The sequence below is a fragment of the Lampetra planeri genome, chromosome 4 (assembly GCF_965212315.1).
Source record: "Lampetra planeri chromosome 4, kcLamPlan1.2.h2, whole genome shotgun sequence".
Classification (NCBI taxonomy): Eukaryota; Metazoa; Chordata; class Hyperoartia; order Petromyzontiformes; family Petromyzontidae; genus Lampetra; species Lampetra planeri.
In genome coordinates this window covers 2,418,645-2,707,002 of record NC_136110.1, presented here as the reverse complement: position 1 = coordinate 2,707,002, position 288,358 = coordinate 2,418,645, and the positions used below count along the sequence as shown (strand labels likewise).

Here is a 288,358-nt window from a genome sequence, read left to right as displayed (position 1 = left end):
TGATTCACGCGGTTAGCTTTTGTACAATGCGAAAGAAGTTCAACATACATAAACCATTTGCTCACCCACCTAATAATGAATCTGCTAATACACTCACGCATTCACCTAGTCATCCACTCACCCACTCACCAACTCTGTTTCGCCGTTTATCCACTCCCTCACTCATCCGCTCACCCCATCTTATGCATTTGTCTGCTCACCCACTCATCTACTCACCCGTTCACCAGCTCACTCATCTGTTTCGCCATTTATCCACTCGCTCGCTGACTCAACCCACTCACCCACTCACAGTCAACCCGCTCATCTCCAGTCAACCCACTCACCCGCTCACAAAATCAACCCGCTCACCCACTCACAGTCAATCCGCTCACCCACTCAACCGACTCACTCCAACTCACCCCATCTCACCCACTCATCCACCCACTCGCTCACCCACTCATCCACCCACCCACTCGCTCACCTACTCATCCACCCACTCGCTCACCCACTCATCCACCCACTCGCTCACCCACTCATCCACCCACCCACTCGCTCACCCACTCATCCACCCACTCGCTCACCCACTCATCCACCCACCCACTCGCTCACCCACTCATCCACCCACTCACTCACACACTCATCCACCCACTCGCTCACCCACTCATCCACCCACTCGCTCACCCACTCATCCACCCACTCACTCACCCACTCATCCACCCACCCACTCGCTCACCCACTAATCCATCCACCCACTCGCTCACCCACTCATCCATCCACCCACTCGCTCACCCACTCATCCACCCACTCGCTCACCCACTCATCCACCCACTCGCTCACCCACTCATCCACCCGGCGCGCCTCCCTCCCTCCCCTCCCATCCCGCCCGCTCCCCCGCTACCAACCTATCGTCGACGTCGAGGGCCTGCAGGTTGCACTCGGGGACGCGCGCGAGCAGCGCGATGATGGCCGCGTGTCCGGCGGCGGCGGCGACGTGGACGCACGTCTTCCCGTTCTCGTCGTCGTAGTTCACGACGGAGGGGCCCAGCCGGTGCTGCAGCATCAGCTCGCACGCCCGTTCGCCGCCGTTCTGAGCGCACCGCGCGCGGGCGAGGGTGAGAAGCGCGCAAAGTCCGGCACAACAACAACAACAAAAACCTCGCGTGAAATGTCCCCCTTTGCAAAGCTCTTCTCCGACTCGGGTTTAAGATGTTCACGAGGTTAGCATCGTCCGTCTGTCCGAAATGAAGCGGGGGGTGGGGGGTTGGAGGTGCCTGCATGGGGCACGGTAACTCCCCACCAAGACGATCCAACAAGGACGAACCTGTGACCTAGAGTGCTGCTCATATTAGGGATTCACCCAAACTCTAAAACTGGCCAAATTGATCCAGACCAGAGCAAAAAACAACGGCGCTTTTAAACCATGCACAAGCGCTAACAAGCTACCCATGACAAATTAAATTCTTCCAAAGACAAACGGAAGTTGGAAAGCACGATATAGTCCTTTGGTAAGAATAATTTTCACAAACTGCTTTTTGTTTCCAAGAGGACGTGAAATACGAGAAATCGAGATAATCGGAAGTGGATCTGCGCACCGCTGTTTTTATTGTATAAAAAGTAGCTGACCGCATGAACAAGCGCAAATTTTTACGAAAACACCAAACTCATAAAGAGGGTGCCACTGCTCGGAATGTCAGTTGATTAGACTTTATCGAAAAAACAACTCACCAAAAATGTGCCTGATCTTGTCAGTATGCTTAAGCCTGGTTAGTACTTATACCGGTGACCATCTGGGCTTGCCAGATGTTGTAAGCATGGGGCAGCGATGTTTGGCCAGGAGATTTACAGTTCTGAGTATTACCCCCTCGCACACCTGCGGTGGATTTCCTCAGGTTTTTTTCCGGTTTCCTTCCACAAATATCCAAACACTCATCACCGGTCTTGTCCAAACATCCCAACGTAGTCAAACGCTTCAGAAAACGAGTACTTGTAGACTCAGCGAGGCTATCCTCGGTATATATAGAAAAAATATATATTAAAAAAAAAGGCAATGTATTTTTTTCGTCAGCAGGCACCGCAAAGACGGCAATCCCCGCGCAACCACGCGGCAGGCCACGCTCCGTCGCGCAAAAGCGCCACATCCTGGCAGCCGCCCTAACCCGGCAGTTGCCACGGCAGCACCTGTATCGACCCGAACCTGCCCGCCACCTGGCCCCGTAATCTACTCCCCAGAGCTGAGGGCAGGCCGTCTGGTTGTTTACTGTTCGTCTGCCTGCCGTGGGCCGGTCGGTAGGGTAGCCGCCTGTCCTGGTTTTCCCAGGATCGTCCTCCCTCTCTCTTTTAGGTACAGCTATCCTGGGAAATCTCTTAAGTCTTTCCAGGGATATAAAGAGTCCCGGCGTTTTGTCAGATGCGTCGCAGTACACCGCTCAAGACGATGCATTTAAACGTGGCCCTCTCGTCTTCTGGTATCATGAGTCTCGTGACAAAATTTTCTAAATGAGTCATGCTGTTGCAACACGATGTTGGAGAAGTAAAAGTTTGGATGGTTACAAAAGATGGCTCTACTCATCAGCTTTCAGGAAGGGTATGTTGTGTTCATCGAATGGTCAATAATTTAGAATTTTCAAGAGAAAATCTGGACAGCGTAACTGAAAATTATGAAAATGGGCACATGAATTTCGAAAAAATATTTTAATAATTTATATTTTCTTGCCATGACATGTCCGGGTTTTTTATACCTCAGAGGTGGCAACCCTCCTGGTTGGCCATGCCTGATCTGTAGGCCTCACCTGTGCGGCCCAGTGCAGGGCAGTCTTGAAGTCCTTGTCCACCAGGCTGGGGTCGGCGTCGCGCTCCATGAGGGCCTGCACGTGCTCCGGGTGGTTGTGGAACGCTGCCCAGTGCAGCGTCGTCATTCCCTGTGGAGCGGCGGCGGCAGAACGAGACGGGCAATTAGCGAAAACGGGGAAAGATGGTGACCAGAAAATTGTCCCAGTGCATCGTGCCCTCAAAGCAGTTTTCTTACTGATGGCCAAATAAAACTTTCAACCACAGTTGGAAGGCAACCGCAAGTTCACACACCTCAGTCACTTGTCACTGCCAGAGGTCCTTTAAATGACTAAGCACTGGAATAAAAAAACAGTTTCCAGGTTGAAGATATCCCCCTATAGCACCCGATTAGTGCCGCTTAGATGCGTGTTAGTGATTTATAAATATAAATTTGCAGGCTGACGTCAAGTAGTAGGCCTCATGTAGCCGTGGCCTTTATGAAATGAAGTTGTAGGTCGAGTAGAGCCTATCGACTGAATGAGACCTGTCCAACAAGGCCGGATGGCACCTGAAACCAGAGTTGGCTGTTGTCATGGGGTCAAGAGGGTTTCCGAATTTAGTGGAAGATTAATGCAGCTATGAGGGAGGGCCTGTACAGCAGGGAGTCTCCGCTGGCTAAGTAATAATAATACTTTTGTTCATTTACAAGCAAAGCCTCATTGAGATGCAGAACTAATTTTCAACATAGGCTAGGTGGGGGGTCCAGCATTGGAAGGTTTGGCCAACTCCTTTTTAATGAGTGGTTTACGTGAAGGAGGGAACACAGAGAAAACCCACACATGTGAGCGGATAATACTCAAAAGTCACCCTAATATGATTACGATTTGCTGCACTGCAATCTGCCATCCATCTTGCAACACGGTGGGTGTGGGAGCTTCAAAAATAGATGCAACAAAGCTACGCGCGTCCGTGACCCACCAATCCTTGCCAACAAGATGCTGGATCACAGCAAGTGACCAGCATGTCGTAACTACATCGTGTAGAGTGCCTTGCAAAGTCAGTGGCAAGTCAGGTTCTGGCCCGTCCCCAGGTCACTGTTTTTGACCGACTGACTCCGATGAGGGAACATATACAGTAATTCACTCTAGAAATTCTTGCTAACTGCTGAATATGATACTACATCAACGGCTTGTTTTTTTTGCTCTATCCACGCCTCAATGAGTTATTTAAAAAAATACGTCAAAAGCCCTTTAACAAACAATGGCTCTCATGTTTGAATTGTAATTTTTACATGTTTGTGTTTCCCGTCTCAATTTTCGACCACGCTTGTGCCTGCCCACCAGCCCTTTTACCTTCGAGCGTGCAACGGCCACACGCATTGGCTTGGCTATTGAACGTCTACGCGGTGCAAGTGCACCGGGACCCATGGGCTGAAAGGGCCCAGGCGCTGGGCTACAAAGACTGGAGAGATTGGACGGGGAGCCCCGTTTCATTCCTTGCCCATGCCCACCACGCCATGCTGCTTGCCACCCGTCCCTCACCTCGTTGTCTTGATGGTTTATCTCTTGCACGGATGACTGCTGCAGAAGAACGTTGAGCGTCCTGTCAAGACAAACATGCCGTCCATGTAATTCTAGATTTGAAGCTTTCGTGACTGCAAGGATTCATATTGTTAGGTTTTTTCGGTAAAGTCACGTAGGTAAAAAATTAAAATTAATAAAAGTAAAATTAAAATCACGACGTTTCGGAGGCAACACAAGCTTCCGTCACAGCACGATTGCTGTATCAAGTAAGACTTACTTAATACAGCAATTGTGCTGTGACGGTTCCACCTGAAGACGGAAGCTTGTGTTGCCTCTGAAACGTCGTGATTTTTATTTTACTTTTATTAATTTTATTATTTTACCTACGTGACTTTACCGAAAAAAAACAAAGAATATGCCGTCCATGCACAAGAACACACGTTGAAATACAAAACAAAGATCCCCCGGATAGCCTGTAACAGACTTTTGGGGCAATTGCTGTTAGCGAGCACCTATGAAGGCTGGCACGGCACACGAGGGGGTGGGTGGCCAGCACCACACCCGACCACCTTTGTCTCCCGAGTGGCGATGTTTACACACCGTACCAGGTACTCATTTGAGACTGAGTCGACCTACGGGAGGCCCAGGACTGGTTCCGATAATCGTCACTGGTGCTGGTGACCGAGAGCGGGAATTTAACTCGGGTAGCCGGATTTTCAGCACGCTAATCGCTAGACTAAACCCCCCAACACACACATACGGGCCTTCTTTAGCCGTATGGACTCTGGAGGTAAGTGCTGTTGCAACAACTGTACCTATTCATACTCAGATACTCAAGTGCCCCTCCCACAAATAAATCGTAATGGTCAAACATCACAATGCTGGTCCCTCCTGAAAATGAGTCTCGACACTTGGCGAGGTATTTTTGGGTAAGTAATTGGCACTTCAATTAGCACATGAAAGCGGCACATCACATGAAGGGGGTCAGTATAACCCTCTGCAAGCCCCCCACGCCCCCCACTGGACAAGAAATAGCCATCACAGGTGTTTAACGTCCCCCTTTATTAGGAGCTGGCGTGCTGAGGTGGTGCGACGCTAAAATGACTGTATATTTAGAGTTTGCGTGTCTCTCTCTCTCCTTGTGGTCGCGTGGATTTTTCTCCGGGTCCCTCCGGTTTATCCCTCCACATTTAGATGCGTTGCGTTTAGAGTATTTGGCTGCTATAAAATGTCCACACGATGATAAGCCACTTCGTTGAGCTGTCATCTGAAAAAGAGCTACATAGGTTATCTGGCTAAAAAAAATTCTAAATGTTTATAGAATTTAGTTTATTGCAGGAAGATCAGCGGAAATTGCGGCACGCTTTGTCCGTGCAAACTGTCTCAGTGGCGAGCATATTGACCGCTGGGATTAACCTTTACTCCATCCCAGCAACACAGCCCTGTGCCGTTGGAGTATTGCCTATGAGGAGGCCAGGGATTAATTAATTGTAATTGTCTTCTCTGGCCAGCCAGGGTATTCACCGAGGACCACGGCAAGCAAAAATAATTTTGAAAAAACCTACGCACACATCTGGGCCGCAGGGGCAAAAACATAAATTCCGCAAATTGAAATCGCGAGGGCCGTTGATGTAATACAATTGCGTGACTTGCTTGACTCAAGGCGGTGGTGGTGGTGGGGGCGTGTGCGAGGCAAAGCCACACGTGAAGGGATAAATAGAGCAAGGACCACAAATGTAACGGATAAATAAATAAAGCCCGTGAGATGTGAGGGTGCGCGATCTGCATCAACAAGGAGCCAGCACGTTGCCAGGGCGACCGAATCCCACGATGAGAGGGTAGCAACCGCTGCCTTGGAGAGAAAAAAAGTCAGATGGCATTGTGATAGCGCGCACGCACGCACTGTGAAGAAGACGCCTTCTCGTTTCGATGTCTTCGGATACACGGCGTTACCACGGCTCCCGTATGGTACCGTGGAAGACGCGGCTCTTGCGCTCCGTTAAAAGTGGCCCCCTTTTTTTAACATGCGTTTTGCCGCCGTTTAAACTGAAGCCCTAAAAGCTGAGAAGGTAAAACAGCGAGGAATCCAACCGCGTGACAATTTTGTTTTTTTTCCAAATGCAGGTTTTTTTTTGGTCCCTATGTATTTTTCATTTTTATTTTATAAATTCGTAGATTGCAAATGCTTTATTCAGATTATTTTAGCTACTTCTAAAGTGAACTGGCAATTTGTAATCTAAACTCAATAAAAAATTATAATTTTACATAAATCTTTCATTGTTTGTGAGGGACAAAGAAGATCGCAATGTTTTGACTGAGTGTCCTACTTTATCTTCTTGGTTTTTTCGGTAAAGTCACGTAGAAGGGAAGTAATAAAATAATAAAAATAAAACATAATAAAATGAAACAATTCTCACGACGTTTCGGCCACAACGCAAGCAGCCGTCCTCATTCTTCACCTGAGGACGGCTGCTTGTGTTGTGGCCGAAACGTCGTGAGAATTGTTTCATTTTATTATGTTTTATTTTTATTATTTTATTACTTCCCTTCTACGTGACTTTACCGAAAAAACCAAGAAGATGAATCCCTGCAGTCACGAAAGCTTTAAATCGAAGTGTCCTACTTTAGGCAATCTTGATTATTTATTGAGGAAATATTATTATCTCCAGTTGGCAAAAGCGTCTCTCTTTGCTTTCAGTGACAGTAAAACACCCTGTTGTGAATTTTAATTAACAACCTGCTGTTCATAAAAAAAAAATAATTTTGACTTGCTGGTTTAATGTGTTCCAATATTTCTGAATGTGAGAAATTGAATATTTTTTGTCCTTTTAAAAGCCACCCCAAAAACGACTGCTTGATGACAATGTCATCAACGACTGTTGTGAGCACGACATCTTAAAATACGGTCGCTAAATGAAACTGTACGCTAATTCGGTAGTAAAAAAACAACACGTCGCTAACGCAATTCGAAAACTGCGTATACATATGTTAGAATTGGTGCACGTTTGAAAAACAAATAAACCACGCCGTTTACATATACATATTCCGATGTGCGGAAAACTACGCAGCAGATGAATAATGAATAGGCAAACCGTTGGGTCGAGCAGCCGCCACTACGAAGACAAAGGTTAAAGGTCACGGGCGTAGTCAACAGCAGCGTGTTCACGGTACCCATCGACGGGCGGCCCGCAGCTAATTTGGGAGTTCCTAGAAAAGGCCGGGAGTGTTTCTGGGAATCTATTTAACCACGGTGACCCGCGCTCACGTAAGAGGCGGCCTTGCGCATGATACGCGGCGTCCTCCAGTCCATTTGCATGCAAATTATTTAGCACTCACTCTGTAATCACGCGGAGAAGCTTTCACCAAACGCGTGCGGTGCCGCCGCTCTTACCGGCAAAATATTTTTCACGCGTCAAGGTATTGTTGGGTGCCCATTTTTTTGTTGTTACAGTTTTTTTTTGCTTAAAATATATTTTTAAATCATCGGGCTTGGCATCAGCTCCAAGATGCAAACACAAATCTGCACGGCGATGTGCGGGGTGTATGTTGGTGTTTTATCGTTATTATTTTGTTGTACAATTCATTTTTTTATTTGATAAACTGGTCTCTATCATAGGAATGTGGAATTTCCTGATGAGGGCCACCCGCAGAACAAAACTGCGTAAGGACGCAACTCAGACCTGCGTTGTTTTTGGGCACGCGCACATTTAGGTGCGTACTTGTACAATTATTCGAGGAGTCTGCCGCGGTGTAACGGTCAGCAAACTGAAGTGACAATCCGGAGGTCACCGGTTCTATTTGATCTCCCGGCAATGCAGTTGAAAGAACGGCGCAATATTCTTTATTCCACCTTCCCCGCCTCGCCTCTGTCCACCCAGCGGTGTAAGTGGGTTCACCGCAAGCAGATTGCGCGTGGGTTACTCCCACCGCTTCCAAGGCATCTGGCCAATGTGGAAGAGTAGACCAAATACCCAGTTAGAGAGCTTCTCTAAGAGCCGCCTCAAATGGAGGCCCCCGTCTCAGCAGTGGTGAGAGAAAGTCATTTTCAGGGTCGAACTTTAACATTTTCAGAATTGTTCTGTTGTCAAACCTACCGACGGTGAAAAAAATAACAAGTCACCAAACGGTATTGCTGTTAATTGATGGGGGACTTCTTCTCAAAAATCTACTTAATTGGCTCCGACATGTATAAATATACAGGCGAGCGAAGAAGCAATTTAACAATGCTGCGTGCGCATCTCTCGGCATGGTTAATGTTTTTGTCACTCTCTTTCACCCCCCCCCCCCACCCCCGGACCAAAGCGTCGCTATAAAAAACGATAATGAAAGGTGAGGCCACTGAAGGTGAGCGCAAATTGCCTCCAGAGCATCGCGGCAAATTCCCTACGCAGTCACGCCTGCTGCACACACACACACACAGTGCTCTCGTCCTATTGCACACACACAGCCCACTTGTCCAAGGCACTGCTGGATTAGGGCGTCGTCCCTACACCCTGCGGGTGGCGAGGAGGGTTATTTGGGCCGTACTTTACCGCGCCGTGGAAGAGTAGGCCAAATCCCCTTTCGAAACGGTCGCCTTCGCATTTATCGGGACCTCAATAACCTTCCTCGTCATCGCTTGAAGTCACGAGGAGCCCTTTTGGACCCGTGTGCTTAACCTTAACCAATACGAATTTAACCCCGACGAAGCTTGGAAGGCTGAATGGAGTTCAAAAGAACTCACAAACAACGCAAAAGCTCCCAAGCTTTGATCTTCCACGAAGCGCATGGTCCACCCGAAACCACATCCACCACACAAACCATGGCAGACGCAGATACAAATGGAAAATTATAAACTCTCCAGGAGTGTGCGACTGTGGTCAGACCGTACAACGTATAACGACGCAATGCCCCGATCCACAAATACGAAGGAGACATCACAGCTCCTGAAGCGGTTGTCCGGCTTGACCACCTCAATGTGAAATTGAAGTTGTAGCCCTGCATCTACAACAGCAGCCGTACGAAAGAAGAAGACCGTGTCGGTCAGTGCGGCTTTCTGAAGCTGGTAAGGGGGACGGTGGGGAGTGCAGAAAAATAATGAAATCTGCAACATCGCCCTCTGCTGCCCATAACACCTACAACGCCTGTGTGCGTACATGGCGGCCGCCAGCCATGCTCAACCTGCTTAGCTTACGAGGTCCGACGGAATGGGACGTGTTCCAGGTGATTTGCTCACAGGCGCCGCCACACCTTTTAATGATACGTCGATATATAAAACGCTAATTGTCTGCCCGTAATGTGTTGTTGTTGTTGTTGTTAAATGTTTTGAAAGTGAAGGCTGTATCAGCAGGCGTGATTCTTGAGACGCTTCAGCGCCCTGGGTGTTATCTGAGACTCGAACATTTGACAGTGCGTGAAACAGGCACAATTCCCTGGGGTCCTCGAGCCAAGAAATTACCACGGTGCTGTGCCCTCAGACACTGAGATTAAGCGGCTTTATTTTTAAATGCCAAGATGACTATTAGAACGGCAGTGAATTCACACATGATTTTCTTGTAAGCGTTAGGCTTTCGTTTTCTGAACGTGGTCCCCAACCCCGACATAACTTGCGCAAGAGGGTAGCAATTTAATAATATATATTTTTTTACAGATAAGTTTTATGTGGTGTGGGGGGGGGAATCGCGGGAAATTAAATATCCGATACAATGCAATTGGGGCATCACGGGGACAAAAGTAAAATTTTTTATGTTTTGTTTTTCAAGTAAAGTCCCAGTAAACATGCAACACTGGGCCAATATTGGCATGGACATGCGATTGGAACCGTTGGGCCAAAGTTCGGCGCAACGTTGACGCAACGTTGGGGCAACGTTGGCCCAAAATTCCCTGTTTTACAGGGGGTGCAATTTTAATCACACTACGTAATTGTGTGGCTACACAAGGCGGCAAAGTTGCAAAAGATACGCGTGAAGATCAAGATGTCATCGTAGCCAATGCCGTTGTATCTATGGGACCTTTTTGCAACGAGCGTTCTCAATTCCCACTGTATACGTCTCCAGGTGCCTCCAGCGCCTGTTGATAATTCGTAGAAATGGGCAGTGTGTGAATTAACGTGGGCTTAGTCTTTTTAAAGGAGGTGCCTCCAGTCAAGGTTTTACAGGACTGTATCAATTGCTGGTCTGAATAGGTGAAATTTTCACAATGCTAAAATTCATCCCCCTGTGGCTGAATACCTACGTGACTTTACCGAAAAAACCTAAGAATATGAATCCTTGCAGTCACGAAAGCTTCAAATCTAGAATGAATACATGCTGCCTATGGTGATAGCCCTGAAGGAAGTGCACTTAATGGAACATGTAATATTCCTATAAGCTTAAAGAAACATCTGAGCCACCAAATCCCCTTTCATCGTCCTCACACAAAGTGTCTTTGTCTATAGTTTTGATGGATTTGCTTTAAGCAAAGTAGCAGATCCGTGGTACAAAAGAATACACAAAAAATGGATCCTAATTATCCAACCATATAAACGATGAAACTGTGAAAAAAATACTTTCTTTCAGCTGTAGCATGACTCTTACCGAAATAGATTTAAATTTACACGGCGGCTTTGTGCCACCGGACCAGTCTTGGACACCATGCCGGGATGTGAGGTCAAGGCTGAAGTCGAGAGTGAAATAGCCACAAGGCAAAGCCGAGGCCTACAGGCTGGAAGCATTTTATGTTGAGGCCAAGACAGTGTCAAGGCCGCTCGCAATGTGCGATGTCATCGGCTTGGTCAACAAAAGTGTATCCTTTAGTCGCTTGTTTAATCGCCAATTGTTTGGCAATCTCCCGATAAATTTGGCTGGCTTTATCAAGGCTAAGTCCCTAGTAGCAACACAACTTCATACTAAAGTTTTGTGTTTATTGGACAATTCTAGATTTGAAGTTTTCGTGACTGCAAGGATCCATACTCTTTGTTTTTTTCGGTAAAGTCACGTAGGTAAAAAAGAAACTAAAAGTTAATTAAATCACGACATTTCGGAGGCAACACAAGCTTCCGTCTTCAGGTGGCACCGTCACAGCAAAATTACTGTACCTTTTATTGGACAATCTGCTGTTACTACACCCCCCCTCCCCCCACTACATGTGACGAGTCTGGGACACTCAAGTCTTCCAAGGACACCCAAGGCCGCATCTTGGAGGCCAAGTTCAAGGATGAGAGCAGAGACAATATCCCCCAGCTGACCTTGAAGCCCAAGGGCTGGTCTGGAGTACCAAAGAATGCAGCTGATGTACATTAAGCCTGACCATTATTCTTTACACTCTTATGTATGGGTATAATGTTTTAAGCCTCTTTTTATTTGTACATTCACATTCACAGCCCAAGGCATCGTCATGGCGCATCCCATCTCCAGCGCCTGCTGAAAGCGGGGGCATGTTCCTTGCGCTGGGCTTAATTTCTCACTTAATATTCTCAGGCTCACTAGTAGACTGGGGTAGGCAGCACATAACTAATATCCACAGCTATGGCTGCAGGGTTTTGGTAGTACATGTTGTTTATGCCATTTATTGTGAAAATTCCGTCACAGTTCTTATGATCACTGTTTCATTGCTTTCATGGCTTTATTTTGGTGATTTCGAAAAGTGTATTGGTTTAGCCATGTTTGTTTGTTGTAGTACAGAGTTAGACTAATGGCCTTAATTTAAGTTTTCTTGTGGTTGTTGTTGGTTGTTTGACTTGCATCCCACTGGCATTTTTGCACACAGCGTTGGTTTACGGTGTTTTTTCTGCAATATTTTGCTGTATTTTCTTGGCTTTTCTGTTTGCACTCAGTCACATATTCACTTTCAGATGTTTTTTGTTCATGTTTTTGTTTTTTGTTGGTTGCGGTTGCACCCGATTCAAGAGCCGAATGGCTCACAGGGCTATACCTAATAAATGAACTTGAACTTGAGAGGCATACGATATTGTAACTCGCTGACCCCGTGCCCATAACTGGAGATCCGTGATGAAAGAGCTTCACAGCTCATCGGATTCCTCCTAAATAAAGATTTCTGATTTCTGATTAAAAAAACTAATCTGAAATGTGATGAGCCGGGTGTGGAGATATTTTCCAGGTCGCCAAAATCCAGACAGACCCCGGCTGAAATTAATCGCTGCCCCCCCCCCTTCCCGACTCCTCACGCTGCGCAGAGGGCACACGAACCTGACGTCGCTGTGCGCGGTGGCGGCGTGGAGAGGCAGGCGCCCGTTTTTGTCCGGCATGTTTTGCCTGGCGCCGTTGCGCAGGAGAGACAGGCATCCCTCCAGCCAGCCCTGAGCGGCACGCACAGCACAGCAGAGCACGAATCGCAACGATCCCCTCATGGTCATACGGGACTGTCGGGACAAGTGTTGTTGGCGAGCGCCTATTAAGGTTGGCACGGCGCACAAGGGGGCGGCTGTGGCCAGCGCCGTGCCTGGCCATATTTCTCTCCCCAGTATTGATGTTTAAGATTTAACATAAAGTGTCTATTTAAGGCTCAGTCAACAAAAGGGAGACCCAGGAACGGTTCAGATAATGTCCCTTTTGTTCATTGTGGCTGAGTAATTGAACTTAGCTCGCCAAGTTCGTAGCACGGTGCGCTAACCACTACGCCACCGCTCCCCACCAAATCCGACCCTGGTAGGATTGAGGGCAGTGTTTCGCATGGGCACTGGTGGTGATTAAATAGTAAAGCGTAGGAATGTGCATTACAAAGCAGGGGCATCAAAACAAAAACAGCCCTGGACACCCACCAATCTTAATCTGGCCCTGGGCACACCACAGTGGCAAGACGCTAACTACCTCGCCTGGTATGGAGGGGGTCGTGGGCTCGATCCCGACCCTGATGCCTGTTGTATTTTTGGAGTTGGCATGCTCGCCCTGTGGTTCCGTGGATTATTCTCCGGGTCCTCCGGTTTTTCCTTCCACATTTAGAATCCACATACGTTTAGGGTATTTGGCTGCTATAAATGTCCACGTGGTCGCTTCTGCAAAAATACCTACATAGCTCAGTGGTAACCTTATGTGCAAAAATAAAAGAAAAAAAATTGGTCAATTTTGTTAGTATTCTTGGGTTTTTTCAGTAAAGTCACGTAGGTAAAAAATAAAAAATAAAAATTAATAAAAGTAAAATAAAAATAAAATAAAAATCACGACGTTTCGGAGGCAACGCAAGCTTCCGTCTTCAGGTGGAACCTGAAATTTTGTTAGTTTTGACACCGCATCCTCACACTACGGCCACGTTCCGCCGGCCCACGAATGACCCCTGTAGAACATTGGGCGAGGATGCAATCCGTGGCGCGCGGGTACCAGGTACGCGGCGAGCGAGAGCGGCGTGCGTCCGCACGCGTCCTGCGTGTTGATGGAGGTGCCCATCTTGAGCAGCAGCTTCACCGTGTCGAGGCGTCGCCCCGACACCGCGTGCATCAGCGGCGTGAAGCCTGCGGAGCGGCAACGGCAGCGGCGGTTGAAGTTCGTCGTCGTTCATCATCGTCGTCGTCCTGAGCCATGATCAATCCACTGCTGGTGGGAAGGCTTTCCCAAGCCGTTGCCATCTCTGACTGTCTCGCAATGTAACAAAGGCAAATACGTAGCCAACCGTGCCAATCGGAGGTGCGGGGGAAGGACAACACACGAAACACAGAAAGCAGTTTGAACGCTTCATAGGTGCTCCCGTTAGCGAGGAGCACCTATGAAGGCGGCACAGTAAGCGAGCGGGTGGGCGGCCAGCACCATGCCCGACCGCCTTTATCTCCCTGGTGTCGATGTCTACACATAGCACCAGGTACTTATTTGAGGCTGAGTCAACCTAGGGCAGACCCAGGACCGGTTCAAATAATCGTCACTGGTGTTGGCCTTGAGCGGGAATCGAACTCGGGTGGCCAGGGATCCGTAGTGCAGCGCGCTAACTGCTGCGCCACCGCTCTCCCACAATGCAATGTAACGGTCCACTTGGCACCTCCGCACGAGCCGATCTTGTCGCGACATCTCCACTTCCCTCGGCCGCCACTTCGTCATGCGTCCTCAACCAATGGGCATCGTCCATGTGAGCGGCCTGTCTTACCCAACAATCAATCTCCTATGACGTGCGTGATTTTTCGTTCCACGTGTTCCACGTTGTGTGTCTCTCTCTACCTTGGGTAACGTTGAGAGGTTAGTGACCAATACTCATGACGTTCACTGGGTTTTTTTAATGTAGGTGCGATATCTCAGCTTTTTTTTAAAGATTAACACGTATTCGCATAAGTTGAGGAGCTTACCATTTTTCAAAGCATATTTTTTTTAAATCTTTAATCGTAACAACTGCTACCCTGTGCTGTGATCAACGTGTTATTTTTACAGTATTTAACTGTCTCTGCTTGGATGGCGTTCATCACATGTAGCTTATTTAAACTTAAAACATGCTCACTCTGCACGCAATGTATTGATTTGACGATATGAAAAGGACGAATCGTTTTTTTTCCTGTCTGTTTTTTTTAGTAAACCAATTTCATCTTTCAATATTTTTTTGTACCGAATAACTGACACCGACTGGAACGAAAAAGTGAATCAGCAACCGAGTACAGTAATTCTTCACTTATGAAAGAGCCGATTTATCGCTATTTCCCATTCACCGGGTCCTTAAATGCATTTATCGGAAAATCTAATCTACACTCATGTTGGGGAGGGCCTTTGTTTATAGGAGGAGGCCCCTTTTCTACGAATAGCTGAAGGTTTATCGCGGAACATTGAACGATGCATTTGTATGCACGGGGGTGCGCAGACACGCTGAGGCTGTGACTGATGCAAGCCGAGCGGACACTAACGTTACGTATATTTAATTTATTGCCAAAATTTAAAATGCAATGCGGCATGTGACTTGAGGGTGGATTTCTAATATTTCTTGACGGTGTTTTCTTGCTGTAATATTTTTTACACAAAATACTATTGAATAGTCAATGCGTGCGAATAGATACATTTCTGAATGGATGATGTACAAATAAAGGGAGCTTGGTCTACGGTTGAAAAAGATAATGGCTTGGAAAAAAATTCATGAGATTGTGTAGGATTAATCTTTGAAAGAAGACAGCATTTTCTATTTACCCTATTGATTTCCCTAAGTTTGTTTTGCTCGAATAAACGGCATTCATTTGATAACAAAATGTTTCCAGTTATTTATGTCCCTTTTGGCATCACCACATGATCCGCGTGTCTGATGATTGCAGCTCTGCTGATGTGGGATTTCAAATGCCACATCAAGAGAATGAATCATTCCATGGTTGTGTCATTCAAAGCCCTGTGGTCGCCGTTGTATAAATACGCATGGCTCTCACATTTGCTTCGGTGATACGTGACTCCGTTCCAATCAGTGGCTTGAAGTCGAGTGGCATGCGTCACTATGCATACCGCCAACAGGTATCACACTGACAAATTTAGGTGTAACGCCAGGATATAGATAAGGTAAGCACTCTGTTTAATATACATTTGGAACGCACTAAAATACCATGAGGTAGAATATAATGTTTATATTTAATGCAATTGAATACCGTGACATATTTATTTTTTGCTGCTCATACCAACATCTTTTTCAAACCACTTTAAACACCGATATGCAACTAAAACCTTTTCCTAGGCTTCCCTTGCAAGAGGCGACTCTCATCGCATCTAAATAGTGGCTCTTATTCATTATATAGGTTTTTGGGTCAGATCGCGTTATTTATAAATGTGTCGTAACCCTCCACCACCCGACACGGCCAAACAGTAAAAAATGTGTCACGTTTTTCAAAGGACAAAATAATTCACTTCTTTAGCCCACCGGTGTTGATTCTCTCTTCAACACACCGGTGGGCTAAAGAAGTGATTTATTTAGTCCTTTGAAAAACGTGACACATGTTTTACTGTTTGGCCGTGTCGGGCGGTGGAGGGTTACGACAAATTTATAAATAACGCGATCTGACCCAAAAACCTATATTATTAATAATATTGGTCGCGAAAGCCTACGTGTTAAAGTGGCTCTTATTGATGACGCTAAGTGAATAACTGGCATGTCGTGATCCACTCATCACCCATCCCCTGCCCTCCCCGCCCACCAAACAATTTTATGAATTGTCACGATTCAGGGTTGCATTTCGACTTCAGAAACAATGCCTCTGTTGTCTAAGTTTGACCGTCTTCTTTATATATCGTTTCTAATTTCTCTTGTCTCGCTGGTGAAAAACAAACCTCGTTCTCTTCATTAATGTGAAGTAAAGATACCCACGTCGCATTTAATTTGCATCGATATTAAAACATCAATTCTCACGCGTGTGATTTGATGTGCGCGTTACGACCGCAGTGAGTGTCATCCACGAATGGGTACATTATTAAATGCCTAATTCACGCGGGATATGTGTTAAACGTGGACGGGTGACTCAGAGGTCAAGTACTTGAGCTGGACCCACGGAAAACCTGGGTTCGAATACCGCGATGAACCCGATTCTCAAGCGCCGTGAGTGAATGGTTCCAAGCCTCGTAGAACGATGACTGCACAAACAAACCGCGACATTAGGTTTGGTTCGACGCTTAATTTGGCTAAAGACCTCGTCTGCGCATTCCAAATGTCTGTTTGAGTGTCACGTGAAGGACATCAGTCACGGTGGCAGCGCGTGTGGGAGATGGCTTGATGCCAACCGTGTGGACCGGCGGTAACTTGAAGTCGATCTCAGAGGCAGCTCCGTGATATCCACTTCCCGATGGATACCTCGTCTCACGGCATGATGTCGATCGCGCAAATCAGGATTGAATATGGGAAAGACGAAAAGCTAATTTTTATGAAAAAAATATTTTTTTGATTAACGCGATTTTCTGTATCCCGCTACCAGAACTTTTCGCCGTGGTATATCGGGCCAGCGTTTTATTGTAATAAAAAACATTTGTTTGCGTTTTGTTTAAAATGAGGAAAATATGACCGAGCGGCGTTACCCTCATTGTCGCAGCACTCGAGGATGGACGGGTCGTCGCGGATGCTCGCCGTCAGCGTGTTGTTGTCGCCCATGGCCGCCGCCTGGTACACAATGGCCAGGTCCGTCTCTTCTGACACGTCTCCTGGTGGAGGCAAAGGCGGTGGCAGCATTCCCAGATAAAACCCACAATAGTGGCTTTGTCGCGCGTGCGGTGCCTTTTCGATTCTCAGCGCTCACCGCAAGACAATGCGGCTCCTCAACGACGGAGAACGTTATTCATCATATTCGCAATCATCATCATCATCGTGTCATGATCAATCAATTGCTGGATGAAGCAGAGCCGAATGAAAAGTGCCTGCAGGCATGGGCATGCTTCCTGCTTCTCAACCAAACTGTGGTTATAACCTTTCTTGACTGGTGACACTCTCACGTATATCGCGTTTTTAACGCGAAAATGCATCGATTTCACCACTGTATTGTATTTAGTCCTGGCGATTATGGGTCCGTGCATGGTCATTTTAGTTTAGTTTTGTTTCATTAGGCTCTGTATGGGATGACATGGCCTCCGCAGGCTATCACTATCACCCACCGTCCTACCAATGTAGAAATCCATCTGGCACCCTGCAAGTGAGGCGATCAATCGCTCCGTCTCTGCTATAGACCTCCTCTCGGGCTAATTCCTCTATTTGGTTACCACTTTGACGTTAGCCTTCATTGACTGCTGGCCATTATTCCTTCTCGTCACATGTCCTGCCCAAGCCTGTTGATTTTTCTTAACAGTCAAAATTATGCCTCTAACCAGTGTACGTTCTGATAACCCACGTGTCCCTCTTTCTGTCTCTCAGTGTTATTACAAGTACGATACAGCGCCGTGTCTCTCCGTGGTCCATGGAGAATGGTAACTGTAACCAACGCTGACGAAGGTGTAGAGCGTCGCGACGCTAAGAATTGAGGGGCTTTTGCCGTGGCTTTCACCACAGTGGTGCCGTGCCGTGGAAGGCATGGGCCCAGATCGAAATTGAAATCGGGGAGGAGGGGGCCGTGTACAATTTCCCCCCAATTCGTAGCCCAGTGCCTGAGCCCCTGCTGCGGTCCGTGGGCGCCCCTGTGCAGTTGCACCGCCTGCACACACTTCCATTGCCAGGCCGCTGCTTCAGAGCCTTTGCCCAGAGACTCTAAAGCAGCCTCTGGGCAGTCTCTGAGCAGAGACCGTGGCTACCGCTGCTCCACACGCGAAGAGTTTCCTCTGACCCTCCCCGAAGAAGCAAAGGTCACCCAAGCTCCCCACGCAAGCCAGGATCTCCCTCAAAGGTCTACCCACAGGTCCCTCTAAAAGCGCCCGATCTACAAAGGCGTTTTCAAGGCAACTGTCAACAGCTAATTGTTACCCACAACGCCGGGGAAGTTGTGCCTCGAAAATTTACAGAAGACGGTGGGCCAGCCAACTGTTGCCGGCGAAAATTGATTGCAGGCAATAATTGCCATAAATTGCCCTGGTGTAGATGAATTCCCTTTATATGAAATTCCAACATCTCGTTCTGATGCTTTAAAAAAAAATCTCCCACTCTCCTGTCCTGTCCATCCCTTCCAATAAAAAAGTAAACAACCCTTTGTAAATCTCCTCCTGGATGGCGGCATCCCCACATCTGTGGGTCAGGTGGGTTTGACCATACTCCACCGCGCTCGTTAGTGGGTTGATGAAGGCGTTGATTGGGAGGGGCGCTGGTTCAGATATCACCTCTCGTGTTAACTGTGGCCAGGAATCACACTCAGAACATTCCTTCCCCCCGCACCTTCGATTAGCACGGTTGGCTACGTACGTTGCGGATGTAAGTACAACATACATGCATACATACGAACATGTATAACTTAAGACTGACCTATTTGATATTCCAAACATACTGTACTAATACAGTACTCACAATAATGCCCTTTATTTGCCCAGGGACATCCTCAATGGGTCTTAATATTATTGTTCAGCAGGGTCCTACTTTTGGACGACTCGCCAATTCCAACAACGAGTTGTTTGGCTTTGCGCGGCACACAAACGGGAGTCCGGTACCTGCAGAAAACCCAAAGATAAAATGCAAGAATCCATCGCTGTACTTCCACATCCTGTCCAGCCTCCACCTGCCCTAACCACTGCAGCGTATCGTGCACGACCCTCTGGCTCCCCGCACACTCGCGTCTTAATGTGCCTGGAACACGATCCTTAACGCGAGGTTGTAGCGTTAATATTCCCCCAACGCCTTCTCGCCCTAACACCAGATCACTGTTCCGCGCGCAGTGAGTGGAAACTCCCACAGGGAAGAGGCGCGCACACAAGAGGCAGTGGTGCGGACAGACAGCTGGCAAACAACTCCTCAACCTCACGTCCTGTCAACAGCGCCACCCTAAATGAGAAAATACATTTTATTGATATAATTTCGACGTTCCGGGCAATGGCCCTTTTTCATGGATATGCGCTGCCACACCCCCTGTGTCAGTGATATAACTGTTACAATGCTTTCTACTGACTCGATGCCATGTAACAATAAGCCAGGCCAGTTTAAATATCTTATATAACCACACGACACCCTTGGCGCGCCGTGTCGGCATTAATAGGTGCTCGCTAACAACGCTTGCCCCGACAGTCAAGACAGCCACACCGGGGGGGAGGGGTCTTTGTGTCCCCAGTGCTGACGTTTCCACATCGCACCAGGTGATCATTTAAGGCTGGGTCGACCTAGGGGAGTCCCAGAACCGGCCCAATTATCACTCGCCCTCTGATGTACACACGCACCTGTATACGTAGCATGTATACAACACGAAACTGACCGTAACAACGGTACTTAATACGCATGCATCCACTCACGTGGATGTCTGTACCTCTGTGGGCTCTAGAGGGTGTTCATATCACCGTGAGCATCAATAGGCGCTCACCTTGTTTGTAAGACATCAATATAATGAATGATTAATATCGTAACGTATTAGGCAAAACACAATCAACCGTGACATTAAAAACGTGGCCGCTGTATTTGCACGTTTCCAAACGGTGCGTGCATTTTCCGAACGTATTAAATATGCACGCCGCTATTTAATGAACACATGTCCACCGACTCAATACATACACCGATCTCGATCGCGTTTAAAATGACCGGCACACACACACACGCACGGGCCGTCCCAGCGCCTCCCTGGTTATTAATCCGTGCCTCGAATGCCCCACATTGTTGGGTTGGTTTGAAGATCATTATTATTGTATTCATGCGCAACACAAGTAAATGTCAAAGCAATCATGCTTGCCTGTGCGTGCTGGTCCATACATAAGCATATCTCCTATACACAGCACGCCACTGTGATGCCACTCTCTGCATATTGCATTGCATCGGCAAATTCGTGCATGTGGACGCGGGCACTGACTGCCCTTCGCTGCATATAACCTGACAGCGGCATTTTCACAATCACAGGACACACAATCGCACTGCACAGCAGCGCGCAGGCGCTACGGGTACAGGCAGAAACTGCCAACAATTATTGAGTAGCACATGCAGTGCCCAAATCTGCATATTGTACCGGGCGCTCGCACGCGGAATGCAATTCACTAACGGGTCATCTGCAAGCACCGCGTACACATGCAGGGTCTATTACGTGCTTTCTATTCACCATTGTAAGCAATGCGCAGCGTGATATTATAGCATATAACATAGTACACACCGTTATAAGTGTTGTATTGGTGGCTACCTTTGTGGTCCATGAAAGCTGACGATCGGCTGAAGTCCATGACGAAGCCACATGACACTGGCTTGTGCATGCGAGACACGGGGAGGAGGAGGAGAAAGGAGGAGGAGGAGGTGGTGGTGGTCAGGTGGTGGGGTGGGGGTTGTTGTGGAAGGATGGATGGAGTGGGTTTGGAGGTGGAGTTTCCAATGGCTCGGAGAATCCGTTGGGCGCACGGAGAGGGGGTGGTGAATTTCTCTGTGTGTGTCTGTGTGTGTGTGTCTCTGTGTGTGTGTCTCTGTGTGTGTGTCTGTGTGTGTGTGTCTGTGTGTCTCTCTCTGTGTGTATGTCTGTGTCTCTCTGTGTGTGTCTGTGTGTGTCTCTCTGTGTGTATGTCTGTGTGTGTGTCTCTGTGTGTGTCTGTGTGTGTGTCTCTGTGTGTGTGTCTGTGTGTGTGTCTGTGTGTCTGTGTAGTGTGTGTCTCTGTGTGTGTTTCTGTGTGTCTCTGTGTGTGTCTCTGTGTGTGTGTCTCTGTGTGTGTGTCTGTGTGTATGTCTGTGTGTGTGTGTCTTTGTGTGTGTGTCTCTGTGTGTGTGCCTGTGTGATGGGGAGCGGTAGTGTAGCGGTTAGCGCGCAGCGCTACGAACCTGGTCGACCCGGGTTCGATTCCCGCTCACGGCCAACACCAGTGACGATTATCTGAACTGGTCCTGGGCCTCCCCTAGGTCGACTCAGCCTTAAATGAGTACCCGGTGCGATGTGTAAACATCGCCGTTGGGGAGACAAAGGCGGCCGGGCGTGGTGTTGGCCACCCACCCCCTCGTGTGCCGTGCCGGCCTTTATAGGTGCTCGCTAACAGCACTTGCCCCTACAGTCTGTTAAGGCTATAATGGAGGGCCTTTGTGTGTGTGTTGTGGTGAAGCGCGCTGCGCTACGAACCTGGCTACCAGAGTTCCAGTGACGATTATCTAAGCATAGTCCTGGGGGGAGCCTAATGTTAAGATGTTTTGTTTTCTTTGTATCTTGCCGCTAAAACAATGATGAGTTGCGCATGAATTGTGATTGGCTGAGATGTTGCAGGCAAGAGAAGTATCGCTCAGGATGAATGCAGGAGCAAGACGTGTACTGTGTGTGATTTATTTATTTATTTGGGCAATAATTAACCATAAACAATAGTGTTTAATAAGTAGGCTTTCGCGACCAATATTATCCATAATAAAGATTTGTTTGGGTTATATCGCGTAAATATAAATGTGTCGTTAAACCCGCCACCACCCGACACAGTCGATTATGAAGGTTTATCACGTCAACAAAACGTGCCAATTCGTTGCTACTTCAGCACACCGGTGTGTTGGAGAGTAATCCCACTTCTCGCAGATGGAACTTGTGGGGCCCACGTTTTCAGTACCGCTTTCTCCTGGAAAGTCAGGGTCATAGCAACATCCAGGGAAAGCGAGTTTCACAACATGTGTGACCCACCAACCCTCGCCTACTCTACAATGCTGTATCACAGACGTGCGCCGACTCCACACCGCATGGAAATCAATCGTCAGGAGGAGCTATGGTCAATCCACCGCTGGATGAGGGCCCTTCAAAGGCGCCGCCGCCGCCTCTCACAATCCTTCCACGTAATAATCCGCGCGGTATCTGCACACGAGATGATGCTATTGCCCCATCTCCTCGGTGGAGTACACAAAAAAAAGATGTGGATATGTTTGATACCTAATGAACACAATTTAATTGCTGTACCCAGACATAACAATTAAAAACAATATGAAAAAAAAACATTTCCAACACGTTCTTAATAGTTTTTTTTTTATCTAACAAGGTCACACCTTTTAACTAGTTTTTTTGTTGTACACATATATACTTGCGCTTTATAATTGGCAAATGGAAAATTGACAAACACAATCCCACAGCGACGTGGTACGTGAGCTTGTTCGTGGAATTACAATCAGGCGGACAGTCATCTTCTTGGTTCTTTCGGTAAAGTCACGTAGAAGGGAAGTAATAAAATAATAAAAATAAAACATAATAAAATAATTCTCACGACGTTTCGGCCACAACGCAAGCAGCCGTCCTCAGGTGAAGACCAGATCTGTCGGGGAGACAGCGTCTGAATGGTCTTCACCTGAGGACGGCTGCTTGCGTTGTGGCCGAAACGTCGTGAGAATTATTTGATTATGTTTTATTTTTATTATTTTATTACTTCCCTTCTACGTGACTTTACCGAAAGAACCAAGAAGATGAATCCCTGCAGTCACGAAAGCATTAAATCGAAATCAGACGGACAGTGTTACGGACCAAATAACAGAGAGCCACGCCAGCCATGGCCAGTAGAGGGCAGAAGAGGCCTGCAATCCTGGAGTAGAATCGACTGCACCTGCCAATATTTCAGTTAAAGTTGACAGTATTTTGAATTTGTTACACGGATGATCTCGTTGAGCCAGTTCCCCTGTTATTTTACGAGGGGGATCCGTGGTGCGTGAGCATAGCAGCAACAATAAAACAAATACATAAACTTGAAGTGGCTTAGTTTATTTCTCAAAGTGTTGCAAATCATAACTCATCTCAAGGCGGCAGCTTTCACGTGTTTTTCATTTGTGTTTAACCGATTTATATTATTACCTCACGATAACGAATAATAATGTTTTATACTCAGGAAAGTCTTTCTGAATTTGGCAAAATGTAAAAAAAATTGCATGTGGGGGGGATATCGGAAAACCGGGAGAAACCCCACAGATTTATACACTGCACAAAGATAATTTAATAATCCATTGAGACAGCTGCCACTGGTGGCCCCCTTGGCTAGACTGCAGCAGGGCATTTGAATAGTATGGTGAGATGTCAGGCACTTTGAGTTTCTGCGGCGTTTTAAGTGACCTATGCATTCGAATTATTACCCCTATTGCATCAATGTCAACCCATACGGTTTACCCGTATTCTCATACAGAGAAATTGAGTTTTTAAAAATGACAATGTTTTGGTGTTTCTCCCTTGTGATGGGACTTTGTAGAATGAACGTTGGGATTTTTAAGGGCACGGGGTGACCAATAATATCTGAATTGGTCTGTAATAAGGTCGACACTGATCAGGGGTTGACAGGTATGCAGTTGCTCTACTGCCCCCTTGGCCCTCTAACTCGCTGGCATTCTCAGCAGCCTCCAATCCAAGTACTAACCAGGCTCAGGCCCGCTTAGCTTGCGAAATGTAATGAGATCGAATGCATTCAAGTTGCAGACATCACGTGCACGTGGTTTATGTATAATGACAATGGACTGGAGCGTCTAATTATAAAACGGTTAACAAAACATCAACGTACCCACAAAAAGTATCTGCAACGTCGCATTACCAACATATTCACGATTAAACAGGCATAGACGTGGCACAACAGTAATTTTTATATAAGTTTAATTCAGGCAAATACGTTGAGCATTGTTTACATTGAAAAAAGGTAAAAGGGTTTGAGTTAAGGGTATAACAAATTAATGAGTGAATACTATTTTAAATTAAACATTTAGTTTTATTAATTCGTACGGCTGCTGATGTAGATGTGGAGCAACAACGACAACTTCCCATTCAGGCAGTCAAGCCCAGCTAACCGCGTCACGAGTATAGCGAAGTGGTGAATCATCGTCACTGTGATGTCTCATTCGCGTTTGTGGGTCGAGCAAATGATCGATGTTACCACCGACCGGATACCATCTGCTAAGCCACATCCCTCCCCCAACCCTATACACTGTGCTCCTCCATCAGCTCAACTCTCCGGCCACCAGACCTCTGCCCCTACCACCCTTCACCTACCCTCATCCATACCCATTGCACCACTTCACGCATGCGCCCCATACCCCACCGCCTCTCATCCACGCTGCACCGCCCATCAGACACCCTCACTCACCGTCACACTCCACCTTATACTGGTAGGAACCTCCTGGTTACACCAGCCCACAGGGGATTATTGTGTCCGTCCGTCGTGCATCCAAAAATGGGAGGGGTGGGGCTGGGTGGAGAGGGGAGGGTGGGGAGGGGCTGGGTGGGGAGGGTGGGGAGGGGCTGGGTGGGGAGCGGAGGGTGGGGAGGGTGGGGCTGGGTGGGGGGTGGGAGGGGTAGCGCTGGGTGGGGAGGGGCTGGTCACCCCGTGGTGCCCTTATAAAACTCAACGTTTAACCTACTCGCGCCGGCTTGTGCCCGCCCTCACAGTCGACCATATTTGCGGAATACACCACGCCGCCGTTGACCCTGGCCATTGACCGAGTAACCCAACGTTCCTACCAGCTCCTATGTGTTTCTGTCCCACGTACCCCTGCAACATCAGCTCCAGTCCCAGCCCCTGTCCCTCCAACCATTCCGTCACCTCCGTCACTGAACGCCGTCGGCTTGCATCTTAAAGCAACCTGGAAAGGGCGCTATATAAACCCCAAAGAGAATACAACAGAGCCATCTTGCGCAACGTACAGGGGGTTCCAGATGTCGTGTGACCCCCCCAAATAATTGACCCCAAACATTGTTTTTCACTTTGCATATTCATTTATGTTTTAAATAAAGCTTACTTAATATATGTTTTTTTTGTTTCACAGAATTAAATGGGGGACACAAGACATCTGGACCGCCCCTGTACAACCATTTTGTTATGTTGGACACCTCTCAAGAAAAAGGGGAGTAGAGTGAAAACATTTCCCGCCTTTGGCGGTGAAGATCTGAGCTGGGCTCTCCGCTGCGTTTAGCTCCCTGTTGTTGTTGTTGTTGTTGTTTTTTCTTCCAAAAACAAACATCTGGCAAATCGCCCGATGATGCTGAAGGCAATTACCAGCGAAACGTCACGGTACTCAAATTGCAAATGTTGTGGATTTACTCTCCAACACACCGGTGGGCTGAAGTAATTACACTAATTGGCGCGTTCTGTTTACGTGATCAACCTTACTGGCTGTGTTGGGTGGTAGAGGGTTACGACACAATTATAGCCCAAAAAACTTTATTATATAACCCAAAAACCTTTATTATGAAAAACAAACATGTTTATGATTACAATATTTCAGTATTTGCATCCACAATTCTCCTCGCTTATATTTGCCTCGTCACGCTTGTTGGTAAACACACACTTGGGGGGAAGGGGAGGGGTTAAGAGTTTTCTTAAATACACGGAAGCTGAAAGCATGTGTTGCTAAAACAAAAAAAGCAGTTTGGATAGCATGAAGAGGAGACAGAGAATTGTTACTGGTAGGAATCTCCTGGTTACACCAGCGCACAGGAGATTATTGAGTCCGTCCGCCGTGCAGGGAGGGGCTGGGTGGGGAGGGAGGGGCTGGGTGGGGAGGGGAGGGTGGGGAAAGGCTGGGTGGGGAGGGGCTGGGAGGGGCTGGGTGGGGCTGGGTGGGGGGTGGGAGGGGTGGGGCTGGGTGGGGAGGGGCTGGTCACCCCGTGGTGCCCTTATAAAACTCAACGTTTAACCTACTCACGCCGGCTTGTGCCCGCCCTCAAGTCGGGCATATTTGCGGAATACACCACGCCGCCGTTGACCCTGGCCATTGACCAAGCAACCCAACGTTCCTACCAGCTCCCTCCGCAGAAATGTGTTGAACGACTGCTAGGCAGATGGGTTACTCCTCTGAGTCACGACTCGAACATTCTCGGACTTAACGATGCTAACGCGTTACTCTTAACAACCAAGTCCAAAGCGTCCAAATTGCAAAACACAACAATTTTTTGTATCGGTTGCATTTACATACGAACGTACAGTTTCGGAACAGTGCAGTGTACGCTCCGATCGAGTTTAAGTCGCCAACCCAACCATCTCGTCCAGCGTGCGGGGTTTTTAAATCCTTTATATTAAGTTCGCTTGCTTGCTTAGGACCGTGCAAATCTTTCGGTCGTTTTTTAACCCACTTCCCGTGATCCAATCGAGCTGACATTTTCCACACAGACTCGTTGTGCGTGACAATTAATGTTCGTGAAAAAAATTCTAAAATTTTACACTTTTTAGGACAAAAATATTATATTTAATTACCAATTGCTTAATGGTGCAATGCAATCATCTGACCCATAGGTGGCAGCCATCTCAAGCCAGAGGACGAGAGGACTCTAGCCGCCACGCACATAAAGGATTTATAGTGAAAAACTTTGTTTTTACGGGTTATACAGTACTTATTGTTGTTTCAATCGGCTCAGAGCAAGCAGCCAGCAACCGGTTCGTGGAGGTGTCTCGTGCTTGTCGCGAAGTTCACTCGGCGTCGTGACGACTCGTCCTCGTGGCCCATGAACCTTGGAGCCGAAAACGTCGCCGTGCATTCCTTCGTGGGGTACTGCCAGAGCCGGCCCAGCCACTAAGCGACCCTTGCAATTGCAAAGGGCCCTGTGGCCAGCAGAGGGCCCCCCTAGAGTCACTGCTAGCTAGTGGGTGAAAAAAATCATACATCAAAGGGGCCTCCAACCAAATTTTGCTTAGGGCCCCCAAAGGTCTAGGGCCGGTTCTGAGTACTGCGTTTGCTTTTTTATACTCTTACTCTTAGGTTTTTTCGGTGAAGTCACGTAGGTAAAAAATTTAAATTAATAAAAGTAAAATTAAACAAATTAAAAAATTCACGACGTTTCGGAAGCAACACAAGCCTCCGTCTTCAGGTGGAACCGTCACAGCCACGACAGCTGTATCAAGTAAATGAGGCGTTTGTTTTATTTAGAGGGCGCGCTCGAGGGTTTGTTTTTGGCCTACTCTTCCACGAGTGTCTTTGGAAGTGGTGACCTCAGCCGATCCGACCGACCGCGGTGGGCCCACCCTGAAGCTGCTGGGTGGACAGAGTCAGCGGCGGGGATTTAAGAAACTCGGGTGGTTTTGTAACTGCCGTGCGCGGTTTCGCCGGCCATGTGGGGAGATTGAACTGGCAACCTCTGGCTTAGCAAATAAAGATTGTTAAACACTGAATGTGATAACCATCAAACTCAGGGAACTTCCTGGCAAAGAGAATCAACTTTAAAGATGTGTTTTTTTCTTTTTACAAGGGTCTTGAATTTGAATGTTTGCTCAATTCCATCAATGGATGTTTGGCTTCCTGTGAGAGGAAACCCGAATATCTGGATAACTCCTATTCGCATTTTGCCCGTCCAAGGACGCGGGTGTATTGCAGTAAATCTGAAACTTGCAAGCGAAAAGCAGACCACGACGTGCTATTCATTGCATCAATTCGTGTGCAATTTGTAAGGCCGCGGTGACACAGACTTATTTCATTTAAAGCTGATAATCCCTTGTTCATCATGACGTCCTTTTTACTTCGATGTCTCAACAGCGTCACGGAGATCACGTGACGTGAGGGTTCTGCCTTTGTAGTGAGGGTTGTGAGTTGACGCCGAGGAGGGGGGAGGAGGCGCCTCGGCCCCCCATGTGGAGTGACGTCACCCGCTCATGATTATTAATAGGGGGGAATGTCCATTTGGAGGACGTCACCTGTTCATGATTATTAATGAGGGGTGCTGTTCGATGTGGAGTGACGTCACCTGCTCTTGATTATTAATGAGGGGGGGGTCCATGTGGAGGACGTCACCTGTTCATGATTATTAATGAGGGGGGCTGGCCGACGTGGAGTGACGTCACGCACGGGAAACACACACATTATTGGCTCATTATAGTAGTAAATAGGTATCTATCAACATTCCACACAGGTAGATACAATAATCTATTCCTGTACTGACATCTTCCTGGCCACCTCGCAGCCCAAGCCTACAGCACCTGGCATTCCCTCATGGCAGTCTTCCATCCAAGTGCTGACCAGGCTTAAACCCCCTTAGCTTCTGAGATCCGATTAGGTTGGGCGCACTACTTAAGGTGGTCCGGTCAGCTCCAGGAATTGAACCGGCATTGAGGTGGCTCCAATCCGGCAACATTCCTGCCCCATGAGTATTTTTCCATTTGTTCGAGTGACGTGTTAATCTCGATAGCCCAATGGATAGCGATGAATGGTTATGAGCACGTTAACGCCGCCTGCGATGTCATCGAGCAAAGTTACACGATGCTCTTTCCTCGTAGCAACGCGCGCACTTCGTACGCGTAGCAAAGTGCGGCAAATGCTCACTGAATCAATATTGCCGAGAACAAATGTTGGCAGCCCTCAGTGATTTCACTAAAAGGCAACACAAGACTCCGGCGAGCGACGTTTCCCGGTTTAGAGGAATGCGCTGTGAAGACAAAGCACTGAGAAATAGATAGTAAGAGAGAGAGAGAGGATTTAGGAGTGGCTACGTGGTATTTATAGAGAAAAATGTTGCGTATAATTTACATTTAAAAATATAAAATGCAAATCGCACTCTGAATGGGAAATGTGAGGTTAATAGCAGAGAACTCCATCATCGTCGCATTCAGCCCCTGGTCACTCCACAATCGGAGGCCTTCCCAAGCCGCCGCGGCCATCTCTCACGACCCTGAAATTTTATAATAAAAAAAATCCATCTCCTTTGTTATCCTTTCAGACGCGTTCTATTCACTCACTACGCTACCACTCCATCGTTATCCTTCGCCATTGGCCATCGTCGTCATCCCCGTCCCCGAGGTCTTAAAATTGAAGGTGAAGTTTGTGACGCAAGTGGCTACAATGCAGTGCACTGTGAACCCAGAAGACCCGTGTTTGAGTCCCGGCTACGGTTAACGTCAATACCTACGTGTTAAACTGATTCAATACCTATTTAAAGCTTTCGTGACTGCATGGATTCATCTTCTTGGTTTTTTCGGTAAAGTCACGTAGAAGGAAAATAATAAAAGATATATTATGTTTTATTTTTATTATTTTATTATTTCCCTTCTACGTGACTTTACCGAAAGAACCAAGAAGATGATTCAATACCTGTCAACCCCATATCGTTTACCCCGTTTTCTTGTCCAGGGAAATTGAGTTTACAGGTCCATACGGCGTACACGTCGTTTCGATATGGGCAAAGTAAAATTGACTATTTGTTTGTGTTTCTCCCTCGTGATGGGACTTTGCAGGATGAACGTTGAGATTAATAAGGGTCCCGAGGTGACCAATACGGTCTGAATTGGTCTGTAATAAGGTAGGGCACTGATAAGAGGTTGCCAGGTATTTTAATCTGTTTTCGGCAACCCCCGTGGGCGGAGTAATTTATTTTCAGTAGTTTGAAAATGTAGTTTACAATTAAGATTAAAATTCATTATATGCGCCCGGGATTCCTAATGTGAGGGACAAAGCAAGCCTCTATTACCCCCCCACCTCCCTAGCAATATAGAAGTCAAACACCGCCTATGGCAACCCCATTCACCAACTCACACTGTCCTTCGTGGTGTAGTAACATAAAATGATTCACTGGAGCGCGTCGCGCTGGGGACTGGTAGAGAATGGGAGTGGGGGTAGCAGCCCGTTCTACCAGTTGGACCCATGGCAGAGGTCGCAACCGGGTACCCGATACCTGTACCCTACCCGATACCTGGCTACCCGTACCCGGCCAGGTATGGGTACCCGTTTGTGATCCTGGTGCGGCCGGGTACGGGTAGGCCGTGAGTCACTGGTGAGTAACCGTTTGTCACTCATTTCGGGTAGGGTTCGGGTACGGGTACCTATTTGCGACCCTGGTGCGCCGGGTACGGGTACGGGTAAGGAATCAGACTCTGTCTTGTCGACAGACCTGCTCTCCACCTGAGGACGGCTGCTTGCGTTGTGGCCGAAACGTCGTGAGAATTATTTTATTGTTTTATTTATATTATTTTATTATTTCCATTCTACGTGACTTTACCGAAAGAACCAAGAAGATGAATCAAAACCCGTTTGCGACCTCTGACCCATGGGCGAAGCACGGAGCCTTCTGGGAGATCCAGAGGTGGCGTGGCCGAGGGCGGAGCCTGGCCACGCCGGGGAGGATAAAAGGCGAGCTCCGACTCACAGTCGGGGCTGCTGCCATCTGGAGTGGAACTCGTGATGCCGTCATCATCGTGATCTTTGCCTCTTCGAAGCTGCGGGTCTGGCAGCATGTTGGCTGTCGTGACCCGGTATGTAGTTATCCCCTATGGCTGTGCAGGCCGGAATAAAAGAGAGAGAGTGCCTCCTGCTAGTGTCTCTGAAATAGTACACTACAGTGGTAAAAGGTTTGTGGAGAAGAGAAAAAAACCCATCCAACGGCTGCCAGTAATGGTGTGGACAGGCCTCTTCGGCAGTGAATTGACAGAGGTGGCAATATACATTAGAATGCGTCATTGCTTTCATTTACGCAAATTAAAAATTCAAATAAAATGTCAACATTCGGGCACTGGATGAGAAGCGCGGAGGAACGAGTTTACCGTGATGAGTTTAAGCAGAAGCAAAAGAGAAAAGAGCCAGGCCAAGAGAGGACAAGATCTGTGACGGATGGCAAGAAAGAGCCAGGGAGGTGCGGGAAGCCTGCATGGCAATAAACTCAGTGGGAGGAATTCTAGATTTGAAGTTTTCGTGACTGCAAGGATTCATATTCTTAGGTTTTTTCGGTAAAGTCACGTAGGTAAAAAATTAAAATTAATAAAAGTAAAATAAAAATAAAATAAAAATCACGACGGTCCCACCTGATGACGGAGACTTGTGTTGCCTCCGAAACGCCGTAATTTTGATTTTATTTTAATTTTATTAATTTTAATTTTCTACCTACGTGACTTTACCGAAAAAACCTAATAATATCAGTGGGAGGATTCTCATCCGTACGTCTATGATGATGATGCCAAAGCAATCGCCGTTCCATCGGCTGCTCTGGGAATTGGCTCCCAGATCTGGCTTTAACAGTTGCTGTGTGTGGGGATTACCATATCCTTCGCGGGACTTAACTTCTCACTGAATATTTCTGCACGTCACTGGCAGCCTGGAGTCGTAAGCCACGTAACCCATAGCCACAGCGAGAGGTAAACTCTGCGTGTGGTATACTCGGTGTGGCAATACCTTCCGGGTGGGCTACCTTGAAACGGATAAGTCGAGATTAAAAACGAATTTCTTCAGAACCGCTTTTTGTGTTTGGTTTGTTGTCCCCCCGCCCGCCGCTCCTCCGATTAGAACGGATGGCTACGTACGGTGCGAAAGAAGTTCAACATACATACAAAGACATGCACAGAGACCCACAGACTCACACAGAGACCCATAGACACACACAGAGGTCCATAGACTCAGACTCATAGACTCACACAGAGACCCATAGACTCACACAGAGACCCATAGACTCACACAGAGACCCATAAACTCACACAGAGACCCATAGACTCACAGACTTATAGACTCACACAGAGATCCAAAGACTCACACAGAGACCCATAGACTCGCACAGAGACCCATAGACTCACACAGAGACCCACAGACTCACACAGAGACCCATAGACTTACACAGAGACCCATAGACTCACACAGAGACCCATAGACTCACACAGAGATCCATAGACTCACACACAGACCCATAGACTCACACAGAAACCCATAGACTCACACAGAGACCCATAGACTCACACAGAGATCAATCGACTCACACAGAGACCCATAGACTCACACAGACACCCATAAACTCACACAGAGACCCATAGACTCACACAGAGACCCATAGACTCACACAGAAACCCATAGACTCACACAGAGACCCATAGTTTGTTGTCCTTCCCCCAGCTTCTCCGATTAGTACGGATGGCTACATACGGTTGCGAAATAAGTTCTACATAGTACCTTGACGGGCCTTGTTGTACACTACACACGGGTGACACGGTAATTGGGGGAGTTGGAGAGGGGGTAGTGTATTTTTTTGCGTGATGGAAGATTTTGCCGCAAATGAAATCCACGGAGGTAATTGAATCGGTTTAATTATAACGACAGCGCCGTCCGTGCAAAGCTATGGGAGACGTCAAAACACCGCAAACAAAACACACAGCGCAGTGTTCATGGTGGCGATGACGAAGGCAATTGGCAAATTTTTTTTACGAGACCAACGAAAAACGATCTGCCAAGAAAAAAAAATAAGAACGTGGTAATATTGCCCCATGTTGCATGACGTCGTCCAGCGTTCGCGTCCAACCAGCACGTGGTCCGTCACGAGGAGGGCATTCATTTATTTAGCTTCTCATGAGAAAGAGACCTACCGGTGCCCCCCCCCCCCCAAAAAAAAAAAACACCGCAACCATTCTCCCTCCGTGGCATGCATAGTTCACGCGCCTTTTGTGGGAGGTTGAAGTCCAATACATCAATAAGTACCGAACGTTATCATATTTGTCCATTAAAAAAAACCCCGTTTCAGCCTGCTTGTGTCGTTGTTGTCTGCCTGTTGGTATCGTTGTTGTCAGTCTGTTGGTATCGTTGTTGTCTGTGTTGGTGTCGTTGTTGTCTGCCTGTTGGTATCGTTGTTGTCTGTGTTGGCGTCGTTGTCAGCCTGTTGGTATCGTTGTTGTCTGTGTTGGTGTCGTTGTTGTCTGCCTGTTGGTATCGTTGTTGTCTGCATGTTGGTATCGTTGTTGTCTGTCTTGGTATCGTTGTTGTCTGCATGTTGGTATCGTTGTTGTCTGTCTTGGTATCGTTGTTGTCTGTGTTGGTATCGTTGTTGTCTGTCTTGGTATCGTTGTTGTCTGCATGTTGGTATCGTTGTTGTCTGTCTTGGTATCGTTGTTGTCTATGTTGGTATCGTTGTTGTCTGTGTTGGTGTCGTTGTTGTCTGCCTGTTGGTGTCGTTGTCTGCCTGTTGGTATCGTTGTTGTCTGTGTTGGTATCGTTGTTGTCTGTCTTGGTATCGTTGTTGTCTATGTTGGTATCGTTGTTGTCTGTGTTGGTGTCGTTGTTGTCTGCCTGTTGGTGTCGTTGTTGTCTGCCTGTTGGTATCGTTGTTGTCTGTGTTGGTATCGTTGTTGTCTGCCTGTTCGTGTCGTTGTTGTCAGCCTGTAACGCTCCCACTGCTGGCAAATGCCCCCCCCCTCCCCCCATGTTCTCCCATTCACTGCTCGGTTTGTTCTTGAGCAACATTGAGCCCCGAACTCTATCATTTCATCTCTCCCGCTACGTTCCTCTGCCCCTTTTGCTTTCTCTCGGTCTCCTTGGTTGTCCTTCCCCCGCACACCCGATTAGCACGGTTGGCTACGTACGATGCGAAAGAAGTTCCAACATACGCATACACACATCCACTCCACGGTAGATTAATGTCACTAACTCACCATGCGACCTACACATTTTTCACTTTATTTTTTTTTTACTTTAAGGGAACCTTCTTTTCTTCTTCTTGGTTCTTTCGGTAAAGTCACGTATAAGGGAGAATTGTATTTTATAATGTTTAGATTTTTATTATTTTATTATTTCCCTTCTACGTGACTTTAGCGAAAGAACCAAGAAGATGAATCCCTGCAGTCACGAAAGCTTTAAATCGAAATGGAACCTTCTTTTCTCAAGCTTTTGAATTATTTGTTGCCTAAAAGCCCGATGACGATTGGACGTTGTGGAAATGCGGTGGGGACTTCGTTTCGCTCTGTGAATACGCGCAGAGTTATCACGCAGCACACTTTGCTATTAATTTGAGGCACGCGCAATGTGAATAATCCCCACAAAAGGAAGCGTGTTCTTTTGTACTTCGCTCTCTCCTTCATGGCAAGCGTGGGCACGAAATATTACATTTTCATAGTACACAATTCGATAGCAGAGGTAGGACATGGGATAATTAAATTCCAGAGGCATTACTGTGTGATGGATAAGCCGTGGGGAATGTGCCCGTGTTTAGAGCGTGACCCGGCAGATGCAGGTTATTCTCTTTCAGCCAAAGTGAGATGAGGGTCTAACGTGCTTTAACATATAAGCTCAAGCCAGCCTCGGTATATGGTATATGCTTTGACATCGATAAACACACCGCGGCAATTTTGCAGGGGCTTTGTCCTTGCATGACCCATGACTCACAGAGTTATTGTGTTTGGTATTGGGGAGAGGGGAAAAAATCGGTGCGATGCACACTGACTTCAGCAGAAGTAGTGTTATTGTTGCATTCACAGTTAATGCTTGAGAATGTCTCACAAACGTTTATGGTAAACCAAAGGCTGCTGAGCTGAAACGTGAGAGCCAATTGGTATTCTCACGGCAAACTACTCCGATTTTAGCATCGCGCCTCCGATGAAGCACGGTATGGCTACGTTCGGTGCGAAAGAAGTTCCAGCATGTCTAATGTATTATACGCAAACGTGATCCGTTTATAAAGTGCCACGCTCATTTTGAATGACCCTCTTCATTTTTTCTCGACAGGTTCATTTTGTTCGACCAGGTCAGAACCCAAGGGACCAAAGAGGTCATTCAATGCTGTGTTGTGAAAACGATTGGTGGGAAAAGTGTAGACACCTTGATCAACAAATATTCACCATAATTTCGCCACATTATTATATTGGAGTACCGTATCTATAAACGGATGACTGTATACGTTGCATAATTGACTCCATGAAAACCATTAGCAGTTGGTGAGTGTAGAAGGAGATTGTTTTTTTTCTACAAATTGTACCGAATATTTTAGATTGCACAGGAAGATTCACACATGTTATTTGGGATCGGGAGATATGGGATACATAAATTAGAAAGCTGCACACATAACGGAGAGCAATGGTTAGAAATATACAAGTAGATCCCTTTTCTTTTTAACAAGATAAAAGACCCAATTAGACAAACCATTTGCGCTGATTTATCCGAGTATATACGCTTGTAGATATGTTTTATAGTGTTTGTGTGTGTGGCAGGCAGGATATTGACCCTGCAAATAACAATTTACTCTTATTTATTTTGTTTACAACTGTTTGAATTTCTTGTCACCATAGAGACAAAATACAGAAATAAACAACACAAACACACACACACGCGTGTCTGCGTTATATTACATTGAAACGATCGCAGATTCGCCTTCTTAATTGTGTACAAGAAACTTATCAACGTTTTAACGGGACTGCGATGACCCCTGTGATCGGTCCATTTGGAGTGTCTATGAAAGCCGCGTACTGGGCGTGTCGACGACTGCCCCCAGTCTGTTTCTTATTAAAGTCGACGGAGTCACTTTACACAGTAATTCTAGAAGTTTCACGTGCACGGGGCATGCTTCCCACGTGAATGACCGATCGGCGGAATAAACAAATCCACTGCTGATCAAGCGACCGCTTGTGTGGATCATCACCGATACTTTATCAAAGCACACACACAATATAGGTCTATCTTGAGTTAATATCCCAGTAATTGTGCAACGTTGGACCAACGTTGGTCCAGCTGTTCCAACCACATGGCAACGTTGGGCCAACGTTGTTCCAGCTGTTCCAACCACATGGCAACGTTGGGCCAACGTTGTTCCAGCTGTTCCAACCACATGGCAACGTTGGGCCAACGTTGTTCCAGCTGTTCCAACCACATGGCAACGTTGGGCCAACGTTGGTCCAGCTGTTCCAACCACATGGCAACGTTGGGCCAACGTTGTTCCAGCTGTTCCAACCACACGTCAACGTTGGGCCAACGTTGTTCCAGCTGTTACAACCACATGGCAACGTTGGGTCAACGTTGGCCCAGCTGTTCCAACCAGGTTGTTTACTGGGACGATACGAAAAAAAACCCATATATTATAAATAATATTTGAAATGTCATAGCAATTGTTGTTTACTGGTTGTTTACTGGGACGATACGAAAAAAAACCCATATATTATAAATAATATTTGAAATGTCATAGCAATCTACAGTTGGATGAAGGCTTTCCCAAGCTGCTCCTCAACTCTCATATTCCTGCGATGTCATAAAATATCAAGTTACAACCCTTTCGTCAATCCAGAATTGGAAGCAGAACCTTTATTTTGACTCGGAAGGATCCGAAGCTGGATGAAGGCTTCCCCAGGCCGCCACCACCTCGCATGATCCTGTGATGTAATAATCCACTCAGCGCCTGCACACGAGCTGATTTCATTGCTCCATTTCCCTCTGTGGATGTTCTATCGGACGCTATCCATTCCCTAGCTGACACTCCGGCATTATTTTTCATCATTGACCATCATCCCTTCTAGCGACGTGAGCTGCCCAAGCGTGAACTAGGATTAAAGGATGATTTATAAACGTGGCATTGGGAAAAAATGATAGAGGTGACATCTATTTGAGATTTCAGCCAGCAAAGACATGAAGATGATGAACACCCTCTTCAGTCCAGAAAACCTCACTCTTACTAAACACGTTCATATCCACTCTTTGTAACCCTTACTTTTTTTTTCCTTTTTAAAAGACCAGTCGGTTAAAATTACAATATCTTCCATTCCCCTTTTCGACAGTTAGAACATAACTGTTGTTACGTTTAATGAACCTGTTATTGTACAAGTAAACAATTATATGTAATTATGCATATAATTATTGTTTACTTGGACAAATTAATCTGCTTTACACGATTGTGCATGAAGATTTCATCAACCGCTACGTATATTAAAGGAATGTAAATAATGAAAAAAAATACAGGTATGGTAATTGACGGTGGAAAAAACATATTTATCTGTGGATAACCAAAGGATCCCTATCATCACAATCACGATCCAAAAATAATAATGAATGTCATTGCTGAAACGATGTTATTGTCTCTCGTCGAATAAAGCGTTGAGTGTGATCTGTAACATTTTATGTGAGACGTGAACAGGAAGAATGGAAATTTGATTGCAGTGTTTTTAATTACCCCAGGGCTCTGCTTGTTTCATCTGGAAATCCATCAGTGGCAGCATATAATGGTAATTACCATGCAGCCGCAAACCATGGCAACTGTTGCCATCCAGTCTTTAGTATTACTTGCTTCGCTGTATTAAACAGTCACATCAATCATGCATATGATAATTTTTTGCTGCATTGCTGTGTTTTATACCAGGTATACGTAACAGATTTTAAGAACAATGTGTCCAATACTCTTAGTTTTTACGGTAAAGTCACGTGACTTTACCGAAAGAACTAAGAGTATGAATCCTTGCAGTCACGAAAGCTTCAAATCTAGAATTAATGTGTCCAATATTGCTCGATTGTCACGTGATCAACAACAACGACTACTGACGCTCTGGTGACGCACGCCTGTGACCCTGCACCGTGGTGACTACGAGGGTTGCTGGATCACACACACACGTGTTGTGAAACTCCCCTAGCCCGCCACGAGATGGCAGTGTAGCAAATATGGACAGCTGTAAAAAAATAGCTTAATATCTCATCGGATTCCTCCAGTATAAATACGTTTTGAATCTGATGTGGCCAACTTTAGATCTCATCCATCCGCATGGTTTTGGAGTGTTGCACCTTCACACGCGTGAGTTTTCTCCGGGTTCTCCAGCTTCCTCCAATTGCAACCTTCGTGGAATGCAATCCCCGTTTTCACACGCGTGCGTGTGTGATATCTGTGTACACTGGTGTTGATGTTGTTATCAGATTCATAGTAGCCCCACGGTGGCTGGGAGATGTTAACTACCTCACCTGGTATACAGGAGGTTGTGGGTTCGATCCCGATCCTGACGCCGGTTGCATATTTGGGGTTTGCGTCTCTCTCTCTTCCTGTGGTCGCGTGGATTTCGGGGTTCTCTTGTCCCCCCCCCACCACATGCTTTCAGATTAAAGTATTCATTATTTTGCCGCAACAGGACACATTTCCACATGATAATCCACTTTCTTGAGCTAGAATTTGTGGCCAGTGAAAAGTAAGCTAATGGCTCAGGTTAAAAAAGGTGTTTCAAACTCGATTCGAAGCTTTCGTGACTGCAGGAATTACTCTTTGGTTCTTTCGGTAAAGTCACGTAGAAATCAATTTAGTAGTTGTTGTTATTATTTTATTTCTTTCTACGTGACTTTACCGAAAGAAACAAAGAGTAAAAAATGTGTGCTCAGTTCGTCCGTTTCTCAGTCCGCTTGTCCTGGTGAGGGTCGCGGTGGCAGCGTGTTGAGTAGTGGCGGTCCAGACCTCCCTTTCCCTGGCGACATACTCTAGCACTACACTATACACTACACTATACACTACACTATATACTACTATACGCTACACTATACACTACTATACACTACACTACTATACAAACACTATACACTCACTATACACTATTATACACTACACTATACACGACTATACACTATATACTACTATACGCTACACTATACACTACTATACACTACTATACACTACACTACTATACACACACTATACACTCACTATACACTACTATACACTACACTATACACTACTATACACTACACTACTATACAAACACTATACACTCACTATACACTATTATACACTACACTATACACGACTATACACTATATACTACTATACGCTACACTATACACTACTATACACTACTATACACTACACTACTATACACACACTATACACTCACTATACACTACTATACACTACACTATACACTACTATACACCAGGGACGTGCGGTCAGGGGAGGCAGGGGAGGCAGAGCCTCGCCTGTCATACTCCAATGAAAATAGCTGTTACGAAAAGTAAAAAAAAAGAACAATCAAATAAATTAAATAAATATTAATATTTTCCACTGATCTGTGTTATAAATGTCATTTCTGTACGATTCCAATAATTTTTATAGTCAAAATCGCCAAATTTGTGGAGCACCGCTGCAAATACAGGGAGAGACGAGAGGTGAGGCAGCGACGAGCTCAGCCTCCCCTCTGATTGCGCAACCCCTCAGTCACTGGATGGAGTGCGGGCAGTAAGCGCGTGCCTACTACTATCTCAGTATGTCACCAATGTAATGTTTGTAGACCCCTTCATTTCATGTCCTCGCCTTCCATACTCCAGGTAACTTATTTCACGTGTGTGTATAAATATATTTAGGCTCGCTGGTCTCGTCATGAAACTGCAATGAAAAAGCACCAGGGGAGGCAGCTATCACATCTGCCTCACTGAGGGGGGGGGGGTGTCTAACACGCCCCCCTCAGTGAGGACACGCCCCCTCAATGTGTGAATCTGGCTCTGACACGAGCCAGTGCCTCCCCAGCCATTGACCTCACCGCACGTCACTGCTATACACTACACTATCCACTGCTATACACTACACTATACACTACACTATACACTACTACACACTACACTATACACTACTACAATATACACTCTACTATACACTACACTATACACTATTATACGCTACTATACACAGACTCTAGCTCTACCTGGGGAATTACCCAGGCGTCCCTAAGCCAGCCGAGCGACATCGTCCCGCCGACGCTGCTGCTGCTGCTGCCCGGTAGAGTTCCAGGGGAAGGGGGGGGACATCCTTACCAGGTGCCCGAACCAAGATTGGAATACCTTGCATCGCAATCGTGTTTTCGTATTATTTGTTGTTGTAACGTTCTAAACAGGTCCCCCTCCCCCGCCCCTACTGGACATTGTGTAAAAAAAACGCAAGAGCTGTATAGCTCAGTGGATTTTCTCCTCCTCCAGGATATAAAAGATTAATAATTCCCCTCTCCTCGTGTGTCATTCAATCACAATACAGCCCCCCGCAAGACAATGGGGCGGACTGACGTCATCGGAAATGATGGGGGCGGGGGGGGGGCTATCTATGGCGCGCGCGCTTTCTATTGGCTGTGACGATTCCGGGGGGCGTTGAAAGTGGGGGGAGGTGGGAGCGGCCCCCTCTATAAAAGGGGGAGCGCGAGAGCCGCCTGCTTTGGAACATGGCGGCAGCCTCGTGTGGAGCGTCTTAGCAGTAACATCATCGTCATCGCGTTCGCGCTCTCTCTGTGGCTTCTCGCACGCTACGATTCCGCTATCTTCGCAAGGCGTGGCTGTTTTAATTCGCTCCCTCATTATTAAAATATCTTAATTTGGCAAAGAGTCTGCTACTGCTGCGGTGGTGGTGGTCTCCGTGAGGGGAGCGTCGTCGTTGCTGTGTTTGGGCGGGAATTTTTGGCGCGGCTTGACCAAACCCTCGCCAACAACCACGTTGCTTCAGGATCTGTGAGTAATTGTGCTTTTTTGTTGTTGTTAATCGATGAGATATTCACTGTCAAGCGATGTCCAAAAAAAAGACGCCGCGTGTTTATAGTTGGCGAGCGTAGTTTAATGTACCGACCTCACTGACACATTGACACGTTACATTAATTCACGTATTAACACAAAAAACGCGCGTAATTTTGTGGTTTCTATTAAAAACTGTTAAAGGCTTTCGTCGTTGTGGTGTTTTTTTATTAATTGTTGTCTTCCAAAGCGCAAAGTAATTCATTCATTGAATTCGTGACTCATTCCCACCTAGGCCGAACCTTCCATGCGGACCGCCGTAAGAGCCCCCGGCACATGATTATAGTGAAAGTATCAACGTTAACGCGGCAATGCTGTGTAGTTATCACATTGTTAGTGATGGCGATGAAGCTTTAATGATTTATTGAGGGGTCCTTTACGTTGACGGCGCAAGATCGCGCGCGGTGATTCGATAATTGCGTTCGCAGGTCCCAATCTTAAAAGAAAAACGCACAATTGATAGAAAATAACGAGTGATGGGTATATATTTTGGATGTGTGTGTGTATATACAGCTAAGCCATATATGTAATGTGCGTGCGTGCGATTGGAATTGTCTGAAATATCGTGGCCTTATCGCCGTCTCATCGGCATGAGCAAGCTCAAATTGGGGTCAGAGGGCTTTTATCTGCTTTAATCATCGAGGACATTTGGAACGGGGGTGGTGTTGGAGGGGGTGATGAGTGACCACGAGGTTATAGTGAAGAAAAGTGGGGACACGTGGATAGACTAATGTGGGATATTGGTGGACGGGAGGAACGAGACATTGGGATGTGGAGAATCTTGGTTTCAATCCCATGTGTTCTCAAGGGCAGAATTTGCGAAATTTCGACTCTGCAATGCGGTTTAAGAATGGTTTCTGACATCTGCGACACGTGGTGTGTGCACGTTACCTCGTGTCGATCGATTTGGCAACGTACGAGGACGTGTGGCTCGTTTAAATCGTCGAAAGCCGGTGCTGGGCCCCGTTGCACATGGCACCAAAGAACACGTGGCGTTACGCAAGTAGCGTTTAACCATGTGGCTCCCAAGCAGAGAGCCACTAAGACTTGCTGTTTCGCGTTAAAACACTTAATTGACGTAGTTTCCCATAAGGCACGGCCACATGGAATCCGGCGATCCGAGTTCGACTCCTTTACACCTCGCCCATGGCTTCAGACATAAAAGTGACGAATTGTTATATCCGCACTTGAACGCAAGTCGAAAAAACGCACATGACGTTTTTATTTTATAGTGTGTAGTGTTAACGCGTGTCCATCGTTGCTTTAATAGCCTTTAATCACCTTAATTACCGGCCCTAATTACCGCTGTCCTCAAACGCCCAATGTGAAGTATGTAGGTCAGGATTTTCTTTGGCTTGCGGTGGAGGGATGGTAAAAATATATTATACTCAGAATTACGGAGTATACACACCCAGTTAAATTTTTAAAAAAACTCAAATTCCATGGTCGTCCCCATCATTCATCTGTTGGAGAACATTTCGGTACCGTAGTTGGTGTTGGGTACTGTAGGCTAGTCGGCTATGATTTTATTGACGATATCATAGGAACTTGGAATTTCCATGATGGTAATGTGAGTAACTACGTTTTTTAATCCACGTGTTACCTTTCCCGTTTCCGAAGTGTAGTTCCAAGTCTTAAAATATCCGCTTTACGCACTTTTGGTGCAATATTTGCATGTTACAGTGCACCGATAACGCTAGTACAAGCCCTCCTTGTGTTGCGCGAGTCTCCTAGCGACTCTGTGGTTATTATGTGAATACAATCCTACTCTGATACAGATGGTCACGTTCATTTAATTATATCCCTTAGACGATACAGTACATCTACAGTCCTTTGTCAAGCTACTGCTAGATGAGCCCCATCCAACCCCCAACTCCTTGCGAGTTATTTGGTTAGTGTGTGTGTGCGTGTAGGGGCCCTTTAAGAGACGGTGTCTGTCCCGAGATGACCTGTCAGCGAACCTTCGACACTTAACGTGGCCTCAAAGTGCACCTGGCCTGGCACAGACGTCACCGTCACTTCGTGGCGAATGGCCGCTATTGGTTATTGGAAGACATTGTTATAATACAGCGTCGGGAATTTTTTTATATTTTTTTTAAAAACGTGACCTCGAGATAATCGGCCTGCTCGCTCCACTGCTTGACGAATTGGCCCTCCCCCAAGTGGAATACCACTGATCCGCCGCATCCCCCACCCAGCACGTGCTCTCACGGCTTAATTTCATCGCCTCCATCTCTCTCGCTGGACGCCCTCTCTCGGCCACGTCGTCAGTGCCAGATTGGTAGCCGCCAAGCTCGCACAGATAATGCTTCTTGACCGTGGGCATTGATCAAATTTGGCGTAAGGGGTGCGCGCGCGCCTACACGCAGCGGTTGTTTTTAAAGCGCTGCGCTGTGTAGAGTTGTGCTTGTTATACAATTTTAAAAAAAAATTAAAATACGGAGGTCCCCTGGAGGCGACAATGCCGGCCTCGGGGCAAAGGGGGGTGGGATGGGGTGTTCCTTGGTGCATTGCAGGCACGTGTTATGGCACAGTGCGGACGTGCGGTAAACCTACCACTCGCCCTATGTATAGGACTGCTGACTGCATTGCAGTCTGCGCGCAGTGCTGCGTGGTTACATCGCGGCCATTATTGATCTGTCCATTTGTGTTGCGGCCATGTGCACGCGATGTTTTTTTAAATTTAGGTTGGGGACGGCGGTGGAGTGGTAATAGTGGCGGCCCTGCGCTATAAACCTGGCGCCTGAATAAAATTCACTGCCTACCAATGAAGTGGCGAGTCATGGCTGAACCGGATGTGTGTGTGCCCCCCCTCTCCCCACCCTCTCACTGTCCAACCTCGTGTGCTGTGAAGTAGGTGCAAAGAATCCCCAATGAGGCCTCTTTCATCCATCGGTGGATTGACCAAACAAATGGGGCGTGGGTTAAATATGTACTTTGTGTACATCTACAACGAATGTTCACCCCTTTTTTAAGGCCACTTGTCAAGAGAATTGTGCACGTGTTAGCACGCCTGTGCTCCGAAAGGTTTTTTTTTGACATTCTGTCATCTGGTTTAGACCGGCGTGGGTGGTGGTGGGGGGGGTTGGTGGGAGGGGTGGTGGGGGGTGGTGGTGGTGGGAGGGGTTGGTGGGTTGTGGTGGTGGTGGGTGGTGGTGGTGGGAGGGGTTGGTGGGAGGGGTTGGTGGGAGGAGTTCTGATCTCCAAATGTCGCAAGCCTCTGTGAATTGTAACCCCACAGACATGGCCCGCAGGGGTGAGGGTGAACTTGGTTCACGGCGACCCCCACAACCACTTCAGTTATTTACAACAAAATTCAATAATTTTGTATTGCCTTGCTTGGCTTCAAACGCGTCGCTCCCCTTCAAGCAGTTGAAATAAGCGGGCACTAGATGCGGTTTTGGAGAAAGATAAAACAACGTCCATGTATCCTTAAATTTCTGAGCAGAAAGCGGGACAACCCCATTTGGTCAGTTCGTCTGCCGACGAGGAATGCTGCCAGCTGCTTTGCTTTGAGCTGCCCGATCTTGTCGAGTTTTTTTCTCCCACCACCCTGCCTCCCCCCCGGGGTCTGTCCCAATCACGCCGGGACCTGTGCGGCCGGCAGACGACTGCACAGCTGCTTGGCTGAGCACTTCCTGGAGGCCGTGTGGGGGGGGGAGGGAAATGGATGAACTGGTGGATAGTGTGACACGCGTTACAGTGGAGAAAGTGCTAGCTGGTTGGGGTTAAAGGGAGTGGTGTCCTTGATGAAAATAAGCGATTGTCGGAAGTTCGTGGCTTTCGTGAACCCACCCTCGCTTTCTTTTAACGACCCGAATGGCCGATACAGTGGATATGTGACCTGTTTTTCTAAGCGGACCGAGGCATTTGCTTGACACAGAAGGCTCGAAAGGTCGTGTTGGCTGAAACACAAATAACTGCCACTCAAGGAAACTGGCACTCGTATAAACAATTCGTGTGCGCTGATCTTGGAGATATACACCCTCGTCTGGGTGTCTTGGGCTGTTTGGCATGACTGATGACTAGATAATGATCAGACGTCGCAATCATGCACACATCATAAAATGGCACGAGCGATGTTGCATCCCTCTTGATCATTTTTAAATATTGGTGAAGGGACTTTATTTCTATGATGGTGTGATAGACCATCGCTTGGAAATTGTTTCTCATTAGTAGGAGCTTCAAACTTGCATCGCATAGCCTGATGCGCACAGCCTAGGTGCATAAAAGCAAGTTTAGACGATCTATTTCTGTTCTGTCTCTTTAAGAGGATACACGCAAAAACGCAAATACATTTGTCATAGATCAACAAGTTCTGTAATTCTTGTGGTGTGGTGCAACGGCTCGCTTGTTTTAACCGTACGTGATGCTTGCCTCTCCCCCTTCTCTCTGTCCGTGTCATTCCCCAGCATGATCCTTGCAGCTGCCATCTCGCCCACGCTGCAACAATGGAGCTTGCGATGCTCATGATCACCAACATGCACTTTTCCTTGTGTGAGCTGATATCCAGAAGATAGCAATTGTTTCACCTGGTTCCTAGTTCCCAGGTTATACCATCTCAGCATAAATATCAGTCTTAAGTTTACAAGCCATATCATTTGTTTGGCATAAATTAATTTGCATTATAATATTTATATAAAAACGCATAGCACAAGCATTTTAATTGTAAAAAAAAAGAAATAAAATATTTTTGTACTTTTAGTTTTGTTAACAGCTTAGGCTATTATTCAGTGGCCAAAGTTTGGAGTAACGTTAAGGGGTTTGGAGGTTATACGTTTAATGTTATTTAATTTAATATATAAATTGCAACTTGGCATAATTTGCAAACGCGTAACCTATAATCAGCACTAATTGGTCGCGTAAATAATTTTTCCTTCCCGAAGCCAAAGTAATTTGAAGCAGTGAGCCGCATTTATTTTTAGACAAAGGGTTTGTTTTAAAACGCTGCGTTGAGATTCAGTCGCACTTCATTGCTGGGTGGGGGGGGTCACTCAGAGGGGTTAAAAGGGGGGAAAGAAAGTGTTCAGTCCAGGGTATTGTAAACATCAAATTACACGGGGGCTAATTTTATCATACTCCCCAAGTCACGACACCTGAAATAAATTGGCACGATGGAGACTTTAACCACGGCAGTCACGGCGGCGGTCTCGATTGTTGCGGAGGTGAGCACGAGCCTCGAGGAGTACAAATGGATGCTTATTGTGGGCTTCATCATCGCCTTCGTCCTCGCCTTCTCGGTGGGGGCCAACGACGTGGCGAACTCGTTCGGCACAGCTGTGGGCTCGGGCGTGCTCACGCTGCGCCAGGCGTGCATCCTGGCGTCCGTGTTCGAGACGGTGGGCTCGGTGCTGCTCGGCGCCAAGGTGGGGCAGACCATCCGCAACGGCATCGTCGACGTGAACCTTTACAACGGTTCCGAGTCCACGCTGATGGCGGGCCAGGTCAGCGCCATGGTTGGTGAGTGGACAAGCACAGGTTTTTTTTTTTAATGTTGATTTGAGTTTGGATGTTGCCGTGGTCACCTGTCCGAGCACAATAATCCAGGCCCGAGCCTCTGTGTGGCTTGCAAGGTGTGCCGAGATGGCGCGCATTACATGTCAGACGTTGTTTTGGGGTGGCAGAGGGAGCGTGCAGCAAAATAGATTTGTTGTACTGTAATTCTATGCCCTCTGCCTTTGCCATACTTCACTGTCCCATTGTAGTGATGTATGGTCAAATGACTATAGATCCTTGCGGTGTGGGGTGGTACACTCATCAAGCAGTGGCTTGACAAAGGACTGTACATGGGTCGTTTTCATCTACAAATGTATCTGACTTCTGCTTACCTTTTCCCCCTCTGTTTATCGTTGTTATGCTTCATTAATTGGCATTGCATTTTGCTTGTGTGCTGTGGTTGTGCATTTACGTTATGTATAATATATTGACGTTATTCTTTGAGTTGTGAATTACAAAGGACGTGGCGCTCTGCCCCATTTGTTGACGAATGCGCTTTTGGTTTTCCCGGAAGGTTCGGCCGCCTGGCAGCTGATCGCATCCTTTCTGAAGCTTCCCATCTCTGGCACGCACTGCATTGTGGGTGCCACCATAGGATTCACGATGGTGTCCATGGGTGCGGGGAGCGTGCAGTGGACGAAACTTATCAGCATCGGTACGTTGCCTTTTAATTCTGTTTGGGCCCCTTAAATTACGCTTTTGTCGGCTGCACTCGCTGGTACACTAACGCCAAGTACAACCAAGTACGATTATAATAATAGGCTGCCATTGTTGGTCACGTTGTACGTCACCCGTGGAAACGATTTGCCAGGATCCAGCACGTTGCGTGAGCGTGTTTGGTGCCAGTTCCGGTGTGTGAAAGCGGCCCTTTGAATCGGAGTTTATTTAATGAGTGTTGCTTTGTCTTGTTCCAGTGGCCTCGTGGTTTGTATCCCCTCTGCTTTCTGGCATCATGTCGGCCATCTTCTTCTTTATGGTGCGGTTCTTCATTCTCAACAAGGTGAGTGAAGAGAAACCGAGGGGGGGATAGGTGTGGCACAGTTTACTAGTGGGAGATTTGCAAACTTGCATTTGTTGAGTGAGATTTTTAATTCAGGTTTTTCTGTCCTTGCCCAGGATGACCCGGTTCCCAACGGTTTGCGTGCTTTGCCCTTGTTTTACGGAGTGGTCATGTGGGTCAACTGCTTTTCCATCCTGCTGACTGGCCTGCCTCGTGAGTACCGGTTTTTTTAATTATTCCCCCCAAAGTTGAAATGTTTAAATGTCTTAATTACATGCAGCTTAATGTTGTGTGTGGCACTTTGGTGGAATACCTCTATACACAGTACGCTTTGTTTCAAATTAAGCCTCGATTAAGTGGGTTTTATGCTGTTGATGAATAACCTTCAAGCAATGAAACAGTTTCTTCTTTCAATTCCTGGAAGAGAATTGCACATTTAAAACTTTTTTTTTAAGTTCTACAGTGTACGAGTCATACATAGCACATAGCTGTTTCTTTTCCAAGTTGTTGCGAATGCTTTCTGGACTAGTGCAGTGTTTGTAGATAAATTCATTTGTAAATTATTATTGATGAATGTGCATGTTGGTAGATTACCTCACCTGGCATAAGCTAGTGTAGGTAGCCCTCTGAGTTTTACTGTTACCTAAAATATACTGCTTACTTTGTACGTGTTCTTTTCATGTATACGGCTACATTTGATTAGGATGGCGCTGTTGTATTTCAAATAGATTTTTTTTAATCCCAACGTGCATCCCTTTAAAAAAATTTGCGATACTTTTTTTAGCCTCTACAATTTACTACGAAGCGAGTTTATTTTTATCGATACCATTTTTTGTTTTGTTTCACATTGTGCACAGGAAAAACAATGATGCTGCAGCGTAGCTCACCGCGCGGGCTAGTTCCCCTTGGCTTAGGGAGTGCTTGTGAGAGCGCCTGCAGGCCACTGAGGTCCGCGTGTGCCCCTCCTTGTTGCCGCTGTAGTTCTGGGCTTCGAGCTGCCTATCTGGGCGCTGGTTCTGGTCTCGCTGACCTTCGCCGTTACCTGTGGCCTCGTCGTCTGGTTCATTGTCTGCCCCCGCATGCGGCGGAAGATCGAGAGTAAGTCCTGCGCGTGTGCTCGCTCCTGTTTTTAAGCGCCACAGACGCGGCATCTTCGTAGTTGGTTCATTGTTACCATCGCATCCATACTGGCGTCCATACTGTTGACCATGAGTTTGCGCCCCTTGCCCTCTGAACTTACCTGCAAAGGTACATCTGAAACGGGTTCTTGGATGTCCTGAAGCCCATTACAATGTCATTTGAACCACAGTATAGAAATCCATTGCTGTTTCACATGCCATACGAGAGATCACCCCCCCCTACCCCCCCCAAGGCGTGTCAAATGAGCATCTGCTGAAGAGGTACACGGAACTGAATTATTTAATCTTAATGATACACTTGATTTACCAAGAAAAGTTTCACCAAGTTGCAAGACTGTCATCAGTCCTGCCTTTGGGTGTTTGTCTAAATACCAGTAATCTGTTCGGTATGTGGTAGCAAATCCAAACGAAACCCACGGTATGCAAGGGGGTAACACTCAAAGCTCCACATATACAGATTCAAGAATCTATTGCCGACCTGCCATCTCTTGGCCAACCTCGAAACCCAAGCCTTTTACAACAGCTGATCTTTCCTTAGGCAGTCGCAAGTCCCAAGTATTAACCAGGCGTAATGCTGCTTTACCTTCCGAGATCTGGCGCATTCGGAGTGATTTGACCATAGTCCGCTGGTTCAGATCTTTCAAGTGGTGATGATGAGCATTACTCGATCTGTTTGACGTGTACTCGTAACAAATATTTTAAATGCACGGTGCCTTTTCGAAGTAACAAAATAATTACACCCTAAACATGTGAATCCCGCGATTGCCGTGTTACGTAATGCTTGCCAGTCGTTCATTAAGCGAGGATAAGGCTGCAGTGATGTGGCCCAGTTTGCTAAGTAATCTTAATCGCCTTTCTTTTAGTTGCCTAATACATCGACACTGGGGCCTTTTCTGTCGGCGAACCCATTCCCCCTCCCGTATGAGTTATTTTAGGACCCCTGTCATGCCCTTGACTTGTGACCAGCAGTGGATGGATGGTGGAAGGACTGCTCTGAAAAGTCTTCACTTTTGCAGATTCCTTTCTATTTATACAACTGTCGGTTAGAAAATTGACATACCTGTCATGTGCTTTTCAGTAGTCCAGTTATTATTTTGATGTGGAAAAAAATATATATAATAATAATTTTTTCCCACCCCTATTCTATTTTGACCTACTTTGCATGCCAGCTAAGTGATATGTGTAGGTCTTTGTTCCCTAGTGCATTGGGACTTGTTGGTTTTGAATAAAAGAGTTGGTTGTATAAGAGTCTTGCATAATCCTGCACATTTGCCAGCATGCCAAGAGCTAGCTGTATGGAGAAATGTCCAGTACAAATTTTGGAAAGTTAATGCATCGCGTGCACTTGCGTGGCATATTGCTTTTGAGTCCATCATTGTTATCATTAGCCATGATCCGTCCACTGTTCGATGAAGGCCTCTCCAAACCACCATCTCTGGCAATTCCATGATCAATGGGGTTGGGGGCTTTTTACTATATTTCACAACGCTGTTTTGTGCAGATTAGAAAGGGCACATTTTGTTGTGCGTTTTCACTGAAGACCCGATTTGTTTATCGGTGCCCCCCCCCCCATCATAGTTGCTTGAGGTGCTCAAGCATATTACGCATCAAGGCAGTGCCCCATGGACGAACTCAACATGGCACTGCTTTTGAGTTTTAACTGAATTACATCTTGAGATTTTAATTGAATTGTGTAACTAAATTTTTTTATAATTTCAAAAGAACCTTTTTTTTTAATTCCCGAAACATTTACGTTCGCAGAGCACTTGAAAACGAGCTGTGGGCCGGCGCCTGGTGCGGACGAGGGCGTGGAGCTGGGCTTGTTTTCCAACGGTAATAACGTCTCCGTGGAGGTGAAGCCGAAGCCTGCGGGCGAACCCGGTGCCAAGACGGCCTTCCGCTTGGGCGACGACGACTCTGAGGATGGCGAGCCGCACGTGGACGTGGCGCCGGCGGAGGCGAACGGGATCGCGGGCAAGACGCTGGGGTTTGCGGAAGACGAGCTGTCTGGGAATAAGCCACGCAACGGATTTGCCCACCGCGATCGGAGCATGAGCAACAGCTGCGCCAACGGTGGGTGTCGGCACAAGCACGTAGGCTCGCTCCCCCGTTATTTGAGACGCCAAGTGGTAAAGCCGACCTCCGCCCTGAAGTTTGATCTCATTGAAACTCGTGCGACTTGTTCATAAACCTGATTACTCGGATATCTTGTGTGGGCGTGGTGCTGTCTACCCACCCCCTCGTGTGCCGTGGTTGGCCTTCATAGGTGCTCGCTAACAAGACTTGCCCCAACATTCTGGTCAGGCTATACAAGCGATCTTTGTCATTGTTGCGTGGGGCAGGGGTAGTGAATTAAAGTGGTGCCTTCTGAGCACTGAACATAATATGCTGATTATAATTATCGCATATCAGCTGATAACCATATCACCTTGCATTTACTCGGTCTTGTCGGTTCTTTAGTGTGGATCATGCTTGGCTGAGCGACCGAATATGCATAACAGGGTATTGCAGGCTACAGGGGCTCTGGTGGGCCCCAAAGTGGCAGTGTTCCAAAAATGCTAGCTGTGCAGTACTTGTTTCCCTGTCTTCACCAACCTGCACGGATCCGTGTGGTCAAGTAATAAACCTACTTCGACCCACATTGTCTCATTTGGCAGGGGATTGATAAAAGGGCGGTGTACAATTTCTGTGGAGTGCTTCCATTCTGGGACAAATTGCCTGTTTTAGCAAGTTCTCCATAAAGGGCATGTACCGGCGTCCCAATGCCAAACTCTTTCAGAAGCCATGACTCATATCAACAGCCTGTCCAATCCTGCCAATATACCCATCGTCCATTTGAATAAATAGTGGTTTTAACGGTTGTTGAAATTAACCCTGCGTGTGTCCCCCGGCACTTGCAGGCAAGCCGAGTCACTCGGAGCTGATGGCAAACGGAGTGGCAAGCTTAGCAGACGGACACTACCACACGGTGCACAAGGACTCTGGGCTCTACAAAGACTTATTGCACAAGATGCACTTGGACCGTGTTCTGGAGTCTGGTCCTCCCGAGCAACCGGTGTACAAGTCAGTGATTTGTGCAACTTTCCTATACTTTGCACTCCTGTGTTGTTTATGTATAGTTTGTTGTAATGTTCTTACCTGCCCCTACTGGGGTATTTGTCAAAGAGCTTCATAGCTCATCAGATTCCTCCCGTATAAATAAAAATTATGATTCTGTCTTCTTGCCCACCCGCATTTGGTCTGCCTTCATCACTGCCGCCTCCGACAGTCGGGCCTCCTCCGGACATCTCTTTGGGGGCTTCTCATTCGGTGTAACAATTCATCTGCTCTGATTACAATTCTATTAAAGAATCACTATTCTCGCCTCTTTCTCTACAGTATCTTTTCATGCCTTGTTCCGTCTTTACATTAGCTTCATGGTGTAATATAGGCATAAGTTTGATCAATATTTGTTTTCTTGGACTCTTGGTCCATCCTGTAAGTAACTCTTTCATATTATGTCTTCCAAGAGTGCTGCTTGTTACTGTATTTTTGGCATTTCAGAGAAACGTAAAATTTTAAGCTGGAAGTTGGCAAAAAATATGGGTTTACTGTTTTGAATACTGTATGAAAGCGATTTTTAGCTGATACATTTCTAATCTATGCCCCCCATGTAATTCTTGGATTTACAATTAGTTGCAGTGTTCAGTCCTAAATCCAAAGTTTTTAAAATGGTTTTGCTACTCGCCCAGATCATCCACGTAAAGCAGACTAATTCAGTACACTTTCCACTTGTGCGTGGTTGGGCGTCTTACCTACAATTGGCCCGTTTCTTGTCTTTCCATGGGTTGAAAATTATAATTTTTTGACATTTAATTCCATGGCATAAACCCCAATTTAGAGATACAAATTCATTTTTTGCGAGCCTTTAACGCGCAAACAATCCTGTAGCAACTCTTCACTGGATGCATGTCTTACATTTTAAATAAGCTTAAACGTGTCCACGGTTATTCTAACCACACGGGGTGGGAGTGTCTTTGATTCATCAAAGTTATAAATTAAAAAATTTGGAGCCTGGATTTAGTGGTAAAAATGTCCGGTGTTTGGGTCGCAAGAAATTGTGCAGTGATCAATACCTTATACATCATGTTTATTTTCAGTCCATCTATGGTTGCTATAGTTTCAGTGTTATGGATTTTTGTGACACTGTGTAGTGTTAAGATAAATTGTACAACTCCTGGATTTGCAATAGGTAATGTGAAAAAATAGACTGAGTGCAAACAATTTGCCTAAATTCTGCATATAAAATCGGTAAAATTATGGGAGGTAACTTTATTGTATTGTTTTAAAATCTTTTTGGTAGATACTTGTGCATGAACTGAATTATACCCTTTCATGCCAAATGGGGATTATTGATGTAGCCACAGAGATCTGTAGACTCTGGTGATGCGTTGGGGTTCGTTTGGGGGTTTTCGCTGCCCACTGCCCCCCCCCCCCCCGTTCTTTAGCGCGCGTGTGCATCCAGCTGCAACGAGAGCGCCAGTCCTAAAAATTCCTCCTCCCCGGCAGACCCATCCGGCGCAACAACAGCTACACGTCGTACACGGCCGCCATCTACGGGCTGCCACTGGACGGCTCTAAGCACGCGGAGGTGGGGTCGTCGCGGGGTCATCTGGGCGAGGACGGGGCGCCGTCCGGCCGCAAGGCACGCGTGCGCTACGACAGCTACTCCAGCTACTGCAACGCTTTGGCCGACGACGGCGTCATCCAGCCCATCCCGGAGAAAGGTCGGTGATATGCTGGCGGGTCGTCACGTTAAATGGGGCCCTCGAGGGTTGGGGGGGGGTTGGTCGAGAGCGGGAGGTGGCGTGTGGTCGCGTTTACAAATTCGTCGTTTCATCTTGGTGCGATCGTGACGTGTGTGTGCTTAGGCCCTGCGCACCGTGCTGCTCTTTTATGTTTATCTTTCTGGTTCAGGGTCCCCGGTGTTTTTTGTGTTTGGTTTCATGCGCAAGTTGGCGGCCAAGCTTATTTTACAAAGTGAACAGATGCGTTTCGGCCTAATTATTTATTGCGAGCATGTCCCTTTGTGCCAGTGGTTTGCATAACAGGCTTTTCTTTTTAGTGTCCCTTCCAACAAGCAACTTGATTTTGTTTGCATTTCAAGTGTCATGCACCATTGATTTTTTAAAATAAATTCAACTGTTTATATCATCGCTTTGTCACTTGAGGTTTTATAAATGAAATATTTTGCCATTTTATTACTGCGAGTACAATGATCAATCTTGCTTTCCATTCCCCGATGTTTAAGCATCTGGTTTGCCAGCCCATCTTAATTAGGTTGACTGATGCTCTTGATTGTGGAATTCACAAAGCTCTTAATAGGCTCTATCCTCATCCTGTTAACTTTTAAGATCTGATGAGATTCCATGTATGCAGGAAGTCTGTAGGCGCGACCCCCATACCGTTCTTGTAGAACGGGGTGGGAAGGGCGTTAAGTCCAAGATGCTCAAACGTGGAAATCTTATTTGCAAGTAGCACTTCAATATGGACTCCTCTGCTCGCTCCCCCACCTTGCAGAGGGCGCAATCGGCAACGGCACTGCGGTCGTCCCCAGCAATGGGGTAGTCGCCGTGGCAACCAAAACGGGCAGCGGCTCTACATCCTCGACGGCAACAGAGGGATCGCTGGACGGGGAGGACAAGGACCGGCCCGAGGTGTACATGCTCTTCCACTTCCTGCAGATCCTCACCGCCTGCTTCGGCTCATTTGCGCACGGAGGCAACGACGTCAGGTAAAGAGGGGGGGGGGGGGTGGGTTGAGGAGCGCGGTGAGGCAGTGGCACCAGTACTTTTCCTCGTGCTCTGTCTGCTGCTCGCGCTGCAGATTTTTTATTTATAATTTCTCAAGCCCTCGACTGACTCACTCTTCTTGCTGTTCTTTGGACCCCGTCGGATTACCGTGCCCATCTCGCGGAGTTAAACGTTGCTGTTAAAATGCTTAATGTAATTTCCATTTGAAAGTTGGAAAATATTCAATGCCATACTGTTGCTGGTAATATATCGAGCACCAAATTTGTCTTTGAAGTAAGTGCCACTTTCATTGCTACGGATTCGATTTAATGGGATGAGATTATGCTTTGAGTGGCTCTTGCGGTAAACTAAAATGGATCATTCACGCTCTACTGTATCCAGGCAAAATGTAATTCGTTTTCAGTCGTGTGGTCAAGTGCACCAGAGTACAGTGCTTCGTCATTTTGAGATTTTATCACTCGCAGGGGTGTGCGGTTGCGATGTAATTGTTAGCACATCGGATGGATTTTGATCTCCCGGCCTGGCAGTTGAAACAATAGGGTGGGGCAGGATTCTTAACAACTCTTGCTACTTGTCCCCATCCAGCAGTATAAATGGGTGCACCACGGTATCCAGGGTCACGTGTGACAGAGCAGCCCAAATACCTTCTTGCAAGGGGCTCTCTAGAGATCCTTCGAATGGGAGGCTTTTAAGCGGTCACGAGAACAAGACCTTCCAGGGATGTAAATTCATTTTATTACTACACTCTTTTATTTTTTAACTCTCTCTGTCTGTCGTTGTCGTCGTATCCTAAAATCTTGTAGCTCAATTTTAACACACTTCCCAATGTGGTATCGACTGCAAACTTTGTATACTTATGTCATACAGATGACAATACTATATTCTATCAAACATATTACAAGAATTATTTTAAAACATTCATTTTGAAATGTTATGTTTCGGCTTGGGTCTAATTGTCCACGCTCAACTGACGTTGGCTGTAAATCACCACGGCCCCTTGCGTTATGGCAAGCTTTGCGGCCACTTCCTGCAGTCGTGGAGTTCTGCCATTATGAGTACGGTACATTTAATTAAAGCGTGTTTAAAAATATATATTTTAAAATATTACTTATTGCGGCGCAAATGCTGTTAATCGGTTCACATCATGCGTAGATGGACAAGCGTTTACCACCGGGTTTTTTTCTTTTCTCTTCTCTCACAACCCCAGCAATGCCATCGGTCCCCTGGTCGCCCTGTGGATCATCTACTCAACTGGCAGCGTGAACCAGGAAGCGGCAACACCCGCGTGGCTGCTGCTCTTTGGCGGCGTGGGCATCTGCCTCGGTCTGTGGGTGTGGGGCCGCAGAGTCATCCAGACGATGGGCAAGGACCTGACGCCCATCACTCCCTCGAGGTGAGCACGACCCCCTCTGGCTGTCTTTGCGCCAGGGCTGCCCGACCGGTCGCCCCGACCTCGCGACGGATAACGAGCAGCAGCATTAACAAGAGGGGGAAAAAAAATCGAACCAGGTTCCTTTGACAAACTGTTTTTGGCCCATGGTTGACCGTGTTCCCCTTTAACCCTACATCCTTATTGATCCAGAAGCCAGCCCAGTGCACTAGTTACACTTTTTGGTGGTCACTTATTGTTGGAGCACAACTTGGGTGTCGTTATGAAGTTAATTTGAAACCTTGTGCTGGAAGTGTTTTTTTGTAAAATAGACAACTTTTGCTCGGTCAAGGGGGGCAGCTGGCCTCAGTCGTGCTACAGTGTTGTCGAGGGTTCTGTATGTACCCTTCAAAAATGGCCACGGTGGTCTTGTTCAACAATCGATTTTTGTACCAAACACACATGGGTGACCTTTGACTCGCATGCCAGTGGTGTCATTTACGTAAATTATCCCGTGCCCTTCCCTCGCCAGAGGGGTAACTGTGGCAGAGTTCATGACTGTTTGCTTTTGTGCTGGAAGGTTCTATCACTTTTTCAGCACAGGAAATTTCTGTAACGTGTTCATGAGCAAATTGGGCTTGGTAATGGGGCTTGATTTGTGTGGAACGGAGTACTTTTGCATTTTTCAGTTAATCTGTGAATGTGACGACTAAACTTGTGATATTTAAAACCGTAAACAGAAATGTACTTGTTGGCTTAAGCAATACGTTTAGTTACACTTTTAACCTCCAATAGTTTTCAGGAGCTAAAAGTTGTACACTGCCAGTAAGGTTGCACTTGGATAGTGCTTTTGTTTACGAAGCTGAAAATCTCGCAACCAAATCTAAATTTATGCTGCGGCGGTGTGCGCTCTTCACTCGTTCCAGTGGATTCAGTATAGAGCTGGCTTCTGCGATGACGGTGGTGATCGCTTCGAACATTGGTCTGCCCATCAGCACGACGCACTGCAAGGTAACGGCGCAGAATAAAAAAAAAAAACCCCACTTGGGGCCACCCGTAACTTTGATTGCACGAACCAAAGTTTGCTTTGTGTTTGTCGAGTCGAGCATTCATGCAGTTGGAAACCACGACAAGGGGTACAGTAGAGAACCCCCTCCTGACGACGGTAATTGGTTCCATGAAACCGGTTAAGTGATTTTGGTCATCAAGCGGGTATAGGAAATACATGTTTAAAGGCTTCATTCGTTCCGATGGCATCGAAAGTTACCCTTTTTCACCCAAATGTTCTTTATGATATTTAAACGATGGATATGAATGCAAAGTTATTTATTGCATTGTACACACAACAAATTAAAAGAAACGTGGTTAATAAATGCATTAATTTATATTTACTGTACCTACAACAGCCCGTCACTAACAGGGGAATGGTCGGTAAGCGAACACATTGGGATTTATGGAGGCCTGTCGTTAAGCGATTAGGGATGGTCATTAGGAGGGGTTCTCCATTACTGTTTGAGTGGAGGGATTGAGTCTTGAGCAGGTGTAAGTCTTCGTCTTTTCCCCCAACCTTACCTCCAGGAGAGCTTGACGCTGTTTCCTCTCTCTGGTCATTGTCTTGGGGCACATGAATGGTCCTTGCACTCCATTGCCAAGCAGCCTCGCTTGTGCCAGTGCATGGAGCTACACACCTGCTTTAAATTTCGCTGCGTTCATGTTCATGCACGATCGTCTCGGCAGACCGAATGCGTCGGTTCTTAAAGGCCGCGCGACTCGTGTAAATCCTACCCTGATGTATCGTTGCTGGTTGAATATTGTAGGGATTTGTAGAAGATAACTGCCGTCACATTCGCGGAGCACAATTTATTTAGAAGATGTGGGTTCAGCTCGTTATGATGCCGTTTTTTAGTGCAGTTTAGATGTTGAACTCTGCTCAAATGTGTAACGTTTATTTTCAAATTGCTGTCGCTTTATGGTGTCGTTTTTTTCTGCCCACGTTTCGTAATGCCAGCACCTCCCTTGCGTTAACAGCCCCGTGTGCGGCGGCGTTTGTTCCCCCCCCCTCTCCTTTTGGGTGCCACAGGTTGGCTCTGTGGTGTCTGTCGGTTGGCTCCGCTCACGCAAGGCTGTCGACTGGCGCCTGTTCCGCAACATCTTCATGGCTTGGTTTGTCACAGTTCCCATCTCGGGGCTGTTCAGCGCCGGCGTCATGGCGCTCTTCGTGTATGGAATCCTGCCCTTCGTCTAGGCGGAGGAGCGGCACGGTGCCACTCAACCGCCGCCGGTCTGCGCCTCGTCACCCAACGCCCTCAATTTAACCATGAAATCAAATCGCAAAAAAAATAATCGTCCTCAGCTCGCCGCTAAAGCAAAGGTTGTGCGGGTGTGGTCGATTTTTAAAAGTGACGCACTTACATTTTAAAGGAACATGTCCTATTGTTTGGAACAAAGAGATGACAAAAAAGACGCAGGCATTACAGTTAAACACTAAGGGATCCATACTAGTGCCGCTTTACATAAAGGAAGCGTGAAACTGCGCTTAAAAAGCACAACATGCCTGTGCCCCCTCTGCCTGACAAACCTGGACCAGTGTAAAGCCGTGCGCAGTGTTGTGTCAAGTTGGCTTGTAAATTACCGGAGTGATCCGCCCTGCCTGTGCACGTGCCCAGCGTCGTTGTGTGCGCAGATAAGTGTCTTTTGCTGTGCAAATGTGTACATCTTTGTAGCCGTGTTGGGCTTTAATGTTCCACGTGATCGCGTCTTCGCAGAGGAAGCACTTGGCCTTGACATAGTTTGCATTTTTAACAACTTCTTGCGCTTTTTGACAGCAACCATTGTGCGTTTTGCCTTTTTAGACTGGCAAAACCGACCAAGTGTTACAAATGTTAAGAAGAGGAAAATGAAGTCGCCAATATCGCATGGCAAATATATTTGCAGGTGGGGGGGGAAGGAGGGTAACGTGACCCGTGTTAGATTGGCATCAAGTCTCACTCCGCAACTGCGGCACAGGCTTGGGTTTGTGTTCTTGTTCAAACGTCTCTCCTAAGCCTGTGGGGTTTTTTTATTTCTCGGTTTGAAAACTAAAAATGAGCCCGCTTACCCACTTGTAATAGATTTATTTCTCTATAGCCCCCCCACTACCCCTGCCGGCCTTACCCATTCCCTGCATAATCAGTGTTTTGTTTCAAATGAGTCACAAGATCAGTATAACAAAAATGAATTGGATAGGGAGGGGGAAGTATGTGATTGAGGTTGTAAGGAAAGGCCCCCTCGGGAAAAAAAATGAATTGGATGTTAGAAAGATGAACAAAGCAAAGACTTGTTCTGCTTTGTATGGAAATGGAAATGCTAGTTCTCGTGCGTTTTTAAATATTGTTATCTGGCACTGTTGAGGTTGAAAAAGTTCTGGAGGAATACTAACTCTCCTTGTTTGTGTAAAATGTGGACGTTTTCTGTATTTGGTGTCAAACGGTGAAGTGCTTTGGGGTCCCCTCTCCTAGCTCATGATGTACTATGGCACCGAGTGAGTAGCTTTGCCACGGTTTGATTGGTACGTGTGTTTTGCTTTTTCAGCTTTGTACATTGCAACGTTTTTGCTTTATTGTGTTTGACTTCTGTAGGGTTTATCTTTTTGACAAAGGAGGGGGGGGGGGGTTGCTCTTGGAAAGATTGTGGATGGGTTTAGACCCACGAGTTGTTCCCAAATTTTATTTCATTTTAAGTTTCGTGTTCGACACTTATCTTTTTTTATTTTCGTTCCATCAATCTTGAATTTGTGCGACGGCTTATTTTGGGGTTGACGCACACATTTTGAGACAAGTGTGTGCGCGCATTGTGGTTAGCGTTGGAGAGGTTTTGAAGGCTGGCAGAGGTTTAATTTGAGCGCTCTTTTTTTGCAAGCCTTTCATTTCTCACCGGGGCGTTGATGTCAACGCCTTTTTTGTCTTTGCAGGGTAACTTAAGCAGTGTTTTGAAACTCCCAGTTTGGCACTTTGAACGGTCTTCTGTTGCTAAAATGACACCACATTACATTTCCATGCAATTAAATGTGCTTGGATTAACCAGAATTTTTTGTTCCCGAGCCCCGGGCATGTATTGTGTGGCTCGATGGGTGGGGGCGGGGGGACACCATTGTGTAGTCTGGAACCAGTGAATGTTGCCAAACCTGAGACGCGGTGTTTTTTGTTCAGTTTTTTTGTATATTCCCTGTGCGAAGCAATCCCACCCAAGTAACGGTCTACCTTTTTTAATTTTTAAACTCTCCCCAAGCCGACAAAAAACCCACCCTACTGCAGTCGTGTGCCAGAATGTTAATGCCATTTGGCCAAAGCAAGATACAAGTCCCCTGCGTGGAATTAATTTGCTGGTATCGCGCAGTGCGTGTGTGTGGCTGCCTGTATATACTACAGCCAGCATTGCCTTTTTTAGGTGGTGCAAATTTCAATAAATACCTGGTGAAATCCTATTCGTGTGTTCCTGCATTGTGTTATTGCCCTGCTTTTGCAGATCGCTTCCACGCTTTGGTTTCTTAGTTGTAAATTATCTTTGCCGAGGAAAATGTGGCCAAATAGCATCTGATGGGGAAGGCTCAAACTGAAGATCGAAATGCATTTTTCTTCCCGCACGTCTGGTGGTATGTCACGAACTGAAGAAGCTCCCAGGACGTGGGGTGAAATGTTGAACGTTGTGCCGAAACAACACGTGGGTTTGAACCCCAATAAAAGACTTATCAGAGTTTTTTTCTTACGATCCGTGATAACTTTGTTTTGTCTTTCCGTTGTCGTACAGTCAATGCTGGTGAGTAGGTGGAAAAGTCATGGGTGTGGTTGTTCCAACCCTTTTAACACACCACTTATCTCTTTTGTATATACTTCGGCAGGCAGCAGTTTTTTTTATAGGTGGCATTCACGTACAAGATATCCGCCTTTGAACTGGCGTGGTGTAATGACTACGACAAACGTGTAGGCAACGTCTTGGCCCTGCTATTAATGGAGCATTGTGCAACTCGGGGACGCCCGATTGTTGTGGACTCGCCCATGCGTGGCAGTCGCTTTGATGCGACTTAAGCTGTGGTGGGCTTCGGCTCCACGTGTTTGCAAGTTGATTATCGCGCAGAAAAGTGGCACAATTACCACCTCGCTCGCGATTTGGTGGGGTGCACGACTCCGATTAGCGCTTGCTTACGTCCGGTGCGAAAGAAGTTCAACATCTTCACAGCAGGTGATTGCTTGCTTGCTTACTCCTTATTGGTCAATCCTGCATGCTTGTCAATTGAAGCAGCCGTTTGTCTGGAATCGTCCGCAGCAGACGTCTTGATTCCTAGCAATTGGGTTTGACATCCAGGTGGTAATGGCCCTACGGTGGAGCTGCACTCCCACTTGCCCAGGGATGCTAGAGGCTGTAAATATATATAAAATGGAAAGCTCAGGATGCGGGGAAGGCAGGCGACTTGCCAGAAACGACTTGCAGTGGATCGGGGAGCTGCACGACCAGTGGGTTCTGAAGGCGAGCAATCGACTGGGAACTGCCAAAGCTGCAGGCAAAGTGAAATCGTCCGAGACTCGGTGTAGTTTGCGCGTTCCACTATGGCCCTTGAGGTAAGGGGGACTCCCTGCGTGTATTTAGTGGTTGACCAGGGTCAGGACTGGAGTACGGTTAAGGGCAGCAGCTGGATAAGACCAAGCGCAAGGAGCAAAAGGCTGCTGTCCCCCTTGCGCCACCGAACTTAAAATTCTAATTTTTATTTTACCAGGTCAGGCCCCACTGAGCTAAAGAGCTCTTTTCTTCAGAAGCGACCACCTGGCTATCACAAATGATCGCTCAACGTAGTGGCTTATCAACATGTGGAAATTGACAGCAATGGAATACTCGAAACGCATGTTTATAAATGTGGAGGGAAACGCCGAAGGACCTGGAGAAAAATCCACGCGCCCGCGGAGAGAGACGCGCAAACTCCAAATATATAGCAGGTGTCAGGGTGGGGTACGAACCCACGAATTCTAGATTTGAAGCTTTCGTGACTGCAAGGATTCATACTCTTAGGTTGTTTCGGTAAGTCACGTAGGTAAAACATCAAAATTAATGAAAATAAAACAAAACAAGGATCACGACGTTTTGGAGGCAACACAAGTCTCCGTCACCAGGTGGGACCGTCACAGCCGAATTAGCTGCATCAAGTGAGGCAATGATTCAAGATGTAATCCCTTATAAGCAAGTTGAAGGGGGGAGGAGAGGGGGGGGGGAGCTCATCAGAATGTGGTAGCCAATGAATGGAACGCATCGGGAGGGAGAGGGGGGGGGGCCAAAAAGAATGGACGACGGCGTGGAAGCGGTTGCTGCTGCACACGCCAACACATTGGACAGAGAGGGGGGAGGGGAGGCCTGATACACATGATAGAAAAAAGAACGAAAATGCCCATGTTTATACCAATGCTGGCTGTACTCTCTTCATTCACCGCATTATATTCACACAAGTACCATCGTGAAGTCTGTGTCAAGCGCCTTATGTAAGACGCTGTATCATTTAATTTTTAAAGATAAGCTGACAAGTTTGAAAAGTGTGCAAAGTAGCATGGAGAGAGGTGCATGCTTAGCGTTTAACTGAGAAAGAACCACGCAGCGATGGGGGCATCGGTACAAATAAGACTACCAAAAAAACCGATTGATTTAACAGACGTGAGGTGGGCTTAGGCGCAAGTTGGTGTGATGATGATGATGGCTGCTGGTCGAGGCTTTACGAGGCAAGCGAAGCAGATGATGACAACGTCCGCTGCAGAGATCCAGCAATGGAAATGTATTCTCATACGGGATTGTTTCTGCATCGGAGGCTCGTGAGCGATGTGTCGATGGTTTGTAACGAGAATATTAGTCTGTCCCCAGCAGGTGGATTACGAGCTGTTGCTGATGATGACGATGGTGCTAAGTTTGGGTCAGCGGTTTGAACGAATGAGTATTCAGATACACCATGTGACAGCACCCTACCCCCCCCCAATTGTTACACCATCGTACACCACGCAGCATGGACAGCACCTGGTCAGTGGGGGCTTAAGGAAGTGACCGGGACACTTTGTGACCACATCCGCTCCCTTCCCCCCCCCTCCCCATTATTGTGGCATCAAGTTTTTTGTTTGTTTTAAAGTCCTCATCATGCATTGATTCACGGTGACATCCTTCCCCGAGTCTCCAGCCACGTGCTTCTCGCCTCTGTGCTGTCGGTCACGAGGCCGCACGGTGGACATTCTCAACATTCCTGCGGCGTGCGTGTCTGTACCCGCGCTGGTCGCGTCTGATATTAAAGCATTTATTTGGTCAGTCTGCATTATTGGTAGCGGGTGCACATGCGCGCAGAAACGCTGAAAAAAAGAAATGTGTTGTGGCCGAAACGTCGTGAGAATTAATTTTTATTATGTTTCATTATTATTATTTTATTATTTCCATTCTACGTGACTTTACCGAAAGAACCAAGAAGAAGAAAAATGTCAACGCATTGGCCTATAACGGTGTGTGGCCTTAACAGGGACAATTAAATATGTAACATAATTAACGTTTTGGACGACGACTCTTCTTCTTGATAACGTATAGAGCGAAAGAGGGGGCACGGGCTGCATTGTACGAATCTATATTGATGAGTCGCGCGTCTTCAAAAAACGTCGAGGGCACACGCGCGGGGTGTTGTAACGTCGCAACGTCCGGCAGATATTGAGGTTTCATCTGAACCATTGTGTCGAAAGATTACATAGGGGAATGAGTTTGCGAATATGAGCAAGCCACTGCACGCACGCACGGCCGTCCGTCCGTAGGGGGGGTGGGGTGTGTGGGTCCCGGGGCAACCCGGACTGGTGTGGGGTCTCCCCAACGCCTTCAAACCAAATCTTAAGTACGCGATCTGACACCGAGAGGTCGAAGGGCGGTCACCCCGAGTCGCCGTTACCCTCGGGACGGCTCCGGCTGCACGTATACCGTGCGTGTGTACACACAAACAGGCGAATTGATGCAATAACAAAGTGGCAGACTGCGTCATGTTTCCTAGGGCTCTTACATTTCAGGGCTCCCGAGTCACATGAAGGTAAAATGTTTACTCCCAAAACTTAAAAAAAAATGCACCTGGTTAAAACTAAAATAAAAGAGCCACCCGAGTCATGCAGGCTCGCCACGTGGCCCCTGTTTACTGACTCCGGAAGGATGATGATGATGAAAAGCAGTGCCGGATTATCCCAGTAGCAAAAGTAGCTACATATGCTACGGGCCCCGCACTTTCAAGGGCCCCGCGCTAAATGCTTCCAAGCTATCAATTCCGGTTCAGTGATTCTGCACTTGCTCGATTACTATAGCACTATACCGCCTTCAACTTTTATAAATGACTGGGTGTTTAAGATTAGCGATTTGTCGTATTATCTGGCTGTATAGCAAATGAAACAATCCAATGACTTTACTATGCAAGTAAAAAATGTTGTGTGTTGGAATATTTACGTGTTTTTTAATTTAGGGCCCCTTATTAACGTATGCTCCAGGCCCAGCACTAGCTTCATCCGGCACTGATGATAAGGGCGGTCTGAGTCAACCCAATATCTGAATTGCACGGCAGGAAACTGTCAATTAGCCACGGTCGAAGTGAGCCGAACCTTGGCCATCAATGTCCCAACAGGATATCGAGGAGGTGAAAAAGGCACTCGGTGACGTTTTCATCATCATCATCATCAGCCATGATCAATCCACTGTTGGATCAAGGCCCCTCCGCAGGGCAGTCAACATCCCTCACCCAAGCTCCCGCACACGAGCTGAATTCAACGCCTCATCTCCACGCTCGGTCGGCTGCCACTCCGTCGTTATTGTCGCCAGATAAAGGCCCCCGTGTAGCCTCAACAGGCTGTTGGGGCAAGTGCTGTTAGCGAGCACCTATTTAAGGCCGACACTGCACACGAAGCGGTAGGTGGCAAGCACGAGGGTCCGGCCACCTTTGTCTCCCCAGTGCTGACGTTTACAACACCGCCAAAGGTGCTCATTGTATTCTGATTTGACATAGGGGAGGCATGGGACCCTTTAAAATATTCGCCACCGTTGTTAGTCGAGGGCGGGAACCGAACAGTGCGTTGATCGCTGCGCCACCGCTCCCCGTCATCGTTCTCGCCAGACAACAATCGCCGTTCACCACTCGGTGGCGGTGAGGTCACCACGGCGCGTGTGCCATGCTCGGTGCACTCTGGGGCCACGTGAAGTGTCGAAGGTCCCCTGGCGAGAAGGAGGTCACGGAACAAACCCAGGTGCCATGGGTGGAGTGGCTGAGACTGACGTCATGCACACACACACACATCAAGGTATCTTCGCCTGCACTGCCTCTTTCTCTCTTCGGAACGGATGGTTCGGGATGCGATTTTTTGTTGTTGTATAAATGTGAAGGTTGTGGAGGCCCGTGTAATTGAAATTCCCATTTTGACAATTCCGACCCATTCTCCTCCTCCTCCCCCTCGGAGCACGAGCGCGAGACCACGTGGCCCCACGCGTTCCCCACGTGCGTGGCCGACCTGGTGCCCTTCACAGCACCCACCCCCCCACCTCCCCACCTATCTGCACACCCTCCCCGCCACGGCTGCGATGCACTGCAGCTGTTTAATAAGTTTCGCATAAAGATGTCACGATTTGGTTTAACATTCCACGCACGCCGTGTATACGTGTGTGTGTGTGTCTGTGTGCGCGTGTGTGTGGGGAGCGGTAGAGTATCGGTTAGCGCTACGAATCTGACCACCCGGTTTCGATTCCCGCTCACGGCCAACACCAGTGATGATTATCTGAACCGGTCATGGGCGTCCTCCACTAGGTCGACTCAGCCTCAAATGAGTTCCTGGTGCGGTGTGTAAAAATCGCCACTGGAAAGACAAAGGCGGCCGGGCGTGGTGCTGGCCACCCACCCCCTCGTATGGCGTGCCGGCCTTCATAGGTGCTCGCTAACAGCACTTACCCCAACAGTCTGTTAAAGCTATACTGGGGGATCTTTGTTGCTTGTTACAGTTAGTAAAAATTTAGCGTATTGCCGCAACTTTTTTTTTACCGTTCATGCTCTCAGTGTCACCTCACGAGACGAAGACTCCGTTAATAAATCCCATGGAGCAGTTGACCAATCTCCCCGTAAGAGACCACGGTGACCATTTCAAAATCCATCGTTAGGGGGCCCACTTTCTCACGCGAACGTTGGACTTCTTTCGCGCCGTACGCAGCTAACTGTGCTAATCTAAATTTCGATTTAAAGCTTTCGTGACTGCAGGGAACCACAGCAAAAACATTTTCTTGCTGTGGTTTTCACACCTGATGATGATTGCTTGTGTTGCAATCGAAACGTCGTGATAATTTAATTGCTTTATTTTTATTATTTTATTATTTCCCTTCGACGTGACTTTACCGAAAGAACCAATAATATGTGTTAATCTACTGCATGGAAATGTTAATCGGAGATGGCAGCCAACACTGACGTTTTTAAATTCTCACGGATGGAATTTTACCCAAGTTAGTGAATAACCAAATTAGTTGCGGTGTGGATTTGTGTGCGGTGATGTTGGTGACTGCGCTGAAATCGTCATAAAAATTGGCTGAAACTTGGATTTTAAAAAATATATAAACAGTTTTTTATTTATTTTACCAGGTAAGGCCCACTGAGCTATGTCGCTCTTTTTCAAAAGAGACTTGGCTATCACAAATGATAGCTCAACGAAGTGGCTTATTACGTGGAAATTTATAGCAGCCAAATATAAGTGGAATTTTGGGGGTGGGGGGATATCGGATATGGGGGGCATAGCCCCTCCAAACGGGACACCTTTATTAATTTATTTTTAGTACTTTATAATTCACATAAAAAAGAATTAATAATATGCACCCGCTATTCCTAATGTGAGGGACAAAGACCCCCCCCCCCAAATATAGAAGTCAAACTCCACCTATGCAGCCCAATATTCTAACCGCGTGTTTCTAAATGTGGAGAGAACAATCGTAAAACCCGGAGAAAAATCCACGCGACCACGGGGAGAAAGAGGGAGACATGGAAACTCCAAATATAGAAGAGAGGCGTCAGGCTGGGGATCGAACTCACTAGCCTCGTGTGGAGCAGGCGAGAGAGATAACATCTGGCCTCATTGGCGCCACGACGGATTAGAACGAGGGATCCCAGCCGGAGCTGGCTCAGTGCTTTCAAAACCACCGACTCATCCGTCCTCTTCCCAGTTCCATAGTCAATGCGTTTTTTCCCCCCACGTGCGTGCACGGTTGCCGCCACGTGTGCTGACGCGACCTTGACTCACTGGGACAGGGCACATTCAGGTGGCGCAATTTAAAGAAAAAAACTCAATGCCAATTGAGGTTGAGTTGACCTAAGGGAGTCCCATGCCTGGTCCAGATGCAACCTGCCACTGGTGATGTGCATCATCGTGCTCAGGCCTGGAACCGTAGTGTGCCAGCTGATTCACAGCTCCACGCGCAAAGACAAAGATCCCCCGTGTAGCCTTCAAGAGTCGGTTGAGGCAAGTGCTGTTAGCAAGCAGCTACCAAGGCTGGCACGCTCCAGGAGAGGAGTGGTCTGACCAGCAACTCTCAACACTTGTGTCGCCCCAGCGCCGATGCTGTTTAGACCTATGGAATACCCAGGACTCGTCAGATATTGTAGGTATGTATGTTGAACTTCTTTTGCACCGTACGTAGCCAACGGTGCTAATCGGAGGTGCTCACCGCTGATGTAAGCCGTGGCCCGGAATGAAGCTCAGTTCATCAAGTTTATAACGCCGTGCGTTAACCCCAAAGACAAAGCCTTAACGGCCTTAACCTTGACATGCTGTTGGGGCAAGTGCTGTTAGCGAGCACCTATGAAGAACTTTGTACCCAACCCGAGCGGCGGCATTTTACGCACCGCACCGGGTACTCATTTGAGGCTGAGTCGACCTAGGGGAGGCTCAGGACGGGTTAGGATAATCGTCACCACCGGTGTTGGCCGTGAGCGGCAATCGAACTCGGGCCGCTGGGTTCGTAGCGCAGCGTAGCGCTAACCGCTACACTACCGATCCACACGCACACACAGGTATGTGTTCGCGCCACAAACAAAAAAAAACCCACATGTTTGCGTGAGTGATGTGTGTTTATGTTTTGTATGGCCATGCAAGCCCCCGGACCATTTAAACTTTGGACTAAAACTGTTTGGGACGCTGAACTCAGTCCAATAAAGGGGATGGTTTTTTGTGTGTGTGTTTTTTCCTGCAGCCATATAACGCGTGCAGTTATACAAATACCTTTGCCGCGTAAACACGGCACGGCGCCTACATCGCGTGGCGGTGTGCATACAATTGCCGGGACCTCCCTGCTTATCCGAGCGAGACGTTAGTGTCCCCACGAATAGATCCAACAAACTCGGGTCGCAGTCCACCCCGAGGTCTTAAGCTCCACGGGTAAATTCGCGACGTTGAGCCAACGTTGGGACCGTTCATCCGAAGTTTACGCAACATCGGCGTGTCATTAGGAGCCGTTTGGAGCAACTTCCACGTGTTCTGGGTTGCGCTTGCTGGCACAACGTGTTCAATATCCAAGCCACCACCTCCACCTCGTTGGTCGCCACTTGCTCATGCCAGGGGGTGGTGCAGAATCTTCAACAACGATGTTGACTCTCTCGCGACAGCCAAACATCGTTGGAGTGGCACACAAATCAAGACGGTGCCAATCAGCGTGCCCGAGAGGATAGGGACTGATGGTTGCTCGTGCACACGCGCGTTTCCCAGAGACTGGAGCTTCATGTGGTGTGAGTGTGTGTGGCCCAGCCAAAGGGACAAAGATCCCCCGTGTAGCACCCACAGGCTACTGGGTCAAGCGCTGTGAGCGAGTACTCAATGAAGGTCGGCACGGCGCACGAGGGGGTGGTGTGGCCAAACGCACTCCCGGCCGCCTTTGTGTCTCAAGTGCCGATATTTACACACCGCGCCGGGTGCTCATTAAAAGCTGAGTCAACCTACGGGAGGCCCAAGCACGGGTTCAGACATTCACCGTCGATGTTGTCCGTGAGTGAATAATATCGGCAACTGGGAGACAAAGGCGACCGGGCGTGATTTCCTGGCCACATCGCCCCCCTCGTGCGCTGTGCCGGGGCCTTCCAAGGTACTGCTCGCCAACAGCACTTTCCCCAACAGCCTGTGGGAGGCTACCTGGGGGACCTTTGTTGCGCCAGCTGCCCGCGCTGCCTGGGTGAACAGTCGTCACCTCGGTGCGTCCAGCGATGCATCGTGACAGCCCGCTCAACTCCATCGGGCTCACCACTCGCATCGCACGGAATTCATTACGCGTCCAGCGCTCCCGATGGTCCTATTGTCTAACGAGGAACATTGCGTATTTCATAAAAAAATGTTCTCTGATCAAATGTTTTGTTTTTTGATTGGGTGAACTGTCGACGGAAGGCACACGTGTTATTTTACGTGCGTGTTTGTCTTTCTCATCATCCTCGTCATCGTCACGATCCACGGACAGATCGTTCGTACGTGTTCACTTCACATTTCGTCGTTTGTTTCCACTCTCCTCTGTCAAGTTAGTGGCCGCATCTTTCTGGCACCAACATCTTTTTACGCCGTCGGCAAGCCATTTTTTGCGAGGTCTTTTCTTTTTTTAACTGATTGATTGAGGCCGCGTCCTGTATCTAACCAGGTGAGGGCCGGTGGAGCTCTATTTGGGTCTTGGTGAGATCAGAATGTCCGACACATGTATGTGGACATTTTCAACCGCTCCTACGATGCTTGTGCTTGACCGTGGTGTGTTTGTGTTTATGAATTGTTTCGATTGAAAGCTTTCGTGACTGCAGGGATTCATCTTCTTGGTTCTTTCGGTAAAGTCACGTAGAATGGAAGCAATAAAAATAATAAAATAATACATAATAAAATAATTCTCACGATGTTTCGGCCACAACGCAAGCAGCCGTCATCAGGTGAAGACCAGGCCTGTCGGGGAGACAGCGTCTGAATGAAACAGCACCATGCTTGGAGCGTATATTGTGTCTCTGTGTGTGGTGTTTGTATGGAGAGCGGTCGTGTAGCGGTTAGCGAGTTGCGGTACCACTCCACTCCACCTCATCTTGCCGTCCGTCATATGTGCTCGCTACCAGCACTTGCCCCAAAAATCGGTTCAAGGCTATACGGGGGATATTTGTCTTTGGTGTCTGGCGTATGGTGTGGGGAGTTGTGGCGCAGTGGTTCGCGCGCTGCGCTACGAACCCATCGGCCCGAGTTCGATTCACGCTCACGGGGAACACCAGTGAAGATTATCTGAACCGGTCCTGGGCTTCCACCGAGGTTGACTCGGCCTCAAACGAGTGAACCTGGTGCGGTGTGTAGTAAACATCGCCACTGGGGAGACGAAAAGTACCGTGGTGTCCTCTCACATGCCAACCACTCATTTGTGACATCATCCAAACATCCCAACGCAGGGCTCACATGGATACATCTTGAGTGAACAAAAAAGGGGCATTCGTATTCTTATTTGTAAGTCTTCATTCTCTTGCAGTGATCGTTCACATTCTACAGAGCCATCATTTGCATGTACGGTGAGTGCTAACCTCCATCTCTCAGCGGGTATAGAATGTCCCCCGCGGCGATGTTACGGAGGACTTTGGGCAGCTCCTGAAGGACTTTCCATCCCACCTTCCTTCACCCCCCCCCCCAAACACCCCACACCCCACCTCCCCTTCCCATTCGTGCTGCTGCCACACGCCCGCTCAGTCGCGCTGCCCGTCAATCACCAACGGCGCGCCGACTCCAAATAAAGTCGGGGCCACACGCAGAGGCCCGTGCCCCCCAATCGGGACGTCAGAGCAACTCTTCACTTTAGCGCTGCCCGAACGAACCCCCCCACCCCTCACCCACCGCCCCCCCCCCCCGCCCCCCAACGCCTCTCGTGAGACGCTTTTTAAATCCTTTATATTAAGTTCACTTGCTTGCTTGCTTGCGCGCTTACGACCGTGCAAATCTTTCGGTCGTTTTTTTAACCCACTTCCCGTGATCCAATCGAGCTGACATTTTGCACACAGACTCGTTGTGCGTGACAATTTATTTTCGTGAAATTTTTTTTCCAAAATGTTACACTTTTTAGGAACTTTTTTTTCATATTTAATTTAAAATACTAATGTGATAAAAAATGAAACTCTTATTCAAGAAAAACAGAAATGAATAATAAAATAAAACCGATGCCACGCATATAAAGGATTTATAGTGAAAAACTTTGTTTTTACGGGTTAATTTTTTGTTGTTGAAATTATCTCCGCGTTAAACGATTCTCCCGGTCGGCCGCGCGCACGTCAAGCGAACAGCGCCGGCAGTGGCGCCTTGCGGACTCCCTCTGTGCGTCATCCGCTCCCACGTGAGCGCAATGAATGCGTTCAAGGAAAGATGGGGTGGTGGTGGTCGTGGTGGGGGGGTGGTGGAGTTCGTGGGTTAACAAAAATAATCGCACTTTTTTTTGTTTCTAAGTGCGATGCCCCGGTTACACGGAACAATATCGCATCTGCATCTCCATTTGTAGTCACTGCTTTCTCTTTCTCTCTCTCGGTATGAATGTAAACATCTCCCCATGGGATTTAGAGCGCCGGGTAGCATGTTGTTAGCGTGTTAACTGAATACGGTAGTAGCATGAACTCTTCCCCATGTATCTTCCTGCAAGACAACCCGTTGTCTGGTCCTGGCCCCACGCCGGTTTCGTGGAGCGAGATATACGGATGGAATAACCATTACACCACGCAACGCCTGCTTCGCAGCGGAGGTTAAAGAACCCCTGGCTGATATTCGCAAGAGCAGGCCGTTGTGTTCCATTGTGCTGGTCCAAAATTTACTCAAACTTTAAATGACGCACATGTTACATGACTGCGATTATACATAGCAATCACTACTGGCACACTCATGGCCCGAGTCACGCTTGCAAATTAGACTTTCCTACTCTCTAGACGTCTCACCTGGTGAAACAAAATAACCTTGAACCTTGACCTTTACAGCCAGGCAAGAGCCCATTTGGAGGGAGCAGCGGTGCAGTGGTGATCTCACTGTGCTTGCTCTAAGCCCAGCGGCGTGTGTGCAGTTCACAGCCACGGTGATATTTCAATCTCCTCCACTCCCTTCACCAACCTGCACAGTGTGGCCAAGTATGATGAAGCAACTCCCATAACCGGCACGGCGTCGATCGGCCTTCATCCAGTAGTGGACTGACAAAATACAAACTAATCCTTTAGCTCTTAGAGACCAGCAATCTCTGTTTTTTTTGGGGGGGGGATATCGGTTTTTTAAACATGCAGATTAGCGGGTGGCCAGATGGCTAGAGGTCGGAGTACTGAGCCAACACAGCTGAGATCCTGAATTTTAATCAGGGAAGCCAACTGTGATGTTTTAATTGCGTTCTTCAGTGTAGTGAGTTGATGGTCCATTCACCAACACTGCACACAAAAATTATATTTAGTTAGTTGTTTTCACTCTCACTCACCCTTGTTTTGGCTAAATTCACAACTCTTGAGAAATGTAAGATATTGATTGTTATTGTGATGGAAACCAACGCTATCCGTAACGGGGCATGGATGAAATCGCGCCTCCCTTGTGTGCGGATAGCAAGTGTCACTTGCAGGGATCTTCTAAGTTGTTCGGTCACCATCCGTGTCCTCTGTGGTTGGTCTCTCACACGGGGCAATGCGCGGCCCTGCGATAATTGCGAATGGACGCGATGCCAATAGCACAATAAACTAAATCAAAAACTAACCTATGTTTTATTTGACCAGGTAAGGCCTACTCAGCTCTGTAGCTCTTTTTCAGAAGCGATCTGGCCACAAATGATCGCCCAACGAAGTAATCATATTGAAGTGTATCCATAATATTTGAAATTTAAAGCAGCCAAATACTCTAAACGCGTGATGTTGATTCTAAATGTGGAGGGGAAAACGGGAGGACCCGGAGAAAAATCCACGCAATCATGGGTAGACAGACACGCATGCTCCAAATTTTAGCGTCAGGGTCGGGATCGAACCCCCGACCCTCCTGTATACCAGGCAAGGCAGTTAACATCTCGTCACCATGGCAACAACAGTGGGATAAAGACAACAGCAAAAACAGCGATGAAGCAAGACAGCAGCATGTGAGCCACCCAAGCCAGCCGTTCGTGAGCCCTGCTCATAACCTCCACTTTGGTTTGTGGTGGCTTTAAAAGTCCGTTGCCCTTAACATTGCGGCCACAGTACGAATACACGCCTGCAGGTTAACCACCAAATACACTTGGACAATCTTACAGGGAGTTTGTTGACCCACAGCCCTTGCCGTAGCCCCTGAGAAGTTAGTGGATGTTGAGAGACGTTAAGGGGTGAGGCAGAATGATGGCGGTGGTATTGGGTGGGTGGGGGGGGGGGCAGTTATCGAGACCGCTATATTTGGCATGAACACCAACCCCAGCAGAACTTGTCATAAGTAATACTTTGCTGTGCGAAGTGTTGACGATGTGGCGTATTGAGTGGCAAGCACACGAAGCAGCCACGGGAACCACGCGCGTACAGAGGGCCCACACGGTGCCTCGTGCCAACTTGTGCCAAGTGTCACGCTCTGCCCTGCGCCGCTCAACGAAACGTGGCGTTACGCCACCGATTTTGCTCGTCAAGTGACGTTCGCCCGGCGTCATCTCTCCCCACTCCCACCTCCGATGAGCACGGTCGGTTGGCTACGTACGGCGCGAAAGAAGATCAGCATACGTGCATCTCGATTGCGAAGTGTATTTTATGTAAAAAAAAACATCTGTCGTCTGAGGTTATTGAATTGTGATCGTCATCATCGTGGTCGTCATCGTCCACTGCTGGATGAAGGCCTCTCTAAAGCCTCGTCAACTCCATTGGGTCTTGCGGTGTCAAAACGCAGCAAGCACCTGCACGCGGGAGTTGATTTTCGTCACTCCCTCTTCTTGGTGGAGAACAAAAAAGATACTGGGATATGCCGTACACGGGATATATTTAAGGTGATGTATTTATATATATGTGCGTGTAAAAATGAGAAATTGACTTGGCGGCTCTCTAAGGGAATGGACATCGGATCTGTGCAGGGATGGAATCGTGTGAATTACAAAACACTCGCAGAGAGAGAGAGCAACCTATGACCAAATCGCTCAGAAAGTACGCGATCCCATCAGATCTTGGACGCTAAGCAGGAGATATTTGAGCCTGGACAGTGCCTGAAGGGACGACCACCACGCGACACCTGCGAACGATGCATTGTTACAATTGCAGCAGAGGAAAGTGCAGCAAAACAAACCTATTGTCATGCTCGACTATTTATGCTGCCCCATCACGCCTCTGCTTGACCCCTTCCCGAGCTCGCGTTGACCTGCCACAATGACGTGCGGTCAATTAAACCCCAAGACCCACGTGGCGTGGAGGGGGGGGGTCTCATTCAGCAGCGGATAGAGCAGCAACAGGGCAGTCTCACGCTCGATCTCAGCTGCGGTCTCCATGGCGCAGTGCATCATAGCGCGCACACAACAAAGCCAAAGATCCCCCGTATAGCCTTAACAGACTGTTGGGGCAAGTGCTGTTAGCGAGCACCTATGGAGGCCGGCACGGCACACGAAGGGGTGGGTGGCCAACACCTCGCCCGGCCGCCTTTGTCTCCCTGGGGGCAATGTTTACACACACCGCACCAGTGACTCATTTGAGGCTGAGTCGACAAACACTGTTAAATATCAGGCGTGCTGGACAATAATGTGATCCCATCTCACGCAGACATCACCTACGCCTCATGCACCTTTTAAATAAACAAGGACAATAGAGTAGAAATGCAACGTTTCCCGTGGTTGGTGGTGGTGGTGGTTATTTGTTTTCTTTTCCTGAGAGTACAGCACAAGCGAGAAGGACACGAAGGGAGTATTCCGTCAACGCTGAGGATTTTAAATGTCTAAATCCCCAATTCCTCGTTCTACGCTGAGACTCGTTTTCTTTCTGGATCACAAACATCTGTAAATAAGTCACCCTCCTCCCCTGCTCCCCCGTATTTGCTGTACAAACACCATATTGTATTTGGGTGCCACGGTGGCGAGATGTTAATTACCTCGCCTGGTATACAGGAGGGCGTGGGTTCAGATCCTGACGCCTGAATATTTGGAGTTTGCGTGTCGTTTTCTCTCCGTGGTAACGTGGATTTTTCTCCGGGTGCTCCGGATTTTTCATCTAAATTTAGAATCAACGCGGGTTTAGAGCAGCTGGCTGATATAAATGTCCACATGATAAACAAAATTCGTTGGGCTATCGTTTGTGATTGCCAGGTCGCTTCTGAAAAAAAAAAATCTATGTAGCTCAGTGGGCCTTACCGGGAAAATAAAACGATGGTTTTAGTTTATAGTTCATTCACGGAAGTCGTCCACGCTCGATCCACTGCTGGCTTACAACTCTAACTATTAAATAGTCGCTCCAAGCCTGGGGCTTATCATTCAGACTCTGTCTCCTCGACAGACCTTTTCTCCACCTGAGGACGGCAACTTGCGTTGTGGCCGAAACGTCGTGATAATTATTGTATTATGTTTTAATTTTATTTATTTTATTATTTACATTTTACGTGACTTAACCGAAAGAACCAAGAAGATGTGTTTTATAGTTTTAGTTTGCTGCATGACAAACAAATGTGTTGAATTCTCAGTGCGGAAGTATATAGCCCAATGATCAAACCTGACGTTTTTATTACGCAATCATTGTCCATCAACTCGCTGCACTGGAGACCCGCGTGTAATCACAGGTGGCTGAAACCCGGGGTTGAACCCAGGGGCTAAGCGGTGCAAGCTCGGCACTCCGTGGACAGGTGGCAGACTTTGACGCACGGAGCGGAGGCGGATAGTTGCCCTCTGACCAGACTGAGTGGGGAAACGCGGGCAACTGGACACATCAGACGATGACGCCGTGTGGCCTGACCTGGACAATTGTGGAGCGCTGTGACCTCTAAGCTACCCGGCCACGTGAACAATTGACGTTTTAATGGTGTCCTAGAAGGGCCGTAGACATTTGAAAATACGGCGCAAATTTAATGGAGTCCCTGCTTATAACGATTTAATGCAGAACGCCAAAAACTATTTTTGAGGTGACCCTCTGAAAACGTCACGGTGTTGTTGGGTCCACACTCGTTGGGCAGAAGCGTCAGCCTAAAATGCCATTGCTTTAAGTCTCGTGTTAAATGGTAAAGCATAAAATGCACGTTCGTAAGAGTAGTGTGCCACGTAACTCGCCTCTCCTGCGGCGAGACGCTCAGACCGAGAGCAAGCAGGCAAGACCCGCCATCGATTTGGAGCATGTAAATAAATTATATCCATACTCTTTGGTTCTTTCGGTAAAGTCACGTAGGTATCAAATAAAATAAATCACGAGGTTTCGATCGCAACACAAGCGGTCGTCCTCAGGCGGAGAAAAATATAATCCAGCAGTTCCACTCAGCAGTGGATCGAAACGTCGTGATTTATGTTATTTTATACCTACGTGACTTTACCGAAAGAACCAAAGAGTATGGATTCCTGCAGTCACGAAGAGCTTCAAATAAAAATTATATCAGCTTTGTCAACTTTTGCTTTGCAAGGTAACTACATCGTTCATCATCACAATCACCATCATCATCATCATAACCGTCGTCATACATTCTCGATCAAGCTCGTCCACACCTTCATGCCGATGATGTGGCATTTGCGGTGCGAGCAATAACAGTAACGCTGCTAAAATTAAAAAGCGACGTCCACACGATCAGAGAGGGGCGCGTTCGCAAAGAGAGAGACCCCGTGAGCGAGCCGCGCTCTTTGGCAGCGTCGCTGGGTCACCCCCGCGCGCGAGTCACAGCCGCACTTCTCGACAAATATAACCCGGTCAGCTGACGGGTCGAACTGCCGGGTTGCTCAGGGTGTACCGGTCTTTGCCTGTGCGGGTCATTTAGCCCTCTCGTGACCGCGGTGCCGATGGCCCTTCACCGATCGCGAGGCCTCGCTGACTCACAAGATTCCGATCATTCCCAGCAGCGGTGGAATGTTTCGCCGATTCCATTTTTAAATCCTTTATATTACGTTCACTTGCTTGCTTGCGTGCGCGCTTACGACCGTGCAAATCTTTCGGTCGTTTTTTAACCCACTTCCCGTGATCCAATCGAGCTGACATTTTGCACACAGACTCGTGCGTGACAATTTATTTTCGTGACATTTTTTTCTCCAAAATTTTACACTTTTAGGAAAATTTGTATTATATTTCATTACCAATTGCTTAATGGTGGCAGGCAATCATCTGACCCATAGGTGGCAGCCATCTCAAGCCAGAGGACGAGAGGACTCTAGCCGCCACGCATATAAAGGATTTATAGTGAAAAACTTTGTTTTTACGGGTTAATTTTTTAACGAGTGTCACGGGCGTCGCGTGTTGGAGGGGAACCAGAGTACCTGGGGGGGCGGGGGGGAGTCACCGCACAATGCGGCGACGAAGGGGGACTGCACTCCGAACCTTCACACAGATAGATTTAAGAATCCTCCGCCGCACCTCCAAATTCTGGCAACTTCGCTGGGGTAGCGATGAGACGTCGTGGCTCAGCAGAGGCAATTCTACGGTGGACCCCCCCCCCCTGCCACTGTGCCCCCCACCCCGCCCCCCATTAATGGACAGCAATGCCCCTCCCCATGTGCCCCCCCCCCCATTCCAAAGGCTGCTCCTCCTAATGCCCTTTAAATGGCACTAAGTTCACGTGAAACAGATCATATTTTTTTACTGGCAAATGAGGTTCCAATGATGTAAATGCTTATCCCCGGACTCTGATGGTGCATTGTCTTTGAGTTGTGCGCCTTTTGGCGTCATCTGGTCCAACCCATGTGAGACTAGGCTCTAAGGAAAGCTGTCTCGGGTATGGACCAATCAACTTCAAAGACAGTGCATACATTATCAGAGTTATGTTTTTTGTTTGCATTATGACTGCAGGTATTGTGGTCTATGCAAACATGACTCCTCGTAAAAAAAAAGGTATCAGTTTTGTTGCCAGATAGAATGGTAAAAAACTAATTATCGTGAAACAGATCATCAGCGATTCATCCATTGATGCCACCTTCGGCCAGATGACGACACGGCAGTTGTGCAGTCGACGCATGACTTGCTAGGCTCTGCTCCCACACGCTCATCGCACGTGTTGGGGTTTGGAGCTTTACATTGATGGTGAGGATTCGCCCCCCCCCATCTCCTCCTCCTCCTCCCCGATATTATGCAGCGCGTCTCTTGGTGCACAGCTCCGCCGTAATCGCTGTGCCCCGCCATCGACAGGGTGCGACACAGCGGTTTGCACAATGCAGTAGAATTCCAGCGACGCGAGGTTAGAAATGTTGAGTCATCTATCCACAAGTCAACATATGTGGCAAGCGGTATCTGGACTTGTCGTGGCACTCCCCTCGGTGGCCTCAGCCTAAACAAACAAAATCACCCGCCGCGTCGCCTGAACATAAGCGCTGGGGAAGACAAAGACGGCCGAGCGATTATGCTTGCCACTCTTCCGCAGCACCTCGTGTGCCTCGAGGAACCGAACAGACGCTGCTGTCGTGAGAATTATTTTATTTTATTATGTTTTATTTTTATTATTTTATTACTTCCCTTCTACGTGACTTTACCGAAAGAACCAAGAAGATGAATCCCTGCAGTCACGAAATCTTTAAATCGAAATTTAGACGCTGCTGGCTAAGAGCCACGTGTTCCCACAGTGCCTCTGCCGTCGTGCGGTGACACGAGAAGATACTCAGTGCTTGCCCGAAGTCCGGGATCGATTCCTGATCGCGATACACTCCGGCAAAATTGTTGTGGTTGGGATTGACACGACGCAGGGAAGTAATGTTGGGGGTGGGGTGGGGGACGGTGGCGTAGTGGTCAGCGCGCTGTACCGTGAATCCATTGACCTGATAAGAGAAAAAAAAGAGAAAAAAAGAAATTCATGACCATTGGTAACGTCAGTGGCGAGCGATGTCTGAACTCACAACGATGGTGAAACAACGCCCACGGTCACCACGGAGGAGGCATTCGCCCGATAGCAGATGAACAAATGGCTGTCAGTGATGATCATTATGATGATTTTTTGTTACAAATATATCTCAGTGCATCATCTACAACGAGTGGGAGGGCTGCGTGTGGTGGAGGGATGCTGAATCGTGAGGCCACGAGCAGACGGAATTATGTGAAGGAGAGTCACAACCCACGGCGGTTTTGTGAGTGACACACGACGCATGTCAACACGTGTGTAGACTCGGTTTGTGAGTCACACACGACACATGGCAACACGTGTGTAGACTCGGTTTGTGAGTCACACACGTCACATGTCAACACGTGTGTAGACTCGGTTTGTGAGTCACACACGACACATGGCAACACGTGTGTAGACTCGGTTTGTGAGTCACACACGTCACATGATAACACGTGTGTCGACTCGGTTTGTGAGTCACACACGACACATGGCAACACGTGTGTAGACTCGGTTTGTGAGTCACACACGACACATGGCAACACGTGTGTCGACTCGGTTTGTGAGTCACACACGACACATGTCAACACGTGTGTAGACTCGGTTTGTGAGTCACACACGACACATGTCAACACGTGTGTAGACTCGGTTTGTGAGTCACACACGACACATGACAACACGTGTGTAGACTCGGCGCGCCAATGGGCCACGACTCGTCGCTAGTACGCATGCAGGCGAGATGAGAAATTTGTCAAATTGTAGAAGCTCTGAACACCAACTTGTGTGAGGGCACAAGCGCGAAACGGGGACGAGAAAAGTCCTGCTGTTGGTCGAGTTTGGGGTAAGGTTAGAGGTCAATGAGTCGTATAGTTACGAGTCGCTGGTTGACTAGTTGGTTATTAGGGTTATGGTCAGTCGGGAGCTGAGCTCGGGTTCAGGTGAATGAGAGATCGAGTTGGCTAATTGGTTAGGTTCAGTGAGATATCTACTCCGAGTGGCTGGTTGTCGAGTTGGTTCGGGTCGGTGGCAGATCTACAAACATTGGATAGATGTCGATCTGGTTTTGGTTGGGCGGCTCGTCACGTGGCTTGTGTGCTACGTCCCCAACACGATTGCCACAACTCCCCTCCCACCTACCCCCTCCAATTGCATCCCGTGCCCCCCCCCCCAATCCCCACCCCCTTTCAGTTTTTTTTGCTCACTTTCACTTTCTGATGTTTATCGCGCTCTCGTATTTGCCATTATTGCTTTACGCGGTGGACAAACAGCTCGGAAAATCATCCACAGATTTCGCAATCGCGCAAACCACGGGTCCAACGATGCACATTCGCCACCCGCATGCGCGTCCCACGCGGCCAACACGTGGCGCCCGGTCAGTGTCTCGTGCGAGGAGGCTGAGCAGTCGAGCTCGTGCCGGTTGGGTGGTGGGCAGACCGCACAGGTTCAGCTGCCAAGTGCACGGGTCCAAGGCGAATGAATGAAGGGGTACACGGAAAAACAAGAGGAAGGGAAAACAACCGCCGTTCATCACGTGCCATCGTACGTATTTGCAGTGTGAGCCACCTGAATGCAGGCGGGTGCGGAGGATGTTTGGCATTTCACGCGTGATGGCTCAGCCGTCGAACAAAGACTGTGCGGTCACTTGCATCGTCGCGCACTCTCAGATGCGCTTCTGCGGCCGTCTGGAACGCTCTTCCTTCCGAAACTAGGAAGCTATTGGAGCTGTGCACTTTTAAATCTTCATTCAAAACGAATTTATTGAGAACAGATTGTTTGTATTTGGTTGTTTTTCTTCCCCCGCACGCCGGATTAGCACGGTTGACTACGTACGGTGCGAAAGAAGTTCAACATACGTACAGTACATAGGGTAAGAAAAGTTGTAAGTTAGGAATAGAGCACGGAGAGGGAGCGTTGTGGATGTGCTGCAGGCTGCGAGGTGGCCAGGAGATGGCTCTATCAGCAAATAATTTAATCACACATTGACTTCATTGGTTCTGTGGATTGAATTTATCTGTGAGGTGTGGGCCGGACCTTCGAGTGTTATCCCCTTTATATGCGGCGGGTTTTCCCCAGTTTCCACTCACATGCCCAACCACTCATATTAATAGAACTGACAAAATGTCCCAATGCATGACATTTCTGAAAATTAGCTTCCAGACTCAGCGACGCAAGCCCGAGTGAATACTGTGTACAAAACAAGAAGCATCGTAATTATATTGCAATGTTAGAGTCGTAAAAAATTAATATGTGACGGGTGGAACACGTGTCCAGCAGGGTGGTGGAGGGGGGCATTTGCAGTGGCACCCTGAGTTCAGGAGAACAAGAATACCTACAACCAGATTGTGGATGAGATTCAGAGATTGTAAGAGCGATCCGTAAAGGAATGTATCGACTGTATAAACAAGGGGAGGACCTAAACCCAGATGGAGGAGGTGGCGGTGGTGGTGATGATAACGATACTGTCAGCATGGAAACCTCTTGAGGTTGAGCGTCAACTGTTCGGCTATGGACGATTAATCGATTTCAAATCGAAATCGCAATTTGAAACAATGCGATTAGCAAATCGCAAAGGCTGCGATTTTTTGCGATTTGAAAAGTCCTATTACTTATTGGAATTTTTTAATGTTTTATTATAATTATTTTTTTATTTAACTTATCAATTGTTCTATGTTTGATTGTTCTATTTCAATTAAATATTTTTTATGAATACATGTTGGAAACATTAGACTATACAGAGCAGTTCATATTTTGATGGTATCACGTGGTAATGCTCCATCACATGCTTTAAATCTACCACACAGTGAATATCGAACTGAAGCTTGACTTCAAAAAATTCAATCGCACTTCAAATCGCAATCGCAATATCTGTAAAAAAAATCGCAATGAGATATTTCCTCCCCAAATCGTTCAGCCCTATACTCCGTAGTCGATTCTCTGCAGCGCCGTGCAGTTATTCTGCGGCGTCGTTTGTTCGGTCAGCTGACGACCCCTCGCGTCCACAGCGCGCCACGGTGTTGAGAACTTTCGCGAAATTCTGGGCATCGCCATTCCCTGGACAACACGAGAGGGAGGGAGGGTGGCCAGTTGACGTTCGCGTCAGCTGGCCATAATTCGGAATGACAATCGTTAACAGCAAAGAAAATGAGCGGACAATAAGCCTCCATGGCCACATCACGCCTCTCCCGCATACTGAAGGAAAGTCGTTTTTACACAACGCGTCAAAGGGGCCGTCCATAAATGACGTCACGCGATTTTGGACGATTTTTGACCCCCCCCCCCACTCGTCACACGGCGTCACAAAAAGTCAGACCCCCTCCCTCAAATATGACGTCACAAAGCTATGCCCCCCCCACCCCCCCTAAACCATATTTCCATTTTGAAAATAAAACATGCTTCAAATCGCTTTAAACTATTGTTATTGTAGTGCGTATCTAACGTGGCGCTGTAGGAGTGTTGTTATAACAATTAGTTGTGCTATAACTATTCTATATTTATTTAAAATTGCTCATTTTGATGTGATGTCACATTTCTCAAACCCCCCCCCCGCCCCCCTCGTCACAAATGTCTGATCCCCCCTCCCCCCCTAGGTGCGATTTGGGAACCCTGCCTACAACGCGGATTGCCACTGGACGTGTCAATTGAAGCGGTGCCATTCAGATGGAGAATAACTCACGAGCGGTGTGTATACACAGCCCGTCACGCGAACAATCCCATGTTTTGTGAACTCTGGAGCCAATATTTGCTGTCACAAGGGATATCAACATTCCCGCCTACGACCAAATCACGCGGAATGTGCAGGATCTCTTCAAGATATTATTCGGTTCTTTCGGTAAAGTCACGGAGATAGAAGATTAATAGATCACGACGTTTCGATCGCAACACAAGCGACCGTAACGATCTATTAATTTTCTATACCTACGTGACTTTACCGAAAGAACCGAAGAGTATGGATTCCTGCAGTCACGAAAGCTTCAAATCTCTTCAAGATCTCGGAAGCTAAGCAGGAATGGGCTTGGATAATGCCCGGATAGTGCGAGCTCCATCCACAAAAACACATTCCTGCGGAGGGAGCTGGTAGGAACGTTGGGTTTCTCGGTCAATGGCCAAGGTCAACGGCGGCGTGGTGTATTCCGCAAATATACCCGACTGTGAGGGCGGGCACAAGCCGGCGTGAGTATGTTAAACGTTGAGTTTTATAAGGGCACCACGCGGTGACCAGCCCCTCTCCACCCAGCCCCACCCCTCCCACCCAGCTCCTCCCCACCCTCCCCACCCCTCCCACCCTTCACCCAGCCCCTCCTCACCCTCCCTCCCCACCCAGCCCCACCCTCCCCAGCCCCTCCCCGCACGACGGACGGACACAATAATCCCCTGTGGGCTGGTGTAACCAGAAGGTTCATACCAGTATAAATGTTGTCATTTGCGGGGCCACCTAGTGAGCTGAAATCCAGAGCAGCGCATTGTCGTGTACTGTTCTATGGTCCTCGTCTTCATCACGCAGCACTGATCAACGTGGTGAAGTATGGTCAAATAACACTCCAACCACCTCCACCAATACGACCTCATCCAGCAGTGGATGGACAAAAGGAGATAGGGACGTACAAAAAGTGTTGACTCCAGCTGTAGTAATCAAATTCTACCAGCGGGTGGCAGAACGGGCCTTTGTTATCGGCAAACGACCTTGATGACTGCCCGCATTTTGATTTTACGAAACAATTATTTGAAAATAAAATTATACGGAGATAAATAACCACCCCCCGCCCCCCGAAATAAAAAGTGGAACATTAGTAAACACTGCGCAGGTTGCAATCAACCGCAATTTATACTTTGTGGCTGAAAGATCGGTTACAAATCTAGTGAAATAAGAGATTTTAAAATGAAGCAAGATTTTCATAGCAAGGGAAATCATGAACATCTCCAGTAAACAGGTTTTAATGTTATTCTTCCACGACCCGGATTATAGCAGCGCAGATGGGAACGAATAATTTGCTTAAATTTGAATCGCTCCAATTCTCCAAACGCCAGTTTTTTGTAATCTTATTTTTCCCCGGTACTTGAACTGCGTCTCACCTGTGTCGGTGCATAAGTAGTGTTCTGTATTGCACGTAAGAGGAAAGTAAACAAAAGCATTAGCATTTAGAAAGCCATTAAGTAATATGAACACGGGTTCTGTGAAACCATGCCCTCTGTCTCCGTCGCTACCCCACCGCTCACATAAATTAAGCTTGCAGTGCAATTGAAAGCACGCGTGGCGGATCGTGATTTATAGGACGAGGCAATTTGTTAATTGGTTCAAAGTTATTGCGTTCGCGGAAGAACACAGGGCGGCGTTTTTTCTTTGTTGAAAGAGGGACCTCTCCTGACGTTTAATTCTCTCTCCTTATTCAGCTGAGTTCTGCCGCAGGGCCGGGCGGCTCCATTTGAATTCGTCGAGAACAGACATCATTGAACTGCACTCCCTGCCAGAGTGGGGAAACGAGGGCACCACGTTGTGATTGGCGTTGTTTGAATGGGACACTTTTCTTTATTAGGCTCTTCCAGCGCTAAATCAAGTGAAATGTGCGATTTCACAGACGGCATGCGAAGCACGCACGGAATCTGGTCAAGCGATATGCGAAAATGTCTAAGCTAGCCTCTACAAATGGGGACGGGCTGGGTCTGTTGTCGGGGCGTTTGTAAGAAGGACATCCTGACGGTGCTGAGAGATGTTGGTAAATTGGACCCGCTGTGCATGTCATCAATGTCCCAGGAGTAACAGGTACACTATTTCAGATGACAAACTATAATTTTTACTAATTCAAACATGGCCAGACCGGCTATCAATAAAGGTTTTGTTTTGCTTTATCAAGCAAATGACACGTGAACGGCACACAGCAACATTCTTTAAAATTTTCAACATGCTCTGGTTTTTTGCGATTGCATGCAAAGCTCGGCTAAAATAAAAAAAATTCGGCGGCCAGAACAAGTGCGTGCAACCGACAGGCCCCTCACCGCTTCCCCTCTGATCCTGCCAGACTAAACAGCACGTTCCAGAATAAACCTGGAGGTCAGAGTGCAAGCCAACACTCATTTTCCCACCATCTCGGCTGCTTTTACTGGTATCCAGCTGCGGCGCCCAAAAAAATTGCTTCGGGCCACAACAGCCATGTTACCGCAACCACCGTGAGGGAATGAGATTATTGAGGATAGATAACACAATTGTGGGGGTATTGTATTTAATGCGAAACAAAAAAGCGGTTTGCTTTAAGGGTATGGGCAAAGACTAGGCACTTACATTTAACAAAGAATTCATTACGTGATCTGAAACATTATTTGCACATTACCTCAATGTCGATTTTATGTACAAATCCATATTTTCATTGGGTCAATTAAAATTTTATTAAATTAGAAACAAGAAATTCACACAACAGACATGCATTGCTTTTATTTTGGGGGGGGGGGGACAGTACTTTTTAAACAATGTCACCATCTGCCATGTTTTGTTTACTGCTAGATGAAGGCCTCCCACCCCCCTTAGTCCCGAGATACTACAATCCATCTCACTCCCGCACATGAGCGAATCTCATCGCCCCATCTCTCTGCTGGTTGCTTTCCCAGGCAAGATCCCTCCTCTGGGCTGCCACTCTGTCATCAGCCTTGCCCACTGACGATCAACCCTTCTCGCAACGTGCAATGCCCAAGCCCATTTTTCTTAAAGGTCACCGATGACTGATGCGCATTCCCCTGATCCATGTTTCGCTTTCTCTGTGTAACGTGCAGCATGGATCTTTCCATTGTTATGTGTGTACTTTAAGTACTTGTTCCCTTTTGTCATTGTCGAGGTCTATGATCTTTAAGGTCACTGTATGCAATGTGCCTAACAGTAAATGTCCACCATAGGCAAATCACGGTTGCTTTTTATTCTCAAATTCATTTCCCCACAAAACACTCCCAAGCATTTGTTATTCATCTGCTTATTCTATAGTTTTATCCTGGTCTATTTCGAGTAAGTTGTTGTGGCTGTACACCCAGTTGTGTTTAGTGACATTATTTGCACATGGGTGTGAACATGCACACATTTAATGTGTTAGCCTGTAGAAGGTAATTTGGCCAGAGTGAAACACATTTATGTTATTCTTTATAAGTCGTATTATCTCCTTTGCCGTTGGTGTGGAAATGACTGCAAAAGACCACGTATCGCAATACTTAACTGCACGGTATCAAACAACACCAAGCCATGATGATGCAAGCTTGAGACCACACTGCCATTTGGCTGATGCCGGTCTCAGGGGCATGATATTCATTCTCTAGGGGACCACAAAGCAAACAAAAACGACTCTGGAGTGCTCAATGTGCACTCCGTTGTAGTCGGTTTGGGCATGGCACACCTGGTGTCTGCATGCTCGAAAGCACCAGCCGACTCCACTATTATTCCATAGCACAGAATAAAAATCGAACCCCCCCCCCCCCCCCCCAATATCTATCGCTGCTTTGCAGACATCGTGTGTACAAGTGTGCGCGATGGGCACGGTAGCAACAAAACCACCACCGAGCTTCAGCGGGCGTGTCAAATTTCAATTGATTAGGCGACAGTAAACGATCCGAGTTTTCTCTCAAGATGCGAGTGCAGACGCGGCCGTCACGCCTCGCTCGCCGCGCTGTCTCTCGCGTAGCGCCAGATCGCCACCACCCTGTCGTCGCCGCACGACGCCAGCAGCCCCGGGTCGCTGGGGCTCCACGCCACGCAGTTCACATCTCGGTCGTGCGCTTTGCGAACGCACGCGGCTTCGTAGAACCGAGGGCTTTTCCCGTCGCCTTCTGGCACAGCCTCCTCCTCAAACACTCGGATGGTGTCATCTCCGCTGGCTGTCGCTATGGCGCCCGTGAGCTTGCACCTGGTTTGACATTTGTATTTTGGGGTCAAAACAGAAAGGGTTTTTTGATGTGAGAAAATTGTACGATTTGAGTTGTACGTTTGTGGGTCTACAGTACGTTTGAATAGCCAAGCAAATGAACTATACGTAATGCAAAGATGTAAACTGTCTCGACCTTTTCTTCAGAAACTTACCAAGAGACGTCGTAAATGACTCGTGTGTGATGGCCAGAGAGGGTGCACACACACTCCCACGTGGCGCCGACTGCAACACAAATGCATCCAAACAACAAACATATTTCACATGTAACATGAACGGAGAAGCTGTGTGCGTAGGGCGTCGGCTGGAGTTCCGCGTGTTTGCATTACCCCCCGAGCTGGTAGCAGCGCCCTCTTGCCAGATGCGTATGGTTTTGTCATCGCCGCAGGAGACCAGGCGGCGACCGGTCGCGTCGAAGTCGATGCTCCACACAGTCGACTCGTGCCCCTCCAGCGTGGCAAAGCTGATCCAGTCGTCGCCATCATCGCGGTACAGGCGGATGCTGTTGTCGTAGCTTGCCGATGCCAGCACCTTTCCGTCGGCAAGCACGGCAACCGAGACGACCAAATCGTGCGCATTTCACAGGTTACGATTCACTGCAATCCAAACCCCACAAGTCCTTTACCCCCGAACTTCGAAAGTCATTGTTAAAACCCATTGCTGCTGCTGCTCAGGTAAAAGGTGGGATATATTTGAATTTACCTCGCTGTTGGGATGCCAGACAATGTGCTTGACATCCTGTGTGTGCGAGTTGAGAACGCTTGCGCATTCGTAGTCTTCATCTTCGTCCACTGGCGGCACGCACGGAAAACAGTGGCGAGATTTACCGCACGGATATGTGCACTTGCTGGCGATCGGTTATTACGCGACCAAGTATCACCCACAACTCGGGCCGTGGATTAATTCCAACGGGAATTGAAATGTGAAAAATGTTGAAATTATGTAACACCATCAATCGTAAGGCACGGATGTCAGGTAAGTGTAAGCTGCTTATGAGTGGCTTATTTGAGTCATACAATTTACTGTAACTTATAAATCATTGAAAAACTACTTTAATGTAGTATGCATGAACTAAAAATAGCAATGAATATAGTTTAACACTTTAACGTTATTGTAAAAAAGACTCTACGGGGAATAACTGCTTTAACTACTTATTTCCACGGTTTTAATTTAAAATATTCTCAAATGTGCATCACCTAATTTCTTACTTAAATTAATCATATACACTTCAAATCTGTGGCAATAAAAAAAGGTCTACCAATTACACACACAGCAGCACCGATTTAATTACCATTTGCATATGCAAAGATATAATAATTAAATGTGGTCTAATTAAGAGCAGCGTGTGATAATTGAAGCACTAATGACATGATGCATTGTGATGCGCTGTTTGACTAAAGACCCAATTTGTAATTTAATTACACAGAAGTAACTAACAAGCCCCCTGGTTACGGTAATTAGACTGGGACGATGTAACAGTAATTAGCAGTTGCATTTTGGTTGTAAATATTGCTGCAGCATACGGCGTGTGGCAAGTGTCAGCAGAGATCTCCCCGCGCTCATTCATACGGCTCTTTCTGCTGGGCATTTGTCGGCGCTGCGCACTGCGTGTGCGCAGCGCGCGCGTATCTTGGCGTGCGAGTGCTGTCGCCAAAAGCTCCCTCGCAATAAACACGGCATCAAATTGTCCTCCTTGCTTATCCTCAAACCCGCGCCAACAGTATCCGCAAAGTGATCTCATAACCGATGCACAAAGTGCAAGGTGATAATTGGGTAAGATAACTCCAATGTTGAAAGGAGAAAAAAAAAGCCATCGGGTAATGTAAAAAATACTACTTTGTATAAACAAAAAATATACTTCTAAACTAGATGAGTATCATGGAAAAAAATAAATATAACAAATTTCGATTATCTGATGAAATGCTGGGGAGAAATAAAATAAAAATTCACAGCATGCCCGACTGCCACCGGTAGATTCCAACTCCCAATGCGTTTGGGTCTATTGAAAATAACACTTGGCAAGTGCTTGCTGGTGTCGATGTAAGGGAACAACAGACACCTCCACGATTGGTAGGTGGGTGGTGGGGATGAGGAGGAAGGTGGGTGGAGGTTTGAAAGCTGTTAAATTAAGTTGGTCACGCCGCATTACCATTGCAGATCCTCCAGCATCTCCCGATAATTGGCGGCAAGAGACACGGTACGATGTCTGACATGGAGCACACATGCGAGGGCCACGCGATTTCATGACATGTCGGAGCTGCTAGCCCACTCCGACGCCCCACTCGTATGTCATCAGGAGACCTCTCTGGCTTGAGTGATGTGGTCCAGAGACAGGCAAAGGAATGCTAGAATATGGCTAAATAAATATAGATGAGGAAAGACCGATATCCAGCTTTTCTAGGTCACAGTGTACAGCCTGTTGAGACGGTATACAATAATACTGTTGTAATTACTAACTGTTTATCTTAAAAGGATGTTATTCCTGTCTAATGCAAACGTCAAGGCAGGAGATTTCATTTGTTCACCGCAGACAGAATGGGGAGTGCCACTGATTGCGAAAATACCTGGGTCCCCTGGCTCCGTCACACATAAACTGCAGGAAATTCAAGCGAACGCCTTTCACTGCTTTTTGTTGGCACTGCTCTGCAAATAATTGGGTACGACACTATATTTAACTTAGGTTTGTTTTTTAATCGCGTGCTATTGAAAACACCCCACGCAGTGGGTGGCCCTCTGTATACACTGATGGTGAGAAATATTTCCCTACAAAATAACCCTCGGTATACGTTGGGTCTCAAGGTGGGATCTGCGATGGCGACATGTTGTCTGGTCACTAAAACGACCACATCATTTGCGGCAGACACGCAGACACATGTGACTTGTAAAGCTAAGCAGGTTGGATTAATGCGATTAGACTAATAGGGTCTGTGGTCAATTCAAAGCAACTCTTTGTACAAAATGCACTAAATATAAATGTTAAATTTAAGTACTATGCACTAGTATTATGGTTTAACTGTACTTTAAATGATTGCTTGCACCTGGAATCTAAACATTCCATCAACATATATTTTTGTAAATTCACTAAAAAGGCATATAAATGAGCATGAAATTATCACCAAGCCTGATTATAAGCACATATGAAGAAAAATACAATTAAATGGCAGCAAATCTGCCACAATGGCGTAAACGTTTTTGGAAAAACTCAAATCGGTGACCTGCACGGGAAGAAGGATCTGCAGAAAGAAAGGCTACACAAAGCTCAACCGGTGACTTCACTTGGGGTATCTGCGGATGCATCTGCACATCCAGCATTGGGGACTGGTATCCCACTTGCATACCAAACTCGAATGCTTTTTTATTTTTGTTACTATTTTTTTTAGCACTCCCTGTGCCTGACCTCATACGTTGGTGCTGCGAGCCTCCTTATACACGGTGGACTTCTCGTGTGATCTTGACACTACTTAAAACAACAAAGTGAGATGGAAGCCATCAGCTGCTGAGGCTGGGCATGCACACCTTCCCAAATCCAGACACTCTTGTCACGACTGCAAGTGGCCAGCAGGTTTCCTGATGGAGCCCAGGCCACGCCCTTGACTTCATTCTCATGTCCTTCCAGAGTCGCAGTCACCTTGAATGAATGAAGAACAAATGGTGAACACTGTTGCATCCATTAAAGACAAGCTAATTTCTGGAGGTACATTGTGTTTGTGTGCTTTCAAGTGATAGCACATTATTGACTGGACAAATAGTGGTCTTATACAGTGGCTATTTATAGTTATTTCCAGCTCAAATAAACATGAATGTGGTGCTCATCTCATATTTACAGCACTGAGACAGTGGTGGAAATTCCACATACCTATGGCAGGGGCAAGGAATATATCCATAAGATATCCAATGTAGACTTCCACACAGGATGGTACTAATTTCACTGACTCTAGAATGAAAATGGGCCTAGTCAACCCCCAATTAGGAACTAAACTTGTAACCTTCCGATTGTGTCCAATCAGTCGACCATTGAGCCACCTTGCCAGATTGAAACAACTAAAACATAGATACAATCATCGTCTGCTCCTTCCATCATCTCGTTAGCGAAAATGAGGCCAAACATATCTCTGGCAAGGTTCTCTTTCTTTCGCCAGTATTACTGCTTTGTTCAATCTCAATCCTTGTTCTTCTTGGTTTTCTATCATCACCTATTCCTTTATTCTTCCATCATCATAAACCACAAAAACTAATTTTATGCACAACTTAAACGACCAATTAAAAATACAGTACTTTGCTTCTACCTTTGTTTAAAAAAAATAACTTGACATTTAAGCATAGTGTACTTGTGTAAGGTGTGTGTAGACTTCCATGTGCGATGCTTTGCGTAGGTCCGCAAATGCTCTCCACGCACACCTCGAAATCACCGTCGCGTCGGCTCCACACACAAGTGGTAGCGTCGAAACTCGCAGAGGCCAAGCGGGTCCCGCACGGAGACCAAGCCACATTGCGCACCGTGCGCTGATGAGCGTCGGCCAGAACCGAGCGGCACACCCAGCCATCGCCTGCAACACCCATGCACATCATAACAAACACCGCCACTGGCTTGGTAAACGATAGGGTGGGACTCTTACTCTTCATTATCATGCGATAATGAGATGTTCTTATCATTATGAATTGTACGATGAAGATCCACTATTGTCCAAACTTTGGCCAACTTCATGAATGAGATGCATCTCTTATACCTGGTTGGGCCATTACCCTGAAATACAATTTTTAGACAAATGGAGTGAATGTATAATTTGCCAAGGCAGTTATTTACCAAAGAAGGGTCTAGCCAACGATTTATTGAAAAAAGAAATGCCATAATTATATACGCACGGGAGAAAGGTACTCATTTATTGGACATGAATTCCCTGTTTGATATAATCAATAGCACTTAGGCGCATTAACTTAATTGCTGGCAATTGAACACTGTGCTGACCATAACGAAAATGATCCCGCTACATTAAACGCTCTTCGATGGCCACACTAAACATCTACAGGACAACAGGGCATTATTCACCTATGACAATGTGATAACAAATTCACACAATTGCAACGTGTTTAATGAATTGCCCTACCTCTAGGTTTTAAATACTGAAAGCAATGCAAGTGGGTCTTACACTCTCAAAGGTGTTTCAATTTCATTACTTCATACGTTTAGTTGGGCTGACATGATCTGCACTTGTAAATTTAGCTATTGCTCATTAAGTACGTTGGGGTTTTTTTCATGGCAAAGGTGTAAAGTTATTTTTAAAATTAGATTTAGACTTTGTTGGGATAAATAGTGCAGCTTTAAATACACGAAGCAAGGTGACATCTCACCGACACAAGTCTGTTACTAGAGAGCCCTATGGAAGAACTAGGAATGTAGACAAAACAATACGTTTCTTCAAATTATAGTAAATACAGAAATATACACACAATCAAGTTCCTACGTTTTATTACAATGAAAGTAGCGAAAAGAGTACCATTTTGTGAAAATACATGTCCACAATTGGTTCGGCAATATATTAACAGATAACCGTCACCATGTAATCCTTGTTTAAGAATAAAATCTATGGTTATATTACATTTTTCAATAAAATGTGAAGTAAAAATTTCAAAGCAATACAAATGATGTAATTTGGATTTCTAAAGCGTCTACAACCACATCTCAAAACAACTTAAACAATTTAGCGGGGGTAAAAGAAAAGAAAATGTAAAAAAAAACTACATTTGATTACTGACCAATGTTTCAAAATAAAACACGATTTATCCTTTCGTAACCCAAAGGTAGACATCACTAAAGAAACGTGCATGGATTTGGATAATGTGCTATTATGTACTGTAATACAATTTTGGGGGAAATATCGAAGTCATGTAGGGTACAATGAATAATGTATCAAACACTGGACGAAGAAATTACTCCACTTACGTGAATTAAAAAAACATTGTCATTCACTACATCTTAATTTGAGTGGGATTATTTTTTATACAATGCAGTACATGTATTGTTTAATTCTATAGATGTTCGTAACACTTATTTTATCAAATAGACATCATACATTGAAAACCCCTTTAGAATCCAGTTTCAGCTTTCAATATTCTTAAATAGTTATTCGAGTGCGGTATGAAAGCAACTATTCAGATTATCGTGAAGGACACACATTGAACGTTGCGAAAGGGCTCGAAAGCTGAAATTTGGCACATCCATAAACTAATCTACGTTCATTGCAAGACAAATCATTGCAGCATATATTTTTTGTGCCCGGGAAAACTAGGCCGGGTGATGTATTTTATCTGTGAAAGCGCTTTATTGCTCATCAGATTCCTCCACTACAATAATTCCGATTCTGAATATTCACAGGGTCAGCATAAAATGTTTGTACCGTGCAGATTATATTTAGCATTGTACCAAACCGAGTAACTCGTGGAGTGTAACGCTGGTGCATAAAATGCTTAACTAATGTGTCAATCCAGTGCAAGAACTCCTCTCCACGGCGGCTATGGGGGCCGTTTGACCATACTTCACCAGGATGGTCAATGCGGGTTAAATCAATAGGGGGAGTGCTCAGGACTTGTTCAAGATATCTATCGCCGCCTATGTTAGCCGTGACGGGGAATCAAACTCAGGTTACACACTTAGTGTTTGTCAAGCAGCGCGAAGTCTGTGAACCACTTTAAAGTTTAAAGTAAAACCGCGCCACCCTCTAGCGACGGCTTACGGAGCACTGCACAAGAACCCACAGAGCAATTGCAGTGCGCACAATATAACACCGCCAGATATACAAGTACGAAGAGCCAATGTTTGTACATTTACCACCGCGGAAGGTGCAAGTGATTGTGAAACGTGACTGCTTTCAGGAGGCCCTTCATCCAGTAGTGGATTGACGGCGGCTGGCCCGATGATGCCCATTCACCGCGGCGTGTGGGTTCACTGGGCCCCAAAGCACCGACCTCGCCTAGAAGCTTTGCCGGAAAATGGTGCCCGCACCCCCGTACGCTCCACTATCCGATGCCGGTGCCCTCACCTTCCCTGCCCCAAATTCGCACCGTCTTGTCTCCCCCGCAGCTGGCGATCAGAGCTCCACCGGGGCTCCACGCCACCGACCACGCTCTGTCCTGGTGGCCCGCGAGCCTGTGGAGCACCTGCAGGCTGCCTTTCATCTGTGCGTCTTGCTGTGTATCGGCAATGGTTAACGTCTTACACGGCACGGTTGCTGCAGTGTTAGGCCCAATATGGCCGACCTCGTTACGTAGCCAATTTGGGGAACAACCCCCAACAGCAGCCGGGCAAAGCGAACGCAATCCGCCGACATCCGTCACGACGGCGCATTAAATAGCAACAAATTTCAGTGCGTTTGTCGAGCGGGATTTGTTTTGAGTGGACTTAGCGTGACATTTGTTGTCTTTTGTCTTTGTGAGATTTCTCGCCGTCGACGCGCCGAAGTCGTCACGAAGTGGGCGGATTAAGCGATGATGGCCGCTCTGCTGCTGCTGCCCCTTCGAGTGCGTGACAATCCACTGCTGGATGAGGGCAGCCTCAGGCGAAGGCCATTTGCCCCACACCACTTCTCATCACTCTGGGTTGGTGAAGGTGGGGTATAAAATAACAATGGATTTCGTTGCATTGCCCGCTACTGCCCACAATGTTTATTCTACCTGGTTTTTTGACATGGAGGTTTCCCCATCCAAGTGTTATTATTACCGGTTCAAACCTGCTTAGCTTTGGGGGACTGACAGGATCGGGCACTTTTGCGGTGATTATGGCCATACGTGGAGAATTAGAGAATAATTTAACGTTTCTGACGTAAATCGCGCCTCCGATTAGCACGGTTGCCTGTGTACGGTGCGAAAGAAGTTCAACATACAATTTATCTAGATGTATGCTGCGTAAGAAAAACGTACATAAACTTCATTAAAACAATCCTTCTAGACTAAACATTTTAACGAAACACACAAAGGCCAACTTTTGTATACGGTACAATGTGTCACCTGTAAATAATTACAGGTAATAGTTGAACTTAAAAAAAAAAGAAGCTGCAAAGTTGGGCTCAAAATAACACATCTGGAGGGATTATGGCCAGTTGTAGAAAATATTTGAGATGGAGTGACAAAGTAGGGACGATATTTTTTTGTATTTTCACCAGGGAGATGTAGCCTCACCGTCGCTAGATGTTAACTACCTCGCCTGGTACACAGGAGGTCGTGAGTTCGATCCCGAACCTGACGATGCCTGCTGTATTTTTGGAGTTTGCGTGTCTCTCTCCCCGTGGTCGCGATGGATTTGTCTCCGGGATCCTCCGGTGTTTCCCTCCACATTTAGAAACATGCGTCTGGAGTATTTGGCTGCTATGAATGACCACATGATAAGCCGCTTCATTTGGGCTATCATTTGTTGCTAGGTTAGTTCTGAAAAAGAGTGGGGCTAAGGGGTCATTCGTTTAGTAGCAACGCAAAAATTAGACCCCCCATATGCAAGCATAGCATTTGGGTTAACCCCCCCTTTCCCCTCAATGCGTACGTACTAAATGGATGGCCCCTAACCTGGTAAAATAAATTAGATATGCTGCTTAAGCTGATTCCTCACTCGATCATTGAAGATGACGAATATGGCAAGCTTTAATTCAAAAGTGGATAGAACCTGGCAGTTGTAACTTACAGCCCCTTGTAAAAACACTGTTTGGTGGTTATTTGAGCATATTTCAACCCACAGTGGTTTGTGCGTGCTGGTAACATGTGTGTGGGTGAGATGGGGTTGATGGGGCCGGTTCAAATGTCACTTGCCACTGATGTTTTAGCCGTGGCCTGGAACTGAACTCTCTGGTCGGCCAGTTTATGGCACTTGCACCACCCCTCATTGTAATACACCCTGCTAAATTTTTTCAATCCACATTTTATACCCAGAAAATATCTTGCAGTAGAGGTCTCCAATGTTTGGTTTCCTAGCCAACTTTCATACCTGTGCTACGTTGGGGAAATGTTTACTCAGGTACAGTCTACATTTATTCTATGAAGTTGGGGCGAACTGACCGTGGCCATAGGAATGTGGAAGTCCCACCACTGGATTTGAGCTGTAAAGAGCAGACGAATGCCACCCCGTGCTCGTTTGAGCGAAAAAAACTACCGTACCCATATTATTTTAGCAGGGTAGAAAAACCTGAAGTAAAAATACGCTTTAATCTAAAGTTAATATCTACAATCTGAGCATGTTTTAAAAGCATAGATTCCTACTCGTATAAGAAAATATTATTTGTGATGTATGCAATTGATATATAAATGCTGTACTGTAATCACGCTGCTTGTAGATTAATGCGACGAAACAAGACGGAACATGTCCGATCTACCAGAGAATACAAACCAATACAAAGGATAAAGTAAATCAAGAATACGGTGGACAATTGATCCTTATGGCGGTACCCCGGGGTCCCAAATAACATAAATTGGTCGAGGCAATTCAATACTTTATTTCTGGGACACTATTTTGTCCATGGGTGTTACTTAACTCCTGGACTGTGGTACCACTCAATCCGAAATCAGTGCCACTCCGCAATGTCGAAATGCAGCGAGGACGATTGCGAGATGAATGGATTGCCGCATCGTGGACCATCAACAGACTAAACATGACTGCATCAAGGACATTATGCGAGAGCCGGTGTACTATGGTTCAATTCACCAATGAATGGGATGTGGTGGGGTGATTGACGTGGCTGAAGCCATGTTATTTACAAGGCCACCTACTCACCCAACAAAAAAATACTCAACACATTCGTCAATAACATTTCCTTAAAGAAAAATCAAACATTCGGCAACGTTTCGGCCAATGGACCTTTATAGCACACACATATAGAGGCAGGATAGATAAACTTACTAACCGATATTTTTAAAAAAAGATTCGTCTACACCACCAAATGACCTTCTTCACAACACATGGAGAAGCCAGAGAATTAAGGTTTATGAACCAGTAGCAACACAACCCACACCAATACCCCCCACCATCATCAAAGACAAAGACACCCCATTATAGCCTCCACCAACTTTTGGGACAAGTGCTGTTAGCGAGCACTTATAAGGTCAGCACAGGACACGAAGGTGGTGGGTGGCCAGACACCACGCCCGGCCGCATTTGAGGCTGAATCGATCTCAGGGGGACCGCTTCAGACAACCATCACTGATTTTTTTTATTTCCATTTAAAGCTTTCGTGACTGCAGGGATTCATCTTCTGGGTTCTATCGGTAAAGTCACGTAGAAGGGAAATAATAAAATAATAAAAAATAAAATAATAAAATTCCACGACGTTTCGGCTTGCGTTGTAGCCGAAACGTCGTGAGAATTTTATTATGTTTTATTTTTATTATTTTAACCATCACTGATGTTAGGGGTGGCCGTGAACGGGAATCGAACTCGAGCGTGGTGGGATTTCAGTAGCGCGCTGCCCGCTACTCCACCACCGCTGACCACGGTGGATCTTGGCCCAGGTGCCATCGACAATCATTTTGCCCCAAATCTTCGGGCAAGGCGAGAGTTGACAGAGGGGGGAAAACCCTCTGGTCTGGCCACGCCGGCCCGGCCGGCATGCGGCCGCCGATTGCTACATTAGTATCCGCCTCGCTGCTGGGGAGCAGGGGAGGGGGGGAGCAGGAGGAGGGAGAGCAGGAGGAGGAGGGGGTAGGGGGGGAGGAGGACGGGGGGGAGGAGGACGGGGGGGAGGAGGGGGATCAGGGGGGGAGGAGGAGGGGGATCAGGGGGGGAGGAGGAGGGGGTGGGGGGGAGGAGGAGGGGGTAGGGGGGGAGCAGGAGGAGGGAGTAGGGGAGGAGTGGGGGAGGAGGAGAGGGGGGCAGGGGGAGGAGGAGGGGAGGAGGAGGGGGGCAGGGGGAGAAGGAGTGGGGGAGGAGAGGGGGGGGCAGTGGATTTATTCGCGCGCCGTGCGCACAACGCACGCACGCACTCGGCCTCGCTCCTACCAACCCGCACTCACCACCACTACCGCCACCACCATCCACCACCACCACCACTGTCTCTCTCACACTCACTCACTCTCACTGAACGCGTGCACAAAGCCCGTAAGTTGTACACGCTGTACACCCACCATCACGGATGACGATGATGCTGTTGTATTTTTGTTATCAGTGTTCACGCACAATACAACACAGCACACTCGGTTGTGGTTTTTTTTAATGTCATCAGTTGCACATTAGGGTGTGAGGTAGTGGGGTGTACATGGCGTGTGTGTGTTGTGTTACACCACGATACCTATAAGGTGCAGAGGAGTAGGTGGTATATTGTTGGGGCTGTATCGTGGTGTGGATGGGGTGCTGTGATATTTGACAGTCATATGTGATGATTGTGATGATGCTTCTGTGTGCTGTATTGCTCGTTTTGTAGACTGCCCGTTCATACCTCCTGTGCATATGCAGTATATGTGACAGTAATGTGTGCAGGTTATAGTGTTCGTGTTAATGCTGTACTGTAGTTATATCTTAATATCACTCCACTACAGTGTTGTCTTTATTATTTTAATAATTACACACTAACTTTCTTTAATACGCTGTACCCTAATGTGTTTTTTTTTTACAAACTGCATAATATATTAGCGATGTGTGGCTTCAGTATACATCGTGAGTGGTTATTGTAAGGCTATTTTTTGTACACTGAATTAATTGCAATAGAAGCTTCGTTTGATTTTTGTATTTGGTGATACTGCACAAGTACAAATAAACACAACACATCCGTCAAAAAAACTGTGGCATTACGAGAGCATTGGCCCTTGATAGCGCATCGATGAGTGCAGTTTGTACGGCGAAATCAGGAATTTCGAAGCTGGAGCTGTCCAGTGCTGAGCTCCTGAAAATATCTCTCTCCCTTCTCACCCACCCAGCAGCCGGGGTTGGTGGGTCCCGGAAGCATTCCACGTAGAATTAACCCTTTTGTAATTATCTAACTGAATTAAATAAATGTTTTTTTAATTGTGAGTGTATGTGTTTGTATTTGTACAAGGGGAGCGGTGGCGTAGTGGTTAGCGCGTTTCGAACCCAGCGACTCGAGTTAGATTCCCACTCACGGTCAACACCGGTGACGATTATGTGAACCGGTCCCGGGCCTCCCCTAGGTCGACTCAGCCATACACTGAGTAACTGGTACGGTGTGGAAACATCGCCACTGGGGAGACAAAGGCGGCCGAGGGTGATGCTGGCCACCCACCCCCTCGTGTGCCGTACTGGCCTTGATAGGTGCTCGCTAACGGCACTTGCCCCAACAGTCTGTTGAGGCTATATGGGGGATCTTTGTATTTTTACACGTGTGTGTGTGTGATCATGTGTGTAATCGTAATGTGTCATATCAAACAAGTTGTACAGTACAGTAATGCGACCACCTTCCCAAGTCTCACGCATAATCTGGGCGTGAGACTCACAAATTCAGCCCGTTTTCCCACGACGACACATCCGAATCTCACGAATATTACGGCGAAGAGAATTGTGAATATTTAATTCCAGGTCGCAGGTAATGCCCCATTCCTCCCTGCAGCCTCACGCCGCCACAAATCAACCACAGCACACACACACATTGACCCATCTATTTGTATTGTGTGTATATGTATGTATGTACACCGTGTAACCTTGCAAGGATAACCTAAACTCACGTATTTGGCGACGTGTATGTAAAATAACGCCGTAGTGGTAATAATGTTATCGCATGTCAAGGAAAGCCTCACCCTGAGTCTCGAGACTGGTTTGCAGGAGAGTCCTGCTATATTGGGATGTCTGGCCACGACCCAGCATGCGACATGGGCTCAAAATGGGTGAGGTGTGCAGTTTTCATTGAGAGGCTTTAGCCAATTTATATGGCGTATACAGACAGTACTGTATAGTTAGTAGTACTGCTGGTTATTGATTTTTTCAACAATCTAATTTTCATAAATGTTCTTCCCAATGTTGCTGTGGATAACTTTGGTGCAAGCATGTCACTGTTTCTGACAGCCCTCTTAATATGTAAAACAATATAATGTCGCCTATCGTGTTTTTTAAAGGCAGTTCTATGACCAGTATGTTGAGTTTTAATTGGAATGCTTTTTAATAATCTACAACGGCTATGTATAATCGTATTTTACGTGTACAGAATTGGTCTTTTTCACAATATAATTACAGCACGTATGTGGTCTATGGTAGAGAAAGCTTTGCCAGTCAAAAGTGGAGGAAAAACGAGAAGGGCTTGAGCCTAGACTTGAACCGGGGCAGGGAGTCTACAGCACTGATTTCTGGGAGAAAGCAGTTCCAGATCACGGGGTCAGCAGATAAAAATGAGCGACCTCCCACTGATTGAGGGTTGAGCGTATGCCAGTGTGCCTATGTTATGAACATTTGGTTGGTGAATTAAAGTCAAAAGTTCCACGACAAAGATGATACTGGTACATTCCCGCTGGTCAATTCCAGGACCAATTTGGCTTTTTAGAATTGGCTAGTTTAAAGATTGCATGCAAAAGCGTCCTTTTAATTTACATGGCTCAATAATTCACGAATGATAACAAACATTCTGCGAACCGTTCACTTCAAATTAAGTTTTACAGCAATATTGGCATACAGAATATGAAATCTCAACTCTGCTTACGCCTTGATCTCCGGTTTTGCCTTGTTATTAGAATGGCACAGAAACACGCTTGGCTCTAGGCATTTTTGGCAACAATACAAAGTAAAAAATGTTGTTTGTCTCATCCTTTGAAAAATTCCCAGACACCTGCAGATTGCCTGGCACTGCACGTTGCCTCTGACTGGACACTACTAGGCTTACAACTTCTACAGCGGGATTTCTTGGGGGACCTTATGAGGCTTCATAAGTTCTGCACATCAAAGCAGTGTGCAGCTTGCATGCCTGCAATAAATCAAAGTCAAAAGAGGCGCTCTGCTTAATCGAGCAATGGGGACGCACTCATCTCCCGTGGCTGTCCTAAGGCAGTGATGGAAATCCCACGTTACTATGGTGGGGGCCGGCCTCTCCATAAGGCTACGAATATAAGGTGTGTAGTATGTTTAGTGGTAAGTGGAAATTTGATTCAGGGTTGCGATCGAGTTCCAGAATTATTTTTTTTTATGTGCAGGTGAATATAGCGGACACTGGTGGCCGAAGTGGTCACGTACACATGCAATATATCTATTTAAAAATCCCATTTGATTCTGACAACGCAATTTGTATGTATACATCATGAGCTTAATATGAATTTGTGTATCAGTGCATTGACGCACGCTTCTTGGTTATTGCTCACAATAACCAAAATAAAGGAGGAATATCCTTTTTACGAGAATAGTCATAGAGGCATTGTGGTGTGGTTTCTTGCATTCGGCAGGCCAAGTGTGTAAATATGATGTCAGATTCTCAGGAAAGTACTTCCACAAGTGAAATACTAAAGAACAAGGTCACCAATAGGTGTGCACCTCTGGAGAGAATAGGGAGGGCTGTTTGGAAACCCGCAAGTGAATGACAGACGTATTGATCATATCCCTTGTGTTGGACGGCGTGTATTATAATCATAACTGGTGGCGAGCTTTGCCTGCTTTCCATCGACTTTAGCGTCACATTCCACGGGATGAAATTGCTTGGTTCGGTGATGATGATGATTGTGTATTTTTAAGTGTTTAGAACAAAACTTGACGCAGTAAAGAACTTTAGGCTCATTGTGTCCGATAAGTGACACTAATCAACCTCCTAGTTGTAAATTTTAGGGGCTGCAATGTGATAGGTTTACATTTTGTAGGGTTTTACAGATTTAAGCGTAGACGTTGCTACATTTGTGCCAAACAGCAGCTTTGTAGTCCTTCATGAAATTGACATCGGTCACTTGGCCACGATTGTCTAGAAGGCACAACGTTGCGTATCCGACTCGCTGGGGACTTGGGTATTGGAGGATGTCAGATGTGTGAACATTGATAGAAAATGACAGTTACACTGCACTGAGGGAGGGTGATTAATTGCTCCGAGTGGATGCGTGACGGTCGGATATGCGACGTTGTGCTGTGTTTATGTATTCGGCTGGCGTGTTGGTACTGCAATAATAACAATAGTCAATTAGGCACCGCATCGGTCTGTCAACGCTGAGCCATCACTTCAGCAACCCTTCCCATCTCCAGGAGATGGCTGGACTCCTCGGATGCGTGTGGAGAGGAAGCAGAGAAGGCGTCAAAATTTGTTCCCCTATTTTTGGCGTTGGGCTCCGGGCGAGGGCAGTTAATTTTGGCAACAGTAGCTGCCCCCGTGTCTCTGGAGGAGTCTGGTGTATTTAAAAAGCCCACGAGTGAACGCCGGCGGCCTTGTTAACGACACCGCTGGTGGACAGCAATCGCCGTGCGTTTGATAACTCTGTGCCGAGCGCTTGGAATGTTCACCGAGCGCTAGGCTGACGATACAGTTGTTCTCTGTTTGGGGAATTTTATTCCACGAAACAGAAAAATCTGGTCACTTACGTAATCCTTAAAAAAAAGCATTAATCCAGCACAGTTATTATGAATGTACAATCATGTTGGGCACATTGAGCAAACCTCTATCACTGCACTTTGCCTCTCAGATCCACTTATAGCCGAAGTTGGCTTCTACTGACGGGGCAAAAATTTTAAGCGGTGAATATTTGCAGAAGTTCCATTATTAATGACTGCAATGAATAGGGACCTTTATTAGCCTCTCCATTGAGCTTCTAGCCATAACAGTGTTGTATTTTAGTGAAATATTTACAAGTACATGTCTGCTCAGTAATCTCATCTGCCTATTATCGTGTCTACATGCGACCGCTTCCTCAGTGAAGTATATGAATATATAACGCTCATTCCTGCCAGTCGTGCTTATGGCTGACCCGATTCAGTTTACCATAACAGTCTTACGGTTGCGGTGGTTAAAGGAAAATCACTTTTGAAATGTTACAAAAACTCCAGACTGCCTCTGGGGTAACGGCTTTACATTTTGACGCCGTTATGAACCTTGATAGAATTTCACACATTCGCCCCGTGAAAAGGGGCTCGCGTTGATTAATTAGCGGAGGCCAATTTTATTTATTTGAAGTGCCTGAAAACCGCATAAGAGCATTAGGGGGAATCTCCATAACCTGGTGTCAACAATCATGCGAAGCATATGGCGTTTTCGCCACCCTGTGTGAGCGAGGCTTTATGAGAGTAAATCCCAGATCCATCCCTGTAGCGGCAACCATTAGCCCTGCCTGCGCCCGCAGAGAATTGGAACAGAACCTCGTCTGCTGGAGATGGTCTTCTTCTGCGCCGCCCACCCCGAATTTTCCCTGCAATTTGCCCATTCGGTTGGTGTTGACACTCCCTCGTCCTCTCCGTCCGGTCAAGACGTACACTGCGATATGCACCGAGGCACTGGAGAGTTCTGCTCTGACTTAGGGTTGCCACCCGTCCTGGTTTTACCCAGGATCATCCTATATTTGATGTAGCTGTCCTGAGAAATGTGTACGCCTTACAGGGGACATTAAAAGCCTTGGATTTTTGCCAGTTGTATAATAATATATTACTCAAGAAAAAAGCATTTACATGTTCTTCTTTCTTTTTCCGGTATCGTGAGATATTATTAATCCCACGATACGTCTCAATTTTGTTGCATACCTCAGAGGTGGCAACCCTACTCCAACCTTATCGCACTCGCGGCCCCGTGCTCTGTCCCACCTTGCCCCCCACGGTTTGCCCCCTAAGACTGTCGCCGCTCCAGCGCCCAATCCCGACCGCCGGCCGACTGCTCCCCCCCCCCCCAGCCACCAACCCTCGCCGCATGCCGTGTGTGCCATGAAAAACACAAGCCGACACTGTGAAATCATTTTGACTGGCCTTTGATAGTCTGTCAGGGCAGCAGACACTGGGGGCTTTGTGTGCCGCCTGATGTCACTCCTGAATTATTTACACTGTGGGACGCAAATGGGAGAAGGGGTCTGTGTGTGTGTGTGCTCAGGGTTGTCTCGGGGAGCTGGGGGGGCAGGGAGAGAGGGAGGAGGTAGATCTGGGTGGAGGGAGGGGGGTCAAGAGGAGAGCGGTATGGGGATGGGGAGAGAGTGTGTGTGTTTGTGGGGGGCGGCGGTGGTGGCGGTGGTGGTAGAGGGGTGATTGCCGACTGTACCAAACAACCGTGCAGTGTCTGTCTTAAATATGTGCCTGGGTTTAGAATGCTCTGAAACATACGGAGCGCGCGGTCATGCGTTGAGGTCAGAACCTGAAGTATGGCTTCACTGGATTTTATTTTATTTTCCTTTTGAAGTCCTGGCTCATTGAATATAATTGGCCGATGCTTTGCATGCACCCTTGAGAGTGAGTGTTATTGTGTGCATTTCGCATTACTGCATTGGTTACACGCTGTTAATGTGCAAGCTTCCAGGTTTACCCTTGTAATGGAGACATTTGTCTTTGAACGAGCTGTCGCCTGTAAGTGAACGTTTTCAATCATTCATAGGATTTAGTCGTTCATAGCCGGGTGGCGGTGGTGCACGCCTGTGATCTCGTACTTTGGAGGCAAGAATTCGTGGCGTCACATGAGCCGGGTGAAACTTCCAGATTCGCTCGGCTGCAAGGAGGCCGGGAGATGGCAGTAGAGCAAGTATATTGAATCCATCCACATGGAGCTCGGGTGTGATACTTCCTCATATTTGTGGTGGGTTTTCTCCATGCACTCTGGTTTCCTCCCACGTGTGAAACGCTCACGGATTATATTTGTCAAACATCCGAATCAAGTCAACGGTAGTCAAGTCTAGGGTAGTGGGGATGACTTATTGGGGCGTCCCGGTGGCTAGGAGATGTTATCTGCCTCGCCTGGTCTACAGGAGGTTGTGGGTTCGATCTTGACCCTGACGCCTGTGTATTTGGAGTTTGCATGTTCTCCCCTTGGTTGCGTGGATTTTTCACCAGGTCTTCCGATTTTTCCCTCCATATTTAGGAACATGTGTTTAGAGTATTTGGCTGATATAAATTTCCACATGATAAGCCACTTCGTTGAGCTATCATTACCGGCCAGGTTGCTTCTGAAAAAGAGCTACATAGCTCAGTGGGGCCTCACCGGGTAAAATGTAAAAAGAGTTTAGTTTACTTTCTGATTTAGCTAACATCGGGGAGTGAGTGACCCTGCCTTCCACGAGGTTCAGCTCCCTTCTCACCCGGAAGGATAGCCCCTGTCGAGGCCCTGCTTGGGGTTACGGGATGGTCCTAGAAGCTCGGTAAGATGATGCCTAGTCAGGTGGATGAATCCCAATCCAGGATCCTCTTGAAAGAGAATCTTGAGACTCAGTGTTCGCTTTGTTGGGTAAACAAGGAGCATTGGTATTGCCCCATTATTAATTTTCGCACATGTGGACATGTCCTAATTGTCTCGTGTGCCAAGGGCGGAGCGGGTTGTTTTCATGGCGTGGTTGCTGTTGAACATAGTGTCCGTGTAGCTATGGAGAACACTTTCATCATCCACTGGGCAGCGGGCTCTGTCCGAGTGCAATTTTAATGTTGAGAACACCTCATAAATGGATTTGATTTGATGCAGCTCATGCTGCTGCTTCTGCTGGTCTCAACGACAAGCAGAACAAAGCCTTTGCTCATTCCGTGCTCAGTGCTGCGCTCACTCTGCGTATGCGCAGGAAACACCCGATGACATTTTTTTATTCTGCTTGGAGGGTCTTGCGCAATTTTCTACCAATTTGCGCCATTTTTTCTGTTAATTGGAAAACCCTCCCATTGCCATGTCATCTTTTTTCCAGGCAGCACTGGATAAACGGTGCCAACGCTGCAATATCGTAGATTAATGGTGCCAACGCTGTAACACCGTGGTTCAACGGTGCCAATGCTGACTACTTTCACGCGATAGGTGTATCCAGTGAGGGCTTCTCCTGATGTTCCAGTGTGCCCCTTGCAGCTGCCATTAAATTGGTACATTGTTTATTTGAGGCCAGGTGAGAATTAGCCGATCAAGAGACAATACCTGCTTTGTGAGGACATCTGGTGTATTACAAGGCTAACGGCGATATTAATATTAATTCTCATTTTAATTTGTGTTATAATCACGAGTGAACACGGCAACACAAATTAGGCATCTACAAAACGGCTGGTCGGGTAATTATGGATGTGCCAGCGGCCTTATTCGAGTGAAATATTAAGGTGCCGTGTTGGCAATGGTACACGAGTACAAATCAAAAAAGACTCCGAAACATTTGTCATTGACGCTGCATTATACAAACATAAATGTGCACGCGGCTTAACCTTTTGGGCAAATGCCCTTCTTCAGAGAAGATAATGAGTAGATAGGCTGACCAATGTACAGTATCATTGAGACAATGATTCTCTCAATAATTTTATTAACGACGTTAACATGAATGGTTTTGCATTGATATAGTTATCCCTATGAAAGCAGAAAACAACTTGGGTATCATTGCTCATGTTCATCAGATGGTTTTGTAAAATCATGAAGGTATCCGAATTTGCACACCAATGGAACTATTGCCCTGTTACTCCAAAACAATCTGATGATGAGCAATGACCACGATGTTTTGGAATAAGCATTTATGTATAAATTCATAAACTAAACAAAAAAATTCACTCTTTTTATTTTAGCAGGTAAGGCCCACTAAGCTATATCACTCTTTTTCAGAAGCGACCTGGCCTCAAATGATAGCTCAATGAAGTGGCTGATCATATGGAATTTTATAGCAGCCAAATACTCTTAAACACATGTTTCTGAATGTGGAGAGATAAAACCAGAGGACCTGGAGAAATAGCTACACCACCACGGAGAGAACACGGAAACTCCAAATACACAGGTGTCAGGGTTGGGATTGGGATTGGGATTGAACCCACAACCTCCTGTATACCAGGCAAGGTAGTTAACACCTCGCCACTGCAGCGCTCCATACATAATACATATTAAAGTTGCCCTCATTCAAAATGTTTAGGAGACCAGAAAATGAAGTGAGATGTCCAACTGTTTCGGAACAAGAGCTGTTCGATGTTTCCTAACAACGTTTTCGTTTTTGTGCCGCGTGCTGTTCAGCTCGACGTCCGACGTTTCGCTTGACATGCCGGGAGCTTCTTCAAGAACTCCTGTAGAGCACAACTGCAAACAAATCCACGAAGTTCGGGATATATCAAATATTTTCTCTCTGCAGAAAGGCCGTCACCCAAAACGTTGGCGTATATATTTTTTCAATTCCGGTACAAGCGTAGCTTTCACGAAAAAACGTGGCAACCTTTTGATTCGTACATATACAGGCGTGACGCGTAAGGCGGAGCCCTTCCACTCAGATGTGATGGCGAGATGTGAACTACCTATCCTGGTCTACAGGAGGTCGTGGGATTGTGGGTTCATTCCCGACCCTGTCGCCTGTATATTTGGAGTTTGCATGTTCTCCCCGTGGTCACGTGGATTTTTCTCCAGGTCCTCCGGTTTTTCCCTCCACATTTGGAAACATGTGTTTCGAGTATTTGGCCGCTATGAAATTCCACATAAGCCACTTTGTTTTGACTGCTTGTGTTGTGGTTATTGCAAACATGATCCCTTGTATAAAGTTGTCAGTTTTTGTACCAGTTGAAAGGGTAAAAACCTATTACTATATTTTGCCACTGGTAAAGGAGGTCTCAGTGTAAATGCATACCCCGAGCTCTCAATACTCTGATAGTGCGCTGTTTTTGAGTTGTACGCCTTTTGGCGTCATCGGGTCCAACACCAATGGAAACTAGGCTCTAAGAAAAGCTGTCTCGGGTGTGGACCAATCAACTTCAAGGACAGTGCATATCATTATCATGATCAGAGTTGTTTCTTTTTGTTTGCATTTTGACTGCTTGTGTTGTGCTTATTGCAAACATGATCCCTTGTATAAAGGTGTCAGTTTTTGTACCAGATGAAAGGGTAAAAACCTATTACCACTTTGCTTTGTTATCATTTGTGGCCAGGTCGTTTCTGACAAAGAGCTATGTAGCTCAGTGGGCAGTACCTGGTAAAAGAAAGTAAAAAAAAAAGTTTATGTGCAGGTGTGCAGTGTGGCTGAACAGGCGTGCTCTTCCGTTGTTACATGTATGACAACAAAACAACTACAGTGCAGTAACACCGGGTCAAGGGTGAGTGGGTTGGTCCACCATCGTGAATACACCACTGTACACACGCACAAAGACTAAGATCCCCCGTATAGCCTTAACAGACTGTTGGGGAAAGTGCTGTTGGCGTGCGCCTATGAAGGCCGGCACAGCACGCGAGGGGGTGGGTGGCCAACACCACGCCCGGCCGCATTTGTCTTTCGTAGCGATGTTTATACACTGCACCAGGTACTCATTTAAGGCTTAGTCGACCTAGGGGAGGCTCAGAACCGTTTCAGATCATCGTCACCGGTGTTGGCCATGAGCGAGAAATTGAACTCGGAGGGGCCGGGTTCGAAGCGCAGCGCCCTAACCGCTCCGCCACCGCTCCGCACCCACACAGCAGCAGCATCAGCAGCAGCATTGAGCTCAGAAGAACAGTGCCCAAAGACAAAGCGATGGTTGGCCTGAAGCCACACGCCATTCGTGCTTGTAAAGAGCCGGTGCTGTGTTTGTGGCATGGGTCCGGTGGGGGTGGGGAGAGTTCTGCCCCCCATCAATACCCCCCCTCCTGCCCCCCCCCCCCGAGTTTGGCAGGCCAATCCTTTGTTTGCCAAGCTATTGCACAGCCAACGAAGACGAAAACCAAAATGCTCGCAATGCTGGTTATGGGAGTTACTCATTAAACAAAGTGAACCTTCAAGGAAGCGAGAGCAATTTTGTATCAATATATTTTTTAAACTGATTTTTGTGCTCTCGGTCGGTCGTTCTGCTGGCAAGTTGTCATCTTCACACGATGGCTCGGTGGATGAAATGTTAAAGCAGATCCTCGCTGAACCTGCAAGTCCCATCGGAGTCGCTGTTTAAAATCTTACCGAGGGGTGTTGTGATGGATGAGGGAACGCTATGGGCGGACGTGTGCCGCGGTGTTTCTCCATCATCAGCTTATAATGCGCAATCATTGTAAGGCCCCCTTTTGTCAACCCACAGCTGGATGAATGCCTCCCCCACGCCGTGGAGGTCATGGAGGTTGTTCGACCATACTTCACCGCGTTGGTGGAAGGGTGGTGAAGCGCACACCTAGGCACGGTTCGGATATCAGCCGCGGCTGGGAATCGAACTTTAGTTGGCGCGTTTCATTTGTGGAATCCGTCGAACGTACAACAATCGAAGGCATAACGAAAACGGACAGCCCATTGTGTTTTGAGGTGAGCGGAATGTTTCAAAAGCAGGAGACGTGTCCGCGGTGAAAAGCAGACTTTACAGTGCTCGGGTGATTCAAGACGAGACAGTCAGCTCCAGACACAGCGGGGATGCGGTGCACTGAAGTGGAGAGCTCATTATTTAAACCCAATCGAGAGAAATGTTGATTTCAGGATTTTGAAACGGTGTTTTTTTACCCCCGTCTCTTTTTTCTTTTCTTCTCTCCGTAAGTACCGGGGTTATCGTTCACAAATTATCAGAAGCAAACACCCGGCCGCTCTAGCTTCCTACTAATACTTTCCGTGAGCTAACAACAAAAAAGAATCGGAATTCGTTTTTTGAAAAATTCAATTTAGAACTGAGATGCAACTGGAAATCCTCTGGGCCTCAACATTCACTTGTCTTGCGGTACTGACGAACGCACACTTCCTGTCGCAAATGAAACACCATTTGCATCTTTCTGTTCTGATGCTCCTAGTCCTGCAAGTGTCAGGGTTGCTGACTCAACACTGACCGATACAACTGCCTAGCTTTTCACGATTGTGTTCAAGTACATTTTGTTGAACCAGCTGAGACCTCGATAGACCTGGATTGTCTCCGGTAGTGTGTACTCTAGAGCTCTCTGTCGTGTTTCCGTGTTGATCGGCGTGAAAGTCCGACGTTTTGCTCCAGGTGTGGGGGGTGCTTCTTCAGGAACTGAATTCTGAAAAGATACTTCTGCTCCTCAAGAAGCTGCCAATACGTGGAGCAAACAACACGTGGCACGATCTGAAAACGTCGGGGAGCGAACCGACAACAACGCAAAGCCAAAAAATGCCCTTTATTTTTGAAACCCAGGAAAGCCTCGCTGAGGCTGAGGATTGTTTTTCAGGAGGATCCTGCATTTGGATGTTTGGAGAGTTCAGGGGTCAGCAACCTGCGGCTCTGGAGCCGCATGCGGCTCTTCAAGGACTGCTTCGTGACGTTATTTATTAAGGACCCACCGTCTCGTATCCACATTGCATTGCGGCTCTTGAAATGTGTTTTTTTTACCGAATTCGAAATAAATGGCTCTTATTGTTATGTTGGCTGCTGACCCCTGGGCTAGTTGCACCAATGCACGTTTGTCATGTGGAATTAAACCGGAATACTGCACCTTTACCTGGTAATAAACCATAAATACGAAGGTTTAGCATTCAAAGGTCCACACAGATGGATTCAAGAAACGTATTTCCGTACTGACATCTCCTGGTCGCCTCACAGGCTTAGCAGGTTTTTTTTTTGTGGGTGTCTCAGCGATGTTTGTGAATCGTCAGTATTGCCTGGCAGTCTTCCATCCCAAGCACCAACCCCGCTTACCTGCCAACATCTGGCAAACATGGGGTGCACTGAGGGCGATCTGGTGATACGCCCAGTTATGTCGTGAGGAAAACGTAGTAGCCATGCAATGATTAACAATTGCCGTAATTGCAACTGGAATGACGATTATTAGCAGTTGGCGATGAATTGTTACGGTTGGGTGTTGCCATTCGGTTTAAGATTCAGCTCTGATTTGTCTAATTTTTATCGTCTCGTTCACTCCGTTGACACGTGTAATGTTAGAATGTCGATTGCATAGATCTTCTAGATGCACGTACCGTGCGTGCGTGAGCGGAAGCGGTTAATTCTAGATTTGAAGCTTTCGTGACTGCAAGGATTCATACTCTTAGTTCTCTCGGTAAAGTCACGTAGGTAAAAAATTAAATAAAAATTAATAAAAATAAAACAATACAAAATCACGACGTTTCGGAGGCAACACAAGTCTCCGTCATCAGGTGGGACCGTCACAGCCATTTTTTTACCTACGTGACTTTACCGAAAGAACTAAAAGTACGTAAGCGGTTACTTTAATTGATGAATCATTTTATCGGGACGTGCTGAGGAAATCGCTTTCTTGAGGGGATTTTTTCTTCAGCCGGGGGAACTTTGCGTCTCTTCACCAGAGGTTGTTTACGATAAGTCCCAATGTGTTGGCGTTCCGCAACGGGTCATTCTTAAACTTTTTTTTGGTGTTTACTTCCTTCTGTGGCACGGTACTGTACAGGGTAATCCATGTATAGATAACCCACGGAGTTATAACGTCCCTCTTACATTCTTCTCGGCAGGTGATCGAATATTGTTAAAATGACGGCACCGAATTTTGTTTTAGGAGAGTGTTAAAGGACACGTTACGTGTCCTGAGATTTGTGGGAGACAAGTAGAGGCTTTGAAAAGAAAATGGTATTTTCTCGATACATTATATTAGTAGGGCATCTATTAATGGATCCGCTTGCTTTTCATTTGAAGCCAGGACAGCTAGTTTCCACTTTAAAATTTAATTTCTATTTTCAACGCCATCAAATACAATAAATCATGGTGATGAACTTATTAAAAGTGTCTTCTCAGGATTTTGAGGAGTGCAGCGATAATGCACTCGAGAGATAATGCAGTCAATGGGAAAACATGACTTTGGCAAAGAACTCATGCCCTGTGGCGGCAGTATTGCCTAACTGTGGGGAGCGGTAGTTTAGTGGTTAGCGTACTGCGCTGCATGTATGAATGTTGAACTTTTTTCGCACCGTACGTAGCCAACCGTGCTAATCGGAGGTGCGGGGAACTCGGTTCGATTCCCGCTCACAGCCAACATCGGTGACGAATATCTGAACCGATCCTGGGCCTCCCCGAGGTCGACTCAGCCTTAAGTGATATACCTGGTGCGGTGTGTAAAACATCAGCCAGCCACCCTCTCGTGTGCCGTGCCGGCCTTAATAGTTGCTCACTAACAGCACTTGCCCCAACAGTCTGTTAAATACTATTTTGGGGAAATATTTCTCATAACTGTGGAGTGTGTTCTGCAATTAAAGTAAATTAATGAATAAGCCATGTTTTTGGCTATGCAAAAAAGGCTGAAATTTTTGTGCTAAAGGGTGGTTTTGTAAATTTTGCCAAATTGACAAACTAATTGCTGTAACCCCTTTTAGCTTCCGTGATCAATTTGTCACGGAAATATTAAAGTGTAAAATATGAACGCATCTTTTTTAATATAAACAATAATTAACATTACAGTGCAGGCGTGTATGTAATACTTTCTGGTAGTTCATGAGTTTTGGATGTATTTATTGTTATAGTCAAATAAAAATAAAAATAATAATCATACTTTTGGTAGGGATAGGTTTTTGGTATTAAAAAAATAGATTTTTGGTGGGAAAATCGTGTAAGCGATGCCATGTTAGGGATGTCACTTCTAGTGTCCAGAGAAATCTGAAATTTTGTATCTAGGCTTTTGATTTCCGTTTTTTTTTCGTATTAACTTGAACATTTGGAACACATCCTTACGATGCTGATGCTGCATTGGCAGTGGTGCACAAAGCATGATTCACGATAAAGAAAAACTTATTATTTACAACTTTTATTTCTCCAATCTAAATTTTTGAATTCACCTACCAGTGTTAGTATGTGGCAATCGCTTTAAGAAGCCTTCATCCAGCAGTCATGGCTTCTGATGATAATGCGAATGTGTAAATAATGTGTAATTTCCTTGAATAAACTCAATAGTAAAATCCATTTTCTCTGAAGATTAATTCTCCGCGAGAACTATTTTTGTATATAATCACGGGATATATCCAATTCGCCATTCTTTCTATTTGTGAATCTGCTTTCCTGTTATCCATGATTTTGCGAATAAGCAAAGGAGCACGCTCAGCGAGGTGCTAACGTAATCCTGTTATCCGCGACAATTCGTGGCTAATGCAAGGACAATTCCCATTGTCTCCGAATTTCTTACCGGAGAAATGACAGTCAGACAAACTAACAACCTGCAATGGATGTTGATAGTCGTAATAATAATACCGCAATGTATAACATTAATACCATGATTGCGGTACACTACACTGCCGCTAACTCGACTCAATGTCCCTGCAGTCACAAGGAGCAGTCCCCCAACAGCTCCATACTTGAAGCCCTGCATTTCCAGATCAGGCCAACCACCAAAGCGGATTTTACAATACATCCCGCCGAGCCCACGCCCGTCCGCCCGGCTTCCTCCCGGCTGTGGCACGAGTTGAACCACGCCCCCCCCCACCCACGCCTCCTTGGCAGCTATCGGTGCTCGCCAGAGAGCGGCAGGGGGAAGGTGCGGTGCCTGACCCTGGCGGTGAAGGCTGCGGTGAAGCTTATCTGCACAGTGCCGGCAAGCGCTTGCCAACGGCCGTCCTTCCGCATGGCGTCCGATCCGACCCGAGAATCCGGGCCAGAGAGCACCCAATTCCCTTTAGCCCCCCACCCCGCCCCCCAAATGGTCTCCGATCCACTTACTCGTCCACCCCCTTCCCCCATCTTCGGTTCGTTTAATGTCCACGGCAGGGGTGGCGAATCTACGGGCCGACGGGCCAGATAGGGCCCACGACTTCGTTTCATCCGCCCCGTAGCCACACGAGCGCCACCGCTTCGAAACGCCCTGCAAGTGATACTTGTCAGCCACTAGCAGCACTAATTGGGTACTAGAGGGGAATGTTTTTTGACCTGCCAACAGCGTTTCTCTATTTTTTGCTCTGTTTTTAATTTTGCCTATGTTGAAAACACTTGAGATCCAACAAGGTATTGATGCATCGATTCTAATTGATTGTCATGCTTGTGATAAATGCATTGAAATTGTCGGTCCAGATTTTGTATGGTTTGTGAAAATGTAAACGTAAATGATACGGGAATGTTACATTCAGTCTAATGGGGTACAGCCGAAATTGTAACAGTTCATTGAATTGGAGGTGATAATTTTCATGTGCGAATTGGCCAAACATTTCAATGCAGGACCCTCTTGTAAAGTATTCGTGAGACTCTCGGTCACAAATAAATGACGTGACTGTATATTAAAGAATTGATCAGTAGCAATTGACCTCTGCCTCTTTACTCAGTCATTCCAGGCAGCCGATGAATTGCCTCGTTTGAGAATGTTTAGTATATTTTCGTGTAATCATGTAATGAGAGATGGCATAATTGGTTGCTTGTGGGTTGTGGTCGACAGCTCGCTTGAATCTGTTGTTGCAGTAATGAGTGAACATGTGCACGTGATCATAAACATCCAAAAACTGCTTCAAATGAGCCCTCCTGACCCCTGACCCTCATAAGAGACACAGTGGCAAAAGCATAACTCTGAATCTTTAATTGGATTGCTTTCATAGAAATCCTTCCCCCCCCCTCGCCTCGGGAGTCGTTTGGCCATACTTCACTGCGCTGGTCGCTGCTGGTCGATGGAAGCAGGGAGCATTGGACGCGATTAATCGGGTACTTGTAGAGATATTTTTTTGGTTGAGAATCGCCCGAGCGTATTGGGGGTGGTGACATCGTTGAGCAGCCAAACGGCCGTGCTGGGCGTCATGGTCCAAAAATGTTAAATGTTTTACAATTTTTTCCACGCAAATTATTCGATCGGGACGACACGTACCAACGTCGCTCCCGACTTGCCAGACTCTGAAACACACCGCGCCTTCGTTTCCCGTAATCCGCGGCACATCGCGGGGCGGATTTAAGACGCATCACGGACCACCAACCGCGATCCGTAGACGTGAGCGGGGCTGTTGCGGAGCCGCAGGGAAAACTCGGAGGTAAATTTTCGTTGTAATTTTATTTACGTCTTACAGGACTATACGCGCTGTCGTGATTTATTTCAGCATTAAACGGATTGTTGTATTTCTTTTAGACTTGGATGCCAAATCTAAGAGAAATACAAACATCGACCCAAGTGGCAGATTTGTGCCATTTGGCTCTGAGAAAATATCGCGACCTCATGAGTGGAATCGCACGGCTAATTCCCCCCGTGATCCGCGGCACACCGCCTCGGCACGAACGTTTCTTCAGCGGATTGTGAGTCGAGCGCGATCCGCGCTGATATGGTCCCCCCATATCAACGAGGATTGTCGGATTTCTCCCGCATTACTATTTTCGCGCGGCTGAGAAAAATATCTGAGCTCAGCAACAGAAGCACGGCGGACATTGACAGAGGGGATGACGAGCAAGCACATACATCACAATCGTGTGCCCGGGTGCACGGCTCTGGCATTCCTAACAAGCACATGTATTATTTTTTTTGCAGGTTTTTCACTTATATTCTTATAAATCCCGTCCGTGCGCCGTACGTGAGCGAGGAATGGGGCATGTTGTAATGGAGAAAATGATGTGACTGAAAGCCGCCCCTTGTTTACAGTGAGGCCGTGTAATAACATGCGGTGTATCGTGTACGTGAATAATTCACATGAATCAATGAACCGCTCTTTGTAAGGCCACTGGTGTCTCGGTAGGCTACCTTAAAGCATTACTGTACTGATGAAGTGGAAAAGAACTCGTTGATAAATCCGAGAAAGGCGTTCATCACCCCAACGCTGGTGGTTGCCTCGTAGCACTTTGGCAGCGGGCGATCACTCTCATGAAGATCCCCCAATATCGACTTTAACAGTTCGAATGTTGGAACAAGTGCTGCTAGCGAGCACCTATTAAGAGAACCACGCCCGCCCGCCCGCCTGCCACTGTCTCCCCCAATGCCAATGTTTTACACACTGCACCGGGTACTCATTTACGGCTGAGTCGACCTAAGGGAGGCCCAGGATCGGTACGGATATTTGTCACAGATATTGGGTGTAGCAGTGAGCAGTCTGCTCACGACTACACTACCGCTGCCAGCAACAAAGACAAAGATCCCCGGTGTAGCCTTCATAAGAGATTTTTTGGGGCAACGTGCAAATGCATGCACAACCACACGAATTCTTTGGGACAAATTTGATAACCATTGAAGATTCTGGGCGTCTGAAATTGTATTTGTGCCGAGAATGCCCACAGCGAGGATACATTGATTGGGCGGGTGTCACATTCTTGGTTGCAGGTCTGGGTGTATGAGGGTGTCTACGCAGTGGTTAGCGCTCTGTGCTACTAACCCGGCGACCCGAGTTCGATTCCCGCTCACGACCAACACCGGTGACGATTATCTGAACCAGTTCTGGGCCCCCCCCGTCCCACCCTAGCTCGACTCGGTCTCAAATAAGTTGCTAGGACGGTGTGTGAACATCACCATTGGGGAAACACGGCTGGCCGTGCGTGGTGCTGGCCACCCACCCCTTCATTAGCCATGCCTGCCTTCATAGGTTCTCGCTAAAAAGACTTGCCCAAACAGCCCGTTGAAGGCTATATGGGGGATCTTTGTTTATGAATTTAGTGGTAAGCGTGCGTGTGGATGTGGTGTGCGTGTGTGTGCGTGCGCAATGATGTGGTGTGCTTGTGTGTGTGTGTGTGTGCATGTGGTTGGTGGTGTGACTGTGCGTGGATGGTGGTGTGCGTGTGTGCGCAATGATGTGGGGGTGTGGGGCCCGCTGGGAGGGGAGTCGTGGGGGCAGTGTGTGACTCGTGAGTAGCGGGGCATGGCTACCGGCCTATCGGCCCATGTGCAGCTGGTGCCGTGGTTTTCCTGCCCCCGTGCTCCTCGCGTTTCGGGTCCCCTCCGGCTCCGGGAATCGTCACTCCGCTAATTGGTGTGGCCGGGAGAGCACCGAAAATCGCGCTCCGTCTCCCGGCAGTGGCGCAAGGGGCGGCAGTGGCCCCCCGGCTTTGCTTCGGGACGCGCGGCCGGTCATCTGTGCGGCACCGCCACAACCTTTCAGCTGGTTTAATTAGTAAATATTTTTCTTTGTTTAAAAAACAAATTAAGGAGCGTTTTATCGTCGTTGCAACCTTGTCACCTCACCCACCGCCCCCCCCCCAGCAATGGATGAAGAGGCAGCGAAGCCAGGTGTGGTGGATGAGTGTTCGGTGTGAGTGTGAAGGGGGGGGGCACAGCGGTGGTTTATACGGGCTCGCTGTAAGCCGGATTCTTACGGCACGGCATCAGTTTTGATGGCTGTATTGACAGGCCTGTCGGGCACCGGGTGGTTTACAGTTACAGGCACTTTGTGTGCTGCCAGTCCGCCGATGGAACAAAACATTTCCTTGTAACCCTACTCTTCTTCTCTGTCGCTGTGAGCTCAGCGCCGCCGTGCTGAGTGTAAAACACCCCAGTGGCTCACGGCAACAGCAGGCAGGCAGGTAGGCAAGGCAGGTAAGCAGGCAGGCAGGCAGGCAAGATAGGCGGCAGGAAAGCGCGACTCCGACCAGGAGACGCAATAAATGTTAAGAGCGGCCGGAAAATGTTTCCGCTACAAAATAGGTGACTCTTTTGAGGTGCTTTTAAACGCGTGCGGAGCGGTCAGAAATGGTTCGCTCATCGTGTTGTTGCGACCGGCTTCCACAGGCTTTGCCCGAGTTGTCTCTTCTTAAGGCTTCAATGGCTTGAGACCGTTCCCATCCGATTGATCGCGGTGTGTGGCGAGTGAGGAAATGTTTTTTTTGTGATTTCGCGATTTTTTTATCCGTTTCGAGGTTTGCCGTGAGCTGAATGCTATCTTGGCGGTGCACCGCGCGGTGAATATCTTGAAACTGTTATTTTGTCGAGTGTTTTTATTGTGTTGCTTACAGCAGACGGGTGGTGCGCACGGTTTTGCCCTTTGAAACCTTTGTCGCTATGTGGCGTGGGGCCTCTCCCCCTGATCAGCTCAACCTAAAAATAAATACGGTACCTGTGTTTGCGGGCGATGCGTCAACACCTGGCCGTGGCGTGTCGCGCGGCGTGGGGGGGCCTCGATGTTTACTCACGAACGGCGCTCACCTTGAATGGAGTGAGCAGGTTTACGAGGGTTTTCTAAAAAAAGGATTTAGTCAATACAAATTTGCGTACGAGCGTGATGCTACAGTGGGGGGGGGGGGCGGTGGTACAAGAGCAGTTCGTACGCTGCGTGCCACGGTCCCATTCATCCCCCGGGTTGAGTTCCTGGCCGTGATGCGACACCTGCGGAAAATTGCTGCCCGAACCCCGCACGGACCCGTGCTGGAAGATTAATTCGGCCGGAGAATCAGTTCGCGGGCCTGAGAATCAGTTCGCGGGCCTGAGAATCAGTTCGCGGGCCTGAGAATCTGTTCGCGGGCCTGAGAATCTGTTCGCGGGTCTGAGAATCGGTTCGCGGGCCTGAGAATCGGTTCGCGGGCCTGAGAATCTGTTCGCGGGCCTGAGAATCGGTTCGCGGGCCTGATAATCTGTTCGCGGGCCTCAGAATCTGTTCGCGGGCCTGAGAATCTGTTCGCGGGCCTGAGAATCTGTTCGCGGGCCTGAGAATCGGTTCGCGGGCCTGAGAATCTGTTCGCGGGTCTGAGAATCTGTTCGCGGGCCTGCGAATCTGTTCGTGGGCCTGAGAATCTATTCACGGGCCTGAGAATCTGTTCGCGGGCCTGAGACTCGGTTCGCGGGCCTGAGAATCGGTTCGTGGGCGTGAGAATCTGTTCGCGGGCCTGAGAATCTGTTCATGGGCCTGAGAATCGGTTCGCGGTCCTGAGAATCTGTTCGCGGGCCTGAGAATCTGTTCGTGGGCCTGAGAATCTGTTCGCGGGCCTGAGAATCTGTTCGCGGGCCTGAGAATCTGTTCGCGGGCCTGAGACTCGGTTCGCGCGCCTGAGAATCGGTTCGTGGGCGTGAGAATCTGTTCGCGGGCCTGAGAATTTGTTCTTGGGCCTGAGAATCGGTTCGCGGTCCTGAGAATCTGTTCGCGGGCCTGAGAATCGGTTCGCGGGCCTGAGAATCGGTTTGCGGGCCTGAGAATCAGATCGTGGGCCTGAGAATCAGTTCGGTGGCCTGAGAATTTGTTCTGGGGCCTGAGAATTAGTTCGTGGAGCCTGAGAATTTGTTCGGGGGCCTGAGAATCAGTTTGCGGGCCTGAGAATTTGTTCGGGGGGCTGAGAATCAGTTCGGGGGCCTGAGAATTTGTTCGGGGGGCTGAGAATCAGTTCGGGGCCCTGAGAATCAGTTCGGGGGCCTGAGAATCAGTTCTGGCGCCTGAGAATTAGTTCGGGGGCCTGAGAATCAGTTCGCGGGCCTGAGAATTTGTTCGGGGGCCTGAGAATCAGTTCTGGGGCCTGAGAATCTGTTCGCGGGCCTGACAATTTGTTCGGGGGCCTGAGAATCAGTTCGCGGGCCTGAAAATCGTTTCGCGGGCCTGAGAATCAGTTCGTGGGCCTGAGAATCAGTTCGGTGGCCTGAGAATTTGTTCTGGGGCCTGAGAATTAGTTCGTGGAGCCTGAGAATTTGTTCGGGGGCCTGAGAATCAGTTTGCGGGCCTGAGAATTTGTTCGGGGGGCTGAGAATCAGTTTGGGGGACTGAGAATTTGTTCGGGGGGCTGAGAATCAGTTCGGGGGCCTGATAATCAGTTCGGGGGCCTGAGAATCAGTTCTGGCGCCTGAGAATTAGTTCGGGGGCCTGAGAATCAGTTCGCGGGCCTGAGAATTTGTTCGGGGGCCTGAGAATCAGTTCTGGGGCCTGAGAATCTGTTCGCGGGCCTGACAATTTGTTCGGGGGCCTGAGAATCAGTTCGCGGGCCTGAAAATCGTTTCGCGGGCCTGAGAATCAGTTCGTGGGCCTGAGAATCAGTTCGGTGGCCTGAGAATTTGTTCTGGGGCCTGAGAATTAGTTCGTGGAGCCTGAGAATTTGTTCGGGGGCCTGAGAATCAGTTTGCGGGCCTGAGAATTTGTTCGGGGGGCTGAGAATCAGTTCGGGGGCCTGAGAATTTGTTCGGGGGGCTGAGAATCAGTTCTGGCGCCTCAGAATTAGTTCGGGGGCCTGAGAATCAGTTCGCGGGCCTGAGAATTTGTTCGGGGGCCTGAGAATCAGTTTTGGGGCCTGAGAATCAGTTCGCGGGCCTGACAATTTGTTCAGGGGCCTGAGAATCTGTTCGCGGGCCTGAGAATCGGTTCGCGGGCCTGAGAATCAGTTCGTGGGCCTGAGAATCAGTTCGGTGGCCTGAGAATTTGTTCTGGGGCCTGAGAATTAGTTTGTGGAGCCTGAGAATTTGTTCGGGGGCCTGAGAATCAGTTCGTGGGCCTGAGAATCAGTTCGTGGGCACGATCTGGCTTCCAACGTCAGCCCCGCCGCGTTGACGCGGCGGGGGGGGGGACCGGGAGCGCCGTGCGACATTTCATAGCCGCCGCTCGTCAACGGCGCTTGCCCCCAAGGAGAGCCGTGAGACTTGACGGTGCACGCTGTTATTGGCTTTGCCTTGCGCGTGTTAGGGAAATCGCGTGCGTGCGTTGCGAGCACGTGGCGCACGCCTCGAATGCACGTCCCCTCCTATCAGGCGTCGACAGCTCCTCGCAGCTCGTCCCGTGTGAAGTCACCGCTGCGCTGGTGCCGCCTTATCGGTGGTGGTGGGGGGGCGTGCGCGCACCCCCCTTGCGCGCACCCATGCGCCGGCACGCTCCATCCGACGCGGCTGCTTCCTGCCCGTTCCCCTCCATGTCGACGCACCCCCCCTCTGATCAAACCCCTTCCACCCCCCCCCGCCCGCACCTCCTTGTGCGCTATCGCCGCAGCGAGCCTGTTTCCTTTCACTCGCCGCGAGCCCGGCTGCAGATGGGAAGGCACGCGCTGCATCGGGAAGCGTGGCCCCTGTGAAGTGGGCCACGCGGCCCGGCGAGAACGGCCCCTTGTAAACATGCCCCACGGTGCGAGCGAAACAGAGTTTAGCGTTATTGCTCTCGGATGGTTGTGCTCGGGTTGTACCGCGTGTTGTTGGGGCATGATTCAGGAGCTGGGTTGTTCTCGATTCGGGATGGTGGGCTCCCAGGGGCGTGCAGCGAAACGTCGGACGTCGTGCCGACCCGGAAACGCGTCCGAGAGCTGCGTAGCACAACCGCGAAAAACTTGCGCAGTCAAGTTGCTGCTACTATTACGACGGCGAGGGATGGCGATCAAATTTTTTTCAGAGAGGGAACGCAATCATTCATGATTGCTGTACAATGTGCTTGTGACCTATGAATACCTTTCCATTTAATGGTATTTGTAAGGTACATATGTACACCTCTGAAAATAAATAGTAAAACATTTTCCAGTCATCTCCTTCTCTAGATTGAACATGAATTAACCTCCCGTGAAAATTCACTCCCAGTTAATGCGGAGTCACATTTGCAACAAATAATGAACTATCTTCACAGGGCAACGTGGTGGCGCAGTGGAGGGCAGTGCAGTGAACGAAATCATTGCGCCGTACTCCTATGCTCCCTCGTTCGGTCGTGTATCCCCGGCCGGTACCCGTGCGGGGTTGGGAAGGGCCACTCCCCCCGCCTCCCCCCCATCCAGTAGGGAAGGGCCCCCCCACTCCACCCCAAGGGAAGGGCCCCCCCCACTCCACCACCCATCCAGCAGGAGATCGACTCGACGTGTCCGCGCACGTTTCCGCGCAGACGACTCGTCCCGCGCTCATCCCCGCCGCTCCTTCTCGCTCCCCCCCCCCCCCCTCGCCAGTAGTTCCGGCGACACCGCCGCCGCCACCGCCGCCACCGCCGCCAGCCAAGGTGCCCGGCGTTTCTCCGTCTCCGCCGCCGGCCAAGACTCGCCTCGCGGTCTCGGCAGAACCGCCGCCCTCCTCCTCGGCCAGGCCCTGCAGCGGCGCCGCTCCCGTCGCGCCCGGCGCCACCGGAGACACGGCGGGGCCCGTGCCCCTCGCGAACCCCGGCATCTCCGGGGGGAGCGGCGGCGGAGGTGGCGGAGGAGGAGGAGGTGGCGGAGGAGGAGGAGGCCTGCTGTGTGGACCCTGCGGACCGTGCGGACCGGGAATCATGCTGGACCGCGAGCTGGGCTACGAGCGCACGTACGTACATGGACGCACTCGGATGCACGCAGACCCACGCACGCACGCACAGCACGTGTGTGTGGGTGTTGAACTTCTTCCGCACCAACGGAGCCAACCGTGCTAATCGGAGGTGCGGGGGAAGGACAACAAACTAAACACTAAAAAGCAGTTAGAAAGAAATTAGTTTTCAATCTAGCATGCACCGAATGGCGCATATTTCTCCACGAACTTTAAAAGAGTTTTTATATGAATATAGTTAGCCTATGTGTCCTGACTTTTGGGCCACCCAGTACAAATTATGTGCACAGCGTTCCTCCCCCTCTGCGGTACTAGGTCTGTCTGGAACAACACAACTGTACAAAACGGTCAATGAACAAAAACAACGAAGCAAAGTAAATGAAATAAGCAGACAACAAAAAAAGCACACGATTCTTCAATCAAATCACAACCCTGAGTTTGTTGCAAGTTACTTCATCGCTGGCGCGGGGGCGTTGGGGTGAGGAGGGAAGGCGGTAAATTATTCCAAATGCACTCAAAAGACGCGCTGCCCCTTGTTAGTCTACTGGTGAGAGAGTTCCTCCCATCACCGTGCCGATTGGGGGGAGTCGTCAGGCCATGCTTCACTACGCCGGTCGGTGCTGGCCGGGAGCATTGGACCGGGGGCATAGAAGTACCATACAACATCATTTGTTTGCTTCACGGCCCTCCGGTGCCTGCCACGGTGGCGAGATGCGAACTACCTCGTCTGGTATACAGGAGGTCGTGGGTTCGATCCTGACCCTGACGATACCTGCTGTATATTTGAAGTTTTTCGTGGTGTTCTTCCCGTGGTCGTGTGGATTCTTCTCTAGGTCCTCCGGTCTTTCCCTCCACGTTTAGAATCAACATCACGCGTTTAGAGTATTTGCCTCCTATACATTTTCACGTGATGATAAGCCACTTTGTCGAGGCATCATTTGTGATAGCCAGGTCGTTGGCTATCACAAATGAGCTATATAGCTCGAGTGAGGCCTTACCTAGTAATATAAAAAGTTTCGTTTAAGTGTGGCGGTGCCCGTCAGAGTGGCCATGCGGGGCGGATTACGCGTGTTTAGCGTTGGGGCTGCCCTGCCTTGCCCACCACGTTACAGCACTTTGCTTAAAACGTGGGGGTTAGCCAGAGTACATTTAAAAAAGTAAATTGCTTAATCTTGTAACGCGTTCTGCATGCTGATTTATGGAACGAAGAGTAAACCACTTAATAATTGTCTAAACAGGCTGCTCCATTATTCTTCCTAAGTGTATACTTTGTATTGTTTATTAATATTTATACTTCTATGCTTAATTCACTATCATTTATTTCTGCCATCATCCCGTATACAGACAGTGATACAATTAATGCCCGGTTGTTGTTGTTGTTGATATTTATTACCGTGTTTATTAATATTGTTGCACTCGATGATTCCCTGCGGATATTCCTTCCACGCTTGGAAGGATCTCCATGAGCCTCGGGCTTTAATGCTGAATCCGAGGAATCCTAAGGGTGACCTAGTCTGCGACATGGTTTGAAAACACATCACAGTAGTTATGCCTATGGCAGTCGATGAATATGGAAAGGGATCAAACTTGTTAAATAAATAGGTGTAGAAGAGCACGTTTGGAATAGATTTGGAAAACTGACATTGAACATGAAAAGCAAAGGTACCAATGTGCCTGAACGTTTTTGCTCGGTGTATAATTGCTGCATCGATGTACGGATGATAAACATGGACGAAATAGCATGGAGCACAAGCTGAGGAGTGCGTGAAGAAAGCGTGGCGTGATGTGAAGTCTTGGATTTGTGCTGAGAGACGGAATGAGTAACACGCGGATCAGAGAACTCACGAAACTTAGAGATGGGACACGTCACTCGAAGTGCTGTTGGCAGATGTTCGAGACTGTTGGCAGCGTGGCAGCCAAAGGAGGAAACATGCCTGAGAGGATGGATGTGTGCCGTGGAAACGGAGCGATGAATTCGGCTCGTGTGCATGGACTCCATGGATCGTTGTATCGTGCGACTGTGAGAGATGGTGACGGCTTTAGGAGGCCCTCATCCAGCAGTGGATAGAACCACGGCCGCTGATGACGGTGAACGTCATTCCATGGTGTCAGCCCTGTCGAATCGCCAAATTAGAAAATTAGGCGCGATGATGAATTCAGATATGAAAACGCTTCAGTTGCGGGGCCGGATGACGGTACTGTAAATGGGATGTGACAGACATCTCCGTGGGTCTCTCCGGCACGGATAAAGTTTTTGAAATGAAATCCTGTAATTTGACACTTAAATAACATGGCCTGGTGGTGAGAGCAGATGGCGCGCGCGCGCCACTGAAGTGAATTCCTTGAGGCACGACCGTGCCCGTATGTGGAGCGGCTTCTCCCCCGTCACCTCCACCACCGGGTGTGGCACAGGAGCTGGTGCCGCAGTTGGCACAGTGGCGCCACTTCGTAGAGCTGCAGTCGGGAAACCTTCCCTTGGCGATTCGACGAGTGATTTTGAACAATAACGGAGTGGCGGCCGAGGAATGGAAGACTCCTTGAGGGCTCTGCCACCGAGCAGATTGCAGCGATGAAATCGGCTTTTCGCGTGTGCAGGTGTTGGGTGGATTGTTACGCTGCAGGGTCGTGAGAGGTGTTGGCAGCATGGGGAGGCCTTCATCGACCAGTGGATTGACCATGGCTGATGCTGATGATAGTCAATGGGTGGGGGAGCAGCGGTGCAGTGGTTCTTGCGCTTGGCTATGAATCAGGGGCCTCCGAGTTAATTTCCCAGTGACAACTAACATCAGTGATTGTGGCTTATTTCAGATTATCTGGTCTTTGGCCTATACGCTTCACCAACCCGCATTGATCAGCGTAGTGAAGGATGGTGAAAACGTTCTACATCTATAACCGACAATGCAATTGCAGGCCTTCATCCAGCAGTTGATTGCCAAAGAGCTGTATCTTTATATACAGTATAAATGTATAGTCAATGCTCTCACTGAACATCGACCTGCAGTATTCCCTACTGCCTCCTTCTCACAGGGCTCATCTAGATTGAGCGGTGCGTACGGCTTGAAAGTATGCCTGTGTTTCCGTAATGTCTCATTTGGACCATCCTGTGCTGGATTATGAGGGCGCCACAGTTGCGAGATGTTAATTCCCTCGCCTGGTACGCAGGAGGTCGTGGGTTTGATGGCAGCCCTGACGCCTGCTGCTGTATATTTGGAGTTTGCGTGTTCTCCCTGTGATAGCGTGGATTTTTCTCCGGGTCCTCCGGTTTTTCCCTCCACATTTAGAAGGATGTGTTTAGAGTATTTGGCTGCTTTAAATGTCCACATGGTGATAAGCCACTTCGTTGAGCTTTAATTTGTGGCCAGGTCACTTCTAAAAAAAGAGCTGTATAGCTCAGTGTGCCTTACCTGGTAAAATAAAAAAATTGTTTAGTTTTAGTTGAATTTATTTGTCTCATCTGCACCGTATTGTTGTCTTTTTACCCCATTTGTGCAGTTGAAATCTTTAGCGTAGACTTCTGCACAGTCCCCTCTTTCGCGACCAATATAATCACAAATCTGGCTGTCGCCTGATGAAGCTAGTTGTAATTACTGGCGAAACGTCGTACTCAGATTGTAAATGTTGTGTCTTGGCTCTCCAACACACCGGTAAGTGCTGTACTAGTGACGAATTGGCATGTTCTGTTTACGTGACAACCTTTACTAGTTGGCTGTGTCGGGTGGTAGCGGGTTTAACGACACATTTATATATTTACGCGATCTAACCCAAAACAACCTGTATTATGGAAAGTCCCCTCTGTTGTACTGGGTTCTTGTACTGTACTGTATTAGGGTTAGGGGTTTGTACTGGGTTTTTTGTAATGTACACTGCTGCTTGCCATTAATTGCGTGTACGTATGTTGAACTTCTTTCGCATCGTACATAGCCACCCGTGCTAATTGTAGGTGCGGTGAATAGTTGGTGCGCTGTGCATCACGTGACCCATTGAGTCCATCTCATTCTGTGACAATCACGTTGCCCGTCTCCCTTGTGCCGCGTCGCTCCTTGCTTTCACGTAAAACGAGCGACGTATCTTCGCGTAAAAAAAGAAAAATCTCGTCTTAAGATTCGTAAACGTTTAGTTGTTGTCCAACAATCGATCGTAATCGATGCATCGTTGTAGCCCCATCTGCGACCACCGCAGCTGGCTCGGATCGGAGTCGTGAATCCGGCGGAGACGTCAGATCGCAAGGAGACCCGCCGCCACTCGGGGGTCACTTGCAGCGCAGGTACGAGCGGAGTGCTCCAGGTGTTCACAATTTGTTGTTGTTGTTTTTGCACTCTTCTTCTAGGTGCGCTTGAAGTCTTTCCAAGGTAGCGCAATCACCAATAGCCCCGCTGCTCCAACACCCGAGCACTCGCTGGGGGTAGCTGTGCATTCGCCCTCTTCTAGCCCGGTTCTCTGGAACCTGCCCCACCCCCACTCCCCTGCGTGGCTGAGCCTTGCATCGAAAGCTCGGAGATTTGGCTGAACGCCCTGCTTAGAAGAGACATCCTTTGCCTCGCAGTAGTCCGGCAGCTCACAATGTAGATGCCGATCATGGGAATGTTAATGCTAAAGTTAACTGGCCCGGCCTGGCCAGTTGCTGTAATTCAATCCGACCCGGTCTGCGTTTTGCGGCGGCCGGAGGGATTAGAGCGATTTTTCGGTCCAGCGATCCACAAAAGCGGCGGCGGAGCAAAATGTGGAGATGCGATAAGCGGGGGGAAGAGCGCGGACTTGGGTTGGATTAGGGACGCGCGCGCCCCTGTGATGCGTGCGGGCGTGCGGGTCCGGGCGGTTCCGGGCCGAGCGGCTGCCAGGCACGCGGCGTGGGCTGCCCACCCACCACCACCCCCCCAAGAAACGAAAACGACGCAGCGGCAGGATGTTCCGGCGGCGGCGAATGGGGGGGGGGGGGGGGGCAGCACATGGCATCAGCGGCCGCACGCCGTGCCGCCGATCGACGCGAGCCGAGGCGGGCGCATGTCGCGACGTCGCAGAGTCGCGCTGACCCTTCTTCCCCCCTTTGTTGCTTTATCGCCGCCCCTGCTTCGGTCTCCACCGCAAATCCCGGCCCCCGTGGAATTTCAGTCGTCTTTTGTTGTTGTTGTTGTTGTTCCATCCACGTGGCCTGCGATGACAGCGTCACCGGAGCGCACGATCAACACGTGCGGGAATTCACAATGTGCGCTTGAAAGGAGGAATAATTGCGAGCCGTTTTGAGCGGCGTGGGCTCGGAGGTTTGGGCCAAGCGCGCGCCTGGTCAGAGTTCAGGTGTTCGTGTGATGTTGGCATCTGTTCCCAGGCTCGCATCCTGCCCGCCTGGATCGTGTGTGGGGGGTGGGGGGGCAGCCCATGAGCGCCGCTGCTCCAGCCACTTGTAAACATTCGAGGGTCCGCAGCACTGCCGGTAACACAATCCTCCTGTTACGAAAACGAAGATTCCGTTCCGCAGAAAAGCAAGGACCATTTTTTGAGAAGACAGCGGAATGTGTCCGAAAATAAGAAGGTTTGGGGCGGGAAGGGCAGGAAGCGAGCAGCATTACCGTGAGCAACCTTCCATCTTTAGCGAGGGCTAAAGAAGGCCCACTGAGCTACGGTAGCTCTTTTTCAGAAGCCACCTGGCTATCACAAATGATAGCGCAACGAAGTGGCTCAACATCAACACGTGCACATTTATAGCAGCCAAATATTCGAAATGCATGTCTCTAAATGTGGAGGGAAAACCCGGAGGAAAAAATCCACGCGACCATGGAGAGAGAAACGTGCAAACTCCAAATATACAGGCGTCGTAGTCGGGATGGAACCCACGACCTCGCATACCAGGCGGATGCTGTTAAGATGTCGCTACCACGGCACATTTCCACTTCACTCAACGCAGTTTTTTTGGCGGTAGTTTTTATGGTGGGGCGCTCTCAACAGGCACCGCATCCCTCTCTACGTTTTGAAACCGGGCCTTGGAACCAGCTCTGGCGAGGGGACACGTCGTGTTCAGGGAGGGAATCTACATAGGCAGAAAGGTGACAGAACGTCGAAACGCCGGTGGGGAGAGCACGAGGGGCAGGCCGAGCACGTGGTGATTATTCCGAGTGGCGAGCCAGGATGGGAAATATTCCAGAAACAAAAAAATATATATAGAAGGCATTGCCGCTTCCCAATAAACGCGCATTTGCTGGCTGTGTGCGCCTTGAACCCGCCAATGGTGAACGGGACGCACCACGGCACCAACATCGCCCCGCGTGTCGCCTTGTACAGAACGTTTGGGGCCAAGTGCTGTTCTCGAGCAGCAGCACCTCTGCATGCCGCCACGGCACACGAGGTGCGTGGGATGACAAAGCACCACGCCCAGCCTCCTTTGTCGCCCAAGTGACGATTGTTTTAACTAACCCACTCGTTGGAGTCGACCTCGGGGGGGGGGGAGGCACAGGACCGGTTCAGATAAATCGTCACTGGTGCGTGGCGGCCGTTCTTGAGCGGGGCGAATTGAACTCGGGGTCACGGCTCGCCCCGGGCGTCGTGGCACGGCGAAGCAGCTTTCGGGCCACGATGGCTGCGCGCACGGCTGTAATGTGAGGCCATCTGCTGGCGAGGCGCTGCGGACGCAATGTGCGCGGTACGGTCGCGGCACGAAGGGCCTCACCCCCCCCACCCCCCACCCCCTCTCGGCCACCACCGCCCCCACCGCCCTCCAGGGCTCTCGTTCCGGCAGCTGTCGTCGGCAGAGTCTCCCGCCGGCGTTGAGACCGCTGCGGGTGGAAAGAAACCGCGCGCCGAGAAGGGCACGAAGTGGGCCCTCCTGTAAGGCGCCGGATTTGTCACCCAGGGACGCATTTTTCCAATTTTGCTCGAGTTTCTTTCATGCGTTTTTTCTTCTCTTTCTCCTCTCTCCTCTCAATCTGTTATCTGGAGCCGCCGGCTTCTCCGGGTGGCGAACCCACAGCAGCAGCAGCAAGCAGATGCGCTTATTCCTTGTGCGCGCGTGAGCGGTGGCGCAGTGGTTAGCGCAGTTTGCTACGAACCTGTCGAACCCGGGTTTGGTACCGGCCCACGGCTCACGTCAGTGCCGAGTGATTAAAGAGCCTCAATGGCTACCCGTTGTGCTGCGTAAAACAAAAGCACCGGGGAGACAAATGCGGAGGGGTGCGGTATTGATCACACCACCACCCTCAATGTGCACTAACAGCAGTGGCCCCAACGGCTTGTTGAAGTCGACATGGGGCATCTTTGCCATCGAGTGAGCATTGGTACAGAGCAGGGACGTGCGGTCAGGGGAGGCAGGGGAGGCAGAGCCTCGCCTGTCATACTCCAATGAAAATAGCTGTTACGAAAAGTACAAAAAAATGTAATCAAATAAATATTAAGATTTTTCCACTGATATGTGTTATAAATGTCATTTCTGTACGATTCCAATCATTTTTATAGTCAAATACGCCAAATTTGCGGAGCTCCGCTGCACATACAGGAAGAGACGAGAGGTGAGGCAGCGACGAGCTCAGCCTCCCCTTTGATTGCGCAACCCCTCAGTAACTGGATGGAGCACGGGCAATAAGCGCGTGCCTGTTACTATCTCTCTGTGTGTCACCAATGTAATGTTTGTAGACCCCTTCATTTTATGTCCTCGCCTTCCATACTCCAGGTAACTTATTTCACGTACATGTATAAAGATATTTAGGCTCGCTGGTCTCGTCATGAAACTGCAATGAAAAAGCACTAGGGGAGGCAGCTATCACATCTGCCTCACTGAGGGGGACGTGTCTAACACGCCCCCCTCAGTGAGGACACGCCCCTCAGTGAGGCCACGCCCTCTCCTTGAGGCCACGCCCCCCTCAGTGTGTGAATCTGGCTCTGACACCACTAGCCAGTGCCTCCCCAGCCATTGACCTGACCGCACGTCACTGGTACAGAGGCACTCGTTATGGGTTCAGATATTGTGGTCGTGGCGCGTGAGTGTGATGGGAAGAGGACGTCTACAGCGGTGGGTCTCAAACTTGTCTTGGCTACTCCACACGCCCTTGTTGTTAGTTTCAACCGAGTACCCTCCCCACCCACCGCCCCCTTGCCTGACTCAACGTGGTTCTGAGAATTCAATGTTATGAATGAATGAACATCAACATTTTAACGAATTGTTCGTTTTGCGATGTAATCGTAACTTGCGAGTAACTTGCACGCGAATATAAACAAATTGAACGGACGGTCTGCACGCGTAACCTAATCTGTCCGCGCTCGCTGGTTACTCTTGGAAACCACCAACATTGTTTACGATCATCGAGTTTATAAAGGTATTTTATATCTCGATTTAAAGCTTTTGTGACTGCAGGGATTCGTCTTCTTAGTTCTTTCGGTAAAGTCACGTAGAAGGGAAATAATAAAGTAATAAAAATAAAACATTATAAAATACAATTCTCACGACGTTTCGGCCACAACGCAAGCAGCCATCCTCAGGTGAAGAACAGGTCTGTCTTTCTGACAGAAGAAGAACAGGTCTGTCTTTCCGACAGACCTGTTCTTCACCTGAGGACGGCTGCTTTCGTTGTGGCCGAAACCTCGTGAGAATTGTATTTTATTATGTTTTATTATTATTATTTTATTATTTCCCTTCTATGTGACTTTACCGAAAGAACCAAGAAGAGGTATTTTATATCGTTATAGGTTACCGTTTGGATTTAAATGTTAACGTAGTTATTTTGTATTGGCAGATTCACTACGTGAGTATTCACCAATGACTCCTCTCGCGTACGATATAATTTTACAACGCATTTGTAAATCACCTTACGTTGCCCCCCCTGGGATATTGCCACGTACCCCCCTCCCACCCCCGGTTCGGGAACCACTGGTCCTCTCCGCCCCAGGAGATGCAGCGACCCGGGTAGCCCAGAAGGGGGCGAGGGGTCCAACTGAGGTCGTTTGGCCAGCCAGGCCGCAGAGCCCACGTGGTTGTGTGTCTGCTGTCTGCGACAGAACGATGGCAGGATGACGACACGTGGCGGCTGTCGATTCTTTTTGTTGCAGCTACTTTCCCTAGAAAACTCATGGAAGTTGATGGAATTGTACGTGTTTATTTGTTTTAAAAAGAATACGTGATTTTAAAGCCTTGGTTGCCAAGAATTTGGGTGGCTTATTGTTGTCACTTACAATATGCTCAAGAACGTGACGTTTTAGACGATTGTTTTATTTTGTACTTTACTCGGGATTTGTCAATACATTGTTACGATTGGAAGATCGCGTTTCAATTTAAGAGTCGAATGGTTTTATCATCATTGTGGTGGGCCTCTAGTGGTTGTAGGCATCGCGTCGTCCCTCTGTTCTAGCAGTGCCCCCCCCCCCCCCCCAATTATTACACCAGCGGCACTGCCCCAAGGAATAAATCGGATTCTAAAGTGGCAGGGCCGTCGTTCATATGGGGGGGGGGGGGGTAAATCCCACCGTGTTCGCCCCCCCCCTTAAAATCAAACCGGAATTATTGCATCTGACAGTGGGACTTCAAAGCGCCCCCCCCCTCTACCTCCCCAAAGCGCGGGGCCCGGGGCGGTCGCTCCGATTCGCCGTTCCCCGAGGGACGGCTCTGCTCAAGAGGGCAGCCGCCCCATGGATTTCGGTGGCGAGGGTGGGGGCGAAGGTGGGTGGGGGGGCGAGGGTGAGTGGGGGGGCGAGGGTGGGCGAGGATGGGTTAGTGGGGGGGTGGGTGGGTGGGTGGCGATGGTGGCTGATTGTTGGGGGCGAGAGTGGGGGGGCGAGGGTGGGTGGGGGCGAGGGAGGGAGGGAGGGTGGGTGGGGGCGAGGGAGGGAGGGAGGGTGGGTGGGGGCGAGGGAGGGTGGGGGCGAGGGAGGGTGGGGGCGAGGGAGGGTGGGGGCGAGAGAGGGTGGGTGGATGGGGGCGAGGGAGGGTGGGTGGGGGCGAGGGAGGGTGGGTGGGAGCGAGGGTGGGTGGGTGGGGGCGAGGGAAGGAGGGTGGGTGGGTGGGGGCGAGGGAAGGAGGGTGGGTGGGTGGGGGCGAGGGAAGGAGGTGGGTGGGTGGGGGCGAGGGAGGGAGGGTGGGTGGGGGCGAGAGAGGGGACGAGGGAGGGTGGGTGGGGGCGAGGGAGGGTGGGTGGGGGCGAGGGAGGGTGGGTGGGGGCGAGGGAAGGAGGGTGGGTGGGTGGGGGCGAGGGAAGGAGGGTGGGTGGGTGGGGGCGAGGGAAGGAGGGTGGGTGGGTGGGGGCGAGGGAAGGAGGGTGGGTGGGTGGGGGCGAGGGAGGGAGGGTGGGTGGGGGCGAGAGAGGGGACGAGGGAGGGTGGGTGGGGGCGAGGGAGGGTGGGTGGGGGCGAGGGAAGGAGGGTGGGTGGGTGGGGGCGAGGGAAGGAGGGTGGGTGGGTGGGGGCGAGGGAAGGAGGGTGGGTGGGTGGGGGCGAGGGAAGGAGGGTGGGTGGGTGGGGGCGAGGGAAGGAGGGTGGGTGGGTGGGGGCGAGGGAAGGAGGGTGGGTGGGTGGGGGCGAGGGAAGGAGGGTGGGTGGGTGGGGGCGAGGGAAGGAGGGTGGGTGGGTGGGGGCGAGGGAGGGAGGGAGGGTGGGTGGGGGCGAGGGAGGGAGGGTGGGTGGGTGGGGGCGAGGGAGGGAGGGTGGGTGGGTGGGGGCGAGGGAGGGAGGGTGGGTGGTTGGGTGGGGGCGAGGGAGGGAGGGAGGGTGGGGGCGAGGGAGGGTGGGTGGGTGGGTGGGGGCGAGGGAGGGAGGGAGGGTGGGTGGGTGGGTGGGGGCGAGGGAGGGAGGGTGGGAGGGTGGGGGCGAGGGTGGGAGGGTGGGGGCGAGGGTGGATGGGTGGGGGCGAGGGTGGATGGGTGGGGGCGAGGGTGGATGGGTGGGGGCGAGGGTGGGAGGGTGGGGGCGAGGGTGGGAGGGTGGGGGCGAGGGTGGGTGGGTGTGAGATGTCTTCTGAGCGCTCCGCTCGGCGTCTGCAATGTCGCGAGTCCGGTTGGGCGCGTCTGTTCGCTCTCCCGTTTGATGTCTCTCCGTGCCCGGGTCCCGAGCAGCCTTAATGAGCTCGCTTCTCGGGCTCGCGCTCCTATAACGCCACCGCATTGCGCGTCCTCTTCTCTTTCTCTCTCTCTCTGTGTTTGTTTATTTATGAATCGTTATTTATTTATATTCACTACATCCTCCCCCCCCCGCCGCCGCCTCCGCCTCGTGCAGGTGGCTCGTGTGAGGGCGGGAGGGAGGTGCCATGGGCTGCTGCTGCTGCTGCTTTTTTCGGTTTGCCGGTGGCATTGTTGGTAACAATTATGCGCCCTGCGGATCCCAGCGAGAGCGTGTGTGTGTGTGAGTTGTGCCGCACGTGTTCTGTGTTGTGTGTACTACCACACAACACACAACACATGCGGCCAACACCGGTGACGATTATCTGAACCGGTTCTGGGCCTCCCCTAGATCGACTCAGCCTCAAACGAGTACCCGGTGTGGTGTGTAAACATTACCGCGAGGGAGACAAAGGTGGCCGGGCGTGGTGCTTACAACGCACCCCCTCGTGCGCCGTTCCATCCTTGATAGGTGCTCGCAAACAGCACTTGCCCCAACAGTCTGTTTTTGCTATACCGCAGATCTTTGCATGCTACCAGTAATACGGAGTGCATTGGAATCGTGGTTTGATTCCCAGCCTCGACTAACATGAGTGGCGAGTGGTGTCAACTCCAAATGAATACCTGGTGCAGTGTATTCATATCAGAAATTGGGGAGGGCGAAAGGCAACCTGGCGTGGTGCTGGCCACCCACCCCCCTGCCCTCGCTTGCCGCCGTTCCGCCCTTCGTAGGCGCTGCTTGGAAACAGCACTCGCCACGGCAATCTGTACGGCTACGCGGGAGAATCTGAACATGTCATACGGTTAAAAACTCACCATATCCGCCCTCCCGTTAGGTGACTTCCCATGCCCACGGACCGATTCGCGGATGCCTTCCCAGTCATTTGCATCTCACTTGGCCCGAATTGACCTGGAAGCCATCTTATCGGAACGATGTCATTTCATCCTATTATCATGCTCTCTTCACGTGGATAAGAGGAGGCCAAAGGCGCAGACAGACACGGATAACACTATGTAACACAAGTTTTGTTCCTGGGTAGTAAGTGCTATTTCGTAAATTGCTTATGCCTAAAAAGTACAGAAAATGGCTATTATTTCCGACAAACTTTGCTTTTGTGACCAGGACAGTGATATTTTAAAATTGACTTATTTTCAATGAGAAAACGGGCGAATTTGTGTCTTTTCGTTCACATAAAGTCAGAAAAAAACAACATATGAATCAAAATTAACATGTATTTATACTAAAGTGATACAAAAATTACTACAAAAGATTTACAAGTGCGTAGTTTTACGAGATTTACGATTATACTATAAATCACTTTCACAAATCAGCCCCCAAAATGTAGTCTCCCATCATGTTATCGTTATACTGTCCTTGGTAGCAACGTTCAAAGTCCAGTATATCCTGGTGGAAGCGCTCGCCTTGCTCCTCCGAGTACGCTCCCATGTTCTCCTTGAATGTATCAAGATGATCATCAAGGTTATGGACTTTGAGGGACATCCTACAGCCCATTGTGCCGTAGTTCTTCACCAGTCTTAACCAGCTACTCATAGTTTTCGACCTTGTGATGGCCCAGAAAGCCACGATCCACTGCGACAATGCTGTTCCAAGCCACTTTCTCCTTACTAGTGAGCTTAAGGAATTCATTGCACTCCAGGATCTTCTTTATCTGTGGTCTGACGAAGACACCGGCTTTGACCTTTGCCTCAGACAGCTTAGGGAAGAAGTCTTGAAGGTACTTGAAGGCTGCCGACTCCTTATCTGCAACTCTGACAAATTGTTTCATAAGGCCCAATTTGATGTGCAGTCGTGGCATCAGCACCTTCCAGGGGTCCACCAGTGGCTCCCACTTGACGTTGTTCCTCCCCACAGAGAACTCGGTCTGCTGTGGCCAGTCCCGCCTGTGGTAGTGCGCCTTGGTGTCCCTGCTATCCCAAAGGCAAAGATAGCAGGGAAACTTGATAAAACCGCCTTGGAGACCCATCAGGAATGCCACCATTTAGAAGTCTCCGATGACTTCCCAGCCGTACTCATCATACTTAAAGGCGTCCAGCAAGGTCTTGATGCTGTTGTAATCCTCTTTGAGGTGCACCGAGTGAGGCCAGGAGAAGATTCGGGTACTTGTTACCATTATGGAGCAGCACGGCGTTGAGGCTCCAGGATGAGCCTGTCAATGAAGAGGCGCCACTCATTCTGGTTACAGGCGAATCCGATTGCCTCGAACAGACTGGTCACATTGTGGCAGAAGCAGAGCCCATCTTGACAGGTGAAGAAGCTGCAAAAAGGTGGTGACGCTTCCTCTGATCTGCGACTTGCAGAGTTTCATCACACAGGTTCCACTGCTTGAGCCGAGACGTCAAAAGCTCGGCATTGGACTTGGTGAGACCAAGATCTCTGATCAAGTCGTTGAGGTCTTTTTGGTTGGGGTAGTATGGGTTTCTCTCCTTAGCTCCACCTCTGAAATTGTCATCTGGATCTAAAACGACGTCAAAGATCCCCCGACGTCGTTCACAGCAGAAGGCCATCGTGTGCCACCATCAGGGTCCACATTTTGCACATTTGAAAATGACATTGCAAATCACAAAATTCGGATTATACAACATAGCAATCATCGCCTCTCCCCCCCCCAACATGTTACTGGCAGACGAATGCCCCTTTGCAAGCCAGGTGGTGAGTCACCTTTTGCCCACAGGGACAACTGCCACTGGGGGTGCCCTTTAAAAGTTTGAGATGAGGTGTGACGTAGTGCACTCTGGCACGCCTCGGCATATCAGGTGCTATATGAACCTCATGGAGGGACCCCAGGGTCCCATAAGCCCCCGGCTCTCACATAAACTGCGTTGCGACGTCATTTTATGTCTGTTGAAGGCAAGCGACACGGCGATCTATTCTTCTAGACGAGCTCGACACGACGCGCTAATCAAAGTTTCAAAGTTTTATTTCTTCTGCGCATTCGTCCTCGCTGCGCTTGGACGACACAACAGCAGAATGATCCGCGCCAGGTGTGTCGCGACGTTTATGTGCGCGGTGGGACGGAGTCGCCAAAAATAGATTCATTAATTACGATTTTGACTTCCGTTTATTCGGGCCCCCGGGGTCCCGCCATGAGGTTCATATAAAAAACAACATCGTTCTCATTCTTGGTTCTTTCGGTAAAGTCACGTAGAAGGGAAATAATAAAATAAATAAATAAAATTCTTGCTGTGGATTTCATACCTGATGACGATTGCTTGTGTTGCAGTCGAAACGTCGTGAGAATTGTTATTGTTTTATATTTTTATTATTTTATTATTTCCCGTCTACGTGACTTTACCGAAAGAACCAAGAATATGAATCCCTGCAGTAACGAAAGCTTTAAATCAAAATTGAACATTCTCATTGTCACCCTTCGGTAGAGGCACACTGTGTGTGATACGACAACGGCAACTGGGGTTCAGTTGTTTTGGTCACACAAATTGTATCCGGACCTGACCCGAGCCCTTCTCCTCGATCGGCTCGGCCTTTAAATGAGCTCTTGCAGGGCTTAAATACAGCCGGATCTGTCCCGGAAAATATGTTCATGCACCTGGCACGCTGCATCCAGTACATCCCTTGCGTTGGCTCTGCTTATTAATCACGCGCGTATTCCAGTCTACCGGCGACCCTGAAAATATTCCGTGAGAAATTAAGCCCTGGGTACATGCTACTGTGTGAGAGCGAAAGATGGCCGGGTACGTCTGGTGTTGGATGCAAGACACCCTCTCGTCTGTCACGCCGCCCTAAATAGGTGCTCGTGAACAGCAATTTTCCCAAGCCTGTACATCTGAAGCGATTACCGAATATGATATTGAGAGTGGTGGACCAATGGTTCTTACGCTGCAAATATCAATATCGAGTATTATCTGAGCCGGTTCTGGCCTGTCCAGTTATCCAACTCGCATTGACCGGCGTGATGAAGTATGGCCAAACAATCCCCCACGACTGACACAGTGTAGGGAGGTCTTTACCCAGTAGTGGATCGACAAAAGGCTGAATCTCATTATTATTATTATTATTTATGGCATATAAACGATTACAGCATGACAATCGGATCATGTTAAATTTGTACCACCGCCTCCAAGCTTGTAAGGATTAAAACGGCACCGGGCACATTCTCACCCAACTTAAAGATTTTGCAACACTTTTTAAAGAATAAGCGCGTTAAACAAAAAGACACCAAGCTCGCATTGCATATCAAATGACAAATGCCGTGTAATGAAATGGCTCTGCAATGTGCGTGTGCATCGGGCGTGCTCGTTAGCGTGATGCACTCGCACTGCACGCCTCGCACAGAGAACATCACCACCATCACCACGGACACGATCACCACCACCATCACCACGACCACTCTGGGAAGGCCTGCGAGCTTCCTCAGGTCCACCTCGTGCCTGCTCACGAACAATTCCGCTTCGGAAGCGCGGCAGTGAACGTAGCAACAAAATATATAACGTTCCGCGTACAGTTCGCGTAATGAACAAAACAACAACCGTGATTTTTTTTCGTCCTCTTTGCGTACGGACGCGCGCGATGCCCGCGCGTACGCGCGTAGGTGCGCGTACGCGCGTTTTGGTTCTTGAGAAATTCATTTTCTCGTTGCGGTTTTCCCTTGTTCTCTCCCGAGCCGGAGCCCTCTCTTTTAGAGGGAGTGCCGCTGCCACCACCGCCGCCGCCACCGCTGCCGCTGTTGCCGTCTTGGAGCACGCTTTGGGGTTATTGTTATGCAAATGTATGCAGCTCTCCGCGTGCACGGCTGCAGGCTCCTTGGCCATTTAAAAACAGAAAGCAGCAACATTTGCTCGCCCGCTTTCTCCGCAGGAGCCGCCAAGAAAACCAAAACACGCGCGCCTAATTTTTGTTGTTTTTGTTTTGAATCGAGATTCGAAATTGCAACGGCAACAACAACAACAACAAAAAAGTCACGGTTTTTTTTTGGGGGGGGGCAAGGGGTGGGGTCGCGCTCATTAAATATATCATTTGACCTTTTGAACGTAATTACCGCTAGATTTTTAAGATGGGCATTTAGAAGATTTCCACCCCCCCTCCGTGCCTCCTCCCCCCCGCCCCCGCCATCTCTAACCTCCGCGCTTGGCTCGTCGAAGCGCGGTCGTGAAAATGTAAATAATAACTAAATAAATGTGTTGAGTGTATAATAAAAAAAAATTTGCCACGCAATTAACAGGGCGGCAAAAAAAGTGACAAAACCTCCGACTCGCGCATCGGGTTTGTTTTACCGTTTTTTATTTTATTTTAGCGGCTGGTTAAATCGAATCTGTTTAAAATTGAACCCTCCACGTCGTGTAAGCACAGACCATGAAGGGTGTGCAAATGCATTTCTTTGCTTTGTTAACACACTCCCTTACCTCGCCGCGGAGTTTAATACAAATATTCCTTAATGTTGCCATGGAAATCCTACGGAAGGGGCAGCGGAGTGAATCTCAAACGATGGAACTCGGTGGTGCAGGGATGCGTTCCTTAAAAAAAAACACGCACGTAAAAACGAAATCGCGTCAATCGGAATGGTTTTTCCCATTAATTTCGTAAAAAAATTAGTATTAAAACCCACCAAGAGATCTGCTGGATTTTGGAATGGCTGGAAAGGTGATGTGGATGCGTTTACTCTTGCTCCGTAGGGATACCGTGACACTGTCTGGGATGGATGACGCAGCCTCCTGGTGCTTCTTGTTTGGTGTTGTTATGTTTCTGTACAGAGCTCGTATGTATCACGTGTATGTATGTTGAGCTTCTTTCCCACCATACGTAGCCAACCGTCGTAATCGGAGGCCTTGATCTCATGGCGCGTGCCGTGTGAGAAAATTTTGCTTACGCGGAAATTCGATTTCGTTTGTCGAAAAGTGTCCAGAATTTGCCAAATTGTGTTCACGACAAATTTCGTGAAACCGAAATGTTCATATTTTTTCGTTGTTGAATCTCAACAATCGCTGATGCAAAACCAAAGGTAATGGTGACGAATGTAAATATGGCACATCACCGTTTGTGGGAAGCGAATGAATGAACGAGTCGATGAACGGATGAGAAATGTTTCAGTGGCTGATGCCCCTGGTAGCCGCTGAAAGCGCTGCAGTTGACCATGATTCGTGGTCGAAGCATCGCCGATTCACTTTGCAAAATGAAAGAGTGAATGAGCGAATAAATGAATGAATAAGCATCGCTCAGCGGTTGAAGCCGCCACGGATGTTTGCCCCAATCGGCACGAGTCACGATGGGCCGCATGGCCATTCACGTTGTTCACCGCCAAGCAAATGTCCGAAAGAACGCACGAACGAGTCAGTGAACGACTCAACGAAATGAACGAACGAGCGAGCAAGCTTTGCCAGCGGTGTAGGCCACTCGTAGCCGACGAAAGTTTTGCTCAATTGGTAGGACGCGTGACGGGCGTTGAGCCCAGTTGCCCGTCGAGGTGAAGTGGTCGGGGCCACTGGTTATTAAAACTGGGCGTTAGTCAAGCGTGCTCAGCTCGTGCCGTGCGCGCGCGTGGCCTCGCTCTGGACCGCTGCAGGTGATTAGCAGATGGGAGAGCGGCGCGTGTGTGCGCGCGCCCGGGCCGAGCGCTCGTGCGTCCGTCTGTCAGCGAGGAGCGATCGTCCCCCATTCCTTATCACGCCAGTGGCCATCTCCGCAGCGGCCAATTAACTCATAACGCTCGTCCATCGAGCGCTTGACACTCGCCCACCCCCTGCCGCCCCCGCGCCGAACGCCACGTCCCCACCTCCTCCTCTCCCCTCGCCACACAACCACCACCCCTCCCCCATCTCCATGCACCCCCCCCCCCCGTGCCACCCACTCTACACGACCAGAACCGTTATCCCCCACAGCGCCAACCACTACCGACCCCCCGCAGCGTGTCCTGAGTATGCGCCCAACTCCGCGGCTAAACCGTGGGCTGAAGCTAGCAATTAACCATGATCCCCACGCCACACAATTACCCCGCGACGCTCGCTGAAATCCGTCAAAGCTAATGATCGTTAATGCTAATGTCCGATTCTTTATCTGCATAAGTAACATTAGCACGTGGAGTGGCGACTCGGAGAGGCATGTTAGTGTAACGACTGCAAGGCCTCCCTGCCTGTGGGAGTCGCGAAAATGAAACGGGGGGGGGGGAAGAAAAAAATATTTAAAAAAATAACAAAAAACTGCAGGAGCGTACGGCTGCTGTTTCCCAGCAACCCCGCGAAAATAACCTCGGGGAGAGAAGTGGGGCCACGTGGATGCAGCCGCCGTGGCGGCGTGCGCGGGGTGAGAGTGTGCGTGGGGTTAGGGTGTGCGGGGGGTCGAGGAGGGTGTGCGTGGCAGGGTGTGCGTCCGGTGTGCTGAGCGACGGTGCGTGGAGTGATCGGGTGGGAGGTGAGCATGGGGTCAGGGTGTGCGGAGTGATGGAGCGTGGGGTTGGGGTGCGTGCGGGGCGAGTGTGCGTTGGGTGATTGCGCGCAGCGGGCGCCTACTTGGAACCCAGATGTCTCGGCGAGCGAAGCCCGTTGGGCTTCAGTTCCACCAACGTCTCGAATGATCCCTGCAATCGTTGCCCCCGACGCCGCCGCCGCCGCCGCCGCTGCTGCTGCTGTATCACTATCATTATCATTGTTAATTTGCTCAAAATGAAGCAGATTATCATCGCCGTTAATTCTTGCGTCACGGAAAGTGCAAGTAAAGAAGAGCATCTCGCCGGTACAGGGAGGTGTGGCTTGCCTCCGTGGAGCCGAACCTGAATAATGGTTGTAGTGAATTGTCGGGTTAAATTCTGAAGGTAACAATCCGCTGATCACGACTTGTGGTTTTGCTGTTGTAGTGGCTTTTGTTCAGCGATTAAGTGCAGTATTATTAACTGAATTGTTATTTTTGAAAGACGTGCAAACTGAAGGGCAGAAATTTCATTAATATGCCACGCAAAGTGGCAGTGTGGGGTCACGGGCTATTGCAGGGTGGAAATATAGTTTGCATTTTAAAAGTGTGATGTGAGCATCATGTATCGCAGTAAATAACACGTTAGGCTAATTTACTACGGATGTAAAATCATTAATTTTGTGCAAGTCAGGCCTGTAATATACTCGCGGTTTGGTTACATAAAATAATGTTTTCTGCCAATAGTTTGAAAGAGTGGAGAATATCGAAAAAAAATCACATTTCAAATGTGTGGTTTCTATTTTTTATATATATATACCGGTTTGCCTTTGACAATTTGTTTCATCCAAAAAGGAATTATAAATTAAGCATTGTTGGCATTATGGCTTCTTACAAACTCCCATCGCCTTTGTACGTTTTGTTCGGCTTAGCCTTTCCGCGGAGAGATTTCCTGTGCTCTGGTGTCGCGCAACTGGGTACGCTTTGCTCATGAAAACATGTGGCATTAATTTATGCCGGCTTCACCGTCTCTGGGAAGCTGCTGCTGCGGCGTAATGGTGAACACACTGGACTTGCAATCCAGAGACTGCCAGTTCGACTCAATCCCTCGATGTGGCAGTCGAAACGGTGCTCCAGTTTCTTTAATTCTCCCTCCCCCCTCCCCATCTCTGTCCACCCTACAGTGTGACTGGAGGGTAGTCAATCGGCAGCTCAAAACGTGTGCTGGGGTAAAGTATGGCTGGCCAGCATGGAAAAGTAGGACAACTACCCTCTAATAGGGGTTGTCTCGAACTCCCTCTGCCGGAGGTGCTTCCGCCAGCAGGCACACGAGTAAGATATTATCAGGCTGTACGTTTACATGTTACCATGGCCACCAACTGCTCCAACAATCCGTTTGTGGCAAAGCTTCGTGGCTGTGTGTGTGTGCGCCTGTTGTTTCTCGGTGAGGAGCGGCAATGTAGTGCTTCCCGCGCTGCGCTACGAACCCAGTTCGATTCCTGCACACGGCCAACACCAGTGACGATTATTTGAATCGGTCCTCTGGCCTCCCCTAGCCCCATATGATTACCTGGTGCGGTGTTTAAACATCGGCAATCGGGAGACAAAGGCAGCCCGGCGTGGTGCTGCCTACCCATTGGTGTAAACGGGGTGGGGGGCGGGGTGATCCCCTCTGTTCCACGGCATTTTGCGTGACCCTCGCTCCCCCGGCGAGGGGAGCCGACCAGGCAAATAAGATTCAAATTTCGGCTCTTGGAGAAGAGCGGGAAGGGAGGGTTGCCTCTGCCTGTGGTCGCACCGTGGGCAGGGTGCCTGCAGCCAATCCTCGTCAAACCCGTGCTCTTCCGGCCGATGGCAAACAAAGGCCACATTTTCTTTACCGTGTGAGAAACACCGAGAGGTGACTGTTGGGACTGGTTTTAACGCACTCGTAGGCACTGCCCTTTAGCACTCTGCAAACTGGTTCCCGCTTATTTATATTTCATCGAAAACTTTCCTCTTCGCCGGTCACCTTGTAAGCACCGGCAGGACCTCTCTGCCTGAGCACTTATAGACCCGGCTGAGAGGCACAACACCGGTAGTGGCGGCAGGGCAGCCAGGCGTTACCCAGAGGTCACCCAGGGGTCACCCAGAGGTCATCCAGAGGTCACCTAGAAGCGGGCCTCATTGTTTGCTCCCTAATAATATGATTTTTGTCAAAATATTTAGCATGATGCCACGCGAACGCCACCAGATTTGCAAGATGAGCCGACGGTGATCTGGCCTTGGGCCTGTGGCAGTCTGGACGAGCCGTTAGCGGCATCGTCGGTCGTACGCCACCGTGACGCCGTTTCCCCCCCTCCCCTCAACTTCTCTCTGTCTTCTCTTCCGTCAGTCGTCCCACGGCGGATGACGACGAGGCTGCACGGACTTCACCCACTTCATACTTTCTCTGGTCATGGCAATCGCTTCCTGTACACCTAGGATTTGTCTCTTTTAAGTCCTCGCTATTCCGTCGATCCACTGAATTACGGATAGTCTAACCTGCGGCGATGGTGTCCGGAGGAATCGTGGTTGATTGCGCGCAGGGGTCACTGAACTTTTGTCCAAATATGAGCCCGAGAAATAATTAAATAGGCGCATTACTTTGGAAAACCAGTTTACGCTGCGCCCGTAGGTTCGGTACGCTCGTAGGTAATGTACCGCGGTAATCGCGTACGGCACGAACAGCGGCACCACCAGTCGTGTCGTCGCGTAAAAAGACGTGAACATTGAGCACGGGGGCACCACCACGTTCGTGCCCGTGCAGAGCCACGCACATCGTACTCCCTGCAAGCGCTTGTGTGTGTGCGTTTTCTCGGCCGTGGTGACCTTGCACATTGGGGAGCCCACGTTGGCGATCGACCCGTGCAACTGAATGTTGTTGCCGGTGATGGTGGTGGCGGTACCTCCGATTAGCACGGTTGGCTACGTACGGTGCGATAGAAGTTCAACATACGCGGTGGTGGCGATGGCGGTGGCGGTGGGGGGGGGGCGTCACAGGAGTGGCTTTGTTTACGGCTGGCGGGCGCGCCCGGGCTTCTGTCCCAACTGGCTCGTGTCGCGCCAAAGCCCTCTTGTGCTGCTCAGCAGACGGAGGGGTGGCGCGTGGGCGGCAGGAGGGGGAGGGGCCAGGGGGGGGGGGCACGTGTCGACCCTGCGTGTCGCGGCTCGTGGAAGAGCTGGACGAAGGCTCCCTATGCCGAGCCAATCCTGAGAAAGGGAAACATAGAATTTGGTTGAAAGGGAAAACCTTTGTTGTTGTTGTTCTCACCTGGGTGTGCTGTAGAGCGGCTCTTGGCGAGGCAATGAGAGTGAACTCACGAGACGTGCAGTGGCCTTTTGCCTTCTTTCCCGATGATCTGTTTGGGATTAAATTCAGCTGGAGCGTATGGTATTCGAAATCTCCCTTCATCTGCTGCTGGAATTAGCCGTGTACCAGGGAACGTAAGGGTTAATTACGGCCATATAGCAGGAGAAGCAATGCTCTCCGCGTAGATTGAGAGTGCTTCGCCATTGCGGTGAGCGAACAGGGCCGGGCCAGGTACAACATCTCCCCCGGAAGACGGTGACGCACTCTGGCACGGTACCCGCAGCACGTCGAGCCCCGGGCACCTCTGGGCTTTGCGCGTGCGTTGAGGCCACTCCATAACAGAGTTGCTGGGAAGGACTCAATATTTGGCTCCGAATCACAAGACGCGGGAATTGAACGCACTCTCCCCTCGCCTGAACGCACGCGCACACTCGTCTCTTGCCCCCGTATGCTAATGCCCGGGACATCAAACCCAGCGGAGCCAAAAAGGAAGCAGAAGCCGCTGCGGTTTTGGCAGAGCCTTTTACGCGAATGGTTTTTTTTTTCAACACACAAACCCACGGCTTTGTTTACAAAACGGCCATAAAACATTCGGGAGACAAGATTCGGAGCCCGATATCGACTCTCATCAAAACGAGAAGACGGAGGCATTCTAAAGCGCTCTTGTAGGGACACGTGCTGTGCTGATTAACGGGCGTCTTTCGAGCCCCGTGCCACGCGCTCTCGTTGCCCCTGGTTGTGGTGGACACGCGCGCCGTCTGTGTGGCGTGGACCGAAAGACTGTTCCACCGCGGTTTGCACGGTTGCCATCGTTTTTCCGATGTGTTTTCGGGTTGTACCGCGTGCTGTTTGGCGCGATGTCCGACGTTTTCGCTGCGTCTGCTGATGGCGCCAGACATTTCACTTCGCGTCTTCGGCAAGCGGATTCAGTTCCCGGAAGAAGCTCCCGGCGCCTGCGCCGAAACGTCGGACGTCGTGCCAAACGACACACGTACAACCTGGAAACGCATCAGGGAAGCTGTACGGCACGACCAAGAAACATTGCTCAGCGGCATTTATCCCGTAGTTTTGTCGTCTCTGCACGATGTCTTCGCTCAGAAACTTGAATATTCGCGTGCGACGGTACGGTTAACGGCGCCTCACCTGGGGAGCACGAGAACTATAGACAAGATTCTAGTGCGGTAATTAAGCTGGCGATTGCAGACGGCGGATCAAAGTCTCCCCCGCCAATCCCCTCATTGTGATTTTGATTGCTTCGATTGCGCACGGTGTTGTGGATTGCGGAATCGCCTTGCGTCTCACCAAATGTTAATTTTGCTTGGACCGAGGCTTAATTATCCAAATGTCTGCTGCTGTTCTTGTGTCGCAGATGGAGCGGGTTTGGTCGTGCGAGTAAGCCGACAGGGAAGAGATCAGGGGGTGACGGGGAGAGCATGGGTTTGGAATGCATAAGACTTGATGCGTGACACTCCTTTCACACAACTGTGTGTTATTAAAGAGTAGCTGCCTGTAATCGATATCGTATTTTGTTTTATATTGTCTGCGGTTGTAAATAGTCGGTGCATAAAAAAGCGCCGTGATATAAAACACCGCGAACCGCTCTTAAATCTTTAAACACATCCCTATCATCATGAGCACATGCGTGCGTGCGCACGCTCGCTCGCCAATCGCCCAGCGCGTGCGATCGCGGGCGGCATGTACGCAAGGCGCAGCCACACTTCCCCCGACCTGGGCCGCTCTAAGTAATTTTTTTTCCCTGCGTGCAGAGTGTGAACATGTTGGCAGGAGCTCATTTGCATTTCCTCCAGTCACACAGCTCATTCGTCGACACTTGCAGACCTCGATAAGCCTGGTGATGTACACCCCCCCTTGCTCTCACCGCGCCGTGCCCTCTTAAATGCTCCCCTGTTTTTTTTTATTATTACCTTTTACATCCAGAGTGATAAAAATCCAAAGGTGTGACGAAAAATCGATCCGTCGATTAATGACGATTCTTGAGCGCGTGTCAGAACCCACGTGTGTTTTTTTTTCGGATATTTTTAATGCCCTGATTTGCGCGTGACCCCGACGCGGGTAGCGGCTGCTACATTCACGCTTTTGGGATAAAGAGTGAATCTTTCATCGATCGCGCCAGTGACTCGTGACAATTCATCGAATCGCTGGGAGGGTCGGTAGTGGTATGTGCGGATGTTAAGCGTGGTTACAGCCTCCCATTCTCACATTCGCGAATTTGCGCCGTTTGCTCAAGACTCGAGGAGTTCATGAAAATCCTGACGCTTAAGTAACTGCCGACGTGTCGCGGCGAAGCAAGACGTTGTCCTCGTGTGATCGCGCGCTAATTCCGAGCACTCTTTTTAAACGCGCGCCATCTGCGCTATCTGTAGCGACATGCGTCCCGAGGCTTCTTGCCAAGGACCTCATTGTTAGCGAGACGCCGAGGCGGAGCGCCCTGGCTAAATATAAGCCCGAGAAATAATCAAATAAACAAACAAGTTATTGTGTTCTTCATCCCTCCTCCTCCTTCTTCATCCCCTTGGCAACTGCCGGGGTCCTCCTTATCGCTCGCCGTGAGCCCAGGACTGGCTGCCGGTGATGTGCGGCTGCGGTGTGGACGTCGCTTGGTACAGCGGCGAGAGGCACTTTCACCTGCAAGCCATGTGGTGTTTGGGCTGTCGCGATCCGGTTGGGGTTTGGCAGCGATTCGCCCGTCGCGGATATCCCATCCCGAACTGCACGCCCGTGCCCCCTTCCCTGGAGGTGTCGTCTCCCGTCGACGTTCGCTGGCAATGCCTCCCGCGCACCTGCACCTTAGCTCGATGTCATCCCGACAGCGATAGCAGCTTTCCCACCCACCCACCCACCCTCTTTTTGTGCTCATGAATATTGCTATAAATAAACCGACTTCTATCGGCAAAAACAGTCCCGTCAGATGACTAACAACATTTTTTTTTTGAAATAATGTTTCACGCCAGCACGTTATGGCCGAATTGTAATTGTATATACCGTGCTTTAGCTCCAATTGCAGTCGTGTCTTTAAAAATTAAACCTTAGCTGTGTAAGAGGGAAATTAAGTGGCCAGAAAGATAACGTGACTGGCAGACCGTTAGGATGCTGGGCCCTGTGCATGTGGAGTTAAGTGGATTATGGTCATCATTGTGCAATTGTTCACAGCGTATACAATAATATTTATCACGTGTTTATATGTTTATATGATATGTCGCACATAGAGATCCGTATTTAGCTTTTTGTGCTGGCGCACATATATGTAGAACATAACTAATGTTTTTTGGCTCATTTGGAGGAAAATAAAATCTAAACATTAAGGCCAGCTGGCCGTTGTGTGGAGAAAAGGCAGCCTATAACGTGAGCTTTGTTTCTATCAGAAGATACAATTTAGATATTTTATATCAACTCATGGACACAATCCTTGCAGTGGCAGAAACGTTAATTACCATTCACACATGTGTATGTGTGTACTGCTTGCATCATGCATGTTAGATTGTTTTGGGCCTATAAAATACAATGTGGGAGGACTATTTGTATCCTGTCGCGGATGCTATTATCCACCATTTTACCGCACTTATACGAAGTAATACATCGCGGATAATAGGTGTTTGCGGGTAATTCGTTTGCAGATAAAGAGTATTTATGCGGTATGAGGAGCATTCGAGCAAGCGAACATTTTCTTGTTGTTTTTTTGCCAAATCGGGCGGACAATTGGGGAGTGGGACACCTGTGATGGGTGTGTTCGTGTGGCGCGCCTCCCTCTTAGCCATCAGCCCCCCCCCCTTACCCCCCCCCCACCCCCTGACTCACTCTAACCTCCCCCCCCCGCCCCCCACCCCCTGACTCCCCCACCCCCTGACTCCCCCCCCACTCTACACCGCCCCCCACCCCGACTCCCCCCCCACTCCCCCCCCACTCCCCCCCCACTCTACGCCGCCACCACCCCGACTCCCACCCCCCCACTCTACACCGCCCCCCCACCCCGACTCCCCCCCCCCACTCTACGCCGCCACCACCCCGACTCCCCCCCCACTCCCCCCCAACTCACCCCCCACTCTACGCCGCCACCACCCCGACTCCCACCCCCCCACTCTACACCGCCCCCCACCCCGACTCCCCCCCCCCCCACTCTACACCGCCCCCACCCCCTGACTCATCCCAAACCTCCTCCCCCCACCCCCTGACTCCCCACCCCCTGACTCCCCACCCCCTGACTCCCCACCCCCTGACTCCCCACCCCCTGACTCCCCACCCCCTGACTCCCCACCCCCTGACTCCCCACCCCCCGCCTCTCCCCCCAATCCTTCGGCTGCTCCATGCCCCCGCGCGCCTCTGCGTTAATCAATCCCCTGGCTCCCCACCGCCTCGCGCTCTCGCCCCATCCCTCACCCGCCCGCCCGCTCCCTTCCACCGCCACCACCACCACCGCCAACCTCCAGCGCCGCCGCGGACACAAAAAAAAATCTGTCACCGTTTCTCAGCGGGCCCGGCGAGGACTGGCCGGGTTGGCCCTCTGGGGCTTGTTAAATATTCGTGACAGTGTTGAGCCCTGTGTTTGGGAGGGAGGGGAGGGAATAGAGGGGAAGGATGGAGGGAGGGGAGGGAATTTAGGGGAAGGATGAAGAGAGGCAGGCAGGGAAGGCAAGGCAGGGTAGCACGGGACGATGGGGAGGGAATGAGCGAGCGAGAGAGGGATGGGAGAGAGAGAGGGGGAGGGAGGGAGAGAGGGGAGAATGGGAGATAGCCGCTGGGGCGTTGGCTGTTGTAAGTGGGCCCTACATCTGCGTCGGCCGAAGGGAAGGATGGGGCCTGAGGCTCGCTGTGCCGAGCGCCGTACGCGATTCGCTTTGCCGATGGTGCACGAGGCGAGATGCGGCGATGGTGGCAGCGACGACGACACGCGGCTCCCGTGCCGAGCGCTCTCACCGTGGGGCCCCATTCGCGTGCGCGGGGAATTGGGTTGTGCGGGGATCTGGGTGACATTTCGAGTGCAGGTTTTAATTGGATGTGATGATGATCTGTGCTGCCGCCAAAGCGAGGCTTTCTCTCGCGCTCGGATTTTTTTTTGATCAACTTAACCCTTTGCGCAGTGGTGGGAGGGGGGGGGCCGGATATCGGATCGCCTGTTGGATGCTCAGCACGTGCTATGATGACAAAACTAATCGTGACGTATTTCGAAATATTTTTTCAAGGCTTTTTTGCACTGAACTCTTTGATTTTTTTGAAAACTCCAACTTTTTTTTCAATCTGGATATTAAAACGTAACAGTTGCTGGTGTTAACGGAGGCTTGTTGGAAAGTCAACTTTAGTGCACAAAACTGCTGCTTTGTTTGGGTGTTGCATCATAGGATTCACAACTCCACAGCATTTCAATGAATTGTCACGATTTCGGGGGTTGCGATACGATTCAAGAAATACAGTATGTTTTCTTTGTATTGTTTCACCATCTCGTTTGCATAGCTGTTTTCTGACTTGTTCGTACAGGTTTTGTCCGCACCGTTGGCCTAAACGTAACATCGGTATATAATTAGCTTTTGTTTTCAAAAAACGTAACTAATCCATTCTTACACAATTTGATGCATGTGTCACGAGCGTAAGAATCGATATTAATCGATGCATCGTTACATGACACAGTATCAAATCAGTTTTCTGCGTGACTCAGCTGAATATATCAGCCACTTACTACATCGGGTTGGATCCAGAGCCCGTATTAGCCCACTGATTTGTGTCTCTTTGTTGGGATGAAGTAGAGTCCAGAGAAAAACTATATTTATACGGCTTGTTAAGTCAGGGGTAGGGGCTTGGGGGTAGTTTAGAACCCATGTTTGTCTTGTTTATTGCGGGGTTGATGCACAAGGGGGTTAAACAGCAGAACCCTCTCCCCCATCACACTCTCAACCCCCCACCACCACCACCATCACACCTCCCACCCCCACCTCCCAGCTCAAACCCCATGCCTCCTCCACCCTCTAATTCCCCTAAGACAGGAAGAGCCATATCCTGGTCCTATCTGGTCAGACAGGCATAACTAGCTCGGCCTGTACGGCTGGCACAGAGCGGAATTCTATTGTCACCATCACCCCTCTCGCAAGAAAATACCCCTCCTTCAGTTTACACACCAACGCCCCACGCACCTACCAATCCCACGCGACCCTTCATCACTGTGAGCACTACACAGCCACGCCAGCCCTTCGTCGATACGAAACCTCGCAGCTCCCACCAACCCTTCTTCAATGCTAACGTCTACACCGATCTTCCGTCAATACTGACCTCAAAGCTACACTTCATCAATGCTCACCTCACAGCTCCACCAACCCTTTATCGATACAAATCTCTCAACTCCACAAACCCTTCATCAATACTGATCTGAAAACTCCACCAACCCTTTATCAATACGAATACTTACAGCACCACCGGTCTCTCACTGATGTAAACCCAATAGCACCACCAATAACCCTTGATCCGTACACATTTGAAATATAGCTCCACATGGTCTTCGCAGTTTCACCATCCCTGCGTCTTTCCTGATCTAAAGCCGGCGTCCACTCGCCTCTCGCACCCCCCTCTCCGCCCCCCCATCCCTCATACCAACCCCTCCCCAAATCTCGGGCTTGTAAACACGAGGTCGTGACCTTTGCTGCGCCCATGTGACCCAAACTCCCAAATGAAAGGGGCTCCTCTAGGGGGGCTCCCGACGAACGAGCGAGCGAGCGGACAGAGTCTGCGTGGAACCGCAGTGTTGGGGAGTGTGCAGGGTATAGCCCAGCTGGGGAGATCCGGGGAGAGCAGTAGGAGGAGGAGGAGTCCTTCTAATCCTCCAGGCCAGCAGATGGAAGGGCAGATTTCTGGCCGGGAGAATGTACATTTAATCCTTTAGTATTATAATCGATAAACAGTAGCATGAGCCGAGGCTGCATGGGAGGAGGGCGAGCTTTCTGGGGTTGGGAGTGATGAGTGGAGGAAATCCTCTGGTAGGGGGAGGAAGGATGTTGTACACAATGTGCTGAAATCCTGTTTCTGTCTCTATAAAATTCCACCGAAGCTTGCCAATAATATCGAGATGTGTCCTGTGCGTGCGTGCGTGCTTGTGGCGGTGTGTGTGCCGACAACCTTAAATGAGTACTGTACATCCTCTGTACCTGGTGCGGTGTGCAAACATCAGCACTCGGGAGACAAAGGCGGCTGTGCCTGGCACTGACCACACCGTCCCCTCGTGTGCCATGCCGGCATTCATAGGTGCTCGCTAACAGCACTTGCCCCAGCAAAACAATGCGTAGGCTATACGGGGGTCTTTGTGATATTTGTGCTTTTTTATGTATATGTGTGTAGTATATTTCACCATGGTTTAATTTATGAGTCGTATTTAAAGTCTTACTTTTGCATGTCTAACATTTGCATTAAAGTAAACACCATTTTATTTTTGTGCATCTGATGTTTTTTGTTCATCAAAATAGTGATTGCATTTTTATGTTTATTGTTGAAGTTTATAATTTTGGAGGAAACAGCAACGATCTTAGAAAAAGTTTTCCCTGCTAAAAACGAGAACAGTTCCTTATTTTAAAATCAATAAATCAATCGGTCAATTCCATTACCCAAAGTCGGGTGAGACGCTACAGAGTGTGTACGATGGACGACGCTGGAAACACATAATTAGATGCAAAAAAATAACAACAACTCCCTTAAAATAAAACTCAACAACATAGCTGATGTCAAGGTTCGTTTCACGTGTGCGGCAGGACATATTCTCATTTTCAAACGCAACAATGAGAGAGTGCGGAATTTAGATCTAGCGATTGATGTCCCTTATTTGAAACCAGGTGAGAGGGGTGGTGGTGGGTCCCACCGAGATGATGACAATGCAGCGATTTTGACAAGCCGCCGCGCTGACAGACGAAATGTGGAAGAGGAATAAAACAATAACACGAAGAAAGCAGCAGAAAAGCGAGGTTGTGGAAATTTGACGCAGGCACGAGCAAGGACAGCCCTTATGCTAACGAGCCCAGTTTCCCTGGCTCCAGAGGGGTCCTGCCAGGGAGGAGGGAGGAGAGAGGAGGAGGGGAAAAGAATAAAATAAAAGCAAAGCGCTGGCCGTGCGAGCCTGCAGAATGAGTGTGGCGGTGGACGGGCGGGCAGCTTGCGGGCAGCAGTTGCGGCAGGCCACAGGGCAGCAGCCAGGGCAGCCTCCGTCCCTGGCCTGTGCACGGCAGTCGAGTCGGTGGCATTAGCTGCCCTGCCAGCCCTGCTCCTCGACATCTTCCCTCCTCCTCCTCTTCCTCCTCCTCCCCGTCTCTCGTTCCGTCTCTCTCTCTACATCTCCCCAGTTTCAACCCCGGTCTGCTGCTCCCCCCCCCTTCTTACCTATCCACCTCCCCCCCCCTTACCTATCCCCCCCCCCTTACCTATCCCCCCCCCTTCTTACCTATCCACCTCCCCCAACCCTCCCACCCTGGCATCCCCCCCCCCCTCCTCCTCCTGTACTTAGCGTCTCTAGCAGTGGCTTCACAATCCCTCCTCCCTCCTCCTCCTCCCCCCTTCCCTCCCCTTCCCCCAACAACGCCGGGGTGCATGGAGCCGACTACCACCACCACTACCACCACTACACGTGTGTAGTGTTGTTGTTCGGGACTAGCTAGCACCACCACCAACAACAACCAACAACAACCCGCCCCGGCTCGGCACACACACACACACCGTGCCAGTGCAGCCGGGACACGGAGACAGCCAGCGAGGAAGGAGTAGCAGCAGGAGGAGGAAGAAGAAGGGGGAGGACAGAGCAGACAGCCTCCCCCCAACCCCCCCAACCTCCCGGGGCAACAGAATCATCGTGGGGACGACGCGGCGGTGATCGTCGTCCCGACCACCGCCATGGCCAGCGCCCCTCAACCCCCTCACCCACCGCCGCCGCCACCGCCGCCACCCCCACACGGGCCGCCTCCTCCTCACGACCCCTTCTATTCCTCTCCCTTCGGCCCCTTTTACAGGAGGCACACGCCGTACGTGACACAGCCGGACTACCGCATCTACGAGCTGAACAAACGCTTGCAGGCGCGCACAGAGGTGAGTGGCGGCTGCTGGGGGGGTTGGGTGTCCTCTCTCTGTGTGTGTGTCTTGTGGTGTGGCGTGGGCGCTTGGTTAATGTCTGTGTTGTGTGTGTGTCTTGTTGTGTCTGTTGTGTGTTGTGTGTCTGTCTGTGTCTTGTGTCTGTTGTGTGTTGTGTGTCTGTCTGTGTCTTGTGTCTGTGTGTTGTGTGTGTGTCTTGTTGTGTGTGTTGTGTGTGTGTGTGCGCTTGGTTAATGTGTCTGTGTTGTGTGTGTGTCTTGTTGTGTATGTGTTGTGTGTGTTGTCTGTCTATGTGTGTGTCTTGTGTGTGTGTCTGCGTTGTGTCTGTCTTTGTGTGTGTTGTTTGTGTGTCTGTGTGTGTCTATGTTGTGTGTGTTGTGTGAAACAACTGCTCCTGGCAGTTGTGTTTCCACATGTTCGTGTACATGCAAGTTTTAGTTTTTTTGGTGCGTGTGTTGCCACCCCTTCCACCCCTCCTCCTCCTATCTCTCACTCTCGCCTGCTCGGGGTTTAAATGCGTGCACTGTACTGTGTACATGTTACAAAACCCACACACACACAGATATATACACACATATATACACACACATACACACACACATACACACACATATATAACAACAACCGCCATTCGCCACCTTCAATTCATTACCACGAAACTACGAATTAAACACACACATATATACACATACACCATGCAGTCACAGCCATCGTGCCTTGTACCCGTGGACTGCTCGATCCCCCAACCACCAACACCAACACCACCAACACCACCAACACCACCACCCCCACCACCACCCCCACCACCCACACCACCACCCACACCAACCACCCACACCACCACCCACACCACCACCAACACCACCACCACCACCCCCACCAACACCACCACCCCCAACACCACCACCACCAGCCTCCTCCTCCCTCCCTTTCGCCCGGGTTTCTTCTCGTCTTTTGTGCCAAGCCTTGCTCGTGGCAGTTGTTTCCACATGCCTGACTCTTATTTTTCTCTCCGCTTCACTCTCTTCTCCATTTTCCTTCCTCCTCCCCCACCACCACCAACACCACCAACTCATTCTTTCTCCAAACCTCCATCCCTCCCACCCCCCATCCACACTCCCATCCACACACTCTGTGTGTCTCTCTCCTATCACTCGACCTCTCTCTTCGCTCTCCACTCTCTTGCATCTTCTTCCTCTCCTCCTCCTCCACAACCCACTCCCATCGCTTCTCTAACGCACGCATCTCTCTCCCTTCCCTAGCTCCCCCTTGACTCTGTTGTGTTTACAGCTTTTGCGTCACACATTCGTCTCGGTGACCACCCCCTTGCCAGCCTCGTGGAGCTGCTTTGTGTTTGTTTGTTGTTGTTCTTGTTGTTGTTGTGTGTGCCTTTTCGTCTAAGTTAATGCCGGCTATGTTGTTGTTGGCATCGTGTAATTAACAAAGGCCCTTTCCGAGATGTGTATCACCTGTAGTAATCATAATAATGACAACGTTCGTCCCACACACACACCACCCCCCGTCTTTGTTTTTTAATTGTGTCGCTAATTGTGTTAATTGCCGTGTTGAGACCCAACCTGGCGTTGGGCTCCCTCGATTACCCTGTGGCTCCGCCGTGCCGTATCCCCACCGCCTTCGTGTTTTTGTTTCGGTGTTTTTGGCTCGGGCGCAACGTTTCCCATCATCGCGGGGCCACGATGTACAATGACATTGTCCTTGCTTACGGACGCACGTGTGTGTCTGTGTGTTGGGGATGTGATGGTGGCAATGTGGTTCGTGATCCCAGGTGACATTAGTTTGATTCTGGAACGTGAACAGCATCAGTGGCGGGTGGTTTATGAATCTCTCAATCTTATGCCTCCCCTTCCCATCCCCCCCAGATCAGCTCAGCCTTAAATGAGCACTTGGTGCAGTGTGTAAACATTGGAATTGGGGAGACAAAGGTGGCTTGTGTGGTGGTCGCCACACACCACCCCACCCCCTTGGTGCAGTGTGCCGGCCATGTATGAGGCTAAACGAGCGATCTTGCCTTGTTATGTACACCTCGGCACAGAGACGACAACTATCGTGTATATACAATGTGCACAAAATACAAACTCGATCGGCAGTAGAGGATTTTAGCAAGAAATGTCATTAATATATATATTTTTTTAAAACCCCACCGTGCATTCTAGAAGAATAGATGTATTCGTACATCACGTGTGTGATGTTTGGACGACGTGGCAATGACGAGTCGGAACCAAAAAAATAGTCGGAATAAGTCGAAAATGCGGCGAGACAGCTCAATTTGGCGAATATTTAACGACTGGAAAGTGTGGACTGGGTGCAAGTTGTTGCTTTCGTCTGAAATGTTCATGCACCGCTCATGCAAAGGTCAGCACTGGCTCAGCCCGTGTGTCCCCCCCCCCCTTCTTCAGCTCTTCTGCGTAACCGTGAGCATCAGAAGTTAGAGTTGACAGGGTTAACGCATCTGGCGTAACCTTAGTATGCTACGAAAATGCAGTTAACTTAGCCTATGAAAAATAGCAAAAGCTGTGCTGCTTATGAGAACCTTTTTTTAATTTAAGTGCAGCACATTTAAGCAATTGTTGGGGTTGTTTTCCTCCTTCGGATTTTGACGATGTCAATGTTTAGCTACAATTAAGGTTCCGATTAAGTGGAGGTTAGGCGGTAATACGGCTAAGGATACACGCGTGTGTGTGTGATTATATTTCCTCGTATTCGCGACTTTGCTTTAACAAGTCACCGCACCGGTGGCACACGCCTTTAAAGCCCGATCCGCGCAAATTTACTCTGCGCTATTAAATCAACATTAACTTAAATCCATACAGAGGTCTTACAAGCAAATCATTGCGTATGTTAATTAATTGTTCGCTCACAGCGTGCGGACTTCGGCGCCCTCCTCCTACGTGTCGCGTTTGACCCCCCCGACGCACGCAAGCGCGTGACCTCCGCCGCTAAGTGCCAAGGCGAACGTCGCCCCGTGTCGCGTGTGACCCCGTCGCTAGGGCCCTTTGCTCGCTCCGGCCCCCATGGCCTCCGGTTCCTTTGTCCTCGTCCTCCACCACCACCACACCCACCCCCCTACTCTCCCACGCAAAGGCACCCCCTTTGTCTCTCTTGTCCCGTCTGCTCCTCCGACGTCCCCTTTGCGTGATTTTTGTACGCAGCGGCGGTCGCGACAAAGCTGGGCCGCAGTGTGTGAGCTCGGTCGCTCGCTCGCTCGGCCACGCTCTGAACTTTTGTCGAGCGGCGAAATTCCGTTTCGGTCGCTTTGTGCGCTCTCCTCTGTGCCTTGGACGAGCCGCGGTTGTGCGAGGCCTTGAAATCACAATTTTGCTCCTGCCACCGTCGTCCCCCCGGGCCGTCTTAATCTCCATCTCTTCGTTTCTGTTCCACGACGGCATCTCTATCAATCTTGCCCAGGCCGTCCTAACTCACTGCGTTTCCCTTCCCACACGAAACTGTTCTCACTCCTTGGTGACACTCCTACCAGCACGATTTCATCTTTGCTTCCGAGTTCCGTTTCTTTTAGTGTTGACTGACGGCATCAATGTTTTACTTTCACATTTTTCGCCCTTCAGATATCTTGTAAAATTACCACACGTTGATGCCCTTTGGACCCACGCTGCATTTTAGACGGTTGCGCCCCCCCCCCCGCTCCTGTTTATTGGTCGATAACCATGGCAACTTCATGCACTCGTAGTGGCTCTGACATGACACCTGTCCCTAATCCGCGGTTCGTCAATGTACATAATTATTACCGTCATCATGCACGTCAGCATAGTAATAATATCACACGTGGTTAGTGGGGGGGGGGACCCTTGTATTTAGATGTTGGTTTGATTTAAAGGCCAGCACCCGATCATTGAATTGTGCAGGCCACGTCCAGTGACGATGGGCCCACGTGCCGAGCCGATTTCCTGCGCTTGTGTAACACTCGCCACTGCCGCCACCACCCTCCATTCCACCGACCCCTCCACCCCGTGCACCCTCATTGCTTCCCCAAACCCAAGCTTCTTTCTCATCCCATCCCCCTGCCCCTACTCTCACCCACAAACCCTCCACCACCCCCCCCTGCCACCCTCTTGAGCTTCCCGCTGTTTGCTGGCTGGTTCTGTATGCTGTCCGTGTATTGGGGTCGCGCGGAGGAAAGATTTGCGCCAGCCTCTCTCTGCCTCGTCCGGCTCTCTCGCTCGCTCGCTTGCCTCTCTCTCTTGCCACATTCGTAAGCCTCTTCTGCCTTCTGGCCTTTGGTGGCTTCGTGTGGCCACCACTTGCTCATTCTTTCTTCTCAAGTCTGCGTGTCTCTCTCTCTCTGTTCCGCTGAGGTCTGCTGATTGATTTCGTAGAGAAGTGTGTTTCCCTTGGAAAACAAAAAATCCACCACTTTCATTTTGAGCTTTATTTATGAGTGTTTATTTACTTGCATTTTTCACAAAGTGTTGTTAGCAACACTCGGTTATTTAAAGTTTTGCGACATCGTGGTAACCAGGCGGGTTTTTTTGGTTATTCCTTTACCCTTAAATTCCCTCGTGTTTGATTTTCATCCCTTGACGTTATCCCACATAAATCAATGTCTCTTTTCCGCTTGGGGGACGTCTCCTTGTTTTTCCGCGACTTTACGCTTTATTAATGTATTTGTCCAATTAGAAAAAGGAGGAAACGTCGCCCCCCCCCTCTTCGTCTTGTTACAGGAATGCCTGCGGATTGAACTGTTGACACTAAGGCCTGCGAACGTACTTAGCGTGTTGACACAATTAAGCGTTCGCGTGTACAACAGACCGCTGCCAATATGTCAATAATCCGCATAATTATGATAATAAACAATTTGAATGTAATGAACAAACTAATTTCTAATTTTGTAGCATAATCAATTTTTACTCACCGCCCTGCCATTGACGATGAAGTAATTTGCTCTTTATTTGCGCCGGGGTTACTCTCCTTGGGTCTGGCTCTTCTCAGCGGAGGTCGCGGACGAACGACCCGCAGCAGACGAACACCGCTGCATTGCCCGTTGCGCCTGCAGTTTTTGCAGCCTTTCCTCTCCTGTACAATACGCAGTCATTAATGACAATTTAGAATTATTGTATATACCGTTGCTATGTATTGTCTGTATAGAGCAAAGTTTTTGTTACACATAATTCTTACAATATATTGCAATTTCATTTCGTTCATCGATTTAAAGAAAATATTGATTGCGCCAGCATTTGAACATTGCGAAGCTAATTTCACTTCCAATTTATGCCGCAGTGCTTAACCTTGCTACACGTAAATCACAAATCTGGTATTATGTACAACGGATGTTCATCGTTCTTGGTGGTTGAACAAGGCAATGAACGGTGTTTTCAACATACTCGCTCTTCGACGGCGATTTCAATCGATTGCGTTGCGTTTGCACCGCGCGATAATCTGGCCCAAACGAGCGACTCTGGAGGACTCGGGGGTCGTCTCCGTGGTCCGGTTTGAGCGCACGGTCAGGCGGTCGCCTCCAGGTGGGCAAAGGCGGCAGGGAGGTGTGCAGCAGACGTCGCAAACGGGTTTTGATTGCTTACCCGTACCCGGCCGCACCAGGGTCGCAAACGGGTACCCGTACCCTTACCCGGCCGTACCCGTACCCGTAACGGGTACGGGTAGGGTACGGGTATCGGGTACCTGATTGCGACCTCTGGGATGAAGCCATGTTGCAGGCGCGGGTGGGTTGATTCTAGGAACTTGAATTGTGAGAAGAGACAAGACGTTGGGAAATGAGTGACAAACAGTTACTCACCAGTGACTCACGGTCTACTCGTACCCGTACCCGGCCGCACCAGGGTTGCAAACGGGTACCTGTACCCGGCCGGGTACGGGTAGCCGGGTATCGGGTAGGGTACGGGTATCGGGTACCCGGTTGCGACCTCTGGTGTGCAGGGAGCCTCCTAAAGGCCGAACCTTCTCTGTGATGGCATTTTCCCCTCACCCCTTCCACCTCTCCCGTCCCCCACCGTGGCGCGCACCCACACACATGCTCGCATGCAACGCCTTGTGTTGCGGATGCGAATTGAGCTGCATGGAAAGCTGATCAATGGAAAAATTGATTACCGTTCGCGACGCAGCAGCCACGGTCAGCTGTGGCTCAGCGGGGAAGATGTCGGCGCGATATTGAATAACCAACAGGGCCCCTGTCCGATTGTATTGATTGATGTCTCCTTAAAACTTCTAAGAAGGAGCTGGGGGAGCCATAGAAAGCACACCTACATGTGTTTAACTTGGGATTTTTTTTTACTTTGTCACACACAACTGTATGTTAACTGGGCATCATTTTGCTATTTGAGGTGTTTTCAACATACTTGCATGTAGGCAAAAAAAAATATTTATAAATTCAACACCACCTTCAATTGAAATTGCTAACATATGATATTTACACAATTACAAAAATATAGATTGCTTAAATGCACTATCTAAATAATGTATATCGTCACGGCCGTCTGTGTGTTCGTTTACCGAACATGTCCCTTTGTATTTTGCAGTGCTCATGATCATGTTGATGTCATTTAAATGGTTAGTAAATGACGTGATTCGAATTTATTTTAAAGACAGTCAAAATATTTCTTCCTGTGCTGAACTTTTTTGGTTTGCTATGACAGAGATTACAGGCTCCGAACCATGCAAAGTTGTTCATTAAGAATTGATTCTTTTCACTGCACAGAGAAATTGAAAACGATACGTGGGAGAAAAAAAATTATATAGCAGAGGGAAACTTAAAAAAAATCACCTTCTGTGTGCATCCGCGTCAGCTGAAAGTGTAATAGTAAGTGTACGATCGCGCATATTTATACCAGCACTTTTTTGGGACTAAACGGCATTGTACGGTGATGACAATTTATTTTTGTGTCAATTTTTATGTTATCGAAAGCAAAAATTCAACAAGGCCGAGTGCCCCCCCCCCCCCCGACTTCCGTGCAATGCCGCACTCACCATCGCCACCGCAGTCGACCTGCATCAGAACTAATTCTCACCGCCTGAGCCACGATTAGCATCTGCTCCATATGCATGAGGGGCCTAATGCCGCTGCTCCGGTGATTACTGGGGTGGCCTGTCTCTGGCAAAAGGTCTGTCGCGTGAAAACCGCTCTCCCGTTTCGAACCTCTGGCCCGGCACAGGGGATTGTGGGCCCAGCCATCGATACGGACGCAGAGGACGGTGAAGCGATGAGTTTTATTAGCTCCATGTGTGCTGCCCTGTGTGCAGGTATATATTTGTTATTTTAATGCGCCTAATTTACATATCGCTGTACTCTTGCGGTCAGTGACTAGGCATAGCTGATTGACTTTTAATGACACGTGGTTTGATTCAACAATGTATTATATTGGTATAACTAGACTATGATTGTCAACATGTTCATGTTTTTAGCTTCTTTAAAGTTTGTATATAGATATATGTATATATATATAATGTGTACAGAGTGTGTGTGTCTGTACTGTAAACACACGCATGATGGTGTATTAAATAAATACAAAGAGGGTTTAATATTTTTAAATTTGCTAATAAAATGTAGGTAATTTAGCTGTTTTGTTTTTTAGCTTTAGTGTTTCTATTATTACTTTTCCAGTTATCTTCAACACTGAGGGAACCTTTATTAGAATATTGATTCGTAATTATCGCACTGCACTTAAACATTTTTTTATTTTCTGTTCGCGAAAAAACGTTCACGTAGTCTTAATAATTACACGCGGACCTAAATATAATTAATGTAAATGTTACATTTTTTAGTTTTTCAGAAATTTTATCGTTTAACATCTTCCTGTGCTTTGCACCTAAATTAATGCGTGAGTTTTGTTCCATATCCTTTACTTGCCAGAAGCTTGTGTGAAATAAACACATTTCGTTGAAGGTTTCATCAAGCAACTGTGAAGTTCCGTCTTCAACGTAGATTTTTGTAACGTTGTATATCTGTTAGTTTTATTTCACTCGTATTATTTATTTATTGTCATTGAAGCTGACTTTGTGTACGGCTGGGAGATGCGGTTAATACTTGGTGGAGAATGACTGGGATTATCCCGGCAGCATAGCTTAAACCGACCCTTGCCATCAGCTCGGCAAATTCCATAGCGGGTGGGTGGTGGGGCGAGAGGGCCCGTGGTGGGTGGAGGTTGGGTGGTGGTGGTGGTGGTTGGAAAAGAAGGGCTCGTTTGCGGTGTAGGTGGCTGGGAGGTAGAAAAATGGGGGTTGTGTATTGGGCCCAGGTGGTTGTCTGTGCAGTTGTGACCTGGTTGAGTGGATGCGTGCTGTAATGTACGTAAGTTGGTTTAGGAGTGGTTGTGTGTTGGTTGTGTCATGGTGAAAGTTAATGATTAAGAGTTCGACAGACAGACGGATACGGAACAAGACCTTTATTTCAAGCTAGTTTCGGAGGCACCTGAAAATACCATTGTCTTGTTTGCATCGACCTGAGTCAAAATAAACACGCAATACAAACGCAGTGATTAAACGGATGATGAAGGATACACAGTAAAAACACAAATTAAACAAACTGTTAAAATAAATGTATTTGATTTTCAGCGCCTGATCTCTGTGTGTGTGGCGATGTTCTCGCATTGTGGTGGTTGCTGATTTTGTTGCCCCTTTGCATTGAGATAAACACTAATCGTCAGGAGTTTGCATTTCATCTTGAACGGTTGACGTCTGTCTGTGTACGACTGCGTTGCGCAAGATTGGTCGATGGTTGTCCGAGGGCGGACCGCAGCACGCGAGATGCCGCGTGGTGTTCAGTGGTTGAGCTGGACGCGGTCGATGGTCGTGCTCGCCAGTGCCGTAATGGGAGGAGCTAAGTGACGTTTGGTCGGAGGTGTGGTGATGAAGGCGAGGGATGCCGGCGCGGTGGATGGCAAAGTCGGCAAAAATCTTGAGGACACGAGGCTGAAGGTTCGCGACGCGGCGGAGGTACGGGCGCCGAGGAGCTGGGCTGAGCGGCTGGGCCACGGGCAGTGGGAGGGGGGGTGCAAGTGTTGTTCCGTGTGCTTTTTTTGGGCCTCTTGTGATTCACGCCATTCTCGCTCACATGAATCCATCGTGAAGTGCCGAGAAACGATCATCACGAGTCTAATGAAGTTATTTTTCATGAACAGGACATTGCACGCCAGATTATATGATGCGTCTGTAAATGCGGTCTGCGATTCGTTAGCCGGTTGTCGCACGTGCCGTGGTATGTGCTGTTTAACGCCGCTAATTAATTAATTTCTCTGTTTACGCTGGTGTCTAATTAACTGCGTTCGTTAGGAGTGTGCGCATCTTGAAGAAGGGGGGTCGGGAGGGGTGGTCGGTTTCGTTTTGCTGGGGCTTGCAGTCGGCCAGGCGGTCTTCGCCGTGCGTTCGTACGACAGGGGAGAGCGTTGGCAGACGCGGGGGGGACGGTTTTGTCTGTCCGATCCACGGATATGCCAGATAGTGAATTTAATCAGACATTTGTCCTTCCAGAGCACGCTGCCTGGCAGAGTGCGTGATTTACCGTTGGGGAGTTTATCGATAAAAGGTATGGATTTATGAAAGTTTGAATGTTGGACACAGAAGCCTATATTTAGTGGGGCCAGTAACTCACTTCCCAGAAAGGAGCCGTATATCTCCCTTCAATGTTTGAGTCTGTCGCTCGGTAATGTACAGTATGGCACACCGGGGAGACTTTTCTTAAGAATATTGGAGCACCGCTCGCCCTCGAATTTTTTTTCCTGCTCTGTCTAAGAGTACACTGTATATACATGCCGGATAGCTGATGGTTGTTTAGTTTTCATTAAAGTTGGCGTAAATTATTTCTTCTAATGACAAGCAACCTGTGGCCTGCATTGAGTGCATTTTTCTGTACGGTTCATGTTTGACAACAGAATGTTAGTTTAACACATAGGCTTTCGTGACCAATATTCATAATAAAGGTATTTTGGGTTCGATCGCGTAAATATAATTTTCCGCTTGTTATTTGAATTCGTCGCATGGCAGGGTTTCCTGACCCAGTAGCCTTGCTCCATCGGAGGCTGCTAAATTGACTGTGGCGCTACAGCCTGATTTAAAAATTATATAGAGTGTGCACATGTCTCCCAAAAGCTTTGATATGTTAAGTCTAAACTTTCTGAAAGTGCCTTTAAAGTAGAATCTTTAACCTTTACACCGCTGCTTCCGTTTCTTCCCCCTGTGGTATTAATAGAGAGCGTACTTATGGGGAGTGACACGGGACGGGTAGCGTGGACAAAACACCGGTCTCAATCGACCGACGGTGGCAAGCGCGCAGCCCACACGGTGACCCTTGCGTGTAAATCCCATCGCCCGCACCGTGACACGCTCGTGACCCCCATCGCCAGTACGCGGAGGCGGCTTGCAGCTTTTTCTTGCCACGGCGATGGGCATCGATTTGCGGGGTTGGCGATGCGATGGAATAGGAGGGGGGCAGGCAGGGTGGTATGAAGATGAGGAGTCCGTGCTGCGGTGCCGTCCACCTTCTCTGCCACCTTGCACGGAGGGGGCACGTGCTGGCGTCGCCAATGTGAAGAGCGTGCGAATGGACAATTGCACGCTCGCACGCTCCCGCACATGCGCGCCAGACTTTCTTGTCAAGAGTGGTGTAAATCCATGTCTGACATGGCAGGGGATGCTGCTGCCGTGAGTTGTGCACTCCGCGTTCAGATGGCAAGATTTTTTTTTTAAGTTAAAAAAAGAATTGGACGAGAAGCACTTTAGTGGTTGTTTGTTATATTCTACCTGCAGAGCCTATTGATGTTTTTTTTCTTGTCGAAGAAAGTAAAATGATAAATTAATTTGGAAGTGTAGCGATGATGTGGCCTGTTTTCTTGCGTAAGAAATGCATTCAATTCACCGCCGTGAAAATAATTTTTCTCATGCATCTTAAATAGGAAATGTCGTAAAAAATAAATAAACCAAAAACCCCACCCTTAATTTTGTCACACGCTCGTGGCTTGGTCATAGTTTTCTTTTGCCCTTAATGACCCCGTCCTTGTAATAGAATATATATTTTTGCATTATTTGAATTTGCATTAGCTACATAAAATTGTCATGTTGAATTTCGCATGGTTGCAAATACAAACGGAACCCCTGTGTCGCGTATGAAACTGTAACTCGCCGAACCCACTTTAAAGTGTCAAATGCAATCCCCGTCAGAATTAACCACAATTGTTACAGCTTCAGCCTGGCAATTTAATTACATACAGTACATACACTAACTTTTAAACACTTGTTAATGTTAACCTAATGCATAAAAAAAACCCGCGGTCAATCAAGCAAGAATTCAATTTGATAGCTGCTCCTTTTATTATATATTTTTTTGCCCCGGTGCTTTACGCAACGATTGGATTCCCTAAATATTTCCAACGATGAAATCGGTTTGTGTGCAGTTTGCTGGGTGGATTATTCCATCGCAGGATTGTACGAGGTGGTGGTGGTGGTGGCGGCGGCTTGCGGAGGCCTAGATCCAGTACGGCATTGACCGTGGCTGCTGCTGGTGGTGGTGATGATGATGATTTTCCAGTACAGCACAAGCTGCATATAAGCACACCGTATATAAGCAAAGTTCTGATATAAACAACACACGTTTCCATTACATTGTTGGTGGGGTGTTGGGGCAAAGTAGAGGGCAACTTTTGATACAAGCATACAACTTCGGATATAAACATCCTCGTGCTTACTTCCAAAGGGGTGTGTGTGCTTACTATCCAGGGTCTAGAGTTATAACGAATGCCATATCGCAAGTATTTATAAAATACGATTAATATAAAAGGGTTGTTGTGCTTCTGTATGCTGTGGATCAAACACCGATAGGGTTGTTAGCGCGTTTCAGATAACCAACACTTGACTGACACATGGCAGCCCGCTCGTGAAATACCGATGTTACGTTAACCTTGACACAGGGATTACACGCGTGTGTGTGTGTGCGCGTCTCGGTGTGGGCTACAGCGGTTAGCGCGCTGCGCTGTGATCCCCCGCGACCGGAGTTCGATTGCCGCTCACGGCCAACACCAGGTGACGATTATCTGAACTGGTCCTGGGCCTCCCCTCGGTCGACTCGGCCTCAAATGAGTACCTGGTGCGATGTGTAAACATCGCCACTAGGGAGACAAAGGCGGCCCGGGTGTGGTGTTGGCCACCCACCCTCTTGTGTGCCATGCCGGCCTTTAGAGGTTCTTGCTAACCGAACTTGCCCCAACAGCCTGTTACAGCTATACGGGGGATCTTTGTCTTTGTTTGTGTTGGTGTGGTGAGCGGTCGTGCAAGCGGTTGGCGCACTGCGCTGCAAACCCGGTGACGCAGCCAACATCGGTGATTAATATCTAAACTGGTCCTGGGCCTCCTCTAGGTCGACTGGGCCTAAAATGAGTACTTGTTGCGGTGTGTAAACATCAGCACTTGGGAGATAAAGGTGGCCGGGCGTGGTGTTGGCCACCCATTCTTTTGTGTGTCTTGCCAGCCTTCATAGGTGCTCACTAACAGCACTTGCCTCAACATGATTTTATGTCTATACAGGGATCTTTGTCTTGTCACATGTCGTTGCCCACCCTTGTGTGCATTCACTGTTTAAAATCGTATTTATAACCACTCCTACGGTGTTGATGCACATTTATATAGCCACGTGTTTTGCACGTTTATATTGGACAAATGTTTCAGTGCAAGAGGTATTGTGGTGTTTGCGGTGCAGTGCCAATCGTATAATTTTTCCCAAACCCAGTGCTTGATAAATAAATAAGGAGACAACTTTCACAGCAAGCACTTACATTCACCCTAATCGCTATTTAAAGCACTTATAACAGAAGTTGGCAGCTTACACATTTATAGAGTGTTTATTATCATGGGCCTTTGTGAATCCACTGTTGGATGAAGGCCGCTTCATGCCGTTTCCCACCCGGTTGACCATACTTCACCGTGCTGGTCATTGCGGATTGGTGAAGCGGACGGCAGGCACCCAGTTGTCAATCCACTGCTGGATGAGGGCCTCCCCCATGCCATGTTGGTCATGGGAGAGTGATTGACCATACTTCACTGTGCTGGTCAGCGTGGGTTGGTGAAGGGGGGGCTGGGCCTGGGGGCATCCAGGAGTGCTTCCGATGTCACTCTTCGCTGATGTTGGTGGCGGCCGGGAATCCAACTCGGGTCGCCAGGTTCATAACGGTGGTACCTTGAACCTGTGCCACTTCTCCGCCCTCACGTATCCTGTACACGCGTACACGATATATTTTGGGCGCAGTTTTTCTTGCCCGGCCGTGTTGTGCCACATGACGGCCTGCGTGTCATTGCACAAAAAAAAACATGCAGACAGAGAAGCAGATCCGTTACCAATGCTGTAACAGAGCGTTCTGTCAATTCTGACAATTCGCATGACAACGCTGCGGAATCGATAGACGTTTATCACCCTGCTCCTGTGGGAGCAAGGAGCTCGCTCTCCCTCCCTCTCTCTCGGGGCCCCCGTGGAGTTGGGGGGGTCGGCGGGTGGGCAGATGGAGAAGGGAGGGCACCCCGGGGACTGGTGGGGCGCGAGAGAAAAAGGGGGTTGTGGGAAGGCGGGCCCACGGGCAAAGGATGCGAGCGTTGGGGCGGCCGGGAAGGGGGGTGATGTCGGGGCGGCGGGGGTGAGCGGGGCCGGGCGAGAGAGGCCCTTGGGCTATGTGCGGAGCGAGCGGTCCCTCGCGCGCACTGTTGGGACAGGGGTGGATGCCGTGGGGGGAATTGCGAGCGGTGGGGGGTGCGTGCGAGCGAGAGGCGCTCGTGGTGGGAGATGGGAGGATGGTTTGGGTGCACACGAGGGGACTGACCGGTGCGCGCTTGCGGCGTGTGCATGTGCGGGATGGGGAGAGGGCACACGCGCACGCGGCGCACGCGAGCCGAGGAACGGTGCTCGCGTGTGGCCGCTTCTCGACGGACTGCGGCGATCCGATGGCCGCGCGACGAAAGGCCGTTCGGTCGCGGCTTGAGTCGGCCAGGGATTGGCGGTGGCGCTACGTGGAGGACAGTTGCCGTTGCCCACGAGGACTGGTTGTGCGGGATGCCCGGATGAACAGGATGCGGTTTGGGGGTCACGGGGAGTGGTCTCGGAACGAGGGGGGGGGATGCACAACGAGATCGTGCTTACGAAATGGGCTACATTACCGTGAGAGACGGAGGAAGGGCGACCGAGGCATCGACACACAGAGGGGGGGGAGGGGGAGAGGACGCAGGAGACGACCGGGGTGCTTTGGAGCCCGTGATGAGGGCGACGCACACGTGAGCACACTCGCACGGGTGGGAATGTCGATGGGCTGAAGGGGGCCTGGGTTACAAGCCCCTAAATCTTGCGGATGAGAAGTGGTGGCTAAATAACATCGCCTGGCTCTTGCCAGAACGTGAGCCCAGCATGGTACCAGGGATCCCACTGCTCGGAAGCTATTCCTAATGTTTTAATTATTGTAATTTGTTTAGGTTCAGACATAAAATCTAATGTTCATTGTACCTTTCAAAAACATCTTAATTTGGATGCGGTAAATTAACTGCAAAAAAAAGAAATACATGCAAGCGCGCAGGAGAAAGTGACTTATCTGAAAAATGATCTTGTGGCCAATTATTACACTTTTCATATTAGGTAATCATGCGTTTCTTTTGCATATTCGTGCATTCGTAATTTTTATGCATTTCTTAATTTTAACATTGTGAAAATTTACTTTCACATTTTTTGGGTGATGAAAAGAAACGCAACGCCTATGTGCGTTACGCGGACCCCGTGTGTGCATGCGCGTGCGCGCGATGGCACACGCACGCGCATAGTCTTGGGCAATTGCTCTTGCAAGGAGCCCTTGCGAAGTGCGTGGGGTTGCATCGTGAGTGCACGCGCGCCCTGCATCCGTGTGCAAGCGTTTGCGCGCTCACGCATCCGCGCACAACGCACGCACGGGCTTCAAGAGTGGAGCGAGCGGGAGTGTGGGAGGTTGGGCTCGCAGCTGGGTGCAGGGTAGGGAGGGCTCCAGGGGGAAGGGAGGGAGGGAGCCGTGATGGTAGCGGTTTGGAAGGGGAGGCTGCTGCGTGTTGGTGTGGGGGGGGGATGGGAGGATGGAAAGGGAGTCTCTGGGATAAGGAGAGGGGGTCGGTCTGTCGGCCGTGGGGGTGGGGGAGCCGGGGATGGCGGCGGCGGCGGCTTTGGGGCCTCAGCGAAGTCCCCAGCGGCAGTCGGACTCCCAGACTGCCTGGCACCAGCGTGATGGTGAATCGATTCCATGGGGGGGATGGGGGGGGGCGGCTTGGGGGGAGAGGAGGCTGTGCATATTTCGCTGGGGCGTTTAACAGTTTCCTGTACAACGGCGTAAAACAGTCGTAATGGACGTGCGGTATTTATATAGCTGCTTCAGGAGGCGAGCTGGAGCTGCACGAGCGAAAGGGGGGAGAAAGAAAAATCAAGGCGGGATGGATAAGAAAATAGTAATGAAGGAAGTAAACTGCTGACTTGTATTTTTGAAAAGGAAGGATGGGCCTTGATTCCCAAAGTGAATGCATGGCCTGCCTGAACCGCTTTGTTTATTTCCGACGTCTCTGTAAATGTTGCACCTTGGACCACGGAGCGAATGTCCGGCCTGGAGTGCGTGGAGCGAAATTTTCTGATGCGTAATTAGGATATCCCATGTAAAATGTGCACGTTATGAAATTTCACTCGCAACCAGCGAGTGTGTGTGTGAGCGGAAGCGTATGTAGTGTAATGTGGTGTCGTGGGGGAATGCGGCGCAGTGTTTAGCGCAATGCGCTATAATCTTGGCTTCCTGCGTTTGAATTGTCGGTGACGGCTAACATCAGTGGTGATAATCTAAAATGGTCCTAGTCCTCCCCTAGGTAGACTCGGCCTTAAACTATTTTTATTTGACCAGATACGGCCCACCAAACTCTTTAGCTCGGGTTTCAGAAGCGGCATGACTACAAATTACAGCTCAACGAAGTGGCTTATCACGTGGATATTTATAGCGGCAGCCGAATACTCTAAATGCGTGTTGATTGGAATTGTGGAGGGAAAAACCAGAGGACCCAGAGACAAATCCACGCGAACACGGGGAGAGAGAGACGCGCAAATTCCAAATATACAGCAGGCGTCAGGTTCAGGATAGAACCCACGACCTCTTGTATACCAGGTGAGGTATCGTTTACATCTCACCACCGAGTACCTGGTGCGATGCCTGCACATCAGCAACTTATGATACAAACGCTTTCCCAAGTTTACAAATAACCCATCTGGAGAGTTTGAAGAAAGGAGTTCTATTCGTTGTTCTAAATTGGGGCAGAGAACTGTGCTTGGAATTTCACATGGTGGAGCTGAGACAATGCGATGGTCGAAGTGGAAATGAAGACTGAAGGGAAAATTCTTGAGCCTAGATTTGTACTGGCGGGTGGGGGCGGGGGGAGTGGTCTTAGCAGTGAGGATGGCCAAAAATGTGGAAAGGACCATCCGGACAGTGGGAGCAGCATCCGAGAAGGATTGACCTGCCCGTTGAGCGAACGTTTACCGATGGGCCTTGTTCGTTTCCGCGGAGGGCATCTGAAGGTTGGCACGAGCGAATCGAGGGGGTGAGCGACGCGCAGGGGAAGCGAGTCCATGGAGACTCGTGAAGACTGCGAGGGTCAACTTGCAGTTGTTGCAGGATTGCGTTGGGGAGCCATTGGATGGATTTGAGTTGGAGCGGATGTCATCTCGCTTTTCGGGTGCGGGGAGAGGTCTGGCAGCGGCCTTCTGGATACATTTTTATTTTTCAAAGTGATTATCTTATGCGATTGATGTTTACCCTACTGCCTGAATACCGGGTGAGGTGGTGGTCGTATCATCGGCAGTGCTGGGAGCACAAAGGCAGTTGGAGGTTGTGGCGGCAGCCCCAGCAAACCTTCATGTGCCCAAATTGCCCTTGGGGTTTGAGTAAAGGGAGCTGTTTTGCATTTGTCTTGTTGTTGTTGCTGCTGCTCTGCGCAGTGTTGGTTGCACAGCCAACTAAAGGGTTTAAAATAAAAAAATAGAAACAAATTAAAGGTAACACTGCCTAAACTAACAAGTACCGTAACGACTCATTCACCGTCGGCTTCGCGTCCGTAGGCACAGTGACGCGTGCACAGCTGCCATTTTCACAATATCACCTCCCCCAATGTTTTACCGAAAAAGAGTACAAGCAGGGCGAGATGGAAAAAAAAGATCGTTCTTTGATTTAATCTGACTTTGCTTTTCCTGTCCCCCCCCCCCCCTCATGACATCCAAATAAAGAAGTGCCCCCCTATCGGATCGCCAACTTGCATCCAAGCATCCAGCCCCCCACCCCACCCACCATTTCCCATTTCCACGTCTCCATGGAATGCCGGTGCCTCCGCGGTCCGCTGCGTGTGCGCGCTCCTGGCGGTGCTCTAGCATGTGGTTTGGATCAGAGCGGGTTGTGCCTCTACGGTAGGCACTGCCGCTCGGTCTCCCCGTGCGCGTCACGGTTTGGGCGTGGGCACTGTGTCCAACCGGGATAAACTGGTCATTATTCACCACCCCCCCCCCACTCAACTAATTTCCACCCCCCCCCCTCTCCCCCAGCAAAATAATGGCCAAGAAGTAGTGCCCTTGTATGTGTGCATATATATACGGATATAGCAGGGGGGGGGGGGGGGTGATCGTGCTGTGGTTAGCGGACTGTGTTACAAACCTGGTCAGCTGAGTTTTGACTCCCAGCGGACGGCTAACGGTGGCGAGTGATAGCTGAACTGGGTCTGCTGCTCTTGGAGGGAGCAGTGGTGTAGCGGTCAGCGCGCTGCGCTTCGAACCCTGCCACCCGAGTTCAATTCCCGCTCACGGCCAACACCGGTGACGCTTATCTGGACCGGCTCTGGTGCAGTGTATAAACAACAGCGCGGAAGAGACAAAGGTGGCTGGGCTTGTCGCTAGCCACGGCCCACCCCTTGTGCGACGTTTTGGCCTTAATATTCGCTCACTAACAGCACTTGCCCCAACAGTCTGTGTGGCTATTTGGGGGATGTTTCTCTTGCTCGTGTAATATATGTGGGAGCAGTGGGGGGCACGGTGGTTGTGCACTTCCCTACGGCGGACGCAGCCACTTGAGTTACACCAGTGGATGGTGGTATCTCAACCTCCATTTGGGCTGCTTCCAGTTTGACTCGGCCTCACATGAGTAGCTGGTGTGGCAGTGGGGAGATGAAGGTGGGCTGGCGTAGTGATCTTCCGCAACACCCCGATCGTACACCATGCCAGACTTATTAGGGTGCTCACAACCAACGCTTGCCCCATTAGTCTGTAAGGCCACCCAGACGATCCTTGTTTTAATTTGTTCCTTCAGTCTGTAGTGTGTATATATATGAACACCAACACACACTCACCTAAAAGATAGATATCACACGTGCATTCATTTCTCACACCACCGCTGAAGTGTACCCTGTCAACATCAGCTCTGGGGAGACAAAGGTGGATGGCTGTGCTTGGTGCTTGACCCAGAACATATTCCTCTCTTGTGACAGCCTTAATAGGGCCTTGCTAACATGGCTTGCCCCAACATTTTATACATCCATTTGGTGTACGATATCTGAACTGATCCTGGCCGTCCCCTCGGTCCATTCGGCCTCAAACGAGTACCAGGCGTAGTGTGTAAACATCAGCACTGGGGGGATATAAGGGTGGTCACACCACGCTGTCTGTGTTGTGCAAGTCTTAACAGATGCTCACTAACAGAACCTGCCCCAACAGCCTGTTTTGGCTGTGTGTGGTGGGTCTTGTGGATGTATTCGTATACTGTGCCGGGCTACGCTACGAACCCGGCAACACGAGTTCGATTGCCGCTCACGGCCAACACCAGTGACGATTATCTGAAACGGGCTTGGTCTTCCCCTAGGTCGAATCGGCCTCAAGCGAGTTCCTGGTGCGATGTTGTGAACCCTCTCCGCTCGGGAGACAAACGTGGCCGGCGTGGTGTTGGCCGCCTACCCCCCCTCGTATGCTGTGCCGGCCTTCATTGGTGCTCGCTAACAGCGCTTGCACCCAACAGTCTGTTAACGGCTATACTGGGGGTCTTTGTCTTTGCAGTTGTAGAGAAATAATGGTTAGCGAGCGAGCTTGCCTTTGGGGCGACAGATTGCAAGGAATCGCAGTTCGAATCCCGCCTTGGTCCAGATAGCGCCGCAGGACATCATCAAAGCTGCCCGTCTGCCGTGGAGTGGACTTTAAAGACCCAGTGGCGTTTTTCACTGGATTAGGCAATTGTGTGCTGGTGTGATGGTCCAAATTTTGAACGTATAAAAATATTTCAAGGCATACATCAACATACGACGATTGATGTTGATGATACAGTAATAACAATACTAATGTCCTTTGTACGCCCGACGTTGTTTTGAAAGCGCGTGTGTTCAGCTGGGGATGGCGTTCTGCATCGGCTAAACAAGTCGGCATTGGGCCACAAGCCAACAGTTGGTGTGCAGTTGACGGGATAATTATGATTCTGTACCACCGGCTATACTCGTGTACATTTACGTGTATGCATATCTATCCATCAATCAAATTTTGTTTAATCACAAGAGGGCCCGTTGATAAAAAATATAATTTCTCATTGCGGTGATAATGATACAAGCAAAAGCAGGGATATGTGTCTGTGTGTATGTGTGCGTGCGTTTGTGTGTGCATCTGTACACCCACCCATATCTGTGAGACAGAGCGGAAGCGATGTGCAGTGTGCTATTATCGTCTCGATGGGGGCGCGTTGGCAGCTTGTTTGCCAGAGGTTCATGGCGTGAAATCCAGCGGCTGCCCTGGTTAATACTGCCGGTGTAATAACCGTAAAGATGCATGCCGTCTGAAACGCGCGCTGTACTTGAAGGATCCCGAGAGGTCATTCGCGAGAGTAGGCCATCGTTGTTGCTGGCATCATGGTCAAAATTTGGACAAATTATTTTTTTTTGTTTTACCTGCACATGACTCAATTGGAATATAGATAGCAATCTACACCCCCTGCTGCGTAAAACATGGCAGGAGCTTCCTGGGGCTTTCCTGGGTAAACAAGTAAAAGAATAATAAATAATAAGTAAAATTCCTGGGATAAACATACTAATAAAAATAGGAAGTGGTAATTCTTCTGCTTGGGTTATTTGGCCAAAAGCAAGGACCTGTTGTGTCGGGTTGATCTTCGTGAAGGTGACAAAATTGCGGCTGAACAGACGTGTTGCTGTTCCCAGGAACCTGCGCTCCTCACCCTTGCTGGCTTGCTGATAGGCGCTCGCTAACAGGCCTCGTCTGGACAGTCCATGGACAACATGCAGACAATGGGAGATTGTCGAGAGGCACACGGGCGCGTACGCAGACGGCCACGGTTCAGTTCTGAGCCACGGGTTTCTTCTTCTTGGTTCTTTCGGTAAAGTCACGTAGAATGGAAATAATAAAATAATAAAAATAAAACATAAGAAAAGAATAATATTATATAATAAAATAGTATATATAATATAATAAAGTAATATAATATAATTATATTATTTTATTATGTTTTATTTTTTTTATTTTATTATTTTCATTCTACATGACTTTACCGAAAGAACCAAGAAGATGAATCCCTGCAGTCACGAAAGCTTTAAATTATGGGTTTCTTCTCGAAGATTCTGTCTCCGAAGCTTTTCCTTTTCATGTCCTCCTGCATCCCTGCCGCCAGGAACCCAGCATCCCCCAGCCCTCTCTTTCCTTCCTCATCCCCTCCATCGTTCCTGCTTAACGGTCGTATTTCTCTTTTACTTGCGTTGTTGTTAATGTCTTTATGCGCGTCATATTTTTCTCTCCTGCTTTTTTACTTTTGTTGCTACTTTTCCGTCTCAAGTCTGTGTCCTTTTGATTATTTATGTCGTTTTCTTTTTCGTGTTTCCCCCCCTTCCCCCCCCCCGATGTTTGGCTCTTGCGGTGTATTTACTTGCGGTCGTTATTTTAGTCGTTTGCGAGCCAAGCCGCTCCTCCCGTCTTGCCTTTGAGCACCTCCTTGTGCTCCCCCTCCCCCCAAGTCCCCCCCCCCAACCCTCTTTGCTTTATTTAATTTTCATACCAATGCCACTCTTCCACACCAGAGCACACGAACAAGGTTGTAGTGCAACTGTCATCCTAACATTTTTGGCCCATGTGTGCTTTTATTAGCTTTGTTTAATTTCTTGCGCCCATTTATTTGTCTGCATTGAGTAAACAAACCCAATCTTGAACGGCAAGTGGCGAGCGGATTTTTTAATTGAATGTTGTCGATAAAAAAAAATAGAATAATAAACATGCACTTTCCCAAGGAATATAATACCATGTGCACACACGCAGTGGCGTGTATGTGCATGGATCTCATCCGGGCGTTTTATATCGCAGAAACAGTAATGTTAAGGTAAAGATTGGCTTTAAAACAATGTTAGATAAAGGTTTTGTATTACTCGACGGGAAACTGAGAGTATGTTAAGTAAACGCGATTTTGTCTGGTTATATATGGAGTTGCTTGGGTTGAGATATCAACAGTGAAAACTCCTTCGGCTCCCCAAAGGCTTATTAAAGACACCAACCCCAATCTCACTGTAATAATATCGCGGGCAGGACGTGCACAGATGCCATCACCTAATTCCACAGCCTTTGCCTTAACCCCTTCTGGAATAGGCGTCGCAGCGCTACGATGTTGAGGGCGTAGGGGTCTCTTGGGCCCGCTTCGCCAGGGCGCGTCGAGCGGAAGGAGTTGGCCGCGACGAACTGTGCGGTGCACTCTCCACGGTTATTTCAGAGGCGAGGTTACGGCCGTCCCAGCGCTATGGCGGCGGCGGCGTGTGTGATGATTATTGTCCAGGGCGAACCCTCGGTGATTTCTAAATGGCCGTGTAAATGGAAATAATCTTTTATATTTGACCGCGGTGCACGACACGCCATAACCCCCCCCCCCCCCCCGCATTCATCAGCAAGCGGTTGTGGTGGCAGCTTTGGATGATTTGCACGCACCAAAGTGGATGCTAAAAAACACGTGCACACACCGACGACAATAATGGGGCCTCCGCCGTCCGTTAGCAGTGTGAATTGTTTCGTGCAGATTCTATTTGCGACTGCCTTTTGAGACCGCCGTGGTAGTGCATACGATCGGGCATTGTGGATATCGCCGCTTAATATAAAATCATATATAATAGTCTATGAGAACATCTGTACCCGTCGCAGGACGCACGCGAAATAGAGCCTAACGGCTTATTGGGCCCTTCCTGCTGAAATAAATCTAAATCTAATATTGTTGTTGTCTTTGACTTCCTGGGTCACTTTTTTTATGGACTGCACTAGCTACTCGCATGAGGCCAAGTAAACCCAGTGGAGGTCCAGGCCAAGTCAAGATACTAGTTTCCGCTAGTATGCACGGCCACGATTTGCCGGGACTTCTGTGCGATGCACTGCTCTCCCCGACATCACACAAACGGCAAACCCCCACAGTCGCACGCGAAACAAAGCTTCTCCGCATAGCCATGAAGACAGCTGCGAGCACCTATTAAGGACGGCATGGCCCACTGGGTGACAGTGTGCCTTTTGTCACTCGCCATTGCCATTGGCTCCCAAATTTTGCTATTTGCACACACCGCCTGAAGTATTCATTTAAGGCTGATTCAACACCCGGAGCGGAAGCCCAAATCGGCTTCATCTTGACACCCCCCACTCCTCGCCACTGGCGTTCGCAGTGGCAGGGGATTGAACTCAGCTCCGCCGGTTTTGCGGCTTTAGAAACCTGCGAAAAACCACTGCGCCACAGCACGGCTCACAAGCAACGCTGTTGTGCACACACACACACGCACGCGCGCGGGCGCAGACGTGTACGCGCGATTGCGAGCAAGCGAGCGCATGCGCTTGCCCTTGCCGGGAAAAAAAAAAAGTGCCGGCAGCGCAGGCAGGCAGGCAGTGGAGAAGAGAGTAATGAGTTATCGCCATCATTAAGTGCTAATTGGCAGTCTTGGTGGGTGTCTGCGGGCGACTGCTTGATGAGAAATACCAGGGATTTTTTGGCCCGCGTGCCTGCAGTGTTGCTCGCCTTCTTTTGTTTATTTTTTTTGTACTTTCCCTTTTTCATTTATGGTGACGTCTCGGTTTTGTCTCTGCTGCTGAATAATTTAGGCGACTCGGAGCTGGGAAAGAGCAAAGGGAAAACTTTCACCGGCGGTTTGAAAAAAAGCAGAGAGAGAGAGACTGAGGAAGAAGAAAAAAACCCGCCACGATTTTAAAGCAGTTCCAGTTTCAATATCGGAGGCATAAATTGATGCAAACTATGGCATTTCCAGGTGCCGTCCACAGACGGTGGGACAGGGAGTTGATTATAACCCACTTGCTTATGCATTTCTGTCGTGTTGGTTGAGTTGGTTTAGTTGCGTTTTGATGTGCCTGTGGAAGCTGGGAATCGGTGTCCGAGAGTGCGTAGGTTTTTTTTCTTCCCCTCCGCCCCCCCCCACAACCACGTGTTGTGCGTGAGCCCTGCAGAATCGTCCGTAAAATTTCAAAACGGTGACTTTTTTTCCGGACAGAAATCGGCCAGCGTGCTGGCGAGCAGCCTCTACTGTTTAAAGGGGGGGACCTCAGCTGATGGAAAATAAGGGGAGGGGGGGGGGCCCATGGCATTTTCATCGTAGCTCCTACTCCCCGTCTGCCTCACTCGGGGTTAAAGTTATATTTATATATACAAAGACATTACATGTGAAAAAAAAATGAAATATGCACGTGTTTATATACATATGTGTTTCTGAGGCGGGTACCGATGGCACTGTGGTTAACGCCCCAACCGCACCATGAACCCGACGGGCTGGGTTCGATTCCCAGCCGCGGCTAACGTCGTTGGCGAGGTGATGTCTCGCCCATTCCTGGGCACCGCGCGCTTTTACAAACCCATACTGACCGGCGTGGTGAAGTATGGTCAGACAAACCCCCCCTCCAACAACCGACACGGCCTTAGCGGCAGTAGACTGATAAACGGCTGAAAATTGCAAGAAAGTTCACCTTGAGATAGAGACGGAGCACCGCTGGTGGAGTCGCAGTGGTGACAAACGTGAAATCGTAAGTTAAAATCCTCGCTTGAGATTACTTCACCCATCTTACCTACAGGGGTGAGTAAAATTAAAGCAACTAGACTGGACCCTGCCAGAGCAATGTGGAACTTCTATCTCTAGCCTTGCAACTGCCAGCGAAGACGAACACTGCCCGATGCCCATTTAATCGTGGCACTTTGAATTTGTTTTTCTTCACAAAGAGTGAGAGAGAGAAGAAAAAAATCTTACAAGGACTTCAATAATTCATTTAACATTTCCATTTCTTGGCAGAAAGTTCAAAAAATTTCAAAATATCCCCGCTGAGTGCCTCGTCGCTCACTCGGATCTCCTCCCCTTTCTGCGCCGTTGGCACCGCCGCGCTTTTGGCACCCGCTATCTCGCGTCATTTCCAACGCTCGCTGTGCCCACACCCCCGACACCTTCACCGCCACTTCACACGCGAGGGGAGGGGAGGACGTTATTGGGGTTAGCGGAGTGCCGGAGAGAACATAACGAACATATGTTTACATTTTGGAATGGTGTGGGAGGAAGAAACGGAGGTAATTAACAAACTTAAAAGTTTGGTTAAGTGCTTGCCATTTCGCCTATTTTTTTTTTGCCACCCCTGTGTTTGTGTCTGTGTGTGGTTTTGGTTGTTGTGTAAAGGTGGGCCAGGCGTTCTGCTGGCCACACCACCCCCTCGTGTGCCGTGTTGGCCTTCACAGGTGCTCGCTTAACAGCACTTGCCCCAACTGTCTGTTAAGGATGTCTGTCATCTTTGCGTTGCATACAGCTCAAGTTTACTTTGCTACAATGAAGAGAAATGAACCCCACATGTAGACACGAGAAATTCTAGAAGCACACGTCAATAAAAAAATACTGGTTTTTTTTGGATAATGTATTTCAAAGATGTGTTTATATTAAAATGTGTCACCGTATTTAGTAATTTTTGTGGGGGCTTATTCAAAGCCTTAATGTAAAAAAAAAACCCATAGCCTCGACACAGAGCTCCAATGTGCGTTGCGGTTTTGATGCCAGTACTTTAATAGTTTATTTTTTATTTTTAAAGAACCCAAACGCGTATAATCCTCCTGAGAGGTATCCGTGGGGAACAATTGCGCAGCGGTCACAGGGTATCACGTTTTCGGGTCGGGGACCAGTCGGGGATAGTTGGGGGTCCACCATCCCGCTGCCGTGGGGGCATCGATCGTTGTGTAACATATCTTTAGGGGACGGGGGTTGGATAATGTAATCCAACAGAACTGAAATATAAAGTAATATTAAGGCGATGCCTGGGTCTAAGCAACTTGTTTTCACCTGGGAACAACGATAATTTTGCGTTTTTTTCAGGAATGTGTGAGAGTCATGTCTGGAGTCAAATCCAAGACTGCAATTTTTAAAAAAATGTTCTCTGTTTTGCCGTCTCTCGTTCCCATCATTTCTAAAATTGTATGTCTCTTGGTTACCAGTTTGTTCGCTCCATTGGCTTAAATGTATCATTGTCATATCTTTTGCATATGCTGAAAAACATGTCTTTTATTTCCACACGCGATTTCATTCATATATCATTAAGCCTGAATCTTTAAACCCCTGCGTATTTTATGAAGACAATTCATGTATGTATGAATGCGTGTAAACCACGCCGTGCATTGCATCCATCCATTCACAGAAATGTCATGCTCCTATTTGTGATTGACGCTTACATTTCAATGCCGTGACATTGGTGCTGTGTATATTGTGCAACGCTTAACATTTTATTTGGTGCTCTGAAAAAAGCATTAGGTTATTCCTATATATGTTTACTTTAAAACATCCAAACAAGAGTCGTGTTGAGTCGCTTGGAACGGCATCGGCCGGGAGGCAGGTCTGTCGCCGGAGAACGCCATAATCTCGTTTGCGCGCAGGATTTCTGGAGCTTGTGAGCGGCCTTCTGTCTAAAGCCCTGGGTTTTTTTTTTATTGTGAGCATATGAAAGATGCAGGTGTTTACTGTACCACTCAAACTAAAAGGTGCACTTGATAAAGTTATCGTCTGGCTCTTGTGTTCTCCGCAGATTCTGTTTGTTTGTTTGTAAGGTTCATCCCTCCATCTGTCCACCTGTCTGTCAGCCTGTGGTGCTGCCTTCCGATTGCTTCTTTAGACCAAAAAAACTCCACGCATTCGTCAATAACACTGCGCCCTCGCAAGAAAATAAAAATCAAACCCTCTTAATTGGCGACGTTTCAGGAAATAGCCCTTCTTCATAGCGCGTAAAAATGATATGCCCGCCAGTTTCACTCGTCCTCTCGTATGTCGTCTTACGAGATTTTTTTTGTCTTTCTGTCTTCTCGTTTGCAGGAGAGCGACAATCTTTGGTGGGATGCCTTTGCCACAGAATTTTTTGAAGACGACGCCACGATGACCCTCTGCTTTTGTTTAGAAGACGGACCAAAGAGATACAGTGAGTTTGCTCCAATGTCTCACGTCCGCGACTTCCCCCCCCCTCCTACTACCTTAAAACCTCATGCACATAAATCGACAATACAACAACAACAACAACCGACAAGTTAAATGATTCGTTGGCCTCTCACCGTCGCTCAGAAATGAGCGTGGCGCCAGAACGTGTACGATGTTCTTCTGAGGTTGTGGTGGCGGTGGGGAGGGGCTGGCCGAGGTGAGGGGGGGCCGTTCCGGGGGGTCGCCCGGCCGGGGGGCAGCCAGCCGGGGGGTATCCGGGGGCACTGCCATACTTCGGAAGTTGTAGGGGGGTCCTATTTGCAAAGGGTTCTTGCGGTGGTTATTGGTTACATCGCAGATGCACAGTGACCCAGCATTTGCCTAATGCGCTGTCATTAATTACTGTCACCACGCCACATATGCAGTGCTGACAAAGCCCATTTAACATACGTTTAAACAAGTTGAACTACTGTACTATAATTATATTGAGTCCAAGTAAACACAGGCCACCGAATCTGTACCGAGCGTACTGTTTGTGCACTCTTGTGTATTTAAAGATTACGTCATCAGCATAATCGGAGCAATCGTCAGAATTTTGTCGCTGTGTTGAAGGGAGAAAAATGCGCACTCAGAAATGTAATTAATTTGGTCTAAAATATTGTGGGTGCCCCTTAGACAGGTAAAAAAATGTTGCATTTGTCTTTTACTCATATCTCATGCATTGGGGTAGGGGGTGTCTCTTTGGCGCCATGGTGGCGAGATGTTAACTACCTTGCCTGGTATACAGGAGGTTGTAGGTTCGATCCCGACCCTTTCACCTGCTGTATATTTGGAATTTGCATGTTCTCCCCATGGTCGCGTGGATTTATCTCCGGGTCCTCCGATTTTTTTCCCCTCCACATTTAGAATCAACGTCAAGCGTTGTGAGTTTTTGGCTGCTATAAATTTCCACGTGAGAAGCTACCTCGTTGAGCTATCATTTGTGGCCAGGTCGCTTATGAAACGAGCTATATAGCTCAGTGGGCCTTACCTGTTCAAATAACAAAAGTTGTTTAGTTTCTTAATAGTTTATATATGTATGTTGAACTTATTTCGCACCATATCTAGCCAACCGTGCTAATCGGAGGTATCTTGGCCATGTCTGGACATTTTGAGGTTGTCCCGGCATTCCCGGCATTCGCAGTGCCCCGGCGTAAAGCGGCAGTTACTGATTTGCCACGGGGAAAGTTATCTTTGGCCTCGGGAATGGACTGCGCACGCAATCGCGCACAGAAAGCCAACGATCCTCCGTGTGCTGTGAGCGAGCACCTATGAAGGCCGACACGGCATTCGAGGGGGTGTGTGGGTGGCCAGCACCACGCCCGGCTGCACACCCACATAGAGGCACACGTGTGCGTACGTCGGCGAACTCGCGCGTGCCGCGGCTCGCGTGCTGGTAAGCACTCGTGCTCCCACTTCAGCAGGATTAGCCCCGGTGCAGCGGGGAGCAACGGCTCCCCGTCTCGCAAGCCATTGTGCCCCCCCCCCTCCCCCTGGCACGACGCCGGCCTCGCCACTCCCGCCGGCCACTCAACCCGGCTTATAATTGGGCCGCGTCCCCATCCTTCCCAAGTTCCTTTATGTCCCCGTCAGGAGCATTAATGCCCCCGCGTGCATTCCGACCGGTTTGCCCACATGTACCCCTCCCCGTACCAGCCCCCCCATCCCAAAAAAAAAAAAGTCCCCACTCCGTGTGACGTTTGTTTTGGCAAGCATAACGGCACGCTTTGTCAGCCGGCACTGCGACACCGAGTGTGACAGCACCAGCGCTCTTTATTGCCCCCATCACAGTCGCGCCCCCCCCCGCAGCACAACGCGGTTTGGTTACACGCCGTGGACATCTCCAGACAGCCGTGCGCACCTTTGGTTGCCCGTTTTAAAACCTGCGTGACGTCGTGGCTCAAAAGAGAGAAAAAAAAAGAGGAAACGCGCGTTCGTGCGCACCTTTTTTAAGTGGCGACACTTCCAGAACCCGCGAAGATAACTCGCGCCGTTTGTAATGGATCTCGCGTGCGATGGAAACATTAAATAGAAAATGAAAATTTGTAACGGTATTTGTTTCGTTTGGCGTGTCGTAATGAAGGAGATGAAAGGTGAAATGTTTTCAGAAGTACATTTTAGAAGATGCGGCGGCGGTATGTGTGTAGGCACGTTGGCAACATACCACACTCTTCCAGGGCCCTCTTTGTGGCTGGCATAAAAAAAAATTAAAGGAAATGAACAGCGCTACGCGTATAGCGTGACATCCCTGGCGAGCGTTGGGCATTAGCGATGCTGCCTTAAGTTTGGAGTGCCCGTGGGGGGTTTATGCTGCATTTTAGGTTTCTGCTTGTGTTATTACTTGTTACTATTATTCTTCTTTAAGTTTTCCCCGTGTCATCCAAGGGAGGAGTGGAACTCCACGTGCATGGATTTAGCGGAGGGTTTCCGTGACTTAATCGCAACGAAACATCAGGATGCGGGGAGGGGGACCGGGCGTTGGGGTCTGGGGGTACTGGGGTGGCAAGAGGTCTTCGTCGGTGACGTGCGATGGGCTCGGTGGGACACACGCGTTTTTTGAGTTGGCACCGGGAGTTAGAGTTGAACAATTTCTGCAATCCGCCGTGGATCGACGTAGCTCTTGTGATCCGACGGAGAATGCGCATCTCCACTTGGAATCCGATAAATAAATTTCAGCTTAAGGATGAATGGCCATTGAACGCCAAGGATGATAAATACGTTTTTTAAAAATCGTACAACTTAGTTCCATTTGTGTGACGTATGCACGCGACAAAGGTTGTTTTTTTGATCGAACGGGAAAAGCGTAGCTCATTTGGTATGCGATAAACAAGTAAACAAACGATGCCCATTTACCGTCGTGGCCACGGATGTTCAACAGTGAAAGTAAAATCGTACATTCGTGGCATTGTCGCGACGCTTGCGTGCGGCGGAGTTTGGAGGCCGTTAAAAGCTTTTCTGCCAAGGCAATGGCAATGTAAGTGCCCTCCTTGTGATTCCAGCCCCAGAGGTGCTTCGTGAGCTGATGCCGGGGGCCGCGGAGGATGGCCTTGGCTCCGCAGGCTCCCCAGTGAAGCACGTTCTCGATGAGACACACTTGTACCGTGGCCGCGAAATCATCTGGCGGCGGGGAGTGCGAGAGGCGTTCCTTGCTCACAAGCCGCGGTGGCGGAGGGTAGCAGACTCGTAGCGGCGTGGGCAGGCATTCGTTTGCGCCGGCAAGCAACGTCTGCCTTCGAAAAAAAAATCAACGATGAGTGCGGTGGCCTTTGCTTTAAACGTGTGGATATATTTATTATTTTTGGAAGAAGAAATTGTGTGACATTCAAGAACGGTGACAACACGCAACATTTTCCATGTAAACATTATGCGCAGCGGTATATTTTTTGGTGGGGTGGGGGGGGTGTTCAGCCGGGGTGCGTGCTGCTACAAATTTACGGTTAAACCTCTCCACGTGATTGCATGAATTGGAGTTTTGAGTAGCGGGGTTTTCTGCGTGGGCGTCAGGTTTGAGGGAGCTGGTGGGGGATGGGGGTGAGGCCTGTGGGGAGTGGAGCTGCGGGCGGTGGGGATGTGGTGATGGGGGGCAGTGAGCTCTTGGAGGAGGGGAGAGATGGAGGAGGGAGGGAGTTGGGGCATGCCAGGAGTTATGGCAGCATGGACCACGGTGCCTGATCTTGTGTGCTTGCCCGTGTGTGTGCGCGCTCCTGTACGCGTGTGTCTGTGCCACCTCCTGCACACAGTGAATGCTTGCGTCTGTCTGTGCACGCCGGCCGGTAACTGCACACATCTCTTTGCAAGCTCACCCGCGTGTGTGTTCGTGTTCATGTGTGCGTGCGTAAGCACGTTTGCGTGTACGCGCAAGTGTGCCTACTCGCATGTGTAGTCGATTTGCGCGGCACGTTCTGCTCGGGCGCGCGTGCTGTACATAAGATCACGCACGTGCACGTTCCGCGTGTGAGCGTGTGTGCGTGCGCGCGCGTGGTGCGATGGGGAAGAAATGGCGGCCAGCGCGGGCTGCCTCCTCTTGAGTCTGCACCGGGCCCCATCCGAGCCGGCCCCCACGGTCAGTCGGTCCCCTCTGTGAAGCAGCACGCCGCTCGGGCCCTCGCTCTCACCACCACGACCGCCGCCACCACGCACGCGCTGCCAGCCCCCCGGTCCGCCGAGAGCCGGGGCTGCCTGGAACATGCCGTGCACCAAGCCGCTTGCCAGCGTTCATTCATTCCTGCCATGATTATACGCTCTATCAAATTTGCTGAATTGTATTTTAAGTAATCTGCTGTGTATACGATGCGCTGTAATTGGTTTCCTGTTCTGAAACGGTGATGCACGGCTCTTCGTTTCTATTGGTATTTATTATAATTTGTTATGAATTGTCGCGAGTGTGGAAATGCACAAATAGCAAATGCGTACACAAATCTTTTAAGTATATCAACCCTTTAACATTTCGTATGACTAATCCTCGTCTCTGCCAAACTAAATTAAAAAAAGGTCACTTGCGCTAAACACGTTATTTATGTCAAACTTTAAACAAAGACATTGTAATGCTAATATCGAAACTGGGGCTTGTCGGTATCCTACTAAACCTTACCCCGCGTTATGACAACATGGTGCACCCAACGCGTGAAAAGTACGCGTTTTTCATTGTTATCTTCCATTCTCACTGCTCGCTTTTCCCACCACGTGCGCGCACACACGCATGCACTGCCTCTCCCATTTGGGCCCTGTCCCCCTTACTGTAACCAAAGCCACCACACTTGGGATTTGCTTTGATGCTCAGCTTACAAGGAGGGTTTAACCCGTTCAACCTTCAACTCCCGACGTAGCGGGGATTAAGCGACATCGTAGCGAGGTAAAGTTCTTCACCTGTTCTCTTCCGCCGCGGCGTGCCAACCCCTCCGTCAGACCACGTCCGACCGTGCACCTCGAAGCGCCCCCCCCCTCCACCCCCCCCCGGGAATTCCGTCTCAACGTCGGGGGATCCCCGGCACGAGCGGTTTCCTTCGTGGACCGAGCCCGTTTTTGCGCCGCTTTTTAATATTTTTAATTGGCCGAAAGGTTTTCGAATCGGGGAGCGGCGGTTTCAGATGTGGGGGGGGGGGGGGGACGGTAAATTAAGGGCGCCGTCCACGGAAGGGTTAATTGGGAGGCAAGCAGCAGGATCTGGGAGTGATGTCACAACGTTGCCTTGGCAACTGCAGCCGGCAGCGTGGCCCCGGCTCGGCGGAGGAGCGCGCTTAGTCGATCTTTCGCCCTGCGCCAATTTGACTTGCAAATGATCCCCGTCTGGCTGCCTATCTGCCCGCCCGCCACCCGCCCGCCCGCCCGCCTGCCCGTCGCGAGCATGCATTTGGCGGCACCCGTGTGCCTAGCGTGCTCGCGCTCGCCGATTCTAATTTCATTATTATTTTTTTTTATCTGGAACACATTTATTTACTTTTTTGTTTACGCGTTTCAACTCGCCCCGTCCGCGATGGAGAACGCATCCGCGGGGGGGGGGGGGTACGGTGGTGCCCGGGGCTGTAAGGCTGTGTCACGAGTACGAACCCTACCGCTCCGGCCGATTTAGACCCGTTTTTCCTTTGTGGCGCATACCTGCGTTATTATTTCGATGCCTAATCATCAGCAGACATCGACTCTGCAAACCGTCCGTGGGAAAATAATTTTGTCGTTTTATTTATTTTTCTTTCGTTACAAGAGAAACCCGTAAGCACAGGAAATGCTTGTGGGGAGTGGGGGGGGTGCGAAACGCGGCAAGGCGCGTGGCCCGCGGGGCGATTGGACCGATTGGGCCAATCGGGCCCAGGGAGATGTTGAGGCTTTGGCTCGAGGCGGCAGAGAGAGAGAGGAGAGTTTCTCCTAACGGCTGTGGGGGCCTGCGTTGTGATCCGTCGCTCAGCATTTGGCAGGCTCACCCCTGACTCCACTGTCAAATGATTTGCAGCGCGATGACAAAGATGGGCTGACAGCCGCCGCTGCACCAAGCTTCTGATTTGAGTCTCTATGACGGGCAGAGGTGCAGGTGCATGCTGGTTGTTTATTTATTTATTCGTTTCCTTCCCAGTGCCTGTCTCTTGTTCTCCCTCATGCTCCTTGTCTGTGTGCGTTTGTGTCTGTCTGTACAGTAACATGTTTATCTCTCTTGTCTCATTTCGTTTCGGATTTTTGTTTAGTTTACAAACCGATTCAACTTATCTCTCAATATATGTTGTTTATAAAATGAAAATAATGCCAAGAATTCCATTGCCACACAATTTGTGTTAAGCCCATGTTGATGGCAATGAATCTGATTCTACATCATGTACATGTGTATATGTACACGTGTACATATCCACTGCTGGATGAGGGCCTCCCCACACCGTACGAAATTCGTCATCGTACCGACCGCAAAAATACCAGGACATTTTCCCTTTGCTAATAGTTGTTTTGTGACTTAGAAAGTCAAAAACAAGTTCACCTTGCATGCTTTTTATTTGATCATGAGATATTACGATGGATTGGGGGGGGGTCTACATCCGACAGTAGATTGACCATGGATGATGATGATGATGATGACATTTGAATCTCACGCTTTGTTTGAATTTAGCTACACGGATTTCCGATTGTGTATTTTTTTTCCTACGTTCCAAATGCTCGAAATTAAACTCCATGGTATTTATTTCTTTCCTGTTGTAGTTTTCGTTTTCTTTTTACTTCTGTCTGCATGTTTGGCACCGGCACGGGGCCTTGTTGGACCAACCAAACAAACAAACGGATATATATTTTTTTGCACCAGGGGAATTTGTAAAATAATGACCGCTAACGTTGGCGAGGGCACGTGGGATTCTGCGCCTGGTGGAAATCTCATCGGAGAACGGCGATGCGAGCAGGAAACAAACGTTTGCAAATTGGGCTGTCTTGACTGTCATTAGGTATGGGGAATTGGCGTTTCAACGCGGCCGACGCGGCTCCACGCACCGCGCACGGTTGTGTGCACGGTTATGCACGGCAAAATTCCTTACAAATTGTTAATCAGGAGGGCCACTTCCACAGTGCAATGCCGCCGATGGCATTGTGTTACAGCGCCAGATGCCAGATAATGGGGTCACTTTGCCAAACATAATAGTTTTTTTAATTCATGATTAAAAAAAAAGTTTGCAGTTTTTTTTTCTTGGTCTTGAAATTTTCTGCAACAATTTTTTTTCTTAAAGTTAAACCGCAGCTGTTGCGGATGATTGACTGTAACCCAAACTGGTTTAACAAACTCGCGCTAACCGATACTTTTTGGAACGTTGTGTACACAGATCTGCAATTTTTTTTGGGGTTCTGCCATTTGGTAGCTTTATGCCAAAATTGTTGTCATTCACCCTCCACCATGGCCAGATTGTCACGTTAACGAAGATTTTATTTACACGTGCCAATTTATTGATCAAATTCTAACCAATAAAGCTCCTTACTGGTGGCTTAAGACTTTTCATGACTAAAATCAACGCCGACGTAACAAGACGTTTCAATCCAACTACTTTAAGCCTCATCAGGAAGTCATCTCGCATATAGTTCTGCATCAGCTGAAGGCTTTCACACACCCTGGGTGTCGAGGTACCATGCTGGGAGATGTTGGTCATCTGTATGGGATGGGTGTTGCCCCCTTTACCCGTGTGTAGGTTTTCTCTGGGTGCTGCAGTTTCCTCCCACGTGTAAATAATCATTAATTGGAAGATAAAACCTTCATATATATATAGAGGACCGCAGAACTTGGGCAGAATTTTTGCTCTGAAGAAAGGCAGTTTTATTGACGAATACGACTTATTTTTTTAAAATAAATATTTGTGACTCGCATGGGGCTAGTCTAGAGATTTACACGCAGCCTTCTCGGCTAGTCTGCAAGGAGTCCAAAAGGCTCGCGTCTAACGAATGCCCCGGGTCACAAAATAACAAAAAGACTGCCACCAAGTCCCGTTAAGTGGATGCAAAAAAAAAGTGTGACATCGTTCCCCAAAAATAGGCCATTGCGTGTGCTGGTCTTTTACATTTCTCGCCAAAAAAAACGTTGAACATTACTCGTAATTAAACCACAAAAAACAAACACGGCCGTGGTTAATGTTAATCGGTCATTGTCGAAAATACCCTGTGTGCATATAGCGCAGTCGAATCAAAAGGCTTTCCTTTTCGACGGACTGCTGTAAGGCAATAATTGGCATGATGAATATAAGACGATCTGATAGGCCGTATACATTACACACACACATGCACACACACACAAGGAGTCTATTACTGCGTACAGAAAGATTGCCGTTCTCGGTGCTTTGTCGCACTTGCGGACAGTATCACAAACATCCTGTCGCCGCGCATTGGAGTGATGTGGCTCACTGGAGCCTTGGCAGCGCTCTCGCAGAGAGCCGCTGTTGTGCGTCAAGAATAGAGGGGGGCCCTTCGGCAAGGCAGGGGCGCCATCGGTGAGCGCTCGGGCTGCGTGGTGTTGCTGTATAGATGTTGTTACGGCGTTGTGATTATTATTCTTTTGGTTGTTCTCTAAATCTCCAAGTCGAAGACGCGTCGGGGGGGGGGGAGAGTTGTTCCCGGGTGTCGTCATCTGCGGTGATTAATCCGTCCTTGGTCATTGGTGTGGGGCGCTGGGAGGAGGAGCAGTGGCGTAGCTCTTGAGTGTGCAGGCGGTGCAGCTGCACCGGGGGCAGCTGCACCGGAAAGGGGGAGCGGGGAAATTGGGCACAACGGCCCCACGCCAATTACGCTTCGCCACTGGGTCGGGGTTCAGTTTAGGCAGGTAGCACCAGCCAGGCGTATGTGTGTGTGTGTGTTTCCTGTGTTTCCACCGTGCACCTGGCCTGGCACGAGCGTCCGCTGTGACGGCACCGCCACTTAGTAGCGAATGGCGGCTGTTGTTGTTGCTGCTACCTGTGCCACGCATAGCTCCAACTCTGTCTGCTGTCACAGCGAGCATTTGTAAGTCTGTATAAGCCCACCCCTCCCTCCCCCCCCCAGTGGTTGTCCTATGGAGAGATTGGCTCCTCCGTAGGAATCCCGAATGTCCACTCCTGCCCCAGGGTCCTTCACGGAGACCAGCACCGCCACACGCTCCTTGAGAATTGAAGCGCTACGTTGACCTTGCGCACGTCGCTAATGCCTGTTGGCACTCTTCGAGAGGAGCACGCAAAGCAGAGCTGCAGCCAGGGTGTGTTCGGTGTCATTGACGGTACGAAGGGGGGCGGGTGGGTATCTCCTGCCCCTCTAAGCCTGCGATGATAACACCGTCATAGCAGGCTTCCTTGTTCAGTCCGTTGACCCCGAATCCTTTTCCGTGGAACGAACCGTCCTGGCGTCATAGTGGCCCCTTTCAGCCCTCCGTTCGTTAGTGATGCATGCACGGAGAGGGCATCTGTCGGCCAAGCGGGGGGGCTCTGCGGTAGTGGCCAACCCTCCAGCACCCCCCCCACCACCCTACCCCAAAGGCGCTTGTGGGATCCGCTGAGTTGCCATGTGAAAGACATTGGGCAGCTCGTGCGCTGCTGCTGCTGCTCGCTAGTAAGTTTTCGCCATTCTAATTTAGTGGTTAAGAAAGCAGAGGTGTGAGCGTGTGTGGAAGGGAGGTCCCCGTGTTGGTCTTCGCGCGCACGTCAAACGCGGCCATGGGTACAGATGCGCTCTTCCGTTTCCTCTTTGCAGGAAACCAAATGTCACAATAATTGAAATTCTCCATGATTGTTGGAGCAGCGCATTAGTGGCGCCTGCGAGAGGCTAATGTGATGAAGGCTACAACAACCGCTCGGGTCTAGAGAGTGACCTTTGAAAAAACACGTCTGATGCAGTTGAAGGAATAATGGTGGGGGGGAAAAAAAATCCAACGTAATGATGAAGAAAATCAATGGAAGGTGTAGAGAATGCAAGAAATGTTTGCCAATAGGTTTACATATTTGGACCGGTTTTTACTGCGGTTGATCTCGGTATTTACATGATTTAAAGTGAAAGCGATTGCACTGTGTGTGCCTTATGTGTATAAAAGCTGAAGTCTGCTCTACCTTTTGTCGTACGCGGCTTGACTACGTGAAGGAACCATAAATTAAACGGGCCGTGTTAAGCCCTTCCCAGCGGAGGCTATTGTGTGGAACGATACAGTCTTTGAGTGGCACGTGGGCCATGCAGTGGGGTAATGACAGATGCACATGTTGCTTATTGCGCTGGGGTGCTGTAAAGCATTGCGATTCATGCTTTTAAATCGACAGAAAATGCTTATTTGGGAAGTGGGACTTGGGCAGGAGGCAAGATAATATTTTTTCAACCAATATGAGCGCAAAAGATTTAGTTTGCCAACATGAAACTTTTAGTTGTTGTCGTAACCGTAGTCGCCCACTGTGGACTTCTGATGTGATCTGGTGTATTAAATTAAAAGGAAAAAAAATTGCTTTGCCCGAGCATTCGTAAGTGTGCCTCGCGTTTGCAGGAGAGTCCCTGATTTAAATCTGCGTGTACGAACGCACATACGCACTCATGCACGCCCCCGTTTTAATTACAGCTGGTTTCTCAAGGCGATTCATAAAACACTTATGGCACGTTCGCGTGGCATCTTAAAAAAAAACTGTTTTAAGTAGAGGCTGATGGTGGGGTGCGTAGATTAAAACCAATTTATAATGTGGTCGGTCATGGCGTTGTGAAAGTCATCTTGGCAAATGTGGAGTGACAGTCTCCTCCAATGAGCTGTTAGACGCCAAAATACAACATCTATTTAAGTTGTGACGTGACATTCCGGTTGTTGTGTGTGTGTGTTTTTTTTAAATGAGTATTCCTGGAATAGTTTATCACCAAATTGATGATCCTGCATTTTTAGTTTAGTTTTATTCTGCATACGATGGGTCATGTGACCCGCACGTGTCCCAGTTTGGAGATCATTATGAAAGATCTCAGGTGTGTGTTGTGTGTCGTCATCTGGCCTTGCTGTCTTGGTCCTTGAGCAGAGACCCCTGTTATGAACAGGTGTGTGAACAGGTGTCAATGTCACCTGAGATGGTGCCGTGTGGAGCTCTGCTCCGTTCAGGGTTTGTTTCCTCGATAACGGATTAACGATTGAACCTAGGGCGGCTAATCCTTCCAGGTTAAGAGCCATCGATACTAATTCCCCGTTTTCAGAACATTTTGCTTTCACCTGGCTCAAATTTGCTTTAAGCTTAAAGTTGCACATCACCTGTACAGATGAGCAAATATGAAGCATGTTACATTTTTCTGATCTGATTTTTTATCATTGCAGCTACATTTAAAAAAAACGCTTGATATTGTTTGTTCATAAAAAAAATCATAAAGATTGAGAGTATCTTATTCACAATTGGCAAGAAAAAAAAACAATGTTCATGAGATCGCTTTAAATTTATTGTTGTGCCATTTAAATTCACACAACTTGCAGTCATTAGTGCCGCGACGACTGAGCGATGAATTGCAGAAAAAAGTTACAAATATATATGTATTTTTGGACAAGTGGTGGCGATAGATGGGCTTTTACCATTGGCTTGTTGCAACTCTCCCGTTATTGTCAATAACTTATCGCGCATTTTGGGTGCGAACTTCACAGCCGGCTTGCGCCTTATCAAAGCCACGCTCCGAGGATTGACGTGGTGGGGAGGGGGGGGGAATGGCTGTAGTTTTCGGTTCTACCTGATTTGTACGGAACACGAGAGAGAAAGAGAATTTGTTCATTTTGTACCAGCCTTGCTACCCTGGCCGACTGCCCGGGAGTTTTTTTGTTTGTTGCTGAACCGTGTGCCAGCGGTGAAGACCGCTCTTCCTTTTCTTCCCCCGTCGCCAACCCCCCCCCCCACACACACCCCCCGACCGTGGCATAAATCTCTGCCCATTGCAGAGCAATCAATACATGCGAGCGTAAGAATAATGGAACTGCTATGTAAGTATATAACGTACGACGTTGTAGTTACGCACAGATGCGTCTCTCTAGAAAGGCTAAACCCGTTTTAACGTTTCCGCCCGGGTTTCGTGCGGCGGGGGGGGGCCCGTAACGTCGGAGCATGGGACTACTCATCACGCGGTACTCCGACCATTCCGACCATTCCCGGCCGCTTCCAGAAGTCCGAGTTGCACTGCCACAGCTGGCCCCCCCCAGCTTTGAAAGGGAAACCCCTCCCACGCTACACGACGAGTTAAACACTCGGAAGAGCTTATCTGTTTCAGGGCTTCAAAGGGTAGATCAAATAATCAATGTGCTGATTGTTCCTTTTAAAGACTCTGATCACTTTCCTTTGTGTGCAGTTTTGTGCTGCGTGGCGACAGTGCACTCGCCACGGCTGCTCCTTTGCGTTAACCCGCACGCTGCACGGCCCGCGGAACGTGCACACACACTCGCTACAACACGCTACATCACGCAACAACGCACACTGCAGCACACAACAACAACAACACACGCAAAGACATAGACAGAGATCCCCCGTATAGCCTGAACGGGCCGTTGGTGGGGCAAGTGCTGTGTGCGAGCACCTATACAGGCGGGCGTGGGTGGCCAGCACCAACGCCCAGCTGCCTTTGTCTCCCTAGTAGCAATAATTACACACCTCGCACCAGGTACTCATTTGGGGCTGAGTCGACCTAGGGGGTAGGCCTAGGACCGGTTCAGATAATCGTAACTTGTTGGCTGTGAGCGGGAGCCGAATTCGGGCCGCCGGGTTTGTAGCTTTGTTACCGCTCCCTCCACATACCGCGATGGAACACACACATACATGGCACTGCTGCACAGCAAGCCTTTGCAATGCACTACCTATCCCAGAGATGCATTTGTATTTTGAGTCTTCGTTGTGTGATGATGATGATTGTATGACGCTGATGGGGGGAGCGGTGGCACGGTGGCTAGCGGACTGCGTGATGACCTATCTACGATTTCTCAACCACGGCTAATATCAGTTTTCGAGTGATACCTGAACTGGTCGCGAGCCATCCATTCATCTGTGAAAGCTGTTAATTGGTATAGAATAATTATTTTTTGATAGCTGCATTGCAAGATGGAAACACATCGATATTAACAATGATTAATATTCAGACGTGGCAACGGTTTCGGCTTCCATTCAGCAGTAGATAGACCACGGTTAATGATGATGGTTATCGCAGTCGGCATCGATACAAATGTATCCCATACGCTCACAATGCCTTCATTGATTCGCATACCAAAAAATAAACGATTATAATTTATGCAAATGTTATGCAAATTTTTTACCGTTATGCTGATTGTCTGAACAAATCAGCCAGACAGAACAAGCGAGAAAGCCACCACAAAGGAGGCAGACGGTATACGGTGAGACAGACCGTACAGACAGGACAAGGGGAACAACAAAGGCTCCGGACAATACACGCAAGGCGCTGAAGTCGAGAAAATATTCAAAAGAGAATCGATTCTTGAATCATGAAAATTTTTCCCGTTCGTGGGCCGCGTGATGATGGCTGGTTTGCTCCATGCCTCTGTTGCAGTCAGCCATGGCAACTTTATGATCGACGATGGAATAGTGGATGTGTGCATTGTACGTGTGTATGCGCATTTTAGCGGTGAATGCAGAATTGGTTCGGGTCAATATATTTGCGGTGCTGTAAATGAAAGGCATTTTTGGGGTATTTTTAGTCGCAGACCTTAACTGGCAACAACAGGAAAATATTCGTGTAATAATATATGCACAACAGCAAACGTTAGCCAATGAATGTCAGCGTATTAACATGGCTACGAATATAGTAGCAGTCATTATAGAGTGTAATCCCAGTATATTTACAATCAGGAGTAGGGGTACATTGGTTAGTGCTGGAGCCCCGCTCGTCAGTAGTCCCCTGGTGAAGTATGGTCAAACGACCCTCATGACTGACCCGGGGTGCGGAGGTCTTCGTCCAGGAGTGAGTCGGCCAAAGGGTTTCGAAATAACGATCTCGACAAACCACAATGCAACCCCGCTCGCCTAATTACAGCGGCGCAGTTGTAATGTTTTCGTAGGATTTACTCTGGGGCGGCACATGCTAATGCTCGCACAGCACCGTGCATCATTTTTACGCCGATCATACGCAGGCTTTACGCGTTCGTTGCAGTTGAGAAAATAGCATGCGTAAGCACAGTACAGTGACGCTCCACTCGCGCGCGTGCGCCCGCCCGCGCATATGTATACATGTACGCACATAATAGATTTCACGTGCTTTGCGCAGATGTGATGAGGGCTGTTTTTATTGATGCTCGGTGACAGTGGTTCTCACTGGCTATTGGGTTGCGAGATGTTTACCTAGTGTGCGCGTTAACGCATTTTCGAGTGAGATTAGCCGTCCAGTGACAAGCCCGCCCGCCGCCTGAGATTGAGATAATGGGTCCTGCTGTCAGATGCTGTCAGCAAAAGTGTAAATGGACTTCAGATGCTGCGGCGGGGGCGACTACGCGAACTCCGCTGTGTGTCCCCCCCCCCCCCCGTTACCCCGCAGTCTGTGACCTGTAGCTTTGCCAAACACTCCTATCTATATCATTGGCATTTTGGCTTATCACCAACGTGGATTTCCTCGGCTTGCTTTGGCAAGTAAGACATATATGCGCACAGCTAAAGGATGGGCTATCCACCGCGGCGAATGGGGAAAAGATCGCGCTGTGCCGGCCCCAGATCTCGTGTGAATGTTTGCTTTGGTTCATCTAAGGCTCCGAGATCCTGTGTGAATCTGTGTGGAAAATGTGCCGCGGGCGTAGGCCGTGCTCGCCGCTATATTAAAGCAAGCGATGCCGAGTTAAGACATAAATAATTTCGGAGATGATGCTATTGGTAATTTTGTTTTTTTTCTCGTGCCCCCCCCTCTCTCTCTGGGTGAGCGCACGTGCGGAAGATAGTCGCGCGAGCATGGACCGCCGTCTTCTTTTCAGGCGTATGGTTTGCCATGTGCAACTGTTTGCCGTGCGCGCTTTGGGGAGGAAAAAATATATATGAAAATGCATCCTCCCTGACACAGGGCGGCCGACCTTGCTTTGGGGGTTATTGAATTGGTTTGGCCACTGCCCTCCGCGTTTGTGTGCATTTCACTCGCACGGCATATGGTCTCGCTCTGCGAAACAAAATTAAGTAAACAAAGTCAAGCACTTTTAGTCCTTTGCCTCTGATGATGTTTGTTTACCTGGCCCCGCAAGCCCTCCGATATATCCCTTCCCTTCGTCGCTCTCTCAACCCCCGTCTCTTCCTCGCCCTATCTTCCTCGCTCTGACGCTTTCTCTCTCTCCCTCGCTTACTCTCTCTCACTCGTCGTCTCTTTCGCGTTCTCTCTCCCCCCCCGCCGCCCCGCGCGCTCACCACCTCTCTCACGCTCTGTCCGTGTGACTCTTTCGCACCTGTCACTTGTTGCCGTGGCAGGATGTTTGAGTCCCGGACTCGCAGATAAAATGGAAGCTTTGGACAAGAGAGAATAGAATGTACGGAAAGGGCGGTGGGTGGGAAGGCGATGGTCCCATTGTGCGCGGCCATGGGGCTTGGCTCCCAAAGTTGGGAAGTCCGTAAGGCAGGAAGGTGGCCGGAATGGCATGTTTATGTTTTTTCCTTTTTCCACGAGGTTATTTTAAGGAATATTTCCGAAATGCTTGACGCAATAGCTCGGGGGGAAGTGAAAGCACAGGCAATCTGTGACAGGAATCTTTTCTTCCTCTGCTGCTGCTGCTTCTGCTGTTGCCGCCTCCTTATCTGCCTACTGTTGTTTTTGGATTGTATTTAATATTTCATGTTTTTGCAGTCGGTGTAGTTTAATCGAATAGGTCAACAGTCGAGTTTCTAGCAGTGTTGAAGTGGTCCATCAATGTGGAGGACTGTGTAAAATGACAGCTGTAATATAACATTTGAAAATGATAAATACTCACTGAGGGTTTCGTCAAAATTTGATTGCCTAAAACATAGGCAGATTGCATTTTTTTAACCATAAAAAAAAGGTGCGGTACATCTAAGTAACGATCGGCACAGGCACATTAACGTCACTCGCTTTCTGCCTGCCAGTTAGCGTAGCCACAGATTCCTGACGGTGTTCATGGTGACACCTGAGGGGGAGGCCCGAGAGGTGACGTCACCGTGACGTCAAGCATTGACCTCGTGGCATCCGTGGGGAATTTACCTGCATAAGTCAGTCTGCCTTTCCACGAACACAACAACTCCCGATGCCGTGGTGTTCCTTGGGGTTGGTTTTCCTGCACCTTTCACGACGCGGAATTTTTGTTGGCTGCACCAGGAGCCATCGCAAGACTGAAGTGGTCCGCTCTGCCCCACGTCACTTAAACACTGTCATGTCTCTTTTGATTACATCTTTCGCCTCTCTTACGTAAATCTCTCCTGAATAATCCCCCCCCCCATCCCCGTCTCCTCTCTCTCCCCCCATGTAACTCTTATGAATACATCTCCTATCTCTTTTAAAATCGTTTCTGAATACATTTACTGAGTTCGCTCTCTGATCTCGTAAAATATGGCCGTGGATTCCATTTTCATTGCCCCTGATATTATCTTGAGCTCAGAAATTCAGGAGCCTTGCATAGGTGGTAATCCAAACAGAACTGCTTTCATTCATTCTGTCCGAATCGACTAAAGACACTTATTAACAAGAGCCCTTGTGTACATTTCTCACTCTCAAGCCTTATCTCTGTAGCCTCTGTGATTTGGACCCCAGGCAGTGATTTCCATTCTATGAAACTCCCATTTGGCGGTTGGAAGACCGCTGTAGTTGTTTTTGTTACGTGTGAAAAGTAAATGGTGGTTGTCCGTTTTTAACCTTGCATCTCGCCCAAAAGTGTGATGTTTGTTTTTGTTGCACACACTTGCTGCGAAGCAGTTGCTCAACAGAAGTTGGGGTGTAATCTTTAAAGGATAACTGCCGTGTCCTGTGGTGGGTATTGCAATTGCACCGGTTTGGTCTGAAGTGCCTTCGCCTGTTCAGCTTAGGCAGTGCCTGTGATGATGGACAGTTGCTTACAATTGCTTGGAGTATTTTACTTTATCACTTGGAGTATTTTTAAGGCCGATGTAAGTAACAAACAACGTGAACTTTAGCGTTTTTCAGAATACTTTCTGTTGTTATTTGGCGAGAAAGTTAATTTTGTTAATCTCAAATTACCTCCAATTATCAATTATTAAATATAATTGTCTTTTCATGAGTGCTTTACAAAATATAATTTGCGCACAAATCTTGAAATTATTAGAAATAATGAGGACAATTAGCTTGTATGGAAAACAGTCAAAACTTAACTAAAATTAATCTTTATTCCCATCAAACGGCTAAGTTTTCCTATCAAATTGAGAACCTTAATTTCTAAGAAATCCTTTAATAAGAACCCACTTCCATTACCCACATACTGTGTCTTCTCATTAACGGACTATAAGTGTCGCTTGTGCCAGTCTGGTGAGTATTTTATTTTGAGTTACTCGCGTGTTAATATACAGATTTAGTGTTGTGCAAAATGCTATTGTACTAAAAACACCCAATTTAAAGGAAAGCACAATCTGCACATCGTTATTTTTTATTTAAATTAACACACACGCGCACAAAAAACCCCACAAGGAAAACGACCCATCATGCTAGCATGCATATTATCTCATTATAAAATAGTTTAACAAATAATTTCGTGTAAAACCACGGTCGCTGCGATTTGATGGCGGTGTACTGGGCAAAAGCACAGTTTTTGAGAAATAATGCTCTCAAAAATCCTGGAAAGGGGCGGTCGTGTGAGTGGGTGGGTGGGTCGGTTTTCAGTGTCATTTTCCGACGTGCATCTTCAAATAATAGCGCATAAATCAAATATCTAACTTTTTATTTCAGCCGCATGTCGTCTTGTCCGCTCCTCTTTTGTTGGATGCCAGAGAGGCGTGGTTGCTCTTCTTCGTTTAAGGAGAGCCCCCCCCCTCCCCCCCCGCTTTCGAAACAAATGCAGCACATGGGGCACATTAGTCCAAAAATATCGTTGGTTGGGTGGAGGCGGTGGCGGGGGGGGGGGCCGTCTGACTAGGGACGTTGAGACGCGAGGATTGTTCTCCGCAGACCCCTCCCGTGAGCCGATGGCCATTTTGGCATCGGTATTTACCAAATTTTAATATAAAAATTTTTTTTTACAATTGTAGTAAAAAAACCTTCTACCCCCCCCCCCCGTTTACACACGCATGTCTCTAGGCGGGATAATTTCAAGCTGTTTTTTAATTACCAAATTATACAAATCGCTCTAGTCACACATGTCTAAAAGAGAAGAAGAAGAAAAAGATCGCTTTAAAAAAAAAGGTGGGGGTGGGGGGAGGGAGAAAAGCACACAGATGGAGGTTAAAGAATGGGGACCCCCCCCCCCACTCCACCCCCCACCTCAGCAGGGCACCTCAGAGTGCAGCATGTCCCCTATTTTGCGAGCATTCAGGGTCTGATTGGAGTTTTTTCCGGTGCGTGGTCAGATCTAATAATAACGAGGGGGGGTGGTGGTGGTTAAAGTGGCGCACTGGCGAGGCCTTGCCTCTCTGCCGTGCTCACCACCCCCTCGCCTAGATTACGTCGAGATTTTTTCGCGCCTGCTTTAGTGTAAATAATGATGGCGGCGTGCACTGGCATTTGCCGGTGTCAGGATGAAGCGCCCTTGACAAACAAGATTAATGTAACGTGGCAAAGCGGCCGGTGCGCAGCAGCAGCAGCCGCCTCGCAGTTGCTCTCAGCTGAGCATGGTGGGGGGGGGGGTTGCATTTCTTCCATTTCTGCCAGCGGCTGAGGCTGGTGTGATGATCAGATCTTCCTGCCAATTTTTTTCTTTCTTCCCTTGCAACGGGGGGACCCGCCGCTACCACCGCCGCCTCTATACGTGCTCCTACATCGCCGTCTGTCATGCCACAGCCCGCCGTGCGCGGCAGTGGCATCTTGCTCTTTGTGTTTTTATTGTGCTCCGACTCTCCTGTTGTTCTCCGCCCCACCGCCCCCACCGTGATATCTTCACCTCTTGCCTTCCCGTTCCACGTTATCCTAGTGCAACGTGGGTAACAACGGGAGAGCGCCCGGCAACGTATCGCAGACCCTCGGACCCTAACGCGCACGCACGTGTTTCGCTCGTACGTGAAGCACGGCTGGCGCTCCCTGCAACCGTAGCGGTGAGCCAGACTGGCCATGGCACTTGTGTCTGCAGGCTAGAATCGCCAGCCAGCGTCAACAGAGCTTTCATTCCAGTCACAGTAAATTCTCCTTGCACGCGTAGCGCGCGCACACACACCAACAAGCACGCGCCCAACAATTAAATGTGTGTTTAACCCTCTCGCGGTATTCACTCGACGGTAAATGCTGCTTCCCCGTGTTGAAAAATATTTTATTAGTCAATGCTGATGAGGTCAGGTCGCAAGCAGGCATTATGCTCGAATTAATTTCACATTGCTCTAAAACTAAACAATTTTCAAAACGTTAATTGGCCTCATTTATGTAAGCGTATGTTTTATTACGTCTCATCCGTATGCAGTATTTTATCAGGGAGTACGCATTTTTGGGGTTTAAAGATAGTCCTTGGAGGTTTGTTTTCTTTTTTAAGTTCATGATGCATTTTATTTCTCTATTAAAATTATGCTGCGCTGTAAGTTGGGAGAAATTTTTATTTTTTGCAGTGACGGAGGTTGTTGTTCAAGCTAATAAGCCAAAATGTGTAACCACAATATGTTTTAAACAGACACTTCATACCACACGAAATGTTGCCGCACTTCAATCGCTGTGATCCGTAGGGACATCGCTGCACTCCCAGCCCCCCATCCTCGCCAATTTTAATTGGCTGGAGTGGTTCTTTTCTACATGACTACGTGGATGGTTTGGCACCCGTGTAACCATCCGTGAGCTTTCCTTTCTCTGGTTTCATTTTGCATCTCCGAAAATCTCACCGTACGCCCCCTTAAACCTGGTTTTGCTCGAATGTAACCGTTATACATTTAGATTTAACAATACACAACGGTGAGCTCACAAACAAAGCCAATATGGCCACATGTATCAGCTCTGTCGCACTCGTGGCTTAGAATGGGCCGAGGGAATCGTACGCGCAATGTGGTGGTCACATGACACGCATGCATGGCATGATGGGAGTTGTGCCTTCCTGCTGCTTCTCAGCAGCAAACCTTTGCGTGTGCTGTTGATTCTATTTGTTTCCATCCTGCTCGCATTCTGCCGTAGTGGTGATGGATTTGCTCATCATTTACACAAAATGTAGGATTTAAATTATAGAATTCGCTCGAAAAAAACTTTAAAATGCGTGATTTGTGAGCCCTGGCCTGAGAGAGCGTGGAGTTCCCGAACGTTGAAGTACATTTCAAAGAACACTGATAATGTTAAAGTTTAAATTCTAAAATGTAAGTGCCATTTGATGAGACAGTGTGCTAGACTAAAGGACCTTAATGAAACATTATTATGACATTTATTGAAAGTGACATTCAAAGTAAAACCACGGACCTACATTTTCGTAACGCAATCCAGGTAATCACGGAATTAAATCATTTGTTACAAATGATTTTCTTGTCTTGCTGTACACCAATTAAACGCTGCCATGTTTCATTATAATAATTAAACATTGTGTTATCGTAATGAGCTGCACTCGTAAATCCTACATTTGGGGGATAATTTTTTCTGAAGTATTATTGCAAAAAAAACCTATTTGTGCACGTTTATAGTTTTGCAAAAGTCTGCGTTGAATAGTGGTTATATTTTACGTGGGTGTTAGAATTATCTTCACGCGAAAGTGCCGTAGGTGTTGTATCGTTTGTGAAAGTTACAAATATTGTGCGACATTGCCACTTTTGTGGAGCGGCTATCAATCGGCAAAATGACGTTGAGCTTATCAGGGGACCTGGTGCTCAGAAAGAAAAAGTTTGTCCACTTTTTTTTGCGGCTGACATTCCAGCAGAAATTATTTACGGTCGTGACAGGCGCCTTCTGGCCAAACTGATGTCCCACTCGGGGTTTGTCTTTCTCAACGTCCTTTTAATTTCCTCACATTGTCTCGAAAATCTGAGGAGGGCCGCAACTGGAAATACGACCGTGCGCGTGGGAAATAATTAGTTTTTGTACGGCTTCCGTCGTTTCTAATTCATTCGGCATTTTTCCCATCGAGATTCTTCGTTGTGTAGCGGTGGCACACCGACCTATTATTATTTTTTCTCTCGTGTTGAAATAAGAGGGAGAGGGGAAAAAAAAAAACACAACACTGAGTTGGGACACGGCGACATGTAATGGCTGCTATTGTGAATTTTTAGGGGGCCCGCGCTCACGAAGCGACCCGCGTGTGGCTCTCGCTCCAGACGTGGCGAAATGTAATCGCGAAGGCGAATTCCTCCCTCGAATAATTGCCGAGTAAATTTGAGTGCAACAAGATTCGCCGCATCCCACCACCACCACCACCACCCCGCCCCTCGACTGTGCTCGTGGCGCGGCCGCAAATTTAGCGCGGCGCCAATTCGAGGCACGTCCGCAGGATTGCTAAAAAAAAACCCCTCCTCGCGCAACTACAACGGGAACGGTTTCTGGGTGCGCGCGCGCAATGGCAAGCCGGTCGCGCCGTATGCAAATGGCGCTCTCAAACGAGAGCGTTCTTGACACGCGACGGTGTGAAGCGCAAAGCGTCAGGACAGAAACACGGAGAGGAATTTACATCTCGCGCTCGCCCGCCTTTGAACGGACGCCCGAAAGCGGTCCAATCAGTCTTATTGCATACGGGACCACTTTGATCAGATGCGCAGGGGGGAGCGGGCCATGTGAATACAGCGGGGGGAGGGTGGAAGACACGCGCGCGCACACACGCGAGCGTGTATACTCGCACGGCGCAAGAGAGAAACTGAGAAGCATGCGAGCGAGAGAGGAAATGGGAGAGCAAGCGTTACAGAGGTGGACGTTGTTAAGTGAGGTGGTGAAAAAATCTGAGAAGGAGAGAGGCAAACGCAGCTGGGGCGAGCTAAACAACGACAGAAGAATTGGGAGGTGAGAACGACCAAGAGAACGATGGCTGAAGGTAGAGTTGCACGGATGCGGAGGTGGTCGTGGGGGGGGGAGGAGGTGGTTTGGAAGGGGACTGAGAGGGAGCAGGGAAGGGTGGAGATGGAGAGGAATGAACCCGGTGCAAAGGTAGGGGCAGAGCGAGAGAGAGAGATAAAGGGTGAAAGGGAGAAAAGTGGGGGATGGCGGGAGATGAAGAGAAACGGGGTTGGGATGGGGCAAAGGTAAAGAGAGAGCACGAGGCGGAGTGAGGGAGGCGCGAGCAAAGGAGATCAACGTGGGAGTGCAAAGCAAGTCGCGTGCAAGTCACCATGTTCTGCTGCACGCCACTGAGGTTGGGAGACTGACCGACTTGCCGGCCCGTTTAAATTGTCTCCCACACGAGACGTCGTACAGTGCTACTAAACGCGCGTAGTGCAGCGCTCCTGGTCATTACGGTGCCTGCGTGCCCCCCCCCACCGCCCCCCGTCCTCTCATCCCTCTCCCTTTATTTTTTGCGCAGTTATATAACATCATAATTTTTACACGCTCCCAACATTTGCGTGTCGTTAAAAATTAGATCGGCATTAGAGCCCTTTCTCTACAAACCAATCTCGTTTATAATTGAAACATCCCTGAATTAGTAATTTGCCCAGCAACAGGGAAAGGTCACAATTTTAAGGTGGCCGGGGTGCCGTGTTTTTTGGGCCAGAGCTTGGTGCCATGGGCCAAAAAAGGGGTTAAGAATGGCCACCGTGCCCAAGGCTTGGTTGTGCATCCCTGGCCGGGCCCTATTTGTAGCGCTTGGCCGCCCCGGCAGCCCGTAAATAACTGTGCTGGATACGTGTCTCACGTGTGCGCCGTGGCCCAGGGGATCTTACTGGCGGGGGGCGGGGGGCAGCCGCGGTGGTGGTGGAGGCACAGGCGGTTGTGGGATTGGTAGTGGTGGTGGGGTAGCGGTGCGTGGCGGTGGTTGGTGGGGGGGATTCGGGGGCGTGGAGATTGTTGAAGGCCTCGGGAAGGAAGAAGGCAGGCGATGGTGGAGATGTGCAGAGGGAATGAGGACAGGGTTATATGGCACTGTGGATGCGTCTGCACGTGTGCGTGTGTGTGGATGAGCGCTGGTGCAACTGTTAGCGCCGCAGTGCTATGAACCCGGCGACCCCAGTTCAATTCCCGCTCAGGGCCACAACACCAGTGATGATTATCTGAACCGGTCTGGTGCCTCCCCTAGATCGACTCGGCCTCAAATGAGTACCTGGTGCAGTGTGTAAACATCGCCAATGGGGAGACAAAGGCGGCCGGGCGTGTTTTTGGCCTCCCACCCCCTCGTGCACTGTTCTGGCTTTCATACGTGCTCGCTAACAGCACTTTCCCCAGCAGTCTGGTAAGTCGACACGATTTGGGGGGGGGTCTTTGTGCGTGGTTGATGACAGTATTAGTGCAGTGGTTATGGACAGCTGTAGAGTAGTGGATACTGCACTGCGTCACGAACCCAGCGAACCCGAGTGCGGTTCCTGTTCATGGCCAATGTCGGTGATGAATATCTGGAGCGGTGCTGGTCTGCTCCCTTGGGTTGACTCGGCCTTAAATGAGTACCTGGTTGCGGTGAGTGATCGTCAGCACTGGGAAGAACAAGGATGCGGTGCATGGTTCTCTTCACACCAGACCACTCGTGTGCCCGGCCGGCCTTCATAGCTGTTCACTAGCAGCACTCGTCACGACAGCCATACGGGTGAAGATCCTCTTATGCTTAATGTTGGTGGTTGTGCGTTTTTATAGGGGTGTTCTCGTTGCGTTAGATTACGGAGCACGCGCGTTCATGGCATAACTCAAATTGTTAAGGAAAGTTGGCTTGGGCAGGGACACCCCGTTGGAAGGGATGAATAATGGATGAATAATGGCAGGCGTTGCGGCCAGGGAATGGAACTCGTCCAAGCGGATGTCCACCGAGGAAATGAACGCCACGAAATCGCCTCGTGCGCAGGTGGATTACGGCGTCGCAGGGATTGCGAGAGGTGGCGACGGATCGTGGGAGGCCTTCTTCGTCCAGTGATGGATCGATCGTAGCCGCAGCTAATGATGACCACGATGGTAGTTGAGCTATTAGATGTTCCCGTACAGTCGAATGCTTTTGATTGTTTGTCGAGATAGTGGTTGGGGGGGGGGACTTGTGGTCCACTCGAGCAAACGAGCGTGGGTCGCTGCCCGAAGGCCGCTCAATCGCACGGGAACACTGATGACCGGGCAGGCGGGCAAGCGCGCATAAGCGGAACCGACCTTACAAATTAGATCATGCAATTATTTTGGGCGTTTAATAGTTTTCTTCCTTCGCACATGCGTGCCTACTCTTTTACGTTCTCTGATGCGTGGCTTTTCACTTTTGACGCGTTTTATCGTGGCGTCGAAAGTGAGACTCAGTCTCCGAGTCCTTTTTCTTTAGCAATGAAACTTTGCCATCTGCCTCTGTTGACTTTGTTTGACAGGATCATCCACATGTAGATGAGGAAGCTTGTTTATTCTCGTCGTAGCTTTATGTTTATAACGTGTTTTTTTTCCCCCCACAGAAAAGGAACTACGTTTTTTTTTGCATTCGTGTTTCTAATCCGAAATTTGCTATTTTTTCGTGCGAGCAGATTTCTAATTTGCATATCATTTATAATTGGGCTCCGGATATTAAGAGCAACAAAGTGCAACAGATGATAAGAGTTGAGCTGAAGTGACGGTATGCCTGAGCAACGCGGGGAGATAGCTTTTCACATCAGCAGCTCCCATGTGGTGCCGAACACTGCTGCCGAAAGCAAAGATGATCCGAGAGGAAAGAAAAACAAGAACTGGAACAAAAAAATATTCTTTAACCAAAAAAACGAAAAGCCTTTTCTATAACAACACTTTTTTTTTAACCCAGAGAAAATATTTTACAGCACATCTGTGGAATTATGAGACTGACGCACACGATGCAAGATGTGACTTGTGCCATATCAAAAGGCCTTTATGTTGAGACCTGTAAGGTAGGCTGCGCTGGGTGAGGCCCAGTGCTCTGCTTTCATATTGAGGCCTGCAAGGTTGGCTGCACCAGGAGAGGCCTACTGAGCTCTTATTGCAACGGTAATCCTGGACTTGTTTGGGAAACTGTCATATTTTCAGAGTAGGGCTCTCCGATGTGTTTTTGCGATCGTATCACGTTCGGCATGTCAGACGTTTCGCTCCATGTGACGGGATCGTCTACAACCCACACACGTAGCGGCGAGCTGTAACAGCGCAAGCATTTTTACGGTAAAATGTACCTCGCGGCCGAAGCATTTACTTACCCACGTCTTCCCCGGAGCCGTCTCTGCCGAGGCAAGTGCATTGGAAGAGCAACTACGAAATCCACACCCTCCACAATCTCCACCTCGATAATTGCGCTCGCTGAATGAGACTTGGATGAGACCTAGGTCGAGTCGGAAGTTCCCATGGGCCGGCCGATGATTTTTGGCCACACGTAAAATTAGCGAACGGGTACGCAGCGGGGTGATGTCAGGCAGTGACGTTGGGGGGTGGGGTTCAGCACTGGCATGTGCAGGTAGTCGACATTGAGTAAGCAGGTGAGTTTAGAGATATTGGTGGGGGGGGGGCAGTGGAGGATGGTGATGGAGGGGGGTTTTGTGGGAAGGGGGGAAGAGTGCAATTCAGTGTGTTCCAGCACTCATTGTGACTAATTAGCGAGGCGTTAATTGATTTATAGTGCTGGTTACCCATTCCCGGCTCTCTCCAGCAACATATGCTTTTCTAAACGTTGTTCATTTGGGGAGGTGGCGGTGGGGACAGATTGAGCCGAGTGGGGCGAGCGGGTTGCCCCAGCCGACAGCTGCCTGTGTTTACCCACACGATGGCACACATGCGCGCGCACGTGCGCACGCGCGCACACACACACAAGCGCGTGAGCGCTAAAAATCTACCGTTTACAGCCCCATCTGTTCCACACATCCAGGGATCGTGACTTCACTTTTTTTTACTTGATTTTCTATCTCTCTCCGTTTTCGCTCTCTTTGCCTCTCTCTCTCTGCTGTCTGGCGCACTCTCGCTTGCGATCTCTTGTTCTCGCTATCACCTGGGTTTGTTGTTTTGTTTAAGCCTCTGCGTATTCGGTCTTGGCTGCCTGCGTGCTAAATGCTGTGGGACGTTTAAAATGTGCGAGGGACGCACGGCTGCTGCTGCTGCTGCTGCCGCCGCGGATGCTGACAAGTGCAGGGTTATGCAGGTAGTACTTGTGTTCGTCGGTGACACAGCCAGGCATGCCTGTGAAGCCAAAAGGCCAATATAAATCCTTGTAAACACGTTTAATGGTGCTAGTACAGTGTAATAATGCAACCATTATTTTATGATTGCAGTAGCTCAACTCTCCCAAAAACATTCGAATGTGGTTGATCCTCATATTTTTCCCCTGCTCTCACCCGCCAAAGTTAATATATCTGCTGTTGTTACACACGCATTCTTCTTTGATGATGCAGAACTGAACGCGACGTAAAACATATTTAGTTGCGTCTTGCACGCTTTACTGTATTTTTATTTCTCCAATGTCTATCAGGCCGAATGAATCGTCCTTTTTGTACGTGCCGGGTATTCCACCCCCCCTCCTCCTCACTTCTTCAGGACCCGCGTTCCGTGTTTAAAACGCGGCTTGTTAGCGTGAACGGCAGAGAATCCCAAGCGATGTGGCCGTCCACTGCCAGGGGGTTCACGGAAGGTCGTGGGGACGGGACAAGGGGAATCTTATGCCGGAGGTTGAGTGGGTGAACGGGTCTTTGGTCACGTTAGCCGTCCGCTGCGTGGGCTCGTAACGCCGCCCGCCTCTTTGAATCCGGCACATATCCCGGCACAACATATAATTTATCTGTTTGGAAATCGATTCCTCCTTTGTGCAGAGTGAAATCTTTGGTGCTGTTTGCGTGGGCAGGCGCGTGGGCAGGCACGGGAGGACGGACGGGGGGGGGGGGCCCGTTAGTGCCTGGCTGAGATAAAGTAGTGGTGGCTGTGCAATAGCCATGAGGGCTGCTGTGTATATTAGCTGTCAATGTGCCATCAATCAGGCTGTGTTATAGTTGGCCGTGATTAATTGCGCAGTGTATGCTGTGTGGGGCGATGTGGTGGGTTGTGTGTGTGGGGGGGGGGGTGCTGGGAGGATGGGCATGGGGGTTAATGATTGATGATAATGTATAAATGACGTTCAGACGGGAACCAGAGGAATACGTTAGCCGTGTTTTTGTTTTTTCCCCGTTCCCTCCCCCCATCAGGAGACCGATTTTCATTTACGTGTCGTTTTTCCCAGCCATTTTCCGTCCGTATTTGATCCTTGTCAGAATATCTAATAAAACGTCGAGGTTTTAAAGTCTCGCCTAATAACTGCAAATGTCACATGGTCTCTAGATCATATTTGACCCAGTAAATAAATAAGTACATTTCACAGTACCCATGAAAAGCAATGTAGGATCACTTTTCATTAGTTGTCAATAAAATAATAATAACAAACTATATGTTACATGCATAATGCTCCATGTGTACAGTAGTCTGTGTAAGAACAGCAATAAAGATTAATATAAAGGATATGATTAAAACGCCTCGCTTTGTCTTCTTTCATAGCCAACGTTTTCAAATGTAATTTATAAAGTCAAGAAATATTAAACTGGCCGTGGCTTGTAAACAAATCTTTATTAGTGCAACCCTTTCATTTCTTTCTCACATTGAGGCCCATCCAAGAAGCCAACAGGTCAAAACACTGTAATTTTGCAGGTTGGTGTTGTGGTAAATAATTAATTTGAGACCTTTTTTTAATTCAAAACAATAAAACACTCCATAACTGTAATGAGCGGTGCTCTGCGGGGATTTTCTCTGTGGTTTACGGCACACGGGACATTGTAGGGTGTCTGGAAATGTAACGCGACCAATTTTCCTGTAGGAAAATTGATAAAAGCGACATTTAAAATAAAATGTTTCTCTATGTGGCTGTGTTTGTTAGGCATCGCCGATACGACCAAGGCACAATGCACGCCGTGTCCTCGTGGCGATTTTGAGTTTGTCGCCGTTGATATGTCCATTATTGGTAGAAATGTGTGGTTTTAACAGACGTTGAATCGTCTTTGCGTGTGGTAAATCGTATTCAAGTTACCACGTGCGGAAATTAGTAGATTTTAAAATTGATCATTGCACTCACAATATGCGCATCGAATTACGCATTTAAGAATGTTATTTTCCCTTTGTGAATTGTACGCAAATGGAGTACTCTTATTGTATTCATGTTAATTGACCAAACAATACTGCAAGGTCATTACAGAAGTAAAAACAAACCAAGAAACAATACAAAAATGAGAAGAAGAAAATTCGACGGCTTTGTTATGGCTTAAAAAAAAAGTAATGTCGAACGCGAATCGTGACAACTCATCAATTCTCTTGGTGGATGAATCGCCACGTGCCTGTTGAATCGGGCACTGTGATGTGTAATCCAAGCGATACAACTTCAATCTCTGGCATCTGTCGGCAGGACTGAACCCCGTTCGGTCGATTTTGACCTGAATCGAGCATCTGTGATGGCGGTATTGTCATCACTAACAGAAATGGAAAGACAAAGGCAGTCGGGTGTTCCAGTATAGGTACTGGTCACCTGCCTTTTTGAAATAGATTTCTCATCGACAGCCAAATTGTGCCGCTCTTAACAGCACATCCTTCCCCCCTTCTGCCCGTTGCGTTCCGTGCCCGCGTTTGTCAATGCAGCGATCGGCAGGACACTCATCCCACGCTACTTCCGGAGCATCTTCGAGGGCGGCGTGAGCGACATGTACTTCATGCTGCGCCACTCCAAGGAGTCGTTCCACAACAACGCGATCACCCTCGACTGCGAGCAGTGCACCATGGTGACGCAGCACGGCAAGCCCATGTTCACCAAGGTATGCCCGCGCCGCCGAGCCGCGGCGCGACCACGGCTTGCGATGCCCGCCCATCATCGCCCACGCGCCACGTGTTGAAACTTCCTGCCCTGCCGTGTCACGCCCAGCCACCCCGACGACACGCGCTCTGCCACGCTGTCGATAATGCAGCACGACGCAGAGTTGTTCGTGCGCCAGCGCCACGCCGGGTCTTAATGCCACTGCCCTTCTGGCGCGAGCCTCCGGTGGGTTTTGTGGCCCAGTGAATGTCTCCGTGCGTGCGCCCCGGCGGTTTTGAGTTTGCTGCTCATTAATTACGTGTATATTGGTCTTGATTGATGTTGAATTCACGGAACTATTTTTGAAGATTGTTGGGATTTTCACACGCATCTCTCTCTCTCTATCTATTTCTCACTTACCCGCCGTATCTCTGACAATCTCCCGCATTTCTCGCTCTCTTTCGAAGCTCACTATGACCTTCGAGCTGCGTGCCATCCTTTCATATAGTTGTGACTCAAATAAAATCGGTGCGGTGCTCCTGCCGGTTTTCCCCGGGTGCAAAATGATGGGCGAGAGAAAACTCTCTTGACAGCTCCAATGCAAAGTTAACCGACGCCAGCACTCCAGCCTCGGTGGCACTGATTACATCGCTACTGGCATCACCAGGAGCCCTCTAGAAAACATACGAGCATTATTCATTCACCATGCCCATTCATTCATTAGCTTAATTGCAGTGTAATTCATGTGCCTGTCGTGTTTCTAATTCATTGAGTTGATTCTCCACTAAATCGTTCATCGTTGCGTCCTCCCTTTCTTGCATTCGTTTAATGACTTCTTTTCGCGTGTCAATGCTTGCACTGTCATTAATTTCCTTGGTGTATTCGTTATTTGGGAGACTTTAAAAAAATAATGTTTGCCTGGCATGGCTCAGGTTTGACTGAACACATTGGTTTGTGCATGACGGCAGAGGTTGCAAGAATGTGGTGGCACCATAGCACGTGTGCAGGGTAACCTCGATTAATATTTCTTGACGAATCAATATCGCGGCCGTAAAATGACATGAGCTGGTGAAACGATGCGTCGATTTTACAACGGTTACTGTCTTCTGTCTTTAAATGGCAGTGTGTAAGAGGCGACGTTTTTGGGGAAATGCATTTTCCTTTAAATGCAAAATGCATGGAGTATTTTTGCTTGTGCACCACTGCCAATGCAGCATCGCCAAGTTATGCATGAAATTTTCATCGATTTGTATCGATCAACGTCGATCTCAGTCCCACGATACGTGCATTTAATCGTGCGTATAATCGCACAGGTCCCATGTTGTAGCTGCTCACCCCGAGCTCTAAATGCCCTGATAGTGCATTGTCTTTGTGCTGTTTGCCTTTTGGCATCCTCTGCTCTAACACTTTCAGACTAGGCTCAAAACCAAGTTGTCTCCAGTGTGGACCAATCAATGCATACATAATTATCAGAGCATGTTTTCTGTTTGCATGTTCACCACAAGTACTGTGTGGTTAATGCAGACAGGATTCCTTGAAAAAGGATTCTATTTGGTGTTAACATCTTAACATCTGTTTTATTGCCAGAAAGTGCAAAACCTATTGTTATCAATCGCACATGTTGTATGTACTTGGTCCACATCACCATTACGGCCACTGGAGGCCGTGCCGTGGGGTTTTGGCAGCAGTGTTTAAAACAATTGATTGCATACTCGAATCGTGACACTACATCTTGACAATCACTATGTTTTGGGGGGGAAGAGTGTGAGAGGTGAATGGTTCAACCCTCACATTTGAAGACGCACTATGCAATTATCAAAGTATTACTGTGCTGTGCCATCCACTGGATATGGTGCAATATAAAAAAAAAACCTCTGACAGCATCTCCAGAAGAGACTATTGTAATCTTAGTCACGGCTCGCATCGAAACGTTTAAAAAAAAAATCACCCACAATTAACATTTGACACAATCTGTACAAATGGGTTCGCAAACCCAACCGTAACTGTCACTGGTTGTTCGACAAGTGAGTGCATTAATTCACCTTCTCGTGGCAGGACACAGTTCCTCCATGAAGCAAATCTAAAGATAACCCGAATATTATTTTAGAGACTGTTAGCTAAAACATATTCATGCCAGCACAGTGCCAATACAACGCCCGACCACCTTTGTCTCCCCAGTGCTGATGTCACACACTCTGCAGCGGGTACTCATTTAAGGCAGATTCAACCTCGGAGAGGCCCCAAAACCGGTTCGGATTCCACTCTATAAAACTTGCCACCGATGTTGGCCCGGATTGGAACCCGGGTTGCTAGGTTCATCGTGCGCAGTTGCGCTTATGCGTAGGACCAGCCCCACTGTTAGTGTCCCCCCCACACAGTGGGCATACATTTCATTCACCCCAATGTCCAATGCGTGTAGTGCAGCAGCAGCGGTTGGACAGAGAATCAGGACTTGCAAACCGGCGCTCCGGAATGCGCATCTCTCTTGCACATTGGCTTTCGCTACCAATATTATCCACAATAGACGTTTTTTTTGGGTTATATCACGTAAATATAAACGTGTCGTTAAACCCGCCGCCACCCGACACAGCCAGATTAGTAAGGTTTGTCACGTAACCAAAACATGCCCAATTCGTTACTAGTTCAGCACACCGTTGTGGTTGGAGAGTAAACCCACAACATTTACAATTCGATTACTGTGACGTTTCACCGGTAATTACAGCAATCGGCCTCATCAGGTGGATAGCCAGAGTTGTGCCTCGTGCGGACGGGCGCTGCCGTTTAGAGCCGCAGAGATGAAAGTCAGCTGAGCGCCCACAAGCCAACCGGGCTTCACGGAGCAGCGGCACTGCCAATCCAAGCGCTTGTGAGCCGGAGGTTTGAGCATCGTCGCTGTTTTTGTAGAGAGTGGTGAGGCTGTAAGGAGATTACCCTCCTCCACGTCTCGGCGATTCGGTGAATCGTCACGATTTTTGGGCCGCGATTCGATTCGAGAATTGATCATTGTTTGGCCCGCTTTTATGTTAAGTTTCTTTTATTATACTGGTCAACATCATAAATCTTAAATAACACTGGTCAACAAAAAACATTTTTTTTCTGGCCTGGACTTTTGCAGCTGTTTTAGACTAATTTCAGGGTGCTGATTCCAAATCTGATCTCAGATTTGCTCTATCACATCTCATTTCTATGCTATCGGCATACCCCATTTTCATAGATTTTACCCGAAATTAACTCTGTCACTTATGATTGCAAGTTGTTGCGAGTCAGTGACTGCTTTAGTGTTAAAATATGGTGCTGTATTTTTAGGATAGTGTGTTTATAATATATTTTTATGTAGATATCCACATTTATTTAATATTTTTCTTCTGCAGTTTTTATTGAAAATGCAATATTTGATATCTCAAAAACCTGATGTGATAGACAATCAGCACCCCAAAATTACCTTAAAACCGTTGGAATACCTTATGCCAGAAAAAGTGTGTTGACCAGTGTTATCAGTATGGGTTGTAACAGCATTGGTCTGTGAGTTTTTAAAAATGTAACATTTCTCCGTGTCCATGCCCGCCTACGCGTTGGTCACTTAGTTACTCTGATCAATTAGCGATTCCCTTTGGAGTCACGGCAACACGATGCAGTGAGAGTTCTTGCTGCGGGGCACGGTATGTACCGTGTGCCCTGCCCCTGAACACGCAAACTTCAAATATACAGCAACAGGCGTCAGGGTCGGGGTTGAACCCACGACCTGCTGCGTACCAGGCGAGGGGAGGCAACATCTCACCGCCACGCTCGCACTTCTTTGCATACTTTACAGCTCTTTGTTTGAATAATTTTCATATTCGGTGTGCACGTTTCTAGCACACGTGTAACAGCAGGCTATATATATACTGATTAAAACATTTCTTCTTTGGGCACATTGGTGCAATTGGAAAATACATCAGAGTATAAACACCTAGGGCATTGTTGAAGGACGAGCAGGATCACAACGATTAAATGAAGCGGCAGACGAGAGTGGAAGTCGCTTTTGGAAAACTTTAGCTTGATGGTGAAAATAATTTTCAAAAATTTTGCATAAATTGTGAAGGATTGATTCGCACGCACATTATTTCAGTGTGTGTGTGTATCGCGAGCAAAATAATCTAATTTTAAAAAATCTAAATCGATGTGCCGCTACATGCCTAGGAACTGGCATACTAACAGATCATCGGTCTACAAGATAAACTGATGATTGATTTGCATATATTCTTTATCTTTTAATTTTAATCAACAGAACTCTTGTGAGGCATATTTTAATCGTGAATAATTGCTTATCGGTAAGATGCGTGTGGTATCTTATTGTCGGATCATTAATGGACTGGCTGGAGCAGCTTGTTTTTCGTGATAACATTTCATTGTGCGCACACAGTATTGTTTAATCTCTGTATCTTATGTTTAAAGCTGATTAAACTGTCAGTTAGGTTTAATTAATTCTAACTAGCGGTAACAAATGATTCGTAATAAGCGTACACAACCGCTGATGTACGTGTTAATGAATTTATACGATGTTATGAAGATACATTTATGCTTAAGAAATCATTAATTAAAGCATACTTAAACAGATTACACCTGATACATTCTCTAGGAAATAAAGTGCATAATTTCCATTCACAATAAACACACAACCGAATGCTGCGTTAGGTAATGAAACGATGTTACTCTGCTTACCTCCTACCCAAATAATCACACGCCATAATTTATTCACATCAATGGACCTTGTGCAACATGTTAACGCATTGTAATACTTGACACTTATATTGTACTCAAGGCGAACGACTTTCAACCATTGCGGCGAAGGGTAGCGCACACAGTGGCTGCGATGAGCCCATTACGTACGGCAATAATATCGATTCGATGCATGCTCCCACAAGCTTAATCATCGATATTAGTCGATTAATTTATGCATCATTATACGTTTACTGCACACATCATGTAACATAATTCATTTACACTCCCTTGTCAATCCACAGCTGGATTAAGGCCTTCCCCATTGCCGTAATGCGTAATGGTCAAAGGGTTTTTTTTTTTACTACTTCCCTACGCTGAGCAAGTTGGGGGGGGGGGGGTCAGGGGTGGGAGCGGGGGACAAAGTGGAGGATCGGTTCTGTTTTATCATTTGCCACTGATGTTAGCCGTGGCTGGAAATCGATTAGATACAATATCACTTAAATATAATGCATTTCAGCGGTAATTTTGAACTGAGAATTACATTTTACGAGCAAGACCTGCTGTAGTAAAAAAAAAACCTTGTGGTTACCAAATGGCATCATCATCATACAGGGGCCGCCTCTATTGACATTCCAGGTGAGAATGCACAGTGATGTCGCGTGGGCCACAGGCCGAGAACACCAGAGGTCCCCCGTTCCTCCTTAGTGTCTGCGGGCGATGTGGTCCGTCGCGTCGTAACTCCGCGTGCCTGTGGGTGACAGCTGACGGGGGAATGAAGACACCAGTGGCTGAGCTTCATCACATGCCTCATCGGCGCCCTTCAGATGCACATGCATTTAGAATCCAAAGGTGCAAACTCCCTGGCATTGTCTAGTGGTCAGAATTCATTTCCCGAAAGCCTAGTTACATTTCAAGAATTGTACTGGAAATGATGGTTGTTATATTGTCATGATATTTGGAATAAGAAATGTAACATATATTTAAAAATATGCGTGATGAAACCGTAGTAGACGCTGGGAAACCCACGAATGTGAAGGAGTAATGCGGTCTGCACAAATGAGGATATACCAACCCAGTTGCTGTACTGCCACCATCATCATTTGATGCCACCTGGTAGCCCAGTGGTGTTTGGGATTTCCACGACGCGGCTTGACCCTCATGTCTCCCAAGCGCTGAATCACAGGCATGAGCCACCGCAGCTGTTTCTTTAACATGGTGTATCAGCAAATGCGCGATTTTTTTTCTCTCGTGTCTGTTATTACATGAACATTATTCTCTTGACCTGGTTCATATGTGTGTGTGTGTGTATATATATTCTGAATACCTGTATATATGCAGTGTGTGTGTATGTAATGTGTGTACACATGCGCATAGCAACTAATATGTCACGGCAGGTAATGTATTGCCTGCTTTGATATACGGAGCAGAAACATGGCCATTGACAAAGAAAATGGAACAATAGCTCAAAAGTGCTTGAAGAAGCATGGAAGAAGATGCATGCTTGGAATTACACTGAGAGACAGAAAAAGGAACACATGAATGAGAGAGCATGCACAGGTTAGATGCATCATAGTGACTGCAGAAAAATGAAGTGGGCTTGAGATCAGGACGAGAAGCGAAGGGATGGGGGGGGGGGCTGTGTGGCCGAGACTCACGACAGAGTGACAGCCAAGGGGAGGGGACCGCGCTGAAAATAAAAATCCCCCACCGTGGAGATGGAGTGATAAAATCATCTCGTGTGCAGGCGCCATATGGATTGTTACCATTGCAGGACCCATGAGATGACGATTACTTTTTTAAATCCTTTATATTAAGTTCACTTGCTTGCTTGCGCGCTTACGGCCGTGCAAATCTTTCGGTCGTTTTTGAACCCACTTCCCGTGATCCAATCGAGCTGACATTTTGCACACAGACTCGTTGTGCGTGACAATTTATTTTCGTGAAATTTTTTTCCCAAAATGTTACACTTTTTAGAAAAAAAATAAATTATATTTAATTACCAATTGCTTAATGGTGGCAGGCAATCATCTGACCCATAGGTGGCAGCCATCTCAAGCCAGAGGACGAGAGGACTCTAGCCGCCCATTTCAAAGACCAATGTGGGCTGGGTTGTGGCCCATTGAACACGCATATAAAGGACTTATAGTGAAAAAATTTGTTTTTATGGGTTATTTTTTTGGGTGTCCTTTCAAAACTAAACTTTATTTTATGGGGTAAAAGGCCCACTGAGCGATTGTAGAGCTCATTTTCAGAAGCGACCTGGTCAACAAATGATAGCTCAACGAAGTGGCTTATCACGTGGAAATTTATAGCAGCCAAATACTCTTTAAGCGCATGTTTCTAATTGTGGAGGGAAAAACCGGAGGACCCGAGAAAAATTCACACGGCCACGGAGAGAACGTGCAAACTCCAATTGTTTAGGCGTCAGGGTCGGGATCGAACAAACTACCTCCTGCATACCAGACGAGGTAGTTAACATCTCGCCATCACGGTACCCTTTTGATCCAGCAGTGGATTGATCATGGTTGATGATGATGAATGTGGTACGTACACACACACATTGTATGCGGCAGTTTCTAGTCATTTCCCCCGGGGTTGTTTTCCCCAATATGATCCCGGCCAAATTAATCACCTGTTATATAAAAAAAAGTCATTCCCCCCTCCCCCCCCCCGAAGCAAACAGGTCCTCTTTAGTGCCGCTTACGCGATGGTGATAGATTTGGCGACATTTCGCCAAAACATAGCAAAATCGCACATCACAAACATGCCAGGCCCGGCCAGGATGAGAGTGCACAGCACCAACACGCCTTGTCACCCGTTATCACTAAATATCACGCTGTCTTTTTCTGATATTCATGTCAGGTATATATAAAATGTGTATATGTGTGTAATCTCTACTCTGTGTACACGGTTGCATGCTTATGCATTTGTTCATCTTTTGGTTATCTGCCAGTAAGGGAGTATAACTCGCAACTTTTAACAAATACTGCCAAATGAGTAAAAAAATAATTATAGTAAAATATATAGATGTAGGGTGACATTTTGGGCAATGGCCCATCGCAGATATGAAGGGCGAGTGTTATTGACAAATGTGGTGCTTTTGTTATTTGTGCTTGTGCAGCACTGCCAACTGCAGAATCGCACTCGGTGTTTTTTTGTATTCGCTACGTTTAGCTTGGTGGTATATTTGCCTCTCTTCGCGTTTTGAGTACATCGTTATATTTGTGCGAGTGGCTGTGTGTTGTGGGAAAGCCTGAAGTCCGCTTCGTCTCACCTGGGCACAGAGGCAACCTTTGTTGTTAGAGCTAGGCAAGGCCTAACCAGCCTTTACTTACCAGTGCCTTCAAAGCAGCATAGAGCAAGCAGCATAGAGCAAGCAAGCTCTGCTCCCGTGCAGTGCAGCTGACAGAACTATGATCCTTATTTAATTAAAACATTGAACAATAACCGAGCATGAGCAGAGACCTGTCAATTGTTAACACTTGTCTGCACAAACAGACTGTTTCTGACAACTAGATGTTATGCAGGCTTTTTGAAATATAATTCTTCACAAGCTAACATGACGTGCAATAATTTCCCATTAACATAATTGTAGCTGATGAAAAAAAAACCCCAAAGCTGATCATTTCTCAGAGCGTCGCAAATAACCGTATGCCATTCACTTTTGTGTGCCGTCGTCGCTATTATCGTCATCTTCATCCGCATCACGACGACGTGTTAAACAAAAATAAGCAGACTTGGGCGGTAATGTTTGCGTTATTTGCCGACTGTTTATTTGACGGAACAATTGCCTGTGGCCCCCCCCACTCTGCCCCTTGCAGTCTGGTGAATTGTCATTCAGAATCGCGATACGATTCAAGATATTTCTACTTTTTTTTTATCATTGCAGTGAATGTACAATCTCTTGTGGTCTACACTGTCTATGGAAACCAATTGCGTACAGCTTTTTGCGGCGCAACAATTCAATGCGGGTTTAGCGAGCGTAAAATATTTTAATCGATGCATCTTTACACGCCTGCTGCTTCCACCGCGTGCGGTAATTGGTGACCATAGTTAGTTTATTGCCGGTAAGGTTAGGCACGCTAGCCAACCGATGCGACCTTTTCGGCGGGCGTCACCACCACTTCCGGTAGATCAACAAAGAACCGCAATTTTTTGGTCTGCGTTCCTGGCACGTTGAGTCGACTTTGAGCCACGGCACGGGTGGCATCGTGAGAGCCGAGTTTGCCAACCCTCGGTGATACGAGGGGCAGGGAGGAGGTCACCGCGGATTGGGGGGGGGGGGGTGCTGGCAAGCGCACCTGGACTGGGTGACTGGTCACAACCAAACATTGGCAGGGTCACGCACCGCCGAGGTGTCGCAGGCCGCTTTGGCAGATGCGTCAAGGCGATGCCCAGAAAAGCCTGGCCACGTCCTCTATGCTTCATCTATGCCCCCCGTACTCTGCGGAGATGTCGAGCGCCTTAGGCCGTGCAGCAGTGCCCATGTCGCGGTTTGCTGAGAAGCCCCCACCCGGAACTCTGGCAAGCCCCGAGTATTTTCCAACACCGGCGCTTGTAAGCGCTCGGGTTTTTGATAACAGTGCTGCGTCTCACCCGAGAATTGACTTAATGCGACGCTGGGGCAATGTATCTGCTCTCTGTCAGATCTTCAAGATGTTCACTAGATCAGCGCCTTCTGAAGGCGGTGATTTCTTTTTGCCCCGTTGGCCTCCTCGTGCCATGCATGCGCTCCTCGCTCCGGGTTGGAGGTATGGGGGGGGCGCGAGCGAAGCGGCGGCCTGCAGACTTCCCGTCGTCTCCCCGGCACGTGGGGGGCGATCGCCGTCGGCGAGGCGACTTTTTGTTGTTGCTGCTGCTGCCGCCTCTTGCTCCCACCCCACCCAACCCCCCACTAATGAAAATCTCTCGAGGATGGAACTCCCTTCCCCTTGCCGGGAGCCGCGCGGTCACGACACCACGGCCGGCCGTCGTGGCCTCTGCGGCAGGCGGCGACGCGATCGAACGAGCCGACGTCGTTTTCGTGGAGCGGGGGGGGGGGTGCTGGACGGCAACAATAACTAATGTTAAACATACAGGCCGTGTTGTGGCACAACGGGGGGGGGGGGGGGGGGCGAGCGAGCAGCCGCATAGAAATGAGACCCCGGGCTTCTGAACAAATATCGGCAAATCGCACACAGCGCGCAGGTGGAGACACGGTGTCTTCTAATGTACCGGTACGGTGTGGGGGGGCTAGGCCACCGTTTTACCGGCGTGCAAATACAGTCACAATGAAATGCGAGAGCCTGTATTATAAATAGGAGCGTTCGGGACAGGCGTCGTGTGCCGTCACACACACGCGTGCCGTCACACACACGCGCGCGCACACACACACACGTGTGTGTGTGTGTGCACCTATGTGGACGTGGAAATGTGTACCGTAAAATCGGTACCATCTTGTTCACAGATACGTGTGCAGCGAGGTTGATAATTATAATTAAATTGGAAATAAATAAAATGCGCGCGCGTCAATTGGCTACGCAGCGAGCGTCTCGCGTTCCTTTTTAAACGAAAACACGAAAAGAGGGGGAACGCCACGTTCATCGAAAAGGAAGAAATGCGGTGCACGAGCCGCGCTAATGCCGCGTGCGCAGCGCACGAACAACGCACGGACCGTGAGCGCCCAGGCGCCACCACAATCGAGCACAAACCTCACGTGCTCAAAGCTCAGCAGACCGTGACAGACCCCCCCCCTACCCCCCCCCACTACCCCCACCGGCTCCCCAGCCCCCCCCCTGCCTCCCCATCCACCCACCACCACCACCACCTCCCCCCCCCTACCGAGAAAGAGGCTTTGCACGCTCACTGGACCGTGGCCAAGAACGGTTGCCCAGGCAACTAATCAGTGATTCCGGTTGTCATGGCGACGGGGAGGAGGGGGGTGCTCGGGGAGGATGGGGAAGGGGTCGCGAGGGGGAGTGGGGGAACGGGGAAGGTGGGACGATGGGGGGCTGTGTGGTGGGAGGGGGTGGGGGGAGGGGTGAAGAAGGGGGGGGGGGCTGGTGGTGGGGGTCTTGAGCAGTGGGGGATGGGAATTAGACAATCAGAAGCACTTTTTTTTGGTTGCACGTGTTCTCACGGACCTCGCCTGCTGGGCTGAGTGAGATAAAGCTGCTGTGAAGATTCTCATGGCTCGTTCGTGGTGGGCGGAACGGCACCCGGTGCTGGGGTAATGGGGAGCGCAAAGAGTTGTGGGTGTTATGCGGGAGAGAGGAAACAATTCTAAACTTATATATTTTTTTGTCATTATCTAAAAAGCACCTGTTGGGTTGAAATTTCTAAACATTTCATTTAAAGCAAGTCGGTTTTATTTATTTGTTTATTTCCCCTTAGCGGGTGATTACTCTCTAAGAAAACGATGTCCTTATAGTGGCAACATGCACCTACGGCAATATGAATTTGACAAAACGTTCCTCTGCTTGCTATTATTAGACCATTAAATGGCTTAACAATGTGGATATTGGATATTTGCTAGTGGAACTCAATGTATAACAAACGCTCTCTTTGACACACACACAGATAAATTATGCAAGTTTCATAATTTTCCCTTCATCAGCCGTGTCGCCATCGCAAAGCTGCTGCTGCCGCCACGTTGTGGCACGCTTAAATTTGTCCCACCCCTGACTCACGCTGCCTCCCTGGGTTCCTCTTCTCTCCTCCCTCCCTCCCTGCCCGCGGTTCTCCCAGGTGTGCACGGAGGGGCGTCTCATCCTGGAGTTCGCGTTCGACGACATGATGAGGATCCGATCATGGCACTTCACCATACGCCAGCACCGGGAGCTCATCCCGCGCAGCCTCCTTGCCGTGCACGTGAGTGTGGCGCCGCGTCCTTCCCCCGACTGACTTCCCTCGCGTCGCCCGAGCGGCACTGGTCAACCGCGTGCTGCCGCGTACAATAGCGTGAACTCGTGAGATGTGAACTACCTCACCTGGTACACAGGAGGTTGTGGGTTCGATCCCGACTGAAGCCTTCTGTATATTTGGAGTTTGTGTGTATCTCTCCCCGTGGTCAGTTGGATTTCTCTTCAGGTCCTCCGGTGTTTCCCTCCACATTTAGAATCAACATCACTTGTTTAGAGTATTTGGCTGTTATAAATTGCCATGTGATAAGCCACTTCGTTGGGCTCTCATTTGTGGCCAGATCACTTCTGAAAAAATAGCTATATAGCTCAGTGGGCCTTACGTGGTGAAAAAAAAATAGTTTATAAGTTTAGTTTTTTTAAAATAGGCTTGCCGATTTCGCTTGTCGGCCACCGTGCGCAAGGGCACTTGCCCGCCTCGGGCACGAGCGCTGCGCCCCCCGCGGACACGCTGCAGCCAAGACCGCTTGCGCGTGCCGTGCCACCGCTCGCATCGCCCTACGTCGTGCCCGAGCGCGGCACGGACAAGCCCCCTCCATGTTGTTGCACGCACGCGTAGTAACACACCGCGGCTGACCGCTCTGCTTTCTGCGGCCGTTTCCGCCTTCCAAGTGGAGGAGAGCTCCGGGGCAGGTTTGTTTTTTCTTTTGGGTGTAAATACGCCCCACGTCAAATTGTTCCAAACAAAATCCTCTTTGTGAGCACCGGCCGCATTTCTCTCGCCTGCATCCGTGTAACGCCGGTCTTAAAAAGACCAGTCCGGGGCATCGGTGGAGGTCAATTGCATCCAAGAGCAGGCCGATTTATCTTTCACACACATTTAAGCCGATCGTGTCCCGCCTAAACCGAGCCTCGTGAATAGGAGCGGGTTTTTTTTGTCTCCCGTGGAGAGGGGCACAGCAGAGGGACTCTTTTTCTCTTTATATCCCTTCTCCAAACGGAGAGGGACGACGGGTCTGCCCCGGAAACGCGCCTGCCTATTTTGTGGAGGGCGCACTCCATCGAAGCCCCATCAACGTCGAGACGCATTGATCAGATCAGCCGCTGCCACCCGGTCCATGTTGACAATAGCACCCCGCCGAGTAATTCGGACATGACAGAGACACTGAACGCACGCGGCCAGGGCCGGGCTCCGTGAGCTATTAACTCGGCTCGCGTGCAACTTGCACCAGCAGCTGCCCGCTTAGTACTCGTGGGGTGAGGGGGGGAGGTTAAGCGACTATACGTACATTTATATATCTAAAAATGTAAATGGCATTAAAAAAATTCCCAAATTCTGCCAATGTTCATTTTATGACGTAAATATTGCGAAGGTATCAATTTAACATGGTGCAGATTTGGAGTGAAAAGTAACTTGGTTTAACAAAAAACGTACACGCTTAATTTTTTTTTTACGAAAACTAACCCTATCTCGTGCCTTCTTTTGCAAATTAAAAAAATTAAATCCACTTTCGGAAAATTAAATCAAGCAACCAATAAAATGCGGCGGGCAAAACGCTGGCTTGTGTAATAAAATGGGAGGAGGAATGTTTAGATGCTTTATGTGCAAAAATGTTCCAGACACGCCGTCTATTTTTAGCGGTGAGAGGGGCTGGCCTGCAGTGCAGAGTGTGGCTCTACTTTCTTGCGGTGGGATGGTAATTATTTTTCCCCACGATGATGCCAGCCACACGGTCCTGGAGAGGATGGAGGATCTGAGAGAGGCCAGCCGTGGAGGGAATATAAAATCCGGGCCTGTGTAAGCACAGTTTGCTACGCCTGGCCGCCTTTCATACCCACGGACAGCCATAAAAGCAGCTGAGATGTAAAATTATCACCCGTACGTCTGATTATATCGTGTGCCAAAGGTGCGTAACGATGTACACCACTCGGCTAAGGAAGACTCGGGTTAATATCAGGCTTTTTGTGTGATCCGACACTGACGCCTCCATCAAACGAATTTTTTTTTTATTATAGGCATGCATTATTTCTATATTTGTTGGGGTCCCCTCTCCACAAATCCTGGTTTTAATATTTAACTGTAAATACCAGCAAGGGAGCCCGTGTGGTGGTTTGGAATTTATCAGAATAAAAAAAAATTGTTTGTTAGCTGTTGGTGAAAAATAACATTCATTTTATAGCCCTTTGTCAGTCTTTGTGGTTGTTTCACTATTCTTTACCATGCTGTTTACTATGCGTTGGTGAAAAGTAGTACGGGTTGGGATGACCAGGACTGGCTCGGCTGTAACTGATGTTCGCTTTGGCCGGGAATTGAACTCAGGCAGGGCGCGGTGCAGTAACGACTGCCCCAATGCTCTTCTGGTGTTTTGTATTAATGATACTGATAGCGCTGACTGTAATACAATCAGTAATATGGTTGCTTTGAAGCACAATAATAATAATTAAAAAATATATGTGATCATGTTGTAATTAGTATATTCTTGTTATCAGTGCTAACAAGCAATACTATTTCTTTATATATTAAATTTCATGTGATTGAATTGTATACCTTATTATTATAATTTTTCACTGCACTGCTGGATAAAAGCTTCCCAATGCCATATTGGTCATGATGGTTGTTTAACCATACTTCACCACGCTGGTCGGTACAAATTGGGAAAGGGGGGGGCGGGGGTTTCGATTTCACTCGCCACTGATTAAAAAAAGCCATGGCCAGGAATCGAACCCGGCCCTGGGTTCATATTTCCATACGCGGCGAACGACCGCGGCAGCGTTCCGACACTGGCTCCTGTTATGATAAAGAGCAATACGCTCTGCTGTTGAACCAGTGTCACCTATTGCATCTTAATGAACAAAGCCAGTTTTAGAATGTTATTTGAAGGTGATGCCTACTGCTCATGCGTTATTTAATTATACAAATGCAACTGACATTTTTTTTTAAATAATGCATATTAAGAAAATTCCCACGTTTAGAAAATTCATGCAATTTATTTCCAAGAACAATTTATTTTAACTTGCCCCTCTTGGTGTAGTTGTTGAAGATGTTGCCCGATTCATTTTAACTTTTGATTTCTGTCACAAAACCCAGCCACCCGGTTAGGTTGGCCCACGTTGAGCGACCGATGCTGGCGTGCGCCTCGGCCTACACGACATCGCGAGTGCCATCGCCGCGATGGAGCACAGAGATTTCTTTTTTTTAAGTCACGGTTGCTGAGCAAAGGCCCAAACGAATTCCAGAGAAGTGTTGTGACTTGCAGTGTTGTGCTTGCACACATCATGGTTGAGACGAAACGGTCAGTTTGGTAGACCCGAGTGCTCAACATGGGTGGAGGATTTTTCCCCTTTTTTTCTGGCAACAAAACTGAAACCTTTTTACAAGGATTCATGTCTGCATTAACCGCAATACTTGCAGTCAAAATGCATCCTCTGGTCGAGCACCAATTGGGTCGAGGCTCAAAAGAAAGCCATCCCTTGGTGTGGACCAATCAGTTTCAAGGACAATGCATATATTATCATAGTGTGTTTTTTGTTTGCATTTTGACTGCGAGTATTGTGGTTAATGCAGACATGAATCCTTGTAAAAAGGTTTCAGTTTTGTTGCCAGAAAAAAAGGGGAAAACCCCTATTATTATATTTTGGTACTGGCAAAGGAGGTCTAATGATGGGTGGAGGAATCGAGGAGCGATGTTCGTTGGAGCGGTGGCCATGGCAGTAGTGGCAGTAGAGTGATGAGAAGGCGACTGACTGCCGGTGAGAGTACGACTTGATGGAGATGTGAAGTGAGCCTATAGCATTAACTGGCCGCAGTGTGAACTCCCGCCGATTTGCTGCGGATGGGTAGCAGATTCGTCCCAAATAGTTGCAGAACCGGCACTGAAAGGCAAGCATGTTCGTTCGGCGCGTTCGCCTGGGGACGCAACTGGGTTGAAAAGTTTTCCACGAGCCTGCCCCTCCGTTGCGAACTCTCCACCGCTGCGACAGTTTTTAAATTTTCATAAATCGAGCCGCTCGCTTTGCCGTTGGGCGTTCACGCCGGCCCAGCAGATATGGTCCTTTGTCCATTGCCACGTGCATTCCTGATCACTGAGCCGAACTGGAATCTGCCTGCGGCTGCATCTTTGTTTTGCCTCCACAGGGAAAGAATTTGAGGATGTGGTGTAGTATTTCAGCAATCATCCCCTCCTTTACTGCCCCTTGCAGGCCCACCTTCCTGTTCCCAGTTAGGCTGAGCTTACTTGACAAAAAAAAATACCAGGAACATTAAGTCTGGCCTGCACCAAAGTCACTTCATTTGGTTTAATCTTTGAGAAAAGTGGATTCTAAATAAAATAAAGCTAAATTAAAAATGTGAGATTTTGGGTGGCGTGGCCACGTTAATTTACCGCCCCAAAATGCACCGGGAACAAAATTGGCCTTTATCGGTAAATCAAAAAAATTGCCACCGAACAATGGACTCTCTTTGCAAGCCTTCGTTAATAAGGGGTACATTGCAATTTTTTTAGGACAGCAAGCCCTTCGAGTGGCACGATCCACACTCGATCCCGAACACTCTTAATTTGGCCGTGGCAGTGTTCGGACAAAGGTGGAGCGCACTTTGCGAAGGCAGAGCTGCAAATTTTGCGACATTCGCTCGATGATGGGACGAGTAGGTTTAAAGGTTTTTTTTTGTTTCAAGGGCGCCGTGGGAGAGGCAAAGCCAGTTTTTAAACGGGCGCAACATGGATCAAAGGTGAGCGCATCACCTCCTGAGCCTTGCTAGACACCTCTCAGTCCCTTGTAAGGACACTTAACCAAAGACGTTAGCGTGGCACAGACGTTAGCGTGAGATTGGGGATTAACTCACTAAAAAGTAGGTAAAAATTTGAGTCGGGAGTATTTTTTTTCCGACGGGGTTGGATTAGGTGTAATTCTGCAAAGCCGTGGGATTAATTTGGATTAGCACTGACATACATTTCTGCTTTCTTTTTTTCTGTTTTTTCTCTCTCTCTCTTTCGCTCTGTCTTACATCAATGAAGGCGCAAGACCCGAGCATGCTGGAGCAGCTGTCTAAGAACATCACTCGCAACGGCTTGACCAACATCACCCTCAACTACCTCAGAGTGAGTAGCAAGCCACTCGGCACAACGTTTGTAATCTTCGCCTGTAATCTTTCGCTGATGCGGCTCCTCGGCCCCCCCACACGCGCTTGGGGTGTCCGTACTCTGAGATGCAACGTTAAAACAACATAAAAAAACGGCCAAGTGGTTTCCTGCTCAAACGAGCGTGGGGCTCCCGCGTGTATCTCGTTACGGGGCTGAGAGCCGGCGGAGGACAAGTTTGCGTTTCTGTGGTGCTGGTGGTCGTGGCGGTGGTGCTGCTCGTAGGACGTAACCGCTACCCCCGAAAATACCGGGCTAATTCGGTGGCGGGGGTTGCTCTCGATCTGCAGTAACGAAACCGCGTTATTTGCATGGCGAACAAACCTAGCCCGTTTGCAGCTTGCGTTGTTGAGTTGAATAGCTTTTTGTGTTGCAACTCATGTAAACGTTTTGTTGTAAAAGAGTAGTGGTGAAAAAAGACATCGCTGAGACCACCGAAAATCACAAACCAATTCTGGAACGCAAACCAGTGCCCCGGTGGTTACTGTCCAGCACTGTACTAACACTGGCACGTGATGTTTCTGCGCAGCATGGAGACACAGCTCGCGACGAGTTGTCGTTGCTTTGCAAGTTCTTTACTTGTTCCGCTTCGGGAGTGTGATTTTCGGTAGTTTTCCCAACGTCTTTTAAAATTTTACAAGCCCCACTAAAAACCCCATTACATACACGGCACGGTATACGGACCCACAGGGCATGGTATATCCACCCACTGTATTTTGAGGACACACTGTAGGTTAATTCGTGTATTGCAAGCTGATCTTGTTAAGTTCCGAGTTGTGTGTATTTTCTTGAAGCAACACATGCCACAGGTTGACTAAATAGCTTTTCGAATGGATCAGTTATGCTCTATGTAAATGAGTTGTCGTGCGGGTCGTGTGTGTATGTGTGAACTTTTTTTGCACCGCACGTAACTAACCATGCAAATCGTTTATGAATATTCTTCGGTGAAAATGTTTGAGTTAAGGATAAAAAAATTTCCCTTATCCCGGCACCCCCATCCCCCTAGAAATTCTCTTTAATTAATGATCTTTATTCGAAGTATAATTCCATTCACGATTAAATTATCATGTTTACTCATTAAAGTGAATGGTAGTGGCTGCACGGGTTACGTGAACCGATTACATACAACACAAATGAATTGAATAACTTTATTTGAACACAACTAATTCCACGCGCATATCATGAGCCAAAGAGCTGACATTAATTGAGTAATACATGCATCTTTACATTTATATTGATTCGGGTTTGCTCCATTGCATATAGTCCTTTGGTTCATAAAAAGGATATCCTGGATCATGAAAAAACAAGAATATTGGATATTGCGAATGCCCCTGAACTGCACAATACTCATCTCAACGGGCCCATTGCCTCGTTAAGCGTAGAGCCTTTTAATTCATTTGTTCATTCGGCGCATGTGCCGAGTAATTGTCAGGCTTGGACCGCTTGGACCGAGGGTGGTCTGAGAGACACCCAGCCCTGTAGCGTCACGCTCACCGTTTTTGACGGTGAAAAATGCAACCTTATAGTTAGAAAAAATACGTTTAAAAAAACCCCCCACCAACTATAAAGGCTTCAAACGAAAACCACCTGCATGTAGCTTCGTTCACGGTGAAGTATTTCCAACAAAAAAAAAGAATGGCCCTTTTAAAATGTTTTTAGCCGGCAAACATTTGGAAATGCCCTACATCGATTTTAAAAGCAGCCACGCAGAAGAGGAATTTATTATGCGGTCGAGAGTCCGAGTGAATTACAATACAGGGGTTGGAATTTAGAGGTTAGCAAAACCAAAAAAATCTGCATGGGGAAAAAAAGGAATCTTGACCGTGGCTGTCCATTTTTTTTGGCATCGGTATTCTCTTGTACGGCACAAATGCACAAAGAAATCCCGTGTTTTTGGGAACTTTGCTCTTTTATTATGTATGTATGTATTGATTTGAAGCTTTCGTGACTGCAGGAATCCATGCTCTTTGGTTCTTTTGGTAAAGTCACGTAGGTATAAAATGAATCACGACGTTTCGGGCGCAACACAAGCGTCCGTCATCAGGTGGGAAAGCAGTCTGCCTCAGCAGCAGACCATGCAGACCATGCTTATTTTATTTTATACGTATGTCACTTTACCGAAAGAATCAAACCGTATGTATGTTAATCTTCTTTCGCACCGTACGTATCCAACCCTGATAATTCCAGGTGTGGGCAAAGGACGGCAAACGAAATGCAAAAAAGCAGTAATAAATGAAGTAGTTTCCAATCTAGATTTAAAAGTGCATAGCTGCAGTGACTTCCTTAATAAATATTACTTCCTGGCGTCGGGCACGCGTTGGCGCTGCAGCCTCCTTCGCTTGTCGTGCTCGCCCCGAGACTGCTGCCCATGTCGTCACCCCCTTCAGCGCCAGCTATAGTGGCCGGGGGGGGGGGGGCTAATCAAAGGCGGGGGGGGGGGGCGGTTAAAGCAGCACCGGCCACGAGCCTGCTTGCGCACGTGTGCTCATGTCGCTCGACCGAATCGGTCGTGACGGCAAAGAGGGCGTCGCGGTGGTGCCGCTTGGCCCCCCCCCTCCCCCCCCCGATGTCACATGATTGCGCCGTTGTCCATCGTCAAGGCCCGAGTGAAGGTTGGAGACGCGAATATTAATTACGCGATTGAAATTGTTCGCGTTCGGGCGATGTGTGTGTGTGCGTGCGGCGCGTTCGGTGTCGCGCATTGAACGGGCGGATCCGATTTCAAATTGTTGTCATGGCCTTGCGTCTCCCGCTTCCCGGCGAGCCTACTGAATGAGTGGAATCAAATGTGCGCCCACGTGCATGCGCCTGCCTCTGCGTATATGTGGGTGTATATGCTGGAGATACGTACAAGCTCTGTACGAGTATATTTAATCAATTTCTGCAGAGCGACAATAATACGCGTATTATTTTTACTAGTAATTTAGAGACGAGTGTGCACGCTCTCTGGGTTTTTTCAGCATATGTCAAGATAAAAAGCTGCTTAACGCTAAAGCAGCATCTTGAGTGATCTGCAAGCTCATAAAAAAATATATTTGGTCATACTTTATGCATGTGGTACCAATAATTCATTTAACTATTTGCTGTGATGTATTAGTTTTGTCATGCTTAGCATTGTGCCTGTAGTTTTCTTTTTCCTTGCCACATGCCAGCCTAAAAAAAATATAGCCCTCTTCCTCCTTTGAGCACGCCAGCCCTGTCATCATAAATATTTTGTAAAATTGACCAACTTTTGTCTTTAGAAACCTTTTCTCAAATTCCAACTGTCAATATCAATCTTTCCTTGACGGCTGACGGCACGGCGAGGACGACTGTTTCTGGTTTAGCCGTGTCACCGGCCAAATTTGGCAGTCGGCGACAACTGCCGGGAGAAAGTGAGGGAGGCAGAGACAGAGAAAAAAACCCTCAACTCGGCCTGCATACCATTTACAATTTATGAATATAAACAGGGGGCCAAGGCTGTTATATTAGATCCGTATGCGAAGGAGGTAGACAGATAATAAAACGACCCCCTTTTTGCCCTTTCACCTTCGGCCCGAATTAAGCTTCCTGGGGAGAATAAATTGTGCTCATCTGCCATTGCCTCTCAGCTGCGTTGGGCTGTGTGCTAATTAAACCTCTGACATGGGATCAGAGTGATGGGGTCCCACTCGCTCCACCGATTGGACCCCAGCCCCGTTTGTGCTCCTCGCTCGTTCGCCCCCGCTCGCTTTGCCCGCTCGGCGGAGGAGAAAGAGGGCGGCCGCGATGGGTGTCGTCTCCCTCCCTTTCCTCCCCTAGCGCCCGCATGTCTGCCACTCAAAAAATCGCACGGGACGGATGCCACCCATCCGTCGCTCGTGCCCGTGGCAGTGCCGCCGCCTGTCCGCGCGCGACACGCGTATTTTGTAAGTTACATTTTTTGAGCTCCCGCGCTAAGGGGTTGAAAGGTCAGAATGGTCTGAATTTTCGATGCGACGCGCGACCCATTTAGTTTCCAAGTTGGGGACAGTTTTCGTTGAATGTTAAATATGACAATTTAATGAGGGAGCACTTTACGTAAATTATAAGTCGTCATTTTATACAAATTTTGCAATAAAAAAGAGATACGTAAACACAAATATTGTCAATTTCACACTGGCAGTGCTGCAGAGGTCCCTTAAGCCCATATCAGTGCCTCTGGCCCTTTTAACGAAAACCATTAACTCTTTTCCGCTGCTTCGTGGATTCGTGTTGTGATTGGGAAGACCATGGCTTGTCTACTTGGGGGAAGTGAATTTAGCACCGGCAGCTTCGCGAAATTCCCTGAGCCGCTTAAAATAAAAACACACTTCGAGGGCTTTCTTTCTCCAGGGGGAGGGGGGGTGGCGGAAATCACAAAGCTGTAGAACAAGTCGTTTCATGTTGCCTCCAACACTTTATTATGGAAATAGCAGCAATTGGAAATATACCATTTCCTGATTGATATAATTCACAGCCTAACAATGGCCATCCATTTGTCACGATGTTATTTTGCAATAAATGGTACTATTACCGTGGACGCGTCTTTAAAGCATATCTACTAAAATTATGTTCGGGGGAAAAAAAATACATATTTAGGCTGTACTTTGGAAACATTAAGAGTCAGAAAATTGCTTGTTTAGCTGCTCTGTGATTGTTATGTTTTCTTGGCCGCGGTGTGATATGTTGGTCTTGATTGATGGGTTTTGTCCACCCTCCTCCTCCTCCTCCGCCCTCCCTCCCTCCCACCAAACTCCTTCCACCGCTCGCCCCACCGCTCCCCCTCGCTCCCCAGCCCCAAACCCTCCCCCTCCCCCACCCACTAACAACCTGCGCTGCTCATCGGAGAGCTGCTCACGTCCTGGTCGTGAATAATTCATGGCCTGTGTGTGAAGTACCCCCCACCACATACAGAGCGCCGCAACACCCTTCCTCCTCTTGCCCTCGCGTACGCCGTACCTGGGTGCCAGCCGCATCGCTGCCCCCCCACCCGCCAGAAGATCGTTTGTTGTTGTTCTTGTTTCCCCCCCCGTCTCTCCTCCGTCCCAATAGAAATGACGATGTCTAATCGAGTTGGTAGGAATTATATTACAATATTCGAAATAAATTAAGGGCAAGCTGCGGTTTATCGCGCTTTGTTTCGTATGCCGAGCTCTCTTCTTTATTTTTTTAATCGTCGTTTCGCACGAGCAGGAACTCTATCCCGTCGCCCGCTCTGCATCTTTGATGAACACGAGCGAGGAGCAAGTGTACCGAGCTGTCGGTAACAACTCTCTAAAAAGAGTAGAACGGTGGACGCCGTTGATCGTTGCACTGTTTGCTGTACAGGTGATGAACGAAGTAGTTTTTTCCTTCCTGCTGTAGGCCTTAAAAGTGTTACTTTTACACGTAGGAGATATTTAATTTATCTACACGTAGCAAGCGGAAGTTTAAAGAATGCATTTTAAAGCACCAATTGCATGAGGTTAATCTTGCCGTGCATAACAATGATAATGACATTTTTATAATGCGCACGATATATCACGGACATAAGCGATTGCGACTCTTCAGTTGAAAGTTATGCTAACCCTCAAAGTGCTGAGAACAGTGAGTCACCGTGTGAGGCGTTTAGCAGTATAGGCATTGTTGCTGGGAGTTGAAGCTTGCTGTGTTGGCTGGGCAGGTGTGTGCCTGGGGTAAATGGGAGTCGGACAGAGACGAGAGATGGAGAGAATGAATGGATGAGTCTGAAAGATGTCGTGATACGAGGGAGAATTGGGTAGAGGATGGAGAATAGTCGGGGATGACAGAGATAGAGACGTGGAGAGAGGGACTAAAGGAGAGTTGCAGGGACCGAGAGATAGGGGAGCGATAGAGAAATATTCAGAAGGGTGGAGAAGATAGAGGTGATGGAATTGGAGATAAGGGGAGAGGGAGATAAAGGAGAGTGGCAGAGAACGCAACGGCGGTTTGGTCTGACCACAGAGATTCCAGCAGGCTCCGTGGGTTGGGCGGGTTCTGCACAAATGCACACGGCAATCTTGCTCCTACACACGGACACACACGCGCGCTCGCGCACAGACACGCATGCTCAAGTGCACACACGCCCGCACGTACCACTGCCGTTGCCTACAGTGCTCGTGTGCACACGAGTACGCAGCAGTGTGCGCGCGCACGCACAAACAAAACGTGGAAATCTTGCCAGTTCCCGCACGCACGTGGAAACAATTATAGGGTCGTGGGATGCACGCATAGAAATTCTAAACATCTGCCAAAAAAAATCCTCGTCTTGAACCACGCGCATACTTTACTGAGTGCAGGACGTATAAGGGTTCGCTGAAGTGTTTCATTTACAGTTACAATTACGGAATCGTAAAAAGTAAAGTCCCCTTTTTAATTTAAAGGTAATAAAAGCTGGTGCTTTAATTTTTTATCATTTGGTTTAATTTTTATGTCTTAAGGTTACGTGCATATATATAAAAATGTAATTCATTGACGGGGTGTCAAGGCAGACTCGCACGTGGAATTTTTCACGACACTTTTCCGATGTATATTGTGCTCAGTTGATATAGGGAAAAGAACTTTAAATAATACTCAGGGATAACTATTTTCTTTCGCCGCTCTCTGACACCAGATTTGGGTTAATATTGGATCACAGTAAAGTTTAACTTTGGTAATACGGCATGTAATGTTTTTTCATCTCTTCCTTCTGCTCGTCTCAGACAAATGAACCACGTGCAGTTAGGGTGCATTTATCACATGTTCATTTAGGGCGGCCTCAGTCCCTTTTGTTGCCTGTGGTCTTATTTGACTCTCTCCTCCTGTGATTTGTGCGTGCTTTATGACCCAGCGCAGGAAACAGCTGATTGATGCTCCGTGCTCATGGGCGGCTGTCCCCGTGGCTGTGTTGATTAACTCTTTCGCGCGTGGGTTCTCTAAACTCCTCCGGCCAGCGATGCGCCGTTCGTAGATGGGAGGACCAACTTCACACCCGCGTGCCCCCCCCCCCCTCCAACGGCTCTCGGGTCCGCTATCGCGTAGCGAGAAGGCACGTGGCTCTGTGGTCAGACAAATTGACGGGGACGTGTGGGAGCTCCCGACTTTTGAAAGGGATTTTTTTTTTGGTGGCGGACGGCGCGACCAGCCTCGAGGATAAAAAAAAATTGCGTGCCCGCCGAGTGGGTTAAGCGTCCCGTGGCTCCCTTTTTTCATTCTGCAAGTGCTGTCTAGATCATAGGCATAATATCAGACGCTGCAGAATCACGCAACAGCACGTTAAGTGCTCGCCACTGCATCAGTCGCCCGGCTGGCATGGGTCACTTGTACCTGTCACTTCCAAGACGAGACCGTTTTGGGATCACCGTTAACGGATTTAAAAATTACTTTTAATAGACGGCACCGCTCGCTCAATTTGCTTAAAATAATAGTGTAACGCCAGCTGCCTGTCTGCCTGTCAATGTGTGCATTCAGAGGGGGGGTGCGGGGGAAGCGAATAATATAGATGTATACGGGCCACGTTGCTAGTTGCGCAGAGTGCTGTTGTTTTCACCTGGCGCGCGGACCTGAAAATCGAGGGCGCGGGCCGTGAACGAGCCTCTTTCAGCGCCCCGCCACGCAATTAACAACGGCAAATGTGGAAGTGTGATGGAGCGGGCACGCAAGCGAGGGCGACCGTGTCGATTGCGCGCACGCCCTGCCACCCTTGCGTGGAAGTGGGCAACTGTAACAACGATGACGATAACAGAAACAACAACAACAACAACGCCCTTTATTTACCCTCAAATGCCTCGCCAAGTCTCGAGACCCCGTTTCAGGAGGGGGGGGTCCTGCAGCGTCGGGATGTTTTGGCCAATGTCACCAATGGCTCTTTGGCTTCGTGTGGGAGCAAACCCACCATGCGTGTGTGAGGGAGAAGCACACTCAAAGCTCCGCACCAATGACATAAAAGCCTTCTATTGCCGTACTGCCTTCTCCTGGCCACCTTACAGCCCCAGCATACATGACCTGGGATTCTCAGGCATTCCTCGATCCAAGTCGGAACCAGTGGGGGTGAAACGTTTTACCCCCTCTGATGTGTCCATGAATTGTCCGCTATTCTGTTTTTAACTTTGGCGGTAACTATAGTGGCCTCTAGCGGCTGCAGCGATCCCATGAGCTCTTTTTTTTAAAACAACATTTACACGACGAACGGTCATCGGATTCTTGCACTAACAATGCAAGATGCGTATCGTTTTGCTTAAGAATTGACATGAATTGATGATTGTACGTATTGGAACGCCCTTGCTAAACAAGCTGTTACCCAGCTCAGCTTTTGAGATCCCATTTGGGGTGATTTGGTTGTTATAGTTGGGGAAGGTGCCAGTCTTGTTGTGCAGTGGTCCGGTGGGCCAAGACCTCCATAGCTGCTCCATTTTCATTCATGGGCACGAAGTTGAATGTAGCCGTGGTGGAGTGAGCACACGTTGTATCATGAGCCCGGTTTGCCGAGTTAAATTCCCTGTCCGTGGTTAATAATATTGGTGGAAAGTTTATATCTCAACGTGTCCTTGGTTGCTTCCTCTCGCCACACCACACTGGGCCAGCTTGATGCAGGATGGGGAAAAATAATAATTTACAAGCAAGGGGAGGCCTTCATCCAGCAGTGGATTGCCAAGGGCTTGAAAATCAGCAAAGCAGTGCATTTTGCGAAACATCGGTGTATATATTTATATATATCTCAAACTGATTATATTCATGTGCACTGTTTATATTTTAGAAACTTAGATCAATACGCCCAAATTGTGCTTTAATTCAGGGCATTATATGCAATCAAATATTTAGTGGGGGCAGTGTGTTGTGTGTTGTGTGTGCATGCGGAAAGAAGGCTGCCATGAAAGGGAGCTTTGAGGCTTCCCGGTCACCCAAGACAGTGCTGCGTTTAGGGTGACATGCCAGGTATGGGTTGACATCCCTGACCCCCAAGTCATACATAGGTACTGTATATATAGACGTGTGTTTATTCAGTGCGTTCGTATGTGTGTGTATATCATTTTAAAGTACATTTTAAATGTATGAGGCATTGTGTGCGTAGGGGTCTGGCCCGCTGTTGTTGTTACACGACCCACTAGGCGTGTACGGTCTAAGGAAGGTCACAAGCTAAATGTGATGGGGGTGAGCGAGAGAGTACGTGCGTGGGGTTTGGAGACTAGGAGGAGGAGGCGGCGATAGCGGCTGCTGCTGCTGCAACCCGTCCGTGCGTCTCTCACCCGTCGCCTCGTCCGCGTGTGAACGCTGCTTCACACCGACCTGCATTCGTGTCACAGTTCAGGGGCAAATGGGGAGAGAGAGAGAGACGAAAATGGGATGGCGCAGAGAATCCAAAAAACAACGAATCCAAAAGGAAATGTGTTTTAATGGGGGTGACACTCAAAACGGCACACAGAGAGCTTGACGTACAACCTACTTGCTGTACTACCTCAAGTTGCTCCTGGCGAGGAATTTGGGGTGTTTTACGCAGGCTTCCATCCCTGCGTGCTCCACCAACCTTGCTGAAAGTCACCGGATTAAGTGGCTCAATTGTCGTCATTAGCCGTGATCTATCCGATGCTAGATGAAAGCCACCCATATAGTTATTGCGATGTAAAAATAATAAAATCCATCGACCACCTGCAGAACGAGGTTACTTAGTCTGTTGTCTGCGGTGCTCATCCCCCTTGGGGTGTGTTGCCTACGTTGGCTGCCAACTTCGTTAGTTTTGACCCCCGGCCACCGACCCTTGGAGTGATGTGTGCTGCCCAAGCCCAGCTTACGTTGCTCAACAGTCGGTAAGATAATCTGGCTTGCATTTGTCCTCTGATCCACGTCTTCCTCTTTCTATCACACGGAGTAAACTAAACTATTTTATTTTTCATTTTACCAGGTAAGGCCCACTGAGCTATACACCTCTTGTTCAGAAGCGACATGGCCACAAAGTTACAGCTCAGTGAAGGAACGTGGCTTATCGCGTGGAAATTTATCGCAGCCAAATACTGTAAACCAGAGGACCCCCGGGGGAAAAATCCATGCGATCACGGGGAGAACATGCAAACTCTAAGTATACAGGCGACAGGGTCGGGATCGAACTCATGACCTGTATAACAGGCGAGGTAGTTAACATCTCGTCACTGCGGTGCCAGTAATTCCAAGTATGTCCCTCTCTGGGCTTCTGCTGCAACTTTCAACTTTTGTTCCATTTTTCTTTGTCAACGTCCCGTGTTTATGATCCTCGTGTAATAGCGATGTAGCGTACACTGATCAAACCACTTTCTTCTTTTGGCACAAAGGCATGTTGCTGTTAATTGTAAAGTTTAACAGGCTTTTTTTTTACACCGTTTATTTTGCAGGTATTGAAAAGCAAAAACACAAAACAAAATCTGTGAAGGAAATATCAAATGAGAAAAACAAAGCGCGCGTACGCGCGGCCCCGCATTTGCTCGCGCGCACGCGAATAAAAACAAAGACCGACCAGAACAAAATGTATGCCATTTAAGTGCTTAAATGCGCGAGATACAAATCCATTTACAAGAACACCATTCTGTCAGAAACGGTTTGCTGTTTTAGGTAAAATGTAACATCTCGATGCATTTTTTAAACACGGTTGGTCGGTGGGGGGTGGGGGTGTGTGCGGGGGTGGTGCATGCGTGTCGCGTATTGCCACTCGCTGCTCTTGAATAGTTGATGTGGCAGCTCCGTGAAGCGCACGCCCTCGGCACTTCAGGTTTAGGGTGCGTTTGCCGCGGGTTCTTTTCGGAGCGACACGCATTTGCGGTTGCGCCGGTTACAGGCGAATTACCTTGCAAGCCTGCAAGGTAAAAAAAAACGCCAGAAAAAATGATGTAAGCCCGCAGGTGTGGTTGATGGATATATATATTTTAAAGTTTTTTGCTGCAGTGGAGATGAGAGGTGCTGAGGTGGCTACGCTTAGGCTGAGGGGCCTTTATCTGTGTGAAGAGTAATTAAACTCCGGGACGGAGGACCGTGGGTGGACGTGCGTGTGATTGTGTGGCCTCGCGAGGACGAGGCGTTAACTACTGTGTTGACAAAAGTTGTGCATTTGATCGGCTCGTATCGTTCGCGCATTTGGTTGGCGCGCCCGCTCGTATGCCGCGGGGCTGGTCCCGAAGGCGCGATGCGTTGCAGGCAAGTATCGTCCGCTAGCAGGGGACGACGCTGCCGCTACGTGTGGCTTGACCAAATTCGACAAGTATTTTCGGCACTTAAAAATGTGTTATTTCACAATTGTCGGCATTCATCGGCACGCTCTATTTCTTCGCATTATTTACCTTTTTGTTTTTAAACACTAAATAATTCCGCGCCCGGTGCCGTGCAAGAGCCACGGGGAACTGCTCGGTCGGTGAGCTCCTTCGGCGGGGATTGATTGACGAGGGTAACGAGCGAGCGTGTAGGTGCGTGTGTCCCCGCGAGAGACGGCGCCCAGCCGGAGGGGAGCCTGGGAGTATTCATGTCCGCTCGTGCTGGAGTTGTTATAAAATTAGAGCCGTCAGTGCTCGGGTGGGATGGAGCGAACAATGGCTAGGGAGTAATTTGCTAGGAACCCTCCAAAGGCTGGGGGCCTTCGTTTATTTTTATAATTATCTTTATTTTTAGTCCTCATGCCCTCACCGTTTAAGCCCATCGCATGCAGCGCTGGTGCCGTTTGTAGCACTGCGGAGCCGGATAAATATATTCGCGTCCAGAAAGTAAAAAAAACGGGCGCGATAAAAAACAAATCGTGCAAATGTACAAAACGCGTGGGCCGCATTGTGCAAACCATCCCCCGTTAATTCTTTCGGCGTCCCGCCGGTGAACTTGTTAAAAATGTAAAGTTGGCATGGACGGGAGTGAACGTAACCGCACGGGGTGGGTGGGGCGGGGGGGGGGCACGACTTTGTGACACGCAACAATGTGGCATGCTGACACGTTAATAACCGCTGGCGTGGCTTGTCGTCGCCGCGTGAACACGTCCCGCTCGGGCACGTCAGCTGGGCCCGCGGACGCTCGGCGCCTCCAGCAGAACACGCAACTTCCCCCCCCCCCCCTCGAGAACATCGTTTGTGGGTCTGATGCAGAGGCGATGGCTTGCCATCGACCGATTCGTGAATGAACGCGACGCAAGGTTCAGGCGTTGGCGACAAAAGCAAAAAGTTACGCCCGGCGTCCCCGTGTGTCATACCGCCGAGAACGCGCATTGGAGAATATCATATCGTTGTTTTTGTCATTAAAGTTAAATTATCTTTGGTCTGGTGCCTTTTTAAGGCAAGCTTCCCACAAGATAAAGATATTCACTTTAGGATAAACGCGATTCGAGCTTCTTATGAATATACTGCCGCTTGCAAAGTGTAAAACATTCAGCATTTTTAAACTTCTAATTTATCACCACATCTCTCTTCATAAATATTATGGAAAACAGCAAGAGAAAATGCCATTGAACGAATACATTGCACATAGCTGTACTGCGTATATATGTACACACACATACACGCACAGCTTGGAAAGCCAATTTGTATGCATGCCAAACAATATTTTTTTAGATAAAAAAAAATATCACCTCAAAGTTGAGTTTTTTTTTATGCTCGTGCCGCTATGCAGTGGCATAATTGTTTATCATTTAATCGCACACACGGCACGTTACAGTCACTCGCTGCTGCGCGTTGTATCTAAAGGCATGCGTCTGTTTACACTATGTATGTGCGTGTGTTTTTTTTTTCCCCAAACGCTCCTCACATCTTCCACGGTTTCCGCCGACGTGCGTTAAGTGCGAGGCCACTTGAGTAATTCTCTTTCTCAGCGCAGTGTCCGGTACATTTGTGAAGCGTCGTCAGTATGCGGTCTCCAATTACTCTGATGCAACCGTCGCGTTCCTGTCCCGCGTCTGCATCGCGTCGCGCTTGCTCGCCTTCAGCAGCACGTTTCGGAGTCGCGGTTCCCTCAATTAGTTTTGGTTTTTAGCGGCTTATTTTAATAACACGAAGCCCCGCGCGTCTTCCGAAGACCCGGAGCTGTCTTGTGAACGCAAGCAAACGCGATTTGTCGTAGGTGGGGCACTGTCCAACGCGAGAGAGAATTTTCCACGGTCGGCTACAGCTTTGCAAGTGCCAGTCTTTGCCCTCGACGTGCTCGCGTGCGCAGTGGGCGAGTGCGCTTTGAAAAAAACAATTCTTGAGGCGCTTCATGCAAAAAACATTGCGAAACATTCAGAAAAAAAGTTGTGCATTTTGATGTTATAGACTGGCTCCGTCTCTTTCTTTTTTCCCCCTGCCGCCGTAACCTCTAACTTCCCCCCCCCTCCCTCTCCAGAGCTGCAGGCTTACGCGTCGCGACTTGCATCGTAATTGTGCCTGAGCGTTAACAGAAGAGGCCGAGCGCATTTTCATGCGGCCAGAGCGAATGTTGGCGTGTGTGCGTGAGTACACACAGTGCGTGTGTGCGTGAGTACACACAGTGCGTGCGTGCGTGAGTACACACAGTGCGTGCGTGCGTGAGTACACACAGTGCGTGCGTGCGTGAGTACACACAGTGCGTGCGTGAGTACACACAGTGCGTGCGTGCGTGAGTACACACAGTGCGTGCGTGCGTGAGTACACACAGTGCGTGCGTGCGTGAGTACACACAGTGCGTGCGTGCGTGAGTACACACAGTGCGTGCGTGCGTGAGTACACGTGCGTGCGTGAGTACACACAGTGCGTGTGTGCGTGAGTACACACAGTGCGTGCGTGCGTGAGTACACACAGTGCGTGCGTGCGTGAGTACACACAGTGCGTGCGTGCGTGAGTACACACAGTGCGTGTGTGCGTGAGTACGCGTGCGTGCGTGAGTACACACAGTGCGTGCGTGCGTGAGTACACACAGTGCGTGCGTGCGTGAGTACACACAGTGCGTGCGTGAGTACACACAGTGCGTGCGTGCGTGAGTACACACAGTGCGTGCGTGCGTGAGTACACACAGTGCGTGCGTGCGTGAGTACACACAGTGCGTGTGTGCGTGAGTACGCGTGCGTGCGTGAGTACACACAGTGCGTGCGTGCGTGAGTACACACAGTGCGTGCGTGCGTGAGTACACACAGTGCGTGTGTGCGTGAGTACACACAGTGCGTGCGTGCGTGAGTACACACAGTGCGTGCGTGCGTGAGTACACACAGTGCGTGTGTGCGTGAGTACACACAGTGCGTGTGTGCGTGAGTACACACAGTGCGTGTGTGCGTGAGTACACACAGTGCGTGCGTGCGTGAGTACACACAGTGCGTGCGTGCGTGAGTACACACAGTGCGTGCGTGCGTGAGTACACACAGTGCGTGTGTGCGTGAGTACGCGTGCGTGCGTGAGTACACACAGTGCGTGTGTGCGTGAGTACACACAGTGCGTGCGTGCGTGAGTACACGTGCGTGTGTGCGTGAGTACACACAGTGCGTGTGTGCGTGAGTACACACAGTGCGTGCGTGCGTGAGTACACACAGTGCGTGTGTGCGTGAGTACGCGTGCGTGCGTGAGTACACACAGTGCGTGTGTGCGTGAGTACACGTGCGTGTGTGCGTGAGTACACACAGTGCGTGTGTGCGTGAGTACACGTGCGTGCGTGAGTACACACAGTGCGTGCGTGCGTGCGTGAGTACACACAGTGCGTGTGTGCGTGAGTACACACAGTGCGTGTGTGCGTGAGTACGCGTGCGTGCGTGAGTACACACAGTGCGTGCGTGAGTACACACAGTGCGTGTGTGCGTGAGTACACACAGTGCGTGTGTGCGTGAGTACACGTGCGTGCGTGAGTACACACAGTGCGTGCGTACACACAGTGCGTGCGTGAGTACACACAGTGCGTGTGTGCGTGAGTACACACAGTGCGTGTGTGAGTACACACGCGTGCGTGCGTGCGTACACACAGTGCGTGTGTGAGTACACACAGTGTGTGCGTGCGTGAGTACACACAGTGCGTGTGTGCGTGAGTACACACAGTGTGTGTGTGCGTGAGTACACACAGTGCGTGTGTGCGTGAGTACACACAGTGCGTGTGTGAGTACACACAGTGCGTGCGTGAGTACACACAGTGCGTGCGTGCGTGAGTACACACAGTGCGTGCGTGCGTGAGTACACACAGTGCGTGCGTGCGTGAGTACACACAGTGCGTGCGTGCGTGAGTACACACAGTGCGTGCGTGCGTGAGTACACACAGTGCGTGCGTGCGTGCGTGCGCGAGCTCTGAGCGGTCGCGTGGTGGTGGTTAGCTCAGCGACCCGAGTTCGATTCCCGCTCACTATCAGTAACAGTGACAAATATTTTAACTGGTCCTGTGCCGCTCCTAGGTAACTCAGCCTTAAAAATGTGTTCCAGGCCGGGGCGTGATTCTCTCCTCCCAGCCCCCCCCCCCCTCGTGGGCCGTGTTGGACCTCGTATCAGGCGCTCGCGAACAAAACTCTTCACAACAGTCCGTCTAGGCTCTTGAAGAGGGATCTTTGTCGTTGTGCCGATGTGTGCGCACGTACGTGCGTGAAACACATTCACATTCTCTTACTTGTTGTGTTCAGACAAAGATCCCTCCAGCTTAGCAGAATGTTGGGGGCAAGAGTTGTTCGAGCATCTAATGAGGCCAACACAGCAGGAGTTGTTATAGCTTGCACCATGCTCGGCCACCTTTGTTTCTCCAATTGTGTCGGAGTCAACTTTGGGGAAGCCCAGGATGAGTTCGGGTATCCGTGTCTTATTTGGTGATTGGACTCGGGTCACTGGGTTCGTAGCGCATTGTTCTCACCGTTTGATTGCGCTTTCGCTCATCTCCCTTGCGCACACGCGTACGTATGGTTTGCAACTCGTCATGGTTGTCCCAGGATCGTCCTATTGTTCATGTAGTTGTCCTGGAAGATCTGCATGTCTTCCCAGGCCATTGAAGGTCCTGGCTTTTGTTAGTTGTGTAATAATCCAACACCCCAGACAATTAATGTTTCTTTAGTTCTCCCAGATTCCTCTTTTGGGAGATATGCTTACTGTCATGATGTGTTCCAGTTTTTTTTACCTCACAGGTTGGAACATTATCATGTTCGTGCATGTGTGTGTGTCCGTGAACGTGAATATTTCTGCATGTCTGCGTGTGTGCGCCCGTACGCGTGTGCGTACACGCGTGCTGGTGTGTGAGCGTTTGCCTCACGGAAGTAGAGCGAGAGGAGGCTTCTGTTCGCAAGGATGCCACAGCCTGGACTGAAGCAGGCTTTGGCCTGGAGGGGGGCCGAAGGGGAAGTGGAAGTGTGCTAATAGGCAAGAGCCGGAGCTTGTGTTCAAACATTAATGTGAGGGTTGTAGTGAGATTGTTTCAGAGCCGCATAATTTTTTTTTTGACCACTGCACCAAACCCCACCAGACCACTTTGCTCTCGTCTTCGCTTCTGTACAAGGTTTATGGCTTTGCTTTCCATTAGCATTGTGGGCCCCTTAAGAGGATAGGGCGAGAGTGGAGATGGTGTGGGAGAAAGCCTGAACAGGAAGACGGGCAGGCAGCCAGAGAGGGGTGTGGTGGGCTCGGATGGAAATGGAGAAGAATAAATACTTATTTGCAAAAAATTAAACCCTTAAAGATTTTCTTACATTGTTAAGGTGGCCGGGTGGCAAAGGGGTCAGAGCATAGCGCAATCGCCACTGAGGTCCGAGATTCAAATGTTGGCAGCCATCCATTTCTGCAACGGGTTCTCAAGTGTGGTGAATTTGACGGTCTCAGCCCATGAACCCCAATGACCGGCAAACAGACCTAAAATATTCAGTTTGATTGAGTTGCAATGAACGATCTTTGCAATGCATATGCAAAAGATTTTTCTTGTGTGGATTAAGAGGGCCTGCTCAAGTGACATCTGAAGTAGTTCTGTGACTCGGACTTCCAGGGCCTTTTTCTGACCCCCAGGATGTTTGCACCTTTGTCTGAAAAGTTCCAAATGAAAATTGTCTTGTCTCATGATATAATGCTGATAGCCAAAAAAATGTAATATAATCGGGGAGGTGGGGAGGAGGAATAGGTCAAAAGAAAAAACAACATACATTGTGATGAACAATGAATATGATTTTTGCGATAGTTCTAATAATACATTCCACATTTATTAACGGCCAGAGGTGAATGCAGGAAATGGATGTCAGGAGAAATGTGCCTCCTGCCGCAGACTTCCTCCCCAAAAAGCCACGACACACACGCACACACGCGCACACACGCGCACACACAAGCACAAACTCAAACCTGCTCATGCACTGTATTTTTTCAGACATTTTCCAACCGCCCCAAGCGTATTACCTGCACGCACACACACACACACTCGCGTACATGCACGCACACACGCGCACACGCACACACACACGCGCACACACTCCCATTCATAGGGCTCCTCAGGCGTGTGTTCCCAAAATAGGACCAAAATGGCCGCGGTGGAGTTGTGCAGCTAAAACATTCGTGCTGAAGGTTCATCAGCAACAATCCATCGGGCGGCCTTCTCCTCCTCCTTCTCCTCCCGCTACCCCCCCCACCCCCGCGCAACCTTACTCGTAGTATTCAAGGATGCATACCGATGCACTGTATGTTCAGTGACATTACTGAAGTCGCATTTTAATTCACGTTTTTGGCATCGCTTCGGGGCTGCGTAAGTGATTCATTGTGCTGCAGGATTGTACAGAAATCCCGCTGTTCGAAAGGAATGTTAGCAGCTGTTGTCAGCTCTGAGCCGTCTCCGGATTCTAGCACGCGAGTCTGGAATTAAAGTAAAAAGATCAAGTTATTAGCGGACTCTTGTGGGGATTTGTGCCTCTGCACCGTTGCGTGTTCCCGGGCCGATGTGTCCGCTCCAATAGTGTTTCATGAAACTACCGCAAACGATATTTGCAGGAAAATCCGCTCCAGAGATATGGGGTGTTGTTGGAGGCAGAGTGACAGTGATATGAGAAGGTGGCTTTCAAATGGCCACGGTAAATAGAATAATGAGGACTTGCAAAAGACAGGCCTGCAATGTACAGTGACCACAGGTTGATGATGATGATTCCGGCGAGAAGCAGGGCAAAGCGTCGCTTCAAATAAGCATCCACAGGGTAACGTGTCGTACAAGTTGTAATGTCCGTGCATCCTGGAGAAATTAAGGATGGAATTTGTTGAACGTATGTAAACCGGTGAACTTTTTTTATTCTCCCATTATAATTGTTTCGCTATTAGGCATCGTAACAATGTGTTCATTCTAGTACTTATGATCCATGTATCGATTTTTGTCTCTGAGAATCGATCGTTGTTTGCCGATGCAAATGATGTGCTAAGGTGTCTGCAGGCTTATCGAATAAACGAGGCGGACCAAACCAAACGCACAAGACGGACAAGTCTGACCTCGAGACGCGCGATACAAATGCACAAACGCGACCCTGATTTATTACAATTCACAGCATCGCCGAGGAGATGAATTATACGTGTACTGTACGTGCCTTATGCCGTCATCCAGAAGCCAAGTTTGGTGTCACCATTCGGCCGTTTGGTCCATGAACGTCTTCTCAGGCTCTGAGTTGGGGGGGGGGGCAGGCAGCCAGCCCTGGTGGGAGCTCACAATAATTTGATAGTTGTGTGTAATTCTCTTGAGGGCCCAGCGGGAGCGGGGGGGGGGTAGTGGCACAGTGGTTCACGCAATGTGCCATGAACCCAGCGACCTGAATTCAATCCCTGTCTAAAATCAGCGGTTGGTGATATCTCAACCAATGCTGGATTTCCCCTCTTCCTCCTCCTCCCTTTCACTAATATGCACTAACCAGCATGGTGAAATATGCTCAAACAACCCCCATGATTGACACTGCTTGGGGCACCTGAATGTATGTTGACTCTCTTTCGCACCGTAAGTAGCAGTGTATTGACAAAAGGCTTGTCAATTATAACTTCATGGTGCTCTACATTTGTCATTGAACTTCTCCTTGTGTACAAATGAACGGTATCCCCACCCATCCCTCACCCCCACCCCCCTTATGCACGTGTACTGCTTGAGATGGGGCACTCTGAGGACTCCACAGGACATTGGGGCTGGGTGTTAAACCCCCAAGCACGCTCGCACTCTCTCGTGGCGAGCCCTGACCACCAGGCCACCCACTTCCCCCGAGCGTTCTCTTGTACGTCTTAATTATACGTGCATTTGCACGTATACAAATATAATAAACAGCGAATGTAGATGAATTATGAGTGAAATGCAAGTTGTGTGTAATGAACCTTCAAATGTGCTCCGTGGCCCCAATTGTGGCTTATTTGTCCACCGCGCGTGCGTGGCACGAAGCGCCGGGGTGTCCTCTCCCCCTGCTCTCTGCTTCATTTGAATGCAAATTGTGCGAAGGGCATGGGGGCTAACCCTCGCAGTACCAAAGGGCACAGTCACTTATGGAAAAATTTGAATACAAATTGTCAAGCGGTGTGTCCATTGAGTGTCATAACTGATCTGCGCGCAGATTGATCGCCGTGCCCCATTAACATCGAATGCGATCCCGGGCTCGGTCTTGCAAAGTCGCGGGCCGCTCACCAAAGTTACGCCCGCCAAGGGTCGTTAGGCTACACAGCGGTAATCTGCGTGGTGGTGGTGGGGGGGGTGGGGGGGAAGCCGCCGGTACTCCGCGTTGATTAATTTCGACGTGGCGTGAACAGTGGGACCATAGGTGGGGGGCTAAATATTCCGTTGGCGAATTCTACCCCAGGTTTTTGTTTAAACGTTGGGGGGGAATAAAAAAAGGCAACGCATCGCCGTGCGCGCGACAGCGCCGCCGCAGATGTTTGCCGTGACACCAAAAATAAAACTGCGCCATGACAGAAAGTGCAGTTTTGCTTATGCCTCGACAATGAGAGCCAATCAAATCCAATTGTGATTATTAACGTTCTTTTTCACACATTTTGCGTGATAAATGTAAGTACCTTAGCCAGTGCAGGCAACATAAACAGAATACAGAATGTACTGCACAAGATAAGCGGCTTTTGAATTAAAGTGTTTTTTTTTTACACTAATGGAGCAAAATTCAACTTTAATTTGCCTGTCCTAATTGGTCAGCTTTCGAATCCATTTGCCACGGTGGCAGAATGTCTGTTGAATTTCTACAGCTCAGCGCGTAAAATGTTGGTGGGGGGGCATTGGGATGGTGCGTGAGGGGCGGCGGGGGTTAACGCAACAGGCCGAATTACAAAAATTAGCGGCCTGTTCTGCGGTCGGCCTATTCTGCCCATTCACGTTGTTGCTTCTGTGAGGGCCAGGGCTTGTAAATCATCGCGTTTGTTAGCCTGTCCGCTTTAATTGAAATCGTTTCACCCGTTGCATCCATTAATTCAATTAAAGCCTCATGCACTGCGGCTGCCACCTCTTTCCCCCCCCCTCAACCCCTCTCTCCCCTTCCCTAGCGCTCTCAATCCCTTTCACGCACGTGCCCACGTTGATGTCAGTACACAAAGGCTAACACCATTTGGCCGGGCGCCACTGTTGGGCTCTTGCAGTCTCACCGGCAAATTGCGCCGCTGATTTGGCTTTTGTGTCGGCCTTGTTCTACTGCCTGCGCGTGTTTGTGTTCTCGCGTCTTTGTTCGGAACACGTGTGTGTGTGTGCGCCTGGTTTTTTCTCTTCTCCGTGTTTGCCCGCGCGGCGCACGTGTGCGACGTTGCCCGGCGTACGTGAATCTACCCCTCCAGCGCGTCCTTTTTTTTTTACCAAGCGATGGAATCTCACTTCGCGTGGTTATGTTTTATTGCACGTGTGGGGTTGGAGGGGTGTAGGTATTCCGCTTGATAGCGTATCCATACAAGTACAAATAAAGGGTCAGGGTTGGGAGTTAAATAGTGTGCTTCCACTCAGAGCATTGTACGTAAACCATTCTCTTCTCTTCACGTGGCTCTTTCACGTGTGATTTCAGCTCTACGTGTGTGTGTGTGCGCGCGCCCCCGCTGTCACTGAGCGCCCAGTGATCCGATGGCATTGAATGCCGACATTTGCATAAGCACGGGTTAATACGTTTCCTCTGTTTAAAATTTCAAGAATGTACATATTCCCCATTTGTAACTTGTAAGGCGCGCATGCTCCCTAAACTGAAGCACTTCATTTATGGAGCAAGGGATCGCTCAATGGCCAGGTGCCACTCTGCTTGCTTGTTCAACTCCACAACGCGCCGTGTTTTTTTTGTGTGTGTTTGTGTGTGTGATCCTCGACCAGCTTTGTGTCATCCTGGAGCCCATGCAAGAGCTCATGTCCCGGCACAAGACCTACAACATCAGCCCACGCGACTGCCTCAAAACCTGCCTCTTTCAGAAGTGGCAACGCATGGTCGCCCCTCCAGGTACAGCGCTCGCACGTCCCGCCTTGACCCCGTCACGCGGGCCACTCCGTCCCCCCCCCTCCTCCCTCCTCCACCCTCAAACGTTCCCTCCCCTTTCCTCGACCCTTCCATCTCGCCCACCACACGGCCACCCCACACCCGACCTACTGCCCTCATTTCCCCAACCTCGCCCACCCCCCTGTGCTGCCGGCCTTCTCCGCGTCCTAACGACGGAGCCCAGTTTGCGAGCGTGACCCGGAGTGTGCGCGTCTTGTGCCGAGCAATCACGCCGGTCGTAATTTTCGATGCAAGTACGTCAACACGAACGGTACATTTCCATTTTGCCTTCTCTCATTCGAGTTACGTTTGCACACACACCGCTGTGCATGCCTGTGTGTGCGTGTGTGCGTGCGTGCGTGCGCGCGGGAGAGTTTTTTGTTTGTTTGTTATTAAAACCGACGCAACCCTTATTATGCTCTAGCTGCCTTGCTTTATTTTCTCGTTTTGGAACGCGCGAATATTGCCAACGAATCGTCTCGCGTTTTGACCTGCAACGTTCCGTCGCTCGCCATCGGCACGCACGCACACACATGCACACACACACATACACGCACGCGCGATACCGTACACCTTGCTCCGCCGGCGAAACCAAACGCGTTTGTTTCCATCCATCTTCACCGTCGACCCATCCATCCTGAGACCACGTGGGCCTCACGCGGCTCTTGATGACCACCTGCCGCCACCAGGCCTCGCGGTCCTGGGCCGTGACGCGCTGTTCGCCCAGGCTGATGCCTCAAGCTTCCCGGTCCCTTTCCGCAAGCTCTGTCCATCGGCACCTCGGCCTCCCTCTGGGCCCACAGCCCTCGGGGCTGATTCTCAAAAATCCAATGGTGGCCGATCTTCGCGGGATCCATTCGGTACAGCTGCCAAATTTGTAAATAAAGACGAAAGCAAAAGAATGACATGCAATTTCAGATTGAAACGTAACGATGCTTAGGCATGTAATGGTCTACAACCCCCCCCCCCCCACCTTTCCCCCTCTTTCCCAGAGATGTCACGATTTGGGGGTCGTGATTCTATTCGACAGTCTATTATTTTTTGTCTCTTTTTTGTTTTTTTTTCCCTCTTTGGTACAGTTTTGATCGCTCCATTAGCCCTCGATGTAACATTAACAAATCATCCGCTTACAATCCGAGCAAATCCTGAACGTTCAATTGTCCCACGCGCCACAATTTGACGCGCGCGTCGTGAGCACAAAGACTCGATTTTGCCCAGCAAATCGATGCATCGTTACATGCCTAACCAATAATAACATTGATGATGCAAATGATGTTTACAGTGGCATGCGACAGTGTGCAATGAATCTTGAGTGAGGAGAAGTGGATTCACTGTTCGCGCCGTACGTCTGCGTCGTCACTCATAACGCGCTCGCCCCCCCCACCCCCCACCGCCCCCCCACCCCCACCGCCGTGTGGCGCGTGCGTGCCTTGTGCGCAGCAGAGCCAACTCGCCCGCAGACGAAGAAGCGGCGCAAGCGAAATAATTCGGCCAGCAGCACCTCCAACTCGAGCGTGGGGCCCAACAACGGCACCAACAAGAAGAAGAGCCCGGCGGGGAGCAACTTCAGTTTGGCCAGTCAGGTACCTGTAAGCATCGATTTTTCTATTCCTTTTCCGCCACACGTACAAAACAGACGGGCGAGTGAGCGAGCGAGTATGTGACCGAGTGTGTGGGGTGAGTTGAGTGTGTGAAATAAGTGAATGGGTGGACAAGCAAATCGGTGAGCGAATAAGTGAGCGAGTGACTTTCATTGGTGAGAGAGTGAATAAATATACGCGAGTGAATGACGGAGTGGAAAGTGCTGCCGCATCTGTTGGCTAACCGGAACATTTCGTAGCATTAGAACCCTTAATGTATAACTAATGATCATCGTGAACAAAAAATCTTGCCAGTTGCCAAGGCGAGTCTTCTCCAGTCCTCAGAATGTCCGCTGAATTCCTTTTTTGAGAATCTTGGCATGCAAGAGGAAAACCAGTGAGCACAGAGAAAACCCACAAGTTGCGATGGGGGTTAACGTTCAAAAATCTGCACGGATAAATCACCGACTCGCTTGCTGCACTGCCTTATACAGACCCACGGACATAGCCTTATTGCAACCGAGCAATACATTGCGTCTGTTAATGAATAAATTAATGCATATGCCTTCCGCCCTTTAAATCTTGGTAGCCATGCTCTCTCACTCCCTCACCTGAGGTTACTGCAGAGGCAACGCTTTGCTCCCTATCCACCTGAGCTCGCTCCGTAATCATATTAACCCGTTCCCGTTCCGATGACATACGTGTACGTCATGAAAAAGGAAACTGGATGGAAACTCTAAAGCAAAATAACTTTATCGGTATCGAGGCTCCCACAAGGCCATGCAGGAGGGTGTGTGGAACAGTTTGGCGCCAGCTATCTTAGAGTGAGGTCGTGTCACTACGGTTCCCTGCGGCGAGTACAATAGCTTTAAAAACAACGGCGCTACAACGCTTCTAAATAAAATGAACGCCGAGCCGTTTGCACGTTCTGGGATTTCGAGGTGAGCGCGGGACCCCCCCCACCCTGCAACTTGCAGACGTCTCGGAACGCGAGTGGCAGGGTTAAGCTGCACCGCCGCAATACCTGCGGCATTGTGGTTTTAGAGCCAGAGCAAAACCTGGGCTCAGGCAATTCAAATAATTGTCAGTTGTTTTACCGGCTAAGAGTCCTTTGAGATTAATGTCATTTTGAAAATAGATCTGGGTAATGGTAATTGTCTTGTAATCATGGATCATTTAAAAAGTATATTTTTAATTGTAGATCAGTTTAAGATTTGGGTCTGGGTGATAATACTCTGATATAGCATATACTCGTAGTTATGAATTAGGAGTCTTCCGATTCATTGCCTGGGCAATTCGATGAGTTGTCACGGTTCAGCGTTCAAGTATAGACTTTGTTCATTTAACTTTGCTGTGAATATAGAGGCTTCTGGTGGCTCCAGGGGTCTTATAACTCCGTAACCTATAACATGTGAATTGAAACACACCGATTATTACACACGCGATTCAATGCACATATCAGCGAGCTGAAGAATCTTGATGAATAGATTCATTATACATGCAAGTGTCGCAGTGGTTTTAACGTTCACTTGATATGAGGCCGAATCCTTTCATGATGTTTACGTGTAGATGTGAAGTTCCGGGTAGAGTGTGGCTACTCCTTACCTCTTGAGAGACGTCCGTCAGGCGTGGAAGACTAAGACAAAATGCACTCCAGCTGAGAGAGGCCCATCCTCCAGCCATGGCGTGCAGTTGCAGGGCTGCGCCTTTACCGCTAACTTTTTTTACATGAGAAAACTGTTCCATCGTCGTCGACGGCTTCCCTGTTGGCTCTTGATCCCACCTACCGTGCCGGCGTGCGTGTGTTTCCATAATGTTGGTGGGAGATGCATGTCGGTGAGGAGCGGTGGGGGAGCGGTTATCGCACTGCGCTACGATCTTCGAGACCCAAGTTAGATTCCTGCTCATGGCCAACACCGGTGACGATTATCTGAACCGGTCCTGGGCCTCCCCTAGGTCGACTAGGCCTCAAATGAGTACCTGGTGCGGTGAGTAAACCTCACCACTGGGGAGACAAAGGCGGCCGGGAGTGGTTCTGCCTATCCTCCCCCTCGTGTGCCGTTCCGGCTTTCATTAATAGGTCCTGGCTAACAGCACTTGCCCCAACAGTCCGTTAAGGCTACATGTGGGATCTTTGTCTTTGTTTCCATAATGCACGGGAACGGTTTGTAACTCGGTTGCTTTTGTTGGGAACATGTTGGGGAGAGCATTTCTTTATTAGCATTACTTAGACAACCCCCTGCCATCTAAATAAATGAATAACTAGTTGGATAAATAAGATTGGAAATGTCACCATCAGAACCCCCCCAATTTTAAAGCTCACAAGGAAGGGCATTTAATTAAGGCGCACATTTCCTGTGTGCCCCATTAATAATCAACGGGACCCACCTCCCAAGCAAAGCCTTTTAAGCCCGTGGACATTTTTTTTGTTGTGGCCGCGGAAGATACAAATCCCCGTGCCTTTGGAATAACGCGTCGTTCCTCGGAAGCATAACACGTGCAGGGTCATAACTGGAGGGATGAGACGGAATGGTAAATACCCCGATTGGCAGTGGGGGGGGGGGGCGACGCAGTGGCAAGATGTTATCTCCCTCGCCTGGTATGCAGGACGTCGTGGGTTTGATCCTGAACCCTGCCGCCTGGATTTTTCTCCGGGTCCTTCGGTATTTCCTTCCACATTTAGAATCATGCCTTTTGAGTATTTGGCTGCTTTACATATTTCCACGTGATGAGCCACTTCGTTGCCGCTATCATTTGTGATAGCCAGGTCGCTTCTGAAAAAGAGCTATACAGCTCAGTGGGCCTTTCCTGATAAAATAAAAAAAACTAAATAATAAAAAAGTGGCTCTTCCCCACCACACTCGCCACGTTGTCCCTCGCGCACCACAGCGGCGGGCGCCGGCAAGCGAGCTGCAGACAGAGTCTCCGGCTTTTGTCAGCGTTTGCATGCAAACGATAGCAAGGTCAGCCCCGAAAGCGAACCCTTCTCAGAAGCCCCAGGGCGCTCCGTGTTTGACACATGACACGTGGTTGCTGCTGGTGGTCGCGTGGGCTGGTTTGGCTCGTGCTGCCCTCTAGTGCGGCTGCGTGAGCACTGTCTGGTCTGTGTGCGCGCGTGCGTCTGCTCGAGTGTTGCGTGTGTGTGTGGATCTCCGCACGCCGTCGGGACCCAAATGCAGTGATCCATTTTGTACATTCATTAGCGTGGGAGTCGCTTTGGAGAGGGGGAATTGGGGGTGGAGAGAGCGTGGCGGCTTTGAGGATGGTGGATATGCAGTATGACAAGGGCTCGGGGGGGGGGGGTAGATGCTTGTCTGTGAATGCAGCAATGCTGAAAGAAACGGTGAAGCCTGGTGCTGTTGTAACTGGAACTGCCACAATGCCTCATTTGAATCTGGAAGCTTGTTTCCCTTTTCGCTGTGGAAGGACATACAAATATGCGAGTGCCATTTTTGTCAATGCAATGCTGGATGAGGGCCTCCCCATGCCATTTGTCTTTGACCGCACCTCACCTCGCTGGTCGGTGCAGGTTGGCGAAGATGGGGAGCGTAGGCATGGAATCGTAGAAGTGCAGTGCAAAGATGGACTTCCGCGTGAACTTCTGCTCACCAGCATGCAGCCCTGCGCCGCCTGTGACAACGCAGCATGCGTGGCCACGGCAGACACGCGTGGGCCCATCCAGCACCAGCCAGGCTCAACGGCGCTTAGCTCCGTGGTCCGATGGGATGTTGGCGCACGCCGGGAGAGTTGGTCATAGACGGTACCGTGTGAATATCCAGCGGCAAAAACAAAACAAAACGGGGAGGCGCAGAACACATGGTCATGGCAGACTGGACGATAGACTTTCAAACATAGCAGGGAGAGCGTGCCCCATTAAGGGGGGGTGGGGGGGGGTTGCACTCGTTATAAAAATCCAATCAGCAGAAGCGATCTGCTCAGGAATGGGAATATTATGATCACATGAGCACAAGCAGACGACTTCGGGGCTGCTACTTGGGCCACGTAAAATGTGCCCTGGAATCCAAAGCCTCGTGTATGGCTCGGAAACCTTTCGAGTGTTTGTGGGCGGGCGGGGGGGGGGAACTTTGCTATCCGGAGACACAAGTTTGGGCAGCACGCGCCCTCATGTTTTGAATCCTACGCTTTTATCTCCTGCATCGGGGAGAGCTTATAATCTGTCATCCTGCCTAGGGACAATCTCGGGTAGTTGATTTTAACCATTGGCGTGTATTTTATGATTTTTTTTTGGCGTCTTCGTATATTGTCTCCTTAGTGGCGATGCTCTCGCACACACCGCACCAGGTACTCATTTGAGACTGCCTCGTCCTCGGGAAGGGCCCAGTAGCGATTCAGAATCGTCACCGGTGTTGGCCGCGAGCGAGAATAAAACTCTGTTCGCAGGGTACGTAGCGTGCTCACCGCTACACTGCCCGCACGCACACATCTACACCTGTGTGAGTGACGTGTGAAATGTAGTGGAAACGTGCAGCAGTGAGCAGGTCACAGTTTCATGTTGTCGGACGCCTACGGAACAGTTTTTTTTGTTTCGCACGCATCAGCAACAAACGAGAGACGCGGGGGGGGGGGGGGAACAACGTCGATTAATACAAACGCGAGAATACGATTATCATATTAGATTTTTGATTCAAAATAAAATAAGCCATTTGAAGCGCGGCATTGGAGAAGTTAATGCCCGTCAGCTAAACGTCCAAATTGATTTGTTGCTAATGACTTACTTTTTTTTACTTGTAAATTTCATGTGCTCGTTAATTCAAAGTCATCACTAATACCCCCTTTTGACGCGCTCACTGATTATGCGACGGCGAGCGGCCCGCGTGTGCGGTGCCCACGTGTGGTGCCCACGTGTCCACGTGCGGTGTCCACGTGCGGTGCCCACGTGTCCACGTGCGGTGTCCGCGTGTCCACGCGCGCGGTGCCCGTGTGGCCACGTGCGGTGCCCGTGTGGCCACGTGCGTCCCGCACGCCGTGCCCACGCCGCCGTGCGTTGGCCACGCCGCCGTGCGTTGGCCGGTTGGCAGCAGGTGCAGTGCGTGTGTGGCGGGGTGCCCCGAGGCGGGCTGCAGGCAGGAAGGGCTGGCGCGCGTACGTTACGCGGTGGCGGTGATGGGTGTAGCGTGTGCAGGGGGGGGGGGGTGGATTGTCAGCGGGAGGGGGGGGGCCCGGTTTGCGCAAAGAACGCTGACACCCGCCCGACAGCGTATGCTAGAACAGGTGGCGTCGAGCGCACTGGCGCTCCTCGCAACGCTCAGACTAATTACTTAATTAGGCGAACAAATATTGAAATAATCACAGCGTACTTCATTAAGCGGTTTGTAATTGTAATTAACGTGACTGAGATCCCCCCCCACCCACTCCACCATGCCCTCAACCACATCCCTCTCCTCTCCCTCCCGCTTCTTCTCTCTCTCTCTCGCCCCCCCTTTTTTTTCAATGACGAGGAGCCAGGGAATTAGCGCGGAGTAATTAGTGGGAATTAACATGCAGCCACGAAAGTTTGCGACGCTGCCGGGGTAATGGCTGGGAGGGGATTTGTAACCACGCCAGACGGCGGTGCCTCGCGAAACCAAAAACACCACGTACACACACGCACACGTGCGTGGAAGGGTAACGCAACCATAAAAAAGTGTAAACACATCACACGTGTCACCCGCTCCCACCGCTCCCGTAGTGTTTCCTAGCGCAAGCAGCAGCAGCAGCAACCACGGATTAACGGCGAGCGGTGGGAACGGTCGTTTGATTTACTCGTGCACGGTAATCAAACGCAGCTCAACTTGTCATGATCTCGTGAATTTCTGGAACCCGGAGGACTGCGGCGCAGAGTGATACATTTTTATCGCCCGCAAGTGCTAAATGAAAGAACACTTTTCGGCCAGAGACAACGACATCAAATAAACATATCACGGAAAAATGAGCGATTCCACGCCGCCTCGTGCTTGACTAATTGACCTCCGTGTTTACACGCAGAACCCTTCTGTTGTGGAGAGAGAGCGCGTGCCTCAATGACAGGATCAAAGCCCGCAAAACACGAATGCCGCGAGTATTTTAAAACAAAATGAATAATAAAAAAAAACCCGAAATAAAAAAAAATACCCCGTGTCGTAATCAAACGCACATTGCTTGCGCCGTCAAACGAGCGGCGTCTTTTGAGTGCGAGTAGGGGAATGAATATTGTTTGATAAAGACCGGGTGAGTCTGATGAATGCGGGCCGTTGACGACGCGGATGCGTTGGGGGGGGCGGTGTGGAACAAATTCTCAGACACTCGAGTGGCAGAGGCTGCTGGAGGAGAGGTGGGCCGCCAATGTGGGATCTGATAACATCTAATTCAAAGGAACAGCTAATGTGCTTGGACACACTTTCTGATTAAGTGCTGTAATGCAGCGTGAACCTATAACCACATTGGGCAGCCAAACAGCGGCTGGGCCACAAACGCTGTAATTTGACCCCGCTCTCTCTCTCTCCCCCTCTGGTTTTTTTTTTCTTCAAGCGAGCAGAGTGTCTGTGGCTCTGTAGCGCGACGTTTGACGTCTCTGTATGTGTACAGTGTAAGCACATGAAACAAAATGATCCCCTTTTAAGTGTCGTCGTCGATGGCATCATCATCAGCCATGCTCATTTCACTGCTGGATGAAAGGCCTCTCCCAATGCCACACCAACCAAACCGCCCACCCTCTCGCCATCCCACGATGTGGCAATCGGACGCCTTCCCCTATTATTCCATGTTATAATAATTGTAACGAAGATAAATTTTGTCTCAACAGCCAAAATAGCTCGCACAACACAATGAAATTCCACCTCGTGGCATAGACACCGATGGACTGTGATTTAAAAAAAAATATCACAAAAAAGGACTTTTCATATTTAATATGCACAAAATAATTGCGTTTTAAGTTGAATTATAATTTTTATTAAGGCTGCGAATGCTCTAAAATCATAAGCGATACCGTAAGCATATGCCACAGCGAAGAAATCTCAAAAATGCACAGCAATTAAGGTAGTTGACGTTAATTGAATTAAATCAGGATCACATGCTGAGACAAAGATGCGTTTTTATTAGGACTGTAACTGATGACATAAATCAGTGTTATTCATATGCATATTACATTCAATTAGTTTATTTCAAGTCAAAAGGCTTTACTGGCATACACAGCGGAAACTGAGAAGGCACCAGCGTGGAGATGGAAATCAAACTGGCTGCACGTTTGTCGTCGTACCGGGCGCAGTGTCTCATTTCACACGCGTAGTGTGCTCGTGTTGCGTACGGTGTCGAACACACGGTACGCAACACGAGCACATGGCGATGGTGGAACACTGCTCGGGGGAGGTGGCCGGGCGGCACAAAGGGGGGGGGGGCGAAACGTCGTTTCGGAGCGCTGGAACCGCGGTCACCACGAGTTCGCATCCCAGGCAGCTGGGCGACGCTAAACTTGGGTGTGCCAAATGCTGTCGGGCCCGGTCGCTAGGGACTACAGAAACATATCCGCGGTCGTCTAAACCTTGATTTTTCGCTAAATCTGGCTTGTATTCTGATTCTGAGATACAGATTTTATTTGATTGGCATACTACAACTAACAACAATTCGTCGTGTCAATTTATCGCGGATAAAGGAGATCTATTTAACTTCAAAAGTAGTTTTGTGTGCCATCACCTTCAGGGACCATTCTCTTGTAGATTACATTACACATGGTGATGCATTATTCGTTGCAGTCATTGTCATGTCCTTATCATGCCACTGAGTTGTTCCATCAACAAGCTAGATTTTCTCAAACTATTGTTACCTTAAAATTGACACCCAGTTTGTGTGATTGAGATCAATGTGATTCCCTTTGTGAGTGGGTCGCCTCTTTACAACGCTCGGGACACATCTGAATGCCCTACAAATACCATCCCAAGAGCTGGAATTTCACTTAATTATGAAAAAGCTAAATGACCGTTACGTTTTTTTTATTCACTCATTGATGGCCGAGCTGAGGCCACAAAACTCGTGAAATTCGAGGGCCGGGTTTTGAACGGTGGTGGTTGAAACCCAAATTCAAACCCAGCAATTTCAGTCGTATCGACTCACCGCCGTTTTCTCGGAGCCCCACCTGGCTTAACCACCGCTCTCCCGTGCCCAGCATTATGAGATGCTCAGTGACAGCAGTTAATTACCCTCACATTGGACAAGTACAAAATGGGTGGGTGGGGGGGGGTTAGCGAATTTTCTGGCAGGCTCAAAGCGTGACCAGGGTGGTATCCCCCGCCTACTTTCACATAACCCCGCCTATTTTCACATAGATTTGAAGCTTTCGTGACTGCAAGGATTCATATTCTTAGGTTTTTTCGGTAAAGTCACGTAGGTAAAAAATTTAAATTAATAAAAGTAAAATTAAAATAAAAAAAAATCACGACGTTTCGGAGGCAACACAAGCTTCCGTCTTCAGGTGGAACCGTCACAGCACGATAGCTGTATCAAGTCACTTGATACAGCTATCGTGCTTACTTGATACAGCTATCGTTCTGTGACGGTTCCACCTGAAGACGGAAGCTTGTGTTGCCTCCGAAACGTCGTGATTTTTATTTTATTTTTATTTTACTTTTATTAATTTTATTTTTTTACTTTTTTACCTACGTGACTTTACCGAAAACACCTAAGAATATCTTCTTGGTTCTTTCGGTAAAGTCACGTAGAAGGGAAGTAATAAAATAATAAAAATAAAACATAATAAAACAATTCTCACGACGTTTCGGCCACAACGCAAGCAGCCATCCTCAGGCGAAGAATGAAACACCCCAAGCTTGGAGCGTATATTTAAGCTGGGTTAGAGGGGGGGGAGGTGGGAAGAAGAGCGCCTAAACAAAATAATTTGCATATCAAGAGGAATTCAGCATATGGAAAATGCGTAGGAGGTGGGCGGGGGGGGTTCCAAATCAATACTATGCCCGTGCATTATGCAGGATTAGCAGCATCAAAGGGGGGGGGGGGAAGGGGGGGAGCATTAACAAAGGAAAGGAATGTTAATAGTATGTAGCTGTAGTTACTAAACAACCACGTAAAAAACTACAGTATAAACTGCATGACAAACTAAAGTATAAACTACATAGCATCATCAGTAAACTTACTATACTCTACAATAAGCTGAGTTACTAACAGTAAGTAATACATGAAAAATTCTACGTTGTAAAAAATTATATAATATGCTTCCATCTAAACTTTATTCTCTTACATCACACGCGTCTATACCGTACTATATACTTCCATAGGCAAAACCAACATTAAATTACATACTGTATTGCTATAAACCACCACATTTTTAATATAACACTATGTATTATTCTACCCACCCTAATGTGTATCAAAATGGTTTATTACGTCCTTCCAGTGATTGCTAAGCCAGAATCCATCTTCTCGGTTAAAATTGTCTCTGTGTTTGTAAATGTGGATCGCCTCATGTACGAATCTCTCATGATAGCCAGATGGCTTGCAGAGAACCTCTGTCTTGGAGAAGTCAATGTCATGTGAGCCCACTGAGTTGTAACAGTGATCTGCCACGGCTGAGGTGTTTGTCCTACAGTGTTTCAGGTCAGCTTTATGTTCACGGATGCGGTCCGAGACATGTCGTTTGGTTTCCCCAATGTAACTGCTACCACAGAGGCAACTTAGTTTGTAGACACCAGGGTACTGTATGTCTGGAACCACATCTTTTACAGACGGTACCAGATCACGGATTTTATGTACTGTGTTGAAACGGACCTGGATCTTGTGTTTAATCAGGATTTTGGAGATCTTTTTTGTGACCCCGGCAATGTAGGGTAAGGTGATGGTCTTGAAAGGCTCCTCAACAGGATCCTTCTTGGTGGTTGGAGTGATGGCTTTGCGGATTGTGTAGTCGGAGTAACCATTAGCCTTAAGAGCTTGGCGTACGTGTTTGAGTTCACTGGAAATGTGTTCATGGTCGGAGATGCATTGGGCTCTATGATATAGAGTCTTGATGAGGGAATTCTTCTGGGATGGATGGTGGTGGGAATCCGGTTTTAGATAAGCATCCGTGTGGGTGGCTTTCCTGTAGACAGAGTGGCTCATTGAACCATCAGGTCTCCTTTTGATTAGGACATCCAAAAAGGGTAGCTTGCCATCATTTTCGACTTCCATGGTGAATCTGATGGCTGGGTGTATGGAATTGATATGGTCGAGAAATTGGTCTAGAGCAGGCCGGCCATGTGGCCAGATGACAAAAGTGTCGTCTACGTACCTCTTCCATAAGGTCGGGCGTAGAGTGGCAGTCTGGATGGCGTCCGTCTCAAATTTCTCCATGAAGATGTTGGCTACAACCGGAGATAAGGGGGAGCCCATTGGGGTGCCCTCAATTTGCTTGTAGAAGGTTCCATTCCAGGTGAAGTATGTATTGGTTAAGCAGTGTCTCACCAGGGGGGGTACCCCAGCATTCAGTCCTTGATGAACCAAGTCTTCAATGATTGCGATGGTGTCAGGCACAGGCACCTTGGTGAACAAGGAAACCACATCAAAACTGACAAGCAGGTCGTCTGGGGACAGGGCAATCCCCTTGATTGTTGATACCAGGTCAGTAGAGTTTAGTACTGCAGAGGTGGTTTTTCCAGTGAAAGGCCGTAGGATTTCGGACAAAAAACGAGCCAGTTTGTAAGTCGGGGAGTTGATAGTAGAGACAATGGGACGAAGAGGTGTATCTTCTTTATGTATCTTTGGCAAGCCGTACAATCTTGGTGGCCTGGCTGCAGAAGGTTTCAACGAGAACTGTTTGGTCTGATCAATTAATGCGGTTGAAGCAGAAATGATGTTGTTGGTTTTGGAGACGAGGCTGTTGGTGGGGTCTCTTTTTATTTTTGTATAGCTGCCATCGGTGAGTAGTTCTTGAATTTTGTTGTTGTATTCTATTTTGTCCATGATGACAGTGGCATTGCCTTTGTCGGCTGAGAGGATGACAATGTCATCCCTCTTTTTTAATTGAGCTAATTCAAAACGCTCATCTTTGCTGATGTTGCTAGCTGGCATCTTAGCGTTTTTGAGGGTTACAGAGATTTCCGATCTTGCTACGTCTGCAGCGATGTGACTCAAGCCCTTGAGAGCTACATCTACTCGAGCAATTATATCATTAACTGGTATGTGTCTAGGTGTGACTGCAAAGTTTAGTCCTTTAGCTAAAACGGATTTCAAACCTTCAGAAATAGGACTGTTACTGCGATTAATTACGACTTTGTTCACATCTAGCTTTTCAATGTGTGGGTCCGGTTTCTTGTTTGAGAGGCGGTTGAATTTGGAAATCAAGTTGTCCTTACATTTAGTCGACATAGCGGCAGCTGAAGAGGCAGTCATTTTTTCCACATGTTCCCAATCCGATGTGGACATTGTTGCACTCAAGGATAAGTGTGATTTGTAGAGTGTCTTGTCTAACTGATCTAGTTCGGTGCGCGTAAGTCTGATTTTCTCTGAGATAAGAGCTAAGCTAGTTCTAGACAGAATTCGTTTCGCATTAGAAGAAGTTACAGCAGCAGATGTTAGTGTAAATGCGTTCGGTATTACCTTAGAGTCGCGGCATCTCTTCAGAAAGGTGAGAGACTCGATTAGCTGAGCCTTCTTGTCCCGGAGCTTGTTGAAGGATCTCAAAGTTATGTGGAAACCCTCCCCGTAGAGGCGGTTAAATTTCGATTTAAAGCTTTCGTGACTGCAGGGATTCATCTTCTTGGTTCTTTCGGTAAAGTCACGTAGAAGGGAAGTAATAAAATAATAAAAATAAAACATAATAAAACAATTCTCACGACGTTTCGGCCACAACGCAAGCAGCCATCCTCAGGCGAAGAATGAAACACCCCAAGCTTGGAGCGTATATTTAAGCTGGGTTAGAGGGGGGGGAGGTGGGAAGAAGAGCGCCTAAACAAAATAATTTGCATATCAAGAGGAATTCAGCATATGGAAAATGCGTAGGAGGTGGGCGGGGGGGGTTCCAAATCAATACTATGCCCGTGCATTATGCAGGATTAGCAGCATCAAAGGGGGGGGGGGGAAGGGGGGGAGCATTAACAAAGGAAAGGAATGTTAATAGTATGTAGCTGTAGTTACTAAACAACCACGTAAAAAACTACAGTATAAACTGCATGACAAACTAAAGTATAAACTACATAGCATCATCAGTAAACTTACTATACTCTACAATAAGCTGAGTTACTAACAGTAAGTAATACATGAAAAATTCTACGTTGTAAAAAATTATATAATATGCTTCCATCTAAACTTTATTCTCTTACATCACACGCGTCTATACCGTACTATATACTTCCATAGGCAAAACCAACATTAAATTACATACTGTATTGCTATAAACCACCACATTTTTAATATAACACTATGTATTATTCTACCCACCCTAATGTGTATCAAAATGGTTTATTACGTCCTTCCAGTGATTGCTAAGCCAGAATCCATCTTCTCGGTTAAAATTGTCTCTGTGTTTGTAAATGTGGATCGCCTCATGTACGAATCTCTCATGATAGCCAGATGGCTTGCAGAGAACCTCTGTCTTGGAGAAGTCAATGTCATGTGAGCCCACTGAGTTGTAACAGTGATCTGCCACGGCTGAGGTGTTTGTCCTACAGTGTTTCAGGTCAGCTTTATGTTCACGGATGCGGTCCGAGACATGTCGTTTGGTTTCCCCAATGTAACTGCTACCACAGAGGCAACTTAGTTTGTAGACACCAGGGTACTGTATGTCTGGAACCACATCTTTTACAGACGGTACCAGATCACGGATTTTATGTACTGTGTTGAAACGGACCTGGATCTTGTGTTTAATCAGGATTTTGGAGATCTTTTTTGTGACCCCGGCAATGTAGGGTAAGGTGATGGTCTTGAAAGGCTCCTCAACAGGATCCTTCTTGGTGGTTGGAGTGATGGCTTTGCGGATTGTGTAGTCGGAGTAACCATTAGCCTTAAGAGCTTGGCGTACGTGTTTGAGTTCACTGGAAATGTGTTCATGGTCGGAGATGCATTGGGCTCTATGATATAGAGTCTTGATGAGGGAATTCTTCTGGGATGGATGGTGGTGGGAATCCGGTTTTAGATAAGCATCCGTGTGGGTGGCTTTCCTGTAGACAGAGTGGCTCATTGAACCATCAGGTCTCCTTTTGATTAGGACATCCAAAAAGGGTAGCTTGCCATCATTTTCGACTTCCATGGTGAATCTGATGGCTGGGTGTATGGAATTGATATGGTCGAGAAATTGGTCTAGAGCAGGCCGGCCATGTGGCCAGATGACAAAAGTGTCGTCTACGTACCTCTTCCATAAGGTCGGGCGTAGAGTGGCAGTCTGGATGGCGTCCGTCTCAAATTTCTCCATGAAGATGTTGGCTACAACCGGAGATAAGGGGGAGCCCATTGGGGTGCCCTCAATTTGCTTGTAGAAGGTTCCATTCCAGGTGAAGTATGTATTGGTTAAGCAGTGTCTCACCAGGGGGGGTACCCCAGCATTCAGTCCTTGATGAACCAAGTCTTCAATGATTGCGATGGTGTCAGGCACAGGCACCTTGGTGAACAAGGAAACCACATCAAAACTGACAAGCAGGTCGTCTGGGGACAGGGCAATCCCCTTGATTGTTGATACCAGGTCAGTAGAGTTTAGTACTGCAGAGGTGGTTTTTCCAGTGAAAGGCCGTAGGATTTCGGACAAAAAACGAGCCAGTTTGTAAGTCGGGGAGTTGATAGTAGAGACAATGGGACGAAGAGGTGTATCTTCTTTATGTATCTTTGGCAAGCCGTACAATCTTGGTGGCCTGGCTGCAGAAGGTTTCAACGAGAACTGTTTGGTCTGATCAATTAATGCGGTTGAAGCAGAAATGATGTTGTTGGTTTTGGAGACGAGGCTGTTGGTGGGGTCTCTTTTTATTTTTGTATAGCTGCCATCGGTGAGTAGTTCTTGAATTTTGTTGTTGTATTCTATTTTGTCCATGATGACAGTGGCATTGCCTTTGTCGGCTGAGAGGATGACAATGTCATCCCTCTTTTTTAATTGAGCTAATTCAAAACGCTCATCTTTGCTGATGTTGCTAGCTGGCATCTTAGCGTTTTTGAGGGTTACAGATGTGGTTCCAGACATACAGTACCCTGGTGTCTACAAACTAAGTTGCCTCTGTGGTAGCAGTTACATTGGGGAAACCAAACGACATGTCTCGGACCGCATCCGTGAACATAAAGCTGACCTGAAACACTGTAGGACAAACACCTCAGCCGTGGCAGATCACTGTTACAACTCAGTGGGCTCACATGACATTGACTTCTCCAAGACAGAGGTTCTCTGCAAGCCATCTGGCTATCATGAGAGATTCGTACATGAGGCGATCCACATTTACAAACACAGAGACAATTTTAACCGAGAAGATGGATTCTGGCTTAGCAATCACTGGAAGGACGTAATAAACCATTTTGATACACATTAGGGTGGGTAGAATAATACATAGTGTTATATTAAAAATGTGGTGGTTTATAGCAATACAGTATGTAATTTAATGTTGGTTTTGCCTATGGAAGTATATAGTACGGTATAGACGCGTGTGATGTAAGAGAATAAAGTTTAGATGGAAGCATATTATATAATTTTTTACAACGTAGAATTTTTCATGTATTACTTACTGTTAGTAACTCAGCTTATTGTAGAGTATAGTAAGTTTACTGATGATGCTATGTAGTTTATACTTTAGTTTGTCATGCAGTTTATACTGTAGTTTTTTACGTGGTTGTTTAGTAACTACAGCTACATACTATTAACATTCCTTTCCTTTGTTAATGCTCCCCCCCCTTCCCCCCCCCCCCCTTTGATGCTGCTAATCCTGCATAATGCACGGGCATAGTATTGATTTGGAACCCCCCCCGCCCACCTCCTACGCATTTTCCATATGCTGAATTCCTCTTGATATGCAAATTATTTTGTTTAGGCGCTCTTCTTCCCACCTCCCCCCCCCTCTAACCCAGCTTAAATATACGCTCCAAGCTTGGGGTGTTTCATTCTTCGCCTGAGGATGGCTGCTTGCGTTGTGGCCGAAACGTCGTGAGAATTGTTTTATTATGTTTTATTTTTATTATTTTATTACTTCCCTTCTACGTGACTTTACCGAAAGAACCAAGAAGATGAATCCCTGCAGTCACGAAAGCTTTAAATCGAAATTTAACCGCCTCTACGGGGAGGGTTTCCACATAACTTTGAGATCCTTCAACAAGCTCCGGGACAAGAAGGCTCAGCTAATCGAGTCTCTCACCTTTCTGAAGAGATGCCGCGACTCTAAGGTAATACCGAACGCATTTACACTAACATCTGCTGCTGTAACTTCTTCTAATGCGAAACGAATTCTGTCTAGAACTAGCTTAGCTCTTATCTCAGAGAAAATCAGACTTACGCGCACCGAACTAGATCAGTTAGACAAGACACTCTACAAATCACACTTATCCTTGAGTGCAACAATGTCCACATCGGATTGGGAACATGTGGAAAAAATGACTGCCTCTTCAGCTGCCGCTATGTCGACTAAATGTAAGGACAACTTGATTTCCAAATTCAACCGCCTCTCAAACAAGAAACCGGACCCACACATTGAAAAGCTAGATGTGAACAAAGTCGTAATTAATCGCAGTAACAGTCCTATTTCTGAAGGTTTGAAATCCGTTTTAGCTAAAGGACTAAACTTTGCAGTCACACCTAGACACATACCAGTTAATGATATAATTGCTCGAGTAGATGTAGCTCTCAAGGGCTTGAGTCACATCGCTGCAGACGTAGCAAGATCGGAAATCTCTGTAACCCTCAAAAACGCTAAGATGCCAGCTAGCAACATCAGCAAAGATGAGCGTTTTGAATTAGCTCAATTAAAAAAGAGGGATGACATTGTCATCCTCTCAGCCGACAAAGGCAATGCCACTGTCATCATGGACAAAATAGAATACAACAACAAAATTCAAGAACTACTCACCGATGGCAGCTATACAAAAATAAAAAGAGACCCCACCAACAGCCTCGTCTCCAAAACCAACAACATCATTTCTGCTTCAACCGCATTAATTGATCAGACCAAACAGTTCTCGTTGAAACCTTCTGCAGCCAGGCCACCAAGATTGTACGGCTTGCCAAAGATACATAAAGAAGATACACCTCTTCGTCCCATTGTCTCTACTATCAACTCCCCGACTTACAAACTGGCTCGTTTTTTGTCCGAAATCCTACGGCCTTTCACTGGAAAAACCACCTCTGCAGTACTAAACTCTACTGACCTGGTATCAACAATCAAGGGGATTGCCCTGTCCCCAGACGACCTGCTTGTCAGTTTTGATGTGGTTTCCTTGTTCACCAAGGTGCCTGTGCCTGACACCATCGCAATCATTGAAGACTTGGTTCATCAAGGACTGAATGCTGGGGTACCCCCCCTGGTGAGACACTGCTTAACCAATACATACTTCACCTGGAATGGAACCTTCTACAAGCAAATTGAGGGCACCCCAATGGGCTCCCCCTTATCTCCGGTTGTAGCCAACATCTTCATGGAGAAATTTGAGACGGACGCCATCCAGACTGCCACTCTACGCCCGACCTTATGGAAGAGGTACGTAGACGACACTTTTGTCATCTGGCCACATGGCCGGCCTGCTCTAGACCAATTTCTCGACCATATCAATTCCATACACCCAGCCATCAGATTCACCATGGAAGTCGAAAATGATGGCAAGCTACCCTTTTTGGATGTCCTAATCAAAAGGAGACCTGATGGTTCAATGAGCCACTCTGTCTACAGGAAAGCCACCCACACGGATGCTTATCTAAAACCGGATTCCCACCACCATCCATCCCAGAAGAATTCCCTCATCAAGACTCTATATCATAGAGCCCAATGCATCTCCGACCATGAACACATTTCCAGTGAACTCAAACACGTACGCCAAGCTCTTAAGGCTAATGGTTACTCCGACTACACAATCCGCAAAGCCATCACTCCAACCACCAAGAAGGATCCTGTTGAGGAGCCTTTCAAGACCATCACCTTACCCTACATTGCCGGGGTCACAAAAAAGATCTCCAAAATCCTGATTAAACACAAGATCCAGGTCCGTTTCAACACAGTACATAAAATCCGTGATCTGGTACCGTCTGTAAAAGATGTGGTTCCAGACATACAGTACCCTGGTGTCTACAAACTAAGTTGCCTCTGTGGTAGCAGTTACATTGGGGAAACCAAACGACATGTCTCGGACCGCATCCGTGAACATAAAGCTGACCTGAAACACTGTAGGACAAACACCTCAGCCGTGGCAGATCACTGTTACAACTCAGTGGGCTCACATGACATTGACTTCTCCAAGACAGAGGTTCTCTGCAAGCCATCTGGCTATCATGAGAGATTCGTACATGAGGCGATCCACATTTACAAACACAGAGACAATTTTAACCGAGAAGATGGATTCTGGCTTAGCAATCACTGGAAGGACGTAATAAACCATTTTGATACACATTAGGGTGGGTAGAATAATACATAGTGTTATATTAAAAATGTGGTGGTTTATAGCAATACAGTATGTAATTTAATGTTGGTTTTGCCTATGGAAGTATATAGTACGGTATAGACGCGTGTGATGTAAGAGAATAAAGTTTAGATGGAAGCATATTATATAATTTTTTACAACGTAGAATTTTTCATGTATTACTTACTGTTAGTAACTCAGCTTATTGTAGAGTATAGTAAGTTTACTGATGATGCTATGTAGTTTATACTTTAGTTTGTCATGCAGTTTATACTGTAGTTTTTTACGTGGTTGTTTAGTAACTACAGCTACATACTATTAACATTCCTTTCCTTTGTTAATGCTCCCCCCCTTCCCCCCCCCCCCCTTTGATGCTGCTAATCCTGCATAATGCACGGGCATAGTATTGATTTGGAACCCCCCCCGCCCACCTCCTACGCATTTTCCATATGCTGAATTCCTCTTGATATGCAAATTATTTTGTTTAGGCGCTCTTCTTCCCACCTCCCCCCCCTCTAACCCAGCTTAAATATACGCTCCAAGCTTGGGGTGTTTCATTCTTCGCCTGAGGATGGCTGCTTGCGTTGTGGCCGAAACGTCGTGAGAATTGTTTTATTATGTTTTATTTTTATTATTTTATTACTTCCCTTCTACGTGACTTTACCGAAAGAACCAAGAAGATGAATCCCTGCAGTCACGAAAGCTTTAAATCGAAACCTAAGAATATATTTTCACATAACCCCGCCTACTTTCACATAGCCCCGCCTACTTTCACACTGCCCCGCCTACTTTCACATGGCCCCGCCTACTTTCACATGGCCCCGCCTACGTTTACATAGCTCCGCCTACTTTCACAAAGCCACGCCCCCTATCGATCACGAGCCCCACCCACACGGTGAGTGGGACACGCCCCCTCCCCCTGGACCCCACCCCCACCCCACCCCCACCCCACCGCTGACCCCTCTCCTCCGCGTGAGTCATGCGGTGCGTGAGGCCAGAATGTTGAACCGGGGACAAAAATCTTAAGATTTTCATAAAAGCTTTGCGGGCAGGATTGGTGGGGAGGGGGGTGTTGGAGGAGGGGAGGACGACACCAAAACAGCCTCTCTGAAACCACTGGGGGGGGGGGGGGACTGCCCTGGCAAAAACCGGGACAATTTTCTCGCCCTTAATCTGTGTTGAAATTCACCAGCAGCCACAGCTCGTGTGTGCAAGCAGGAGGGTGGTGAGCAGCAGTAGCAGCAGCGACAGCGACAACAACAACAAAAATACCCCTGTGAACTGCGTTGAGGAGGCAGGGATGTGAATGAAAGCCGAGTCACGGCCATAGGCGGCACTGTCAGGATTGAGTGAGCTGCCACGGCTCCCCAGAGTGTCAGACCAGCGGACCAGGACAGTGATAATTAATACGCATTTTAAATTATTACATGTAGATGCTGTATATTTTATTAGGACGACGACGGCGGCGAGATATTTTATTGAGTCAAAAAAAATCTACAGCACATACGGGAGGTGATGGGAAGAATCCATTGCGTTCACGGCGAAGGGGTTCGCTGGGCGAGTTCACTGTCAGGATTCGCAGAGGATGAAGGGGGTTTGGTTGGGGGAGGAGATGGTGCTTTGGGTGGTGTGTGTGGGAGGGGGTTGGATGAGATGGAGGCGCAGCACTCAGAACGGGAAATTACAGAACGCAGGCCAGACCCCTCCGCGTGTTACTCCATCGGCGAGCGTAATTTTTCATCTGCCACTCATCATTTACGTGTTATCGCTATTAATGAATGAGCTCAGTGACTGTTCATTGCCGTATTTATGTGGAGAGGCCGAGAACCATGGTGATGGACACAACCACTCGAGCCGAGGCGTGGGTGTGTGTGTGGGGTGGGGATGAGGAGGAGGAGGAGGGAGCGTGCCCGCTGCTCGGACTGCTCCAGATCCTCTCCAGCGAGAGGGTCGTTACCGTCACACCGGTTTACACAAAAAAAATATCCATAAATCCTTAATTTATGCTCGCAGGCAGCCCGCCCTGTGTAATGCCTCCCAGCTGATGCTCTGTGTGAGCGAGCGAGCGCTGAAGGACTGAAAGCAGCTCTGTGCAGGATTTGAACAATGCATTTTAATGGCAAGGCCATCCTTAATGATGTAATTTAGCCATCTTGTCTTATGAATATTAACGTAATTCATGAAAGTCAGAAATGAATGGACACATTTAAACCCTATTATGTGAAATTAGTTCACGTCTACGCTATTTGGGATACCCTATTTTTATTTGGGGGGGGATCATGAGAAATGGCAGTGGCATTGGGAAATTAACCATTGCTGATATTTTTTTACGAGTGACCCAAGGTGCTGTGTGTGTGTGTGGCTGTGCATGGGTGTGCTTGTCAATAGCTGCATGTGAATCGCACGTGTGTGTACGGTATGGTTGCCTGGGTGCTTGAATATCTGTGCGTACACGTTGGTGTGCATCGTACGTGATCAATGCGCGCGGTACAGTACAAAAGTCGTTCCCGCATACATTACTGCGCTAAAAGTCTGCGGGTCATGCATGGCTGGAGAGGCAATCGTGGTTTGCCCCCTGCTGGAAATATAATGATGATGCGATCGTTGTGTGCACAGTGGTGAGTGCCAAACCAAACGGCCTTCTCGAAAAAAGGCCACTGGCGCTTCCTTGCAATGAGCAGAGGGGTGCTGGGGCCGGGTGGCGGATGAACAGGCACAGCTGTGTAGTGCACCCTCTTACTCCCACCAAATTGTTTTTTTTTAATGGCTAGGGCTAATTGAGCAATTGCAAGCAAAACTATGGCACAACAAACCGGCTGGGGAAAATTGGCGGCAGAGGCACTTAATGCGAGTTTGGATATTTTCGCCTAATATTTTTTTGATAAGTATAATTAGCGCTTCATTTCAGTGATCAGGCCAGCGACACGGAAAATATCTCTCGCCACTCTGGCATACCGCATCGAGTATACCGCTCGCTATGGCTGTGGCTACTGGTCACGTGCCTACTCCAGTCTCACAGGGACATGGGAAATAATCCGTGAGGAAGAATGCCCTGGGCAGAATAAAAAAAATCCGTTTAATTTGTTTCGTTAAGGCACCACTCCGATGGCAACGCTTAGTGCCTCGTCATTGCATCGCTATTCAGGTGCTGCATGCCGCTGTGCTGTCTCTCTCCCCTCCCCTCCGTCCCGTCTATGCTCCCTCCCTGCCGTGGTCGTCGCCGCCGTCGCTGCCGTCGCCGCCGCCCCTTCACCTATGACCCCCCTTGCCCCTGGACCCAAACGGTGGCGCGGGCCCGGCGCGGCGTGGAGAAGGATGTGATGGTCGTAGGGGAGCCCACCCTGATGGGCGGCGAGTTCGGGGACGAGGACGAGAGGCTGATCACGCGGCTCGAGAACACGCAGTACGACGCGGCCAACGGCTTGGACGACGACGACGACTTTGGCCACTCGCCGGCGCTCGGCAATAACAGCCCCTGGAACAGCAAGCCGCCCGCCGTGCCCGAGATCAAGAGCGAGAACCCCACGTCTCAGTCGTCGCAGTGAGGACTCGTTTTTAGTTTTTACCCGCGCGCCGCCCGACGCCACACCCGCACCTCACCGACCTCGATCGGCAGGCGACCGCCTGTCCGCGCACGTCAGCCGGCCGCTCCGCTCCGTTCCGCCCGTCCCACCATCGCCGCCGCCGCCATCGCCGCCGCCGTGGAGAGAGACGTTCACGGGCGGCGGACGAGCCGTGCCGACGCCGCCGACCGCCGACGCGACAGGCCGAAGCGGCCGGTGGTCCTGGCCTGCGCGAGCACGAGGTGTCGCGCGCTCGCCCGTGGGATAAAAAAAAACCCGACGCCGGCTCGCACTCGCAGACACGTCACACGCCGTTGTTTTTGTTTTTGAAGTTGTGAGCGCGCGCGTGCGCACTCAATGCGCGCGTTGGCAAGGGCGTGTGCCTCCGGCAGCAGATGCGCGCGCGCTTGCGGACTTACCACTGTTTATCCTCGCGACGCAAAATCCCGTAATTGGATTTGTAACAGGATGCACAAAAAGGCAGAACTATGCTGGTGTGAGAAGGCTTTGTGCCCTTCAAGCACGTACACAATAACACTCAAGATCCAAACACAGTCATTGCTATAAATATGTAAATACGTGCACACTGACAGCAACAATCTGTTGGTAAATCTGCGTGTATTACACACGAAGTAATTTTTTTCCTCACAAATAGCTAAATTGTAATATTTAAAGAAGTGTAATTGGTCCCTGATGTGTCGCAGAATGCTAGAGGATGATGAAATCAATCGTACTAACAATAATTATTACCTTGTTATCTTTCTGTCATCGGTAAATCGTGCATTGGGCATTCACACGCAGTCCCCGAGAGGAGAAGGGAAATACGACAGTAAATATAGCCGACACCTGCAGGACATCACTGTGCGGTAATTGAGATCTTCACGGATGTGAGAAAATAAATCGGAGCACATCCGTTTTATTTTTTTGCCCCGAAGAGAACAGTGTACAATAAAACATCTGCCTCACCCCCCCGCCCCACAAAATAAACGATGCCACTGCGTAATCCCGGCTGTGCAACGACGACACGCAAACATTTCACACTCGCACCGTGTCTCGCGGTGCGATGGCTCGATCACAGCCGTGCTGCGCCCCCGTGCGTGCGGCGCCAGTTTGGCCGCACCTCCGCAATGATCGGTGCCCACGAATCTCGGGGCGACGGATGGATGTCGCTTTCCCTGCCGCCAGGTGCTGATCAGACAGAGCGCGTGCGTCCTCGGGGGAGGGGGGCGCAGTGCACGCGCCGCGTCGTCCGCGTGTTTTGTGCCCCGGAGGTGTTCCCGTGCTGGACGTACTACAAAAAAGAAACGAAACGAAAACGAGATGACATGCAAAATTGAAGGAGTTGAAAACAAATGTGAAAAGTGCCAGTGGCTCCGCAAGCCTTCGCCGAGTTCAAGCAGCAGCAGCAAGAAGCGGCGGTACGTCCGCAAGAGTGAGAAATGAGACGAGAGGAGCTCGTTGCGATTTCGTCCCCCGCGCGCGGGAAAACTTTGCTTGCACGACGATGCCCTCCCTGCGAGAGCGGCAGCCGGAGCTGGCCCGTGGCCAGCCTCGGTTAAAATGCCCTCTGGAGGCGCCGTGGTGTTGAGCCTGCTTGTCGTGGCGAGGTTATCTCTGGGTTATGGAGCCAGCCAAGGCCTGGATCGCAAAGACTGTGACCTCAATCGTGTCGTCTCTCACCAACGCCGCATACGAACGGGAGGGAAAAAAAATAGGAAATAAAAAGTATAACGAAAATATTGCTCATTTGACTTCCAGCACAGTCCGGAGGTCCACTGTAGGCACAAGCCAATTATCTTTGTATTAATGTTAGTCAGTAAAAAAAAATTGTATGGATAACAAGTTTTGTTATTTTATTTTTATTTTCAATTTTTTATTTTATTTTGGATTTTTAAAATTTAGTCGTGGCGGTTGGGTATTTTGCAGTAGTCTGTGCGCTTGTTTTTTTGATAGATGTTAAATGTCCGTATTCATAAGCTTTAAGAACAAAACAATGTAAACTGTTTTTTGATAAAATCTGACATGTAAATGTTAATGTCAAAAAAAATTACAGTAAGTTACGCGGCTGAATGTTCCTGTGATATTAACTCTTTCCTTGATCGGAGTATTCCATTGATTAATGCCTGTAGCTTTAACTTCATCACTGCTTAGTTGAACTGACGAGAGTTTCCATGTTGTCCAAAAATAAAGAAAAAAAACTAAACAACCAGATCCCTTGTGCATACTGTACCATACGTCACGGTAAGGATATGCCAATATTAATCTACCTATCTCGCTCCACATAATACCTCTTTAAAGGCCTCATGAACTGTTGAGCGAAATGTAAGCCTGGGTTACGTTTCTATACAAACTTTGGGTCTGCTCAGTGGGAGTTTTATGGAGTTGTTTATGTTAGGGTTAACTCACAGTTTATTCATTAAGTTTGCATCTTTGACTAATTGTAAAAAAAAACAACAACTGCGTTTTAATGTTTTAATATAACCCTCTTACATTGCCTGGAGGACTGTCATGGATCTTAAGTTTATACTTTTTTTTACTGAAAAGTTTTACATAAAACTTTACTGTGTCATGCAAAGGAGTACTGTTGTACCATTTATTACGTGTTAACATTTTTAGGCGTATAATCTATGACGTGTTCTTTTGTTCGTGGGGGAAATTCAGGATTGACCAAATGCTTGTCTGAAGCCAACAGCTGGCCGCAACATCTCTCAGCTTCAATGATGACGGCCGGTTACTCGACACTAAAACTCGTCAACGTCTGCCCTGTACATGCAGAGGTGGTGGTGGTGTGGGGGGGGGCCTTCTGCGATTGGTCGATTTTTCTTTTTAGTGTCGTATTAATTGGTAGCCCTTGCAGCGCACACAGTGAGACTGCGGCTGCAATTTATATCGGGGGAAAACAAAAAGCCTGCTGAATTTTACAACTTTGGTAAAGACTACTGTAGTAACTTGTCACATGAAGGTTAGTGTGTGGGTAAAAAAAAACCATTCTGTCATTGTTCATTCCAATAAAGATGTTTTATTGATGCTTGCCGTGTCAAAGTTGCATTGTGTGCAGCGCAAATCCTGCACCGCCAGCCCGGCCCTGGTCAGCTCGATTTCTCTCCCGACTCGCGAAGAGCCCTAGACGCAGCTCCACGACTTTGCCTCCTCCTCCTCCTCACTCCGGCCCCCCCCAAGCCACTACCCCTGATCTTATATTTTTTATACTCGTAGGAACCTCCTGGTTATACCAGCCCACAGGGGATTGTTCTGTCCGTCCGTCGTGCATCCAAAAATGGGAGGGATGGGGCTGGGTGGAGAGGGCAGGTTGGGGAGGGGCTGGGTGGGGAGGGGTGGGGCTGGGTGGGGAGGGGCTGGTCACCCCGCTGTGCCCTTAAACGTTTAACCTACTCACGCCGGCTTGTGCCCGCCCTCACAGTCGGCCATATTTGCGGAATACACCACGCCGCCGTTGACCCTGCCCATTGACCGAACAACCCAACGTTCCTACCAGCTCCCTCCGCAGGAATGTGTAAGCCGGGAGAGAGCCTGGCTGGTGCTTGGACGCGTGACCACGGCGCACAAACCAAGGTTGCCATCGGCTGCTGTGGGGACCACAAAGTGGGTTCAGGAGAGAGTGCAGTGCACAAAATTAGATGATTGTACAGGGTGGTCCGTATGTCTTGTGACACCCCCACCCTCATTTAATTCACGAAAACGTATTTTTTTTAAAGTAGGGTTTATTTAAAACAAATTAATATGCCACGGGGTTAGGCCAGGGGTTTAACAACCAAAATGACAAAGACAAGCCATTTTTTTTAATTCGGTCAAAAAAGCCCCCTCAATATTTCAAGGGCCGCAATGCCAAGTGGTGAATCCGAGCCGGTGGTCCCTGAACAAAGAACGTCACGAAGCGGTTCCTTAAACAGCCGCAGGCGGCTCGCAGCCCGCAGTTTGCCGACCCCTGGTGGGTCAGGTGACTCCGTTCCCGTGACAGTGTCTCGTTTCTATTTTCCCGTCGTTTTTTTTTCTTTCAAGGGATACGGAGGTGGGGTGCGGTGGGTTCGCGTTCCGTGAGAGCACACAGTTAACCACCGCTTCAATTCCCAGGCTTGGCGAGCAGTGGAAAAGCGATCCGAGGACTGGTTGGCATTTACTTTATTTCTTAAACCACAACAACAACAAAAAACACGGCCCTGAAGTTAACTTCACGCGAGAGACGCCATTTACGCATTTGTCGTCCACTCTTGGCCCATGACGTCCCGAACTGTTTACAAGGGTGGCGCGGCTCCTTGCCTTTCATGCTGCAAGTGAGTGGCATTGCCTGCCCCCCCCCCCCCCCCCAATTGCACGGGTTCGCGGACCGGGCTGTCTCTCGCTTGCCCGGTGGTCGTGGGAACGTGGCACGGGGCGATTGATTCCTCACCCTCGGAAGGCCCAAGACATTCCCAATGTCAAATGCACCGTACCTTGGTGCGCACCTCAAATCAATGCACGCGTCACGTGGCGGTGGTTTAAACTACACCTCAACTATATTTTGTTATTTTACCAGATGAGGCTCACAGCTATGTAGCTGTTTTTCAGAAGCGATCTGGCCACAAATGCTAACTCAATGAAGCGGCGTATCACGTGAAAGTATTGCAGCCAAATACTCTAAACGCGTGTTTCTAAATGTGGAGGAAAAAACCCGGAGGACCCGGAGAAAAACCCATGCGACCACAGGGAGAACATGCAAACTCCAAATATACAGGCATCAGTGTCGGGATCGAACCCAGAACCTCCTGTATACCTGGCGAGGTAGTTAACATCTCGCCACCGTGGCCCACGTCACGGTGTCATTCCATGACAAGAAACGACTTGCCCCCTGTTCCATAATGCAATTCCATGAATCCATAATGCAGATAAACATCGGTACCCTGGGCTCTATTGATGTAAGTTTTTAACAGTTATCTTTCTTCCATCTCTAAAATATAACAATTGTCAATTGTAAAATATCAAATATTCCATCACAGGATCGTTCATGAGAGATGGTGGCGTCATTGGTAGGCCTTCGTATAGCAGTGGATTGATGACGCAGTGGCAATGGCGAGTGTTGAGACGTCTTTATTGGTAAGATAATTATACACCACTGCCATTCCAATATCACAATGTTTTTCTTTCTTTCTTGAGAGTGATTACGTTTCATTTCTAAAGCGGGGAAATCACCGACGTTGTTTGAACTCGACGACTGGAGGCCTTTATTCAGCCGTGGATTGACAGGGATGCAAATTACTGGTGTGCATCACAATAGCAGGCAACGCTATCAGATGACACCCACCGCGCCTCAGATAGGCAGGTCGTGGTTTTGTTCACAAATCGGCGAGGGCCTTTGTAAATATCAGGTTTCCTTCTGCGGGGTTTTAGCTCGGCAAGCCAAACCGAGCTTTGTCGCTCGTTCTATTGAGTCACCATTCTATAAAATATCACAGAAATAAAAAAGCCCAGCCTATATAGACAAAGTTTACTGACTCACTCTTTCCAGTTGTATAAAACTAAATAAATCACACCCAAGCTTGCTGTAGTGGCAGGCATGCCACACCTGCGTAGGAATGTGTGTTAGCATTACTGCGAGGACATTAGCACACGGGAATATAACGAATACGCGGTGAACGTTACCGTATTCTCCGATCACAAGACGCGTTTTTTTGTTTTGCTTCTCTGCAATATTTTGCAAGGAAGCGCCAAGAGGCGCGTCTTGTGATTCGGTAGGTGTGTTGGACCACGTTTGTGTAACTTTATTAACACGGGGCACACGTTTGTGTAACTTTATTAACACCGGGCACATGTTTGTCGGGGCTTCTTCAACTTCCCAGTGATTTGGTGACGCTGCTGCTGCTACTGCTGCGTTGGCAGCGGTGCAGAAGCACACACATAACAACAACAGCACTCAACACAACTCGTCAATAACACTAAATATAGGGCGTGAATAAATATGATCGGCGACGTTTTTGGCATTGGCCCTTTTTCATAGCGCACAGAGAGGCCAATACGTGGCACTCAGGAGAGAGAACACGGGCAGAATCAAACTACGATTCGAGTTACACATGATGGCAAATAAAAATCCCCGACTAAGAAGTGATGCATGACAAACAAAATACCACATAATACCGTCTACCAACAGATGGCGCGAGTCGTATATTAATCTGTAGCAAATATGATACGCTGTTTATCAACCTCTATATATACATGTTATAAATAGCAGCGAAAAAATGCAAAGTTTTATTTTATCCGCGGTCACATTGTGGCAGGGCGGAAGAACAAAGGGTGCTTTGTGACACAAACGGAATCTAGTTATGAAAAGAGAAAGTAGCTGTCCCATCATCGAAATGATCAAACAAAAATAGGCTTTTACCTTTTCCGGCAAATCATACAGGAAGTGTTAAGACGTTCAAAGGCAAGATTCTTTACAATAGGCGTCTATTTTGTGGTCGAACATTTCAACACCTGGGGTATTATTCGCGGTAAGGCTAAATCCGATAATTTTTTTGTTAGTTGACCGTAGCTTTGTGATGGATCGTGTCGAGCCCCCTAAATAGTTGCCACCAGCAATGAACCGCGGTTGGGGGGGGGGCATTGCCCCAGCGCTCGATAGGGAGCGTCTTCTTATAATCCAGAGAATAGGGACCGTCTATGAATGACGTCACGCACCTGGCGGGGGGGGGGGGTGATAAATATGTCGTAACATCAAAATGTGCAACTTTAAATAAATATAGACAACACGTTCTACTTAATTAAATAGACTTTTTTAAATAAATGTTTTCTCCTACAACATCAGAGTGCAGCGCCACATTAAATACGCACTACAATGACAATAGTGACAAAAGGGGGGGGGGGGGGGTCAAAAATCGTCCAACATCGCGTGACGTCATTTATGGACGGCCCCATAGGAAAAAGCCTCTGCGTGGAGTCGAAACACCGTGCACGATATTTTGACACAAAGCCCGATTGAACGTCCCTGGGTGTTGTGACGAACGTTACGGAGAGGTGTTTAATTGGACGTGTGATGAGCAGCGATGCTCTTACGTCTGCCGCTTCAGAGAAACACGTTCACCTGCACATTGGCACAGCCGTTGTGCAATTTCAACAAACTCCATCGTGGGATTGTGTTACGTGGCGCCTTTCTCGAGGGCAATGCGGCAGTGAACCCTGGCGCACCTGAGTTGAATTCCCGCGCACGGCTCACAGCAGTGACGAGTGACACGTCTCAGTCGTTCGCGGGCGACACAACGCCCCGGCATGGTGAAGTATGTACTCTTAGTTCTTTCGGCAAAGTCACGTAGGTAAAAAATGAAATTAAAATTTATAAAAATAAAAACAATACATTTTTTTTATTTTCATTAATTTTAATTTCATTAATTTTAATTTCATTAATAAAAATAAAAATATATTGTTTTTTTTAATTAAATTAAATGTATTTTTTTACCTACGTGACTTTACCGAAAGAACTAAGAGTATGAATCCTTGCAGTCACGAAAGCTTCAAATCTAGAATGGTGAAGTATGACCAAACAAACCCCATAACCGACACGGCTCAGGAAAGCCTCCATCCAACGATGGATGCCCAAGGACTGCAAGGTAATATTTTTATATATATATTTTTTGTGCATCACTTGATTAAATAAAAAATATTGTTTCGCTTTGTCAAACTCCAAGAAAGCTGGTGGACGACAGGTAAGTCTGCTATTGGACCATTATTATTATATTACATTATTGAAAATGACAACTGACACCTTAATTACGCACCACGATAAACATGTTTGCATTGCGTCTTTGGTTGTAGCTGTGCAAGTTATGCCGACGCCTTTGACCAAATAACCCAGAATTCCGCCCGACTTCTGCTGTGAGACTTTGCAAGCTAAGCAGGTTTAAGCCGGGCGAGAGCCTGGCTGGTGCTTGGACGCGTGACCACGGCGCACAAAGCAAGTTGGTAATCGGCTGCTGTGGGGACCACAAAGTGGGTTCAGCAGAGAGTGCAGTGCATACAATTAGATGATTGTAAAGGCTGGTCCAGATGTCCCGTGACACCCCAACCTCATATTTAATTCGCGAAAACGTAACATTTTTAAAGTCAGGATTATACGAAGGAAAATAAAATGTCGCTCGCCTTCACCAACACTTACCCACGTGGTGAAGTATGGTCGCATAACCTGCATAGGGTGAGGAGGTTCTCATCCAACAGTGGAGTGACATTTAAACCAACAAAAAGTGTTTTGTGTGCCCCTCTCAACGCTTACAAGGAAGCGGCCGCGTCATCGCCTATCACTCGTTTCGCCCAGGGCTCGCTTGACGTGGCAATGGGGCCTCTCGCGCGCGTGTCCGCATGAGTCAGTGGGTGGGTCGGTCGGTCGGTTTCCGTGTTGGCCGGACAGCGTGGAAGGGCACCGGGGTGCAATTTCAAAGCCCATTTACAGAGCGCGCGCATCGGTTTTCTCGTTTGCGCCACGTGTTGGTCTGCGCGATGACCGACTTTTCGAATCCACGTGCCGGAAAGCTTCCTTGAGAATCGAGTTCCTCTTTATATGTACAGCCCGACGAAGGATAAAACTGGGTGCTTCTGGGTTTGTGCCGCTGTGTTATTTGCATCCGAACAACGCGGCTACGCAGCTCCCTCGCTCGCGCGTTCTCGGGTTTTTCCGTGTGCATGGGCGTGAGTTCCTGAAAGACTCATGTTAACAGGGGCGCCGCGGGTGGCGAGATGGAAAAGTCATTGCCTGGTATATATATACAGGAGGTTATACTGGTAGGAACCTCCTGGTTACACCAGCCCACAGGGGATTATTGTGTCCGTCCGTCCGTCGTGCAGGGAGGGGCTGGGTGGGGAGGGAGGGGCTGGGTGGGGAGGGGAGGGTGGGGAGGGGCTGGGTGGGGAGGGTGGGGAGGGGCTGGGTGGGGGGTGGGAGGGGTGGGGCTGGGTGGGGAGGGGCTGGTCACCCCGTGGGTGCCCTTATAAAACTCAACGTTTAACCTACTCACACGCCGGCTTGTGCCCGCCCTTACAGTCGGGCATATTTGCGGAATACACCACGCCGCTGTTGACCCTGGCCATTGACCGAGCAACCCAACGTTCCTACCAGCTCCCTCCGCAGGAATGTGTTGGGTTCGATCCCAACCCTGACGCCTGTATATTTTGAGTTTGCGTGTCTCTCTCCCCGGGGCCGTGTGGATTATTCTCTGGGTTATTTTTTTGTATGTGGCGCAAGCTCTGACCGAGAAAATACGTGAAACACAAAAACTATTTCAGTTATTTCCCCCACAGCGGATGTAAGAGGAAGAAGAAAATGATCAGAATTTATTTTCATCAAACTAAAGAATGTTTACTCTTTGGTTTTTTCGGTAAAGTCACGTAGAAAGAAATGTAATATTATTTATTTTATTTCTACGTGGCTTTACAGACAGAACAAAAGAGTAATTCCTGCAGTCAAGAAAGCTTCGAATCTAGTTTAAAGAATGTTTTTTTATTTCTACCAGCTAAGGCCCACTGAGCTACGTAGCTCTTTTTCAGAAGCGACCTGGCCACAAATGATAGCTCAACGAAGTGGCTTATCACGTGGACATTTACATCAGCCAAAAACTCTAAACGCGTGACGTTTTTTTCTAAATGTGGAAGGAAAACCAGAGGACACGGATTAAAATCCACGCGACCACGGGGAGAGAAAGACACGCAAACACCAAATTTACAGCAGACGTCAGAGTCGGGATCGAACCCACGACCTCCTGCATACCAGGCGTGGTAGTTAACATCTCGCCATCACAGCATAGATTATCTCTGCATTGGCCAGCGCACCGGGTCGCCGGTTCTATTCGATTGCCAGGCGCGGCTGTGGGAATAAATAATGTGCAAGAATTTTTAAATCTCTCCACCTCTGTCCAGTGTATGGTGGGATCGAGTATGACAATGCTCATATCCTCCAAGACGTCTGGCTAACATGAAAGAGTAGGCCAACATACTCTACTCTAGGGGTTCTATAGAGCTCGCTCGTCAACTGTGGGTAACCTCTGGTGCTTAGTGATTTTTTTCTTGGCTTGAGGTTTTAATAATTGTTTTCAGAAAGGGTTATGTGCTGCTATCCACTCGCACGTGTCATACACATGTGGAACTAACGCGTGTAAAATTGACGACGCATAAGCTATCAATATTTCTGTAAAGGGCAAATAGTGTGGACACCGCATATTTTACATACCGAATATTGTGCATACTATATGTAGGACTCAAATTCAGTATTCGAACGCGTAACGCTCCCCTATGATTTCGCATGGAGAACAATTCAACATTCACGGCCCCTTTGTCTATCCACTGCTGGATGAAGGCCTCCCCACGCCGTGTCGGTCGTTGCTTGACCATACAACACCTCGCTGGTTGGTGATTGCGTCACCCGGGACCGGTTCAGATTATCCACTCGTCACTGACCCCAGCCTTGGCCAGGAATCGATCTCCCGCGAGCTGGTTTCATAACACAGTGCGCAAACCACTGCACCACCATTCCCGTTAAAGAAAACTGCGTGTCCTATGAAATGATGCAATTTACCTCCCTAACAAGTTTAGCAGATGTTACAGTATTCGCGACCTACCCATCATTCCATTGCTCAATAGTAAAACGCCGCTCGCGCCGGATGCTTGCAAAACACATCCGTCGTAGTTTAGTAGAGTTCAAGGTTTAGTAGAGTTCAAGGTTTAGTAGAGGTCCAGGTTTAGTACAGGTTTAGTAGAGGTCCAGGTTTAGTACAGGTTTAGTAGAGGTCCAGGTTTAGTACAGGTTTAGTAGAGGTTCCAGTGTTCGCGACCTACCCACCATTCCAATGCAACATAGAAAAACGCTGCTCGCGCCCGATGCTTGCTAAACACACGGGTCGTCTCGGCATCGCTGAACGCGTCGAATTCACAACAAGATCGAGGAACTTGATTTGAACGCGGCGTTCCCCGAGTCGTCAATAAACGCCGACAACCGCGCGCGTCACGAAGATCCCGATCTGAATCGGGTCACGTCGGAGGTGCTTTAGCAATCGTCGGTGACGAGCGGCGCTTGTTACAGAGGAGCGTCTCATGTACTTGGACGGAAAATGTTGCTAAATGCGCAGAGAGGCACCACGGTGGGTCACGCGGAAGGTGACGTTTTTGGTAAACAATGGACCGCAGTCGATGACGTCTTGAGACGTTGTGAAAGGCGCCCGACAAATGCAACTTATTGTCATTATTATTATCATCATGAGATAAGAAAAGAAACACACACACACACATTATCCACGATCTCATTGTGGTGCTCAATACACTCCCAAATGTGTTACCGCTGCGGAAAAGTCCACAAATTATGAACATGAATGCGTTACTCTGTAATCAAAGTGCACATTCATATCCTCCTGTGCCCTGTATTTACACAAGTAACCAGGGAAGTCTTTGCATGGTGGGGATGTGGGGTGGGGGGTGATGTTATTGAACGTATCTGGTCCATAGAGATATGCGACGTCTGGTTCACAGGGGACGTTAACGATGCTCGCGCATCATTCGAAACGAGGACGCCGTTATGTGCCGACACCTTGGCCCTAAATTTGGCAAAAAAAAATCCAATCAAAACCACCCACAAATAACTCGATTGGTAGTATGCATCGCAACATCGCTTCCGAATGGTCCGAATGGCAGACTGAACAATCCGTCGGAGAAACACAGCCCAACCCGATATGACTTGCGCGGGTTCCAAACGTGCGAACTTGTGATAAGTTCCTCTGAACATCTCTGACTGGCATACTCGAGGCTGGACAACAGCAGACGCGTCTTAACGTACGTAGCCGATCGTGGTCATCGGACATGCGAGATATATTCAGGAAAGCCTCAAACGAGTCGTACAACTCTCAAGACGAGGGACCTGTATTTGAGATGTGAACTACCTCGCCTGGTTTCGATTTAAAGCTTTCGTGACTGCAGGGATGCATCTTCTTGGTTCTTTCGGTAAAGTCACGTAGAAGGGAAATAATAAAATAATAAAAATAAAACATAATAAAATACAATTCTCACGACGTTTCGGCCACAACGCAAGCAGACGTCCTGCTATTATTTCCCTTCTACGTGACTTTACCGAAAGAACCAAGAAAATGACGATACACTTGGGGTTGTAGAAAGACACCATGCAATTGTCTCCCGCGAAGCTTGCGTGTGTGCCACTGTTTTTTTTATAGTACCGGGCTTGTAAATGACAGGGGAGAAATGTTGTGAACAATCGCACGGAGAGAGGTATGGCCATGCAAATGTTACGGAACAAGCTGCTCGGGCGGTTCCTCGAAACGAGTTTAAAACCCGACTCCTCTCTGGGAGGGATAAGGAAATAAAAACGCTCACGTGTCAAAGTCGCAGCTGTAGATTCGTCAGCTTTATTCAATGTCCCCCCCCCCCACAGACTTCTCTCAGGTTCCCACAGCGGAGAGCGTGTGCTCTCCAATTCCAACACCAATCTCTCTGCGCTCTCTTCCCCCCGGCTCTCTTTCTCGCTCTGTTCTAAAGAAAAAAAAATAGCCCATTGTCTGAATCCTTAGCCAATGTTTTTGTGTGTTGCAAGGCAGTGTTAATGGCAACTGCGGGGGAGTGGTTTTTTTTGTTAACGAGTAATAATAATCAAATTCACCGTCTCCTCGGTTATTGCCCATCACCAAATCGCCCTGGATACCCTCTGATATCTACAGATCGCAGAAGCTCAGCCGGGTGGAGCGTGGCTCGTGCTCGGAATGGTAGACCACTTTGTACAACGCACGGACATCACCTATAACATGCACGGTATATTACAGGTGATGTGAGAGTGCTTGACATTTGAGCATACTTCTGCTTAGCAGAAGTATTTTTTTATGATGACCACACCTGCAGTTACTTTGGTGAACTTCTACAAAAATAAATTGATGCTGCCCCCGAGGCTAAAGAATGCCTCACAGCTGTTTCAGTCGAAGGTGTGGTGGCTTCCCCTCACCTACCTCTCTTTTTATGAAAAAAAAAAACTCCAAGCATTACAGGAACACCAAGAACCAGGGCAGCCGAGTTCCAAGTGACTGGCGCATAGAATAATCATTGTAGCGATATCCTAGAGCGATAAAGAGACAACTGAGAGACAGAGAGAGAGAGAGAGTCGGGGAGAAGTAGTTCATTCTAGATTTGAAGCTTTCGTGACTGCAAGGATTCATACGCTTAGGTTTTTTCGGTAAAGTCACGTAGGTAAAAATTAATAATAAAAATACAAATAATAGAAATAACCTGATGACGGAGACTTGTGTTGCCTCCGAAACCTCGTGATTTATAATTTTATTTCTATTATTATTTTATTTTTTACCTACGTGACTTTACCGAAAAAACCCAAGAGTAGAACTAGTTAAATAGACAGAGGGCAGAAGGAATTGGGTGGGGAGTGGTTCTCAAACAACCAGGCTGTTTATGACGGCGTGGAAGCGTACGTAAAGAATAAGGACATCAACTCCTTGATGTGACATTTACTTCTGCCAATATTTGCGGGTCGTTGAAGCGGAGCGATTTAAAAAGGTAAATTATGACAATTAAAATATAACGCAGTGGTCGGTTCTCAGAAACCTGGCCACGATGATGGTTCCGAGTACAGGGTGTACAGAGCGCATGGGTGGAGAAATGTGTCCACCCACTGCACTCATTGTTAGGCGAAGTGCGGGTCATCCGAAGCGGTGAATGCAAGGCGAAGGAAAAGCGATGTTGATGTTTGACCAGTGTCGGATTATCCTCGTAGCGAAATTAGCTACATGTGTAGTAATTACATGTGTAGTAGCTACATATGTAGTTGCAACGGGCCCGGCACTTTCAAGGGCCCCGCGCTAAATGCTTACAAGCTATCAATTCCGCTTCAGTGATTCTGCACTTGCTCTATTACTATAGTACTATACTGCCTTCAACAGCTATGAACGACTGGGTGTTTAAGGTTCGCGATTTGTCGTATTATCTGGCTGTATAGCAAATGAAAAAACACAATTACTTTACTATGCAAGTGAAACATTTGTGTTTTAATATTGACGTTTTTTTTTATTTAGGGCCCCTTTATAACGTATGCTACAGGCCCCGCACCAGCTTACTCCGGCATTGTATTTGACGTGCGTTGCCACCGTCACGATCACTTCTGCTGTCTGTGTGGCATGCTGACGGGGGGGGGGGGGGGTAGTGGATGGGCGGTGGCACGCCGATTTAAATCATTATCCCTCGCCACTATTCATCGTTTCCAACGTCAATTACAGAGCCGGGTGCTTCTTGAATCGCGTTCCGCTGTCAAACTGCGTTGACACGTGCGAATGTGTCGTCCGGGACGCGCGGTTGCGTCGTGGTGAGCGCCACACCGCACCACAAACCCAGAGACGTGACGTTACATTCCTGGCTTACGGAACTACGACTTGTCCTGGCCTCCCACTACGTCGACTCGGCCTTGAATGACCGCCTGTTGCGCCGTGTGAACGCCAGGCACCGGGAGACGAGGGCTGTGGTGCTGGGTACGAGGCTGAAGAGTCGAGGCGCCCAAAGCAGCAGGGTTTGGCTACCTTACAGCTTGCTCTGTGCTTTGCCACTTCTCTGAATCATTAACAAACTGTGCGCATTACAAGTCTGTGTGTTTATGTTATTTGTGTGTTTAATGCGTGCGGGTGAATAATATTTGTTTGTAATGCGCGCGCACGCGTGAGTGTGTGAGTAATATGCAAAGCTGCATTTGCATGTATGTATGTTGAACTTCTTTCGCACCGTACGTAGCCAACCGTGCCAATCGTAGATGCGGGGGAAGGACAACAAATCGAACAACAACAAAAAATCAGTTCTAGAGAAACGAGTTTTCAACTTGCAGTCAAACGTGCCTAGCTCCGAGTGGCTTCTTAACATCGGAAGCAGGAGCGTTCCAGACGGCCGCAGAAGCGCGTCTGAAAGCGCGCGATGCGGTGACCGCCGTCTCTGTTCGATGGTCTAGCACCCAAAAGCCGCTGCTGCTGCTGCTGCTGCTGCGAGAATGGACCGGAGTTCGCGTGACGATGATGGTTTATACTCCTTGACGAGATCAGCAAGTTATTATGCTTCATTTGTGGCGAGCACTTTGTTTGCAACGAGTGCGACCCCGTGTCTTCATTCGGCAACCGCTTGCCCTTGAGATGCAATGCATCAGGGTTCGACTCTGCTTATAGGTGACGATGGTACAGTGTTCTTCTTAGGTTTTTTCGGTAAAGTCACGTAGAAAGTAAAATAAAATAAAAACAAAAATCACGACGTTTCGGAGGCAACACAAGTCTCCGTCATCACATGATGACGGAGACTTGTGTTGCCTCCGAAACGTCGCCTCCGAAACGACGTTTCGGAGGCAACACAAGTCTCCGTCATCACATGATGACGGAGACTTGTGTTGCCTCCGAAACGTCGTGATTTTTGTTTTTATTTTATTTTACTTTCTACGTGACTTTACCGAAAAAACCTAAGAAGATGATTCCTTGCAGTCACGAAAGCTTCAAATCTAGATGGTACAGTGGTCGTTTACATTTTTTCCATGCGAGTGTTCTGACCAACTTAAAAATACATCTCACGTCATCCTATGGACATGTTTGTGCGCGTGCTTGCCTTAACACACCATTAACATAATACTGGTAGGAACCTCCTGGTTACACCAGCCCACAGGGGATTATTGTGTCCGTCCGTCTGTCCGTCGTGCATCTAAAAATGGGAGGGGTGGGGCTGGGTGGAGAGGGGAGGGTGCGGAGGGGCTGGGTGGGGAGGGTGGGAAGGGGCTGGGTGGGGAGGGTGGGGCTGGGTGGGGGGTGGGAGGGGTGGGGCTGGGTGGGGAGGGGCTGCTCACCCCGTGGTGCCCTTATAAAACGCAATGTTTAACCTACTCACGCCGGCTTGTGCCCGTCCTCATAGTCGGGCATATTTGCGGAATACACCACGCCGCCGTTGACCCTGGCCATTGACCGAGCAACCCAACGTTCCTACCAGCTCCCTCCGCAGGAATGTGTTCGTTACTCAATCTTACCTGCTCGGTCATTTGGCATCTCACAGTCCTCTTTACGCAACACTTCGCGACAGATCACTCGTCACCGAGAAATGTTGCAAGCACAGTGCACGTGGTATTCTTTGCGTGACCAAACGTGAGCATGTGACCTGTGTTCAGACGTTCCTGTCCCTGGGGTCATGATCATCTTCGGGCTCCGAAGGCTGTGTGTGGCATCACCCAGAGCGTAGCAGAGGTCCCACTGAGCTTAACGGTTCATGTGGAGGCTTGCAAGCACCACCTTCTGGCTTGTCAGGATGATCTGAGTAGTGCCAAGGCATCTTTCTATTATTATGTATTTACAAAGGGAGACCCAGATGGCCACGGTTAAATAGGTTAACATTTGTATGACTACGCAGTCATTGCATAAAATGCACACGTGACACTGGCAAGTATTGTACTACATACATATATATATATTTTATTACAAATGAAGAGTGATACTGGCGTGCAGGCTGAGGTGGTGGTACACACTGCACCATGAACCCGGTGGACCGAGTTCAATTTATGGCCATGGCTAACATCGCGTTGTGGAGTGAAATCTGAACCGGTTATGGGCCCTACCGCTTTGCCAGCCCATATTGACCATCGTTTTAAAGTACCAGTCAAAGAACCTTCATGAGGGGGGCGGGGGAGGCCTTAATGTGGCAGTGGATTGACGATGAATTGTAAATCATTATTCTGCTGATTGATTTACAAGACTCCTTCGCAATTCTGGCTGCCACCTGATGAAGCTGGTTGTAAGCGCCAGTGAAACGCCTTTCTCGACGAGTAAATGTTGCTGGATTACTCTCCAACACACCGGTGCACTGACGAAGTAGTAACTCATTTGCACGTTTCGTTCACGTGACAAATCTTACTAATTGGCTGTGTCGGGTGGTGGCGGGTTTAACGACACATTTATATATTTACGCGCTACAACCCCCAAACATGACTATTGATCGTCGGCAAGAACTAAAATGTTTGCGAGCGATGTCGTGTCCCCTTCCCAGCAGATGGGAAACTCCGGGGGGTTAAATCCGCGCGGACGTCGCCGTGAACGGCGGAGTCGGTGGGGCGTGAAACGGCGCGCAGACCCCCGGCAGATTTCTCCTCTCGCCAATCCGTGTCTCAGGCTGCAGGGTCCGCTTCGCGTTCGCTACAAAAATTGCGTCCTGAAAAAAAATTTGGTTTAAGATGAATTGTGTCTAGCCCTCACCTGCGATTAGTACGGTTGGATACGTACGATGCGAAAGAAATTCAATAAGGTCGCGCTACAGAATTGGCCCCAAGCCATCAGCCTCGGGCGCTCCAAGTGTCACCACCCTGCCGTGTTAGTCTCACAGTGTGTGTCTGTGTTAATCTCACAGTGTGGGTGGCTGTGTTAAACTCACAGTGTGTGGCTGTGTTAGTATCACAGTGTGTGTCTGTGTTAGTCTCACAGTGTGTGGCTGTGTTAGACTCACAGTGTGTGGCTGTGTTAGACTCACAGTGTGTGTGGCTGTGTTAGTCTCACAGTGTGTGTCTGTGTTAATCTCACAGTGTGTGGCTGTGTTAGTCTCACAGTGTGTGTGGCTGTGTGAGTCTCACAGTGTGTGTGGCTTTGTTAGTCTCACAGTGTGTGGCTGTGTTAGACTCACAGTGTGTGTGTCTGTGTGAGTCTCACAGTGTGTGGCTGTGTTAGACTCACAGTGTGTGGCTGTGTTAGTCTCACAGTGTGAGGCTGTGTTAGTCTTACAGTGTGTGGCTGTGTTAGACTCACAGTGTGTGTGTCTGTGTGAGTCTCACAGTGTGTGGCTGTGTTAGACTCACAGTGTGTGGCTGTGTTAGTCTCACAGTGTGTGGCTGTGTTAGTCTCACAGTGTGTGGCTGTGTTAGTCTCACAGTGTGTGGCTGTGTTAGACTCACAGTGTGTGTGGCTGTGTTAGACTCACAGTGTGTGTGTCTGTGTTAGTCTCACAGTGTGTGTGGCTGTGTTAGACTCACAGTGTGTGTGTCTGTGTTAATCTCACAGTGTGTGTGTCTGTGTGAGTCTCACAGTGTGTGTGTGTCTGTGTTAATCTCACAGTGTGTGTGTCTGTGTGAGTCTCACAGTGTGTGGCTGTGTTAGACTCACAGTGTGTGGCTGTGTTAGTCTTACAGTGTGAGGCTGTGTTAGTCTCACAGTGTGTGTGGCTGTGTTAGACTCACAGTGTGTGTGTCTGTGTTAATCTCACAGTGTGTGTCTGTGTTAGTCTCACAGTGTGTGGCTGTGTTAGACTCACAGTGTGTGTGGCTGTGTTAGTCTCACAGTGTGTGGCTGTGTTAGACTCACAGTGTGTGGCTGTGTTAGTCTCACAGTGTGTGGCTGTGTTAGTCTCACAGTGTGTGGCTGTGTGAGTCTCACAGTGTGTGGCTGTGTTAGACTCACAGTGTGTGTGGCTGTGTTAGTCTCACAGTGTGTGGCTGTGTTAGACTCACAGTGTGTGTGGCTGTGTTAGTCTCACAGTGTGTGGCTGTGTTAGACTCACAGTGTGTGGCTGTGTTAGACTCACAGTGTGTGTGGCTGTGTTAGTCTCACAGTGTGTGGCTGTGTTAGACTCACAGTGTGTGGCTGTGTTAGTCTCACAGTGTGTGGCTGTGTTAGTCTCACAGTGTGTGGCTGTGTTAGTCTCACAGTGTGTGGCTGTGTTAGTCTCACAGTGTGTGGCTGTGTTAGTCTCACAGTGTGTGGCTGTGTTAGTCTCACAGTGTGTGGCTGTGTTAGTTTCACAGTGTGTGTGGCTGTGTTAGTCTCACAGTGTGTGGCTGTGTTAATCTCACAGTGTGTGGCTGTGTTAGACTCACAGTGTGTGTGGCTGTGTTAATCTCACAGTGTGTGGCTGTGTTAGACTCACAGTGTGTGGCTGTGTTAGTCTCACAGTGTGTGGCTGTGTTAGTCTCACAGTGTGTGGCTGTGTTAGACTCACAGTGTGTGGCTGTGTCAGTCTCACAGTGTGTGGCTGTGTGAGTCTCACAGTGTGTGGCTGTGTGAGTCTCACAGTGTGTGTGGCTGTGTTAGTCTCACAGTGTGTGTGGCTGTGTTAATCTCACAGTGTGTGGCTGTGTTAGTCTCACAGTGTGTGGCTGTGTTATTCTCACAGTGTGTGGCTGTGTGAGTCTCACAGTGTGTGTGGCTGTGTTAGTCTCACAGTGTGTGTGGCTGTGTTAATCTCACAGTGTGTGGCTGTGTTAGTCTCACAGTGTGTGTGGCTGTGTTAATCTCACAGTGTGTGGCTGTGTTAGTCTCACAGTGTGTGGCTGTGTTAGACTCACAGTGTGTGGCTGTGTTAGACTCACAGTGTGTGGCTGTGTTAGTCTCACAGTGTGTGGCTGTGTTAGTCTCACAGTGTGTGTGGCTGTGTTGGTCTCACAGTGTGTGTGGCTGTGTTAGTCTCACAGTGTGTGTGGCTGTGTTAGTCTCACAGTGTGTGGCTGTGTTAGACTCACAGTGTGTGTGTCTGTGTGAGTCTCACAGTATGAGGCTGTGTTAGTCTCACAGTGTGTGGCTGTGTTAGTCTCACAGTGTGTGGCTGTGTTAGTCTCACAGTGTGTGGCTGTGTTAATCTCACAGTGTGTGGCTGTGTTCGTCTCACAGTGTGTGTGGCTGTGTTAGACTCACAGTGTGTGGCTGTGTTAGACTCACAGTGTGTGTGTCTGTGTGAGTCTCACAGTGTGTGGCTGTGTGAGTCTCACAGTGTGTGTGGCTGTGTTAGTCTCACAGTGTGTGGCTGTGTTAGACTCACAGTGTGTGTGTCTGTGTGAGTCTCACAGTGTGTGGCTGTGTGAGTCTCACAGTGTGTGTGGCTGTGTTAGTCTCACAGTGTGTGGCTGTGTTAGTCTCACAGTGTGTGGCTGTGTTAGTCTCACAGTGTGTGGCTGTGTTAGTCTCACAGTGTGTGGCTGTGTTAGACTCACAGTGTGTGTGGCTGTGTTAGACTCACAGTGTGTGTGGCTGTGTTAGTCTCACAGTGTGTGGCTGTGTTAGACTCACAGTGTGTGTGGTTGTGTTAGTCTCACAGTGTGTGGCTGTGTTAGTCTCACAGTGTGTGGCTGTGTTAGTCTCACAGTGTATGTGGCTGTGTTAGTCTCACAGTGTGTGGCTGTGTTAGTCTCACAGTGTG

The 288,358-nt window shown here is 48.6% G+C and overlaps 3 protein-coding genes across 15 annotated transcripts; 2 read left to right on the top strand and 1 right to left on the bottom strand.

Moving 5' to 3' along the window:
- The first annotated feature begins 40,464 nt into the window (after nucleotides 1-40,464).
- LOC144717572 (sodium-dependent phosphate transporter 2-like) lies at nucleotides 40,465-60,102 on the top strand. The gene is made up of 13 exons (XM_078593015.1): nucleotides 40,465-40,784; nucleotides 45,257-46,304; nucleotides 46,855-46,995; nucleotides 47,255-47,340; nucleotides 47,457-47,553; nucleotides 48,322-48,438; nucleotides 50,241-50,552; nucleotides 51,380-51,542; nucleotides 53,028-53,245; nucleotides 54,039-54,252; nucleotides 55,479-55,664; nucleotides 56,567-56,651; nucleotides 57,721-60,102. Exons 2-13 carry the CDS (start codon nucleotides 45,959-45,961, stop codon nucleotides 57,883-57,885), a joined length of 2,130 nt encoding a protein of 709 aa, XP_078449141.1. The 5' UTR covers nucleotides 40,465-40,784; nucleotides 45,257-45,958; the 3' UTR covers nucleotides 57,886-60,102.
- Nucleotides 60,103-85,007: 24,905 nt separating this feature from the next.
- On the bottom strand, nucleotides 85,008-93,960 carry CIAO1 (cytosolic iron-sulfur assembly component 1). Its single transcript, XM_078593003.1, has 7 exons — nucleotides 93,528-93,960; nucleotides 90,889-91,037; nucleotides 90,007-90,118; nucleotides 87,193-87,281; nucleotides 86,820-87,021; nucleotides 86,646-86,715; nucleotides 85,008-86,472 (listed from the first exon to the last, which is right to left on the bottom strand). The coding sequence occupies exons 1-7, from the start codon at nucleotides 93,661-93,663 to the stop codon at nucleotides 86,217-86,219; spliced, it is 1,014 nt and encodes a 337-aa protein (XP_078449129.1). The 5' UTR covers nucleotides 93,664-93,960; the 3' UTR covers nucleotides 85,008-86,216.
- A 3,450-nt stretch (nucleotides 93,961-97,410) lies between these two features.
- Nucleotides 97,411-271,235, top strand: LOC144717568 (LIM domain-binding protein 2-like). 13 transcript variants are annotated; one of them, XM_078592993.1, is made up of 11 exons: nucleotides 97,411-97,561; nucleotides 121,091-121,436; nucleotides 152,193-152,268; nucleotides 178,600-178,702; nucleotides 207,412-207,584; nucleotides 218,990-219,112; nucleotides 224,118-224,201; nucleotides 245,376-245,499; nucleotides 246,225-246,395; nucleotides 246,976-247,124; nucleotides 267,956-271,235. In XM_078592993.1, the coding sequence occupies exons 2-11, from the start codon at nucleotides 121,405-121,407 to the stop codon at nucleotides 268,187-268,189; spliced, it is 1,269 nt and encodes a 422-aa protein (XP_078449119.1). In that variant the 5' UTR covers nucleotides 97,411-97,561; nucleotides 121,091-121,404; the 3' UTR covers nucleotides 268,190-271,235. The 13 variants fall into 13 exon arrangements, with proteins under 13 accessions (XP_078449119.1, XP_078449128.1, XP_078449116.1 ...); XM_078593002.1 differs by lacking the exon at nucleotides 152,193-152,268 and having other exon boundaries at nucleotides 97,421-97,561; XM_078592990.1 differs by lacking the exons at nucleotides 97,411-97,561; nucleotides 121,091-121,436 and having other exon boundaries at nucleotides 151,677-152,268; nucleotides 246,979-247,124.
- The last annotated feature ends 17,123 nt before the right edge of the window (nucleotides 271,236-288,358 follow it).

Excerpts from the sequence above, each read along its gene's own strand:
- LOC144717572 (XM_078593015.1), top strand. The coding sequence starts at position 45,959 with ATGGAGACTTTAACCACGGCAGTCACGGCGGCGGTCTCGATTGTTGCG. Across the intron at positions 48,439-50,240 it reads CATGCGGCGGAAGATCGAGA|AGCACTTGAAAACGAGCTGT; the intron begins GTAAGTCCTGCG and ends TTACGTTCGCAG. Across the intron at positions 53,246-54,038 it reads CCAGCCCATCCCGGAGAAAG|AGGGCGCAATCGGCAACGGC; the intron begins GTCGGTGATATG and ends CCCACCTTGCAG.
- CIAO1 (XM_078593003.1), bottom strand. The coding sequence starts at position 93,663 with ATGAAAGGCAGCCTGCAGGTGCTCCACAGGCTCGCGGGCCACCAGGAC. Across the intron at positions 91,038-93,527 it reads GCGAATTTGGGGCAGGGAAG|GCGATGGCTGGGTGTGCCGC; the intron begins GTGAGGGCACCG and ends TGGGTGTTGCAG. Across the intron at positions 90,119-90,888 it reads GACGCGACGGTGATTTCGAG|GTGACTGCGACTCTGGAAGG; the intron begins GTGTGCGTGGAG and ends CATTCATTCAAG.
- LOC144717568 (XM_078592987.1), top strand. The coding sequence starts at position 152,077 with ATGGCCAGCGCCCCTCAACCCCCTCACCCACCGCCGCCGCCACCGCCG. Across the intron at positions 152,269-178,599 it reads GCTTGCAGGCGCGCACAGAG|GAGAGCGACAATCTTTGGTG; the intron begins GTGAGTGGCGGC and ends TCTCGTTTGCAG. Across the intron at positions 178,703-207,411 it reads AGACGGACCAAAGAGATACA|CGATCGGCAGGACACTCATC; the intron begins GTGAGTTTGCTC and ends TTGTCAATGCAG.